This window comes from Phyllobates terribilis, unplaced genomic scaffold (assembly GCF_046119375.1).
Source record: "Phyllobates terribilis strain yellow unplaced genomic scaffold, ASM4611937v1 Scaffold_1__5_contigs__length_1240528914, whole genome shotgun sequence".
Classification (NCBI taxonomy): domain Eukaryota; kingdom Metazoa; phylum Chordata; class Amphibia; order Anura; family Dendrobatidae; genus Phyllobates; species Phyllobates terribilis.
This window is the reverse complement of record NW_027362761.1, coordinates 1231480940-1231769297: the sequence shown is the minus strand read 5'-3', so window position 1 is coordinate 1231769297 and position 288358 is coordinate 1231480940. Positions and strand designations below refer to the sequence as shown.

At 44.6% G+C, this 288358-nt stretch overlaps 2 protein-coding genes across 2 annotated transcripts in view; both read left to right on the top strand.

Moving 5' to 3' along the window:
* LOC141236912 (kazal-type serine protease inhibitor domain-containing protein 1-like) overlaps positions 1-114479 on the top strand; it is a 134165-nt gene extending 19686 nt beyond the window's left edge. Inside the window, exons 2-5 of the mRNA XM_073668301.1 lie at positions 18708-18868; positions 71836-71983; positions 113653-113726; positions 114417-114479. Coding sequence (XP_073524402.1) covers positions 18708-18868; positions 71836-71983; positions 113653-113726; positions 114417-114479 — 446 coding nt within the window. The remainder of the gene's footprint in view (positions 1-18707; positions 18869-71835; positions 71984-113652; positions 113727-114416) is intronic.
* A 1611-nt stretch (positions 114480-116090) lies between these two features.
* TLX2 (T cell leukemia homeobox 2) lies at positions 116091-265160 on the top strand. The gene is made up of 3 exons (XM_073657885.1): positions 116091-118068; positions 239236-239470; positions 263565-265160. Exons 1-3 carry the CDS (start codon positions 117678-117680, stop codon positions 263752-263754), a joined length of 816 nt encoding a protein of 271 aa, XP_073513986.1. The 5' UTR covers positions 116091-117677; the 3' UTR covers positions 263755-265160.
* The last annotated feature ends 23198 nt before the right edge of the window (positions 265161-288358 follow it).

Here is a 288358-nt window from a genome sequence, read left to right as displayed (position 1 = left end):
AGGTCAGTGTCCTGATGTCTGTCTATTAGGAGGAGGAGAGGTCAGCGTCCTGATGTCTGTGTATAAGGAGGAGGAGAGGTCGGCGTGCTGATGTCTGTGTATTAGGAGGAGGAGAGCTCAGCGTCCTGATGTCTGTGTATAAGGAGGAGGAGAGGTCAGTGTCCTGATGTCTTTGTATTTGGAGGAGGAGAGGTCAGTGTCCTGATGTCTGTGTATAAGGAGGAGGAGAGGTCGGCGTCCTGATGTCTGTGTATAAGGAGGAGGAGAGGTCGGCGTGCTGATATCTGTGTTTTAGGAGAAGGAGAGGTCAGCGTCCTGATCTCTGTGTCAGGAGGAGGAGAGGTCAGTGTCCTGATGTCTGTGTATTAGGAGGAGGAGAGGTCGGCGTCCTGATGTCTGAGTATTAGGAGGAGGAGAGGTCAGTGTGCTGATGTCTGTGTATTAGGAGGAGGAGAGGTCGGCGTTATGATGTCTGTGTATTAGGAGGAGGAGAGGTCGGAGTCCTGATGTCTGTGTATTAGGAGGAGGAGAAGTCAGTGTCCTGATGTCTGTGTATTAGGAGGAGGAGAGGTCGGCGTTCTGATGTCTGAGTATTAGGAGGAGGAGAGGTCGGAGTCCTGATGTCTGTGTATAAGGAGGAGGAGAGGTCGGTGTGCTGATGTCTGTGTATTAGGAGGAGGAGAGTTCAGCGTCCTGATGTCTGTGTATAAGGAGGAGGAGAGGTCAGTGTCCTGATGTCTTTGTATTAGGAGGAGGAGAGGTCAGTGTCCTGATGTCTGTGTATAAGGAGGAGGAGAGGTCGGCGTCCTGATGTCTGTGTATAAGGAGGAGGAGAGGTCGGCGTGCTGATGTCTGTGTATTAGGAGAAGGAGAGGTCAGCGTCCTGATCTCTGTGTCAGGAGGAGGAGAGGTCAGTGTCCTGATGTCTGTGTATTAGGAGGAGGAGAGGTCGGCGTCCTGATGTCTGAGTATTAGGAGGAGGAGAGGTCAGTGTGCTGATGTCTGTGTATTAGGAGGAGGAGAGGTCCGCGTTCTGATGTCTGTGTATTAGGAGGAGGAGAGGTCGGAGTCCTGATGTCTGTGTATTAGGAGGAGGAGAAGTCAGTGTCCTGATGTCTGTGTATTAGGAGGAGGAGAGGTCGGCGTTCTGATGTCTGAGTATTAGGAGGAGGAGAGGTCGGAGTCCTGATGTCTGTGTATTAGGAGGAGTAGAAGTCAGTGTTCTGATGTCTGTGTATTAGGAGGAGGAGAGGTCGGCGTCCTGATGTCTGTGTATTAGGAGGAGGAGCTGTCAGCGTCCTGATGTCTGTGTATTAGGAGGAGGAGCTGTCAGCGTCCTGATGTCTGTGTATTAGGAGGAGGAGATGTCAGCGTCCTGATGTCTGTGTATTAGGAGGAGGAGAGGTCGGCGTCCTGATGTCTGTGTATTAGGTGGAGGAGAGGTCGGCGTCCTGATGTCTGTGTATTAGGAGGAGGAGAGGTCGGTGTCCTGATGTCTGTGTATTAGGGGGAGGAGAGGTCGGCGTCCTGATGTCTGTGTATTAGGAGGAGGAGCGGTCAGCGTCCTGATGTCTGTGTATTAGGAGGAGGAGATGTCAGCGTCCTGATGTCTGTGTATTAGGAGGAAGAGAGGTCAGCGTCCTCATGTCTGTGTATTAGGAGGAAGAGAGGTCGGCGTCCTCATGTCTGTGTATTAGGAGGAGGAGAGGTCGGCGTCCTGATGTCTGTGTATTAGGAGGAGGAGAGGTCGGCGTCCTGATGTCTGTGTATTAGGAGGAGGAGAGGTCAGCGTCCTGATGTCTGTGTATTAGGAGGAGGAGATGTCAGCGTCCTCATGTCTGTGTATTAGGAGGAGGAGAGGTCGGCGTCCTCATGTCTGTGTATTAGGAGGAGGAGAGGTCGGCGTCCTGATGTCTGTGTATTAGGAGGAGGAGAGGTCGGCGTCCTGATGTCTGTGTATTAGGAGGAGGACAGGTCAGTGTCCTGATGTCTGTGTATTAGGAGGAGGAGCGGTCGTCTTTCTGATGTCTGTGTATTAGGAGGAGGAGAGGTCGGAGTCCTGATGTCTGTGTATTAGGAGGAGGAGATGTCAGTGTCCTGATGTCTGTGTATTAGGAGGAGGAGAGGTCGGTGTCCTGATATCTGTGTATTAGGGGGAGGAGAGGTCGGCGTCCTGATGTCTGTGTATTAGGAGGAGGAGAGGTCGGTGTCCTGATGTCTGTGTATTAGGAGGAGGAGAGGTCAGCGTCCTGATGTCTGTGTATTAGGTGGAGGAGAGGTCGGTGTCCTGATGTCTGTGTATTAGGAGGAGGAGAGGTCGGCGTCCTGATGTCTGTCTATTAGGAGGAGGAGAGGTCGGTGTCCTGATGTCTGTGTATTATGAGGAGGAGAGGTCGGCGTCCTGATGTCTGTGTATTAGGAGGAGGAGAGGTCGGCGTTCTGATGTCTGTGTATTAGGAGGAGGAGAGGTCGGCGTTCTGATGTCTGTGCATTAGGAGGAGGAGAGGTCGGAGTCCTGATGTCTGTGTATTAGGAGGAGGAGAAGTCAGTGTCCTGATGTCTGTGCATTAGGAGGAGGAGAGGTCGGAGTCCTGATGTCTGTGTATGAGAAGGAGGAGATGTCAGCGTCCTGATGTCTGTGTATTAGGAGGAGGAGAGGTTAGCGTCCTGATGTCTGTGTAATAGGAGGAGGAGAGGTCGGCCTCCTGATGTCTGTGTATTAGGAGGAGGAGAGGTCAGCGTCCTGATGTCTGTGTATTAGGAGGAGGAGAGGTCGGCCTCCTGATGTCTGTGTATTAGGTGGAGGAGAGGTCGGCGTCCTGATTTCTGTTTATTAGGAGGAGGAGAGGTCGGTGTCCTGATGTCTGTGTATAAGGAGGAGGAGAGGTCAGCGTCCTGATGTCTGTGTATTAGGAGGAGGAGATGTCAGCGTCCTGATGTCTGTGTATTAGGAGGAAGAGAGGTCGGCGTCCTCATGTCTGTGTATTAGGAGGAGGAGAGGTCGGCGTCCTGATGTCTGTGTATTAGGAGGAGGAGAGGTCGGCGTCCTCATGTCTGTGTATTAGGAGGAGGAGAGGTCGGCGTCCTCATGTCTGTGTATTAGGAGGAGGAGAGGTCGGCGTCCTGATGTCTGTGTATTAGGAGGAGGAGAGGTCGGCGTCCTGATGTCTGTGTATTAGGAGGAGGACAGGTCAGTGTCCTGATGTCTGTGTATTAGGAGGAGGAGCGGTCGTCTTTCTGATGTCTGTGTATTAGGAGGAGGAGAGGTCGGAGTCCTGATGTCTGTGTATTAGGAGGAGGAGATGTCAGTGTCCTGATGTCTGTGTATTAGGAAGAGGAGAGGTCGGCGTCCTGATGTCTGTGTATTAGGTGGAGGAGAGGTCGGCGTCCTGATGTCTGTGTATTAGGAGGAGGAGAGGTCGGTGTCCTGATGTCTGTGTATTAGGGGGAGGAGAGGTCGGTCTCCTGATGTCTGTGTATTAGGAGGAGGAGAGGTCGGCGTCCTGATGTCTGTGTATTAGGAGGAGGAGTGGTCTGCGTCCTTATGTCTGTGTATTAGGAGGAGAAGAGGTCGACGTCCTGATGTCTGTGTATTAGGAGGAGGAGAGGTCAGCATCCTGATGTCTGTGTATTAGGAGGAGGAGAGGTCGGTGTCCAGATGTCTGAGTATTAGGAGGAGGATAGGTCGGCATCCTGATGTCTGTGTATTAGGGGGAGGAGAGGTTGGTCTCCTGATGTCTGTGTATTAGGCGGAGGAGAGGTCGGCGTCCTGATGTCTGTGTATTAGGAGGAGGAGAGGTCGGTGTGCTGATGTCTGTGTATTAGAAGGAGGAGAAGTTGGTGTCCTGATGTTTGTGTATTAGGAGGAGGAGAGTTCGGCGTCCTGATGTCTGTGTATTAGAAGGAGGAGAGTTCGGTTTCATGATGTCTGAGTATTAGGAGGAGGAGAGGTAGGCGTCCTGATGTCTGTGTATTAGGAGAAGGAGAGGTCGGCATCCTGATGTCTGTGTATTAGGAGGAGGAGAGGTAGGCGTCCTGATGTCTGTGTATTAGGAGGAGGAGAGGTCAGCGTCCTGATGTCTGTGTATTAGGAGGAGGAGAGGTCGGCGTCCTGATGTCTGTGTATTAGGAGGAGGAGAGGTCGTCGTTCTGATGTCTGTGTATTAGGAGGAGGAGAGGTCAGCGTCCTGATGTCTGTGTATTAGGTGGAGGAGAGGTCGGCGTCCTGAAGTCTGTGTATTAGGAGGAGTAGAGGTCGGTGTCCTGATGTCTGTGTATTAGGAGGAGGAGAGGTCGGCGTCCTGATGTCTGTGTATTAGGAGGAGGAGAGGTCGGCGTTCTGATGTCTGTGTATTAGGAGGAGGAGAGGTCGGCGTTCTGATGTCTGTGCATTAGGAGGAGGAGAGGTCGGAGTCCTGATGTCTGTGTATTAGGAGGAGGAGAAGTCAGTGTCCTGATGTCTGTGTATTAGGAGGAGGAGAGGTCGTCGTTCTGATGTCTGTGTATTAGGAGGAGGAGAGGTCAGCGTCCTGATGTCTGTGTATTAGGAGGAGGAGAGGTCGGTGTCCTTATGTCTGTGTATTAGGAGGAGGAGAGGTCAGCGTCCTAATGTCTGTGTATTAGGAGGAGGAGAGGTCGGAGTCCTGAAGTCTGTGTATTAGGAGGAGGAGAAGTCAGTGTCCTGATGTCTGTGTATTAGGTGGAGGAGAGGTCGGCGTCCTGATGTCTGTGTATTAGGAGGAGGAGAGGTCGGAGTTCTGATGTCTGTGTATTAGGAGGAGGAGAAGTCAGTGTCCTGATGTCTGTGTATTAGGAGGAGGAGAGGTCGTCGTTCTGATGTCTGTGTATTAGGAGGAGGAGAGGTCGGAGTCCTGATGTCTGTGTATTAGCAGGAGGAGAAGTTAGTGTCCTGTTGTCTGTGTATTAGGTGGAGGAGAGGTCGGCGTCCTGATATCTGTGTATTAGGAGGAGGAGCGGTCAGCGTCCTGATGTCTGTGTATGAGAAGGAGGAGATGTCAGCGTCCTGATGTCTGTGTATTAGGAGGAGGAGAGGTTAGCGTCCTGATGTCTGTGTAATAGGAGGAGGAGAGGTCGGCCTCCTGATGTCTGTGTATTAGGAGGAGGAGAGGTCAGCGTCCTGATGTCTGTGTATTAGGAGGAGGAGAGGTCGGCCTCCTGATGTCTGTGTATTAGGTGGAGGAGAGGTCGGCGTCCTGATTTCTGTTTATTAGGAGGAGGAGAGGTCGGTGTCCTGATGTCTGTGTATAAGGAGGAGGAGAGGTCAGCGTCCTGATGTCTGTGTATTAGGAGGAGGAGAGGTCAGCGTCCTGATGTCTGTGTATTAGGCGGAGGAGAGGTCGGCCTCCTGATGTCTGTGCATTAGGAGGAGGAGAGGTCGGTGTCCTGATGTCTGTGTATTAGGACGAGGAGAGGTTGGTGTCCTGATGTCTGTGTATAAGGAGGAGGAGAGGTCGGTGTCCTGATGCCTGTCTATTAGGAGGAGGAGAAGTCAGTGTCCTGATGTTTGTGTATTAGGAGGAGGAGAGGTCTGCGTGCTGATGTCTGTGTATTAGGAGGAGGAGAGGTCAGCGACCTGATGTCTGTGTATTAGGAGGAGGAGAGGTCAGCGTCCTGATGTCTGTGTATTAGGAGGAGGAGAGGTCAGCATCCTGATGTCTGTGTATTAGGAGGAGGAGAGTTCGGCGTCCTGATGTCTGTGTATTAGAAGGAGGAGAGGTCGGTGTCATGATGTCTGAGTATTAGGAGGAGGAGAGGTAGGCGTCCTGATGTCTGTGTATTAGGAGAAGGAGAGGTCGGCATCCTGATGTCTGTGTATTAGGAGGAGGAGAGGTAGGCGTCCTGATGTCTGTGTATTAGGAGGAGGAGAGGTCAGCGTCCTGATGTCTGTGTATTAGGAGGAGGAGAGGTCGGCGTCCTGATGTCTGTGTATTAGGGGGAGGAGAGGTCGGCATGCTGATGTCTGTGTATTAGGAGGAGGAGAGGTCGGTGTCCTGATGTCTGTGTATTAGGGGGAGGAGAGGTCGGCGTCCTGATGTCTGTGTATTAGGAGGAGGAGAGGTCGGTGTCCTGATGTCTGTGTATTAGGAGGAGGAGAGGTCAGCGTCCTGATGTCTGTGTATTAGGTGGAGGAGAGGTCGGTGTCCTGATGTCTGTGTATTAGGAGGAGGAGAGGTCGGCGTCCTGATGTCTGTGTATTAGGAGGAGGAGAGGTCGGCGTTCTGATGTCTGTGTATTAGGAGGAGGAGAGGTCGGCGTTCTGATGTCTGTGCATTAGGAGGAGGAGAGGTCGGAGTCCTGATGTCTGTGTATTAGGAGGAGGAGAAGTCAGTGTCCTGATGTCTGTGCATTAGGAGGAGGAGAGGTCGGAGTCCTGATGTCTGTGTATGAGAAGGAGGAGATGTCAGCGTCCTGATGTCTGTGTATTAGGAGGAGGAGAGGTTAGCGTCCTGATGTCTGTGTAATAGGAGGAGGAGAGGTCGGCCTCCTGATGTCTGTGTATTAGGAGGAGGAGAGGTCAGCGTCCTGATGTCTGTGTATTAGGAGGAGGAGAGGTCGGCCTCCTGATGTCTGTGTATTAGGTGGAGGAGAGGTCGGCGTCCTGATTTCTGTTTATTAGGAGGAGGAGAGGTCGGTGTCCTGATGTCTGTGTATAAGGAGGAGGAGAGGTCAGCGTCCTGATTTCTGTGTATTAGGAGGAGGAGAGGTCAGCGTCCTGATGTCTGTGTATTAGGCGGAGGAGAGGTCGGCCTCCTGATGTCTGTGCTTTTGGAGGAGGAGAGGTCAGCGTCCTGATGTCTGTGTATAAGGAGGAGGAGAGGTCGGTGTCCTGATGTCTGTGTATTAGGAGGAGTAGAGGTCGGTGTCCTGATGTCTGTGTATAAGGAGGAGGAGAGGTCGGTGTCCTGATGTCTGTCTATTAGGAGGAGGAGAGGTCGGTGTCCTGATGTCTGTGTATTAGAAGGAGGAGAGGTCGGTGTCATGATGTCTGAGTATTAGGAGGAGGAGAGGTAGGCGTCCTGATGTCTGTGTATTAGGAGAAGGAGAGGTCGGCATCCTGATGTCTGTGTATTAGGAGGAGGAGAGTTCGGCGTCCTGATGTCTGTGTATTAGAAGGAGGAGAGGTCGGTGTCATGATGTCTGAGTATTAGGAGGAGGAGAGGTAGCCGTCCTGATGTCTGTGTATTAGGAGAAGGAGAGGTCGGCATCCTGATGTCTGTGTATTAGGAGGAGGAGAGGTAGGCGTCCTGATGTCTGTGTATTAGGAGGAGGAGAGGTCAGCGTCCTGATGTCTGTGTATTAGGAGGAGGAGAGGTCGGCGTCCTGATGTCTGTGTATTAGGGGGAGGAGAGGTCGGCATGCTGATGTATGTGTATTAGGAGGAGGAGAGGTCAGCGTCCTGATGTCTGTGTATTAGGTGGAGGAGAGGTCGGCGTCCTGATGTCTGTGTATTAGGAGGAGTAGAGGTCGGTGTCCTGATGTCTGTGTATTAGGAGGAGGAGAGGTCGGCGTCCTGATGTCTGTCTATTAGGAGGAGGAGAGGTCGGTGTCCTGATGTCTGTGTATTATGAGGAGGAGAGGTCGGCGTCCTGATGTCTGTGTATTAGGAGGAGGAGAGGTCGGCGTTCTGATGTCTGTGTATTAGGAGGAGGAGAGGTCGGCGTTCTGATGTCTGTGCATTAGGAGGAGGAGAGGTCGGAGTCCTGATGTCTGTGTATTAGGAGGAGGAGAAGTCAGTGTCCTGATGTCAGTGTATTAGGAGGAGGAGAGGTCGTCGTTCTGATGTCTGTGTATTAGGAGGAGGAGAGGTCAGCGTCCTGATGTCTGTGTATTAGGAGGAGGAGAGGTCGGTGTCCTTATGTCTGTGTATTAGGAGGAGGAGAGGTCAGCGTCCTAATGTCTGTGTATTAGGAGGAGGAAAGGTCGGAGTCCTGAAGTCTGTGTATTAGGAGGAGGAGAAGTCAGTGTCCTGATGTCTGTGTATTAGGTGGAGGAGAGGTCGGCGTCCTGATGTCTGTGTATTAGGAGGAGGAGAGGTCGGGGTTCTGATGTCTGTGTATTAGGAGGAGGAGAAGTCAGTGTCCTGATGTCTGTGTATTAGGAGGAGGAGAGGTCGTCGTTCTGATGTCTGTGTATTAGGAGGAGGAGAGGTCGGAGTCCTGATGTCTGTGTATTAGGAGGAGGAGAAGTTAGTGTCCTGTTGTCTGTGTATTAGGTGGAGGAGAGGTCGGCGTCCTGATGTCTGTGTATTAGGAGGAGGAGCGGTCAGCGTCCTGATGTCTGTGTATGAGAAGGAGGAGATGTCAGCGTCCTGATGTCTGTGTATTAGGAGGAGGAGAGGTTAGCGTCCTGATGTCTGTGTAATAGGAGGAGGAGAGGTCGGCCTCCTGATGTCTGTGTATTAGGAGGAGGAGAGGTCAGCGTCCTGATGTCTGTGTATTAGGAGGAGGAGAGGTCGGCCTCCTGATGTCTGTGTATTAGGTGGAGGAGAGGTCGGCGTCCTGATTTCTGTTTATTAGGAGGAGGAGAGGTCGGTGTCCTGATGTCTGTGTATAAGGAGGAGGAGAGGTCAGCGTCCTGATTTCTGTGTATTAGGAGGAGGAGAGGTCAGCGTCCTGATGTCTGTGTATTAGGCGGAGGAGAGGTCGGCCTCCTGATGTCTGTGCTTTAGGAGGAGGAGAGGCCAGCGTCCTGATGTCTGTGTATAAGGAGGAGGAGAGGTCGGTGTCCTGATGTCTGTGTATTAGGAGGAGGAGAGGTCGGTGTCCTGATGTCTGTGTATAAGGAGGAGGAGAGGTCGGTGTCCTGATGTCTGTCTATTAGGAGGAGGAGAGGTCGGTGTCCTGATGTCTGTGTATTAGGAGGAGGAGAGGTCGGTGTCCTGATGTCTGTCTATTAGGAGGAGGAGAAGTCAGTGTCCTGATGTTTGTGTATTAGGAGGAGGAGAGGTTGGGGCCTGATGTCTGTGTATTAGGAGGAGGAGAGGTCGGTGTCCGGATGTCTGTGTATTAGGAGGAGGAGAGGTCGCTGTCCTGATGTCTGTGTATTAGGAGGAGGAGGAGAGGTCAGCGTCCTGATGTCTGTGTATTAGGAGGAGGAGAGGTCGGTGTCCTGATGTCTGTGTATTAGGAGGAGGAGAGGTCGGTGTCCTGATGTCTGTCTATTAGGAGGAGGAGAGGTCGGCGTCCTGATGTCTGTGTATTAGGAGGAGATGTCAGCGTCCTGATGTCTGTGTATTAGGAGGAGGAGAGGTCGGTGTCCTGATGTCTGTGTATTAGGAGGAGGAGAGGTCGGCTTCCTGATATCTGAGTAATAGGAGGAGGAGAGGTCGGCGTCCTGATGTCTGAGTATTAGGAAGAGGAGAGGTCGGCGTCCTGATTTCTGTTTATTAGGAGGAGGAGAGGTCGGTGAACTGATGTCTGTGTATAAGGAGGAGGAGAGGTCAGCGTCCTGATGTCTGTGTATTAGGAGGAGGAGAGGTCGACCTCCTGATGTCTGTGTATTAGGTGGAGGAGAGGTCGGCGTCCTGATTTCTGTTTATTAGGAGGAAGAGAGGTCGGCGTCCTGATGTCTGTCTATAAGGAGGAGGAGAGGTCAGCGTCCTGATGTCTGTGTATTAGGAGGAGGAGAGGTCAGCGTCCTGATGTCTGTGTATTAGGAGGAGGAGCGGTCGGCCTCCTGATGTCTGTGTATTAGGAGGAGGAGGTCGGTGTCCTGATGTCTGTGTATAAGGAGGAGGAGAGGTCGGTGTCCTGATGTCTGTGTATTAGGAGGAGGATAGGTCAGCGTCCTGATGTCTGTGTATTAGGAAGAGGAGAGGTCAGCGTCCTGATGTCTGTGTATTAGGAGGAGGAGAGGTCGGCGTGCTGATGTCTGTGTATTAGGAGGAGGAGAGGTCGGCGTCCTGATGTCTGTGTATTAGGAGGAGGAGAGGTCGGTGTCCTGATGTCTTTGTATTAGGAGGAGGAGAGGTCAGTGTCCTGATGTCTGTGTATAAGGAGGAGGAGAGGTCGGCGTCCTGATGTCTGTGTATAAGGAGGAGGAGAGGTCGGCGTGCTGATATCTGTGTATTAGGAGAAGGAGAGGTCAGCGTCCTGATCTCTGTGTCAGGAGGAGGAGAGGTCAGTGTCCTGATGTCTGTGTATTAGGAGGAGGAGAGGTCGGCGTCCTGATGTCTGAGTATTAGGAGGAGGAGAGGTCAGTGTGCTGATGTCTGTGTATTAGGAGGAGGAGAGGTCGGAGTTCTGATGTCTGTGTATTAGGAGGAGGAGAGGTCGGAGTCCTGATGTCTGTGTATTAGGAGGAGGAGAAGTCAGTGTACTGATGTCTGTGTATTAGGAGGAGGAGAGGTCGGCGTTCTGATGTCTGAGTATTAGGAGGAGGAGAGGTCGGAGTCCTGATGTCTGTGTATAAGGAGGAGGAGAGGTCGGCGTGCTGATGTCTGTGTATTAGGAGGAGGAGAGTTCAGCGTCCTGATGTCTGTGTATAAGGAGGAGGAGAGGTCAGTGTCCTGATGTCTTTGTATTAGGAGGAGGAGAGGTCAGTGTCCTGATGTCTGTGTATAAGGAGGAGGAGAGGTCGGCGTCCTGATGTCTGTGTATAAGGAGGAGGAGAGGTCGGCGTGCTGATGTCTGTGTATTAGGAGAAGGAGAGGTCAGCGTCCTGATCTCTGTGTCAGGAGGAGGAGAGGTCAGTGTCCTGATGTCTGTGTATTAGGAGGAGGAGAGGTCGGCGTCCTGATGTCTGAGTATTAGGAGGAGGAGAGGTCAGTGTGCTGATGTCTGAGTATTAGGAGGAGGAGAGGTCGGAGTCCTGATGTCTGTGTATTAGGAGGAGGAGAAGTCAGTGTCCTGATGTCTGTGTATTAGGAGGAGGAGAGGTCGGCGTTCTGATGTCTGAGTATTAGGAGGAGGAGAGGTCGGAGTCCTGATGTCTGTGTATTAGGAGGAGTAGAAGTCAGTGTTCTGATGTCTGTGTATTAGGAGGAGGAGAGGTCGGAGTCCTGATGTCTGTGTATTAGGAGGAGGAGATGTCAGTGTCCTGATGTCTGTGTATTAGGTGGAGGAGAGGTCGGCGTCCTGATGTCTGTGTATTAGGAGGAGGAGCTGTCAGCGTCCTGATGTCTGTGTATTAGGAGGAGGAGATGTCAGCGTCCTGATGTCTGTGTATTAGGAGGAGGAGAGGTCGGCGTCCTGATGTCTGTGTATTAGGTGGAGGAGAGGTCGGCGTCCTGATGTCTGTGTATTAGGAGGAGGAGAGGTCGGTGTCCTGATGTCTGTGTATTAGGGGGAGGAGAGGTCGGCGTCCTGATGTCTGTGTATTAGGAGGAGGAGCGGTCAGCGTCCTGATGTCTGTGTATTAGGAGGAGGAGATGTCAGCGTCCTGATGTCTGTGTATTAGGAGGAGGAGAGGTCGGTGTCCTGATGTCTGTGAATTAGGAGGAGGAGAGGTCGGCGTCCTGATGTCTGTGTATAAGGAGGAGACGTCGGCATCCTGATGTCTGTGTATAAGGAGGAGGAGAGGTCAGCGTCCTGATGTCTTTCTATTAGAAGGAGGAGAGGTCAGCGTCCTGATGTCTGTGTATAAGGAGGAGAGGTCGACATCCTGATGTCTGTGTATAAGGAGGAGGAGAGGTCAGCGTCCTGATGTCTGTGTATTAGGAGGAACAGAGGTCAGTGTCCTGATGTCTGTCTATTAGGAGGAGGAGAGGTCAGCGTCCTGATGTCTGTGTATAAGCAGGAGGAGAGGTCGGCGTGCTGATGTCTGTGTATTAGGAGGAGGAGAGTTCAGCGTACTGATGTCTGTGTATAAGGAGGAGGAGAGGTCAGTGTCCTGATGTCTTTGTATTAGGAGGAGGAGAGGTCAGTGTCCTGATGTCTGTGTATAAGGAGGAGGAGAGGTCGGCGTCCTGATGTCTGTGTATAAGGAGGAGGAGAGGTCGGCGTGCTGATATCTGTGTATTAGGAGAAGGAGAGGTCAGCGTCCTGATCTCTGTGTCAGGAGGAGGAGAGGTCAGTGTCCTTATGTCTGTGTATTAGGAGGAGGAGAGGTCGGCGTCCTGATGTCTGAGTATTAGGAGGAGGAGAGGTCAGTGTGCTGATGTCTGTGTATTTGGAGGAGGAGAGGTCGGCGTTATGATGTCTGTGTATTAGGAGGAGGAGAGGTCGGAGTCCTGATGTCTGTGTATTAGGAGGAGGAGAAGTCAGTGTCCTGATGTCTGTGTATTAGGAGGAGGAGAGGTCGGCGTTCTGATGTCTGAGTATTAGGAGGAGGAGAGGTCGGAGTCCTGATGTCTGTGTATGAGGAGGAGGAGAGGTCGGCGTGCTGATGTCTGTGTATTAGGAGGAGGAGAGTTCAGCGTCCTGATGTCTGTGTATAAGGAGGAGGAGAGGTCAGTGTCCTGATGTCTTTGTATTAGGAGGAGGAGAGGTCAGTGTCCTGATGTCTGTGTATAAGGAGGAGGAGAGGTCGGCGTCCTGATGTCTGTGTATTAGGAGGAGGAGAGGTCGGCGTGCTGATGTCTGTGTATTAGGAGAAGGAGAGGTCAGCGTCCTGATCTCTGTGTCAGGAGGAGGAGAGGTCAGTGTCCTGATGTCTGTGTATTAGGAGGAGGAGAAGTTAGCGTCCTGATGTCTGTGTATTAGGTGGAGGAGAGGTCGGCGTCCTGATGTCTGTGTATTAGGAGGAGGAGAGGTCGGAGTTCTGATGTCTGTGTATTAGGAGGAGGAGAAGTCAGTGTCCTGATGTCTGTGTATTAGGAGGAGGAGAGGTCGTCGTTCTGATGTCTGTGTATTAGGAGGAGGAGAGGTCGGAGTCCTGATGTCTGTGTATTAGGAGGAGGAGAAGTTAGTGTCCTGTTGTCTGTGTATTAGGTGGAGGAGAGGTCGGCGTCCTGATGTCTGTGTATTAGGAGGAGGAGCGGTCAGCGTCCTGATGTCTGTGTATGAGAAGGAGGAGATGTCAGCGTCCTGATGTCTGTGTATTAGGAGGAGGAGAGGTTAGCGTCCTGATGTCTGTGTAATAGGAGGAGGAGAGGTCGGCCTCCTGATGTCTGTGTATTAGGAGGAGGAGAGGTCAGCGTCCTGATGTCTGTGTATTAGGAGGAGGAGAGGTCGGCCTCCTGATGTCTGTGTATTAGGTGGAGGAGAGGTCGGCGTCCTGATTTCTGTTTATTAGGAGGAGGAGAGGTCGGTGTCCTGATGTCTGTGTATAAGGAGGAGGAGAGGTCAGCGTCCTGATGTCTGTGTATTAGGAGGAGGAGAGGTCAGCGTCCTGATGTCTGTGTATTAGGCGGAGGAGAGGTCGGCCTCCTCATGTCTGTGCATTAGGAGGAAGAGAGGTCAGCGTCCTGATGTCTGTGTATAAGGAGGAGGAGAGGTCGGTGTCCTGATGTCTGTGTATTAGGAGGAGGAGAGGTTGGTGTCCTGATGTCTGTGTATAAGGAGGAGGAGAGGTCGGTGTCCTGATGTCTGTCTATTAGGAGGAGGAGAGGTCTGCGTGCTGATGTCTGTGTATTATGAGGAGGAGAGGTCGGCTTCCTGATGTCTGTGTATATGGAGGAGGAGAAGTCGGGGTCCTGATGTCTGTGTATATGGAGGAGGAGAGGTCAGCGTCCTGATGTCTGTGTATTAGGAGGAGGAGAGGTCGGCGTCCTGATGTATGTGTATTAGGAGGAGGAGAGATCAGTATCCTGATGTCTGTGTATAAGGAGGAGGGGAGGTCGGCGTCCTGATGTCTGTGTATTAGGAGGAGGAGAGGTCAGCGTTCTGATGTCTGTGTATTAGGAGGAGGAGAGGTCGGCGTCCTGATGTCTGTGTATTAGGTGGAGGAGAGGTCGGCGTCCTGATGTCTGTGTATTAGGAGGAGGAGAGGTCGGTGTCCAGATGTCTGAGTATTAGGAGGAGGAGAGGTCGGCATCCTGATGTCTGTGTATTAGGGGGAGGAGAGGTCGGTCACCTGATGTCTGTGTATTAGGAGGAGGAGAGGTCGGTGTCCTGATGTTTGTGTATTAGGAGGAGGAGAGGTCGGTGTCCTGATGTTTGTGTATTAGGAGGAGGAGAGGTCGGCGTCCTGATGTCTGTGTATTAGGAGGAGGAGAGGTCGGCGTCCTGATGTCTGTGTATTAGGAGGAGGAGATGTCAGCGTCCTGATGTCTGTGTATTAGGAGGAGGATAGGTCGGCGTCCTGATGTTTGTGTATTAGGAGGAGGAGAGGTCGGCGTCCTGATGTCTGTGTATTAGGAGGAGGAGAGGTCGGCGTCCTGATGTCTGTGTATTAGGAGGAGGAGAGGTCTGCGTCCTGATGTCTATGTATTAGGAGGAGGAGAGGTCGGTGTCCTGATGTCTGTGTATTAGGAGGAGGAGAGGTCGGTGTCCTGATGTCTGAGTATTAGGAGGAGGAGAGGTCGGCATCCTGATGTCTGTGTATTAGGGGGAGGAGAGGTCGGTGTCCTGATGTCTGTGTATTAGGAGGAGGAGAGGTCGGTGTCCTGATGTCTGTGTATTAGGAGGAGGAGAGGTCGGCGTCCTGATGTCTGTGTATTAGGAGGAGGAGAGTTCGGCGTCCTGATGTCTGTGTATATGGAGTAGGAGAGGTCGGCGTCCTGATGTCTGTGTATTAGGAGGAGGAGAGGTCGGCGTCCTGATGTCTGTGTATTAGGAGGAGGAGAGGTCGGCGTCATGATGTCTGTGTATTAGGAGGAGGAGAGGTCGGCGTCCTGATGTCTGTGTATTAGGAGGAGGAGAGGTCTGTGTCCTGATGTCTGAGTATTAGGAGGAGGAGAGGTCGGCGTCCTGATGTCTGTGTATTAGGAGGAGGAGAGGTCGGTGTCCTGATGTCTGTGTATTAGGAGGAGGAGAGGTCGGCGTCCTGATGTCTGTGTATTAGGAGGAGGAGAGGTCGGCGTCCTGATGTCTGTGTATTAGGAGGAGGAGAGGTCGGTGTCCTGATGTCTGTGTATTAGGAGGAGGAGAGGTCAGCGTCCTGATGTCTGTGTATTAGGAGGAGGAGAGGTCAGTGTCCTGATGTCTGAGTATTAGGAGGAGGAGAGCTCGGTGTCCTGATGTCTGTGTATTAGGAGGAGGAGAGGTCAGTGTCCTGATGTCTGTGTATAAGGAGGAGGAGAGGTCGGCATCCTGATGTCTGTGTATTAGGGGGAGGAGCGGTCGGTCTCCTGATGTCTGTGTATTAGGAGGAGGAGAGGTCGGTGTCTTGATGTTTGTGTATTAGGAGGAGGAGAGGTCGGCGTCCTGATGTCTGTGTATTAGAAGGAGGAGAGGTCAGTGTCATGATGTCTGTGTATTAGGAGGAGGAGAGGTCGGCGTCCTGATGTCTATGTATTAGGTGGAGGAGAGGTCGGCGTCCTGATGTCTGTGTATAAGGAGGAGAGGTCAACGTCCTGATGTCTGTGTATTAGGAGGAGGAGATGTCAGCGTCCTGATGTCTGTGTATTAGGAGGAGGATAGGTCGGCGTTCTGATGTTTGTGTATTAGGAGGAGGAGATGGCGGTGTCCTGATGTCTGTGTATTAGGAGGAGGAGAGGTCGGCGTCCTGATGTCTGTGTATTAGGAGGAGGAGAGGTCTGCGTCCTGATGTCTGTGTATTAGGAGGAGGAGAGGTCGGTGTCCTGATGTCTGTGTATTAGGAGGAGGAGAGGTCGGTGTCCTGATGTCTGAGTATTAGGAGGAGGAGAGGTCGGCATCCTGATGTCTGTGTATTAGGGGGAGGAGAGGTCGGTGTCCTGATGTCTGTGTATTAGGAGGAGGAGAGGTCGGTGTTCTGATGTCTGTGTATTAGGAGGAGGAGAGGTCGGCGTCCTGATGTCTGTGTATTAGGAGGAGGAGAGTTCGGCGTCCTGATGTCTGTGTATATGGAGTAGGAGAGGTCGGCGTCCTGATGTCTGTGTATTAGGAGGAGGAGAGGTCGGCGTCCTGATGTCTGTGTATTAGGAGGAGGAGAGGTCGGCGTCATGATGTCTGTGTATTAGGAGGAGGAGAGGTCGGCGTCCTGATGTCTGTGTATTAGGAGGAGGAGAGGTCTGTGTCCTGATGTCTGAGTATTAGGAGGAGGAGAGGTCGGCGTCCTGATGTCTGTGTATTAGGAGGAGGAGAGGTCGGTGTCCTGATGTCTGTGTATTAGGAGGAGGAGAGGTCGGCGTCCTGATGTCTGTGTATTAGGAGGAGGAGAGGTCGGCGTCCTGATGTCTGTGTATTAGGAGGAGGAGAGGTCGGTGTCCTGATGTCTGTGTATTAGGAGGAGGAGAGCTCAGCGTCCTGATGTCTGTGTATTGGGAGGAGGAGAGGTCAGTGTCCTGATGTCTGAGTATTAGGAGGAGGAGAGCTCGGTCTCCTGATGTCTGTGTATTAGGAGGAGGAGAGGCCGGCGTAGTGATGTCTGTGTATTAGGAGGAGGAGAGGTCGGTGTCCTGATGTCTGTGTATTAGGAGGAGGAGAGGTCGGTGTCCTGATGTCTGTGTATTAGGAGGAGGAGAGGTCGGTGTCCTGATGTCTGTGTATTAGGAGGAGGAGAGGTCAGCATCCTGATGTCTGTGTATAAGGAGGAGGAGAGGTCAGCGTCCTGATGTCTGTGTATTAGGAGGAGGAGAGGCCGGCGTAGTGATGTCTGTGTATTAGGAGGAGGAGAGGTCGGTGTCCTGATGTCTGTGTATTAGGAGGAGGAGAGGTCAGCGTCCTGATGTCTGTGTATTAGGAGGAGGAGAGGTCGGTGTCCTGATGTCTGTGTATTAGGAGGAGGAGAGGTCAGCGTCCTGATGTCTGTGTATTAGGAGGAGGAGAGGTCAGTGTCCTGATGTCTGTGTATTAGGAGGAGGAGACGTCAGCGTCCTGATGTCTGTGTATTAGGAGGAGGAGAGGTCAGCGTCCTGATGTCTGTGTATTAGGAGGAGGAGAGGTCAGCGTCCTGATGTCTGTGCATTAGGTGGAGGAGAGGTCAGCGTCCTGATGTCTGTGTATTAGGAGGAGGTGAGGTCAGCGTTCTGATGTCTGTGTATTAGGAGGAGGAGAGGTCGGTGTCCTGATGTATGTGTATTAGGAGGAGGAGAGGTCGGCGTCCTGATGTCTGTGTATTAGGAGGAGGAGAGGTCGGTGTCCTGATGTCTGTGTATTAGGAGGAGGAGCGGTCAGCGTCCTGATGTCTGTGTATTAGGAGGAGGTGAGGTCAGCGTTCTGATGTCTGTGTATTAGGAGGAGGAGAGGTCGGTGTCCTGATGTCTGTGTATTAGGAGGAGGAGAGGTCGGTGTCCTGATGTCTGTGTATTAGGAGGAGGAGAGGTCAGCGTCCACATTCCTATGTCTTTTCCATATGCCTCTGTTTGTTCTGGATTCCTGTTTCACGTGCTCTTTCCACCTTCTCCTGACTTCTCTTTCCCATACAGACAGCTTTTTCCCCCTGGAGACCACTGTCTCCTCTAGACTTTTCTGTCCTCGTGTAGACTTCTCTCCCTCTGCAGATTCCTCTGTTTAAATTTCTTTGTCTTCTCAAGATACCCGAGTCTTCTACTTTCCCCCAATCCTCCTCTGGACTCCTCTGTCACTCTCCAGACCCTTCTGTACCCCGTCAAACTGTTATCTTCTCTTCTAGATTTCTCTGCCCCTCTCCGACTCATGTGGCCTCTTCCATATCTCTCTATCCTCCTTCAAACGTCTGTCTCAGCCAGACATCTCCTTTCCTTCCAAACTCCTCTGTCCTCGTTCATACCGCTGTCTGTTCCTAACCAAAGGCACCGCAACTTCTCCAGTCTCCGCTGTTCTCATCCAGACACCTCTGTCCCTATCCAAAGCCATTCCGCCTCTTGCAAATTCCTCTGTCCTCGTCCAGACCCCTCTGTCCATATCCAATGCCATCTTTCCTCTTCCAGACTCTTGTGAATCCCTCCAGATTCCTCTGTCCAAATCCAAAGCCATTTCCCCTCTTACAGATTTCTCTGTCGCCCTCCAGACTCCTGTATCCTCTTCCAAACCTCGCTGTTCCTATCTAAAGCCATCTCGCTTCTTCCAGACTCCTCTGTTCCCCTCCAGTCCCCTGTCCTCGTCCAGACCCCTCTGTCCATATCCAAAGCCATCTTGTCACTTCCAGACTCTTGTTCTCCTCCAAATGCCTCTGTCCTTCTCTGCTCCCATCCAAATGCCTCTTGTGTCCCCCCCCCCCTGCCCTGTTCTTATCCAGACGTCTCTGTCCCCATCCAAAGCTATCTTGCCTCTTCCAGACTCCTCACCAGGATCCTCTTCTTTTAACTAAACTTCTCTGTTTCACCATTAAATGTGTTGACCTAACTTTTCCCAAATGGCAGAGATTCGGGAAAGGTAGGTTGGGAATGTAATTGATTTTATCATGCATGGTCTTTTTCAGTGGTCTTTTCCTCTAATGGTCTTTGGATTGTGAGGGAGAGTAACATGAACAACCGGCTCGGTGCCATATCGAAAGGGTGAAAGGAGCTGTAGCATGGTGGAGAGTGGAAGACGCCTCAATGGTCCGCCGTTCTGTTACCTCCTTTCCACTTTCTTGGTTTCTCCTTCGATATAGATGACCTCCAGCTTATCCTTCTTTATCACAAGCTCTCAATCCTACCTCCACGACTTCTCCTGTGCTGCACCTCGCCACCGAGCCTCGACACTGATTGTGGCCTGTCTGTATAATGGAGGAGACCTTTATGATGGACCTTGTCTCCACAGCTCCGGTTCTGCTCACGTCTCATCAGGATACAGTGGCTGTGATTGGTCAGAGCCTCATTTTGGGCTGTGAAGTTTCTGCTCAACCAATAGCCGAGATGGAATGGAGAAAAGAGGGGGTGGAAAGAGCGCTGCCGGGGGAGCACGGCCACATCATCATACAGGTAGGTACCCCATAACGTCTGCATCTCTGCTGTATGTAGACCCTCTCGCCATGTAAAGTATGTGCACCTGTCCTAACCCCCCATATATAAAGTGTATACCTCACTGTATATACTGTATACACCCCCACCCCATAGACCCATCAGTATAAAAAGTATGTACACCCGTCCTATCCACCATATACAATGCGGAAAATAAGTATTTGACACACTGCTGATTTTGCAGTTTTCCCACCTACAGATAATGGGGAGGTCGGTCATTTTTATCGTCACTTCACCTGTGAGAGACAGAATCTAACAATAATCCAGAAATCCCATTGTAGGATTGTTGCATAATTAATTTGCATTTTATTGCATGAAATAAGTATTTGATCACCGACCAACCAGTGAGAATTCTGCCTCTCACAGACCTGTTAGTTTTTCTTTAAGAAGTCCTCCTACTCTGCACTCATTACCTGTATTAATTTCACCTGTTTGAACTCGTTACCTGTATAAAAGACACCTGTCCACACACTCAATCACACTCCAACCTCTCCATCATGGCCAAGACCAAAGAGCTGTCTAAGGACACCAGGGACAAAATTGTAGACCTGCACAAGTCTAGGATGGGCTACAGGATAATAGACAAGCAGCTTGGTGAGAAGGCAACAACTGTGGGCACTATTACTAGAAAATGGAAGAAACACAAGATGACCGTCAATCTTCCTTGGTCTGGGGCTTCATGCAAGATCTCACCTCGTGGGGTAAGGATGATTCTGAGAAATGTCAGGAATCCACCCAGAACTACACGGGAGGACCTGGTCAATGACCTGAAGAGAGCTGGGACCATAGTCTGAAACATTACTGTTAGTAACACACTACGCCATTATGGATTAAAATCCTGCAGGGCAGGCAATGTCTACCTGCTCACGCCAGCACATGCCCATGCCCATTTGATGTTCACCAATGATCATTAGGATGATCCAGAGGAGGCATGGGAGAAGGTCATGTGGACAGATGAGACAAAACTAGAACTTTTTGGTATCAACATCGACTCGCCGTGTTTGAAGGAAGAAGAAGGATGAGTACTACCCCAAGAACACAGTCCCAACCGTGAAGCATGGTGGGGGAAACATCGTACTTTGGGGATGCTTTTCTGCAAAGGGGACAGGATGACTGCACCGTATTGAAGGGAGGATGGATGGGGTCATGTATTGTGAGATTTTGGCCAACAACCTCCTTCTCTCAGTAAGAGCATTGAAGATTGGTCGTGGCTGAGTCTTCCAGCATGACAATGATCCGAAACACACAGCCAGGGCAGCTAAACAGTGGCTCTGTAAGAAGCATTTCAAGGTCCTGGAGTGTCCTAGCCAGTCTCCAGACCTGAACCCAGTAGAAAATCTTTGGAGGAAGCTGAAACACAATGTTGCCCATTGACAGCCCCGAAACCTGAAAGATCTGGAGAAGATCTGTATGGAGGAGGGGGCCAAAATCCCTGCTGCAGTGTGTGCAAACCTGGTCAAGAACTACAGGAAACGTCTGACCTCTGTAATTGTAACAAAGGTTTCTGCACCAAATATTAAGTTCTGTTTTTCTATTGTATCAAATACTTATTTCATGCAATAAAATGCAGATTAATTATGTAACAATCATACAATGGGATTTTCTGATTTTCTTTTTAGATTCTGTCTCTCACAGGTGAAGTGACCGACGATAAAAATTACAGACCTCTCCATTCTTTGTAGGTGGGAAAACTGCAAAATCAGCAGAGGGTCCAATACTTATTTTCCCCACTGTATAAGGTGTATATCTCACTGTACATACTGTATACAGCCCCGCCCCATAGACCCTCGGCAAATGAGGTTTAATGTAGATAAATGTGGAGTAATGCACCGAGGACGGAGGAATCCTATTGCTGCATGTACATTAGATGGGAGAATACTCGGGACTACAGAGCAGGAGAAGGACGGGGGATTCTGGTTACAAGTAACTGAGCAGCAGCTCAATGTCAGGCAGCAGCCGCAAAAGCAAATAAGATTTTAGGATGTATAAAAAGAGAAATAAAATCCTGTGATCCCAACATATTGTTAGCCCTTTATAAATATGGGAAAAAGGATATTCAGAAGTTAGAGTCAGTTCAAAGGTGGCAACTAGATCATTACACGGGGCGGAGGCCTCTCCTACATTACACGGGACGGAGGCCTCTCATACATTATACGGGACGGAGGCCTCTCCTACATTACACCGGATGGAGGCCTCTCCTACATTACACGGGATGGAGACCTCTCCTACATTACACGGGACGGAGGCCTCTCCTATATTACACGGGATGGATGCCTCTCCTATATTACACGGGATGGAGGCCTCTCCTATATTACACGGGATGGATGCCTCTCCTATATTACACGGGATGGAGGCCTCTCCTATATTACACGGGATGGAGGCCTCTCCTATATTACACGGGATGGATGCCTCTCCTATATTACACGGGATGGAGTCCTCTCCTACATTACACGGGATGGAGTCCTCTCCTATATTACATGGGATGGATGCCTCTCCTACATTACACGGGACGGAGGCCTCTCCTATATTACATGGGATGGAGGCCTCTCCTATATTACACGGGATTGGGCCTCTCCTATATTACATGGGATGGAGGTCACTCCTACATTACACGGGATGGAGGCCTCTCCTATACTACACAGGATGGAGGCCTCTCCTACATTACACGGGATGGAGGCCTCTCCTACATTACACGGGATGGAGGCCTCTCCTATATTACACGGGATGGAGTCCTCTCCTATATTACACGGGATGGAGTCCTCTCCTACATTACACGGGATGGAGTCCTCTCCTATATTACATGGGATGGATGCCTCTCCTACATTACACGGGACGGAGGCCTCTCCTATATTACATGGGATGGAGGTCACTCCTACATTACACGGGATGGAGGCCTCTCCTACATTACACGGGATGGAGGCCTCTCCTATATTACACGAGATGGATGCCTCTCCTACATTACACGGGACGGAGGCCTCTCCTATATTACACGGGATTGGGCCTCTCCTATATTACACGGGATGGAGGCCTCTCCTACATTACACGGGATGGATGCCTCTCCTACATTACACGGTATGGAGTCCTCTCCTATATTACACGGGACGGAGACCTCTCCTACATTACACGGGATGGAGGCCTCTCCTACATTACACGGGATGGAGGCCTCTCCTATATTACACCGGATTGGGCCTCTCCTATATTACACGGGATGGAGTCCTCTCCTACATTACACGGGATGGAGTCCTCTCCTATATTACATGGGATGGATGCCTCTCCTACATTACACGGGACGGAGGCCTCTCCTATATTACATGGGATGGAGGCCTCTCCTATATTACACGGGATTGGGCCTCTCCTATATTACATGGGATGGAGGTCACTCCTACATTACACGGGATGGAGGCCTCTCCTATACTACACAGGATGGAGGCCTCTTCTACATTACACGGGATGGAGGCCTCTCCTACATTACACGGGATGGAGGCCTCTCCTATATTACACGGGATGGAGTCCTCTCCTATATTACACGGGATGGAGGCCTCTCCTATATTACACGGGATGGATGCCTCTCCTATATTACACGGGATGGAGTCCTCTCCTACATTACACGGGATGGAGTCCTCTCCTATATTACATGGGATGGATGCCTCTCCTACATTACACGGGACGGAGGCCTCTCCTATATTACATGGGATGGAGGCCACTCCTACATTACACGGGATGGAGGCCTCTCCTACATTACACGGGATGGAGGCCTCTCCTACATTACACGAGATGGATGCCTCTCCTACATTACACGGGACGGAGGCCTCTCCTATATTACACGGGATTGGGCCTCTCCTATATTACACGGGATGGAGGCCTCTCCAACATTACACGGGATGGATGCCTCTCCTACATTACACGGTATGGAGTCCTCTCCTATATTACACGGGACGGAGACCTCTCCTACATTACACGGGATGGAGGCCTCTCCTACATTACACGGGATGGAGGCCTCTCCTATATTACACCGGATTGGGCCTCTCCTATATTACACGGGATGGATGCCTCTCCTACATTACACGGTATGGAGTCCTCTCCTATATTACATGGGATGGAGGCCTCTCCTACATTACACGGGATGGAGGCCTCTCCTATATTACACGGAATGGAGGCCTCTTCTACATTACATGGGATGGATGCCTCTCCTACATTACACGGGATGGATGCCTCTCCTACATTACACGGTATGGAGTCCTCTCCTATATTACATGGGACGGAGACCTCTCCTACATTACACGGGATGGAGGCCTCTCCTATATTACACGGGATGGAGGCCTCTCCTACATTACACGGGATGGAGGCCTCTCCTATATTACACGGGATGGAGGCCTCTCCTACATTACACGGGATGGAGGCCTCTCCTATATATTACACAGGATGGAGGCCTCTCCTATATATTACACGGGATGGAGGCCTCTCCTATATTACACGGGATGGATGCCTCTCCTATATTACACGGGATGGATGCCTCTCCTACATTACACGGGACGGAGGCCTCTCCTATATTACATGGGATGGAGGCCTCTCCTTTATTACACGGGATGGAGACCTCTCCTATATTACACAGGATGGAGGCCTCTCCTACATTACACGGGATGGAGGCCTCTCCTACATTACACAGGATGGAGGACTCTCCTACATTACACGGGATGGAGCCCTCTCCTATATTACACGGTATGGAGGCCTCTCCTATATTACACGGGATGGAGGCCTCTCCTACATTACATGGGATGGAGGCCTCTTCTACATTACACGGGATGGAGGCCTCTCCTATATTACACGGTATGGAGGCCTCTCCTATATTACACGGGATGGAGGCCTCTCCTATATTACACAGGATGGAGGCCTCTTCTACATTACACGGGGCGGAGGCCTCTCCTACATTACATGGGACGGAGGCCTCTCCTACATTACACGGGATGGAGGCCTCTTCTACATTACACGGGATGGAGGCCTCTCCTACATTACACAGGATGGAGGCCTCTCCTACATTACACGGGACGGAGGCCTCTCCTATATTACACGGGATTGGGCCTCTCCTATATTACACGGGATGGATGCCTCTCCTACATTACACGGTATGGGGTCCTCTCCTATATTACACGGGACGGAGACCTCTCCTACATTACACGGGATGGAGGCCTCTCCTACATTACACGGGATGGAGGCCTCTACTATATTACACCGGATTGGGCCTCTCCTATATTACACGGGATGGATGCCTCTCCTACATTACACGGTATGGAGTCCTCTCCTATATTACATGGGATGGAGGCCTCTCCTATATTACACGGGATGGAGTCCTCTCCTACATTACACAGGATGGAGGACTCTCCTACATTACACAGGATGGAGGACTCTCCTACATTACACAGGATGGAGGACTCTCCTACATTACACGGTAATGGATGTCACGGCACAGGATTTATTCCTTCCACACTAAGGACCAGGGGGCTCATTACAGGGGAAAGAAATGCGATTCCGGCACCTAAACAGGAAAGGATTCTCTACAGTCAGAGCAGAGACTGCGGAATACCGACCACAAGAGGTAGAGATGGCCGACACTATAACAGCTTTATACAGGAGCCGACACTATAACAGCTTTATACAGGGGCCGACACTATAACAGCTTTATACAGGAGCCGACACTATAACAGCTTTATACAGGGGCCGACACTATAACAGCTTTATACAGGAGCCGACACTATAACAGCTTTATACAGGGGCGACACTATAACAGCTTTATACAGGAGCCGACACTATAACAGCTTTATACAGGAGCCGACACTATAACAGCTTTATACAGGGGCCGACACTATAACAGCTTTATACAGGGGCCGACACTATAACAGCTTTATACAGGAGCCGACACTATAACAGCTTTATACAGGAGCCGACACTATAACAGCTTTATACAGGAGCCGACACTATAACAGCTTTATACAGGAGCCGACACTATAACAGCTTTATACAGGGGCCGACACTATAACAGCTTTATACAGGAGCCGACACTATAACAGCTTTATACAGGAGCCGACACTATAACAGCTTTATACAGGAGCCGACACTATAACAGCTTTATACAGGGCCGACACTATAACAGCTTTATACAGGGGCGACACTATAACAGCTTTATACAGGGCTGACACTATAACGGCTTTATACAGGGGCCGACACTATAACAGCTTTATACAGGAGCCGACACTATAACAGCTTTATACAGGGCCGACACTATAACGGCTTTATACAGGAGCCGACACTATAACAGCTTTATACAGGGGCCGACACTATAACAGCTTTATACAGGGCCGACACTATAACAGCTTTATACAGGGGCGACACTATAACAGCTTTATACAGGGCTGACACTATAACGGCTTTATACAGGGGCCGACACTATAACAGCTTTATACAGGGGCCGACACTATAACAGCTTTATACAGGGCCGACACTATAACAGCTTTATACAGGGGCGACACTATAACAGCTTTATACAGGGCTGACACTATAACGGCTTTATACAGGGGCCGACACTATAACAGCTTTATACAGGGGCCGACACTATAACAGCTTTATACAGGGGCCGACACTATAACGGCTTTATACAGGAGCCGACACTATAACAGCTTTATACAGGGGCCCACACTATAACGGCTTTATACAGGGGCCCACACTATAACGGCTTTATACAGGGGCCGACACTATAACAGCTTTATACAGGAGCCGACACTATAACGGCTTTATACAGGAGCCGACACTATAACAGCTTTATACAGGGGCCCACACTATAACGGCTTTATACAGGAGCCGACACTATAACAGCTTTATACAGGGGCCGACACTATAACAGCTTTATACAGGAGCCGACACTATAACAGCTTTATACAGGAGCCGACACTATAACGGCTTTATACAGGGGCCGACACTATAACGGCTTTATACAGGAGCCGACACTATAACGGCTTTATACAGGGGCCGACACTATAACGGCTTTATACAGGAGCCGACGCTATAACAGCTTTATACAGGGGCCGACGCTATAACAGCTTTATACAGGGGCCGACACTATAACAGCTTTATACAGGAGCCGACACTATAACAGCTTTATACAGGGGCCGACACTATAACAGCTTTATACAGGAGCCGACACTATAACAGCTTTATACAGGAGCCGACACTATAACGGCTTTATACAGGGGCCGACACTATAACGGCTTTATACAGGGGCCGACACTATAACAGCTTTATACAGGAGCCGACACTATAACAGCTTTATACAGGGGCCGACACTATAACAGCTTTATACAGGGGCCGACACTATAACAGCTTTATACAGGGGCCGACACTATAACAGCTTTATACAGGAGCCGACACTATAACGGCTTTATACAGGGGCCGACACTATAACAGCTTTATACAGGGGCCGACACTATAACAGCTTTATACAGGAGCCGACACTATAACAGCTTTATACAGGGGCCGACACTATAACAGCTTTATACAGGAGCCGACACTATAACAGCTTTATACAGGAGCCGACACTATAACGGCTTTATACAGGGGCCGACACTATAACAGCTTTATACAGGAGCCGACACTATAACAGCTTTATACAGGAGCCGACACTATAACAGCTTTATACAGGAGCCGACACTATAACGGCTTTATACAGGGGCCGACACTATAACAGCTTTATACAGGGGCCGACACTATAACAGCTTTATACAGGAGCCGACACTATAACAGCTTTATACAGGAGCCGACACTATAACGGCTTTATACAGGGGCCGACACTATAACAGCTTTATACAGGAGCCGACACTATAACGGCTTTATACAGGGGCCGACACTATAACAGCTTTATACAGGAGCCGACACTATAACAGCTTTATACAGGGGCCGACACTATAACAGCTTTATACAGGAGCCGACACTATAACGGCTTTATACAGGGGCCGACACTATAACAGCTGTATACAGGGGCCGACACTATAACGGCTTTATACAGGGGCCGACACTATAACAGCTTTATACAGGGGCCGACACTATAACAGCTTTATACAGGAGCCGACACTATAACGGCTTTATACAGGGGCCGACACTATAACAGCTGTATACAGGGGCCGACACTATAACGGCTTTATACAGGGGCCGACACTATAACAGCTTTATACAGGAGCCGACACTATAACAGCTTTATACAGGAGCCGACACTATAACGGCTTTATACAGGGGCCGACACTATAACAGCTGTATACAGGGGCCGACACTATAACGGCTTTATACAGGGGCCGACACTATAACAGCTTTATACAGGGGCCGACACTATAACAGCTTTATACAGGAGCCGACACTATAACGGCTTTATACAGGGGCCGACACTATAACAGCTTTATACAGGAGCCGACACTATAACAGCTTTATACAGGGGCCGACACTATAACAGCTTTATACAGGAGCCGACACTATAACAGCTTTATACAGGAGCCGACACTATAACGGCTTTATACAGGGGCCGACACTATAACAGCTTTATACAGGGGCCGACACTATAACAGCTTTATACAGGGGCCGACACTATAACAGCTTTATACAGGGGCCGACACTATAACGGCTTTATACAGGGGCCGACACTATAACAGCTTTATACAGGGGCCGACACTATAACAGCTTTATACAGGAGCCGACACTATAACAGCTTTATACAGGAGCCGACACTATAACAGCTTTATACAGGAGCCGACACTATAACAGCTTTATACAGGGGCCGACACTATAATAGCTTTATACAGGGGCCGACACTATAACAGCTTTATACAGGAGCCGACACTATAACAGCTTTATACAGGAGCCGACACTATAACAGCTTTATACAGGAGCCGACACTATAACAGCTTTATACAGGAGCCGACACTATAACAGCTTTATACAGGAGCCGACACTATAACAGCTTTATACAGGGGCCGACACTATAACGGCTTTATACAGGAGCCGACGCTATAACAGCTTTATACAGGAGCCGACACTATAACAGCTTTATACAGGAGCCGACACTATAACAGCTTTATACAGGAGCCGACACTATAACAGCTTTATACAGGAGCCGACGCTATAACAGCTTTATACAGGAGCCGACGCTATAACAGCTTTATACAGGGGCCGACGCTATAACAGCTTTATACAGGAGCCGACACTATAACAGCTTTATACAGGGGCCGACACTATAACAGCTTTATACAGGAGCCGACACTATAACAGCTTTATACAGGAGCCGACGCTATAACAGCTTTATACAGGAGCCGACACTATAACAGCTTTATACAGGGGCCCACACTATAACGGCTTTATACAGGAGCCGACACTATAACAGCTTTATACAGGGGCCGACACTATAACAGCTTTATACAGGAGCCGACACTATAACAGCTTTATACAGGAGCCGACACTATAACAGCTTTATACAGGAGCCGACACTATAACAGCTTTATACAGGAGCCGACACTATAACAGCTTTATACAGGAGCCGACACTATAACAGCTTTATACAGGAGCCGACGCTATAACAGCTTTATACAGGGGCCGACGCTATAACAGCTTTATACAGGAGCCGACAGTATAACAGCTTTATACAGGAGCCGACGCTATAACAGCTTTATACAGGGGCCGACACTATAACAGCTTTATACAGGAGCCGACACTATAACAGCTTTATACAGGAGCCGACACTATAACAGCTTTATACAGGGGCCGACACTATAACAGCTTTATACAGGGGCCGACACTATAACAGCTTTATACAGGAGCCGACACTATAACAGCTTTATACAGGAGCCGACACTATAACAGCTTTATACAGGAGCCGACACTATAACAGCTTTATACAGGAGCCGACGCTATAACAGCTTTATACAGGAGCCGACGCTATAACAGCTTTATACAGGGGCCGACGCTATAACAGCTTTATACAGGAGCCGACACTATAACAGCTTTATACAGGGGCCGACACTATAACAGCTTTATACAGGAGCCGACACTATAACAGCTTTATACAGGAGCCGACGCTATAACAGCTTTATACAGGAGCCGACACTATAACAGCTTTATACAGGGGCCCACACTATAACGGCTTTATACAGGAGCCGACACTATAACAGCTTTATACAGGGGCCGACACTATAACAGCTTTATACAGGAGCCGACACTATAACAGCTTTATACAGGAGCCGACACTATAACAGCTTTATACAGGAGCCGACACTATAACAGCTTTATACAGGAGCCGACACTATAACAGCTTTATACAGGGGCCGACGCTATAACAGCTTTATACAGGAGCCGACAGTATAACAGCTTTATACAGGAGCCGACGCTATAACAGCTTTATACAGGGGCCGACACTATAACAGCTTTATACAGGAGCCGACACTATAACAGCTTTATACAGGGGCCGACACTATAACAGCACTATACAGGGGCCGACACTATAACAGCTTTATACAGGAGCCGACACTATAACAGCTTTATACAGGGGCCGACACTATAACAGCTTTATACAGGAGCCGACACTATAACAGCTTTATACAGGAGCCGACACTATAACAGCTTTATACAGGAGCCGACGCTATAACAGCTTTATACAGGGGCCGACACTATAACAGCTTTATACAGGGGCCGACACTATAACAGCTTTATACAGGAGCCGACACTATAACAGCTTTATACAGGGGCCGACACTATAACAGCACTATACAGGGGCCGACACTATAACAGCTTTATACAGGGGCCGACACTATAACAGCATTATACAGGGGCCGACACTATAACAGCTTTATACAGGGGCCGACACTATAACAGCTTTATACTGGAGCCGACACTATAACGGCTTTATACAGGGGCCGACACTATAACAGCTTTATACAGGGGCCGACACTATAACAGCTTTATACAGGGGCCGACACTATAACAGCATTATACAGGGGCTGACACTATAACAGCTTTATACTGGAGCCGACACTATAACGGCTTTATACAGGGGCCGACTCTATAACAGCTTTATACAGGGGCCGACACTATAACAGCTTTATACAGGAGCCGACACTATAACGGCTTTATACAGGGCCGACACTATAACAGCTTTATACAGGAGCCGACAATATAACAGCTTTATACAGGGGCCGACACTATAACAGCTTTATACAGGAGCCGACACTATAACAGCTTTATACAGGGCCGACACTATAACAGCTTTATACAGGAGCCGACACTATAACAGCTTTATACAGGAGCCGACACTATAACAGCTTTATACAGGAGCCGACACTATAACAGCTTTATACGGGGGCCGACACTATAACAGCTTTATACAGGGGCCGACACTATAACAGCTTTATACAGGGGCCGACACTATAACAGCTTTATACAGGAGCCGACACTATAACAGCTTTATACGGGGGCCGACACTATAACAGCTTTATACAGGAGCCGACACTATAACAGCTTTATACAGGGGCCGACACTATAACAGCTTTATACAGGGGCCGACACTATAACAGCTTTATACAGGAGCCGACACTATAACAGCTTTATACGGGGGCCGACACTATAACAGCTTTATACAGGGGCGACACTATAACAGCTTTATACGGGGGCCGACACTATAACAGCTTTATACAGGGGCCGACACTATAACAGCTTTATACAGGAGCCGACACTATAACGGCTTTATACAGGAGCCGACACTATAACAGCTTTATACAGGGGCCGACACTATAACAGCTTTATACAGGGGCCGACACTATAACAGCTTTATACAGGAGCCGACACTATAACGGCTTTATACAAGGGCCGACACTATAACAGCTTTATACAGGAGCCGACACTATAACAGCTTTATACAGGGGCCGACACTATAACAGCTTTATACAAGGGCCGACACTATAACGGCTTTATACAGGAGGCCGACACTATAACGGCTTTATACAGGAGGCCGACACTATAACAGCTTTATACAGGAGGCCGACACTATAACAGCTTTATACAGGGGCCGACACTATAACAGCTTTATACAGGGGCCGACACTATAACAGCTTTATACAGGAGCCGACACTATAACGGCTTTATACGGGGGCCGACACTATAACAGTTTTATACAGGGGCCGACACTATAACAGCTTTATACAGGAGCCGACACTATAACAGCTTTATACAGGGGCCGACACTATAACAGCTTTATACAGGAGCCGACACTATAACAGCTTTATACGGGGGCCGACACTATAACAGTTTTATACAGGGGCCGACACTATAACAGCTTTATACAGGGCCGACACTATAACAGCTTTATACGGGGGCCGACACTATAACAGCTTTATATAGGGGCCGACACTATAACAGCTTTATACAGGGCCGACACTATAACAGCTTTATACAGGAGCCGACACTATAACAGCTTTATACAGGGCCGACACTATAACAGCTTTATACAGGAGCCGACACTATAACAGCTTTATACAGGGCCGACACTATAACAGCTTTATACGGGGGCCGACACTATAACAGCTTTATATAGGGGCCGACACTATAACAGCTTTATACAGGGGCCGACACTATAACAGCTTTATACAGGAGCCGACACTATAACAGCTTTATACAGGGGCCGACACTATAACAGCTTTATACAGGGGCCGACACTATAACAGCTTTATACAGGAGCCGACACTATAACAGCTTTATACAGGGGCCGACACTATAACAGCTTTATACAGGAGCCGACACTATAACAGCATTATACAGGGGCCGACACTATAACAGCTTTATACAGGGGCCGACACTATAACAGCTTTATACAGGGCCGACACTATAACAGCATTATACAGGGGCCGACACTATAACAGCTTTATACAGGAGCCGACACTATAACAGCATTATACAGGGGCCGACACTATAACAGCTTTATACAGGAGCCGACACTATAACAGCTTTATACAGGGGCCGACACTATAACAGCTTTATACAGGAGCCGACACTATAACAGCATTATACAGGGGCCGACACTATAACAGCTTTATACAGCAGCCGACACTATAACAGCTTTATACAGGGGCCGACACTATAACAGCTTTATACAGGGGCCGACACTATAACAGCTTTATACAGCAGCCGACACTATAACAGCTTTATACAGGGGCCGACACTATAACAGCTTTATACAGGGGCCGACACTATAACAGCATTATACAGGGGCCGACACTATAACAGCTTTATACAGGGCCGACACTATAACAGCTTTATACAGGAGCCGACACTATAACAGCTTTATACAGGAGCCGACACTATAACAGCTTTATACAGGAGCCGACACTATAACAGCTTTATACGGGGGCCGACACTATAACAGCTTTATACAGGGGACGACACTATAACAGCTTTATACGGGGGCCGACACTATAACAGCTTTATACAGGGGACGACACTATAACAGCTTTATACAGGGGCCGACACTATAACGGCTTTATACAGGAGCCGACACTATAACAGCTTTATACAGGAGCCGACACTATAACAGCTTTATACAGGAGCCGACACTATAACAGCTTTATACGGGGGCCGACACTATAACAGCTTTATACAGGAGCCGACACTATAACAGCTTTATACGGGGGCCGACACTATAACAGCTTTATACAGGGGACGACACTATAACAGCTTTATACAGGGGCCGACACTATAACAGCTTTATACGGGGGCCGACACTATAACAGCTTTATACAGGGGACGACACTATAACGGCTTTATACAGGGGCCGACACTATAACGGCTTTATACAGGAGCCGACACTATAACAGCTTTATACAGGGGCCGACACTATAACAGCTTTATACGGGGGCCGACACTATAACGGCTTTATACAGGAGCCGACACTATAACAGCTTTATACAGGGGCCGACACTATAACAGCTTTATACAGGGGCCGACACTATAACGGCTTTATACAGGGGCCGACACTATAACAGCTTTATACAGGGGCCGACACTATAACAGATTTATACAGGAGCCGACACTATAACGGCTTTATACAGGAGCCGACACTATAACCGCTTTATACAGGGGCCGACACTATAACAGCTTTATACGGGGGCCGACACTATAACAGCTTTATACAGGGCCAACACTATAACAGCTTTATACAGGGGCCGACACTATAACGGCTTTATACAGGGCCGACACTATAACAGCTTTATACAGGGGCCGACACTATAACAGCTTTATACGGGGGCTGACACTATAACAGCTTTATACGGGGGCCGACACTATAACAGCTTTATACAGGGGCCGACACTATAACGGCTTTATACAGGAGCCGACACTATAACAGCTTTATACAGGAGCCTACACTATAACAGCTTTATACAGGGGCCGACACTATAACAGCTTTATACGGGGGCCGACACTATAACAGCTTTATACAGGAGCCGACACTATAACAGCATTATACAGGAGCCGACACTATAACAGCTTTATACAGGAGCCGACACTATAACAGCATTATACAGGAGCCGACACTATAACAGCTTTATACAGGGGCTGACACTATAACAGCTTTATACAGGAGCCGACACTATAATAGCTTTATACAGGGGCCGACACTATAACAGCTTTATACAGGAGCCGACACTATAACAGCTTTATACAGGAGCCTACACTATAACAGCTTTATACAGGGGCCGACACTATAACAGCTTTATACAGGGGCCGACACTATAACGGCTTTATACAGGGGCCGACACTATAACAGCTTTATACAGGGGCCGACACTATAACAGCTTTATACGGGGGCCGACACTATAACAGCTTTATACAGGGGCCGACACTATAACAGCTTTATACAGGAGCCGACACTATAACAGCTTTATACAGGAGCCGACACTATAACAGCTTTATACAGGGGCCGACACTATAACAGCTTTATACGGGGGACGACACTATAACAGCTTTATACAGGGGCCGACACTATAACAGCTTTATACAGGGGCCGACACTATAACAGCTTTATACAGGAGCGACACTATAACAGCTTTATACAGGGGCCGACACTATAACAGCTTTATACAGGAGCCGACACTATAACAGCTTTATACAGGGGCCGACACTATAACAGCTTTATACAGGAGCCGACACTATAACAGCTTTATACAGGGGCCGACACTATAACAGCTTTATACAGGGGCCGACACTATAACAGCTTTATACAGGAGCCGACACTATAACAGCTTTATACAGGAGCCGACACTATAACAGCTTTATACAGGAGCCGACACTATAACAGCTTTATACAGGAGCCGACACTATAACAGCTTTATACAGGGGCCGACACTATAACAGCTTTATACAGGGGCCGACACTATAACGGCTTTATACAGGGGCCGACACTATAACAGCTTTATACAGGGGCCGACACTATAACAGCTTTATACGGGGGCCGACACTATAACGGCTTTATACAGGAGCCGACACTATAACAGCTTTATACAGGAGCCGACACTATAACAGCTTTATACAGGAGCCGACACTATAACAGCTTTATACAGGGGCCGACACTATAACAGCTTTATACAGGAGCGACACTATAACAGCTTTATACAGGGGCCAACACTATAACAGCTTTATACAAGGGCCGACACTATAACAGCTTTATACAGGGGCCGACACTATAACAGCTTTATACAGGGGCCGACACTATAACAGCTTTATACAGGAGCGACACTATAACAGCTTTATACAGGGGCCGACACTATAACAGCTTTATACGGGGGCCGACACTATAACAGCTTTATACAGGAGCGACACTATAACAGCTTTATACTGGGGCCAACACTATAACAGCTTTATACAAGGGCCGACACTATAACAGCTTTATACAGGAGCGACACTATAACAGCTTTATACAGGAGCCGACACTATAACAGCTTTATACTGGGGCTGACACTATAACAGCTTTATACAGGAGCCGACACTATAACAGCTTTATACAGGGGCCGACACTATAACAGCTTTATACAGGAGCCGACACTATAACAGCTTTATACGGGGGCCGACACTATAACAGCTTTATACGGGGGCCGACACTATAACAGCTTTATACAGGGGCCGACACTATAACAGCTTTATACAGGGGCCGACACTATAACGGCTTTATACAGGGCCGACACTATAACAGCTTTATACAGGAGCCGACACTATAACAGCTTTATACAGGGGCCGACACTATAACAGCTTTATACAGGGGCCGACACTATAACAGCTTTATACAGGAGGCGACACTATAACAGCTTTATACAGAGGCCGACACTATAACAGCTTTATACAGGGGCCGACACTATAACAGCTTTATACAGGGCCGACACTATAACAGCTTTATACAGGGGCCGACACTATAACAGCTTTATACAGGGGCCGACACTATAACAGCTTTATACGGGGGCCGACACTATAACAGCTTTATACAGGGGACGACACTATAACAGCTTTATACAGGTGCCGACACTATAACAGCTTTATACAGGAGCCGACACTATAACAGCTTTATACAGGGGCCAACACTATAACAGCTTTATACAGGGGCCGACACTATAACAGCTTTATACAGGGCCGACACTATAACAGCTTTATACAGGGGCCGACACTATAACAGCTTTATACAGGGCCGACACTATAACAGCTTTATACAGGGGCCGACACTATAACAGCTTTATACAGGGGCCGACACTATAACAGCTTTATACAGGGCCGACACTATAACAGCTTTATACAGGGGCCGACACTATAACAGCTTTATAAAGGGGCCGACACTATAACTGCTTTATACATGGCCGACACTATAACAGCTTTATACAGGGCCGACACAATAACAGCTTTATACTGGGGCCGACACTATAACAGCTTTATACAGGGGCCGACACTATAACAGCCTTATACAGGGCCGACACTATAACAGCTTTATACAGGAGCCGACACTATAACAGCTTTATACAGGGGCCGACACTATAACAGCTTTATACAGGGGCCGACACTATAACAGCTTTATACAGGGGCCGACACTATAACAGCTTTATACAGGGGCCGACACTATAACAGCTTTATACTGGGGCCGACACTATAACAGCTTTATACAGGGGCCGACACTATAACAGCTTTATACAGGGGCCGACACTATAACAGCTTTATACAGGGGCCGACACTATAACGGCTTTATACAGGAGCCGACACTATAACAGCTTTATACAGGGCCGACACTATAACAGCTTTATACAGGGGCCGACACTATAACAGCTTTATACAGGGGCCGACACTATAACAGCTTTATACAGGAGCCGACACTATAACAGCTTTATACAGGGGCCGACACTATAACAGCTTTATACAGGAGCCGACACTATAACAGCTTTATACAGGGGCCGACACTATAACAGCTGTATACAGGAGCCGACACTATAACAGCTCTATAGAGGGGCCGACACTATAACAGCTTTATACAGGAGCCGACACTATAACAGCTTTATACAGGGGCCTACTCTATAACGGCTTTATACAGGGGCCGACACTATAACGGCTTTATACAGGGGCCGACACTATAACAGCTTTATACAGGGGCCTACTCTATAACGGCTTTATACAGGGGCCGACACTATAACAGCTTTATACAGGAGCCGACACTATAACAGCTTTATATAAGGGCCGACACTATAACAGCTTTATACAGGAGCCGACACTATAACAGCTTTATACAGGGGCCGACACTATAACAGCTTTATACAGGAGCCGACACTATAACAGCTTTATACAGGGGCGACACTATAACAGCTTTATACAGGGGCCGACACTATAACAGCTTTATACAGGGGCCGACACTATAACAGCTTTATACAGGGGCGACACTATAACAGCTTTATACAGGAGCCGACACTATAACAGCTTTATACAGGGGCCGACACTATAACAGCTTTATACAGGGGCCGACACTATAACAGCTTTATACAGGGGCCGACACTATAACAGCTTTATACAGGGGCCGACACTATAACAGCTTTATACTGGGGCCGACACTATAACAGCTTTATACAGGGGCCGACACTATAACAGCTTTATACAGGGGCCGACACTATAACAGCTTTATACAGGGGCCGACACTATAACGGCTTTATACAGGAGCCGACACTATAACAGCTTTATACAGGGCCGACACTATAACAGCTTTATACAGGAGCCGACACTATAACAGCTTTATACAGGGGCCGACACTATAACGGCTTTATACAGGAGCCGACACTATAACAGCTTTATACAGGGCCGACACTATAACAGCTTTATACAGGGGCCGACACTATAACAGCTTTATACAGGGGCCGACACTATAACAGCTTTATACAGGAGCCGACACTATAACAGCTTTATACAGGGGCCGACACTATAACAGCTTTATACAGGAGCCGACACTATAACAGCTTTATACAGGGGCCGACACTATAACAGCTGTATACAGGAGCCGACACTATAACAGCTCTATAGAGGGGCCGACACTATAACAGCTTTATACAGGAGCCGACACTATAACAGCTTTATACAGGGGCCTACACTATAACGGCTTTATACAGGGGCCGACACTATAACGGCTTTATACAGGGGCCGACACTATAACAGCTTTATACAGGGGCCTACTCTATAACGGCTTTATACAGGGGCCGACACTATAACAGCTTTATACAGGAGCCGACACTATAACAGCTTTATATAAGGGCCGACACTATAACAGCTTTATACAGGAGCCGACACTATAACAGCTTTATACAGGGGCCGACACTATAACAGCTTTATACAGGAGCCGACACTATAACAGCTTTATACAGGGGCGACACTATAACAGCTTTATACAGGGGCCGACACTATAACAGCTTTATACAGGGGCCGACACTATAACAGCTTTATACAGGGGCGACACTATAACAGCTTTATACAGGGGCCGACACTATAACAGCTTTATACAGGAGCCGACACTATAACAGCTTTATACAGGGGCCGACACTATAACAGCTTTATACAGGGGCGACACTATAACAGCTTTATACAGGGGCCGACACTATAACAGCTTTATACAGGAGCCGACACTATAACAGCTTTATACAGGGGCGACACTATAACAGCTTTATACAGGGGCCGACACTATAACAGCTTTATACAGGGGCGACACTATAACAGCTTTATACAGGGGCCGACACTATAACAGCTTTATACAGGGGCGACACTATAACAGCTTTATACAGGGGCCGACACTATAACAGCTTTTTACAGGAGCCGACACTATAACAGCTTTATACAGGGGCCGACACTATAACAGCTGTATACAGGGGCCGACACTATAACAGCTTTATACAGGAGCGACACTATAACAGCTTTATACAGGGGCCAACACTATAACAGCTTTATACAGGAGCGACACTATAACAGCTTTATACAGGAGCGACACTATAACAGCTTTATACAGGAGCCGACACTATAACAGCTTTATACAGGAGCGACACTATAACAGCTTTATACGGGGGCCGACACTATAACAGCTTTATACAGGAGCCGACACTATAACAGCTTTATACAGGAGCGACACTATAACAGCTTTATACAGGAGCCGACACTATAACAGCTTTATACAGGGGCCGACACTATAACGGCTTTATACAGGGGCCGACACTATAACAGCTTTATACAGGAGCCGACACTATAACAGCTTTATACAGGAGCGACACTATAACAGCTTTATACAGGAGCCGACACTATAACAGCTTTATACAGGGGCCGACACTATAACGGCTTTATACAGGGGCCGACACTATAACAGCTTTATACAGGAGCCGACACTATAACAGCTTTATACAGGGGCCGACACTATAACGGCTTTATACAGGGGCCGACACTATAACAGCTTTATACAGGGGCCGACACTATAACGGCTTTATACAGGAGCCGACACTATAACAGCTTTATACAGGGGCCGACACTATAACAGCTTTATACAGGGGCCGACACTATAACGGCTTTATACAGGGGCCGACACTATAACAGCTTTATACAGGGGCCGACACTATAACAGCTTTATACAGGGGCCGACACTATAACAGCTTTATACAGGGGCCGACACTATAACAGCTTTATACAGGGCCGACACTATAACAGCTTTATACAGGGGCCGACACTATAACAGCTTTATACAGGGGCCGACACTATAACAGCTTTATACAGGGCCGACACTATAACAGCTTTATACAGGAGCCGACACTATAACAGCTTTATACAGGGGCCGACACTATAACAGCTTTATACAGGGCCGACACAATAACAGCTTTATACTGGGGCCGACACTATAACAGCTTTATACAGGGGCCGACACTATAACAGCCTTATACAGGGCCGACACTATAACAGCTTTATACAGGAGCCGACACTATAACAGCTTTATACAGGGGCCGACACTATAACAGCTTTATACAGGGGCCGACACTATAACAGCTTTATACAGGAGCCGACACTATAACGGCTTTATACAGGGGCCGACACTATAACAGCTTTATACAGGGGCCGACACTATAACAGCTTTATACAGGGGCCGACACTATAACAGCTTTATACAGGGGCCGACACTATAACAGCTTTATACAGGGCCGACACTATAACAGCTTTATACAGGGCCGACACTATAACAGCTTTATACAGGGGCCGACACTATAACAGCTTTATACAGGGGCCGACACTATAACAGCTTTATACAGGGGCCGACACTATAACAGCTTTATACAGGAGCCGACACTATAACAGCTTTATACAGGGGCCGACACTATAACAGCTTTATACAGGGGCCGACACTATAACAGCTTTATACAGGGGCCGACACTATAACAGCTTTATACAGGAGCCGACACTATAACAGCTTTATACAGGAGCCGACACTATAACGGCTTTATACAGGGGCCGACACTATAACGGCTTTATACAGGGGCCGACACTATAACGGCTTTATACAGGGGCCGACACTATAACAGCTTTATACAGGGGCCTACTCTATAACGGCTTTATACAGGGGCCGACACTATAACAGCTTTATACAGGAGCCGACACTATAACAGCTTTATACAGGGGCCGACACTATAACAGCTTTATACAGGAGACGACACTATAACAGCTTTATATAAGGGCCGACACTATAACAGCTTTATACAGGAGCCGACACTATAACAGCTTTATACAGGGGCCGACACTATAACAGCTTTATACAGGAGCCGACACTATAACAGCTTTATACAGGGGCGACACTATAACAGCTTTATACAGGGGCCGACACTATAACAGCTTTATACAGGAGCCGACACTATAACAGCTTTATACAGGGGCGACACTATAACAGCTTTATACAGGAGCCGACACTATAACAGCTTTATACAGGGGCCGACACTATAACAGCTGTATACAGGGGCCGACACTATAACAACTTTATACAGGAGCCGACACTATAACAGCTCTATAGAGGGGCCGACACTATAACAGCTTTATACAGGAGCCGACACTATAACGGCTTTATACAGGGGCCGACACTATAACAGCTTTATACAGGGGCCTACTCTATAACGGCTTTATACAGGGGCCGACACTATAACAGCTTTATACAGGAGCCGACACTATAACAGCTTTATACAGGAGCCGACACTATAACAGCTCTATACAGGAGCCGACACTATAACAGCTTTATACAGGAGCCGACACTATAACAGCTTTATACAGGGGCCTACTCTATAACGGCTTTATACAGGGGCCGACACTATAACAGCTTTATACAGGGGCCGACACTATAACAGCTTTATACAGGAGCCGACACTATAACAGCTTTATACAGGAGCCGACACTATAACAGCTTTATACAGGGGCCGACACTATAACAGCTTTATACAGGAGCCGACACTATAACAGCTTTATACAGGGGCCGACACTATAACAGCTTTATACAGGAGCCGACACTATAACGGCTTTATACAGGAGCCGACACTATAACAGCTTTATACAGGGGCCGACACTATAACAGCTTTATATAAGGGCCGACACTATAACAGCTTTATACAGGAGCCGACACTATAACAGCTTTATACAGGGGCCGACACTATAACAGCTTTATACAGGAGCCGACACTATAACAGCTTTATACAGGAGCCGACACTATAACAGCTTTATACAGGAGACGACACTATAACAACTTTATATAAGGGCCGACACTATAACAGCTTTATACAGGGGCCGACACTATAACAGCTTTATATAAGGGCCGACACTATAACAGCTTTATACAGGAGCCGACACTATAACAGCTTTATACAGGGGCCGACACTATAACAGCTTTATACAGGGGCCGACACTATAACAGCTTTATATAAGGGCCGACACTATAACAGCTTTATACAGGAGCCGACACTATAACAGCTTTATACAGGAGCCGACACTATAACAGCTTTATACAGGAGCCGACACTATAACAGCTTTATACAGGGGCGACACTATAACAGCTTTATACAGGGGCCGACACTATAACAGCTTTATACAGGAGCCGACACTATAACAACTTTATATAAGGGCCGACACTATAACAGCTTTATACAGGGGCCGACACTATAACAGCTTTATACAGGGGCCGACACTATAACAGCTTTATATAAGGGCCGACACTATAACAGCTTTATACAGGAGCCGACACTATAACAACTTTATACAGGGGCCGACACTATAACAGCTTTATACAGGGGCCGACACTATAACAGCTTTATATAAGGGCCGACACTATAACAGCTTTATACAGGAGCCGACACTATAACAGCTTTATACAGGGGCCGACATTATAACAGCTTTATAAAGGAGCCGACACTATAACAGCTTTATATAAGGGCCGACACTATAACAGCTTTATACAGGGGCCGACACTATAACAGCTTTATACAGGAGCCGACACTATAACAACTTTATATAAGGGCCGACACTATAACAGCTTTATACAGGGGCCGACACTATAACAGCTTTATACAGGAGCCGACACTATAACAGCTTTATACAGGGACCGACACTATAATAGCTTTATACAGGGGCCGACACTATAACAGCTTATAAAGGAGCCGACACTATAACAGCTTTATACAGGGGCCGACACTATAACGGCTTTATACAGGGGCCGACACTATAATAGCTTTATACAGGGGCCGACACTATAACGGCTTTATACAGGGGCCGACACTATAACAGCTTTATACAGGGGCCGACACTATAACAGCTTTATACAGGGGCCGACACTATAACAGCTTTATACAGGGGCCGACACTATAACAGCTTTATACAGGAGCCGACACTATAACAGCTTTATACAGGGGCCGACACTATAACAGCTTTATACAGGGGCCGACACTATAACAGCTTTATATAAGGGCCGACACTATAACAGCTTTATACAGGAGCCGACACTATAACAACTTTATATAAGGGCCGACACTATAACAGCTTTATACAGGGGCCGACACTATAACAGCTTTATATAAGGGCCGACACTATAACAGCTTTATACAGGAGCCGACACTATAACAGCTTTATACAGGGGCCGACACTATAACAGCTTTATACAGGGGCCGACACTATAACAGCTTTATATAAGGGCCGACACTATAACAGCTTTATACAGGAGCCGACACTATAACAACTTTATATAAGGGCCGACACTATAACAGCTTTATACAGGGGCCGACACTATAACAGCTTTATACAGGAGCCGACACTATAATAGCTTTATACAGGGGCCGACATTATAACAGCTTTATACAGGAGCCGACACTATAATAGCTTTATACAGGGGCCGACACTATAACAGCTTTATAAAGGAGCCGACACTATAACGGCTTTATACAGGGGCCGACACTATAACGGCTTTATACAGGGGCCGACACTATAATAGCTTTATACAGGGGCCGACACTATAACGGCTTTATACAGGGGCCGACACTATAACAGCTTTATACAGGGGCCGACACTATAACAGCTTTATACAGGGGCCGACACTATAACGGCTTTATACAGGGGCCGACACTATAATAGCTTTATACAGGGGCCGACACTATAACGGCTTTATACAGGGGCCGACACTATAACAGCTTTATACAGGGGCCGACACTATAACAGCTTTATACAGGGGCCGACACTATAACAGCTTTATACAGGAGCCGACACTATAACAGCTTTATACAGGGGCCGACACTATAACAGCTTTATACAGGGGCCGACATTATAACAGCTTTATACAGGAGCCGACACTATAACAGCTTTATACAGGGGCCGACACTATAACAGCTTTATACAGGGGCCGACACTATAACAGCTTTATACAGGGGCCGACACTATAATAGCTTTATACAGGGGCCGACACTATAACAGCTTTATACAGGGGCCGACACTATAACAGCTTTATAAAGGAGCCGACACTATAACGGCTTTATACAGGGGCCGACACTATAACGGCTTTATACAGGGGCCGACACTATAATAGCTTTATACAGGGGCCGACACTATAACGGCTTTATAAAGGAGCCGACACTATAACAGCTTTATACAGGGGCCGACACTATAACAGCTTTATACAGGGGCCGACACTATAACAGCTTTATACAGGGGCCGACACTATAACAGCTTTATAAAGGAGCCGACACTATAACAGCTTTATACAGGGGCCGACACTATAACAGCTTTATACAGGGGCCGACACTATAACAGCTTTATACAGGGGCCGACAGTATAACAGCTTTATACAGGGGCCGACACTATAACAGCTTTATACAGGAGCCGACACTATAACGGCTTTATACAGGGGCCGACACTATAATAGCTTTATACAGGAGCCGACACTATAACAGCTTTATACAGGGGCCGACAGTATAACAGCTTTATACAGGGGCCGACACTATAACAGCTTTATACAAGGGTCGACACTATAACAGCTGTATACAGGGGCCGACACGATAACAGCTTTATACAGGGGCCGACACTATAACAGCTTTATACAGGGGCCGACACTATAACAGCTTTATACAGGGGCCGACACTATAACAGCTTTATACAGGGGAGGACACTATAACAGCTTTATACAGGAGCCGACACTATAACAGCTTTATACAGGGGCCGACACTATAACGGCTTTATACTGGAGCCGACACTATAACAGCTTTATACAGGGGCTGACACTATAACGGCTTTATACAGGGCCGACACTATAACGGCTTTATACAGGGGCCGACACTATAACAGCTTTATACAGGAGCCGACACTATAACAGCTTTATACTGGGGCTGACACTATAACAGCTTTATACAGGGGCGACACTATAACAGCTTTATACTGGGGCTGACACTATAACAGCTTTATACAGGAGCCGACACTATAACAGCTTTATACAGGGGCCGACACTATAACAGCTTTATACAGCGGCCGACACTATAACAGCTTTATACAGGAGCCGACACTATAACAGCTTTATACTGGGGCTGACACTATAACAGCTTTATACAGGGGCCGACACTATAACAGCTTTATACAGGGGCCGACACTATAAAAGCTTTATAGAGGAGCCGACACTATAACGGCTTTATACAGGGGCAGACACTATAACAGCTTTATACAGGGGCCGACACTATAAAAGCTTTATACAGGAGCCGACACTATAACGGTTTATACAGGGGCCGACACTATAACAGCTTTATACAGGGACCGACACTATAACAGCTTTATACAGGGGCCGACACTATAACAGCTTTATACAGGGGCCGACACTATAACAGCTTTATACAGGAGCCGACACTTTAACAGCTTTATACAGGGGCCCACACTATAACAGCTTTATACAGGGGCCGACACTATAACAGCTTTATACAGGGGCCGACACTATAACAGCTTTATACAGGAGCCGACACTATAACAGCTTTATACAGGGGCCGACACTATAACGGCTTTATACAGGGGCCGACACTATAACAGCTTTATACAGGGGCCGACACTATAACAGCTTTATACAGGAGCCGACACTATAACAGCTTTATACAGGGGCCGACGCTATAACAGCTTTATACAGGGGCCGACACTATAACGGCTTTATACAGGGGCCGACACTATAACAGCTTTATACAGGGGCCGACACTATAACAGCTTTATACAGGAGCCGACACTATAACAGCTTTATACAGGGGCCGACACTATAACAGCTTTATACAGGAGCCGACACTATAACAGCTTTATACAGGGGCCGACACTATAACAGCTTTATACAGGGGCCGACACTATAACAGCTTTATACTGGAGCCGACACTATAACAGCTTTATACAGGGGCCGACACTATAACAGCTTTATACAGGAGCCGACACTATAACAGCTTTATACAGGAGCCGACACTATAACAGCTTTATACAGGGGCCGACACTATAACAGCTTTATACAGGGGCCGACACTATAACAGCTTTATACTGGAGCCGACACTATAACAGCTTTATACAGGGGCCGACACTATAACGGCTTTATACAGGGCCGACACTATAACAGCTTTATACAGGAGCCGACACTATAACAGCTTTATACAGGGGCCGACACTATAACAGCTTTATACAGGAGCCGACACTATAACAGCTTTATACAGGAGCCGACACTATAACAGCTTTATACAGGGGCCGACACTATAACAGCTTTATACAGGGGCCGACACTATAACAGCTTTATACAGGAGCCGACACTATAACAGCTTTATACAGGGGCCGACACTATAACAGCTTTATACAGGGGCCGACACTATAACAGCTTTATACAGGAGCCGACACTATAACAGCTTTATACAGGGGCCGACACTATAACAGCTTTATACTGGAGCCGACACTATAACAGCTTTATACAGGGCCGACACTATAACAGCTTTATACAGGGGCCGACACTATAACAGCTTTATACAGGAGCCGACACTATAACAGCTTTATACAGGGGCCGACACTATAACAGCTTTATACAGGGGCCGACACTATAACAGCTTTATACAGGAGCCGACACTATAACAGCTTTATACAGGAGCCGACACTATAACAGCTTTATACAGGGGCCGACACTATAACAGCTTTATACAGGGGCCGACACTATAACAGCTTTATACAGGAGCCGACACTATAACAGCTTTATAGAGGAGCCGACACTATAACAGCTTTATACAGGGGCCGACACTATAACAGCTTTATACAGGGGCCGACACTATAACAGCTTTATACAGGAGCCGACACTATAACAGCTTTATACAGGGGCCGACACTATAACAGCTTTATACAGGAGCCGACACTATAACAGCTTTATACAGGAGCCGACGCTATAACAGCTTTATACAGGGGCAGACACTATAACAGCTTTATACAGGAGCCGACACTATAACAGCTTTATACAGGGACCGACACTTTAACAGCTTTATACAGGGGCCCACACTATAACAGCTTTATACAGGGGCAGACACTATAACAGCTTTATACAGGAGCCGACGCTATAACAGCTTTATACAGGGGCAGACACTATAACAGCTTTATACAGGAGCCGACACTATAACAGCTTTATACAGGGACCGACACTTTAACAGCTTTATACAGGGGCCCACACTATAACAGCTTTATACAGGGACCGACACTATAACAGCTTTATACAGGAGCCGACGCTATAACAGCTTTATACAGGGGCAGACACTATAACAGCTTTATACAGGAGCCGACACTATAACAGCTTTATACAGGAGCCGACACTATAACAGCTTTATACAGGGGCCGACACTATAACAGCTTTATACAGGGGCCGACACTATAACAGCTTTATACAGGAGCCGACACTATAACAGCTTTATACAGGGGCCGACACTATAACAGCTTTATACAGGAGCCGACACTATAACAGCTTTATACAGGAGCCGACACTATAACAGCTTTATACAGGGGCCGACACTATAACAGCTTTATACAGGGGCCGACACTATAACAGCTTTATACAGGGGCCGACACTATAACAGCTTTATACAGGAGCCGACACTATAACAGCTTTATACAGGAGCCGACACTATAACAGCTTTATACAGGGGCCCACACTATAACAGCTTTATACAGGGGCCGACACTATAACAGCTTTATACAGGGGCCGACACTATAACAGCTTTATACAGGAGCCGACACTATAACAGCTTTATACAGGGGCCGACACTATAACAGCTTTATACAGGGGCCGACACTATAACAGCTTTATACAGGAGCCGACACTATAACAGCTTTATACAGGAGCCGACACTATAACAGCTTTATACAGGGGCCGACACTATAACAGCTTTATACAGGGGCCGACACTATAACAGCTTTATACAGGAGCCGACACTATAACAGCTTTATACAGGAGCCGACACTATAACAGCTTTATACAGGGACCGACACTATAACAGCTTTATACAGGGACCGACACTATAACAGCTTTATACAGGGACCGACACTATAACAGCTTTATACAGGGGCCGACACTATAACAGCTTTATACAGGGACCGACACTATAACAGCTTTATACAGGGACCGACACTATAACAGCTTTATACAGGGGCCGACACTATAACAGCTTTATACAGGGGCCGACACTATAACAGCTTTATACAGGGGCCGACACTATAACAGCTTTATACTGGAGCCGACACTATAACAGCTTTATACTGGGGCCGACACTATAACAGCTTTATACTGGGGCCGACACTATAACAGCTTTATACTGGGGCCGACACTATAACAGCTTTATACTGGGGCCGACACTATAACAGCTTTATACTGGGGCCGACACTATAACAGCTTTATACAGGAGCCGACACTATAACAGCTTTATACAGGGGCCGACACTATAACAGCTTTATACAGGGGCCGACACTATAACAGCTTTATACTGGAGCCGACACTATAACAGCTTTATACAGGGGCCGACACTATAACAGCTTTATACAGGGACCGACACTATAACAGCTTTATACAGGAGCCGACACTATAACAGCTTTATACAGGGGCCGACACTATAACAGCTGTATACAGGGGCCGACACTATAACAGCTTTATACAGGAGCCGACACTATAACGGCTTTATACGGGGGCCGACACTATAACAGCTTTATACAGGGGCCGGCACTATAACAGCTTTATACAGGGGCCGACACTATAACAGCTTCATACGGGGGCCGACACTATAACAGCTTTATACAGAGGCCGACACTATAACAGCTTTATACAGGAGCCGACACTATAACAGCTTTATACAGGAGCCGACACTATAACAGCTTTATACAGGAGCCGACACTATAACGGCTTTATACAGGGGCGACACTATAACAGCTTTATACAGGAGCCGACACTATAACAGCTTTATACAGGGCCGACACTATAACAGCTTTATACAGGAGCCGACACTATAACAGCTTTATACAGGGGCCGACACTATAACAGCTTTATACAGGAGCCGACACTATAACAGCTTTATACAGGGGCCGACACTATAACAGCTTTATACAGGGGCCGACACTATAACAGCTTTATACAGGGGCCGACGCTATAACAGCTTTATACAGGGGCCGACACTATAACAGCTTTATACAGGGGCCGACGCTATAACAGCTTTATACAGGGGCCGACGCTATAACAGCTTTATACAGGAGCCGACGCTATAACAGCTTTATACAGGGGCCGACATTATAACAGCTTTATACAGGGGCCGACAGTATAACAGCTTTATACTGGAGCCGACACTATAACAGCTTTATACTGGGGCCGACACTATAACAGCTTTATACTGGGGCCGACACTATAACAGCTTTATACTGGGGCCGACACTATAACAGCTTTATACTGGGGCCGACACTATAACAGCTTTATACTGGGGCCGACACTATAACAGCTTTATACTGGGGCCGACACTATAACGGCTTTATACAGGGGCCGACACTATAACAGCTTTATAGAGGGGCCGACACTATAACAGCTTCAAACAGGGGCCGACACTATAACAGCTTTATACAGGGGCCAACACTATAACAGCTTTATACAGGGGCCGACACTATAACAGCTTTATACAGGGGCCGACACTATAACAGCTTTATACAGGGGCCGACACTATAACAGCTTTATACAGGAGCCGACACTATAACAGCTTTATACAGGAGCCGACGCTATAACAGCTTTATACAGGGGCCGACGCTATAACAGCTTTATACAGGGGCCGACGCTATAACAGCTTTATACAGGGGCCGACACTATAACAGCTTTATACTGGAGCCGACACTATAACAGCTTTATACTGGGGCCGACACTATAACAGCTTTATACTGGGGCCGACACTATAACAGCTTTATACTGGGGCCGACACTATAACAGCTTTATACAGGGGCCGACACTATAACAGCTTTATACAGGAGCCGACACTATAACAGCTTTATACAGGAGCCGACGCTATAACAGCTTTATACAGGGGCCGACACTATAACAGCTTTATACAGAAGCCGACACTATAACAGCTTTATACAGGAGCCGACACTATAACAGCTTTATACAGGAGCCGACGCTATAACAGCTTTATACAGGGGCCGACTCTATAACAGCTTTATACAGGGGCCGACGCTATAACAGCTTTATACAGGGGCCGACACTATAACAGCTTTATACTGGAGCCGACACTATAACAGCTTTATACTGGGGCCGACACTATAACAGCTTTATACTGGGGCCGACACTATAACAGCTTTATACTGGGGCCGACACTATAACAGCTTTATACAGGGGCCGACACTATAACAGCTTTATACAGGGGCCGACACTATAACAGCTTTATACTGGAGCCGACACTATAACAGCTTTATACTGGGGCCGACACTATAACAGCTTTATACTGGGGCCGACACTATAACGGCTTTATACAGGGGCCGACACTATAACAGCTTTATAGAGGGGCCGACACTATAACAGCTTCAAACAGGGGCCGACACTATAACAGCTTTATACAGGGGCCAACACTATAACAGCTTTATACAGGGGCCGACACTATAACAGCTTTATACAGGGGCCGACACTATAACAGCTTTATACAGGGGGCGACACTATAACAGCTTTATACAGGGGCCGACACTATAACAGCTTTATACTGGGGCCGACACTATAACAGCTTTATACTGGGGCCGACACTATAACAGCTTTATACTGGGGCCGACACTATAACAGCTTTATACTGGGGCCGACACTATAACAGCTTTATACTGGGGCCGACACTATAACAGCTTTATTCAGGAGCCGACACTATAACAGCTTTATACAGGGGCTGACACTATAACAGGTTTATACAGGAGCCGACACTATAACAGCTTTATACAGGAGCCGACACTATAACGGCTTTATACAGGGGCTGACACTATAACAGCTTTATACAGGGGCCGACACTATAACAGCTTCAAACAGGGGCCGACACTATAACAGCTTTATACAGGGGCAGACACTATAACAGCTTTATACAGGAGCCGACACTATAACAGCTTTATACAGGGGCAGACACTATAACGGCTTTATACAGGGGCCGACACTATAACAGCTTTATACAGGGGCCGACACTATAACAGCTTTATACAGGAGCCGACACTATAACAGCTTTATACAGGGGCCGACACTATAACGGCTTTATACAGGGGCCGACACTATAACAGCTTTATACTGGAGCCGACACTATAACAGCTTTATACAGGGGCCGACACTATAACAGCTTTATACAGGAGCCGACACTATAACAGCTTTATACAGGGGCCGACACTATAACGGCTTTATACAGGGGCCGACACTATAACAGCTTTATACTGGAGCCGACACTATAACAGCTTTATACAGGAGCCGACACTATAACAGCTTTATACAGGGGCCGACACTATAACAGCTTTATACAGGGCCGACACTATAACGGCTTTATACAGGAGCCGACACTATAACAGCTTTATACAGGGGCCGACACTATAACAGCTTTATACAGGGGCCGACACTATAACAGCTTTATACAGGAGCCGACACTATAACAGCTTTATACAGGAGCCGACACTATAACGGCTTTATACAGGGGCCGACACTATAACAGCTTTATACAGGGGCCGACACTATAACAGCTTTATACAGGAGCCGACACTATAACAGCTTTATACAGGAGCCGACACTATAACGGCTTTATACAGGGGCCGACACTATAACAGCTTTATACAGGAGCCGACACTATAACAGCTTTATACAGGAGCCGACACTATAACAGCTTTATACAGGGGCCGACACTATAACAGCTTTATACAGGAGCCGACACTATAACAGCTTTATACAGGGGCCGACACTATAACAGCTTTATACAGGGGCCGACACTATAACAGCTTTATACAGGAGCCGACACTATAACAGCTTTATACAAGGGCCGACACTATAACAGCTTTATACAGGGGCCGACACTATAACAGCTTTATACAGGGGCGACACTATAACAGCTTTATACAGGGGCCGACACTATAACGGCTTTATACAGGAGCCGACACTATAACAGCTTTATACAGGGGCCGACACTATAACGGCTTTATACAGGAGCCGACGCTATAACAGCTTTATACAGGGGCCGGCACTATAACAGCTTTATACAGGAGCCGACACTATAACAGCTTTATACAGGAGCCGACACTATAACAGCTTTATACAGGGGCCGACACTATAACAGCTTTATACAGGAGCCGACACTATAACAGCTTTATACAGGGGCCGACACTATAACAGCTTTATACAGGAGCCGACACTATAACAGCTTTATACAGGAGCCGACACTATAACAGCTTTATACAGGGGCCGACACTATAACAGCTTTATACAGGAGCCGACACTATAACAGCTTTATACAGGAGCCGACACTATAACGGCTTTATACGGGGGCCGACACTATAACAGCTTTATACAGGAGCCGACACTATAACGGCTTTATACGGGGGCCGACACTATAACAGCTTTATACAGGAGCCGACACTATAACGGCTTTATACAGGAGCCGACACTATAACAGCTTTATACAGGAGCCGACACTATAACAGCTTTATACAGGAGCCGACACTATAACAGCTTTATACAGGAGCCGACACTATAACAGCTTTATACAGGAGCCGACACTATAACAGCTTTATACAGGGGCCGACACTATAACAGCTTTATACAGGAGCCGACACTATAACAGCTTTATACAGGAGCCGACACTATAACAGCTTTATACAGGGGCCGACACTATAACGGCTTTATACAGGAGCCGACACTATAACAGCTTTATACAGGAGCCGACACTATAACAGCACTATACAGGGGCCGACACTATAACAGCTTTATACAGGGGCCGACACTATAACAGCTTTATACAGGAGCCGACACTATAACGGCTTTATACAGGAGCCGACACTATAACGGCTTTATACAGGAGCCGACACTATAACAGCTTTATACAGGAGCCGACACTATAACAGCTTTATACAGGAGCCGACACTATAACAGCTTTATACAGGAGCCGACACTATAACAGCTTTATACAGGAGCCGACACTATAACAGCTTTATACAGGGGCCGACACTATAACAGCTTTATACAGGAGCCGACACTATAACAGCTTTATACAGGAGCCGACACTATAACAGCTTTATACAGGGGCCGACACTATAACGGCTTTATACAGGAGCCGACACTATAACAGCTTTATACAGGAGCCGACACTATAACAGCACTATACAGGGGCCGACACTATAACAGCTTTATACAGGGGCCGACACTATAACAGCTTTATACAGGAGCCGACACTATAACGGCTTTATACAGGAGCCGACACTATAACAGCTTTATACAGGGGCCGACACTATAACAGCTTTATACAGGAGCCGACACTATAACAGCTTTATACAGGGGCCGACACTATAACAGCTTTATACAGGGGCCGACACTATAACAGCTTTATACAGGAGCCGACACTATAACAGCTTTATACAGGGGCCGACACTATAACAGCTTTATACAGGGGCCGACACTATAACAGCTTTATACAGGAGCCGACACTATAACAGCTTTATACAGGGGCCGACACTATAACAGCTTTATACAGGGACCGACACTATAACAGCTTTATACAGGAGCCGACACTATAACAGCTTTATACAGGAGCCGACACTATAACAGCTTTATACAGGGGCCGACACTATAACAGCTTTATACAGGGGCCGACACTATAACAGCTTTATACAGGGGCCGACACTATAACAGCTTTATACAGGGGCCGACACTATAACAGCTTTATACAGGAGCCGACACTATAACAGCTTTATACAGGGGCCGACACTATAACAGCATTATACAGGGGCCGACACTATAACAGCTTTATACAGGGGCCGACACTATAACGGCTTTATACAGGGGCCGACACTATAACGGCTTTATACAGGGGCCGACACTATAACGGCTTTATACAGGGGCCGACACTATAACGGCTTTATACAGGGGCCGACACTATAACGGCTTTATACAGGGGCCGACACTATAACAGCTTTATACAGGGGCCTACACTATAACGGCTTTATACAGGAGCCGACACTATAACAGCTTTATATAAGGGCCGACACTATAACAGCTTTATACAGGAGCCGACACTATAACAGCTTTATACAGGGGCCGACACTATAACAGCTTTATACAGGGGCCGACACTATAACAGCTTTATACAGGGGCCGACACTATAACAGCTTTATATAAGGGCCGACACTATAACAGCTTTATACAGGAGCCGACACTATAACAGCTTTATACAGGGGCCGACACTATAACAGCTTTATACAGGGGCCGACACTATAACAGCTTTATACAGGAGCCGACACTATAACAGCTTTATACAGGAGCCGACACTATAACAGCTTTATACAGGAGCCGACACTATAACAGCTTTATACAGGGGCCGACACTATAACAGCTTTATACAGGGGCCGACACTATAATAGCTTTATACAGGGGCCGACACTATAACAGCTTTATACAGGGGCCGACACTATAACAGCTTTATAAAGGAGCCGACACTATAACAGCTTTATACAGGGGCCGACACTATAACGGCTTTATACAGGGGCCGACACTATAACAGCTTTATACTGGGGCTGACACTATAACAGCTTTATACAGGAGTCGACACTATAACAGCTTTATACAGGGGCCGACACTATAACAGCTTTATACAGGGGCCGACACTATAACGGCTTTATACAGGGGCCGACACTATAACAGCTTTATACTGGGGCAGACACTATAACAGCTTTATACAGGGGCGACACTATAACAGCTTTATACAGGGGCCGACACTATAACAGCTTTATACAGGGCCGACACTATAACAGCTTTATACAGGAGCCAACACTATAACAGCTTTATACAGGGGCCGACACTATAACGGCTTTATACAGGGGCCGACACTATAACGGCTTTATACAGGGGCCGACACTATAACAGCTTTATACAGGGGCCGACACTATAACGGCTTTATACAGGGGCCGACACTATAACGGCTTTATACAGGGGCCGACACTATAACGGCTTTATACAGGGGCCGACACTATAACGGCTTTATACAGGGGCCGACACTATAACGGCTTTATACAGGGGCCGACACTATAACGGCTTTATACAGGGGCGACACTATAACAGCTTTATACAGGGGCCGACACTATAACAGCTTTATACAGGAGCCGACACTATAACAGCTTTATACAGGGGCCGACACTATAACAGCTTTATACAGGGGCCGACACTATAACAGCTTTATACAGGGGCCGACACTATAACAGCTTTATACAGGGGCCGACACTATAACGGCTTTATACAGGGGCCGACACTATAACAGCTTTATACTGGGGCTGACACTATAACAGCTTTATACAGGAGTCGACACTATAACAGCTTTATACAGGGGCCGACACTATAACAGCTTTATACAGGGGCCGACACTATAACAGCTTTATACAGGGGCTGACACTATAACAGCTTTATACTGGGGCTGACACTATAACAGCTTTATACAGGAGCCGACACTATAACAGCTTTATACAGGGGCCGACACTATAACAGCTTTATACAGGGGCGACACTATAACAGCTTTATACAGGGGCTGACACTATAACAGCTTTATACTGGGGCTGACACTATAACAGCTTTATACAGGAGCCGACACTATAACAGCTTTATACAGGAGCCGACACTATAACAGCTTTATACAGGGGCCGACACTATAACAGCTTTATACAGGAGCCGACACTATAACAGCTTTATACAGGGGCCGACACTATAACGGCTTTATACAGGGGCCGACACTATAACAGCTTTATACAGGGGCCGACACTATAACAGCTTTATACAGGGGCCGACACTATAACGGCTTTATACAGGGGCCGACACTATAACGGCTTTATACAGGGGCCGACACTATAACGGCTTTATACAGGGGCCGACACTATAACGGCTTTATACAGGGGCCGACACTATAACAGCTTTATACAGGGGCCTACACTATAACGGCTTTATACAGGAGCCGACACTATAACAGCTTTATACAGGGGTCGACACTATAACAGCTTTATATAAGGGCCGACACTATAACAGCTTTATACAGGAGCCGACACTATAACAGCTTTATATAAGGGCCGACACTATAACAGCTTTATACAGGAGCCGACACTATAACGGCTTTATACAGGAGCCGACACTATAACAGCTTTATACAGGGGCCGACACTATAACAGCTTTATACAGGAGCCGACACTATAACAGCTTTATATAAGGGCCGACACTATAACGGCTTTATACAGGAGCCGACACTATAACGGCTTTATACAGGGGCCGACACTATAACAGCTTTATACAGGGGCCGACACTATAACAGCTTTATACAGGGGCCGACACTATAACAGCTTTATACAGGGGCCGACACTATAATAGCTTTATACAGGGGCCGACACTATAATAGCTTTATACAGGGGCCGACACTATAACAGCTTTATACAGGGGCCGACACTATAACAGCTTTATAAAGGAGCCGACACTATAACAGCTTTATACAGGGGCCGACACTATAACGGCTTTATACAGGGGCCGACACTATAATAGCTTTATACAGGGGCCGACACTATAACAGCTTTATACAGGGGCCGACACTATAACAGCTTTATACAGGGGCCGACACTATAACGGCTTTATACAGGGGCCGACACTATAATAGCTTTATACAGGGGCCGACACTATAACGGCTTTATACAGGGGCAGACACTATAACAGCTTTATACAGGAGCCGACACTATAACAGCTTTATACAGGGGCCGACACTATAACAGCTTTATACAGGGGCCGACACTATAACAGCTTTATACAGGGGCCGACACTATAACAGCTTTATACAGGGGCCGACACTATAACGGCTTTATACAGGGGCCGACACTATAACAGCTTTATACAGGGGCCGACACTATAACAGCTTTATAAAGGGGCCGACACTATAACGGCTTTATACAGGGGCCGACACTATAATAGCGTTATACAGGGCCGACACTATAACAGCTTTATACAGGGGCCGACACTATAACAGCTTTATACAGGGGCCGACACTATAACAGCTTTATACAGGGGCCGACACTATAACGGCTTTATACAAGGGCCGACACTATAACGGCTTTATACAGGGGCCGACACTATAACAGCTTTATACAGGGGCCGACACTATAACGGCTTTATACAGGGGCCGACACTATAACAGCTTTATACAGGGCCGACACTATAACAGCTTTATACAGGGGCCGACAGTATAACAGCTTTATACAGGGGCCGACACTATAACAGCTTTATACAAGGGTCGACACTATAACAGCTGTATACAGGGGCCGACACTATAACAGCTTTATACAGGGGCCGACACTATAACAGCTTTATACAGGGGCCGACACTATAACAGCTTTATACAGGGGCCGACACTATAACAGCTTTATACAGGGCCGACACTATAACGGCTTTATACAGGGGCAGACACTATAACGGCTTTATACAGGGGCCGACACTATAACAGCTTCATACAGGGGCCGACACTATAACAGCTTTATACAGGAGCCGACACTATAACAGCTTTATACAGGGGCCGACACTATAACGGCTTTATACTGGAGCCGACACTATAACAGCTTTATACAAGGGCCGACACTATAACAGCTTTATACAGGGGCCGACACTATAACAGCTTTATACAGGAGCCGACACTATAACAGCTTTATACAGGGGCCGACACTATAACAGCTTTATACTGGAGCCGACACTATAACGGCTTTATACAGGGGCCGACACTATAACAGCTTTATACAGGGGCCGACACTATAACAGCTTTATACAGGAGCCGACACTATAACAGCTTTATACAGGAGCCGACACTATAACAGCTTTATACAGGGGCCGACACTATAACAGCTTTATACAGGGGCCGACACTATAACAGCTTTATACAGGAGCCGACACTATAACAGCTTTATACAGGAGCCGACACTATAACAGCTTTATACAGGGGCCGACACTATAACAGCTTTATACAGGGGCCGACACTATAACAGCTTTATACAGGAGCCGACACTATAACAGCTTTATACAGGGGCCGACACTATAACAGCTTTATACAGGAGCCGACACTATAACAGCTTTATACAGGAGCCGACACTATAACAGCTTTATACTGGGGCTGACACTATAACAGCTTTATACAAGGGCCGACACTATAACAGCTTTATACAGGGGCCGACACTATAACAGCTTTATACAGGAGCCGACACTATAACAGCTTTATACAGGAGCCGACACTATAACAGCTTTATACTGGGGCTGACACTATAACAGCTTTATACAAGGGCCGACACTATAACAGCTTTATACAGGAGTCGACACTATAACGGCTTTATACTGGAGCCGACACTATAACAGCTTTATACAGGGGCCGACACTATAACAGCTTTATACAGGGGCCGACACTATAACAGCTTTATACAGGGGCCGACACTATAACAGTTTTATACAGGAGCCGACACTATAACAGCTTTATACAGGGCCGACACTATAACAGCTTTATACAGGGGCCGACACTATAACAGCTTTATACAGGGGCCGACACTATAACAGCTTTATACAGGAGCCGACACTATAACAGCTTTATACTGGGGCCGACACTATAACAGCTTTATACAGGGGCCGACACTATAACAGCTTTATACAGGGGCCGACACTATAACAGCTTTATACAGGGGCCGACACTATAACAGCTTTATACAGGAGCCGACACTATAATAGCTTTATACAGGAGCCGACACTATAACAGCTTTATACAGGGGCCGACACTATAACAGTTTTATACAGGAGCCGACACTATAACAGCTTTATACAGGAGCCGACACTATAACAGCTTTATACAGGAGCCGACACTATAACAGCTTTATACAGGAGCCGACACTATAACAGCTTTATACAGGGGCAGACACTATAACAGCTTTATACAGGAGCCGACACTATAACAGCTTTATACAGGAGCCGACACTATAACAGCTTTATACAGGGGCCGACACTATAACAGCTTTATACAGGAGCCGACACTATAACAGCTTTATACAGGAGCCGACACTATAACAGCTTTATACTGGGGCTGACACTATAACAGCTTTATACAGGAGCCGACACTATAACAGCTTTATACAGGAGCCGACACTATAACAGCTTTATACAGGGGCCGACACTATAACGGCTTTATACTGGAGCCGACACTATAACAGCTTTATACAGGGGCCGACACTATAACAGCTTTATACAGGGGCCGACACTATAACAGCTTTATACAGGAGCCGACACTATAACAGCTTTATACTGGGGCTGACACTATAACAGCTTTATACAGGAGCCGACACTATAACAGCTTTATACAGGAGCCGACACTATAACAGCTTTATACAGGAGTCGACACTATAACGGCTTTATACTGGAGCCGACACTATAACAGCTTTATACAGGGGCCGACACTATAACAGCTTTATACAGGGGCCGACACTATAACAGCTTTATACAGGAGCCGACACTATAACAGCTTTATACAGGGGCCGACACTATAACAGCTTTATACAGGGGCCGACACTATAACAGCTTTATACAGGGGCCGACACTATAACAGCTTTATACAGGAGCCGACACTATAATAGCTTTATACAGGGGCCGACACTATAACAGCTTTATACAGGGGCCGACACTATAACAGCTTTATACAGGGGCCGACACTATAACAGCTTTATACAGGGGCCGACACTATAACAGCTTTATAAAGGAGCCGACACTATAACGGCTTTATACAGGGGCCGACACTATAACGGCTTTATACAGGAGCCGACACTATAACAGCTTTATACAGGGGCCGACACTATAAGAGCTTTATACAGGGGCCGACACTATAACAGCTTTATACAGGGGCCGACACTATAACAGCTTTATACAAGGGCCGACGCTATAACAGCTTTATACAGGGGCCGACACTATAACAGCATTATACAGGGGCCGACACTCTAACAGCTTTATACAGAGGCCGACACTATAACAGCTTTATACAGAGGCCGACACTATAACAGCATTATACAGGGGCCGACACTCTAACAGCTTTATACAGGGGCCGACACTATAACAGCTTTATACAGGGGCCGACACTATAACAGCATTATACAGGGGCCGACACTATAACGGCTTTATACAGGGGCCGACACTATAACGGCTTTATACAGGGGCCGACACTATAACAGCTTTATACAGGGGCCGACACTATAACAGCTTTATACAGGGGCCGACACTATAACGGCTTTATACAGGGGCCGACACTATAACGGCTTTATACAGGGGCCGACACTATAACAGCTTTATACAGGGGTCGACACTATAACAGCTTTATACAGGAGCCGACACTATAACAGCTTTATATAAGGGCCGACACTATAACAGCTTTATACAGGGGCCGACACTATAACAGCTTTATACAGGGGTCGACACTATAACAGCTTTATACAGGAGCCGACACTATAACAGCTTTATACAGGAGCCGACACTATAACAGCTTTATACAGGGGTCGACACTATAACAGCTTTATACAGGAGCCGACATTATAACAGCTTTATACAGGGGCCGACACTATAACAGCTTTATACAGGAGCCGACACTATAACAGCTTTATACAGGGGTCGACACTATAACAGCTTTATACAGGAGCCGACACTATAACAGCTTTATATAAGGGCCGACACTATAACAGCTTTATACAGGAGCCGACACTATAACAGCTTTATACAGGGGCCGACACTATAACAGCTTTATACAGGAGCCGACAGTATAACAGCTTTATACAGGGGCCGACACTATAACGGCTTTATACAGGGGCCGACACTATAACAGCTTTATACAGGAGCCGACACTATAACAGCTTTATACAGGGGCCGACACTATAACAGCTTTATACAGGGGCCGACACTATAACAGCTTTATACAGGAGCCGACAGTATAACAGCTTTATACAGGGGCCGACACTATAACGGCTTTATACAGGGGCCGACACTATAACGGCTTTATACAGGGGCCGACACTATAACAGCTTTATACAGGGGCCGACACTATAACGGCTTTATATAGGGGCCGACACTATAACGGCTTTATACAGGGGCCGACACTATAACAGCTTTATACAGGGGTCGACACTATAACAGCTTTATACAGGAGCCGACACTATAACAGCTTTATATAAGGGCCGACACTATAACAGCTTTATACAGGGGCCGACACTATAACAGCTTTATACAGGGGTCGACACTATAACAGCTTTATACAGGAGCCGACACTATAACAGCTTTATACAGGAGCCGACACTATAACAGCTTTATACAGGAGCCGACATTATAACAGCTTTATACAGGGGCCGACACTATAACAGCTTTATACAGGAGCCGACACTATAACAGCTTTATACAGGGGTCGACACTATAACAGCTTTATACAGGAGCCGACACTATAACAGCTTTATATAAGGGCCGACACTATAACAGCTTTATACAGGAGCCGACACTATAACAGCTTTATACAGGGGCCGACACTATAACAGCTTTATACAGGAGCCGACACTATAACAGCTTTATACAGGGGCCGACACTATAACAGCTTTATACAGGGGCCGACACTATAACAGCTTTATACAGGGGCCGACACTATAATAGCTTTATACAGGGGCCGAAACTATAACAGCTTTATACAGGGGCCGACACTATAACAGCTTTATAAAGGAGCCGACACTATAACAGCTTTATACAGGGGCCGACACTATAACGGCTTTATACAGGGGCCGACACTATAACAGCTTTATACAGGAGTCGACACTATAACAGCTTTATACTGGGGCTGACACTATAACAGCTTTATACAGGAGCCGACACTATAACAGCTTTATACAGGGGCCGACACTATAACAGCTTTATACAGGAGCCGACACAATAACAGCTTTATACAGGGGCCGACACTATAACAGCTTTATACAGGAGCCGACACTATAACAGCTTTATACAGGGGCCGACACTATAACGGCTTTATACAGGGGCCGACACTATAACAGCTTTATACAGGGGCCGACACTATAACAGCTTTATACAGGGGCCGACACTATAACAGCTTTATACAGGGGCCGACACTATAACAGCTTTATACAGGGGCCGACACTATAACAGCTTTATACTGGGGCCGACACTATAACAGCTTTATACTGGGGCCGACACTATAACAGCTTTATACTGGGGCCGACACTATAACAGCTTTATACAGGGGCAGACACTATAACGGCTTTATACAGGGGCCGACACTATAACAGCTTTATACAGGGGCCGACACTATAACAGCTTTATACAGGAGCCGACACTATAACAGCTTTATACAGGGGCCGACACTATAACAGCTTTATACAGGGGCAGACACTATAACGGCTTTATACAGGGGCCGACACTATAACAGCTTTATACAGGAGCCGACACTATAACAGCTTTATACAGGGGCAGACACTATAACAGCTTTATACAGGGGCCGACACTATAACAGCTTTATACAGGAGCCGACACTATAACAGCTTTATACAGGGGCCGACACTATAACAGCTTTATACAGGAGCCGACAGTATAACAGCTTTATACAGGGGCCGACACTATAACGGCTTTATACAGGGGCCGACACTATAACGGCTTTATACAGGGGCCGACACTATAACAGCTTTATACAGGGGCCGACACTATAACAGCTTTATACAGGGGCCGACACTATAACGGCTTTATACAGGGGCCGACACTATAACGGCTTTATACAGGGGCCGACACTATAACAGCTTTATACAGGGGTCGACACTATAACAGCTTTATACAGGAGCCGACACTATAACAGCTTTATATAAGGGCCGACACTATAACAGCTTTATACAGGGGCCGACACTATAACAGCTTTATACAGGGGTCGACACTATAACAGCTTTATACAGGAGCCGACACTATAACAGCTTTATACAGGAGCCGACACTATAACAGCTTTATACAGGGGTCGACACTATAACAGCTTTATACAGGAGCCGACATTATAACAGCTTTATACAGGAGCCGACACTATAACAGCTTTATACAGGAGCCGACACTATAACAGCTTTATACAGGGGTCGACACTATAACAGCTTTATACAGGGGCCGACACTATAACAGCTTTATACAGGAGCCGACACTATAACAGCTTTATACAGGGGTCGACACTATAACAGCTTTATACAGGAGCCGACACTATAACAGCTTTATATAAGGGCCGACACTATAACAGCTTTATACAGGAGCCGACACTATAACAGCTTTATACAGGGGCCGACACTATAACAGCTTTATACAGGAGCCGACACTATAACAGCTTTATACAGGGGCCGACACTATAACAGCTTTATACAGGGGCCGACACTATAACAGCTTTATACAGGGGCCGACACTATAATAGCTTTATACAGGGGCCGAAACTATAACAGCTTTATACAGGGGCCGACACTATAACAGCTTTATAAAGGAGCCGACACTATAACAGCTTTATACAGGGGCCGACACTATAACGGCTTTATACAGGGGCCGACACTATAACAGCTTTATACAGGAGTCGACACTATAACAGCTTTATACTGGGGCTGACACTATAACAGCTTTATACAGGAGCCGACACTATAACAGCTTTATACAGGGGCCGACACTATAACAGCTTTATACAGGGCCGACACTATAACAGCTTTATACAGGAGCCGACACAATAACAGCTTTATACAGGGGCCGACACTATAACAGCTTTATACAGGAGCCGACACTATAACAGCTTTATACAGGGGCCGACACTATAACGGCTTTATACAGGGGCCGACACTATAACAGCTTTATACAGGGGCCGACACTATAACAGCTTTATACAGGGGCCGACACTATAACGGCTTTATACAGGGGCCGACACCATAACGGCTTTATACAGGGGCCGACACTATAACGGCTTTAAACAGGGGCCGACACTATAACAGCTTTATACAGGGGCCTACACTATAACGGCTTTATACAGGAGCCGACACTATAACAGCTTTATACAGGGGTCGACACTATAACAGCTTTATACAGGAGCCGACACTATAACAGCTTTATATAAGGGCCGACACTATAACAGCTTTATACAGGAGCCGACACTATAACAGCTTTATACAGGGGCCGACACTATAACAGCTTTATACAGGGGTCGACACTATAACAGCTTTATATAAGGGCCGACACTATAACAGCTTTATACAGGAGCCGACACTATAACGGCTTTATACAGGAGCCGACACTATAACAGCTTTATACAGGGGTCGACACTATAACAGCTTTATACAGGGGTCGACACTATAACAGCTTTATATAAGGGCCGACACTATAACAGCTTTATACAGGAGCCGACACTATAACAGCTTTATATAAGGGCCGACACTATAACAGCTTTATACAGGAGCCGACACTATAACAGCTTTATACAGGAGCCGACACTATAACGACTTTATACAGGGGCCGACACTATAACAGCTTTATACAGGGGCCGACACTATAACAGCTTTATACAGGGGCCGACACTATAACAGCTTTATACAGGGGCCGACACTATAATAGCTTTATACAGGGGCCGACACTATAACAGCTTTATACAGGGGCCGACACTATAACAGCTTTATACAGGGGCCGACACTATAATAGCTTTATACAGGGGCCGATACTATAACAGCTTTATACAGGGGCCGACACTATAACAGCTTTATAAAGGAGCCGACACTATAACAGCTTTATACAGGGGCCGACACTATAACGGCTTTATACAGGGGCCGACACTATAACGGCTTTATACAGGGGCCGACACTATAACAGCTTTATACAGGGGCCGACACTATAACGCCTTTATACAGGAGCCGACACTATAACAGCTTTATACAGGGGCCGACACTATAACGGCTTCATACAGGGGCCGACACTATAACAGCTTTATACAGGAGCCGACACTATAACAGCTTTATACAGGGGCCGACACTATAATAGCTTTATACAGGGGCCGACACTATAACAGCTTTATACAGGAGCCGACACTATAACAGCTTTATACAGGGGCCGACACTATAACAGCTTTATACAGGGGCCGACACTATAACGGCTTTATACAGGAGCCGACACTATAACAGCTTTATACAGGGGCCGACACTATAACGGCTTTATACAGGGGCCGACACTATAACAGCTTTATACAGGGGCCGACACTATAATAGCTTTATACAGGGGCCGACACTATAACAGCTTTATACAGGGGCCGACACTATAACAGCTTTATACAGGGGCCGACACTATAACGGCTTTATACAGGAGCCGACACTATAACAGCTTTATACAGGGGCCGACACTATAACAGCTTTATACAGGGGCCGACACTATAACGGCTTTATACAGGAGCCGACACTATAACAGCTTTATACAGGGGCCGACACTATAACAGCTTTATACAGGAGCCGACACTATAACGGCTTTATACAGGAGCCGACACTATAACAGCTTTATACAGGGGCCGACACTATAACGGCTTTATACAGGAGCCGACACTATAACAGCTTTATACAGGGGCCGACACTATATCAGCTTTATACAGGAGCCGACACTATAACGGCTTTATACAGGGGCCGACACTATAACGGCTTTATACAGGGGCCGACACTATAACGGCTTTATACAGGAGCCGACACTATAACGGCTTTATACAGGGGCCGACACTATAACGGCTTTATACAGGGGCCGACACTATAACAGCTTTATACAGGGGCCGACACTATAACAGCTTTATACAGGGGCCGACACTATAACAGCTTTATACAGGGGCCGACACTATAACAGCTTTATACAGGGGCCGACACTATAACAGCTTTATACAGGGGCCGACACTATAACAGCTTTATACAGGGGCCGACACTATAACAGCTTTATACAGGGGCCGACACTATAACAGCTTTATACTGGGGCCGACACTATAACAGCTTTATACTGGGGCCGACACTATAACAGCTTTATACTGGGGCCGACACTATAACAGCTTTATACAGGGGCAGACACTATAACGGCTTTATACAGGGGCCGACACTATAACAGCTTTATACAGGGGCCGACACTATAACAGCTTTATACAGGAGCCGACACTATAACAGCTTTATACAGGGGCCGACACTATAACAGCTTTATACAGGGGCAGACACTATAACGGCTTTATACAGGGGCCGACACTATAACAGCTTTATACTGGGGCCGACACTATAACAGCTTTATACAGGAGCCGACACTATAACAGCTTTATACAGGGGCCGACACTATAACAGCTTTATACAGGGGCAGACACTATAACGGCTTTATACAGTAGCCGACACTATAACAGCTTTATACAGAAGCCGACACTATAACAGCTTTATACAGGGGCCGACACTATAACAGCTTTATACAGGGGCCGACACTATAACAGCTTTATACAGGGGCCGACACTATAACAGCTTTATACAGGAGCCGACACTATAACAGCTTTATACAGAAGCCGACACTATAACAGCTTTATACAGGGGCCGACACTATAACAGCTTTATACAGGGGCCGACACTATAACAGCTTTATACAGGGGCCGACACTATAACAGCTTTATACAGGGGCCGACACTATAACAGCTTTATACAGGGGCCGACACTATAACAGCTTTATACAGGGGCCGACACTATAACAGCTTTATACAGGGGCCGACACTATAACAGCTTTATACAGTGGCCGACACTATAACAGCTTTATACAGGGGCCGACACTATAACAGCTTTATACAGGAGCCGACACTATAACAGCTTTATACAGAAGCCGACACTATAACAGCTTTATACAGGGGCCGACACTATAACAGCTTTATACAGGAGCCGACACTATAACAGCTTTATACTGGGGCTGACACTATAACAGCTTTATACAGGGACGACACTATAACAGCTTTATACAGGGGCCGACACTATAACAGCTTTATACAGGGGCCGACACTTTAACAGCATTATACAGGGGCTGACACTATAACAGCTTTATACAGGGGCCGACACTATAACAGCTTTATACAGGAGCCGACACTATAACAGCTTTATACAGGGGCCGACACTATAACAGCTTTATACAGGGGCGACACTATAACAGCTTTATACAGGGGCCTACACTATAACAGCTTTATACAGGAGCCGACACTATAACAGCTTTATACAGGAGCCGACACTATAACAGCTTTATACAGGGGACGACACTATAACAGCTTTATACAGCGGCCGACACTATAACAGCTTTATACAGGGGCCGACACTATAACAGCTTTATACAGGGGCCGACACTATAACAGCTTTATACTGGGGCTGACACTATAACAGCTTTATACAGGAGTCGACACTATAACAGCTTTATACAGGGGCCGACACTATAACAGCTTTATACAGGGGCCGACACTATAACAGCATTATACAGGGGCTGACACTATAACAGCTTTATACAGGGGCCGACACTATAACAGCTTTATACAGGGGCCGACACTATAACAGCTTTATACAGTGTCTGACACTATAACAGCTTTATACAGTGTCTGACACTATAACAGCTTTATACAGGGGCCGACACTATAACAGCTTTATACTGGGGCTGACACTATAACAGCTTTATACAGGAGCCGACACTATAACAGCTTTATACAGGGGCCGACACTATAACAGCTTTATACAGGGGCGACACTATAACAGCTTTATACAGGGGCCGACACTATAACAGCTTTATACAGGGCCGACACTATAACAGCTTTATACAGTAGCCGACACTATAACAGCTTTATACAGGGGCCGACACTATAACAGCTTTATACAGGAGCCGACACTATAACAGCTTTATACAGGGGCCGACACTATAACAGCTTTATACAGGGGTTGACACTATAACAGCTTTATACAGGAGCCGACACTATAACAGCTTTATACAGGGGTCGACACTATAACAGCTTTATACAGGGCCGACACTATAACAGCTTTATACAGGGGCCGACACTATAACAGCTTTATACAGAGGCCGACACTATAACAGCTTTATACAGGGGCTGACACTATAACGGCTTTATACAGGGGCTGACACTATAACAGCTTTATACAGGGGCCGACACTATAACAGCTTTATACAGGGGCCGACACTATAACAGCTTTATACAGGAGCCGACACTATAACAGCTTTATACAGGAGCCGACACTATAACAGCTTTATACAGGGGCCGACACTATAACAGCTTTATACAGGGGCCGACACTATAACAGCTTTATACAGGGGCCGACACTATAACAGCTTTATACAGGGGCCGACACTATAACAGCTTTATACAGGGGCCGACACTATAACAGCTTTATACAGGAGACGACACTATAACAGCTTTATACAGGAGCCGACACTATAACAGCTTTATACAGGGGCCGACACTATAACGGCTTTATACAGGGGCCGACACTATAACAGCTTTATACAAGGGCCGACGCTATAACAGCTTTATACAGGGGCCGACACTATAACAGCATTATACAGGGGCCGACACTCTAACAGCTTTATACAGAGGCCGACACTATAACAGCTTTATACAGGGGCCGACACTATAACAGCTTTATACAGGAGCCGACACTATAACAGCTTTATACAGGGGCCGACACTATAACAGCTTTATACAGGGGCCGACACTATTACAGCTTTATACAGAGGCCGACACTATAACAGCTTTATACAGGAGCCGACACTATAACGGCTTTATACAGGGGCCGACACTATAACAGCTTTATACAGGGGCCGACACTATAACGGCTTTATACAGGAGCCGACACTATAACAGCTTTATACAGGAGCCGACACTATAACAGCTTTATACAGGGGCCGAGACTATAACAGCTTTATACAGGAGCCGACACTATAACAGCTTTATACAGGAGCCGACACTATAACAGCTTTATACAGGGGCCGAGACTATAACAGCTTTATACAGGAGCCGACACTATAACAGCTTTATACAGGAGCCGACACTATAACAGCTTTATACAGGGGCCGACACTATAACAGCTTTATACAGGAGCCGACACTATAACGGCTTTATACAGGGGCCGACACTATAACAGCTTTATACAGGAGCCGACACTATAACAGCTTTATACAGGAGCCGACACTATAACGGCTTTATACAGGGGCCGACACTATAACAGCTTTATACAGGAGCCGACACTATAACAGCTTTATACAGGAGCCGACACTATAACAGCTTTATACAGGAGACGACACTATAACAGCTTTATACAGGGGCCGACACTATAACAGCTTTATACAGGGGCCGACACTATAACAGCTTTATACAGGGGCCGACACTATAACAGCTTTATACAGGAGCCGACACTATAACAGCTTTATACAAGGGCCGACGCTATAACAGCTTTATACAGAGGCCGACACTATAACAGCTTTATACAGAGGCCGACACTATAACAGCTTTATACAGGAGCCGACACTATAACAGCTTTATACAGGGGCCGACACTATAACAGCTTTATACAGGGGCCGACACTATAACAGCTTTATACAGGGGCCGACACTATAACAGCTTTATACAGGGGCCGACACTATAACAGCTTTATACAGGGGCCGACACTATAACAGCTTTATACAGGGGCCGACACTACAACAGCTTCATACAGGGGCCGACACTATAACAGCTTTATACAGGGGCCGACACTATAACAGCTTTATACAGGAGCCGACACTATAACAGCTTTATACAGGAGCCGACACTATAACAGCTTTATACAGGGGCCGACACTATAACAGCTTTATACAGGAGCCGACACTATAACAGCTTTATACAGGAGACGACACTATAACAGCTTTATACAGGGGCCGACACTATAACAGCTTTATACAGGGGCCGACACTATAACAGCTTTATACAGGGGCCGACACTATAACAGCTTTATACAAGGGCCGACGCTATAACAGCTTTATACAGGGGCCGACACTATAACAGCTTTATACAGAGGCCGACACTATAACAGCTTTATACAGAGGCCGACACTATAACAACATTATACAGGGGCCGACACTCTAACAGCTTTATACAGGGGCCGACACTATAACAGCTTTATACAGGGGCCGACACTCTAACAGCTTTATACAGGGGCCGACACTATAACAGCTTTATACAGGGGCCGACACTCTAACAGCTTTATAAAGGGGCCGACGCTATAACAGCTTTATACAGGGGCCGACACTATAACAGCATTATACAGGGGCCGACACTATAACAGCTTTATACAGAGGCCGACACTATAACAGCTTTATACAGAGGCCGACACTATAACAGCTTTATACAGGGGCCGACACTATAACAGCTTTATACAGGAGCCGACACTATAACAGCTTTATACAGAGGCCGACACTATAACAGCTTTATACAGGGGCCGACACTATAACAGCTTTATACAGGAGCCGACACTATAACAGCTTTATACAGAGGCCGACACTATAACGGCTTTATACAGGAGCCGACACTATAACAGCTTTATACAGGAGCCGACACTATAACAGCTTTATAAAAGGGCCGACGCTATAACAGCTTTATACAGGGGCCGACACTATAACAGCATTATACAGAGGCCGACACTATAACAGCTTTATACAGAGGCCGACACTATAACAGCTTTATACAGGGCCGACACTATAACAGCTTTATAAAAGGGCCGACGCTATAACAGCTTTATACAGGGGCCGACACTATAACAGCTTTATACAGGGGCCGACACAATAACAGCTTTATACAAGGGCCGACACTATAACAGCTTTATACAAGGGCCGACACTATAACAGCTTTATACAGGGGCCGACACAATAACAGCTTTATACAGGGGCCGACACTATAACAGCATTATACAGGGGCCGACACTCTAACAGCTTTATACAGAGGCCGACACTATAACAGCTTTATACAGGGGCCGACACTATAACAGCATTATACAGGGGCCGACACTCTAACAGCTTTATACAGAGGCCGACACTATAACAGCTTTATACAGGGCCGACACTATAACAGCTTTATACAGGGGCCGACACTATAACAGCTTTATGCAGAGGCCGACACTATAACAGCTTTATACAGGGCCGACACTATAACAGCTTTATAAAAGGGCCGACGCTATAACAGCTTTATACAGGGGCCGACACTATAACAGCATTATACAGGGGCCGACACTCTAACAGCTTTATACAGAGGCCGACACTATAACAGCTTTATACAGAGGCCGACACTATAACAGCTTTATACTGGGGTGGAGGATTCCTCGATACACATTACATTGTGGTTACATTAGATACAATATTACACCTATAGTTGTACATGTAGCACAGTAATAGTAATTACATAACTAGTATTATAATTCGGATGATTCGGGGGTCTAGGACTTTTCGCCGTGATGTAAATTGGCTGAATGTGTCCGGGGGTCTTTCCTTCTTCTGGATCAATACACTTAGGCAGAGGGATTTTACTAGTATCATTATTAGAATCACAAGAGTAATACAGAAGATAAAACTAATTAAAAAATCATTTGTATTTGTAATAGTGCAGCAATAATAACAATGGTAATAATACAGTAAGTTAGTGTAGTGTTAGAATAGGGGGAACAATTGGGGGAGGAAGGTTGAACCGGATGCAGCGAGGTCTTTGTTCAACCTGTTACTATGTTACCCCTCAGTATAGAGAGTATGTGCACCCGTCCTGACCATTGTATATAAGGTGTATACATCAGTGTATGTAATGTCTAATGCTATTTCCACCCTATGACATACGGCTCCATATGACCTCACCCCTCATGCTCCATGTCTCTTTTCTATGACCTCACCCCTGATGCTCCATGTCTCTTTTCTATGACCTCGCCCCTCATGCTCCATGTCTCTTTTCTATGACCTCACCCCTGATGCTCCATGTCTCTTTTCTATGACCTCGCCCCTCATGCTCCATGTCTCTTTTCGGACACAGTCTCGTGGAGGGCCTCTGCGCCATCAGGTAACTGGCTGGCTGCAAATTCATCAGGTGAAACAAAGGGACGCTGGCGTGTACACCTGCCGGGCGTGGAACGTGTATGGAGAAGTGTCCAGCTCAGCGCAACTGACCGTCATTTCACAAGGTAAGATATTTACACACCTCCATCGTCCACAGTGGAGCATTGTCCTCCCTAATTGGTGGACGGGGGGCTCTGTAGTACAGCTGCCCACGCTGAATTACCACATCTACCAGCACGGTGTCTGTGTCCCTCATAACAACCGTATGAATTGTGAATCAGGGCTGTCACAGATGACACCAGGGAGATCTCGCAGATTCCACCGCTGCCATATGTTTGGCAACTCCGCTGCCTCCAATCGTCAGGACAATTACGCAATTGACTGACGAGTGATGGACAAGGCCGCGGCTGCTTCCACTACTAGGCCAGATATTGGGGAACTAATAGTGAGCGTATGGTATATACACCTCCAACTCCAGTGCATGGAATATATATATATACCTGAGTATGGTCACTGCCAGCGCCACAATAAGAGAAAGAACCTTTAGCTGCCACCACCAATAGTTTATACAGGCGATTGGACCCCCGTTACAGGTAGTGTATGGCTTCAGGGGTGCGGTTTACAGAGCAAATGGAACAGAGATATTACATTTTATATAAAATCCAGAGGGATAGGCGGTGTTTATAAAAATATACGTGATGATATAAGATGGGAACAAACAATACAACATATACAATAATATATAATAAAAAGGAATAGCGAACGAGAATTACTAAACCTGATGTGGCAGGAATGGCCTTTATGGAGGGCAGCGCTCCAATTAGGAACATGGATCCTGTCACAGCAAACTATGTCTTCCAGAATGACCAAGACTGACACCCAAACTCTGCTCTTTATGAGATCAAGGTTACACCCACACACCTCCCCTTGGTGAGCTCATGTGGGGGTTGGATGTGGGATGTTCTGGGTCTGTTAAGAGATTATGAGATCCACAATTTACAAAATATCTTCGCCCCTAGGCACAGGGCCGACAACAGCACCCGGGCAAGTGCCAGGGCCCTGAGCAGGCGGGGGGGGGCGCACACTATGTCGGGATCCGTGAGCGGAGGAAAGCGGTGCCGGTGCCAGCGCCCTCCTCCCCCCTGCTTGCTCAGGGCCCCGGCAGCCTCCGCAGATCCGCTGTCTTCCTGCTGTGCGCTCCCTGTGACGTCTTTCCACCGCGCCCTCCTCTGAGCCATCACAAGCAGCGCAGAGCGGTAAGATGCCGGCGACGCTGGAGTCCGGCCCTGAGCAGCGGCAGCAGGTGAGGAGGACTGAGATGAGTATTTCATTTTTTTTTTATGTATGGAGGCATGGGGCATTATATGGGGGGTGTGAGGGGGGTGACATCCTGCATGAGGCATTATATGAGGGGGGTGACATCCTGCATGGGGCATTATATGAGGGGGGTGACATCCTGCATGGGGCATTATATGAGGGGGGTGACATCCTGCATGGGGCATTATATGGGAGGTGACATCCTGCATGGGGCATTGTGGGGGGTGAAATCCTGCATGGGCATTATATGAGGGGGGGACATCCTGCATGGGGCATTATATGGGGGTGACATACTGCATGGGGCATTATATGGGGGGTGACATCCTGCATGGGGCATTATATGGGGGTGAAATCCTGCATAGGGCATTATATGGGGGGGAGACATCCTGCATGGGGCATTATATGGGGGGTGACATTCTGCATGGGGCAATATAAGGGGGGGAACAGCCTGCATGGGGCATTATAAGGGGGGAACAGCCTGCATAGGGAATTATGAGGGGGGAACAGCCTGCATGGAGCATTGTATGGGGGCCAGTATCCTGTATGGAGCGTTATATGGGGGCCAGTATCCCGTATGGAGCGTTATATAGGGGCCAGTATTCCGTATGGAGCATTATGTGGGGGCCAGTATTCTGTATGGAGCGTTATATGGGGGCCAGTATCCCGTATGGAGCGTTATATAGGGGCCAGTATTCCGTATGGAGCGTTATGTGGGGGCCAGTATCCTGTATGGAGCGTTATATGGGGGCCAGGATCCTGTATTGAGCATTTTATGGGGGCCAGTATACTGTGTGGAGCGATTCACTGGTTTCGGAGCTATTATAGAATTTACAATAGATATCGCTCATGTAATGTAAGAAGTGAAATCTTTGCATTGTACTATATATATATATATATATATTTCTCTGCGGTATCTGTGCATCATGAATCGTGTATGTGTTAAAGGGGCCACTGAGACTCTTTCGCCCGGGGCCCAGAAAAACCTGGAGCCGAGGAGTCCCAGGCGGGAGATATTGTCGTCATGTTTCCTGTCACGATTTTACCTTTCTATAGAGATGAAACATGGCATGGATAGCATCATCCATCAAGCCAATATTAAGTTGGAGGGGTAAGAATGGCCTTACGGTGATGTGAGTGAATGCGTTATGTTCATCCCTTTGCTATGACACTGAAAATATATGTCCCAGAAATATGGGATAAATGCAAACCCCAATATTCATAACTGACCACTGTATCTGGTAAAAGCCAGTTCTGACCTAGAGCACATGATCAGTGCTTGGAGATACAGTGTGCTGGAATGACAGCACCATTTTAACCCTAGCCTACCTGGCAGTGCTACATACCCTCCCTCTCTACCCATTGCTGAGGGCTGAGCACAATCTGTCATCTCACCGTGCCTACAGGGGGCCACTTTAATAAAAAGAGATTTTTAGAGGGGGCGTGGCCAGTTCTGTATTGCCTTCTCTGAGACTATCTCCAGGTGGGCATCATGAATTCTACAAGGCCATGAATTGACTCGAGAGGGAGGTCATGTTTGAGGACACGAGTGTGACCTAGTAACACTGCCTCCATTGTTGGGTACCAATTTCCGTCCGTGTTGTCTTTGGAAAGTTGAAAAATTTCCTGCTACTTCGGCATCCGGAACGTTGGCTTCTAACTAGGCTAACAAGTAAGGGGTTTCTATCCTTCTAGGTTTTTAATAGGTTGCCATAATATATGGGAAAGGCTTCCTTATCCCTGGTCGGTGTACTTTATAGCTATCCTCTCCCACCACCTTACTGGGTCCCTGCCACTAGGAAAATAACTTGTTGTCTCCAGTGGGCACTAACACATATACCCGATCTCCAGGCTTAAATTGTCTCACTCGAGCCGAACTATTATACCCCCTGGATTTTTCTCTTGGGCCTTGAGAAGGTACTCTTTTCACTTTGCTGGACAGTCCCATAGTTGTCCCGAGACTCCTCCTGGTCAGGGACATTGGCTTCAGGGGATGCTTCCCCATACTCCTTTCTAGCCAGTACAGTGAGTGTACTGGCTAGATTCCTGGCGACATACGAGACTACTGGGTGCTACAGCTTTAGCCCATAAGTCCCAGAGCAAAGGGAAATCTTGACTGATAACAATAGCATGCAACAAGTCCTTGACCATGCCCACTTGGTGTGACACAGAACCATAGTCTGTGCGTATGTCGACCTGAGCCATGGGATAGTTCTTAGCGTCTCCATGAATACACCTTACCCCACCCCTTTCTTAGGGACTAGCACTTGCGGAAGTGTAGACCTTACCAGGATCTCCAAACTCCCTGAGTCCAGGAGTCCAGTCACTTGGGCACCGTTCAGTCACCTGGCATTCCTGAGGCCCCTTGCCAGGATGAAAAACAGCACTGCAGGCATTGTATGCAAAGTAGGAGTAGTACCGGCCTACATTGCAGTCCATTAGCTCTGAAGTCAAGGCACAATTGGCTGATATATGACCCGAGACTCGACACCTCCAACAGACAATGGAACGAGATGTAGAGTTTGAACCCGACTCTGACTCCTCCTGGGTCTTTGTGCGCCCCTTTATTTTGGCCTCCCAGGCTCCCTTGATTGCTCAAGGAGTTCTAAATGACCAAGTATCTTTCCACTAGGCTCACAGGGACGTCTCCATACTGGGGATCTCCTTAGGCAACTCAGCTTTGCACGGTTTTCAGTAGTGAGTGGATAAATCGGTCCACTACCACTTTTTCTACATCCTTGCCAGACAGCACATCTTGGGCTGCAACCATTTTTTGCACCATGTGTAACAGGTCAAACATCTGGGACCGGGGAGGTTTGTCACTTTGGTAGCGCCAGAATCATAGAATGGTAGAGTTGGAAGGGACCTCCTGGGTCCTCGTGTCCACCCCCTGCTCAAAGCAGGAGTCACTAGATCATCTCAGACAGATGTCTGTCCAGCCTCTGTTTGAAGACGTCCATTGAAGGGGAACTCACCACCTCTCGTGGCCGCCTGTTCCACTCATTAATCACCCTAACTGTCAAAAAGTTTTTTCTAATATCTAATCTGTGTCTCCTCCCATTTAGTTTCATCCCATTGCTTCTAGTCTTTCCTTGTGCAAATGAGAATAAAGATGATCCTTCTACAATGTGACAGCCCTTGAAATATTTGTAGACAGCTATTAAGTCTCCTCTCAGTCTTCTTTTTTGCAGCTAAACATTCCCAAATCCTGCAACCGTTCCTCGTAGGACATGGTTTGCAGACCGGTCACCATTCTGGTCGCAAACCAGAGGTGCACCCCTTGTGCCTGGACTGCCAGGGTAATGCTCAAATGCGTCATAATGTCCGCCTTTATATTGTCATGCTCCTTGGCATCCTGCAGGGCAAGTTCCCCAGTAAAGTATGGAGCTAGGAGCCCATTGCTCTGGGGGCAGTTTTTCCCCATCCGCCACCCTCTCAAATACAGTCAGGAAAGCCTCAATGTCTTCCTCCAGAGTCATCTTCTGTAAAGTCTTTTGTACTGTTCACTTCACCCAGTTACCTTCACATCTCCCTTTCCCGGACAGTTTTTGCCAGGAGAACCATCTGCTGCTGAAGCTGCTGGTTCAGGAGTTTGTTAGTCTCTTGTTGGGTCTGCTGCTGCTTCTGCTGCCCATGAACTAATTGCTTAACAAGTTCCTCCATGCTTTCAGACTGTGTTTGCAATGCTGCAATCGCCTAGGCTTTCTGGGACTTCATACCCGCATTCTCCACCAATTGTAAGGATTCACTCTCTCTGGAAGACATTAGGTAGCATTTACATAGACACTGGATTCTTTTGTCAAATCAATGTGTCGTTTATTTGAACAGGTTGAACAGCACCAAAACAAATCCCTAGCCTTCTCCAGGCACTAACTAAACAACAGAGACTCTGGTTACTCATACATGGCTGAGCTGGTCCCAATCCGGTCAAACAAAACAGCCATCATCCATAGCAAACACTGATACTTGCAGTTTGGTGCACACAGCCTGTGCAGTCTCTTCTCAGAGAGGGATTCTGGCTTGTCTCTCTATTTAGCTCCACCACTACTCTGGTCAGCTTCCTCCCAGCTGACTAAGGTGATCATCTAGCCTAGTTATATGTAGAGCAAGCCAGGTGCACTAATCAGAGCCTGCAGAGCCACAACTTAACCCTAGCTTACCTGGCAGTGCTAATAATATACACACACACTTATTATATACACAGTGGGAGAAATAATTATTTAAAGCATCTCCAATTTTCCAAGTAATTCTATTTCTAAAAGGTGCTGATGTCAGTAACAACCCCATCCAATCCACACAGGCAAAGAAATCACCATAGATGTCCATAAATTATGTGTAATAATGAGGTACAATAAAAAATTATATTGTAGTACCGTGATGTGTAATAATGAGAAATGACACAAGGTAAAGTATTGACCACGTTACTGAAATGTTTTTAATACTTCGTACAAAAGCGTTTGTTGGTGATGAAGCTTCGAGACGCCTTCTGCATGGAGAAACCAGTTGCAGGCATTGCTCAGGTGGGATTTTGGCCCATTCTTCCACACAAACGCTCTTCACATCCTGAAACTTCCATGGTCTCCTATGAACTTTGAGCTTTAGTTCCTTCCATACATTTACTCTTGGATTCAGGTCTGGTGATCGGCTGATCTGTCACCAGTTGAGAGTTTCCTTGGCCGTGTGTTTGTGATCATTGTCTTATTGAAATGTTCACCCTTGTTTCATCTCCATCATCATGGTAGTTGGCAGCAGATTTTTATCAAAAATGTCTCGGTACTAGTGATGAGAGAGCACTAAAATGCTCGGGTGCTCGATGCTTGGGTCGAGCAAATTGGGATGCTCGTCTACTCGACTTGAGCAACGAGCCCAATGTAAGTCTTTGGGAAAGTCAAGCATTTTTCAGGCGGCTTCCCCTGGCGGTCTGCAGAGGCCTAAAAATTGCCCAAATCCATGGGAACAGTGCTCAAATGACATGGGGACAGGATGGGGAAGACCCCTGGAAGAATTTCTGACTCCCAGGTCACTGTTGTCAACAATGTTGTCAGAGTATTACGCCACTTTTACGGACTCACAATAAAACATACAAAAACAAAATGGATTTTCCTGGGAAATATGTTAAGGAAGTTCCTTTCCAGGGTAATGACTTGTATATAAGGCAAAATAAATAACCAAAACCAAAAATACCCCTCCACACCTTGGGCTATGTTCACACGTAGCGTTTTTGATGCGTTTTTGCACTTTTGTATTGCTTTCAACCAAGACAAATGCATTGCTTTCAACCAAGACAAATGCATTCACCGGGAAATGTCATTTTAACATTTTACAACCTTATCTGGCCATGTGGTGCGTGACATCATCAGACACATCCTGTATAATTTATGATGGAGGGACTCTGAAAGTCACAAAGCCTATTTTTATAGGGCCATCAGGCGGCCTTTACTATTCTTAAAGGGCCAGCAGTCGGCCCTCCCTATTCTTAGAGAGCCATCAGACGGCTATGCTTTGTTGTTCCCATTACTAAAGAGTGGGTCTCCTATACTGTTATTGCGTATGCAGTGAATGGCAGATCTGCCCAAAATTTGGACGCACCCCAATACCCATTTGAAAATTTTGACGCACCCCAATACCCCTTTGAAGAGACTTAGAGGAGGGCCTCCTGAAAACAATGTTCCCATTATTAGGAAGTGGGTCTCCCATACTGTTTGCCTATGCAATGAATGCAAGGGCTGCCAAAAATTTGGACCTACGCCAATGCCCCTTGGAAGAGACGTAGAGGAGGGCCTCCTGAAAAAAAATGTTCCCATTATTAGGAAGTGGGTCTCACATTGTGTTTGCCTATGCAGTGAATGCAAGGGTTGCCAAAAAATTAGAGGCACTCCAATGCTCCTTGGAAGAGACATGGAGGTCAAAGGGCCTCCTGAAAACAATGTTCCCATTATTAGGAAGTGGGTCTCCCACTGTGTTTGCCTATGCAGTGAATGCAAGGGCTGCCTAAAATTGGGAGGCACTCCAATGCCCCTTGGAAAAGACGTGGAGGTCAGAGGGCCTCCTGAAAACAAAGTTCCCATTATTAGGAAGTGGGTCTCCCATAGTGTTGGCCTATGCAGTGAATGCAAGGGCTGTCAAAAATTTTGAGGCACTCCAATGCCCCTTGGAAGAGACATAGAGGGCCTCATGAAAAATTTTTCCCAGTATTAGGAAGTGGGTCTCCAATAGTGTTGGCCTATGCAGTGAATGCAAGGGCTGCCAAAAATTGGGAGGCACTCCAATGCACCTTGGAAAAGACGTGGAGGAGGGCCTCATAAAAAAATGTTCCCATTAGAAAGGAGTGGGTCTCCTATACTTGTAATGTCCATGCACTAAGTGTATGGGCTGACATACATGTACCCCTGGGGGGTATACATGAACATACGGTATAAAAAATTTTTTTTACGGGCATCATAAACACCCATCAAAAAAATTATGTGGGTGTTGCTGTTATGTTCTGCTACCAAAGCTAAGGAAAGAGAGGAGATCTGTCCCTACTATAGGACTCAGCTGAATCCCTACGATGTAACAGGGAACCTGATCCTGCGATCAGACCTGCTAAAGTCCTAATCTAGTCTGTACGGAGACCTATAGATGTGGGGAGGGAATCCCTACAAGTACTAAGGACTGGGAGGAATATGGGACACCTCCTAACAGAAATAGTAGCAGACAGACGAACAAACAAAATAGATAGAACATAGAGGTCCGTAGACCAAGCAAACTAACAGAGATAGATACAGAGCACAGGCTAGCTAGAAAGTAGATATACAATGAAGTCCAGCAAAGCCAGAAGGGCGGAGCAGGACTAAATAGGCCAACAAGGTCATGTGACCAGCAAAGGAAAAAAAAACCTAACAGCAAGGTTCTAACAGTACCCCCCCTTCTAAGAGGATCCTCCGGATCCCCTAGGACCAGGCTTATCAGGAAATCTCCTGTGAAACGCTCTGATAAGTCTGGACGCGGAAACATCATCTGACCTCACCCAAGAGTTATCCTCGGGTCCGAAACCTTTCCAGGCCACAAGATACTGCAAACTACCTCTATACCGTCTAGAGTCAAGGATGCGAGAAATTTCATGTTCCCCGTCCTCCACCACCGGAGGAACAGAGGCAGAGGCGTCACCATCCGACACAACAGCTTTTTTTAACAGAGAGACATGAAAGACCGGATTAATTCTCCAGGAGGTAGGAACCTCCAACCTAACAGCAGATTGGTTGACAACCTGAAGCACCTTAAAGGGCCCTACAAACTTGGGACCCAATTTCTTAGAAGGAATCCTCAACCGCAGATTCCTAGAGGACAACCAAACCATGTCACCAACAGCGAACAAAACCTCCTGTCGTTTCCTATCAAAGTAGTCTTTAGATTTTCTGTTGGCCTCCTGAAGATTACCACGAACATCCGTCCAAACTCTTTCCAAATCACCGGAAAAATTCTCCTCCTCAGGCACGGCAGATCCCAACTTGGAGAACGACCCAAACGACGGATGTCTCCCCGAACAACAAAAAAAAGGCGAACAACCAGCAGAAGAAGATGTATGATTGTTCAGAGCAAATTCGGCAAGTGGCAGAAACTCAGACCACCCCTCTTGATTGTCTGCCACAAAACAACGCAAGAACTGCTCAACATCCTGGTTTTTCCTTTCTGTCTGGCCATTAGATTCAGGATGATATCCGGACGAAAACGACAAATGAATTCCCAACCTGTCACAAAAGGCACGCCAAAAACGAGCCACGAACTGAGGACCCCTATCAGAAACAATGTCAGTAGGAACGCCATGAAGTCTGACAATTTCTTTGACAAAGGTCTTAGCGAGAGTTTTAGCGCAGGGCAGTTTGACGAAGGGAACCAAGTGACACATCTTGCTAAAACGGTCCACGACCACCCAGATGACAGTAAAACCCTCAGAGGGGGGAAGGTCAGTTATAAAGTCCATAGCCAAATGTGTCCAAGGAGCACTGGGAACCTCCAAAGGACAAAGCAACCCCGCAGCAGGAGTATGTGAGGACTTAGATCTAGCACATATAGTACATTGGCGCACCCACTTAATGACTTCCTTCTGCCATCCAGGCCACCAAAAACTGCGACGCACCAGTCTCTTGGTCTCAGAGATTCCGGGATGACCTGCCAACCGAGATTCGTGACACTCAACAAACAAATCTCTCCTAAAGGTCCCAGGCACAAACAACCTCCCATGAGGAGTGTTAGATGGGGCATTCTCCTGAGCTTTAAGAATCTCATCTTCCAAAACGGAGTCTAAAGCAGCTATCACAACACCTTCTTGTAAAATGTTCTCCTCTTTCTCAGCACCGACTATGGGAGAAAAACTGCGAGACAAGGCATCCGCCTTAACATTCTTAGTACCAGGGATGTAAGTAACGGAGAAATTAAACCGCGAGAAAAACAGTGCCCACCTAGCCTGACGGGCATTCAGGCGCTTGGCAGCATCAAGATATATCAGATTTTTATGATCCGTAAGAACCTGAACGGGAAATTCCGCACCTTCCAAGAAGTGGCGCCAGTGTTCAAATGCGAGTTTAATAGCCAATAATTCCCGATTACCAATATCGTAATTCAGTTCAGTCTCCGAAAATTTTTTTGAAAAAAAGGCACAGGGATGTAATCCATCCCCGTTATCCTGAGACAATACTGCGCCAACCCCCACAGAGGAAGCATCAACCTCAACCAAAAACGGCCTAGTAACATCAGGCTGCATAAGGATGGGAGCAGAGGTGAACCTCTCCTTGAGATACACAAAAGCTTCAATGGCCTCAGAAGACCACTGAACCGCATCAGCACCTTTCCTGGTGAGATCAGTCAGAGGTTTGACAATACTAGAAAATTTTTTATGAACTTTCTATAGTAATTGGCGAAACCCAAAAACCTCTGTATCGATTTCAAACCAATAGGCCTAGGCCATTCCTGCACAGCCTGAACCTTAACCGGATCCATCTCAAAACCTTTGCTGGAGATAATGTAGCCCAAAAAACTAATTCTCTGTACAGCGAACTCACATTTCTCCAGCTTAGCAAAAAGCGAATTGTCCATTAATAACTGTAATACCTCACGCACGCTCCGCCAATGAGACTCAGATCCGGCGAATAAATCAAAATGTCATCCAAATACACAACCACATTTTTACCGATCAAAGGTCTAAGGATGTCATTAATCAGATTCTGAAAAAATGCAGGAGCATTAGTAAGACCAAAAGGCATAACCAGATTCTCAAAATGACCCACAGGAGTGTTAAAAGCAGTCTTCCATTCATCACCCTCCTTCATGCGCAACAGATTGTATGCCCCCCGGAGATCAATTTTAGAGAACCACTTGGCCCCCAATAACTGGTTAAACAGATCAGGAATCAATGGCAGTGGGTAAGGATTGCGTACCGTAATTTTGTTAATCTCACGAAAATCCAGACAAGGACGTAAACCACCGTCCTTTTTTTTTACAAAAAAAAATCCAACCGCCACAGGAGACTTAGAGGGCCTAATGTGACCGGCGGCCAAGCTTGTCTGTATGTATTCCTCCAAAGCCTTCCTCTCAGGAATAGTAAGGTTAAATAAACGACTTTTAGGAAGAGTCGCTCCAGGGACAAATTCAATAGAACAATCATAGTCTCTATGGGGAGGCAAAACCTGCGATTCCTTCTCAGAAAAAACTCTCCAAAAATCCTGAATAGGAACAGGCAATTCTCCCCTATCCACAGCTGCAATACGCCCGTTACAACACTTGTCACAACATTTATGGCTCCAGGATTTAATTTCACTGGTAGACCAATCCAGTACAGGATTGTGAAATTTTAACCAGGGCAAACCCAATATTACTGGAGAAGGCAAGTTATTCAACACTACCAAATCCAATTTCTCATGGTGAACACCATTAATAGTGAGAGGAAATTCACTGACCTTGAGAGTAATATTCTTCAAAGGGGAGCCATCCACAGAAACCACAGCAATGGGGGATGATAAAGGTTCAGGTTTTAAATTGAGTCTTTCCAAGAATCCCCCATCAATTACATTCAGAGTAGACCCGCAATCAACAAACACCCGAAATTCCATTAATTTTTCCTGAGCAATCGTGGAAGCAGCTAAAAATATACCCTTGGAATTTAAACAGGCAATACGGGCGTGACTGACCATTTTTTTTTCTTTCTTCATACGAAGCTCACAGCCTTTAATCAAATGACCAGATTTTCCGCAATAGAAACACAAGCCTTCCGAAAAACGACGGTCTTTTTCTTGAGAGCGAGGTGCCACCGATCCAATCTCCATCGGTTCACCACTGTTAGTACACACATTCTCATAACCAGAAACTGACATAGCAGAGGATTTGCTCTCATTAACCCTAGCACGCAGTCTTCTATCCACCCGTATAGCTAATTGCATAGCCTGTTGCAAATCCTCAGGTGTAGGATAAGCAATTAGCAGGTCTTTAACCCTTTCACTGAGCCCAGCAAGAAATAGACTTTTCAGAGCAGAATCGTTCCACCCTGTTTGAGTGGACCAACGACGAAAATGTGTACAATATTTTTCCACATTACCCGATCCTTGTTTTAAACGTCTCAACTCAGTCTCAGCTGATGCGACACGGTCAGGATCATCATATAATAGTCCCAAAGCAGAAAAAAAACTATCCACTGATCTGAAGCATGAATCACTAGGTTGCAAAGAAAAGGCCCACTCCTGAGGCTCTTTGCGCAAAAGTGACATTATGAACCCTACGCGCTGGGATTCATCCCCAGAGGACTTAGGTCTCAAACGAAAATACAATAAGCAAGCATTTTTAAATGAAAAAAATTCTCGGTGTTCACCAAAAAATAAATCCGGCAAACATACCTTAGGCTCCAAGAAATGTGCTCCAGGACAGTTACTCACGTGCTGACGGAGCTCGGCCACCTCCAGAGAGAGTCCCTGCAGGCGATGAGCCAAATCCTGAACCGACACCATGATGGAACAGAAAAATCTTTCCTTAGAGAATTTGCTGGCTGGACTTACTGTTATGTTCTGCTACCAAAGCTAAGGAAAGAGAGGAGATCTGTCCCTACTATAGGACTCAGCTGAATCCCTACGATGTAACAGGGAACCTGATCCTGCGATCAGACCTGCTAAAGTCCTAATCTAGTCTGTACGGAGACCTATAGATGTGGGGAGGGAATCCCTACAAGTACTAAGGACTGGGAGGAATATGGGACACCTCCTAACAGAAATAGTAGCAGACAGACGAACAAACAAAATAGATAGAACATAGAGGTCCGTAGACCAAGCAAACTAACAGAGATAGATACAGAGCACAGGCTAGCTAGAAAGTAGATATACAATGAAGTCCAGCAAAGCCAGAAGGGCGGAGCAGGACTAAATAGGCCAACAAGGTCATGTGACCAGCAAAGGAAAAAAAACCTAACAGCAAGGTTCTAACAGTTGCATCACGGACCACGGTCACCCTGGTAATATGGTGGTGGAGGATGAGGAGAAGGAGGAGGACAAGAGCAAATAGCCAAAATCAGGAAGCGTATACCCATGTGTGGGTGTGAAAAGGTGAATGGGAATACACCTCCCAAAGAAAGACACTGGATTTGAGTTTATGTTACGCTGCTATCATTCGGTGGTGTTGAGAAGTCTGGCCCAATCAAGCCCTTGTTCATTTTTATAAGAGTTAGCCTGTCAGCATTTTCAGTTGACAGGCGGTTGCGCTTATCAATTATAATTCCACCGGCGGCACTAAAAACCCGCTCTGATAAAATGCTGGTGGCAGGGCAGCCCAGAACCTCCAAGGCATAGAGAGCCAGTTCATCCAGCTTGGATATCCAATAATTATAAGGCACAGAGGAATCACGGAGGACGTTGGTACGGTCGGCAAGGTACTCCCTCAGCATCTTCCCAAACTTTGCACTCTTTGGGAGAGTACCCCGCGCCTCAGGGCTTGTGCGATGGAAGGGGCTGAGAAAACTCTCCTAGAACTTTGACAGTGTTCCCCTACCTCTGCTGGATTGGAGTTGTGTCTCTCTCGCCTGTACTCCTTGGTTGTCCAATGAACTGTGACCTCTGCCACCAGAGTTTTCAGATGGGAATTTTTTTAATAGTTCCGCAACAAGGGCCTTCTGGTATTGCCCCATTTTTGTAGACTTGTCCGCCTCAGGAATAAGAGATAGAAAGTTCTCCTTGTAGCGTGGGTCTAGAAGTGTCACCAACCAGTAATGACTGTCACCCAAAATTTTGAGAACGCGAGAGTAACGGGAAAGGCAGCATAACATAAACTCAGCCATGCGTGCCAGACTGCTAACAGGCAAGACTTCCGTGCCCTCACCAAGAGGACAACTGACCAGGCTCTCCTCCTCATTCTCCTCCTCCTCCTCTCTGTCCTCTGGCCATCCACGCTGAACAGATGGTATTACAGTTGTGCAGGTAGTACCCTCTATAGCGAATGAAACTAGCTCCTGTTCTTCCTCCTCCTCCTCTTCCTCATTGTCACCCAATCCACGTTGGGATGAGATGAGGCTGGGCTGTGTGTAATCACCCTGTATGGTTCCTTGCTCCATCTCATCGTGCTCCGCCTGCAATGCATCCTCTTTGATTGTGAGCCGAGAGCGTTTCAGAAGACAGAGAAGCGGGATGGTGACGCTAATTATATCATCATCACCGTTCACCATCTTGGTGGAGTCCTCAAAGTTTTGGAGGATGGTACAGATGTCTGACATCCATGTCCACTCCTGAGGTCTTATGTGTGGAGTCTGAACTGAATACCGATGGCCTTGTTGATGCTGGTACTCAACAACTGCCCTCTTCTGCTCACAAATCCTTCCCAACATCTGCAGTGTAGAGTTCCAAAGTGTGGGGACATCACACACCAGTCTGTGAGCTGGAAGCTGCAAACGCTGCTGAAGCACGGCAAGGGTGGCGGAAGCTGTAGCTGACTTTCTAAAATGGGCACACAGGTGGCGTACTTTGACAAGCAGATCCGGCATCTTCAGAAAGCTTATGAGAAACTGCTGAACCACGAGGTTAAGCACATGGACCAGGCATGGTACGTGTGTGAGCTCGCCTCGCCTCAGAGCCGCCACCAGGTTCCGGCCATTGTCACACTTGACCATGCCTGGCTGTAGGTTCAGCGGTGTCAGCCACAGATCTGCCTGATCTTTCAGAGCTGTCCACAACGCTTCAGCCTTGTGTGGATGGTCACCTAAGCATATTAGCTTCAGCACAGTCTGTTGCCGCTTGGCCAAGGCAGTGCTGCAGTGCTTCCAGCTTGTGACTGAAGTGGTCATTTTGGAGATGAAGGCTGAAGAGGAGGAGGAGGAGATGCAGGAGCTGTAGATGGTGGGGGTAACCCTGATTGACCTAGGGCCCGCAATCCTCGGCGTTGGAAGGATGTGTTCCGTCCCAAGGTCCGACGGGGTCCCAACTTCCACTATGTTAACCCAGTTTGCCGTCAGCGAAATGTACCGTCCCTGCCCACAAGCACTTGTCCACATGTCCGTGGTTAAGTGGACTTTCCCTGTAACTGCATTATTGAGGGGACGGCTAATGTTGTGGGACACGTGCTTGTGTAATGCGGGGACGGCATACCAGGAGAAATAATGGTGGCTGGGGACCGAGTACCGAGGGACGGTCGCTGCCATCAGATTGCGGAAAGCTTCCATCTTCACGAGCCTAAAAGGAACATTTTGACCGCAAGCAGTCGCAAAATGTGGGAATTTAGTAGTGTGGCCTGTGGGGCGTTGACTGCGTATTTGCCCTTGCGTTCCAAGGACTGGGGTATGGACAACTGAATGCTGCTCTGGGACAAGGACGTGCTTGCTGATGGTGCTAGTTGAGAGTGTGCAACGACAGGTGCAGGGCAGGAGGCATCTTCGCATGCACTATGGACAGGGGATTGGCTTGCACACACAACAGCGGAAGAAGCAGTGGTGTCACCCGCAGACACTGTTCCTGGACCCTGTGGTTCGGCCCACAAACTCAGGTACTTTGCTGCCATGTGCCTGATCATGCTGGTGGTGGCCAGGCTGGTAATTTTGCTACCCCTGCTGATGCTGGCCTGGCAGATGGTGCAAATGGTCTTTTTGGGGTTATCGGCAGAGTCTTTAAAAAACAACCAGACTCGGGAACACCTAATAGTTATACTGGCAACGTCCGCCGTGTTGGTGTTACGGGGAACGGTTGCCTGCCTTCTGTCTGCAGCCACCACACTGCTTCTTCCTGCCTGTTGGGGTGCTCTACCTCCCTCCCCCTGTGTGCTGCTGTCCTCCCTCTGCATGTCCTCCTGCCAGGTTGGGTCAGTTACTATATCATCCACCACCTCGTCTTCCACTTCGGCACCTTGGTCCTCCTCCTGACTTTCTGGCAATTGTGTCTCATCATCGTTCACCTCTTGTGACACTTTCCCACCGTCCCTTTCATATGACCGTGGCTGCTCAAATATTTGGGCATCGCTACATGCGATCTCCTCTTGCCCCACTTCAAGTGGACCAGGCGAGAGGCCCGAATGTATAAATGGGAAAGTGAACAGCTCTTCGGAGTGTCCAAGTGTGGGATCAGTTGTCTCTGGGTACTCAGCATGGTGGGAGGAAGGAGGATCAGGGTGAGGAATATGCGGTCCAGACTCACGGCTACTGAGACTTGACCGTGTGGAAGACAGGGTTGTGGTGGTGGTGGCTAAGTGACTGGAAGCATTATCTGCTATCCAACCAATAACCTTTTCACACTGCTCTGTGTTCAACAGTGGTGTTCTGCGGTCCCCTATTAATTGGGACAGGAAGGTCGAGCGAGAAGATGTGGGTGTTTGTTCTGGCACAATTTCAGCTTGCCCACGGTCTCGGCCTCTGCATGCACCATCATCGCCATCACGTCCAGTTCCCCAGCCCTTGCCACGTGCCTTGCCCATTTTAAATGGAGGACAATAACTTCCATGCTCACTACAAATTACTGAATTTGGAGCGAACTTATATGTGATCCGTGTGACAGACAAACCACAGTTTTAAATAGCTGGCCTGTAGGTAACTATTTTAAACAGCAAACTGGTTTGAATAAGTTAGCTGACACACTGAAACAAAATTTCAATGGAGGCCAGAAATGGCAATATTTTCAGCGAAATTATATGTGATCCGTGTTACGGACAAACCACAGTTCCCCTGAAATGAGTAGTAGCAGTAAAAAGGGAAAGAGCAAATAGTTTTTGGATTTGTGACATGGTTTATTGTGCAATATCTTTGGAGAAGATAGAGTGAGATTTTTCAGGAAATTAATCAGAGAATGGGAGCTATACATGGGAGAGGGCAGGAGAGAGGGGCAGATGTGGATGAGAGGTGGTGGAGGGGGGATGGGGCGGTGAATGTGGATGAAAAATGCACACAGGAATATGGATGCAGGAATATAGTACATAGTTAGAAGAGAGTACAAAGTGTGGGTTACCTGACTCCTGCCCTGAAGGACTGCCATTGAAATGACTGTCAGAGACACTTGTCGAGTAGGACACTTTGCTGAAGAGGACACGTGCATGCAGCCCACACCACGTGCACCCCTTATGAGATGTCTAGATTTATAGGAAGGACTATAGCATCAGGTGAGAGGGATTGTGGATAACAGCTGGTCATCACACAATGGGGTGGAGAGCTGATCAAAGACATAGGCCTAACACACTGTGCCTGACACAGTATAACACCTTCCATCAGATAAAGTCTACAATGATGGAAGGACAGACATCGATCAGTAAATATTGAATAAAATGCAACAGATAACAGAGCACAAATACAGCAAGCAGAGACATTCTACCTGTGTGAAGATAGAAGAGATGGATGGATGTTAGTCAGCTGCCATTGAAATGACTGTCAGAGACACTTGTCGGGCAGGACACTTTGCTGAAGAGGACACGTGCATGCACTCCACACCGCGTGAACCTCATTATATATATATATATATATATATATATATATACATATACACACACACGTACAGGGAGTCTCCCTGGATGGTTGCTGGTCAAGGGTGGAACCGGATGTGTATATACTATACGTTCACTGTGAAAGCGCCCAATAACTGGCCCAGTAGCAATAGTAGTCATTGTCTCGTCCATCAAGCGTCAGTCAATTGTGTGACTGTCCTGACAAATTGGTGGGATATCTTCCTGACAGTGTTTATTCTCGGTTACCACGTCCGCAGTAGCAGGGAGTCTACACTCGGTTGTCACCTCCACAATGTAGCACAGTGTTTATACCACGTCCACAATGTAGCGCAGTGTTTATACTCAGTTATAACTTCCATAATGTAGCATGGGGTCTACACTCAGTTTCCATGTGTACATTGTAGTATGATTGTCCATGTGTACGTAGTACAGACTCTTAAAAGCATCCATTAATATATGATTTGATCATTTCTATGACATTCTGGTGATGATGTTTGTTTTGTTCCCTCAGATTCTCCTTTGGCCTTGGAAGTCAACCATCACCTGGTTGGGGTGTTCGATGTGTCGGATGATGAAGATGACTTGTCCAGAGAGGGGCCTTCAGGGTCACATGAATAAAGATGGCCAGTGGACATTGTTTGTTCAGGCAGAGAACCTGTGTCCATCATGTTGATGGGGAGAAGCAGCTGAGATGGGTCAAGAAGATGCCACCAATAATGACAAATATGGAGCAGTTACATGGTTGGGTGAACAGCCGGACAGAAGGGGCAGGTGGCACCTTCCTTGGTTCATGTAGGAGCCAATGACCCACTGGTCTCCACAGCGTTAATGCATGATATACTTGGAGGATGCCATCTAAGGTCATTTTATTGCTCCTTAGGCTGCAGAGTGTCCTATACCAGTATTATTACTGGGGGGGGGGCACATATATGTGGCTAGAGATGCCCCAATTTATTCATCCTAAATTAACACTGTCCAAAAATTGTATGGAACCAAAAAGGGTGTGGCTAACTAGTCACGTTTCGCCATATGACCCGGCTCGGCTGTGAACTGACGTCTTCCAGACAATGCTACAGATACTTGGCAGATGCTGACTACTACCCCTTTTCCCTTGGTTGGCAAAGGGCTTCTTATGAGAGGGGGTGGGAAGGGATCTGTATATATATATAAGATATTTACTGTGTATCACCCTAAATGAATAGTGTAAATACAAACAGAACAATATTTGGTCATGTGATGTGTGTGGGTGTGGCTTCAGCAGTCTATAGATGGAGCATCAGCGTTAGGGTGGTATTCTTACAGACATGGTAAGAAGAGAATGTCTTCTTGTTTCCTCCAAATCGCCTGCAACAGCAAATATTCTGCAAACCACGTCAGCACGTGGGTGCTCCCTAAACCCAGGCCCAAGGGACGCCTCCATGTCATAAAGTCTGAGGCTCTGGGACTAGAGAGACCACCAGATCTATAAGTAGTGGGCAACATGGTAACCATCTCCAGCAAGTTCTCTGTAGCACAAGGGTATTGCATACAATTTCAGGAAGTCAAGACACATCTTAGAGCCAAAACGTTGTACTCCATGATGTACCAGGCCGATGGCGAGTAACCGCCGCAGACAAATCCTACTTCTGTGACCAAATGCCACACCCTGGCCTGATCTCCAATCCTCATTCCAGATACCTCCATCCCCCAAAATCCTTCCCATCCCTGATCTCTCCACCTCCAACATTCTACCCTTCCCTGATCCCTCCATCCCCCGACATTATACCCATCACTGATCCATCCACCCTCCACATCATCACTCCAGGTATGAGGATCCACAATGCCCTCATTGTGCTTTCTCCTGAGAAATTCAGAAGGCTCAGTGTATGGATTTTCCCAGGAAATTCAGATAGCAGAGAAGTTGTTCTCTGCAAATGTAATGTCCCTTATTATGGTCACTTTGCAGTCCTGGGAGTATGATAAACAAACTACAGAAGTGTTTGCTCCTTCCTGATTTCTTATTCTTTTGTACACTACCACCACCATATTTTACTGTTGGTATGATTTTCATTTTCTGAAATGCTGTGTTACTTCTACGCCAGAAGTAATGGGACATACACCTTCCAAAAAGTTAAACTTTTGTCTGATCAGTTCACAGAGTATTCTCCCAAAAGTCTTGGGGATGATCAAGGATGTTTTCTGGCAAAACTGTGATGAGTCTTTATGTTCCTTTTGCTCAGCGGTGGTTTTTGTCTTGGAACTCTGCCATGCTGCCATTTTTGCTCAGTCTCTTTCTTATGGTGGAGTCATGAACACTGACTAACTGCGGCAAGTGAGGCCTGCAGTTCCTTGGACGTTGTTGTGGGGTCTTTTGTGACCTCTTGGATTAGTTGTCTCTGCGCTCTTGTGGTAATTTTGGTTGGCCGGCTACTCCTGGGAAGGTTCCCCACTGTTCCATGGTTTCGCCATTTGTGGATAACGGCTCTCACTGTGGTTCGCTGGAGTCCCGAAGCTTTAGAAATGGCTTTATAACCTTTTCCAGACTGATAGATCTCAATTACTTTATTTCTCATTTGTTCCTGAATTTCTTTGGATCGCAGCATGATGTCTAGCTTTTGAGGATCTTTTGTTCTACTTCACTGTGTCAGGCAGGTCCTATATAAGTGATTTGATTGAGAACAGATGTGGCAGTAATCAGGCCTGTGTGTGGCTATGGAAAGTGAACCCAGATTCCAAAAGATGTGATAAACCACAGATAATTTATATTTTAAGGTGATGAAGGGGAGCAAACACTGTTTCACACAGGGCCCTGAATGTTTGGATTTCATTTTTCCCTTAATAATAAAGACTTTCATTTATAAACTGCATTTTGTGGTTACTTGTGTTATCTGTCTAATATTTACATTTGTTTTGTGATCTGAAACATTTAAGTGACAAACATGCAAAAGAATAAGAAATCAAGAAGGAGCAAACACTTTTTCACACCACTGTATACTCGCTAAACTCTCCGCACCCCATCGGCTCCTCACCGCATCCTCTTCTTGCCACCGCTTCTGCTGAATTCCCCAGCTTTCATGAGACCCGGGACAGTCGTGGGCTTGTGATGGCGATTAGTGATTAACGAAAGTGCTCATTACTGGAGTTTGCGTCCCCATGTTTTGCGGTTGTTAGACAGCCACAAAACAAGCTGGGATTGCCCGTGTTTTGTAGCTGTCTAACAGCCGCGAAACCTGTGGCCATGAAGGACGCGAACATCTCACTCCAGCACTTGACATACTCTGTGCATCTCCGAGCACCCTCTTCAAACTCAAGTAAAGAGCACTTCCGCTCATCACTAATGCCGATCATAAGAGGTGACAAGGACTGGACGGGTGACAGTGAGGAGTGCAGGGGCGAGAGAGATGACTAGAAGTATTATTTTGTGTATTTGCCTTATTTTTCGGACTATAAGACACACCAGACCATAAGACGCACCCCAAATTTTGGGGTGGAATATAGAAAAAAAATATTTTTATAAGATGGGGGTCCATCTTACAGTCTTAATAGTGGTGGAGCGAGGGTCACAGGGTCCTTCAGGAATCCGGTGCTCCAGCAGCGGGGAGTTGCGGTGGAGCAGGATTGCAAGGCCCTCAGTTCCCTCCCTCAGGAACCAGGCAGCTGCAGCAGAAGAGATGGCTGGGGCCCGGTGCCTGGCTGGGGGCCGGGGCCTGGCTGGTGGTCTGGCTGGAGGCTGGGTTCCTGGCTGAGGCCCGGTGCATGACTGGGGCCTGTAGCCTGACTTGGGGCCGGGCCCTGGGCCTCGCTGAGGGCAAGGTCTACCATAGTGTTTGTCTAAGCAGTGAAGAAACGGCTGCCAAAAATTTGGAGGAACTCCAATGCCCCTTGCAAGAGACATAGAGGTCGGAGGGCCTCCTGAAATTTTTTTTCCCATTATGAGGAAGTGGGTCTCCCATACTGTTTGCCTATGCAGTGAAGCAACAGCTGCCAAAAATTTGGAGGAACTCGAATGCCCCTTGCAAGAGACGTAAAGGTCGGAGCATGTATTGCCAAGTTTTTAGCAATAAGGTTTGGATACGCCTTTAAAGAAGGCAACCACTTGTAATATAATGCAATTTTATTTATAATAGTTAATTTGAAAGATAAAATACAGAATCAAATGAATAGTATGATATTATGATATTGCGTACACTTTTGTAGATTCTAAGTACAAAGGTTAAATATTTATAAAGGTTACATACTTACTATTAGTTAGAAGAAGAAAATGATTTCCCTAGTAGCATGTACATCATCTGTCCGGAAACTTCAGCTGGAGAAGCGCTCAGCGATGGGCAGAGAATTCATCCTAGGTCCTACACTGTTCAGAGCGTCCTCTTCACAGGTCCACAATGCTTCTGCCATAACTGAATTCTTCAACAGCTTTTATATTTTAGAAAAAGGCTTACCCAACCTAATATTACGTAAGCATGAAAGTACATAGGTTGTTGTCCAACATTCCAATTCGGTGACAGTGGCCAGCTATCACAGATAAGCAATGCCGGACAAGACCTGTTCACGGACCATTCTACTGTCATAATGTTTACATATGATAAAAGTACCATATTTTTCGGACCATCAGATGCACTTTTTTCCCCAAAATTTGGAAGGAAAATGGGGGGTGCGTCTTATGGTCTGAACGTTACTTTACCGGTGGTGGTGTGTCGTGGATCGCAGCGTCCTCCGGCGGCGGCAGAGGTGAGATGCAGCTGGAGCCTGTACCTGTGCTGGAGTGGCTGGTGTCGGGTGGTGAACCAGAGGAGCTGGGGCCTGTGCCGGGCTGTGAGTGGCATCCGGCGGTGAGGCAGAGGAGCCGGGGCCTCTGCCGGCTTTGAGCGGTGTCCGGCGGTGCGGCAGAGCAGCGTGTGCGGCTTCCGGCGGCCGCAGCCATTTTCCTGAGGCCATAATCCACGGGAAAATGGCTGCCTGAGCCGGTGCATGCGCCGACCGGGAGCTCCGGCGGCCATTTTCCTGTAGATCACGGCCACCGGAAGCCGCACACGCTGCTCTGCCACATCGCCGGACGCCGCTCACAGGCCCCGGCTCCGGCTCCTCTGCTTCACTGCCGGACGCCGCTCACAGGTCCAGGCCTCAGGCAGGTGCACAGGCCCCAGGCAGAGGCAGGTGCGCAGGCCCCAGGCAGTTGCGCAGGCCCCAGGCCCCAGGAGGTCCCCGGGCCTCATGCAGGTGCACAGGTCCCAGGCAGGCCCCAGGCCCCAGCAAGTCCCCAGGCCCCAGCAAGTCAACATGCCCCAGCAAGTCCCCAGGCCCCAGCAAGTCCACAGGCCCCAGACGATCCACAGGCCCCAGCCAGACACCGGCATCTCACCTCTTCTGCTGCCGCCGGGTTCCTGAGGCAGGGAACGGAGGAACCTGCGATCCTGCTCCACCATCACCGCAATTCACAGCTGCTGGAGCACCGGTTTCATGTATCCAGGGTCTGCAGCATTCCTCCACTTCCGCCGGCCCGGTTTCCTGAAGGACCCTGCCTCCTGCTCCACCCCCCCAGGTAAGATACCTAATCAGGCTATAAGACTGACCCGGTGCGTCTTATAGTCTAAAAAGTATGGTAAATCCTACACCGGGTTATAAATCAGAACAAGGTTTTCTTCCCAGACAGTATATTGTGTTAAGAAACTATGTATCAGTGATATACATTCACAGATAAAGTACACCTTAACACAGAATATATAATCAGAATATTAATTAAAGGTTGGATACATCATAATGGGTTTCAGATAGCCACTTATATTTTTGGTACTACAATAAGCTTCTCCATCTTAAGCCATATGCCTGTAGTCTTATTTACATATTGTGCAATCGTCTGTCTCTGGTTCTACCTCGCATCTCTCATGGGAAACACAGCGTATACAAAGATTAATTCCCTTCAGTAATAAAGATTAAACCTCAGACTGTTAGCAAACTCAACCTAAAGCCATGTTTTTTAGTATGTCTGGACTAATGACCCCTAGTCTACTGAGGTAGGATACCTACAAATGCTGACATGTCTAATTCCTATTTCATTTCAATATGGATTTGAAAAATAAAATAGTCATTTTTCATGTTCATACTACAATTTGCAATGGTATACCGTAATATAATATTATGGTTTCCATGGTTTTAATGGTACTGTTAGCATTGTCCGTTTTACACGGACAAGCCATCATATACCCTGAGTATGTATCCACGGCCGTGCATACATACACACACCCTCCATCTTGTGGAAGGGGGCCGATGTAATCTACCTACCAAATTTGTCTAGGTAGTTTACCTCAGGCTATTCGACCCCTAACAACATGGGGGGCTGGTCTTTGTTGTGAATGTTGGCATACTGGACATTTCATAATTGCTTCCTTGATTACATCTAACCTGATGGGCCCCTCTGGTCTGTGCCCATAGAGTCAGTCCGAGCAACTCCTCAGTGGTGTCAGTCCGAGCAGCTCCTCAGTGGTGTCAGTCCGAGCAACTCCTCAGTGGTGTCAGTCCGAGCAGCTCCTCAGTGGTGTCAGTCCGAGCAGCTCCTCAGTGGTGTCAGTCCGAGCAACTCCTCAGTGGTGTAAGCCCGAGCAGCTCCTCAGTGGTGTCAGTCCGAGCAACTCCTCAGTGGTGTAAGCCCGAGCAGCTCCTCAGTGGTGTCAGTCCGAGCAGCTCCTCAGTGGTGTCAGTCTGAGCAGCTACTCAGTGGTGTCAGTCCGAGCAGCTCCTCAGTGGTGTCAGTCCGAGCAGCTCCTCAGTGGTGTCAGTCCGAGCAGCTCCTCAGTGGTGTCAGTCCGAGCAGCTCCTCAGTGGTGTCAGTCTGAGCAGCTCCTCAGTGGTGTCAGTCCGAGCAGCTCCTCAGTGGTGTCAGTCCGAGCAGCTCCTCAGCGGTGTCAGTCCGAGCAGCTCCTCAGCGGTGTCAGTCCGAGCAGCTCCTCAGCGGTGTCAGTCCGAGCAGCTCCTCAGTGGTGTCAGTCCGAGCAGCTCCTCAGTGGTGTCAGTCCGAGCAGCTCCTCAGTGGTGTCAGTCCGAGCAGCTCCTCAGTGGTGTCAGTCCGAGCAGCTCCTCAGCGGTGTCAGTCCGAGCAGCTCCTCAGCGGTGTCAGTCCGAGCAGCTCCTCAGCGGTGTCAGTCCGAGCAGCTCCTCAGCGGTGTCAGTCCGAGCAGCTCCTCAGCGGTGTCAGTCCGAGCAGCTCCTCAGCGGTGTCAGTCCGAGCAGCTCCTCAGTGGTGTCAGTCCGAGCAGCTCCTCAGTGGTGTCAGTCCGAGCAGCTCCTCAGTGGTGTCAGTCCGAGCAGCTCCTCAGTGGTGTCAGTCCGAGCAGCTCCTCAGTGGTGTCAGTCCGAGCAGCTCCTCAGTGGTGTCAGTCCGAGCAGCTCCTCAGTGGTGTCAGTCCGAGCAGCTCCTCAGTGGTGTCAGTCCGAGCAGCTCCTCAGTGGTGTCAGTCTTTTTACTGGATTCAGTGACTGATATTTTGGGAAGCTCATCTGCTACTGAGTTGAAGAATCTTTCCAGGGTATCTGAAGCAGAAATAGCATCAACATGAAACACAGTCACTTTAATTATTTGTACAATTGCCCAGGTATCTTGGCATAACTCTTTTCCCCATACTTCTTTGCTATGTATACTTGTAGTCTGATAGCCCACTGCGTTCCACACACAGTTGTTACCTTGGTACCTAGCTGACCCTTCTGTAAACCACGCTTGTTTCCTCTGCTCAGGAATCAATTGTTCAAAGGATATCTCCTGCTCTTGAAGTCGCACAGGGACTTTGCTTACCTTCTCATGCAATGTAGAGATTCCACTAACTCCTAATTTTGCTCTGTCCTGAATTGCCTCAATTTGCTTTCCTCCTAATTCTGTAGTTATAACCTTGCACTCACTGAATTGTTTTGGAGTTCCATTAATCAAACTGGCCTCCGCCCCTGTATCTACCAACATTTGTGGGGCGTGGTAGACACTTTTATCTGTCTCCCTCCACCGATCCTCCATTTAATATGAAGACATCTTATTAGGAGAAAATGATGCCCTTTTCTGTTGGGATTTGAATTCCTGTATCACGGATTTAACATCAGCATAAAGATCCTCAAACCCCGATGCTGTGGGCTTTACCCGCAACGAGGAGGGAGTGGGCCCTCTCTCTCCCCGTGTCCTGCCCGGACCCTGAGGGGGCATTGCTGGTGATGAGGAGGGAGTAGGCCCTCTCTCTCCCCATGTCCTGCCCGGCCCCTGCTGTGGGCTTTGCTGGTGATGAGGAGGGAGTGGGCCCTCTCTCTCCCCATGTCCTGCCCGGCCCCTGCTGTGGGCTTTGCTGGTGATGAGGAGGGAGTGGGCCCTCTCTCTCCCCGTGTCCTGCCCGGCCCCTGCTGTGGGCTTTGCTGGTGATGAGGAGGGAGTGGCCCTCTCTCTCCCCGTGTCCTGCCCGGACCCTGCTGTGGGCTTTGCTGGTGATGAGGAGGGAGTGGGCCCTCTCTCTCCCCGTGTCCTGCCCGGACCCTGCTGTGGGCTTTGCTGGTGATGACGAGGGAGTGGGCCCTCTTTCTCCCCATGTCCTGCCCGGACCCTGCTGTGGGCTTTGCTGGTGATGAGGAGGGAGTGGGCCCTCTCTCTCCCCATGTCTTGCCCGGCCCCTGCTGTGGGCTTTGCTGGTGATGAGGAGGGAGTGGGCCCTCTTTCTCCCCATGTCCTGCCCGGACCCTGCTGTGGGCTTTGCTGGTGATGAGGAGGGAGTGGGTCCTCTCTCTCCCCGTGTCCTGCCCGGACCCTGCTGTGGGCTTTGCTGGTGATGAGGAGGGAGTGGGCCCTCTCTCTCCCCGTGTCCTGCCCGGCCCCTGCTGTGGGCTTTGCTGGTGATGAGGAGGGAGTGGGCCCTCTCTCTCCCCGTGTCCTGCCTGGCCCCTGCTGTGGGCTTTGCTGGTGATGAGGAGGGAGTGGGCCCTCTCTCTCCCCGTGTCCTGCCCGGACCCTGCTGTAGGCTTTGCTGGTGATGAGGAGGGAGTGGCCCTCTCTCTCCCCGTGTCCTGCCCGGACCCTGCTGTGGGCTTTGCTGGTGATGAGGAGGGAGTGGGCCCTCTCTCTCCCCGTGTCCTGCCCGGACCCTGAGGGGGCATTGCTGGTGATGAGGAGGGAGTAGGCCCTCTCTCTCCCCATGTCCTGCCCGGCCCCTGCTGTGGGCTTTGCTGGTGATGAGGAGGGAGTGGGCCCTCTCTCTCCCCATGTCCTGCCCGGCCCCTGCTGTGGGCTTTGCTGGTGATGAGGAGGGAGTGGGCCCTCTCTCTCCCCGTGTCCTGCCCGGCCCCTGCTGTGGGCTTTGCTGGTGATGAGGAGGGAGTGGCCCTCTCTCTCCCCGTGTCCTGCCCGGACCCTGCTGTGGGCTTTGCTGGTGATGAGGAGGGAGTGGGCCCTCTCTCTCCCCGTGTCCTGCCCGGACCCTGCTGTGGGCTTTGCTGGTGATGAGGAGGGAGTGGGCCCTCTTTCTCCCCATGTCCTGCCCGGACCCTGCTGTGGGCTTTGCTGGTGATGAGGAGGGAGTGGGCCCTCTCTCTCCCCGTGTCCTGCCCGGCCCCTGCTGTGGGCTTTGCTGGTGATGAGGAGGGAGTGGGCCCTCTCTCTCCCCATGTCCTGCCCGGCCCCTGCTGTGGGCTTTGCTGGTGATGAGGAGGGAGTGGGCCCTCTTTCTCCCCATGTCCTGCCCGGACCCTGCTGTGGGCTTTGCTGGTGATGAGGAGGGAGTGGGTCCTCTCTCTCCCCGTGTCCTGCCCGGACCCTGCTGTGGGCTTTGCTGGTGATGAGGAGGGAGTGGGCCCTCTCTCTCCCCGTGTCCTGCCCGGCCCCTGCTGTGGGCTTTGCTGGTGATGAGGAGGGAGTGGGCCCTCTCTCTCCCCGTGTCCTGCCCGGCCCCTGCTGTGGGCTTTGCTGGTGATGAGGAGGGAGTGGGCCCTCTCTCTCCCCGTGTCCTGCCTGGCCCCTGCTGTGGGCTTTGCTGGTGATGAGGAGGGAGTGGGCCCTCTCTCTCCCCGTGTCCTGCCCGGACCCTGCTGTAGGCTTTGCTGGTGATGAGGAGGGAGTGGCCCTCTCTCTCCCCGTGTCCTGCCCGGACCCTGCTGTGGGCTTTGCTGGTGATGAGGAGGGAGTGGGCCCTCTCTCTCCCCGTGTCCTGCCCGGACCCTGCTGTGGGCTTTGCTGGTGATGAGGAGGGAGTGGGCCCTCTTTCTCCCCATGTCCTGCCCGGACCCTGCTGTGGGCTTTGCTGGTGATGAGGAGGGAGTGGGCCCTCTCTCTCCCCGTGTCCTGCCCGGCCCCTGCTGTGGGCTTTGCTGGTGATGAGGAGGGAGTGGGCCCTCTCTCTCCCCGTGTCCTGCCCGGCCCCTGCTGTGGGCTTTGCTGGTGATGAGGAGGGAGTGGGCCCTCTCTCTCCCCGTGTCCTGCCCGGCCCCTTCTGTGGGCTTTGCTGGTGATGAGGAGGGAGTGGGCCCTCTTTCTCCCCATGTCCTGCCCGGACCCTGCTGTGGGCTTTGATGGTGATGAGGAGGGAGTGGGCCCTCTCTCTCCCCGTGTCCTGCCCGGACCCTGCTGTGGGCTTTGCTGGTGATGAGGAGGGAGTGGGCCCTCTCTCTCCCCGTGTCCTGCCCGGCCCCTGCTGTGGGCTTTGCTGGTGATGAGGAGGGAGTGGGCCCTCTCTCTCCCCGTGTCCTGCCCGGCCCCTGCTGTGGGCTTTGCTGGTGATGAGGAGGGAGTGGGCCCTCTCTCTCCCCATGTCCTGCCCGGCCCCTGCTGTGGGCTTTGCTGGTGATGAGGAGGGAGTGGGCCCTCTTTCTCCCCATGTCCTGCCCGAACCCTGCTGTGGGCTTTGCTGGTGATGAGGAGGGAGTGGGCCCTCTCTCTCCCCGTGTCCTGCCCGGCCCCTGCTGTGGGATTTGCTGGTGATGAGGAGGGAGTGGGCCCTCTCTCTCCCCGTGTCCTGCCCGGACCCTGCTGTGGGCTTTGCTGGTGATGAGGAGGGAGTCGGCCCTCTCTCTCCCCGTGTCCTGCCCGGCCCCTGCTGTGGGCTTTGCTGGTGATGAGGAGGGAGTGGGCCCTCTCTCTCCCCATGTCCTGCCTGGCCCCTGCTGTGGGCTTTGCTGGTGATGAGGAGGGAGTGGGCCCTCTTTCTCCCCATGTCCTGCCCGGCCCCTGCTGTGGGCTTTGCTGGTGATGAGGAGGGAGTGGGCCCTCTCTCTCCCCGTGTCCTGCCCGGACCCTGCTGTGGGCTTTGCTGGTGATGAGGAGGGAGTGGGCCAATGTAGCACCCTGAGGATTCGGCTGCTACAGGGGTATTGCACCTCAACCCAGAGGTGTGATATTCCACTCCCGGGTAAGGAAGGAGTGTGGAACTGAGCTCAGATAGACTGCATGCACTACATACATCCCATTCCAGAGGAGCAGGCCGACGGTACTCCCACTTAGAAATGTGCAGGTACGACCGAGTCTGTTCCTGGCTGGAGTGGGAGGGGGGTGGTACATCCCATGTAGTGTAGGGGCAGATAGGGGGAGCAGTCTGGGTAGTGATAGGAGCTCATTGGGTGCTGGTCACCTGAGCTCACACATAGAGGGATATATAAGGAGGGCACCAACTTAGATCAGGGTCAGACGCTGAGAACAAGTCAGTTGGAGAGAGAGAAGGAAACAGCAGCCCTGGAGAGAGAGAGAGGAGAAAGAAAGAGAAAGACCCAGAGGGGGAAGACTGAAGGGACCCAAGAACCCAAATTAGAGCACCGGGTGAGGAGTCAGCAAGAGGGTACCGGAACCCAAGCTGGTGGGGGTAAAGACATTCCCCAGCCAGAGACCGGAGACCGTGGGCAGTGTCTGTCACGGTCACCCACTACATTCACCCTGAAGGCAAACCACATGAAGGGTCAGGGAACCCAGGGCCAAGGGTGTCCCAAAAGAAGGCCCGAGGGAGCTGGACCTAGGTGAATCACTGGTGGGGACGGCTGAAGAAAGGACAGAGGGAGAGCTCAGGGCCACGCTCTGGACTTGTTTGGGGGTTGGCTGGATCCAGGACCTGGTGGACGCAGCACGGCTCGGGTGGTCACTAGCAGCTGGAGTGACCGGAACATCAGCAGTAAGTAAACTCCCTTAACTGCACAACCCGAGTCTGTCTTCATTGCCGGCTGCACCACACCACCACAACCCCCATCCTCTGCGCCTGTCCCCTCTGAGGCTATACCCCTCCCGTTGGGGGTTATCCCACCAAGCTGCACATCCACCATCAGCCTCAGCGGACCCTGCTGCAGCGGCGGCCACAGTGACCGCATCACAACGGGTGGCGTAGTCGACACAAAAGAACTTTAATAACATCTGTAGGACTGCCACATAACACTTAGCTTGACGCCCTGGGCACGGGACCGGGTCACAGCCGCTCGGAGACTACAACCCCCCCCCATCTGATCCGGTGCCGGGTATTCCCCTCAAAAAGGAATATGTCCCAGGGGGCGCGTCAACTTTGGCGTAGTCGGCAGGATTACGTGCCCGCAACACCCGGGTACTGCGTGCCTGAAGAAAAGTGCAAGTTTACCTCAGAAAGAAGTCTCCCGCCGGTTCCGGAGGGTCCACGCCATCGGACTCCATCACCAGTCGTTTCCCGCCGATTGTCCGCCATTTCCAGCTTGTTCCCGCCATCTGCCGAGTTTCCCGCCACTGGGAAGCGATTCCCGCCAAAACCGCAGATTTCCCGCCTTGGAAGAGCAGCGGACGCCATTATGGGCGTGCCAAAGGAGGGCAAGAGGCCACCTCCCATCGTGGGCCAGGACAGAAAATGGCGCCAAAAGTGGAAACCGCCCCCACCAACAGAGGCTGTGATGCTGGAGGTGTCTGTCAGCGTGAAAGAACTACCCCTGGAGCTGACAGTCACCGAGTTGCCCCGGGACCGCCCTCGAAGTGGGAGGAGACGAAAGAGAAGAGAAAAGATGGGTGTCGCTTGGAGCAGTCTAGAACGAGCGCACCCGGAGGCAAGGTGTCCAGAGCGAGAGCACCCGGAGTCGAGGAGAGGAAGAATAGACCCGGGAATGGAGCGGCAGCAGCGCAGCACCGGCCCGCTGGCCAGGAGCCTGCAAAAGGAAGAAAGAGGAGAGCAGAGCAGCACCGACCCGATGGTCAGGAGCCTGCTAGAGTCCACAACCCCGCTAGGTCTAGCGGAGATTCTAGCGCAGCTCCCCCGAGACCGGGAGTGTGCACAGACTGCCCTGGAGGGCCTCGCACGGAGGATGGCCCGGGTACAGCGGGAGATACTGGCGGAGTGGAGCCGGGAGATGGCTCAGCACGCAGAGACCAGTCAGCGGAGCACGCTACCCTGGAAGAGGAAGCAGACCGCCTCTGAGGATGGCGCAGGAGGACCCAAGGCCGGAGACGGCGCCGAGGAGGGAGCCGAACGCATGGAGGCAGGTAAAGGGGACGCCTATACCCCAAGCCGTGACACCGCTTACCTGCCCCAGCTCCCCGTCGCAGAGCCCGAAAGTCCCCCTGCTGTGCCCGTAGCCGCCAGGTCACCGCCATGGACTAGGCCCCGACCGGAAGCCGCCGCAGCGACCCCTGTGACGTCACGCGCCCCGACCCGGAGCGTGACAAAGCAGGAAGTACCACCAGCCTGGTCGCAAGGCCTAGTACCTCCGGGCGCCGCACCACCAACAGCGCCCCCTACCTCCGCGGAGCCTCCGGCCTGGCCGCAAGGCCAGGTAGCCCAGGGCGCCGCCGTCCTAACGGTGCCCTTCACCTTCCAGGTGCCCCAGGCCTGGCCGCAAGGCCTGGGCAACCCGGGCGCCACCACCGCGCCCGCGCCCGCAATACCTAGGGTGCCACACCTGGGGGAGGACCTCTTCGGCCAGCTCACATGGCCGGACGGGCGGCCCTTCATCTGGCCCGAAGGGTACCCTGAGCTGGAGCGGCAGCAAAGACTAGGGCCCTTGTGTGAGCCCCTAATCCCGACTCCGAAGCCCGTGGCTCGGGTCTCGCCTCCTCTAGCAGAAGCCCAATTCGTGTGGGACCCCACGGGAGAAGATTTGATGGGGTTCACCGGAGAAACTCGGGCAGCCGCAGCTGAACGTACAGAGTGTTGCCGTCAACAGCTGGCAGAGTTTAAGAGAGAACGGGAGGAGAGGCGGGTCAGAGAACAACAGGCCCAAATCCAGAGCGCGGAGCAGAAGAGCCGGACTAGGAGGAACCCCCGTGCAGCGCATTGTCCCCGCACCATCGGGACAGTGATAAAGTTCAGCCCGCAGCATGGGTGGGGCTTTATTCGGGACCGTAACAACCGCGGTGACGTTTTTGTGACTCGCAGAGACGTCGAGTCCCACCTGCCGGAAGGTCACAAAGGCCGTGACCTCTACGTCGGAGACGAGGTCACTTTCACCCGGCACAAGTGTGCCAAAGGACCTTACGCCCTCCACGTACACCGCCTGACGGAGGAGGAGTTGCGGTGCGAGGAGGAGGAGCAAGAGGACCCGGACGGGTCTGAAGTAACAACCAGCTATAAGCAAAGAGCAGGAGGAAGACGCCGTTGAGTGCGGCAGAGCAGGTGTTGTAAATAGTTACCCAATCAGGGTATAAAGGAACTGGAACTGTTGTTGCTGCTAAAATAGTCCCCGTTGGGACCAGTGAACTGTTTTACCCGTTAACCCCTTCATCCTACAGGCTGAGGACTGTGAGCAGCCATTCCCTTCCCTCTACCTGGCCGAGGACTGAGAGCGGCCAACTTTCAACTTTCCCTGTATATAGTTGCGCGTCCTAAAGCGCCCCCTACCGGTTTTATAGGAAAACCAGTTTTTCTGAGAGACTGTCGTACTTTTCCCGGACACACGTTGCACAGTGTCCGGAGGAGGAACCTGAAACCAGAGACCAGAGAAGTCTACGAGAATGTTTTATATGAAAAGTTTTATATGATGTTTTATATGTTTATGTTTATAAAAATATGTATGTTTTTGGTGTTTTATGTCTTGCAGCCCGAGGACGTGCTGTGATTTACCAGGGGGGAATGTAGCACCCTGAGGATTCGGCTGCTACAGCGGTATTGCACCTCAACCCAGAGGTGTGATATTCCACTCCCGGGTAAGGAAGGAGTGTGGAACTGAGCTCAGATAGACTGCATGCACTACATACATCCCATTCCAGAGGAGCAGGCCGACGGTACTCCCACTTAGAAATGTGCAGGTACGACCGAGTCTGTTCCTGGCTGGAGTGGGAGGGGGGTGGTACATCCCATGTAGTGTAGGGGCAGATAGGGGGAGCAGTCTGGGTAGTGATAGGAGCTCATTGGGTGCTGGTCACCTGAGCTCACACATAGAGGGATATATAAGGAGGGCACCAACTTAGATCAGGGTCAGACGCTGAGAACAAGTCAGTTGGAGAGAGAGAAGGAAACAGCAGCCCTGGAGAGAGAGAGAGGAGAAAGAAAGAGAAAGACCCAGAGGGGGAAGACTGAAGGGACTCAAGAACCCAAATTAGAGCACCGGGTGAGGAGTCAGCAAGAGGGTACCGGAACCCAAGCTGGTGGGGGTAAAGACATTCCCCAGCCAGAGACCGGAGACCGTGGGCAGTGTCTGTCACGGTCACCCACTACATTCACCCTGAAGGCAAACCACATGAAGGGTCAGGGAACCCAGGGCCAAGGGTGTCCCAAAAGAAGGCCCGAGGGAGCTGGACCTAGGTGAATCACTGGTGGGGACGGCTGAAGAAAGGACAGAGGGAGAGCTCAGGGCCACGCTCTGGACTTGTTTGGGGGTTGGCTGGATCCAGGACCTGGTGGACGCAGCACGGCTCGGGTGGTCACTAGCAGCTGGAGTGACCGGAACATCAGCAGTAAGTAAACTCCCTTAACTGCACAACCCGAGTCTGTCTTCATTGCCGGCTGCACCACACCACCACAACCCCCATCCTCTGCGCCTGTCCCCTCTGAGGCTATACCCCTCCCGTTGGGGGTTATCCCACCAAGCTGCACATCCACCATCAGCCTCAGCGGACCCTGCTGCAGCGGCGGCCACAGTGACCGCATCACAACGGGTGGCGTAGTCGACACAAAAGAACTTTAATAACATCTGTAGGACTGCCACATAACACTTAGCTTGACGCCCTGGGCACGGGACCGGGTCACAGCCGCTCGGAGACTACAACCCCCCCCCATCTGATCCGGTGCCGGGTATTCCCCTCAAAAAGGAATATGTCCCAGGGGGCGCGTCACCCTCTCTCTCCCCGTGTCCTGCCCGGCCCCTGCTGTGGGGATTCAGAATCTTTTACTGTAACCTTTCTATTATGTGAAACCCTTTACTGTTTATGAACCTTCCCTCGCCTCCTTTTGTATTTGTACTGCGCTACACATACAGCAGCCCTTTCTACAGCATGCTGATACCTATCACATTTATCCATTAGCAGCCTATTCAGACATTGCACCACTGTCAAAGCTCTCTGCATTTCACACCTTTGCTGTTCTAACGCTTGCATTCTTTGCAGCAATTGAAGCCGTTCCTCATGCTGCCTCCTATAAGCATCTAACAAAATCCATCCTCTCCTGCTCACAGCACACAATTCCTGTTTTTTTTCCACTCTCACTTTTTGCAGACATGTCACCACATCAGCACGTTCACCTTCTTTTAAACATTTATCCCATGATTCACTTAATCCAACACATTGCAACCACTCTTTGGCCAAAATATGGTAAGGAGCCTGCTCCCACCCTGGAATTTCTACAGAAACACAACTAGTGTTGAGCGAGCACTAAAATGCTCTTTTGCTCGAAGCTCGGGCCGAGCTCACTGTGATACTCGGGTGCTCGACCCGAGCTACGAGCCCAATGTTAGTCTATGGGAGACCCGAGCATTTTTGCGGCAGCACCCCCGACAGTCTGTAGAAAGCGTAAAAGTGGCCAAAATGATAGTGACACTGCTCAAATGACACGGGGACAGCATGGGGATCGCCCCAGGAAGCATTTCTGACCCCCAGGTCACTGCTGTCAACAACGTGGTCAGAGGTATTAAGCCACTTTTACGGGCTCATAATAAAACGTTCAAAAACGAAAGTGAAACGGTTTTCCTGTGAAATATGTTAAGGAACATCCTTTCCAGGGTAAAGACTTGTGTATAAGGTAAAATAAATAACCCCCCAAAAAATACTCCTCCACACCTTGGGCTATGTTCACAAGTAGCATTTTTTATGCGTTTTTGCACTTTTGTATTGCTTTCAACCGTGACAAATGCATTCACCGGGAAATGTCATTTTACAACCTTATCTGGCCATGTGCTGTGTGACACATGCATACAGTGCTGAAAAGACATGGGAACAGCATGGGGAAGACCCCCTGGAAGCATCTCTGACTCCCAGGTCACTGCCTAAAAGTGTGCCCATCAGAAGTGATCCTTGCCACATCAGAAGATGCAGACTTGCAACTATCCCCGTGCAAGTCCTTGTCCCAGGGCAGTGTTCAATTGTACCTCCCCCATTCCTTGCAATGCAAACGCAAATATGCAGCCTGCCACCCACCCACCCCCAGGCTGCAATACCATACTGCTAGCTTGCACTTGAAATGGGGCCTTTTAGTTTGGAGGAGGCCGAAGCTGGCCACTACCTCATGGCTGCTTCGGCAGCGAAGTCTCCATACTCAGTCCCCAGCTGCCACTATTTGTCCCGGTAACCTTCCCCACACTTTTCTTAGCATGGCCTGCTTTAGGGCAGCATTGGACGAGCCCAACAGACAACCAGACTCCTCCGGTGGGCCCTGGCTTCTCCATCAGGGGAGTTGAGAGTGCCAAGGTGAGGAGCATGATGATGATAGAAGTTAGCATCTGCTTTGTTTTCTTGGAATGCAAGCGTAAGTGTGCAACCTGCCACCCACCCCCAGGCTGCAATACCATACTGCTAGTTTGCTTGCACTTGAAATGAGGCCTTTTAGGCTTGTGGAGGCAGACACCGGCCACCATGTCATGGCTGCGTCGGCGGCCTGGTATCCATACTCAGTCCCCAGCCGCCCGGCGGCCGGGTGTCCACACTCGGTCCCCAGCCGCCCCTATTTGTCCCGGTGCACCTTATACACAAGCGCGCATACCAAAACATTACCTGTGCCCTCCCCATTGCATTTAGTGGGAAGGACAGCCTATTCCGCTGTAGTGTGTGCACGCCAACCCCCATGGCACATGCGAAGATGCCTCCCACCCTGCACCTGTCGCTGCAGACTTGCAACTATCCCCGTGCAAGTCCTTGTCCCAGGGCAGTGTTCAATTGTACCTCCCCCATTCCTTGCAATGCAAGCGCAAGTATGCAGTCTGCCACCCACCCACCCCCAGGCTGCAATATCATACTGCTTGCTTGCACTTGATATTGTGCCTTTTAGGCATGTGGAGGTGGAATCTGGCCACCACGTCATGGCTGCGTCGGCGGCCTGGTATCCATACTCAGTCCTCAGCCGCCCGGCGGCCGAGTGTCCACGCTTGGTCCCCAGACACCAGGGGGCGGCCGGGTGTCCATAAACGGTCCACAGCCGCCCCTATTTGTCCCGGTGCGCCTTATATAGAAGCGCTCATACCAAGACATTACCTGTGCCCTCCCCAGTGCATTTAGTGGGAAGGACAGCCTAACCACAAACACGTGGACAAGTGAATGGGGCCAGGGATGGTCCATCTCACTGACGCTTTCACACTGGGTTAATATTGTGGAAGCCGGGACACAGTTGGACACTGGGATGCAACACGTCCTCCAGACATAGAGGATTGTGGGTCCTGGGTCAATCAGGCTTCAACACAAAGTTCAGAAGGTAGACAGCAGCAGTGGTCGGCCTCCTACACAACGAGTAAATTATTCATGATCATGAGGCCATCCATCTCCTTAGCTTTCTGTTCCTTGGAATGCAAGCGCATGTATGTAGTAGCGGCTAGGCCTGAGGTGGTCAGCGTTTTGGCGCATATCCTACCTCCTCCGAGGATTGCTGGATGTTTTCCTGCTACTTTCCCAGTTCTATGACTCCCGTTAAAACAAAGCTTCAGGTGATGAATGATGGATGAGGTTGTGGCAAAGGAGAAAGAGCAGGAGGAACAGGGACCATTCACATCAATATCAGGCCAGTCAACCGCACATGTCTTGTAGGATATGTTTCTGTACCAAAAGGAGCGGTTCGGCTACACAGTCATAGGGCATACAGTGAGTGAAATGCCTACCAAAAATTTCGAGGCACTCCAATGCCCATTGGAAGTGACATGGAGGTCAGAGGGCCTTAACTAAACCATTTTTTACATTTATAGCAACTGGGTCTCCTGTACACTGTTGGCCTAAGCTGTGAATGGAAGAGTCGTGGAGGTTAGAGGTAATTAAAAACAACATTTCAATGCCCCTTGGAAGAGCTGTGGAGTTCAGAGTGGTTTAACAAGACGGTTTTAATGCCCCTTGGAAGAGACGTTGAGGTCACAGTAGCTTAACAAGACGGTTTTAATGCCCCTTACAAGAGCCATGCAGTACAGCATATTAAAAACATTATTCCCATTATTGGGGAGTGGGTCTCCCATAGTCTTTGCCTAGGCCTTCCAAGCAAAAGCTGCCAAAAATTAGGACGGAGGAACTTGCAATGCTGGCAACACGGACCATGGTCACCCTGGTGGTATAGTGGTGGTGGAGGCTGAGGATAAGGAGAAGAGCAAAATACAGCCGAAATGAGGAAGCGTATACCCATGTGTGGGTGTGAAGCAGTGCATGGGAATACACCTCCCAAAATAACACAGTGGATTTGACTTTAAGTTACTCTGCTGTCATTTGGTGGTGATGAGAAGTCTGGCCCAATCCAGCCCTTGTTCATTTTGATTAGGGTCAGCTTGTCAGCATTGTCAGTTGACAGGCGAGTGTGCTTATCAGTTATAATTCCCCCAGCGGCACTAAAAACACGCTCCGATAACACGCTAGCGGCAGGGCAGGCCAGGACCTCCAAGGCGTACAGAGCGAGTTCATTCCAAGTGTCCAGCTTGGATACCCAATAATTAAAAGGCACAGAGGAATCACGGAGGATGCTGGTATGGTCGGCAAGGTACTCCCTCACCATCTTTTGAAACTTTCCACTCTTTGTGAGAGTACCCCGCGCCTCAGGGCCTGTAAGCAGGGCGGGTCTCAGAAAACTGTCCCAGAACGTTGACAGTGTTCCCCTGCCTCTGCTGGATTGGAGTTGCGTCTCTCTCGTCTGTACACCTTGGTTGGGCAATGAACTGTGACCTCTGCCGCTAGCGTGTTCAGGTGGGAATTTTTTTAACAGTTCTGCAGCAAGGGCCTTCTGGTACTGCCCCATTTTTGTAGACCTCTCCACCTCAGGAATAAGAGAGTGAAAGTTCTCCTTGTAGCGGGGGTCTAAAAGTGTCACCAACCAGTAATGACTGTCACCCAACATTTTGACTATGCGAGGGTCATGGCTAGGGCAGCGTAACATAGAGTCAGCCATGCATGCCAGACTAGTAACGGGCAAGACTTCCGTGTCCTCACCAAGATGACGACTGACCATGCTCTCTTCCTCCTCCTCCTCCTCCTCCCCCCTGTCCTCAGGCCACCCACGCTGAACCGACGGTATGACAGTTGTACAGGTACTACCGTCTACAGCGCATGATACCAGCTCCTGTTCTTCCTCCTCCTCCTCCTCTCCCTCATTGTCCCCCAATGCACGTTGGGATGAGATGAAGCTGGGCTGTGTGTAATCAACTGCTACGGCTTCTTGATCCATCTCATCATACTCTGGCTGCAATGCCTCCTCTTTAATTCCCTGCAGAGAGCGTTGCAAAAGACAGACAAGTGGAATGCTGACGCTAATGATGGTGTCATCGCCACTCACCATCTTGGTGGACTCCTCAAAGTTTGTCAAGATGGTACATATGTCAGACATCCAGGTCCACTCCTGAGGTCTTATGTGTGGAGTCTGACCTGAATATCGACGGCCTTGTTGCAGCTGGTACTCCACAACTGCTCTCTTCTGCTCACAAATCCTTTGCAACATGTGGAGGGTAGAGTTCTAACGTGTGGGGACATCACACACCAGTCGGTGTGACAGAAGCTGCAAACGCTGCTGCAACACAGAAAGGGCGGCGGAAGCTGTAGCCGACTTGTGAAAATGAGCTGACAGGCGGCGTACTTTGATGAGCAGATCTGGCAACTCGGGGTACGATTTAAGAAACCGCTGAACCACGAGGTTAAGCACATGAGCCAGGCATGGTACGTGTGTGATCTCGCCTCGCCTCAGAGCCGCCACCAGGTTACGGCCATTGTCACACACGACCATGCCTGGATGTAGGTTCAGCGGTCTCAGCCACAGATCTGCCTGCTCTTTCACAGCTGTCCACAACTCACAAGCAGTGTGAGGTTTATCACCTAAGCTTATGAGTTTCAGCACAGCCTGTTGTCGCTTGGCTGAGGCAGTACTGCAGTGCTTCCAGCTTGTAACTGTTGTGGTGATATCTGAGATGGAGGCTGAACATGAGGAGGAGGAGGAGGAGGATGCGCAGGAGCTGTACACTGTGGGGGCAACTCTGACTGACATAGGGCCCGCAATCCTCGGTGTGGGGAGGATGTGTTCCGTCCCAAGGTACGACTGGGTCCCGGCTTCCACTATGTTTACCCAGTGTGCCGTCAGAGAGATGTACCGTCCCTGGCCACAAGCACTTGTCCACGTGTCCGTTGTCAGGTGGACTCTCCCAGTAACTGCATTGTTGAGGCACGGCAGATGTTTTGGGACACGTGCTTGTGTAGTGCGGGGATGGCACACCGGGCAAAATAATGTCGGCTGGGGACCGAGTACCGAGGGACGGCCACTGCCATAAGTTTGTGGAAGGATTCCGTCTCCACCAGCCTAAAAGGCAGCATTTCCAACGCAAGCAGTCTTGAAATGTGCGAATTTAGGACTGTGGCCTGTGGGGCGTTGGCTGCGAATTTCCGCTTTCGTTCAAAGGTCTGGGATATGGACAATTGAACGCTGCGGTGGGACGTGGACGTGGACGTTGATGCTGTTTCTTGAGAAACTGTCATAACAAGTGAAGACTGAGAGGAAGGGGGCATCTTTACATGCAGTATGGACAGGGGATTGCCATGCACACACAACAGGGGGTTCTATTGCACGCACAACAGCGGAAGAAGCAGTGGTGACACCTGCTGACACTGGTCGTGGACACTGGGGTTCGCACCACAAAGTCGGGTGCTTTGCTGCCATGTGCCTGATCATGCTGGTGGTGGTCAGGCTGGTAGTTTTGTCACCCCTGCTGATGCTGGCATGGCAGGTGGTACAAATGGCCTTTTTGGGGTTATCAGCAGAGTCTTTAAAAGAATTCCAGACTCTGGAAGACCTACCGCTTGTACTGGCAACATCCCTCATGTTGGTGTTACGGGGAACTGTTGCCTGCCTTCTGTCTGCGGCCACCACACTGCTTCTTCCTGTCTGTTGGGGTACTCTGCCTCCCTCCCCCTGTGTGCTGCTGGCCTCACTCTGCATGTCCTCCTGCCACGTTGGGTCAGTTACTAGATCATCCACCACCTCCTCCTCTTCCACTTGCGCACCACGATCCTCCTCCTCACTTCCTGGCAATTGTGTCTCGTCATCGTCCACCTCTTGTGACAAATTGCCAGCGTCGCCTTCCTGTGGCCGTGGCTGTTCAAATATTTGGGCATCGCTACATGGGATCTTCTCTTCCACCACTTCAAGCGTATCAGGCGAGGGGCCCAAATATGCAAATGAACCAGTGAACAGCTCTTCAGAGTGTCCAAGTGTGGGATCACTTGCTGTCTGACGACACTCGGCATGGTGGGAGGAAGGAGCATCAGGGTGAGGAGGAGTATGCGGTCGAGACTCACGGCTACTAAGAGTCGACCGCATGGAAGACAGACCGGAGGTGGTGGTGCCCAGGTAACTGGAAGTATTATTTGCTATCCAATTAATAACCTGTTCACACTGATCAGTTCGCAATACTGGTGTTGTTCTGTGCTTCCCTAGTAATTCGGTCAAGAAGTGGGAGCAAGAAGATGTGGCTGATTGTAACAATTTCTCGGCTGGGTTTTTTCTGTTTTTGCAGCTTAAGGATGGCTTGTTTCACCTGCATGGAGAGCTCCTTTCACCGCATGTTTACTTCACAGCAAAACCTTCCAAATGCAAGCACCACACCTCAAATCAACTCCAGGCCTTTTATCTGCTTAATTGAGAATGACATAATGAAGGGATTGCCCACACCTGTCCATGAAATAGCCTTGGAGTCAATTGTCCAATTACTTTTGGACCCTTTAAAAACAGGGTGTCACATGTTAAGGAGCTGAAACTCCTAAACCCTTCATCCAATTTTAATGTGGATCCCCTCAAATGAAAGCTGAAAGTCTGAACTTCAACTGCATCTGAATTGTTTTGTTTAAAATTCATTGTGGTAATGTCTAGAAGCAAAATTAGAAAAATGTTGTCTCTGTCCAAATATATATGGACCTAACTGTATATAACCCCAGTATGGTCACTGCTAACTCCATGATAACCCAAGACTACTTGCTGCCACCACCAGTCATTTTATACAGGCTGACTGGATGTCTGATTTCTGGTAGCATATGGCTTCGGGGCACGGTTTAAAGAACAAAAGGAACAGAACTATTACATTTTATATTTAATCTAGAACGATCAGCAGTGTATATAAAAAATATACAAAAGATTTTACAAAGGGGACAAAACAATACAGCATATACAATTACGTAAAACAAGATTAACAAAAGAACTTACTACGCAGATCACAGAGATGATTCAGCTTAGCGAAGGAGATCACTTCGATTAGAGACATTCAGTGAACCGTACTCATGCATACACCGATGTGTATCTCTCTGCAGGAACCCAGATCATAATTCGTCTTGACCTTCTATCAGCACCTAAGTTACACCAATGCATCTCCCCTTGATGACCTCACATGGGCTGTGGGATGCTCTCAGTCCTTTGGGATGTTATGAAATTCCCAACTTATGAGATATATTCATTCCTGAAGATAGAGATCGCCGCCATATTTTCTATCGGGATTTTATCTTTTCATAAATCGTAAACATGGCATGGCTGGTGTCAGTAATCTGGTCACTATTGATTTGGGGTTTATAGGCAGGTGCTACAGTTATGAGAAAACATGCATATTCTTCCCTGATTAGCCCTAAAGCTGAAAATGTATGTCCCATCGATATTATATGTATTCAAACCCCAATTTTCATAACTCTCCACCTTAGTGGCTACCAAAGATGTTTTGATGGAAGGAAGCTCATCCTGGAGGAACAATAGCTATCTCTAAAAGGTGTTAGATATTCGCTACCCTTCCTTTCAAAGCTAAAGAGGTCTTTCCTGTCTAATTACTTGTCCAACCTATAAATCTCAGTCTTTTACAATAGACATCCAATGTCAGTCACCTGGGTACTGCTTGGAGTCTGGGCTTCAAACGGAATTTTAATTAGATTTGTCACTTCCCTATGTCCACTGTGCAATTCTACATCAAGGAGGCTTAGAATGTCTGCTCTTTTTACTACTGCATTTCTGTGTGAGAGAAGGGGGTGTAGGAAAGGGTGTTCATCTTAATATTTTCTATGACACAGAGCATATTGCCAACATTAAGAAGAAGTTGAGCAGCACATCATGGACGGCCAAGCATCTTCTGGACAACATGAAGGTAATCTAAAATTATTCACTTTCTGTGGATTCTCAAAGGTTAATAAACCTAAGCGTGGAGGCGATTGGAGGAAATGAAGTGCAGCAGATCATACATTACTAGATCACCGCCGGAGCTGTCACTCAAGGTGTGGGAAAGACTAAGTGCAACACGAAGGGAAGAGGGGAAGGGAGCCCAGACACTAGGGAAAGGAGGAATGGAGACCTACTAGGCTGATCTCATATCACCCTGTCTCCACTATCACCCCTATATTGGTTCCTCACCAATCACTGCACAGGAACCTAAAGCCTGTATTTCTCTAGAGCTTGTCCCTGGATAGGGAAGGGGGGATGAGCACTAGTTAGTCCCCACTAACAACTAAAAAGGGAGATAAACACGGGGGAAAGTAACTTAGCTTGAGCTGACTTCAGAGAGATTACACCACATATCCTCTTAGCACCAGAGAGGAAGTAAACAGGCTGCAATTGCTCCAAGCCTTCACAAGGGAACACGTGAATATCACCGGCACCTCCCTGTAGCAAACAGAAAGTATTTAAACACCCAGGCCTGGGTGTCAATTAGCAGGAGGGAGGTAACCGCTGGGTCCTAGAGTAAGACAGATCTAAGAAGGTGTCTGTAATGCCAAACGAAGAGATCTTCTGCAACCAACTGCAGGGCGACTGTCTGTCACATCTGACACACCCGTGACAGGAGCCCAGCGGGATCATGGATAACCAGATCCCCACTGGAGTGCAGTGGAACATGGATAACTAGATCACCGCCGGAGTGCAGTAAATAATGGTTAACTAGATCATTGCTGGAGTGCAGTGGATAATGGTTAACTAGATCACCTCTGGAGCGCAGTGGATCACGAAATACTAGATCACCGCCGGAGAGCAGTGGATCATGGATTACTGGATCACTGCTGCATATGAACCTTCACAATGATCTTATGTATTTATTGAGGATGTGTCCTTACAGTCCAGCACTTCTTACATACGTTTGTATCATAACTTTCTCTGTTCTATATAGTTAACAAATTGTGTGATGTCACAGGGGGCATATATGAGGTTAAATATCTGACGGCAGATGGAAATAAGTTACTATTAAGACTGTTTAGTTGAAGAGCATAAAAATCACTACCTCTCCCAATACACTTCCCCAACTAATAAAAGTAATAATCACAACAATAATAGAACAGAAGCAACAATACCCTAATAAAAATATATAATAATAATAATAATAATAATAATAATAAAAAATCATGAACAGAATCACTACCGCTCCCAAAACATGTCCTCCCAACTATGACCAGCAATAATAATATAACAGAAACAACAATGCCCTAATAATAATGACTATAGTAGCAATAATAATCATAATAATAATAATAGTAGAAACAACAATGTCCCCAGCATAGTGGAGTGGTATTGTTAAATGACTAAATGAGTCCTGAACACAATCACATGATCCCCAAAAAGAGAAGCGTCCAATGGAAATCCAACAATAGGGATCAGGGAATAATTCAGAATGTGTAATAATAAGTATAGCTTATTAATGCTATACATGATATTATAATATACTGTGTATATAAATGTGTGGGATCAGGGACCACAGTGTGACAGCGGTGTACGATCAGTGGGGTCTCCTATAGAGGTGACGCATGGCTGCTCGTCACTAGGACACCGCTGGTATAAAAATGAAATACTGGCGCAAGACAGAGAAATATTGTAAAATAGGGTGGAATTAAGTATTCACTATGAAGTTTATATCCAAAAGAGAATGTATCAATATTTCGAATTGTAACATGTATGTAGAGAATGGGAAATAACCATAACGCGCGCTCAGACAGGCAGAATAAGCAGCAAAGAAGACATATTGGGATACAGAAGGTAATGTGTCACCCAAGATCAGTGAAATAGAGAAATATCCCTAACAAAACTGTACATGAAGAAACAGAATAATAACAATGATAATAAAACTAATAATATCAACAATCATAACAACCACAATGATAATAATAATGAGAACAGCAATCGTAAAAAGAACAATAATAATAATAACAATGATAATAATAATAACAATAATAACAATAATAATAATAATAATAACAATGATAACAGTAATGTCATTGATGACCGCGCAGTAGTAAGGGACTGATTTCCTGGCTCGTAGCCGTATCTATCGGGGCTTCATCTCCTGGGGGGTTTTGTGGTTGGGATGACCTCTTACAATCCTCGTTGTATGTGCGCTGTCTTTTACATGTTCCTCTGCTGTTTTGTGATTTTCTCCTGTCAGTGACCCTTGATGGATATTGCTCATTGCTCATTATGAGTCTGCTCCTCTCATCCTTTGTCTTGTCCAGTAGAAAAGGGGTTAAAGATCGACTCCCTCCCAGTGTGTGTATTGGGGGAGGCTGCTTTTTGGTCTTTGCCTCTGGTTTACATGATTTCCAGGACAGACACATGAAACTCACAGTGATTATTGTGTGAGATAGTCCCAACTATACAGAACTACTGTACTGGACAGAGGATCAAGACCTGACCCTCAAAGATGGACCTGACCCTGACGGAAGGACCTGATCCTGAGGGAAGAACATGACCCTGAAAGAAGACCCTGACCTGAGAGATGTACCTGACCCTGAGCGAAGGACATGATCCTGAGATAAGGACCTGACCCTGAGACACGGATCCAACCCTGAGGGAAGGACCTGACCCTGAGACAGGAAAACTATAATATAAAGAAACAGGACCTGAACCTAAAGGAAAGAACTATCCTTGAGGAAATACAACAATAATATATAAAAGCAGGACTTCACCCTGGTGGAAGACATCAATATAGGATTAGAACCTGAACTGGTGGAGGACAGTAATGGAATAGAAAAGTGAGAACTTACCCTGGTGAAGGAGCTGACCCTGGTGGAGGACAGTAATGCTATAGATGAGCAGGACCTGAAACTGGTGGAGGACAGCAATGTTATAAATAAGATATGTGTCCAGTCCTGGTTCACCTGTGGCCCAATATCAGTGAACAATATTAAGGACTATGTCAAGATTTGGGAAATAAAAATGTGAACAGGAGGATTCAGGCCAAAGGTTTACATGACCTTAGAATTCAGTGATTATGACGTACCGATCCCTGTCAGCCTCTCCCCAGGTTCTCCACTCAGCAACGACCCAACATGAAGCTCTTGTCCTTGAAAATTTTGGGTTACATGAACAAGCTGTGACCTAATCGTGGGATATTTGCTGGACCCTAAAGGAGAACCGGTTATTGAGATGGAAACGTATTCAGGAGCAGTAGGTTTTATTAAGCTGCACAAACTCTATACAATACCAAGGAATGATTATATTGAAACCCAACCAAGCCAAGTGGTCAACGCTGCGCTTTCTGCTAGGGATTCAGTCATTGTCATGTAGTACAGCTGGTTCCCTGCATTGCTTCATAGTACAACGAAAACCCAAGGATGCTTCAAAAATTCTCCCATGACATCAAGTAGAAGGTTCCTTCTGGACAATTAGGCCACTAAAATAGCCTTGCAAGTTTCAGACCTTCTCTAAAATACACACTATCCTGGAGGAAAGCTGCTCATGGTCGAGAGTAAGGCAGGATTATTGTGGAACCTGGAATAACAACTTATCTCCCCATACGCAAAACCCAAGCTAAATCTGCACTTCATCATTGACCTTCAGAGAGGAGATCCCTGGGCTGCACCCAATAAGATCTTCAGACTACATCATTACCAGTATTAATCCCACCAAAACGATCTTCTCCTTCACCAGAGTGGAGTAACTCCCTGCACCCCTGGACATCGTCATCTGCACTCCCACTATGTCCTGATCCCCCCTCAATGCACAACTAAGCTTTGTCCGCATCCAGTGGGCCCATGGTATAGATGTGGTGCCAGACCCCAGCTCCCCACTATTTCAACCAAACCGTTTAGAGGTGTGCAAAAAATAAGGCCCAAACTTCATGGATCCTCTGGCCATGGCACAAGACCCGACGAGTCATCATGAACCCATCAGTTTTGGGATTGACCAAATCCTAAATAGCCCAGAGCAGGGTGCAGGCTACCAGTATACAAGGACGGAGGAGCAGGAGCCTCATGGAGCTGGAGCCTACTGTGCCATGTTTGGTCCGGCCAGCTCTGCCTACAGCCTCAACATGAGGATGGACGTCAGCATGAATGTTAATGTCCGACCAGCAGGGGTGATAAGAGTGCCAGCTCACAGGCCACTGCCGCAAGTGACCCCTACAAATGGAGTACCAAACCTCCCCACAATGACAGCGATGACAGGATTCTCTGCAATCTCATTCCCATGGATGGAAACCAGCAAAAGACCCCCAAAGGAAAGGATGTCAGGTGAATGGGATACGGGGGAAAGAGGATGCAGGACATGAACATATATACTGCTAATAGATGAGTTTATCGGGGTATTCTCTCCTGGAGTCAGGGGATTATATTCTCTATATATGAATATATTGGGGTGTTCTCTCCTGGAGTCGGGGGATTATATTCTATATATATTAATATATTGGGGCATTATCTCCTGGAGTCATGGGATTATATTCTCTATATATGAATATATCGGGGTGTTATCGCCAAGTGTCGGGGAATTATATTCTCTATATATGAATATATCGGGGTGTTATCTCCTGGAGTCGGGGGATTATATTCTCTATATATGAATATATCAGGGTGCTCTCAACTGGAGTCGGGGGATTATATTCTCTATATATGAATATATCGGGGTGTTATCTCCTGGAGTCGGGGGATTATATTCTGTATATATGAATTTATGGGGGGGTTATCTCCTGGAGTTGGGGGATTATATTCTATATATATTAATATATTGAGGCATTATCTCCTGGAGTCAGGGGATTATATTCTCTATATATGAATATATTGGGGTGTTCTCTCCTGGAGTCGGGGGATTATATTCTATATATATTAATATATTGAGGCATTATCTCCTGGAGTCAGGGGATTATATTCTCTATATATGAATATATTGGGGTGTTCTCTCCTGGAGTCGGGGGATTATATTCTATATATATTAATATATTGAGGCATTATCTCCTGGAGTCAGGGGATTATATTCTCTATATAGGAATATATCGGGGTGTTCTCTCCTGGAGTCGGGGGATTATATTCTATATATATTAATATATTGAGGCATTATCTCCTGGAGTCAGGGGATTATATTCTCTATATAGGAATATATCGGGGTGTTATCTCCTGGAGTCGGGGATTATATTCTCTATATATAAATATATCGGGGTGTTCTCTCCTGGAGTCGGGGATTATATTCTCTAGATATAAATATATCGGGGTGTTCTCTCCTGGAATCGGTGGATTATATCATCAATATATGAATATATCGGGGTGTTATCGCCAAGTGTCGGGGAATTATATTCTCTATATATGAATATATCGGGGTGTTATCTCCTGGAGTCGGGGGATTATATTCTCTATATATGAATATATCAGGGTGTTCTCTCCTGGAGTCGGGGGATTATATTCTGTATATGAATATATCAGAGTATTATCTCCTGGAGTCGGGGGATTATATTCTCTGTACATGAATATATCGGGGTGTTCTCTCCTGGAGTCGGGAGATAATATTCTCTGTATATGAATATATTGGGGTATTATCTCCTGAGGTCGGGGGATTATATTCTGTATATATGAATTTATGGGGGGGTTATCTCCTGGAGTTGGGGGATTATATTCTCTATATGTGAATATATCGGGGTGTTCTCTCCTGGAGTCGGGAGATAATATTCTCTGTATATGAATATATTGGGGTGTTATCTCCTGGAGTCGGGGGGATTATATTCTCTATATATGAATATATCAGGGTGTTATCTCCTGGAGTCGGAGGATTATATTCTCTATATATGAATATATCGGGGTGTTCTCTCCTGGAGTCGGGAGATAATATTCTCTGTATATGAATATATTGGGGTATTATCTCCTGGAGCCGGGGGATTATATTCTGTATATATGAAAATATTGGGGTGTTCTCTCCTGGAGTTGGGGGATAATATTCTCTGTATATGAATATATTCGGTTGTTATCTCCTGGAGTCGGGGGATTATATACTCTATATATGAATTTATCGGGGTGTTATCTCCGGGAGCAATGGGATTATATTCTCTATATATGAATATATTGGGGTGTTATCTCCAGGAGTCGGGGGATTATATTCTCTATATATAAATATATTGGGGTGTTATCTTCTGGAGTCTGAGGATTATATTCTCTATATACAAATATATTGGGGTGTTATCTCCAGGAGTCGAGGGATTATATTCTCTACATATGAATATATCAGAGTATTATCTCCTGGAGTCGGGGGATTATATTCTCTATATATGAATATATTGGGGTGTTCTCTCCTGGAGTCGGGGGATTATATTCTCTAGATATGAATATATTGGGGTGTTCTCTCCAGGAGTCGGGGGATTATATTCTCAATATATGAATATATTGGGGTGTTATCTCCTGGAGTCGGGGGATAATATTCTCTGTATATGAATATATCGGGGTGTTATCTCCTGGAGTCGGGGGATTATATTCTCAATATATGAATATATTGGGGTGTTCTCTCCTGGAGTCGGGGGATTATATTCTGTATATGAATATATCAGAGTATTATCTCCTGGAGTCGGGGGATTATATTCTCAATATTTGAATATATTGGGGTGTTCTCTCCAGGAGTCGGGGGATTATATTCTCAATATATGAATATATTGGGGTGTTCTCTCCTGGAGTTGGGGGATTATATTCTGTATATGAATATATCAGAGTATTATCTCCTGGAGTCGGGGGATTATATTCTCAATATTTGAATATATTGGGGTGTTCTCTCCTGGAGTCGGGGGATTATATTTTCTATATATGAATATATCGGGGTGTTATCTCGTGGAGTCGGGGATTATATTCTGTATATATAAATATATCGCGGTGTTATCTCCTGGAGTCGGGGGATTATATTCTCTATATATGAATATATTGGGGTATTATCTCCTGAAGTCGGGGGATTATATTGTCTGTATATGAATATATTAGGGTGTTATCTCCTGAAGTCGAGGGATTATATTCGGAATATATGAATATATTGGGTTGTTATCTCCTGGAGTCGGGGGATTATATTCTCTATACATGAATATATCGGGGTGTTATCTCCTGGAGTCTGGGATTATATTCTGTATATATGAATATATCGGGGTCTTATCTCCTGGAGTCGGGGGATTATATTCTCTATACATGAATATATTGGGGTGTTATCTCCTGGAGTCGATGGATTATATTCTCTATATATGAATATATTGGGGTGTTCTCTCCAGGAGTCGGGGGATTATATTCTCTATATATAAATATATTGGGGTGTTATCTTCTGGAGTCTGAGGATTATATTCTCTATATACAAATATATTGGGGTGTTATCTCCAGGAGTCGAGGGATTATATTCTCTATATATGAATATATCGGGGTGTTATCTCCTGGAGTCGGGGGATTATATTCTCTATATATGAATATATTGGGTTTTATCTCCTGGAGTCGGGGGATTATATTCTCTAGATAATAATAATAATAATAATAATAGTTTATTTTTATAGCGCCAACATATTCCGCAGCACTTTACAAATTTTAGGGGGGACTTATACAGACAATACAGAATAAGCATATCTCATATCGAACGGAGTGAGGGCCCTGCTCGCGAGCTTACAGTCTATGAGGAAGTGGGGGAGACACAAAAGGTAAAAGTACATATATTGTATAATGCAGCCTTGATATACTGAATAGGATAAATAATAATACATGGACTGGTCGCCAGCCAGTATGTGTGCAGTCCTGACAGAGGCTTTTATGTGCATGGATGGTTTGAACCCGAAGTTGAAGAAGATTTTAATATGGGGGAAAGCTGGGATGGACAGAGTGTGTTTAGGTGATACGCCAGTCTAAAGAAATGTGTTTTTAGGGTTCGCTTGAAACTGTGGGTATTGGGAATTAATCGAACTGTCCTGGGTAGTGCATTCCAGAGAATTGGTGCAGCACGCGAGAAATCTTGGAGACGGGAGTGGGAAGTTCGGATTATGGAGGATTTTAGTTTCAAGTCATTTGCAGAACGGAGGGCACGTGTAGGGTGGTAGACTGAGACAAGGGAGGAGATGTAGGGGGGTACTGAAGCATGGAGCGCTTTGTAGGTAAGCGTGATAAGTTTAAAACGAACTCTATATTGGATGGGTAACCAATGCAATGACTGGCACAGGGAAGAGGCATCTGAGTAGCGGTTGGCGAGGAATATGATCCTGGCTGCTGCATTCAGGACGGATTGGAGAGGGGAGAGTTTAGTAAGAGGGAGACCGATTAGTAGAGCGTTGCAATAGTCAAGACGAGAATGAATAAGAGCGACAGTAAGAGTTTTTGCCGAGTCAAAGGTGAGAAAAGTCCTGATTCTTGAGATGTTTTTGAGGTGTAGATGACATGAACGAGCAAGTGATCTGATGTGAGGAGTGAAAGAAAGATCTGAATCAAAAATGACCCCAAGACAGCGGGCTTGTAGCTGGGGAGTAATGGTTGAGCCACAAACGGAGATGGCAATATCGGGCACAGGTAGATTAATGGAGGAAAGACGAGTAGTTCAGTTTTTGACAGATTCAGTTTTAGGTAGAGGGAGGACATAATGTTAGACACAGCAGAAAGACAATCACTGGTGTTTTGTAGTAATGCAGGGGTGATGTCCGGAGCAGAGGTGTATAATTGTGTGTCATTATCATAGAGATGGTACTGAAAACCGAATCTACTGATTGTTTGTCCAATAGGAGCGGTGTATAAGGAGAAAAGAAGGGGGCCTAGGACTGATCCTTGAGGAACCCCGACAGTAAGAGGAAGTAGGGAGGAGGAGGAGCCGGCAAAAGACACAGAGAAGGAGCGGTCAGAGAGATAAGAGGAGAACCAGGAGAGAACCGTGTCCTTGAGGCCAATAGTGCGGAGCATAGTGAGGAGGAGCTGGTGATCCACAGTGTCGAATGCTGCAGAGAGATCCAGGAGAATCAGCAGGGAGTAGTGACCATTAGATTTAGCTGTTAGTAGATCATTAGAGACTTTAGTGAGGGCAGTTTCAGTAGAATGTAAAGAGCGGAAACCAGATTGTAAAGGGTCAAGAAGAGAGTTGTCTGAGAGATAGCGGATTAGGCGGGAGTGGACCAGGCGTTCCAGGAGTTTAGAGATAAAGGGAAGATTGGAAACAGGTCTGTAGTTGGCCGTGCAGTTCTGGTCGAGGGATGGTTTTTTAAGTAATGGATGTATGCTGGCGTGTTTAAAAGAAGAGGGAAAGATACCAGATGAGAGGGAAAGGTTGAAAATTTTAGTTAGGTGAGAGGTGACAGCTGGAGCAAGGGACTGAAGGAGATGTGAGGGAATAGGGTCGCTGGTGCAGGTGGTAGGGCGAGAAGATGCAAGGAGCCTGATCACTTCATCTTCCGTGACTGGTTCGAAGTCAGAAAATGAGCAAGATACAATGTGGCGGGGGGGAGCATGCATAACATTTGGGGATTGGGAGAAAATTTCCTGTCGGATATGGTCAATTTTTTCTTTGAAATAGTTAGCCAGATCGTCAGCGCTGAGGTCGGTGGTCGGGGCCTGTGCTGTTTGATTGAGGAGAGAATGAAACGTGTCAAAGAGTCGTTTAGGATTATTGGAAAGTGAGATGATGAGGTTGTTAAAGCAGGTTTGTTTGGAGAGGTGAAGGGCAGAGTTATATGTTTTCAGCATAAATTTATAGTGGAGGAAATCTTCGGGCAGATTTGATTTTCTCCACCACCGTTCAGCGCACCTGGAGTACCTCTGGAGAAGACGTGTTTGAGGCGTGTGCCAGGGTTGTCGCCGTCTATGCCGAATTGTTCTTTGTGTAGGAGGTGCGGCTTCATCCAGGGCGCATAGCATTATTTTGTTATAATGCTTCAATGCAGAGTCGGGACATGAGAGGGATGAGATTGGGGCCAATGATGATTGCAACCTTTTTATAAATTTCTGGGTGTTAATGGCGCGTAAATTTCTATAAGTGTGGACGGTGGGAGTGTCTTGAGTAGAGTCACAGTTCTTGACAGAGAATGAAAGAAGATTATGGTCAGAGAGTGGAAGGGGAGAGTTAGTAAAGTCATGTACTGAGCAAAGCCGGGAGAAGATCAGGTCCAATGTGTTCCCGTCCTCATGTGTAGGAGAATTAGCAAGCTGTGAAAGGCCGAAGGAGGAGGTTAATGATAAAAGATGCGTGGCAGATGGGGAAAGAGGATCGCCAATTGGGATGTTAAAGTCTCCCATGATTATCGTGGGGATGTCGCAGGATAGAAAATTTGTAAGCCAGGCAGCAAAGTGATCCAGGAACTGACGGGAGGGACCTGGAGGGCGATAGACAACCGCCACTCGCAGGGAGAAGGGCCGGTAGAGTCTGACTGTGTGGGCCTCAAAGGACGGGAAGATAAGGGAGGGTACAGGGGGGATAACCTGAAAAGTACATTTTGTTGAAAGAAGCAGACCAACACCTCCACCTGATCTGTTGTCAGGTCGCGGGGTATGAGAGAAATGTAGGCCACCATAGGAGAGAGCTGCAGCGGCGGTGGTGTCCGACTGCTGGATCCAGGTTTCAGTGAGAGCCAGAAGGTTGAGGGAATTAGAGAGGAAAAAGTCATGGATGTAAGAGAGTTTATTACAAGCTGAGCGTGCATTCCAAAGGGCACAGTTGAATGAGACAGAAGATATGCAGGGAATATTAATGAGATTAGCAGGGTTTTTGAATGCAACAGGGAAAGAGTTAGTGTTATTATTACTGGAGGGTCCTGGGTTGGGAGAAATATCACCTGCGACTAATAGAAGGAAGATACAGAGAGTGAGCAGATGATTGAGTGATTTGTGAGAGCGTTTCCTGCGTTGTATGGTGGGAATGAATGGATCTGCGTGGTATAACATTGTGAAGAGAGCATGACAACTGTACATAGGAGAAGAGAGGAGTGAGGGATTAATATGGATGAAGTGTGCCGCATTTGTGGGAGAACGGTGAATGTGGATGATTGTAGCAACCAGAAAATAAATGGCACAGATACAAATGGTGAATACTGTTTGCCAAAAAGATGACCTGTAAGCAAGTTTGTTGGTTTGTCTTGCATGTCTTACCTGTCTCCTGCCCTGTCCAACTGCCATTTTCTAACTGCCAGGGCACTTTGCTAAATTATGGCACTTCGATAAAGTATGCATAAATGCTATATGCATAAATGCCCCCGCATAGATGCTGCCCCTTAACTAAGTCTCAATATATAGGGACGTATCTGCTTAGATCTGCACAGATTTAACTCATTAACAATCAATCACTAGCTTAAAAGACAACAGGAGACCATAAAGTGCAGGGAAAAAAAAAAACAAAAACAGACTAGTAAACTCGGCATGGATCATAAACTCTTAAAGTAAGTGTGATGACCTTTAAGTATCATGGAATAAAAAAGCTAGAGGAGTGAAAAAATATATACCAGAAATTGATAGGCTGCAGAGCATTGCATGGAGATATAATGCAGTTTTCAGGACAGATCACACAAGCAGTGAAAAATATATACCAGAAATTGATAGGCTGCAGAGCATTGCATGGAGATATAATGCAGTTTTCAGGACAGATCACACAAGCAGTGAAAAATATATACCTGTAAGAAGAGAAGAAAGATGAATATTAGCAATGCCATTTTCTAACTGCCAGGGCACTTTGCTAAATTATGGCACTTCGATAAAGTATGCATAAATGCTATATGCATAAATGCACCCGCATAAATGCTGCCCCTTAACTAAGTCTCAATATATAGGGACGTATCTGCTTAGATCTGCACAGATTTAACTCATTAACAATCAATCACTAGCTTAAAAGACAACAGGAGACCATAAAGTGCAGGGAAAAAAAAAAAACAAAAACAGACTAGTAAACTCGGCATGGATCATAAACTCTTAAAGTAAGTGTGATGACCTTTAAGTATCATGGAATAAAAAAGCTAGAGGAGTGAAAAAATATATACCAGAAATTGATAGGCTGCAGAGCATTGCATGGAGATATAATGCAGTTTTCAGGACAGATCACACAAGCAGTGAAAAATATATACCTGTAAGAAGAGAAGAAAGATGAATATTAGCAATGCCATTTTCTAACTGCCAGGGCACTTTGCTAAATTATGGCACTTCGATAAAGTATGCATAAATGCTATATGCATAAATTCCCCCGCATAAATGCCTCCCCTTAACTAAGTCTCAATATATAGGGACGTATCTGCTTAGATCTGCACAGATTTAACTCATTAACAATCAATCACTAGCTTAAAAGACAACAGGAGACCATAAAGTGCAGGGAAAAAAAAAAACAAAAACAGACTAGTAAACTCGGCATGGATCATAAACTCTTAAAGTAAGTGTGATGACCTTTAAGTATCATGGAATAAAAAAGCTAGAGGAGTGAAAAAATATATACCAGAAATTGATAGGCTGCAGAGCATTGCATGGAGATATAATGCAGTTTTCAGGACAGATCACACAAGCAGTGAAAAATATATACCTGTAAGAAGAGAAGAAAGATGAATATTAGCAATGCCATTTTCTAACTGCCAGGGCACTTTGCTAAATTATGGCACTTCGATAAAGTATGCATAAATGCTATATGCATAAATGCCCCCGCATAAATGCCTCCCCTTAACTAAGTCTCAATATATAGGGACGTATCTGCTTAGATCTGCACAGATTTAACTCATTAACAATCAATCACTAGCTTAAAAGACAACAGGAGACCATAAAGTGCAGGGAAAAAAAAAAACAAAAACAGACTAGTAAACTCGGCATGGATCATAAACTCTTAAAGTAAGTGTGATGACCTTTAAGTATCATGGAATAAAAAAGCTAGAGGAGTGAAAAAATATATACCAGAAATTGATAGGCTGCAGAGCATTGCATGGAGATATAATGCAGTTTTCAGGACAGATCACACAAGCAGTGAAAAATATATACCTGTAAGAAGAGAAGAAAGATGAATATTAGCAATGCCATTTTCTAACTGCCAGGGCACTTTGCTAAATTATGGCACTTCGATAAAGTATGCATAAATGCTATATGCATAAATGCCCCCGCATAAATGCCTCCCCTTAACTAAGTCTCAATATATAGGGACGTATCTGCTTAGATCTGCACAGATTTAACTCATTAACAATCAATCACTAGCTTAAAAGACAACAGGAGACCATAAAGTGCAGGGGAAAAAAAAAAAAAAAAAAGACTAGTAAACTCGGCATGGATCATAAACTCTTAAAGTAAGTGTGATGACCTTTAAGTATCATGGAATAAAAAAGCTAGAGGAGTGAAAAAATATATCCCAGAAATTGATAGGCTGCAGAGCATTGCATGGAGATATAATGCAGTTTTCAGGACAGATCACACAAGCAGTGAAAAATATATACCTGTAAGAAGAGAAGAAAGATGAATATTAGCAATGCCATTTTCTAACTGCCAGGGCACTTTGCTAAATTATGGCACTTCGATAAAGTATGCATAAATGCTATATGCATAAATGCCCCCGCATAAATGCCTCCCCTTAACTAAGTCTCAATATATAGGGACGTATCTGCTTAGATCTGCACAGATTTAACTCATTAACAATCACTAGCTTAAAAGACAACAGGAGACCATAAAGTGCAGGGAAAAAAAAAAAAAAAAAACAGACTAGTAAACTCGGCATGGATCATAAACTCTTAAAGTAAGTGTGATGACCTTTAAGTATCATGGAATAAAAAAAGCTAGAGGAGTGAAAAATATATACCAGAAATTGATAGGCTGCAGAGCATTGCATGGAGATATAATGCAGTTTTCAGGACAGATCACACAAGCAGTGAAAAATATATACCAGAAATTGATAGGCTGCAGAGCATTGCATGGAGATATAATGCAGTTTTCAGGACAGATCACACAAGCAGTGAAAAATATATACCAGAAATTGATAGGCTGCAGAGCATTGCATGGAGATATAATGCAGTTTTCAGGACAGATCACACAAGCAGTGAAAAATATATACCTGTAAGAAGAGAAGAAAGATGAATATTAGCAATGCCATTTTCTAACTGCCAGGGCACTTTGCTAAATTATGGCACTTCGATAAAGTATGCATAAATGCTATATGCATAAATGCCCCCGCATAAATGCTGCCCCTTAACTAAGTCTCAATATATAGGGACGTATCTGCTTAGATCTGCACAGATTTAACTCATTAACAATCAATCACTAGCTTAAAAGACAACAGGAGACCATAAAGTGCAGGGGAAAAAAAAAAAAAAAAAACAGACTAGTAAACTCGGCATGGATCATAAACTCTTAAAGTAAGTGTGATGACCTTTAAGTATCATGGAATAAAAAAGCTAGAGGAGTGAAAAATATATACCAGAAATTGATAGGCTGCAGAGCATTGCATGGAGATATAATGCAGTTTTCAGGACAGATCACACAAGCAGTGAAAAATATATACCAGAAATTGATAGGCTGCAGAGCATTGCATGGAGATATAATGCAGTTTTCAGGACAGATCACACAAGCAGTGAAAAATATATACCAGAAATTGATAGGCTGCAGAGCATTGCATGGAGATATAATGCAGTTTTCAGGACAGATCACACAAGCAGTGAAAAATATATACCTGTAAGAAGAGAAGAAAGATGAATATTAGCAATGCCATTTTCTAACTGCCAGGGCACTTTGCTAAATTATGGCACTTCGATAAAGTATGCATAAATGCTATATGCATAAATGCCCCCGCATAAATGCTGCCCCTTAACTAAGTCTCAATATATAGGGACGTATCTGCTTAGATCTGCACAGATTTAACTCATTAACAATCAATCACTAGCTTAAAAGACAACAGGAGACCATAAAGTGCAGGGAAAAAAAAAAACAAAAACAGACTAGTAAACTCGGCATGGATCATAAACTCTTAAAGTAAGTGTGATGACCTTTAAGTATCATGGAATAAAAAAGCTAGAGGAGTGAAAAAATATATACCAGAAATTGATAGGCTGCAGAGCATTGCATGGAGATATAATGCAGTTTTCAGGACAGATCACACAAGCAGTGAAAAATATATACCTGTAAGAAGAGAAGAAAGATGAATATTAGCAATGCCATTTTCTAACTGCCAGGGCACTTTGCTAAATTATGGCACTTCGATAAAGTATGCATAAATGCTATATGCATAAATGCCCCCGCATAAATGCCTCCCCTTAACTAAGTCTCAATATATAGGGACGTATCTGCTTAGATCTGCACAGATTTAACTCATTAACAATCAATCACTAGCTTAAAAGACAACAGGAGACCATAAAGTGCAGGGAAAAAAAAAAACAAAAACAGACTAGTAAACTCGGCATGGATCATAAACTCTTAAAGTAAGTGTGATGACCTTTAAGTATCATGGAATAAAAAAGCTAGAGGAGTGAAAAAATATATACCAGAAATTGATAGGCTGCAGAGCATTGCATGGAGATATAATGCAGTTTTCAGGACAGATCACACAAGCAGTGAAAAATATATACCTGTAAGAAGAGAAGAAAGATGAATATTAGCAATGCCATTTTCTAACTGCCAGGGCACTTTGCTAAATTATGGCACTTCGATAAAGTATGCATAAATGCTATATGCATAAATGCCCCCGCATAAATGCCTCCCCTTAACTAAGTCTCAATATATATGGACGTATCTGCTTAGATCTGCACAGATTTAACTCATTAACAATCACTAGCTTAAAAGACAACAGGAGACCATAAAGTGCAGGGAAAAAAAAAAAAAAAAAAAAACAGACTAGTAAACTCGGCATGGATCATAAACTCTTAAAGTAAGTGTGATGACCTTTAAGTATCATGGAATAAAAAAGCTAGAGGAGTGAAAAATATATACCAGAAATTGATAGGCTGCAGAGCATTGCATGGAGATATAATGCAGTTTTCAGGACAGATCACACAAGCAGTGAAAAATATATACCAGAAATTGATAGGCTGCAGAGCATTGCATGGAGATATAATGCAGTTTTCAGGACAGATCACACAAGCAGTGAAAAATATATACCAGAAATTGATAGGCTGCAGAGCATTGCATGGAGATATAATGCAGTTTTCAGGACAGATCACACAAGCAGTGAAAAATATATACCAGAAATTGATAGGCTGCAGAGCATTGCATGGAGATATAATGCAGTTTTCAGGACAGATCACACAAGCAGTGAAAAATATATACCTGTAAGAAGAGAAGAAAGATGAATATTAGCAATGCCATTTTCTAACTGCCAGGGCACTTTGCTAAATTATGGCACTTCGATAAAGTATGCATAAATGCCCCCGCATAAATGCCTCCCCTTAACTAAGTCTCAATATATAGGGACGTATCTGCTTAGATCTGCACAGATTTAACTCATTAACAATCAATCACTAGCTTAAAAGACAACAGGAGACCATAAAGTGCAGGGAAAAAAAAAAAAAAAAAAAACAGACTAGTAAACTCGGCATGGATCATAAACTCTTAAAGTAAGTGTGATGACCTTTAAGTATCATGGAATAAAAAAGCTAGAGGAGTGAAAAATATATACCAGAAATTGATAGGCTGCAGAGCATTGCATGGAGATATAATGCAGTTTTCAGGACAGATCACACAAGCAGTGAAAAATATATACCAGAAATTGATAGGCTGCAGAGCATTGCATGGAGATATAATGCAGTTTTCAGGACAGATCACACAAGCAGTGAAAAATATATACCAGAAATTGATAGGCTGCAGAGCATTGCATGGAGATATAATGCAGTTTTCAGGACAGATCATACAAGCAGTGAAAAATATATACCTGTAAGAAGAGAAGAAAGATGAATATTAGCAATGCCATTTTCTAACTGCCAGGGCACTTTGCTAAATTATGGCACTTCGATAAAGTATGCATAAATGCTATATGCATAAATGCCCCCGCATAAATGCCTCCCCTTAACTAAGTCTCAATATATAGGGACGTATCTGCTTAGATCTGCACAGATTTAACTCATTAACAATCAATCACTAGCTTAAAAGACAACAGGAGACCATAAAGTGCAGGGAAAAAAAAAAAAAAAAAACAGACTAGTAAACTCGGCATGGATCATAAACTCTTAAAGTAAGTGTGATGACCTTTAAGTATCATGGAATAAAAAAGCTAGAGGAGTGAAAAATATATACCAGAAATTGATAGGCTGCAGAGCATTGCATGGAGATATAATGCAGTTTTCAGGACAGATCACACAAGCAGTGAAAAATATATACTAGATATGAATATATTGGGGTGTTCTCTCCAGGAGTCGGGGGATTATATTCTCAATATATGAATATATTGGGGTGTTATCTCCTGGAGTCGGGGGATTATATTCTCAATATATGAATATATCGGGGTGTTATCTCCTGGAGTCGGGGGATTATATTCTCTATATATGAATATATCTGGGTGTTATCTCTTGGAGTTGGGGGATTATATTCTCTATATATGAATATATCGGGGTGTTATCTCCTGGAGTCGGGGGATTATATTCTCTATATATGAATATATCTGGGTGTTATCTCCTGGAGTCGGAGGTTTATATTCTCTATATATGAATATATCGGGGTGTTATCTCTTGGAGTTGGGGGATTATATTCTCTATATATGAATATATCGGGGTCTTATCTCCTGGAGTCGGGGGATTATATTCTCTATATATTAATATATCGGGGTGTTTTCTCCTGGAGTCGGGGGATTATATTCTCTATATATGAATATATCGGGGTGTTTTCTCCTGGAGTCGGGGGATTATATTCTCTATATATGAATATATCGGGGTGTTATCTCCTGGAGTCGGAGGTTTATATTCTCTATATATGAATATATCGGGGTGTTCTCTCCTGGAGTTGGGGGATTATATTCTGTATAAATTAATATATCAGGGTGTTATCTTCTGGAGCTGGGGGATTATATTCTGTATATATGAAAATATCGGGGTGTTCTCTCCTGGAGTTGGGGGATTATATTCTCTATATATGAATATATTGGGGTGTTCTCTCCTGGAGTTGGGGGATTATATTCTCTATATATGAATATATCGGGGTCTTATCTCCTGGAGTCGGGGGATTATATTCTCTAAACATGAATATATCTGGGTTTTATCTCTTGGAGTTGGGGGATTATATTCTCTATATATGAATATATCGGGGTGTTCTCTCCTGGAGTCAGGGTATTATATTCTCTATATATGAATATATCGGGGTGTTCTCTCCTGGAGTTGGGGGATTATATTCTGTATAAATTAATATATCAGGGTGTTATCTTCTGGAGCCGGGGGATTATATTCTGTATATATGAAAATATCGGGGTGTTATCTCCTGGAGTCGGGGGATCATATTCTCTATATATGAATATATCGGGGTGTTATCTCCTGGAGTTGAGGGATTATATTCTCTATATATTAATATATTGGAGTGTTATCTCCTGGAGTCGGGGATTATATTCTGTATATATGAATATATCGGGATGTTATCTCCTGGAGTCTGGGGATTATATTCTCTATATATGAATATATTGGGGTGTTATCTCCTGGAGTTGGGGGATAATATTCTCTGTATATGAATATATTGGGTTGTTATCTCCTGGAGTCGGGGGATTATATTATATATATATTAATAAATCGGGGTGTTATCTCCTGGAGTCGGGGGATTATATTCTGTATATATGAATATATTGGCGTGTTATCTCCTGGAGTAATGGGATTATATTCTCTATATATAAATATATTGGGGTGTTATCTCCTGGGTTCGAGGGATTATATTCTCTATATATGAATTTATCGTGGTGTTATCTCCTGGAGTAATGGGATTATATTCCCTATATATGAATATATCGGGGTGTTCTCTCCTGGAGTCTGGGGATTATATTCTCTATATATAAATATATTGGGGTGTTATCTCCTGGAGTCGGGGGATTATATTCTCTATATATGAATATATCAGAGTATTATCTCCTGGACTCGGGGGATTATATTCTCTATATATAAATATATCGGGGTGTTCTCTCCTGGAGTCAGGGGATTATATTGTGTATATATGATTATATCGGGGTGTTCCCTCCTGGAGTCGGGGGATTATATTCTGTATATATGAATATATCGGGGTGTTCTCCCCTGGAGTTAGGGGATTATATTCTCTATATATGAATATATTGGGTTGTTATCTCCTGGAGTCGGGGGATTATATTCTCTATACATGAATATATCGGGGTGTTATCTCCTGGAGTCTGGGATTATAGTTTGTATATATAAATATATCGGGGTGCTATCTCGTGGAGTCGGGGGGATTATATTCTCTATATATGATTATATCGGGGTGTTATCTCTTGGAGTCGGGGGATTATATTCTCTATATATGAATATATCGGGGTGTTATCTCCTGGAGTTGGGGGATTATATTCTTTATAAATTAATATATCAGGGTGTTATATTCTGGAGCCGGGGGATTATATTCTGTATATATGAAAATATTGGGGTGTTATCTCCTGGAGTTGGGGGATTATATTCTCTATATATTAATATATCGGGGTGTTATCTCCTGGAGTCGGGGATTGTATTCTGCATATATGAATATATTGGGGTGTTATCTCCTGGAGTCGGGGGATTATATTCTCTATATATTAATATATTGGTGTGTTATCTCCTGGAGTTGGGGGATTATATTCTGTATATATGAATACATTGGGGTGTTATCTCCTGGAGTCGGAGGATTATATTCTCTATATATGAATATATTGGGGTGTTATCTCCTGGAGTTGGGGGATAATATTCTCTGTATATAAATATATTGGGTTGTTATCTCCTGGAGTAATGGGATTATATTCCCTATATATGAATATATCGGGGTGTTCTCTCCTGGAGTCTGGGGATTATATTCTCTATATATAAATATATTGGGGTGTTATCTCCTGGACTCGGGGGATTATATTCTCTATATATAAATATATCGGGGTGTTATCTCCTGGAGTCGGGGGATTATATTCTCTATACATGAATATATCGGGGTGTTATCTCCTGGAGTCTGGGATTATAGTCTGTATATATAAATATATCGGGGTGTTATCTCTTGGAGTAGGGGGATTATATTCTCTATATATGATTATATCGGGGTGTTATCTCTTGGAGTAGGGGGATTATATTCTGTATATATGAATATATCGGGGTCTTATCTCCTGGAGTCGGGGGATTATATTCTCTATACATGAATTTATCGGGGTGTTATCGCCAAGAGTCGGGGGATTATATTCTCTATATATGAATATATTGGGTTGTTATCTCCTGGAGTCGATGGATTATATTCTCTATATATGAATATATCGGGGTCTTATCTCCTGGAGTCGGGGGATTATATTCTCTATATATGAATATATCAGAGTGTTATCTCCTGGAGTCGGAGGATTATATTCTCTATATATGAATATATTGGGGTGTTCTCTCCTGGAGTTGGGGGATTATATTCTGTATAAATGAATATATCAGGGTGTTATCTCCTGCAGTCGGGGGATCATATTCTCTATATTTGAATATATTGGGGTGTTCTCTCCTGGAGTTGGGGGATTATATTCTGTATAAATGAATATATCGGGGTGTTATCTCCTGGAGTTGGGGGATTATATTTTCTATATATGAATATATTGGGGTGTTATCTCCTGGAGTCGGGGGATTATATTCTCTATAGATGAATATATCGGTGTGTTCTCTCCGGGAGTCGGGGGATGATATTCTCTATATATGAATATATCGGGGTGTTATCTCCTGGAGTCGGTGGATTATATTCTGTATATATGAATTTATGGGGGGTTATCTCCTGGAGTTGGGGGATTATATTCTTTATAAATGAATATATCAGGGTGTTATCTCCTGGAGTCGGAGGATTATATTGTCTATATATGAATATATCGGGGTGTTGTGTCCTGGAGTCAGGGGATTATATTCTCTATATATGAATATATCGGGGTGTTATCTCCTGGAGCCGGGGGATTATATTCTCTATATATTAATATATTGGTGTGTTATCTCCTGGAGTTGGGGGATTATATTCTGTATATATGAATACATTGGGGTGTTATCTCCTGGAGTCGGAGGATTATATTCTCTATATATGAATATATTGGGGTGTTATCTCCTGGAGTTGGGGGATAATATTCTCTGTATATAAATATATTGGGTTGTTATCTCCTGGAGTAATGGGATTATATTCCCTATATATGAATATATCGGGGTGTTCTCTCCTGGAGTCTGGGGATTATATTCTCTATATATAAATATATTGGGGTGTTATCTCCTGGAGTCGGGGGATTATATTCTCTATATATGAATATATCAGAGTATTATCTCCTGGACTCGGGGGATTATATTCTCTATATATAAATATATCGGGGTGTTATCTCCTGGAGTCGGGGGATTATATTCTCTATACATGAATATATCGGGGTGTTATCTCTTGGAGTAGGGGGATTATATTCTCTATATATGAATATATTGGAGTGTTATCTCCTGGAGTCTGGGATTATAGTCTGTATATATAAATATATCGGGGTGTTATCTTTTGGAGTAGGGGGATTATATTCTCTATATATGATTATATCGGGGTGTTATCTCTTGGAGTAGGGGGATTATATTCTGTATATATGAATATATCGGGGTCTTATCTCCTGGAGTCGGGGGATTATATTCTCTATACATGAATATATCGGGGTGTTATCGCCAAGAGTCGGGGGATTATATTCTCTATATATGAATATATTGGGTTGTTATCTCCTGGAGTCGATGGATTATATTCTGTATATATGAATATATCGGGGTCTTATCTCCTGGAGTCGGGGGATTATATTCTCTATATATGAATATATCAGAGTGTTATCTCCTGGAGTCGGAGGATTATATTCTCTATATATGAATATATTGGGGTGTTCTCTCCTGGAGTTGGGGGATTATATTCTGTATAAATGAATATATCAGGGTGTTATCTCCTGCAGTCGGGGGATCATATTCTCTATATTTGAATATATTGGGGTGTTCTCTCCTGGAGTTGGGGGATTATATTCTGTATAAATGAATATATCGGGGTGTTATCTCCTGGAGTTGGGGGATTATATTTTCTATATATGAATATATTGGGGTGTTATCTCCTGGAGTCGGGGGATTATATTCTCTATAGATGAATATATCGGTGTGTTCTCTCCGGGAGTCGGGGGATGATATTCTGTATATATGAATTTATGGGGGGTTATCTCCTGGAGTTGGGGGATTATATTCTTTATAAATGAATATATCAGGGTGTTATCTCCTGGAGTCGGAGGATTATATTGTCTATATATGAATATATCGGGGTGTTATCTCCTGGAGCCGGGGGATTATATTCTCTGTATATGAATATATTCGGTTGTTATCTCCTGGAGTCGGGGGATTATATACTCTATATATGAATTTATCAGGGTGTTATCTCCGGGAGTAATGGGATTATATTCTCTATATATGAATATATCGGGGTGTTCTCTCCTGGAGTCGGGGGATTATATTCTCAATATATGAATATATCGGGGTGTTCTCTCCAGGAGTCGGGGGATTATATTCTCTATATATAAATATATTGGGGTGTTATCTTCTGGAGTCTGAGGATTATATTCTCTATATACAAATATATTGGCGTGTTATCTCCAGGAGTCGGGGGATTATATTCTCTACATATGAATATATCAGAGTATTATCTCCTGGAGTCGGGGGATTATATTCTGTAGATATGAATATATTGGGGTGTTCTCTCCTGGAGTCGGGGGATTATATTCTCTAGATATGAATATATTGGGGTGTTCTCTCCAGGAGTCGGGGGATTATATTCTCTGTATATGAATATATCGGGGTGTTCTCTCCTGGAGTCGGGGGATAATATTCTCTGTATATGAATATATTGGGGTATTATCTCCTGAAGTTGGGGGATTATATTGTCTTTATATGAATATATCGTGGTGTTCTCTCCTGGAGTCGGGGATTATATTCTGTATATATAAATATATCGGGGTCTTATCTCCTAGAGTCGGGGGATTATATTCTCTAAACATGAATATATATGGGTGTTATCTCTTGGAGTCGGGGGATTATATTCTCTATATATGAATATATCGGGATGTTCTCTCTGGGAGTCAGGGGATTATATTCTCTATATATGAATATATCGGGGTGTTCTCTCCTGGAGTCTGGGGATTATATTGTCTATATATGAATATATTGGGGTGTTCTCTCCTGGAGTCAGGGTATTATATTCTCTATATATGAATATATCGGGGTGTTCTCTCCTGGAGTTGGGGAATTATATTCTGTATAAATTAATATATCAGGGTGTTATCTTCTGGAGCCGGGGGATTATATTCTCGATATATGAATTTATCGTGGTGTTATCTCCTGGAGTCGAGGGATTATATTCTCTATATATGAATATATTGGGGTGTTATCTCCTGGAGTAATGGGATTATATTCTCTATATATAAATATATCGGGGTGTTATCTCCTGGAGTCGGGGGATTATATTCTCTATATATGAATTTATCGTGGTGTTATCTCCTGGAGTAATGGGATTATATTCCCTATATATGAATATATCGGGGTGTTCTCTCCTGGAGTCTGGGGATTATATTCTCTATATATAAATATATTGGGGTGTTATCTCCTGGAGTCGGGGGATTATATTCTCTATATATGAATATATCAGAGTATTATCTCCTGGACTCGGGGGATTATATTCTCTATATATAAATATATCGGGGTATTATCTCCTGGAGTCGGGGGATTATATTCTCTATACATGAATATATCGGGGTGTTATCTCCTGGAGTCTGGGATTATAGTCTGTATATATAAATATATCGGGGTGTTATCTCGTGGAGTCGGGGGGATTATATTCTGTATATATGATTATATCGGGGTGTTATCTCTTGGAGTAGGGGGATTATATTCTGTATATATGAATATATCGGGGTGTTATCTCCTGGAGTTGGGGGATTATATTCTTTATAAATTAATATATCAGGGTGTTATATTCTGGAGCCGGGGTATTATATTCTGTATATATGAAAATATTGGGGTGTTATCTCCTGGAGTTGGGGGATTATATTCTCTATATATTAATATATCGGGGTGTTATCTCCTGGAGTCGGGGATTGTATTCTGCATATATGAATATATTGGGGTGTTATCTCCTGGAGTCGGGGGATTATATTATCTATATATTAATAAATCGGGGTGTTATCTCCTGGAGTCGGGGGATTATATTCTCTATATATTAATATATTTGAGTGTTATCTCCTGGAGTTGGGGGATTATATTCTCTATATATTAATATATTTGAGTGTTATCTCCTGGAGTTGGGGGATTATATTCTGTATATATGAATATATTGGGGTGTTATCTCCTGGAGTCGGGGGATTATATTCTCTATATATTAATATATTGGTGTGTTATCTCCTGGAGTCGGAGGATTATATTCTCTATATATGAATATATCGGGGTGTTCTCTCCTGGAGTTGGGGGATTATATTCTCTATATATGAATATATTGGGGTGTTATCTCCTGGAGTCGGGGGATTATATTCTCTATGTATGAATTTATCGTGGTGTTATCTCCTGGAGTCGGGGGATTATATTCCCTATATATGAATATATCGGGGTGTTCTCTCCTGAAGTCTGGGGATTATATTCTCTATATATAAATATATTGGGGTGTTATCTCCTGGAGTCGGGGGATTATATTCTCTATATATGAATATATCAGAGTATTATCTCCTGGACTCGGGGGATTATATTCTCTATATATAAATATATCGGGGTGTTATCTCCTGGAGTCGGGGGATTATATTCTCTATACATGAATATATCGGGGTGTTATCTCCTGGAGTCTGGGATTATAGTCTTTATATATAAATATATTGGGGTGTTATCTCGTGGAGTCGGAGGATTATATTCTCTATATATGAATATATTGGGGTGTTCTCTCCTGGAGTTGGGGGATTATATTCTGTATAAATGAATATATCAGGGTGTTATCTCCTGGAGTCGGGGGATTATATTCTCTATATATGAATATATCAGAGTGTTATCTCCTGGAGTCGGAGGATTATATTCTCTATATATGAATATATTGGGGTGTTCTCTCCTGGAGTTGGGGGATTATATTCTCTATATATGAATATATTGGGGTGTTATCTCCTGGAGTCGGGGGATTATATTCTCTATAGATGAATACATCAGGGTGTTCTCTCCGGGAGTCGGGAGATGATATTCTTTATATATGAATATATCGGGGTATTATCTCCTGGAGTCGGTGGATTATATTCTTTATAAATGAATATATCAGGGTGTTATCTCCTGGAGTCGGAGGATTATATTGTCTATATATGAATATATCGGGGTGTTATCTCCTGGAGCCGGGGGATTATATTCTCTGTATATGAATATATTCGGTTGTTATCTCCTGGAGTCGTGGGATTATATACTCTATATATGAATTTATCGGGGTGTTATCTCCGGGAGTCGGGGGATTATATTCTCTATAGATGAATATATCGGGGTGTTATCTCCTGGAGTCGGTGGATTATATTCTGTATATATTAATTTATGGGGGGGTTATGTCCTGGAGTTGGGGGATTATATTCTTTATAAATGAATATATCAGGGTGTTATCTCCTGGAGTCGGAGGATTATATTGTCTATATATGAATATATCGGGGTGTTATCTCCTGGAGCCGGGGGATTATATTCTCTGTATATGAATATATTCGGTTGTTATCTCCTGGAGTCGGGGGATTATATACTCTATATATGAATTTATCGGGGTGTTATCTCCGGGAGTAATGGGATTATATTCTCTATATATGAATATATCGGGGTGTTCTCTCCAGGAGTCGGGGGATTATATCCTCTATATATAAATATATTGGGGTGTTATCTTCTGCAGTCTGAGGATTATATTCTCTATATACAAATATATTGGCGTGTTATCTCCAGGAGTCGGGGGATTATATTCTCTACATATGAATATATCAGAGTATTATCTCCTGGAGTCGGGGGATTATATTCTCAATATATGAATATATTGGGGTGTTCTCTCCAGGAGTCGGGGGATTATATTCTGTGTATATGAATATATCGGGGTGTTATCTCCTGGAGTCGGGGGATTATATTCTCAATATATGAATATATTGGGGTGTTCTCTCCAGGAGTCGGGGGATTATATTCTCTGTATATGAATATATCGGGGTGTTCTCTCCTGGTGTCGGGGGATTATATTCTCAATATATGAATATATTGGGGTGTTCTCTCCAGGAGTCGGGGGATTATATTCTCTGTATATGAATATATCGGGGTGTTCTCTCCTGGAGTCGGGGGATAATATTCTCTGTATATGAATATATTGGGGTATTATCTCCTGAAGTCGGGGGATTATATTGTCTGTATATGAATATATTGGGGTGTTATCTCCTGTAGTCGAGGGATTATATTCGGAATATATGAATATATTGGGGTGTTTTCTCCTGGAGTCGGGGGATTATATTTTCTATATATGAATATATCGGGGTGTTCTCTCCTGGAGTCGGGGATTATATTCTGTATATATAAATATATCGGGGTGTTATCTCCTGGAGTCAGGGGATTATATTCTCTATATATGAATATATCGGGATGTTCTCTCGTGGAGTCGGGGGATTATATTCTGTATATATGAATATATCGGGGTCTTATCTCCTGGAGTCGGGGGATTATATTCTCTAAACATGAATATATCTGGGTGTTATCTCTTGGAGTCGGGGGATTATATTCTCTATATATGAATATATTGGGGTGATCTCTCCTGGAGTTGGGGGATTATATTCTCTATATATGAATATATTGGGGTGTTCTCTCCTGGAGTCGGGGGATTATATTCTCTATATATGAATATATTGGGGTGTTCTCTCCTGGAGTCGGGGGATTATATTCTCTATATATGATTATATCGGGGTGTTATCTCTTGGAGTAGGGGGATTATATTCTGTATATATGAATATATCGGGGTCTTATCTCCTGGAGTCGGGGGATTATATTCTCTATACATGAATATATCGGGGTGTTATCGCCAAGAGTCGGCTGATTATATTCTCTATATATGAATATCTTGGGGTGTTATCTCCTGGAGTCGATGGATTATATTCTGTATAAATGAATATATCGGGGTGTTATCTCCTGGTGTCAGGGGATTATATTCTCTATATATGGATATATCGGGGTGTTCTCTCCTGGAGTCGGGGGATTATATTCTGTATATATGATTATATCGGGGTGTTATCTCCTGGTGTCAGGGGATTATATTCTCTATATATGGATATATCGGGGTGTTCTCTCCTGGAGTCGGGGGATTATATTCTGTATTTATGACAATATTGCTGTGTTATCTCCTGGAGTTGGGGGATTATATTCTGTATAAATTAATATATCAGGGTGTTATCTTCTGGAGCCGGGGGATTATATTCTGTATATATGAAAATATTGGAGTGTTGTCTCCTGGAGTTGGGGGATTATATTCTCTATATATGAATATATCAGGTTGTTCTCTCCTGGAGTCGGGGATTATATTCTGTATATATGAATATATCGGGGTGTTATCTCCTGGAGTCGCGGAATTATATTCTCTATATATGAATATATCCGGGTGTTATCTCCTGGAGTAATGGGATTATATTATCTATATATAAATATATCGGGGTGTTATCTCCTGGAGTAATGGGATTATATTCTGCATATATGAATATATCGGGGTGTTATCTCCTGGAGTGGGAGGATTATATTTCCTATATATGAATATATTGGGGTGTTATCTCCTGGAGTCGGGGATTATATTCTGTATATATGAATATATCGGGGTGTTATCTCCTGGAGTAATGGGATTATATTCTCTATATATGAATATATCGCGGTGTTATCTCCTGGAGTCGGGGATTATATTCTATATATATGAATATATCGGGGTGTTCTCTCCAGGAGTCGGGGTATTATATTCTCAATATATGAATATATCGGGGTGTTATCTCCAGGAGTCGTGGGATTATATTCTGTATATATGAATATATCGGGATGTTATATCCTGTAGTCAGGGTATTATATTCTGTATATATGAATATATCGGGGTGTTATATCCTGTAGTCAGGGTATTATATTCTCTATATATGAGTATATCGGGGTGTTCTCTCGAGGAGTCTGGGGATTATATTCTCAATATATGAATATATCGGGGTGTTATCTTCTGGAGTCGGGGGATTATATTCTGTATATATGAATATATCGGGTGTTATCTCCTGGAGTAATGGGATTATATTCTCTATATATGAATATATCGGGGTGTTATCTCCTGGAGTCAGGGGATTATATTCACTATATGATTATATCGGGGTGTTATCTCCTGGAGTCGGGGGATTATATCCTCTATATATGAATATATCGGTGTGTTATCCTTTGGAGTCGGGGGATTATATTCTCTATATAGTATTATATCGGGGTGTTATCTACTGGAGTCAGGGGATTATATTCTCTATATATCAATATATCGGGGTGTTATCTCCTGGAGTCGTGGGATTATATTCTCTATATATGAAGATATAGGGGTGTTATCTCCTCGAGTCGGGGGATTATATTCTCTATATATGAATATATCGGGGTGTTATCTCCTGAAGTCGGGGGATTATATTACCTATATATGAATATATCGGGGTGTTATCTCCTGGAGTCGGGGATTATATTCTCTATATATGAATATATCGGGGTGTTATCTCCTGGAGTCGGGGGATTATATTCTATATATATGAACATATTGGGGTGTTATCTCCTGGACTCATGGGATTATATTCTATATATACGAATAAATCGGGGTGTTATCTCCTGGAGTTGGGGATTATATTCTCTATATATGAATATCTTGGGGTGTTCTCTCCTGGAGTCGGGGGATTATATTCTCTATATATGAATTTATCGTGGTGTTATCTCCTGGAGTCGGGGGGATTATATTCTCTATATATGAATATATCAGGGTGTTATCTCCTGGAGTCGGGAGATAATATTCTCTGTATATGAATATATTGGGGTATTATCTCCTGGAGCCGGGGGATTATATTCTGTATATATGAAAATATCGGGGTGTTATCTCCTGGAGTAATGGGATTATATTCCCTATATATGAATATATCGGGGTGTTCTCTCCTGGAGTCTGGGGATTATATTCTCTATATATAAATATATTGGGGTGTTATCTCCTGGACTCGGGGGATTATATTCTCTATATATGAATATATCAGAGTATTATCTCCTGGACTCGGGGGATTATATTCTCTATATATAAATATATCGGGGTGTTATCTCCTGGAGTTGGGGGATTATATTCTCTATATATGAATATATCGGGGTGTTATCTCCTGGAGTCAGGGGATTATATTCTCTATATATGAATATATTGGGGTGTTATCTCCTGGAGTCTGGGATTATAGTCTGTATATATAAATATATTGGGGTCTTATCTCGTGGAGTCGGGGGGATTATATTCTCTTTATATGATTATATCGGGGTGTTATCTCTTGGAGTAGGGGGATTATATTCTGTATATATGAATATATCGGGGTGTTATCTCCTGGAGTTGAGGGATTATATTCTTTATAAATTAATATATCAGGGTGTTATATTCTGGAGCCGGGGGATTATATTCTGTATATATGAAAATATTGGGGTGTTATCTCCTGGAGTTGGGGGATTATATTCTCTATATATTAATATATCGGGGTGTTGTCTCCTGGAGTCGGGGATTGTATTCTGCATATATGAATATATTGGGGTGTTCTCTCCTGGAGTCGGGGGATTATATTCTGTATAAATTAATATATCAGGGTGTTATATTCTGGAGCCGGGGGATTATATTCGGTATATATGATAATATTGGGGTGTTATCTCCTGGAGTCGGGGGATTATATTATCTATATATTAATAAATCGGGGTGTTATCTCCTGGAGTCGGGGGATTATATTCTCTATATATGAATATATCGGGGTGTTATCTTCTGGAGTAGTGGGATTATATTCTCTATATATGAATTTATCGTGGTGTTATCTCATGGAGTAAAGGGATTATATTCTCTATATATGAATATATCGGGGTGTTATCTCCTGGAGTCGGAGGATTATATTCCCTATATATGAATATATCGGGGTGTTATCTCCTGGAGTCTGGGGATTATATTCTCTATATATGAATATATCAGAGTTTTATCTCCTGGAGTCGGGGGATTATATTCTCTATATATGAATATATCGGGGTGTTATCTCCTGGAGTCGGGGGATTATATTGTCTATATATGAATTTATTGGGGTGTTATCTCCTGAAGTCGGAGGATTATATTCTGTATATATGAATATATCGGGGTGTTATCTCCTGGAGTCTGGGATTATATTCTGTATATATAAATATATCGGGGTGTTATCTCCTGGAGTCAGGGGATTATATTCTCTATATATGAATATATCAGGATGTTCTCTCATGGAGTCAGGGGATTATATTCTCTATACATGAATATATCGGGGTGTTATCTCCTGGAGTCGGGGGATTATATTCTCTATATAGGAATACATAGGGGTGTTATCTCTTGGAGTCGGGGGATTATATTCTCTATACATGAATATATCGGGGTGTTCTCTCCTGGAGTCGGGGGATTATATTCTCTATACATGAATTTATTGGGGTGTTATCTCCTGGAGTAGGGGGATTATATTCTCTATATATGAATATATTGGGGTGTTCTCTCCTGGAGTCGGGGGATTATATTCTCTATATGTTAATATATCGGGGTGTTCTCTCCGGGAGTCGGAGGATTATATCCTCTATATATGAATATATCGGGGTGTTATCTCCTGGAGTCAGGGTATTATATTCTCTATATATAAATACATCGGGGTGTTATCTCCTGGAGTCGGGGGATTATATTCTCTATACAAGAATATATCGGGATGATTTCTGCTGGAGTCGGAGGATTATATTGTCTATATATGAATATATCGGGGTGTTCTCTCCTGGAGTCGGGGGATTATATTCTCTATATATAAATACATCGGGGTGTTATTTCCTGGAGTCGGGGGATTATATTCTGTATATATGAAAATATTGGGGTGCTCTCTCCTGGAGTTGGGGGATTATATTCTGTATAAATGAATATATCGGGATGATATCTCCTGGAGTCGAGGGATTATATTCTCTATATATGAATTTATTAGGGTGTTATCTCCTGGAGTCGGGGGATTATATTCTCTGTGTATGAATATATTGAGGTGTTATCCCCTGGAGTCGGGGGATTAAATTCTCTATATATGAATATATCGGGGTGTCGTCTCCTGGAGTCGGGGGACTATATTCTGTATATATGAATATATCGGGGTGTTATCTCCTGGAGTCATGGGATTATATTCTGTATATATGAATATATCGGGGTGTTCTCTCCAGGAGTCGGGGGATTATATTCTCTATATATGAAAATATTGGGGTGCTCTTTACTGGAGTCATGGGATTATATTCTCTACATATAAATATATTGGGGTGTTATCTCCTCGAGTTGGGGGATTATATTCTCTATATATGAATATATCGGGGTGTTATCTCCTGGAGTCGGGGGATTATATTCTCTTTATATGAATATATTGGCGTGTTATCTCCTGGAGTCAGGGGATTATATTCTCTATATATAAATATATCAGGGTGTTATCTCCTGGAGTCGGGGGATTATATTCTCTTTATATGAATACATTGGGGTGTTATCTCCAGGAGGCGGGGGATTATATTCTCTATCTATGAATATATTGTAGTGTTATCTTCTGGAGTCGGGGGAAAATATTCTCTGTATATGAATAAATTGAGGTGTTATTTCCTGGGGTCGGGGGATTATATTCTCTATATATAAATATATCGGGGTGTTATTTCCTGGAGTCGGGGGATTATATTCTCTATATATGAATATATCGGGATGTTATCTTCTGGAGTCGGGGGATTATATTCTCTATATATTATTATATCGGGGTGTTATCTCCAGGAGTCGGGGGATTATCTTCTTTATATATGAATATATCGGGGTGTTATCTCCTGGAGTCGGGGGATTATATTCTCTATCTATGAATATATTGTAGTGTTATCTTCTGGAGTCGGGGGATTATATTCTCTATATATGAATATATTGGGGTGTTATCTCCTGGAGTCAGGGGATTATATTCTCTGTATATGAATATATCGGGGTGTTATCTCCTGGAGTCGTAGGATTATATTCTCTATCTATGAATATATTGGGATGTTATCTCCAGGAGTCGGGGGATTATATTCTCTATATATGAATATATCGGGGTGTTATCTCCTGGAGTCGGGGGATTATATTTTCTTTATATGAATATATCGGGGTGTTCCCTCCTGGAGTCAGAGGATTATATTCTCTTTGTATGAATATATCGGGGTGTTATCTCCTGTAGTCGGGGATTATATTCTCTATATATGAATATATCAGGGTGTTATCTCCTGGAGTCGGGGGATTATATTCTCTATCTATGAATATATTGTAGTGTTATCTTCTGGAGTCGGGGGATTATATTCTCTATATATGAATATATCGGGGTGTTATCTCCTGGAGTTGGGGGATTATATTCTGTATATATGAATATATTGGGGTGTTATCTCCTGGAGTTGGGGGATTATATTCTGTATATATGAATATATCGGGGTGTTATCTCCTGGAGTCGGAGGATTATATTCTGTATATATGAATATATCGGGGTGTTCTTTCCAGGAGTCGGGGGATTATATTCTCTATATATGTATATTTTATGGTGTTATCTCCTGGAGTAATGGGATTATATTATCTATATATGAATATATCGGGGAGTTAACTCCTGGAGTAATGGGATTATATTCTCTATATATGAATATATCGGGGTGTTATCTCCTGGAGTAATGGGATTATATTCTCTATATATGAATATATCGGGGAGTTAACTCCTGGAGTAATGGGATTATATTCTCTATATATGAATATATTAGGGTGTTCTCTCCTGGAGTCGGGGATTATATTTTCTATATATGAATATATTAGGGTCTCCTTTCCTGGTGTCGGGGGATTATATTCTCTATATGTGAATATATCGGGGTGTTCTCTCCTGGAGTCGGGGAATATATTCTCTGTATATGAATATATCGGGGTGTTATCTCCTGGAGTCGGGGGATTAAATTCCCTATATATGAATATATTAGGGTGTTCTTTCCTGGAGTCGGGGGATTATATTCTCTATATATGAATATATTGGGGTGTTCTCTCCTGGAGTCGGGGAATATTTTCTCTATATATGAATATATCGGGGTATTATCTCCTGGAGTTGGGGGATTATATTCTGTATATATGAATATATTGGGGTCTTATCTCCTGGAGTTGGGGGATTATATTCTGTATATATGAATATATCGGGGTGTTATCTCCTGGAGTCTGGGATTTTATTCTGTATATATGAATATATTGGGGTGTTCTTTCCAGGAGTCGGGGGATTATATTCTCTATATATGTATATTTTATGGTGTTATCTCCTGGAGTAATGGGATTATATTCTCTATATATCAATATATTAGGGTGTTCTTTCCTGGAGTCGGGGATTATATTTTCTATATATGAATATATTAGGGTCTCCTTTCCTGGTGTCGGGGGATTATATTCTCTATATGTGAATATATCGGGGTGTTCTCTCATGGAGTCGGGGATTATATTTTCTATATATGAATATATTAGGGTGTTATCTCCTGGAGTCGAGGGATTATATTCTGTATATATGGATATATCGGGGTGTTCTCTCCTGGAGTCGGGGAATATATTCTCTGTATATGAATATATCGGGGTGTTATCTCCTGGAGTCGGGGGATTAAATTCTCTATATATGAATATATTAGGGTGTTCTTTCCTGGAGTCGGGGGATTATATTCTCTATATAAGAATATATCGGGGTGTTATCTCCTGGAGTCGGGGGATTAAATTCTCTATATATGAATATATTAGGGTGTTCTTTCCTGGAGTCGGGGGATTATATTCTCTATATATGGATATATCGGGGTGTTATCTCCTGGAGTCGGGGATTATATTCTCTATATATGAATATATCGGGGTGTTCTCTCCTGGAGTCGGGGAATATATTCTCTATATATGAATATATCGGGGCGTTATCTCCTGGAGTCGGGGATTATATTCTGTATATATGAATATATTGGGGCGTTATCTCCTGGAGTCGGGGATTATATTCTGTATATATGAATATATCGGGGTGTTATCTCCTGGAGTCTGGGGATTATATTCTGTATATATGAATATATCGGGGTGTTATCTCCAGGAGTCGTGGGATTATATTCTCTATCTATGAATATATTGTAGTGTTATATTCTGGAGTCGGGGGATTATATTCTCTATATATGAATATATTGCGGTGTTATCTCCTGGAGTCGGGGGATTATATTCTCTATATATGAATATATCAGGGTGTTATCTCCTGGAGTCGGGGAATATATTCTCTATATATGAATATATTGGGGTGCTATCTGCTGGAGTCGAGGGATTATATTCACTATATATAAATATATCGGGGTTTTATTTCCTGGAGTCGGGGGATTATATTCTCTATATATGAATATATTGGGGTGTTATCTCCTGGAGTCGGGGGATTATATTCTCTATATATGAATATATCGGGGTGTTATCTCTTGGAGTCAGGGGATTATATTCTCTATATATGAATATATCGGGGTGTTATCTCCTGGAGTCGGGGGATTATATTCTCTATATATGAATATATCGGGGTGTTATCTCTTAGAGTCGGGGGAATATATTCTCTATATATGAATATATTGGGGTGCTCTCTCCTGGAGTAATGGGATTATATTCTCTATATATGAATATATCGGGGTGTTATCTCCTGGAGTCGGAGGATTATATTCTCTATATATGAATTTATTGGGGTGTTATCTCCTGGAGTCAGGGGATTATATTCTCTATATATGAATATATTGGGGTGTTATCTCCTGGAGTCAGAGGATTATAATCTCTATTTATGAAAATATTGGGGTGTTATCTCCTGGAGTCTAGGGATTATATTCTCTATATATGAATATATCAGGGTGTTATTTCCTTGAGTCGTGGGATTATATTCTGTATATATGAATATATCGGGGTGTTATCTCCTGGAGTCTTGGGATTATATACTGTATATATGAATATATTGGGGTGTTATCTCCTGGAGTCTTGGAATTATATTCACTATATATGAATATATCGGGGTGTTATCTCCTGGAGTCGGGGATTATATTCTCTATAAATGAATATATCGGGGTGTTATCTCCTGGAGTCGAGGGATAATTTTCTCTGTATATGAATATATTGGGGTGTTATCTCCTGGAGTCGGGGGATTATATTCTGTATATATGAATATATCAGAGTGTTATCTCCTGGAGTCGGAGGATTATATTCTCTATATATGAATATATCGGGGTGTTATCTCCTGGAGTCGGGGATTATATTCTCTATATATGAATATATCGGGGTCTTATCTCCTGGAGTCGGGGGATTATATTCTCTATATATGAATATATCGGGGTGTTATCTTCTGGAGTCGGGGGATTATATTCTCTATATATGAATATATCGGGGTGTTATTTCCTGGAGTCGGGGGATTATATTCTCTATCTATGAATATATCGGTGTGTTATCTCCTGGAGTCGGGGGATTATATTCTCTATATATTAATATATTGGAGTGCTATCTCCTGGAGTCTGGGGATTATATTCTCAATATATGAATATATCGGGGTGTTATCTATTGGAGTCAGGGGATTTTATTCTCTATATATGAATATATTGGGGTGTTCTTTGTGGAGTCGGGGGATTATATTCTCTATATATGAATATATTGGGGTGTTATCTCCTGGACTCTTGGGATTATATTCTGTATATATGAATATATCGGGGTCTTATCTCCTGGAGTCGGGGATTATATTCTCTATATATGAATATATTGGGGTGTTATCTATTGGAGTCGGGGGATTATATTCTCTATATATGAATATATTGGGGTGTTATCTCCTGGAGTCGGGGTATTTTATTCTCTATATATGAATATATCGGGGTGTTATCTCCTGGAGTCGGAGGATTATATACTCTATATATGAATATATTGGGGTGTTCTCTCCTGAAGTCAGAGGATTATAATCTCTATTTATAAAAATATTGGTGTGTTATCTCCTGGAGTTGGGGGATTATATTCTGTATATATGAATATATCGGGGTGTGATCTCCTGGAGTCGGAGGATTATATACTCTATATATGAATATATTGGGGTGTTCTCTCCTGAAGTCAGAGGATTATAATCTCTATTTATGAAAATATTGGGGTGTTATCTCCTGGAGTCGGGGGATTATATTCTCTATATATGAATATATCGCTGTGTTATTTCCTGGAGTCGGAGGATTATATACTCTATATATGAATATATTGGGGTGTTATCTCCTGAAGTCGGACGATTTTATTTTTTATATATGAATATATTGGGGTGTTATCTCCTGGAGTCGGGGGATTATATTCTCTATATATGGATATATCGGGGTGTTGTATCCTGGAGTCGGGGGATTATATTCTCTATATATGAGTATATCGGGGTGTTATCTCCTGGAGTCGGGGGATTATATTCTCTGTATATGAATATATCAGGGTGTTATCTCCTGGAGTCGGGGGATTATATTCTCTATATATGAATATATTGGGGTGTTATCTCCTGGAGTCGTGAGATTATATTCTGTATGTAAGAATATATTGGGGTGTTATCTCCTGGAGTCGGGGATTATATTCTCTATAAATGAATATATCGGGGTGTTTTCTCCTGGAGTCTTGGGATTATATTCACTATATATGAATATATTGGGGTGTTATCTCCTGGAGTCGGAGGATTATATTCTCTATATATGAATATATCGGGGTGTTATCTCCAGGAGTCGGAGGATTATATTCTCTATATATGAATATATCGGGGTGTTATCTCCAGGAGTCGGAGGATTATATACTCTATATATGAATATATCGGGGTGTTATCTCCTGGAGTAATGGGATTATATTCTCTATATATGAATATATCGGGGTGTTATCTCCAGGAGTCGGAGGATTATATACTCTATATATGAATATATCGGGGTGTTATCTCCTGGAGTAATGGGATTATATTCTCTATATATGAATATATTGGGGTGTTATCTCCTGGAGTCAGGGAATATATTCTCTATATATGAATATATCGCGGTGTTATCTCCTGGAGTCGGGGGATTATATTGTCTATATATGAATATATCGGGATGTTATCTCCTGGAGTCGGGGGATTATTTTCTGTATATATAAATATATCGGGGTGTTATCTCCTGGAGTCGGGGGATTATATTCTCTATATATAAATATATCGGGGTGTTATCTCCTGGAGTCAGGGGATTCTATTCTGTATATATGAATATATTGGGGTGTTCTCTCCAGGAGTCGGGGATTATATTCTCTATATATGAATTTATTGTGGTGTTATCTCCTGGAGTCGGAGGATTATATTCTTTATATATGAATATATTGGGGTGTTATCTCCTGGAGTCAGGGGATTATATTCTCAATATATGAATATATCGGGGTGTTATCTCCTGGAGACGGAGGATTATATTCTTTATATATGAATATATCGGGGTGTTATCTCCTGGAGTCGGGGGATTATATTCTCTATATATGTATATATCGGGGTGTTATCTCTTGGAGTCGGAGGATTATATTCACTATATATGAATATATTGGGGTGTTATCTCCTTGAGTCGAGGGATTATATTCTCTATATATGAATATATTGGGGTGTTATCTCCTGGAGTCTGGGGATTATATTCTCAATATATGAATATATTGGGGTATTATCTACTGGAGTCGGGGGATTATATTCTGTATATATGAATATATTGAGGTGTTATCTCCTGGAGTCGGGGGATTATATTCTTTATATATTAATATATCAGGGTGTTATCTACTGGAGTCGGGGGATTATATTCTCTATATATGAATATATCGGGGTGTTATCTCCTGGAGTTGGGGGATTATATTCTCTATTTATGAATATATCGCTGTGTTATCTCCTGGAGTCGGGGGATTATATTCTCTATATATGAATATATTGGGGTGTTACCTCCTGGAGTCTGGGGATTATATTCTCAATATATGAATATATTGGGGTGTTATCTACTGGAGTCGGGGGATTATATTCTGTATATATGAATATATTGAGGTGTTATCTCCTGGAGTCGGGGGATTATATTCTTTATATATGAATATATCAGGGTGTTATCTACTGGAGTCGGGGGATTATATTCTCTATATATGAATATATCGGGGTGTTATCTCCTGGAGTTGGGGGATTATATTCTCTATTTATGAATATATCGCTGTGTTATCTCCTGGAGTCTGAGGATTATATTCTCTATATATGAATATATCGGGGTGTTATCTCCTGGAGTCGGGGGATTATATTCTCTATATATGAATATATTAGGGTGTTCTCTCCTGGAGTCGGGGGATTATATTCTCTATATATGAATATATTCTGGTGTTATCTCCTGGAGTATTGGGATTATATTCTCTATATATGAAGATATCGGGATGTTCTCTCCAGGAGTCGGGGGATTATATTCTCAATATATGAATATATTGGGGTGTTATCTCCTGGAGTAATGGGATTATATTCTTTATATATTAATATATCGGGGTGTTATCTCCTGGAGTCGGGGGTTTAGATTCTGTATATATGAATATATCGGGGTGTTATCTCCTGGAGTCGGGGGTTTAGATTCTGTATATATGAATATATCGGGGTGTTATCTCCTGGAGTCGGGGGTTTAGATTCTGTATATATGAATATATCGGGGTGTTATCTCCTGGAGTCGGGGACTATATTCTGTATATATGAATATATCGGGGTGTTCTCTCCAGGAGTTGGGGGATTATATTCTCAATATATGAATATATTGGGGTGTTATCTACTGGAGTCGGGGGATTATATTCTGTATATATGAATATATTGAGGTGTTATCTACTGGAGTCGGGGGATTATATTCTATATATATGAATATATCGGGGTGTTATCTCCTGGAGTTGGGGGATTATATTCTCAATATATGAATATATTGGGGTGTTATCTACTGGAGTCGGGGGATTATATTCTGTATATATGAATATATTGAGGTGTTATCTACTGGAGTCGGGGGATTATATTCTCTATTTATGAATATATCGGTGTGTTATCTCCTGGAGTCTGGGGATTATATTCTCTATATATGAATATATCGGGGTGTTATCTCCTGGAGTCGGGGGATTATATTCTCTATATATGAATATATTAGGGTGTTCTTTCCTGTAGTCGGGGGATTATATTCTGTATATATGAATATATCGGGGTGTTCTCTCCTGGAGTCGGGGGATTATATTCTCTACATATGAATATATTGGGGTGTTATCTCCTGGAGTATTGGGATTATATTCTCTATATATGAATATATCGGGATGTTCTCTCCAGGAGTCGGGGGATTATATTCTCAATATATGAATATATTGGGGTGTTATCTCCTGGAGTTGGGGGAAAATATTCTCTGTATATGAATATATTGGGGTGTTTCCTCCTGGAGTCAGGGGATTATATTCTCTATATATTAATAAATCGGGTGTTATCTCCTGGAGTAATGGGATTATATTCTCTATATATGAATATATTGTGGTGTTTTCTCCTGGAGTCGGGGGATTATATTCTGTATATATGAATATATCGGGGTGTTATCTCCTGGAGTCGGGGGATTATATTCTATATATATGAATATATCGGGGTGTTATCTCCTGGAGTCGGGGGATTATATTCTCTATATATAAATATATCGGGGTTTTATTTCCTGCAGTCGGGGGGATTATATCCTCTATATATGAATATATCGGGGTGTTATCTTCTGGAGTCGGGGGATTATATCCTCTATATAGTATTATATCGGGGTGTTATCTCCTGGAGTCGGGGGGATTATATCCTCTATATATGATTATATAGGGGTGTTATCTCCTGGGGTCGGGGGATTATATTCTCAATTTATTAATATATCGGGGTGTTCTCTCCAGGAATCGGGGGATTATATTCTCAATATATGAATATATTGGGGTGTTATCTCCTGGAGTTGGGGGATAATATTCCCTGTATATGAATATATTGGGGTGTTATTTCCTGGAGTCGGGGATTATATTCTCTATAAATGAATATATCGGGGTCTTATCTCCTGGAGTAATGGGATTATATTCTCTATATATGAATATATCGGGGTTTTATCTCCTGGAGTCATGGGATTATATTCTGCATATATGAATATATCGGGGTGTTCTCTCCAGGAATCGGGGGATTATATTCTCAATATATGAATATATTGGGGTGTTATCTCCTGTAGTTGGGGGATAATATTCTCTGTATATGATTTTATTGGGGTGTTATCTCCTGGAGTCGGGGGATAATATTCTCTATATATGAATATATTGGGGTGTTATCTCCTGGAGTCGGGGGATTATATTCTCTATATATTAAAAAATCGGGGTGTTATCTCCTGGAGTCGCGGAATTATATTCTCTATATATGAATATATCCGGGTGTTATCTCCTGGAGTAATGGGATTATATTATCTATATATAAATATATCGGGGTGTTATCTCCTGGAGTAATGGGATTATATTCTGCATATATGAATATATCGGGGTGTTATCTCCTGGAGTGGGAGGATTATATTTCCTATATATGAATATATTGGGGTGTTATCTCCTGGAGTCGGGGATTATATTCTGTATATATGAATATATCGGGGTGTTATCTCCTGGAGTAATGGGATTATATTCTCTATATATGAATATATCGCGGTGTTATCTCCTGGAGTCGGGGATTATATTCTATATATATGAATATATCGGGGTGTTCTCTCCAGGAGTCGGGGTATTATATTCTCAATATATGAATATATCGGGGTGTTATCTCCAGGAGTCGTGGGATTATATTCTCTATATATGAGTATATCGGGGTGTTCTCTCGAGGAGTCGGGGTATTATATTCTCAATATATGAATATATTGGGGTGTTATTTCCTGGAGTCTGGGGATTATATTCTCAATATATGAATATATCGGGGTGTTATCTTCTGGAGTCGGGGGATTATATTCTGTATATATGAATATATCGGGTGTTATCTCCTGGAGTAATGGGATTATATTCTCTATATATGAATATATCGGGGTGTTATCTCCTGGAGTCAGGGGATTATATTCACTATATGATTATATCGGGGTGTTATCTCCTGGAGTCGGGGGATTATATCCTCTATATATGAATATATCGGTGTGTTATCCTTTGGAGTCGGGGGATTATATTCTCTATATAGTATTATATCGGGGTGTTATCTACTGGAGTCAGGGGATTATATTCTCTATATATCAATATATCGGGGTGTTATCTCCTGGAGTCGTGGGATTATATTCTCTATATATGAAGATATAGGGGTGTTATCTCCTGGAGTCGGGGGATTATATTCTCTATATATGAATATATCGGGGTGTTATCTCCTGGAGTCGGGGATTATATTCTCTATATATGAATATATCGGGGTGTTATCTCCTGGAGTCGGGGGATTATATTCTATATATATGAACATATTGGGGTGTTATCTCCTGGAGTCATGGGATTATATTCTATATATACGAATAAATCGGGGTGTTATCTCCTGGAGTCAGGGGATTATATTCTCGATATATGAATATATCGGGGTGTTATCTCCTGGAGTCGGGGATTATATTCTCTATATATTAATATATTGGAGTGTTATCTCCTGGATTCGGAGATTATATTCTCTATATATGAATATATCGGGGTGTTATCTCCTGGAGTCGGGGGATTATATTCTCTATATATGAATATATCGGGGTGTTATCTCCTGGAGTTGGGGGATTAAATTCTCTATATGTGAATATATTGGGGTGTTATCTCCTGGAGTCGGGGGATTATATTCTCTATATGTGAATATATTGGGGTGTTATCTCCTGGAGTATGGGGATTATATTCTCTATATATGAATATATCTGGGTGTTATCTCCTGGAGTCGGTGGATTATTTTCTGTATATATGAATATATCGGGGTGTAACCTCCTGGAGTCGGGGGATTATATTCTCTATGTATGAATATATTGGGGTGTTCTCTCCTGGAGTCAGGGGATTATATTCTCTATATATGAATATATCGGGGTGTTATCTCTTGGAGTCGGGGGATTATATTCTCTATATACGAATAAATCGGGGTGTTATCTCCTGGAGTCGGAGGATTATGTTCTCTATTTATGAATATATCGGGGTGTTATCTCCTGGAGTCGGGGGATTATATTCTCTATATATGAATATATTGGGGTGTTATCTCTTGGAGTCGGGGGATTATATTCTCTATATATGAATATATTGGGGTGTTATCTCTTGGAGTCGGGGGATTATATTCTCTATATATGAATATATCGGGGTGTTATCTCCTGGAGTCAGGGGATTATATTCTCTATATATGAATATATTGGGGTGTTATCTCTTGGAGTCGGGGGATTATATTCTCTATATACGAATAAATCGGGGTGTTATCTCCTGGAGTCGGAGGATTATGTTCTCTATTTATGAATATATCGGGGTGTTATCTCCTGGAGTCGGGGGATTATATTCTCTATATATGAATATATCCGGGTGTTATCTCCTGGAGTCGGGGGATTATATTCTCTATATGTGAATATATTGGGGTGTTCTCTCGTGGAATCGGGGGATTATATTCTCTATATATGAATGTATCGGGGTGTTATCTCCTGGAGTTGGGGGATTATATTCTCTATATGTGAATATATTGGGGTGTTGTCTCCTGGAGTCGGGGGATTATATTCTCTATATGTGAATATATTGGGGTGTTATCTCCTGGAGTCGGGGGATTATTTTCTGTATATATGAAGATATCGGGGTGTAAACTCCTGGAGTCGGGGGATTATATTCTCTAAGTATGAATATATCAGGGTGTTATCTCCTGCAGTCAGGGGATTATATTCTATATATATGAATATATCGGGGTGTTATCTTCTAGAGTCATGGGATTATATTCTCTATATATGAATATATCTGGGTGTTCTCTCCTGAAGTCAGGGGATTATATTCTCTATATATGAATATATTGGCGTGTTATCTCCTGGAGTCGGGGGATTATATTCTCTATATATGAATATATCGGGGTGTTCTCTCCTGGAGTAATGGGATTATATTCCCTATATATGAATATATCGGGGTGTTATCTCTTGGAGTTGGGGGATTATATTCTGTATATATGAATATATTGGGGTGTTATCTCCTGGAGTCGGGGGATTATATTCTCTATATATGAATATATAGGGGTGTTATCTCCTGGAGTCGGGGGATTATATTCTCTATATATGAATATATCGGGGTGTTATTTCCTGGAGTAATGGGATTATATTCCCTATATATGAATATATCGGGGTGTTCTCTCCTGGAGTAATGGGATTATATTCCCTATATATGAATATATCGGGGTGTTCTCTCCTGCAGTCTGGGGATTGTATTCACTATATATGAATATGTTGGGGTGTTATTTCCTGAATCCGGGGGATTAGATTCTCTATAAATGAATATATTGGGGTGTTATCTCCTGGATTCGGGGGATTATATTCTCTATATATGAATATATCGGGGTGTTCTCTTCTGGATTCGGGGTTAATATTCTCTATGTATGAATATATCGGGGTGTTATCTCCTGGAGTCAGGGGATTATTTTCTCTATATATGAATATATCGGGGTGTTATCTCCTGGATTCGGGGGATTATATTCTCTATATATGAATATATCGGGGTGTTCTCTTCTGGATTCGGGGTTAATATTCTCTATGTATGAATATATCGGGGTGTTATCTCCTGGAGTCAGGGGATTATTTTCTCTATATATGAATATATCGGGGTGTTATCTTCTAGAGTCATGGGATTATTTTCTCTATATATGAATATATTGGGGTGTTATCTCCTGGAGTCGGGGGATTATATTCTCTATGTATGAATATATTGGGGTGTTATCTCCTGCAGTCGGGGGATTATATTCTCTATATGTGAATATATTGGGGTGTTCTCTCCTGGAGTCGGGGTATTATATTCTCTATATGTGAATATATTGGGGTGTTATCTCCAGGAGTCGGGGGATTATATTCTCTATATGTGAATATATTTTGGTGTTCTCTCCTGGAGTCGGGGGAATATATTCTCTATATATGAATATATCGGCGTGTTATCTCCTGGAGTCGGGGGATTATATTCTCTATATATGAATATATAGGGGTGTTCTCTCCTGGATTCGGGGATAATATTCACTATATATGAATATATCGGGGTGTTATCTCCTGGAGTCGGGGGATTATATTCTCTATATATGAATATATCGGGTTGTTATCTCCTGGAGTCGGGGGATTATATTCTCTATATATGAATATATCGGGGTGTTATCTCCTGGATCCGGGGGATTATATTCTCTATAAATGAATATATCGGGGTGTTATCTCCTGGAGTCGGGGGATTATATTCTCTATATATAAATATATCGGGGTGTTATCTCCAGGAGTAGGAGATTATATTCTCTATATATGAATATATCGGGGTTTTATCTCCTGGAGTCGGGGGATTATATTCTCTATGTATGAATATATTGGGGTGTTATCTCCTGGAGTCGGGGGATTATATTCTGTATATATGAATATATCGGGGTGTTATCTCCTGGAGATGGGGGATTATATTCTCTTTATTTGAATATTTTGGGGTGTTATCTCCTGGAGTCGGGGGATTATATTCTCTCTTTATGAAAATATTGGGGTGTTATCTCCTGGAGTCTTGGGATTATATTCACTATATATGAATAAAGTGGGGTGTTATCGATTGGAGTTGGGGGATTTTATTATCTATATATGAATATATTGGGGTGTTATCTCCTGGAGTCGAAGGATTATATTCTCTATTTATAAAAATATTGGGGTGTTATCTCCTGGAGTCGGGGGATTATATTCTCTATATATGAATATATCGGGGTGTTAATTCCTGGAGTCGGGGGATTATATTCTCTCTTTATGAAAATATTGGGGATGTTATCTCCTGGAGTCTGGGGATTATATTCTCTATAAATGAATATATCGGGGTGTTATTTCGTGGAGTCGGGGGATTATATTCTTTCTTTATGAAAATATTGGGGATGTTATCTCCTGGAGTCTGGGGATTATATTCTCTATATATGAATATATCGGGGTGTTATCTCCTGGAGTCGGGGGATTATATTCTGTATATATGAATATATCGGGGTGTTATCTCCTGGTGTCGAGGGATAATATTTTCCATATATGAATATATCGGTGTGTTATCTCCTGGAGTCGGGGGATTATATTCTCTATATATAAATATATCGGGGTGTTCTTTCCTGGATTCGGGGGATTATATTCTCTATATATGAGTATATCGGGGTGTTCTCTCCTGGAGTCGGGGGATTATATTCTCTATATATGAATATATTAGGGTGTTCTTTCCTGGAGTCGGAGGATTATATTCTCTATATATAAATATATCGGGGTGTACTCTCCTGGAGTCGGGGGATTATATTCTCTATACATGAATATATCGGGGTGTTATCTCCTGGATTCATGGGATTATATTCTCTATATACGAATAAATCGGGGTGTTATCTTCTGGTGTCATGGGATTATATTCTCAAAATATGAATATATCGGGGTGTTATCTCCTTGAGTCGGGGGATTATATTCTCTATATAGGAATACATAGGGGTGTTATCTCCTGGAGTCGGGGGATTATATTCTCTATATGTGAATATATTGGGGTGTTCTCTCCTGGAGTCGGCGTATTATATTCTCTATATGTGAATATATTGGGGTGTTATCTCCTGGAGTCGGGGGATTATATTCTCTATATGTGAATATATTGGGGTGTTCTCTCCTGGAGTCGGGGGATTATATTCTCTATATATGAATATATCGGCGTGTTATCTCCTGGAGTCGGGGGATTATATTCTCTATATATGAATATATTGGGGTGTTATCTCCTGGTGTCGGGGGATTATATTCTCTTTATTTGAATATTTTGGGGTGTTTTCTCCTGGAGTCGGGGGATTATATTCTCTATATATGAATATATCGGGGTGTTATCTCCTGGAGATGAGGGATTATATTCTCTTTATTTGAATATTTTGGGGTGTTCTCTCCTGGATTCGGGGATAATATTCACTATATATGAATATATCGGGGTGTTATCTCCTGGAGTCGGGGGATTATATTCTCTATATATGAATATATCGGGTTGTTATCTCCTGGAGTCGGGGGATTATATTCTCTATATATGAATATATCGGGGTGTTATCTCCTGGATCCGGGGGATTATATTCTCTATAAATGAATATATCGGGGTGTTATCTCCTGGAGTCGGGGGATTATATTCTCTATATATAAATATATCGGGGTGTTATCTCCTGGAGTCGGGGGATTATATTCTCTATATATGAATATATCGGGGTGTTATCTCCTGGATCCGGGGGATTATATTCTCTATATATGAATATATCGGGGTTTTATCTCCTGGAGTCGGGGGATTATATTCTCTATGTATGAATATATTGGGGTGTTCTCTTCTGGAGTCGGGGGATTATATTCTGTATATATGAATATATCGGGGTGTTATCTCCTGGAGATGAGGGATTATATTCTCTTTATTTGAATATTTTGGGGTGTTTTCTCCTGGAGTCGGGGGATTATATTCTCTCTTTATGAAAATATTGGGGATGTTATCTCCTGGAGTCTGGGGATTATATTCTGTATATATGAATATATCAGGGTGTTATCTCCTGGAGTCTGGGGATTATATTCACTATATATGAATATATTGGGGTGTTATCTCCTGGAGTCGGGGGATTTTATTCTCTATATATGAATATATTAGGGTGTTCTTTCCTGGAGTCGGAGGATTATATTCTCTATATATAAATATATCGGGGTGTTCTCTCCTGGAGTCGGGGGATTATATTCTCTAGATATAAATATATCGGGGTGTTATCTCCTGGAGTCGGGGGATTATATTCTCTATATATAAATATATAGGGGTGTTCTCTCCTGGAGTCGGGGGATTATATTCTCTAGATATAAATATATCGGGGTGTTATCTCCTGGAGTCAGGGGATTATATTCTCTATATAGGAATATATCGGGGTGTTATCTCCTGGAGTCATGGGATTATATTCTCTATATATAAATATATAGGGGTGTTATCTCCTGGAGTCGGAGGATTATATTCTCTATTTATGAATATATCGTGGTGTTCTCTCCTGGAGTCAGGGGATTATATTCTCTATATATGAATATATCGGGGTGTTATCTCCTGGAGTCGGGGGATTATATTCTCTATATATGAATATATCGTGGTTTTCTCTCCTGGAGTCAGGGGATTATATTCTCTATATATTAATATATTGGAGTGTTATCTCCTTGAGTCAGGGATTATATTCTGTATATATGAATATATCGGGGTGTTATCTTCCGGAGTCTGGGGATTAATTTCTCAATATATGAATATTTCGGGGTGTTATCTCTCCTGGAGTCGGGGGATTATATTCTCTTTATATTAATAAATCGGGGTGTTATCTCCTGGATTAATGGGATTATATTCTCTGTATATGAATATATTGGGGTGTTGTCTCCTGGAGTCGGGGGATTATATTCTCTATATATGAATATATCAGAGTATTATCTCCTGTAGTCAGGGGATTATATTCACTATATGATTATATCGGGGTGTTATCTCCTGGAGACGCAGGATTATATTCACTATATGATTATATCGGGGTGTTATCTCCCGGAGTCGAGGGATTATATTCTCTATATATAAATATATCGGGGTTTTATTTCAAGGAGTCGGGGGATTATATCTTCTATATAGTATTTTATCGGGGTATTATCTCCTGGTGTCGGAGGATTATATTCTCTATATATGAATATATCGGGGTGTTATCTCCTGGATTAATGGGATTATATTCTCTATATATGAATATATTGGGGTGTTCTCTCGTGGACTCTGAGGATTATATTCTCTATATATGAATATATTGGGGTGTTATCTCCTGGAGCCGGGGGATTATATTCTCTGTATATGAATATATCCGTGTGTTATCTCCTGGAGTCGGGGGATTATATTCTCTATATATGAATATATCGGTGTGTTATCTCCTGGAGTCGGGGGATTATATTCTGTATATATGAATATATTGGGGTGTTCTCTCGTGGACTCTGAGGATTATATTCTCTATATATGAATATATCCGTGTGTTATCTCCTGGAGTCGGGGGATTATATTCTGTATATATGAATATATTGGGGTGTTCTCTCGTGGACTCTGAGGATTATATTCTCTATATATGAATATATCCGTGTGTTATCTCCTGGAGTCGGAGGATTATATTCTCTATATATGAATATATCGGGGTGTTATCTCCTGGAGTCGGAGGATTGTATTCTCTATATATGAATATATTGGGGTGTTATCTCCTGGAGTCTGGGGATTATATTCACTTTATATGAATATATTGGGATGTTATCTTCTGGAGTCGGGGGATTATATTCTCTATATATGAATATATCGGGGTGTTATCTCCTGGAGTCGGAGGATTGTATTCTCTATATATGAATATATTGGGGTGTTATCTCCTGGAGTCTGGGGATTATATTCACTTTATATGAATATATTGGGATGTTATCTTCTGGAGTCGGGGGATTATATTCTCTATATATGAATTGTAGCGCCGGCGTCCCTGCCCTCTGCTAGGCAGGGACGCTGTTCCCCTCACCCCTCTGCTCCGTGCCCGGCGTCCTCCTCCCGCTTTGCTGGCAGCGCGCGCTCCTTCCCGGCCACTGTGCTTAGGGCGCGCGCGCGCGCTCTCCCTCCCTCTTAAAGGGGCCGCGCGCGCCGTCCTAAGGAGTCCCCGGCCAATGGCCGGAGGACTTCACCATATATAAGGCACCTCCTCCAAAATGGAGGTGCCCGAGCAATGTTGTTGCACTGTTCACTACTCTGCTTCAGCCCTCAGGTCCCGTTGCCAGTTACCTGCCAGATACCTGCCAGATTCCTGCCAGCTTGCTGTCTTTTCCTGCCTGATTATCTGCTACCTGCCTGCTAGTCTGAGGTCCGACGGTCTGCCTTACTACTCCTGTCAGTCTGTCTAAGGACCAGCCTGCCCGCTCACCTGGGAGCGCACTTCAGCCACCTGCCTGCTTGCCTGAGGTCCGACGGTCTGCCTTCCAACTCCTGTCAGTCTGTCTATGGACCAGCTTGCCTGCTCACCTGGGAGCACACATCTGCTACCTGCCTGCTAGCCTACCTGGAGGCTCCGCCGTCACGTGCTGTGACCACCTGCCTGTCCAGTGACTCCTGCCCGCTCACCTGGGAGCGCTCATCTGCTGCCTGTCTGCTAGCCTACCTGGAGGCTCTGCCGTCACGTGCTGTGACCACCCGCCTGTCCAGAGACTCCTGCCCGCTCACCTGGGAGCGCTCATCTGCCGCCTGTCTGTTCGTCTTCCTGGAGGCTCCGCCGTCACATGCTGTGACCACCCGTTCATCCAGAGACTCTCGCCTGCTCACCTGGGAGCTCACGTCTATCATCAGCCGCCACAGGTCGTACCAACCCTTTACCCAGAGACTGCCCCGGTCACTTGCCGTGACCATCTGCCCGTTCATCCAGAGACTGCCCCGGTCACTTGCCGTGACCATCTGCCCGTTCATCCAGAGACTGCCCCGGTCACTTGCCGTGACCATCTGCCCGTTCATCCAGAGACTGCCCCGGTCACTTGCCGTGACCTCCAGCCCGTTTACTCTGAGACTGTCCCGGTCACCTGCTGTGACTTCCTGCCCGTCTTCCCTGGTCGCCACCCGCTCCCTTACAAGGACCGCCCCCTTGTATAGTAGCTCAGAGGTTCCGCCTCCCAGACCCGTTACAGTTTGCTCGGGCCATGGAACCCGGTGGCACCCAAGCTCCCTCGCTTTCGGACCTACGTCATGAACTGTCCCGTCAGAGGTCCCAACAGGAGTCCATCCTGAGTCATCTGCGGAATGTCAACTCTTTCCTGGACACTCTGACTGCTCCACCAGCAACCACCGCTAGTGTCATGACTCGCAGCACGGCAGCGCCGCTGCCCACGAATACCATGGCATCCTGCCCCAGACCCCCGCTTTCTGCACCTCCTCGCTTCGGAGGCGACCCCGCTCAAGCTAGGGGCTTCATAAACCAGTGCACCCTGCACTTTGAACTATTGTCCCACCAGTTTAACTCCAACCGGGCCAAAATTGCCTTCATCATGTCCCATCTCACCGGGGAGGCCCTGGCCTGGCTAAATCCTCTATGGGAGAGAGGAGACCCCCTGGTGTCCGACTTGCCTGCCTTTCTCACGGCTTTCCGGAGACTCTTCGACGAACCCGGACGGAAGACCTCATCCGCATCATCTCTGCTACGCCTCCGTCAGGGAAATCTCACCGTGGGCCAATATGCCATACGGTTCCGTACCCTTGCCTCGGAGCTGGCCTGGGATAACGACGCTCTGGTATCCGTCTTCTGGGAGGGTCTGTCCGGCTGTATTAAAGATGAACTTGCCGGTCGGGACATTCCTACCACTCTCGATGACCTAATAACTCTTGCCTCCCGGATTGACCTACGGTTCCAGGAGCGTTCCAAAGAGGTCACCCGTGAGAGGAGGTTTCCACATCTAGCTCCTACTCTTCAGAAACCCGTCACTCCCTCCGTCTCTCCCCAGGTACACTCTCCTGAGCCTACGCAGGTCGACCAGACCAAGATGGTCAAAACCCGTCAGGACTTACGCCGTGCCGAGGGGAGCTGCTTCTACTGTGGCAGTAAGGAGCACCGGATCCGTACCTGTCCGGAGAGGTCGGGAAACGCCTGTGTCTAGGTTCGCTCAGAGAGGTCGACCTAGACAAGAATAAATCCTCTCCATCTCTGCTGTTGTCAGTCTCAATTATCTACGGGGAGAATCGTTATTTCGAACTAGCCCAACTTGACTCTGGAGCGGCCGGGAATCTTATTTCACAGTCCCTGGTAGAGAAATACCGCATCCCCACCAAACCTCTGGCTATACCATTATCTGTCGCTGCTGTGGATGGAGGCCTCTTACCACGTCCCATCCAACTCATCACCGAATCCGTAACTCTGCAGGTGGGAATGCTGCATTCTGAGAGCATCTCTTTTCATGTTCTGCCTGGACTCTCTCACGCCCTCTTACTAGGTCTACCTTGGCTCCAGAGACATGCACCCGTGCTTGACTGGCAGACCGGAGAAGTCCTTCGCTGGGGACAGGACTGTCATAAGACTTGTTTGGTTCCTGTTCATCCCGCCCGTCCTTCTCCTACCCCAGCTAATCTACCTGGACTTCCGATTCCTTATTGGTCTTTTGCTGATGTCTTTAATAAAAAGGAAGCAGAGACACTACCCCCTCATAGACCATACGACTGCCCTATCGACCTGTTACCTGGTACTACTCCTCCCCGTGGGCGTATTTATCCATTATCCGCTGCTGAGACCCGGTCGATGTCCGAATATATTGAGGAGAATCTGGCCAGGGGATTCATCCGGAAATCTACCTCCCCGGCGGGAGCAGGCTTCTTTTTCGTCAAAAAGAAGGACGGCTCTCTCCGTCCCTGTATAGACTATAGAGGCCTTAACCAGATCACGGTGAAGAATAAGTACCCCCTTCCGCTCATTCCGGAGTTATTTGATCGTCTGAGGGGGGCTAGAATCTTCACCAAACTGGACCTCCGTGGGGCGTACAACCTGGTTCGTATCCGTCAGGGGGATGAATGGAAGACGGCATTCAACACCCGGGACGGCCACTATGAATATCTGGTAATGCCCTTTGGTTTCTGTAACGCTCCTGCCGTCTTTCAAGAGTTGGTCAATGACATCTTCCGGGACCTTCTCTACTCCTGCGTAGTGGTGTACCTGGACGACATCTTTGTCTTCTCTCCGGATCTCCAGACTCACCGGAGGGACGTTCGTCAGGTCCTGCTCAGGCTCAGGCAGAATCACCTCTTCGCTAAATACGAGAAGTGCCTCTTTGAGCAGACCTCGCTTCCGTTTTTGGGCTACATTATTTCTCAGACCGGCCTACGAATGGATCCAGAGAAACTGTCTGCCATCGAGAAATGGCCTCGACCGGAGGGGTTGAAGGCCATTCAGCGATTCCTGGGCTTCGCTAACTACTACCGCCTCTTCATACCACACTTCTCTTCCCGGACTGCCCCAATTTCCGCGCTCACCCGTAAGGGTACTAATCCCAAAGAGTGGCCGCCCGAAGCAGAGGAGGCCTTTCTTTCCCTAAAACAGGCCTTCTCTTCCGCCCCGGTGCTGCATCGCCCGGACGGCAACAAGCAGTTCTTCCTGGAAGTTGACGCCTCCTCCTCTGGAGCCGGAGCGGTACTTACTCAAAAATCATCTTCCGGGAGAATGGTAACTTGTGGCTTCTTCTCCAAACTCTTCTCCTCTTCTGAGCGCAACTATTCCATAGGAGACCGAGAGTTATTGGCCATCAAGCTGGCGTTGGAGGAGTGGCGCTACCTACTCGAGGGGGCTCTTCACCCGGTAATAATTTACACTGACCACAAGAACTTGGCTTACCTCCAGCATGCCCAGAGACTTAACCCGCGCCAAGCCCGGTGGTCCTTGTTTTTTGCTCGCTTTGACTTTGTTCTTCATTTTCGCCCGGCTGACAAAAACGTCAAAGCAGACGCCTTGTCCCGATCCTTTCTGGTGTCCGATCTCGAGGAAGAACCTAAACATATCATCGATCCCGCCAGAGTAATGCAGGTGGCTCCCGTGAGTCTAAATCGTCTCCCTCCCGGTAAGACGTTTGTTTCAGTACCTGATCGGAAGAAGATCCTTCACTGGGGCCATTCGTCTAAACTAGCTGGCCACGCCGGTCAGAAAAAGACCCTCCAGCTTATTGCCCGGCACTACTGGTGGCCTACCCTGCACAAGGACGTAATAGACTTTGTTTCTGCCTGTGTGTCCTGCGCCCGCAACAAAGTCCCGAGACACCTGCCAGCCGGTCGCCTCCTTCCGCTTCCTGTGCCTGCTGCCCCCTGGCAGCATATTGCTATGGACTTCATAACTGATCTCCCCGTCTCCGCCGGTTGTACGGTCATTTGGGTGGTCGCGGATCGCTTTTCCAAGATGGCTCACTTTATTCCCCTGCCAGCCCTCCCGTCTGCACCCGAGCTGGCTAAAGACTTTATCCGCCACATCTTCCGTCTTCATGGCCTGCCCCTCCACATCGTGTCGGATCGTGGGGTACAGTTCACCTCACGTTTCTGGAGAGCCACTTGTAAACTGCTAGACGTCACCCTGGACTTCTCTTCCGCTTACCACCCACAGTCCAATGGTCAAGTGGAGCGGATCAATCAGAACCTGACCAGTTACCTCCGGCACTTCGTTAATGCCCATCATTCAGACTGGGTGGATCTCCTACCATGGGCCGAGTTCTCTTATAACAATCACGAGAGCGAATCCTCCTCCAAATCCCCGTTTTTTGTAGTCTTCGGTCAGCATCCTCGGATTCCTTTTCCTGTCTCCACCTCTGTGGACAACCCGGCTGCGGAATCTCTCGTTAGCAAATTTTCCTCCATTTGGGAGAGTACCCGATCCGCACTCCTTCAGTCGTCCGAACAGATGAAAAGACATGCTGACAAAAAACGCCTGGATCCTCCACAATTTCGTCCTGGAGATAAAGTCTGGCTCTCATCTAAATATGTCCGACTCAAGATACCTTCTTACAAGTTAGGGCCTCGGTTCATCGGTCCTCTGGAGGTCATCAGTCAGATCAACCCGGTGGCCTATAAATTGAAACTCCCGGCCAACTTATGGATCCCTAACTCCTTCCATGTATCTCTCCTCAAACCTGTGGTACTTAACTCTTTTTCCAAGTCTACAGGTACGCCTCCTGCTCCGGTTTCTGCTGAGGACGAGTTTGAGGTAGAGAACATTCTTGCCACCAAAAGGGTAAGAGGAAAGACCTTTTTTCTAGTAGATTGGAAGGGGTTTGGTCCTGAGGAGAGAACGTGGGAGCCCCGGGAGAACATCCATGCCCCTCTTATCCTAGCTAAATTTCTGTCTGGCCTAAAAAAGGGGGGGCCTAAAGGGGGGGTACTGTAGCGCCGGCATCCCTGCCCTCTGCTAGGCAGGGACGCTGTTCCCCTCACTCCTCTGCTCCGTGCCCGGCGTCCTCCTCCCGCTCTGCTGGCAGCGCGCGCTCCTTCCCGGCCACTGTGCTTAGGGGGCGCGCGCGCGCTCTCCCTCCCTCTTAAAGGGGCCGCGTGCGCCGTCCTAAGGAGTCCCCGGCCAATGGCCGGAGGACTTCACCGTATATAAGGCACCTCCTCCAAAATGGAGGTGCCCGAGCAATGTTGTTGCACTGTTCACTACTCTGCTTCAGCCCTCAGGTCCCGTTGCCAGTTACCTGCCAGATACCTGCCAGATTCCTGCCAGCTTGCTGTCTTTTCCTGCCTGATTATCTGCTACCTGCCTGCTAGTCTGAGGTCCGACGGTCTGCCTTACTACTCCTGTCAGTCTGTCTAAGGACCAGCCTGTCCGCTCACCTGGGAGCGCACTTCAGCTACCTGCCTGCTTGCCTGAGGTCCGACGGTCTGCCTTCCAACTCCTGTCAGTCTGTCTATGGACCAGCTTGCCCGCTCACCTGGGAGCGCTCATCTGCTACCTGCCTGCTAGCCTACCTGGAGGCTCCGCCGTCACGTGCTGTGACCACCTGCCTGTCCAGTGACTCCTGCCCGCTCACCTGGGAGCGCTCATCTGCTGCCTGTCTGCTAGCCTACCTGGAGGCTCTGCCGTCACGTGCTGTGACCACCCGCCTGTCCAGAGACTTCTGCCCGCTCACCTGGGAGCGCTCATCTGCCGCCTGTCTGTTGGTCTTCCTGGAGGCTCCGCCGTCACATGCTGTGACCACCCGTTCATCCAGAGACTCTCGCCTGCTCACCTGGGAGCTCACGTCTATCATCAGCCGCCACAGGTCGTACCAACCCTTTACCCAGAGACTGCCCCGGTCACTTGCCGTGACCATCTGCCCGTTCATCCAGAGACTGCCCCGATCACTTGCCGTGACCATCTGCCCGTTCATCCAGAGACTGCCCCGGTCACTTGCCGTGACCATCTGCCCGTTCATCCAGAGACTGCCCCGGTCACTTGCCGTGACCTCCAGCCCGTTTACTCTGAGACTGTCCCGGTCACCTGCTGTGACTTCCTGCCCGTCTTCCCTGGTCGCCACCCACTCCCTTACAAGGACCGCCCCCTTGTATAGTAGCTCAGAGGTTCCGCCTCCCAGACCCGTTACATGAATATATCGGGGTGTTATCTCCTGGAGTCGGGAGATAATATTCTCTATTTATGAATATATCGTGGTGTTCTCTCCTGGAGTCGGGGGATTATATTCTCTATATATAAATATATCGGGGTGTTGTTTCCTGGAGTCGGGGGATTATATTCTCTATATATGAATATATCGGGGTGTTATCTCCTGGAGTAATGGGATTATATTCTCTATATATGAATATATCGGGGTGTTCTCTCCTGGAGACTGGGGATTATATTCTCTATATATTAATATATTGGAGTGTTATCTCCTGGAGTCAGGGATTATATTCTGTATATATGAATATATCGGGGTGTTATCTCCTGGAGTCGGGGGATTATATTCTGCATATATGAATATATCGGGGTGTTATCTTCCGGAGTCTGGGGATTAATTTCTCAATATATGAATATATCGGGGTGTTATCTCTCCTGGAGTCGGGGGATTATATTCTCTTTATATTAATAAATCGGGGTGTTATCTCCTGGAGTCGGGGGATTATATTCTCTTTATATGAATATATCGGGGTGTTATCTCCTGGATTAATGGGATTATATTCTCTGTATATGAATATATTGGGGTGTTGTCTCCTGGAGTCGGGGGATTATATTCTCTATATATGAATATATCAGAGTATTATCTCCTGGAGTCTGGGGATTAATTTCTCAATATATGAATATATCGGGGTGTTTTCTCCCGGAGTCGAGGGATTATATTCTCTATATATAAATATATCGGGGTTTTATTTCAAGGAGTCGGGGGATTATATCTTCTATATACGAATATATCGGGGTGTTATACTTTGGAGTCGGGGATTATATTCTCTATATAGTATTTTATCGGGGTATTATCTCCTGGTGTCGGAGGATTATATTCTCTATATATGAATATATTGGGGTGTTATCTCCTGGAGCCGGGGGATTATATTCTCTGTATATGAATATATCAGTGTGTTATCTCCTGGAGTCGGAGGATTATATTCTCTATATATGAATATATTGGGGTGTTATCTCCTGGAGTCTGGGGATTATATTCACTTTATATGAATATATCGGGGTGTTATCTCCTGGAGTCTGAGGATTATATTCTCTATATATGAATATATTGGGGTGTTATCTCCTGGAGTCTGGGGATTATATTCTCTATATATGAATATATTGGGGTGTTATCTCCTGGAGTCTGGGGATTATATTCACTGTATATGAATATATTGGGGTGTTATCTCCTGGAGTCTGGGGATTATATTCACTGTATATGAATATATTGGGGTGTTATCTATTGGAGTCGGGGGATTTTATTCTCTGTATATGAATATATCGGGGTGTTATCTCCTGGAGTCTGAGGATTATATTCTCTATATATGAATATATTGGGGTGTTATCTCCTGGAGTCTGGGGATTATATTCACTGTATATGAATATATTGGGGTGTTATCTCCTGGAGTCTGGGGATTATATTCACTGTATATGAATATATTGGGGTGTTATCTATTGGAGTCGGGGGATTTTATTCTCTGTATATGAATATATCGGGGTGTTATCTCCTGGAGTCGGAGGATTATATTCTCTATTCATGAAAATATTGGGGTGTTATCTCCTGGAGTCGGGGGATTATATTCTCTCTATATAAATATATTGGAGTGTTATCTCCTGGAGTTGGGGGTTTATATTCTCTATATACAGTTATATGAAAAAGTTTGGGCACCCCTATTAATCTTAAGCTTAATGTTTTATAAAAATTGGTGTTTTTGCAGCAGCTATTTCAGTTTGATCTATGTAATAACTGTTGGATACAGTAATGTTTCTGCCTTGAAATGAGGTTTATTGTACTAACAGAAAATGTGCAATCTGCATTCAAACAAAATTTGACAGATGCATAAGTATGGGCACCTCACCAGAAAAGTGACATTAATATTTAGTAGATCCTCCTTTTGCCTCTAGTCGCTTCCTGTAGCTTTTAATGAGTTTCTGGATCCTGGATGAAGGTATTTTTGACCATTCCTCTTTACAAAACAATTCCAGTTCAGTTAAGTTTGATGGTCGCCGAGCATGGACAGCCCTCTTCACATGATCCCACAGATGTTCAATGATATTCAGGTCTGGGGACTGGGATGGCCATTCCAGAACATTGTAATTGTTCCTCTGCATGAATGCCTGAGTAGATTTGGAGCGGTGTTTTGGATCATTGTCTGGCTGAAAGATTCATCCCCTGCGTAACTTCAACTTTATCACTGATTCTTGAACATTATTGTCAAGAATCTGCTGATACTGAGTGGAATCCATGCGTCCCTCAACTTTAACAAGATTCCCGGTGCCGGCATTGGCCACACAGCCCCAAAGCATGATGGAACCTCCACCAAATTTTACTGTGGGTAGCAAGTGTTTTTCTTGGAATGCTGTGTTTTTTTGCCGCCATGCATAACGCCTTTTTGTATGACCAAACAACTCAATCTTGGTTTCATCAGTCCACAGGACCTTTTTCCAAAAAGAAATTGGCTTCTCCAAATGTGCTTTTGCATACCTCAGCCGACTCTGTTTGTGGCGTGCTTGCAGAAACGGCTTCTTTCGCATCACTCTCCCATACAGCTTCTCCTTGTGCAAAGTGCGTTGTATAGTTGACTGATGCACAGTGACACCATCTGCAGCAAGTTGATGCTGCAGCTCTCTGGAGGTGGTCTGAGGATTGTCCTTGACTGATCTCACCATTCTTCTTCTCTGCCTTTCTGATGTTTTTCTTGGCCTGCCACTTCTGGCCTTAACAAGAACTGTCCCTGTGTTCTTCCATTTCCTTACTATGTTCCTCACAGTGGAAACTGACAGGTTAAATCTCTGAGACAGCTTTTTGTATCCTTCCCCTGAACAACTATTTTGAATAATCTTTCTTTTCAGATCATTTGACAGTTGTTTTGAGGAGCCCATGATGCCACTCTTCAGAGGAGATTCAAACAGGAGAACAACTTGCAAGTGGCCACTTTAAGTAGCTTTTCTCATGATTGCATACACCTGGCTATGAAGTTCAAAGCTCAATGAGGTGACAAAACCCAAAAAAGTGCTTTAGTAAGTCAGTTAAAAGTAGGTAGGAGTATTTAAAACAAGAAAATGATAAGGGTGCCCATACTTATGCACCTGTCAAATTTTGTTTGAATGCAGATTGCACATTTTCTGTTAGTACAGTAAACCTCATTTCAAGGCAGAAACATTACTGTGTCCAACAGTTATTACATAGATCAAACTGAAATAGCTGTTGCAAAAACACCAATTTTTATAAAACATTAAGCTTAAGATTAATAGGGGTGCCCAAACTTTTTCATATAACTGTATGAATATATCGGGGTGTTCTCTCCTGGAGTCGGGGGATTATATTCTCTATATATGAATATATTGGGGTGTTCTCTCCTGGAGTCGGGGGATTATATTCTCTATATATGAATATATCGGGGTGTTATCTCCTGGAGTCGGGGGATTATATTTTCTATATATGAATATATTGTAGTGTTATCTCCTGGAGTCGGGGGATTATATTCTCTATATATGAATATATTGGGGTGTTATCTCCTGGAGTCGGGGGTTTATATTCTCTATATATGAATATATTGGGGTGTTATCTCCTGTTGTCGGGGGAATATATTCTCTGTATATGAATATATCGGGTTGTTCTCTCCTGGAGTCGGGAGATCATATTCTCTATTTATGAATATATCGGGGTGTTTTCTCCTGAATCCGGGGGTATATATTCTCTATATATTAATAAATCGGGGTGTTATCTCCTGGAGTCGGGGGAATATATTCTCTATATATGAATATATTGGGGTGTTATCTCCTGGAGTCGGGGGATTATATTCTGTATATATGAATATATTGGGGTGTTATCTCCTGGAGTCAGGGGATTATATTCTCTATATATGAATATATCAGGGTGTTATCTCCTGGAGTCGGGGGATTATATTCTCTATATATGAATATATTGGGGTGTTATCGCCAGGAGTCGGGGATTATATTCTCTATATATGAATATATCAGAGTGTTATCTCCTGGAGTTGGGGGATTATATTCACTATATGATTATATCGGGGTGTTATCTCCTGGAGTCGGTGGATTATATTCACTATATGATTATATCGGGGTGTTATCTCCAGAAGTCGGGGGATTATATTCTCTATATATGAATATATCAGGGTGTTATCTACTGGAGTCGGGGATTATATTCTTTATATATGAATATATCGGGGTGTTATCTCCTGGAGTCAGGGGATTATATTCACTATATGATTATATCGGGGTGTTATCTCCTGGAGTCAGGGGATTATATTCACTATATGATTATATCGGGGTGCTATCTCCTGGAGTCGGGGGATTATATTCACTATATGATTATATCGGGGTGTTATCTCCTGGAGTCAGGGATTATATTCTCTATATATAAATATATCGGGGTTTTATTTCATGTAGTCGGGGGATTATATCCTCTATATATGAATATATCGGTGTGATATCCTTTGGAGTCGGGGGATTATATTCTCTATATAGTATTATATCGGGGTGTTATCTACTGGAGTCAGGGGATTATATTCTCTATATATCAATATATCGGGGTGTTATCTCCTGGAGTCGTGGGATTATATTCTCTATATATGAAGATATAGGGGTGTTATCTCCTCGAGTCGGGGGATTATATTCTCTATATATGAATTTATCGGGGTGTTATGTCCTAGAGTCGGAGGATTATATAGTCTATATATGAATATATCGGGGTCTTATCTCCTGGAGTTGGGGGATTATATTCTCTATATGTGAATATATTGGGGTGTTATCTCATGGAGTATGGGGATTATATTCTCTATATGTGAATATATTGGGGTGTTATCTCCTGGAGTCGGGGGATTATATTCTCTATATGTGAATATATTGGGGTGTTATCTCATGGAGTATGGGGATTATATTCTCTATATATGAATATATCTGGGTGTTATCTCCTGGAGTCGGGGGATTATTTTCTGTATATATGAATATATCTGGGTGTTATCTCCTGGATTCATGGGATTATATTCTCTATATACGAATATATCGGGGTGTTATCTCCTGGAGTCGGGGGATTATATTCTCTATATATAAATATATTGGAGTGTTATCTCCTGGATTCGGAGATTATATTCTCTATATATGAATATATCGGGGTGTTATCTCCTGGAGTCGGGGGATTATATTCTCTATGTATGAATATATTGGGGTGTTCTCTCGTGGAATCGGGGGATTATATTCTCTATATATGAATGTATCCGGGTGTTATCTCCTGGAGTTGGGGGATTATATTCTCTATATGTGAATATATCGGGGTGTTATCTCCTGGAGTCGGGGGATTATTTTCTGTATATATGAATATATCGGGGTGTAAACTCCTGGAGTCGGGGGATTATATTCTCTATGTATGAATATATTGGGGTGTTCTCTCGTGGAATCGGGGGATTATATTCTCTATATATGAATGTATCCGGGTGTTATCTCCTGGAGTCGGGGGATTATATTCTCTATATATGAATATATCGGGGTGTAAACTCCTGGAGTCGGGGGATTATATTCTCTAAGTATGAATATATCGGGGTGTTATCTCCTGCAGTCAGGGGATTATATTCTATATATATGAATATATCGGGGTGTTATCTTCTAGAGTCATGGGATTATATTCTCTATATATGAATATATCGGGGTGTTCTCTCCTGAAGTCAGGGGATTATATTCTCTATATATGAATATATTGGCGTGTTATCTCCTGGAGTCGGGGGATTATATTCTCTATATATGAATATATCGGCGTGTTATCTCCTGGAGTCGGGGGATTATATTCTCTATATATGAATATATAGGGGTGTTCTCTCCTGGAGTAATGGGATTATATTCCCTATATATGAATATATCGGGGTGTTCTCTCCTGGAGTCTGGGGATTGTATTCACTATATATGAATATGTTGCGGTGTTATCTCCTGGAGTCGGGGGATTTTATTCTCTATATATGAATATATCGGGGTGTTATCTCCTGGAGTCGGGGGATTTTATTCTCTATATATGAATATATTGGGGTGTTATCTCCTGGAGTCGGGGGATTTTATTCTCTATATATGAATATATCGGGGTGTTATCTCCTGGTGTCGGGGGATTATATTCTCTATATATGAATATATCGGGGTGTTATTTCCTGGATCCGGGGGATTAGATTCTCTATAAATGAATATATTGGGGTGTTATCTCCTGGATTCGGGGGATTATATTCTCTATATGTGAATATATTGGGGTGTTATCTCCTTGAGTATGCGGATTATATTCTCTATATATGAACATATCGGGGTGTTATCTCCTGGAGTCAGGGGATTATATTCTATATATATGAACATATCGGGGTGTTATCTCCTGGATTCATGGGATTATATTCTCAAAATATGAATATATCGGGGTGTTTTCTCCTGGAGTCGGGGGATTATATTCTCTATGTGTGAATATATTGGGGTGTTCTCTCCTGGAGTCGGGGGATTATATTCTCTATATGTGAATATATTGGGGTGTTCTCTCCTGGAGTCGGGGGATTAAATTCTCTATATGTGAAAATATTGGGGTGTTATCTCCAGGAGTCGGGGGATTATATTCTCTATATGTGAATATATTGGGGTGTTCTCTCCTGGAGTCGGGGGATTATATTCTCTATATGTGAATATATTGGGGTGTTCTCTCCTGGAGTCGGGGGATTAAATTCTCTATATGTGAAAATATTGGGGTGTTATCTCCAGGAGTCGGGGGATTATATTCTCTATATGTGAATATATTGGGGTGTTCTCTCCTGGAGTCGGGGGATTATATTCTCTATATGTGAATATATTGGGGTGTTCTCTCCTGGAGTCGGGGGATTAAATTCTCTATATGTGAAAATATTGGGGTGTTATCTCCAGGAGTCGGGGGATTATATTCTCTATATATGAATATATTGGGGTGTTATCTCCTGGAGTCGGGGGATTATATTCTCTATATGTGAATATATTGGGGTGTTCTCTCCTGGAGTCGGGGGATTAAATTCTCTATATGTGAAAATATTGGGGTGTTATCTCCAGGAGTCGGGGGATTATATTCTCTATATGTGAATATATTGGGGTGTTCTCTCCTGGAGTCGGGGGATTATATTCTCTATATATGAATATATCGGCGTGTTATCTCCTGGAGTCGGGGGATTATATTCTCTATATATGAATATATCGGGGTGTTATTTCCTGGATCCGGGGGATTATATTCTCTATATATGAATATATCGGGGTGTTATCTCCTGGATCCGGGGGATTATATTCTCTATATATAAATATATTCCAGTGTTATCTCCTGGAGTTAGGGGATTATATTCTCTATATATGAATATATCGGGGTGATATCTCCTGGATCCGGGGGATTATATTCTCTATATATGAATATATCGGGGTGTTATCTCCTGGAGTCGGGGGATTATATTCTCTATATATGAATATATCGGGGTGATATCTCCTGGATCCGGGGGATTATATTCTCTATAAATGAATATATCGGGGTGTTATCTCCTGGAGTCGGGGGATTATATTCTCTATATATAAATATATCGGGGTGTTATCTCCAGGAGTCGGAGATTATATTCTCTATATATGAATATATCGGGGTTTTATCTCCTGGAGTCGAGGGATTATATTCTCTATATATGAATATATCGGGGTGTTCTCTTCTGGAGTCGGGGGATTATATTCTGTATATATGAATATATTGGGGTGTTATCTCCTGGAGATGGGGGATTATATTCTCTTTATTTGAATATTTTGGGGTGTTATCTCCTGGAGTCGGGGAATTATATTCTATATATATGAATATATCGGGGTGTTATCTCCTGGAGTCGGAGGATTATATAGTCTATATATGATTATATCGGGGTGTTCTCTCCTGGTGTCCGGGGATTATATTCTCTATACATGAATATATCGGGCTGTTATCTCCTGGAGTCGGGGGATTATATTCTTTATACATGAATATATCAGGGTGTTATCTCCTGGAGTAGGGGGATTATATTCTATATATATGAACATATCGGGGTGTTATCTCCTGGATTCATGGGATTATATTCTCTATATACGAATAAATCGGGGTGTTATCTTCTGGTGTCATGGGATTATATTCTCAAAATATGAATATATCGGGGTGTTATCTCCTGGAGTCGGGGGATTATATTCTCTATATAGGAATACATAGGGGTGTTTTCTCCTGGAGTCGGGGGATTATATTCTCTATGTATGAATATATTGGGGTGTTATCTCCTGGAGTCGGGGGATTATATTCTCTATATGTGAATATATTGGGGTGTTCTCTCCTGGAGTCGGGGGATTATATTCTCTATATGTGAACATATTGGGGTGTTATCTCCAGGAGTCGGGGGATTATATTCTCTATATGTGAATATATTGGGGTGTTCTCTCCTGGAGTCGGGGGATTATATTCTCTATATATGAATATATCGGCGTGTTATCTCCTGGAGCCGGGGGATTATATTCTCTATATATGAATATATAGGGGTGTTCTCTCCTGGATTCGGGGATAATATTCACTATATATGAATATATCGGGGTGTTATCTCCGGGATTCGGGGGATTATATTCTCTATATATGAATATATCGGGGTGTTATTTCCTGGATCCGGGGGATTATATTCTCTATATATGAATATATCGGGGTGTTATCTCCTGGATCCGGGGGATTATATTCTCTATATATGAATATATCGGGTTGTTATCTCCTGGAGTCGGGGGATTATATTCTCTATATATGAATATATCGGAGTGTTATCTCCTGGATCCGGGGGATTATATTCTCTATAAATGAATATATCGGGGTGTTATCTCCTGGAGTCGGGGGATTATATTCTCTATATATAAATATATCGGGGTGTTATCTCCAGGAGTCGGAGATTATATTCTCTATATATGGATATATCGGGGTTTTATCTCCTGGAGTCGAGGGATTATATTCTCTATGTATGAATATATTGGGGTGTTCTCTTCTGGAGTCGGGGGATTATATTCTGTATATATGAATATATCGGGGTGTTATCTCCTGGAATCGGGGATTATATTCTCTACATATGAATATATATGGGGGTGTTATCTCCTGGTGTCGGGGGATTATATTCTCTATATATGAATATATCGGGGTGTTATCTTCTGGAGTCGGGGGATTATATTCTCTATATATGAATATATTGGGGTGTTATCTCTTGGAGTCGGGGATTATATTCTCTATATATGAATATTTCTGGGTGTTCTCTCCTGGAGTCGGGGGATTTTATTCTCTATATATGAATATATATGGGGGTGTTATCTCCTGGAGTCGGGGGATTTTATTCTCTATATAGGAATATATCGGGGTGTTATCTCCTGGAGTCGGGGGATTTTATTCTCTATATAGGAATATATCGGGGTGTTATCTCCTGGAGTCGGGGGATTTTATTCTCTATATATGAATATATCGGGGTGTTATCTCCTGGAGTCGGGGGATTATATTCTCTATATATGAATATATCGGGGTGTTATTTCCTGGATCCGGGGGATTATATTCTCTATATATGAATATATCGCTGTGTTATCTCCTGGAGTCGGGGGATTATATTCTCTATATATGTATATATCGGGGTGTTATCTCTTGGAGTCGGGGGATTATATTCTCTATATATAAATATATCGGGGTGTTATCTCCTGGAGTCGGAGATTATATTCTCTATATATAAATATATCGGGATTTTATCTCCTCGAGTCGGGGGATTATATTCTCTATGTATGAATATATTGGGGTGTTCTCTCCTGGAGTCGGGGGATTATATTCTGTATATATGAATATATCGGGGTGTTATCTCCTGGAGATGGGGGATTATATTCTCTATATATGAATATATCAGTGTGCTCTCTCCTGGAGTCGGGGGATTATATTCTCTATATATGTATATATCGGGGTGTTATCTCTTGGAGTCGGGGGATTATATTCTCTATGTATGAATATATCGGGGTGTTCTCTCCTGGAGTCGGGGGATTATAATCTATATATATGAATATATTGGGGTGTTCTCTCCTGGAGTTGGGGGATTATATTCTCTAAATATGAATATATCGGGGTGTTATCTCCTGGAGTCGGAGATTATATTCTCTATATATGAATATATCGAGGTTTAATCTCCTGGAGTCGGGGGATTATATTCTCTATGTATGAATATTTTGGGGTGTTATCTCCTGGAGTCGGGGGATTATATTCTCTATATATGAATATATCGGGGTATTATCTCCTGGAGTCATGGGATTATATTCTCTATATATGAATATATCGGGGTGTTATCTCTTGGAGTCGGGGATTATATTCTCTATATATGAATATATCGGGGTGTTCTCTCCTGGAGTCGGGATTATATTCTCTATATATGAATATATCGGGGTGTTATTTACTGGATCCGGGGGATTATATTCTCTATAAATGAATATATCGGGGTGTTATCTCCTGGATCCGGGGGATTATATTCTCTATATATGAATATATCGGGGTGTTATCTCCTGGAGTCGGGGGATTCTATTCTCTAAATATGAATATATCGGGGTGTTATCTTCTGGAGTCATGGGATTATATTCTCTATATATGAATATATCGGGGTGTTATCTCCTGCAGTCGGGGAACATAATCTCTATATATGAATATCTCGGGGTGTTATCTCCTGGAGTCGGGGGATTATATTCTCTAAATATGAATATATCGGGGTGTTATCTTCTGGAGTCATGGGATTATATTCTCTATATATGAATATATCGGGGTGTTATCTCTTGGAGTCGGGGATTATATTCTCTATATATGAATATATCGGGGTGTTCTCTCCTGGAGTCGGGATTATATTCTCTATATATGAATATATCGGGGTGTTATTTACTGGATCCGGGGGATTATATTCTCTATAAATGAATATATCGGGGTGTTATCTCCTGGATCCGGGGGATTATATTCTCTATATATGAATATATCTGGGTGTTATCTCCTGGAGTCGGGGGATTCTATTCTCTAAATATGAATATATCGGGGTGTTATCTTCTGGAGTCATGGGATTATATTCTCTATATATGAATATATCGGGGTGTTATCTCCTGGATCCGGGGGATTATACTCTCTATAAATTAATATATCGGGGTGTTATCTCCTGGAGTCGGGGGATTATATTCTCTATATATGTATATATCGGGGTGTTATCTCCTGGAGTCGGGGGATTATATTCTCTATATATGAATATATCGGGGTGTTATTTCCTGGATCCGGGGGATTATATTCTCTATATATGAATATATCGCTGTGTTATCTCCTGGAGTCGGGGGATTATATTCTCTATATATGTATATATCGGGGTGTTATCTCTTGGAGTCGGGGGATTATATTCTCTATATATAAATATATCGGGGTGTTATCTCCTGGAGTCGGAGATTATATTCTCTATATATAAATATATCGGGATTTTATCTCCTCGAGTCGGGGGATTATATTCTCTATGTATGAATATATTGGGGTGTTCTCTCCTGGAGTCGGGGGATTATATTCTGTATATATGAATATATCGGGGTGTTATCTCCTGGAGATGGGGGATTATATTCTCTATATATGAATATATCAGTGTGCTCTCTCCTGGAGTCGGGGGATTATATTCTCTATATATGTATATATCGGGGTGTTATCTCTTGGAGTCGGGGGATTATATTCTCTATGTATGAATATATCGGGGTGTTCTCTCCTGGAGTCGGGGGATTATAATCTATATATATGAATATATTGGGGTGTTCTCTCCTGGAGTTGGGGGATTATATTCTCTAAATATGAATATATCGGGGTGTTATCTCCTGGAGTCGGAGATTATATTCTCTATATATGAATATATCGAGGTTTAATCTCCTGGAGTCGGGGGATTATATTCTCTATGTATGAATATTTTGGGGTGTTATCTCCTGGAGTCGGGGGATTATATTCTCTATATATGAATATATCGGGGTATTATCTCCTGGAGTCATGGGATTATATTCTCTATATATGAATATATCGGGGTGTTATCTCTTGGAGTCGGGGATTATATTCTCTATATATGAATATATCGGGGTGTTCTCTCCTGGAGTCGGGATTATATTCTCTATATATGAATATATCGGGGTGTTATTTACTGGATCCGGGGGATTATATTCTCTATAAATGAATATATCGGGGTGTTATCTCCTGGATCCGGGGGATTATATTCTCTATATATGAATATATCGGGGTGTTATCTCCTGGAGTCGGGGGATTCTATTCTCTAAATATGAATATATCGGGGTGTTATCTTCTGGAGTCATGGGATTATATTCTCTATATATGAATATATCGGGGTGTTATCTCCTGCAGTCGGGGAACATAATCTCTATATATGAATATCTCGGGGTGTTATCTCCTGGAGTCGGGGGATTATATTCTCTAAATATGAATATATCGGGGTGTTATCTTCTGGAGTCATGGGATTATATTCTCTATATATGAATATATCGGGGTGTTATCTCTTGGAGTCAGGGATTATATTCTCTATATATGAATATATCGGGGTGTTCTCTCCTGGAGTCGGGATTATATTCTCTATATATGAATATATCGGGGTGTTATTTACTGGATCCGGGGGATTATATTCTCTATAAATGAATATATCGGGGTGTTATCTCCTGGATCCGGGGGATTATATTCTCTATATATGAATATATCGGGGTGTTATCTCCTGGAGTCGGGGGATTCTATTCTCTAAATATGAATATATCGGGGTGTTATCTTCTGGAGTCATGGGATTATATTCTCTATATATGAATATATCGGGGTGTTATCTCCTGGATCCGGGGGATTATACTCTCTATAAATTAATATATCGGGGTGTTATCTCCTGGAGTCGGGGGATTATATTCTCTATATATGTATATATCGGGGTGTTATCTCCTGGAGTCGGGGGATTATATTCTCTATATATGAATATATCGGGGTGTTATCTCTTGGAGTCGGGGAGTATATTCTCTATATATGAATATATCGGGGTGTTATCTCCTGGAGTCGGAGATTATATTCTCTATATATGAATATATCGGGGTTTAATCTCCTGGAGTCGGGGGATTATATTCTGTATGTATGAATATATTGGGGTGTTCTCTCCTGGAGTCGGGGGATTATATTCTGTATATATGAATATATCGGGGTGTTATCTCCTGGAGTTGGGGGATTATGTTCTCTTTATTTGAATATTTTGGGGTGTTATCTCCTGGAGTCGGGGGATTATATTCTATATATATGAATATATCGGGGTGTTATCTCCTGGAGTCGGGGGATTATATTCTCTATATATGAATATATATGGGGGTGTTATCTCCTGGAGTCGGGGGATTATATTCTCTATATATGAATATATCGGGGTGTTATCTCTTGGAGTCAGGGGATTATATTCTCTATATATGTATATATCGGGGTGTTATCTCTTGGAGTCGGGGGATTATATTCTCTATATATGAATATATCGGGGTGTTATCTCTTGGAGTCGGGGGATTATATTCTCTATATATGAATATATCGGGGTGTTATCTCCTGGAGTCAGGGGATTATATTTTCTGTATTTGAATATATCGGGGTGTTATCTCCTGCAGCCGGGGAACATAATCTCTATATATGAATATATCGGGGTGTTATCTCCTGGAGTTGTGGGATTATATTCTCTATATATGAATATATCGGGGTGTTCTCTCCTGGAGTCGGGGGATTATAATCTATATATATGAATATATTGGGGTGTTCTCTCCTGGAGTTGGGGGATTATATTCTCTATATATGAATATATCGGGGTGTTTTCTCCTGCAGTCGGGGAACATAATCTCTATATATGAATATCTCGGGGTGTTATCTCCTGGAGTCGGGGGATTATATTCTCTAAATATGAATATATCGGGGTGTTATCTTCTGGAGTCATGGGATTATATTCTCTATATATGAATATCTCGGGGTGTTCTCTCCTGGAGTCGCGGTTTATATTCTCTATATATGAATATATGGGGGTGTTATTTCCTGGAGTCGGGGGATTATATTCTCTATATATGAATTTATCGGGGTGTTATCTCCTGGAGTCGGAGATTATATTCTCTATATATGAATATATCGGGGTGTTATCTCCTGGAGTTGGGGGATTATATTCTCTTTATTTGAATATTTTGGGGTGTTATCTCCTGGAGTCGTGGGATTATATTCTATATATATGAATATATCGGGGTGTTATCTCCTTGAGTCAGGGGATTAAATTCTCTGTATTTGAATATATCGGGGTGTTCTCTCCTGGAGTCAGGGGATTATATTGTCTATATATGAATATATCGGGGTGTTATTTCCTGGAGTCGGGGGATTATATTCTCTATATATGAATATATTGGGGTGTTCTCTCCTGGAGTCGGGGGATTATATTCTGTATATATGAATATATCGGGGTGTTATCTCCTGGAGTTGGGGGATTATATTCTCTTTATTTGAATATTTTGGGGTGTTATCTCCTGCAGTCGGGGGATTATATTCTATATATATGAATATATCGGGGTGTTATCTCCTGGAGTCAGGGGATTATATTCTCTGTATTTGAATATATTGGGGTGTACTCTTCTGGAGTCAGGGGATTATATTCTCTATATATGTATACATCGGGGTGTTATCTCTTGGAGTCGGGGGATTATATTCTCTATATATGAATATATTGGGGTTTTTATCTCTTGGAGTTATGGGATTATATTCTCTAAATATGAATATATCGGGGTGTTATCTTCTGGAGTCATGGGATTATATTCTCTATATATGAATATATCGGGGTGTTCTCTCCTGGAGTCAGAGGATTATATTCTCTATATATAAATATATCGGGGTGTTCTCTCCTGGAGTCAGGGGATTATGTTCTCTATATATGTGTATATCGGGGTGTTATCTCCTGGAGTCGGGGGATTATATTCTCTATATATGAATATATCGGGGTGTTATCTTCTGAAGTCGGGTGATTATATTCTCTATATTTGAATATATCGGGGTGTTGCCTTCTGGAGTCATGGGATTATTTTCTCTATATATGAATATATCGGGGTGTTATCTCCTGGAGTCAGGAGATTATATTCTCTATATATGTATATATCCGGGTGTTATCTCCTGGAGTCGGAGGATTATATTCTCTATATATGAATATATCGGGGTGTTATCTCCTGGAGTCGGGGGATTATATTCTATATATATGAATATATTGGGGTCTTCTTTCCTGGAGTCGGGGAATTATATTCTCTATATATGAATATATCGGGGTGTTATCTTCTGTTGTCGGGGGATTATATTCTCTATATATGAATATATTGGGGTGTTATCTCCTGGAGTCAGGAGATTATATTCTCTATATATGTATATATCCGGGTGTTGCCTTCTGGAGTCATGGGATTATATTCTCTATATATGAATATATCAGTGTGTTATCTCCTGGAGTTGTGGATTATTTTCTCTATATATGAATATATCGGGGTGTTATCTTCTGGAGTCATGGGACTGTATTCTCTATATATGAATATATCGGGGTGTTATCTCCTGGAGTCGGGGATTATATTCTCTACATATGAATATATTGGGGTGTTATCTCCTGGAGTCGGAGGATTATATTCTCTATATATGAATATATCGGGGTGTTATTTCCTGGATCCGGGGGATTATACTCTCTGTAAATGAATATATCGGGGTGTTATCTCCTGGAGTCGGGGGATTATATTCTCTATATATGAATATATCGAGGTTTAATCTCCTGGAGTCGGGGGATTATATTCTGTATGTATATATATATTGGGGTGTTCTCTCCTGGAGTCAGGGGATTATATTCTGTATATATGAATATATCGGGGTGTTATCTCCTGGAGTTGGGGGATTATATTCTCTTTATTTGAATATTTTGGGGTGTTATCTCCTGGAGTCGGGGGATTATATTCTATATATATGAATATATCAGGGTGTTATCTCCTGGAGTCAGGGGATTATATTCTCTGTATTTGAATATATTGGGGTGTTATCTCTTGGAGTCAGGGGATTATATTCTCTATATATGAATATATCTGGGTGTTATCTCTTGGAGTCGGGGGATTATATTCTCTATATATGAATATATCGGGGTGTTATCTCTTGGAGTCGGGGGATTATATTCTCTATATATGAATATATCGGGGTGGTATCTCCTGGAGTCAGGGGATTATATTTTCTGTATTTGAATATATCGGGGTGTTATCTCCTGGAGTTGTGGGATTATATTCTCTATATATGAATATATCGGGGTGTTCTCTCCTGGAGTCGGGGGATTATAATCTATATATATGAATATATTGGGGTGTTCTCTCCTGGAGTTGGGGGATTATATTCTCTATATATGAATATATCGGGGTGTTTTCTCCTGCAGTCGGGGAACATAATCTCTATATATGAATATCTCGGGGTGTTATCCCCTGGAGTCGGGGGATTATATTCTCTAAATATGAATATATCGGGGTGTTATCTTCTGGAGTCATGGGATTATATTCTCTATATATGAATATATCGGGGTGTTATCTCCTGGAGTCGCGGATTATATTCTCTATATATGAATATATCGGGGTGTTATTTCCTGGATCCGGGGGATTATATTCTCTATAAATGAATATATCGGGTTGTTATCTCCTGGAGTCGGGGGATTATATTCTCTATATATGAATATATCGGGGTGTTATCTCCTGAAGTCGGAGATTATATTCTCTATATATGAATATATCGAGGTTTAATCTACTGGAGTCCGGGGATTATATTCTCTATGTATGAATATATTGGGGTGTTATCTCCTGGAGTCAGGGGATTATATTCTGTGCATATGAATATATCGGGGTGTTATCTCCTGGAGTCAGAGGATTATATTCTTTATATATGAAAATATTGGGGTGTTATCTCTTCTGGAGTCGGAGATTATATTCTCTATATATGAATATATCGGGGTGTTATCTCCTGGAGTCGGGGGATTATATTCTGTATATATGAATATATCGGGGTGTTATCTCCAGGAGTCGGGGGATTATATTCTGTATATATGAATATATTGGGATGTTATCTCCTGGAGTCTGGGGATTATATTCTCTATATATGAATATATCGGGGTGTTATCTCCAGGAGTCGGGGGATTATATTCTGTATATATGAATATATTGGGGTGTTGTCTACTGGAGTCGGGGGATTATATTCTCCATATATGAATATATCGGGGTGTTATCTCCTGGAGTCCGGGGACTGTATACTCTATATATGAATATATCGGGGTGTTATCTTCTGTAGTCGGGGGATTATATTCTCTATATATGAATATATCGGGGTGTTATCTCCAGGAGTCGGGGGATTATATTCTCTATATATGAATATATCGGGGTGTTATCTGCTGGAGTCGGGGGATTATATTTTGTATATATGAATATATCGGGGTGTTATCTCCTGGAGTCGGGGGATTATATTCTGTATATATGAATATATCGGGGTGTTGTCTCCTGGAGTCGGGGGATTATATTCTCTATATATGAATATATCGGGGTGTTATCTCCAGGAGTCGGGGGATTATATTCTCTATATATGAATATATCGGGGTGTTATCTCCTGGAGTCGGGGGATTATATTCTCTATATATGAATATATCAGGGTGTTCTGTCCTGGAGTCGGGGGATTATATTCTCTATATATGAATATATCGGGGTGTTCTGTCCTGGAGTCGCGGGATTATATTCTGTATATATGAATATATCGGGGTGTTATCTCCTGGAGTCGGGGGATTATATTTTTTATATACAAATATATTGGGGTGTTGTCTCCTGGAGTCGGGGGATTATTTTATATATAAAAGAATATATTGGGGTGTTATCTCCTGGAGTCGGGGGATTATATTGTGTATATATGATTATATCGGGGTGTTATCTCCTGATGTTGGGGATTATATTCTCTATATATGAATATATCGGGGTGTTATCTCCTGGAGTCTGGGGATTATATTCTCTATATATGAATATATCGGGGTGTTATTTCCTGCAGTCGGCGGATTATTTTCTCTATATATGTATATATCGGGGTTTTATCTCCTGGAGTCGGAGGATTGTATAGTCTATATATGAATTTATTGGGGTGTTATCTCCTGGAGTCAGGGGATTATATTCTGTGCATATGAATATATCGGGGTGTTATCTCCTGGAGTCGTGGGATTATATTCTCTATATATAAATATATCGGGGTGTTATCTCCTGGAGTCGGGGGATTGTATAGTCTATATATGAATATATTGGGGTGTTATCTCCTGGAGTCAGGGGATTATAATCTGTGTATATGAATATATCGGGGTGTTATCTCCTGGAGTCGGGGGATTATATTCTCTACAAATGAATATATCGGGGTGTTATCTCCTGGAGTTGGAGGATTATATTCTCTATATATGAATATATCGGGGTGTTATCTCCTGGAGTCGGGGGATTATATTCTATATATATGAATATTTTGGGGTCTTCTTTCCTGGAGTCGGGGAATTCTATTCTCTATATATGAATATATCGGGTTGTTATCTTCTGTAGTCGGGGGATTATATTCTCTATATATGAATATATCGGGGTGTTATCTCCTGGAGTCTGGGATTATATTCTCTATATATTAATATATCGGGGTGTTATCTCCAGGAGTCGGGGGATTATATTCTCTATATATGAATATATTGGGGTGTTCTCTCCTGGAGTCGGGAGATTATATTCTCTATATATGAATATATTGGGGTGTTATCTCCTGGAGTCTGGGGATTATATTCTCTATATATGAATATATCGGGGTGTTCTGTCCTGCAGTCGCGGGATTATATTCTGTATATATGAATATATCGGGGTGTTATCTCCTGGAGTCTGGGGATTATATTCTCTATATATGAATATATCGGGGTGTTATTTCCTGCAGTCGGCGGATTATATTCTCTATATATAAATATATCGGGGTGTTATCTCCTGGAGTCGGGGGATTGTATAGTCTATATATGAATTTATTGGGGTGTTATCTCCTGGAGTCAGGGGATTATATTCTGTGTATATGAATATATCGGGGTGTTATCTCCTGGAGTCGTGGGATTATATTCTCTATATATAAATATATCGGGGTGTTATCTCCTGGAGTCGGGGATTAAATTCTCTATATATGAATATATTGGGGTGTTATCTCCTGGAGTAGTGGGATTATATTCTCTATATATAAATATATCGGGGTGTTATCTCCTGGAGTCAGGGGATTATATTCTCTATATATGAATATATCGGGGTGTTATCTCCTGGAGTCGGGGATTATATTCTCTATATATGAATATATCGGGGTGTTATCTCCTGGAGTCGGGGATTATATTCTCTATATATGAATATATTGGGGTGTTATCTCCTGGAGTCGGGGATTATATTCTCTATATATGAATATATTGGGGTGTTATCTCCTGGAGTCGTGGGATTATATTCTCTATATATGAATATATTGGGGTGTTATTTCCTGGAGTCGGGGCATTATATTCTCTATATATGAATATATCGGGGTGTTCTCTCCTGGAGTCTGGGGATTGTATTCACTATATATGAATATATCGGGGTGTTATCTCCTGGAGTCTGGGGATTATATTCTCTGTATATGAATATCTCGGGGTGTTATCTCCTGGAGTCGTGGGATTATATTCTCTATATATGAATATATTGGGGTGTTATTTCCTGGAGTCGGGGATTATATTCTCTATATATGAATATATTGGGGTGTTAATTCCTGGAGTCGGGGATTATATTCTCTATATATGAATATATTGGGGTGTTCTCTCCTGGAGTCTGGGGATTGTATTCACTATATATGAATATATCGGGGTGTTATCTCCTGGTGTCTGGGGATTATATTCTCTGTATATGAATATCTCGGGGTGTTATCTCCTGGAGTCGTGGGATTATATTCTCTATATATGAATATATTGGGGTGTTATTTCCTGGAGTCGGGGATTATATTCTCTATATATGAATATATCGGGGTGTTATCTCCTGGAGTCAGGGGATTGTATTCTCTACAAATGAATATATTGGGGTGTTATCTCCTGGAGTCGGGGGATTATATTCTCTATATATGAATATATTGGGGTGTTATCTCCTGGAGTCGGGGGATTATATTCTCTATATATAAATATATCGGGGTGTTATCTCCTGGAGTCAGGGGATTATATTCTGTGTATATGAATATATCGGGGTGTTATCTCCTGGAGTCGTGGGATTCTATTCTCTATATATTAATATATCGGGGTGTTCTCTCTGGGAGTCAGGGGATTATATTCTCTATATAAGAATATATCGGGGTGTTATCTCCTGGAGTCGAGAGATTATATTCTCTATATATGAATTTATCAGGGTGTTATCTCCTGGAGTCGGGGGATTATATTCTCTATATATGAATATATTGGGGTGTTCTGTCCTGCAGTCGCGGGATTATATTCTGTATATATGAATATATCGGGGTGTTTTCTCCTGGAGTCGGGGGATTATATTCTCTATATATGAATATATTGGGGTGTTATCTCCTGGAGTCGGGGGATTATATTCTCTATATATGAATATATCGGGGTGTTATATCCAGGAGTCTAGGGATTATATTCTGTATATATGAATATATCGGGGTGTTGTCTCCTGGAGTCGGGGGATTATATTCTCTATATATGAATATATCGGGGTGTTCTCTCTGGGAGTCAGGGGATTATATTCTCTATATATGAATATATCGGGGTGTTATCTCCTGGAGTCGGGGGATTATATTCTGTATATATCAATATATTGGGGTGTTATCTCCTGGAGTCGGAGATTATATTCTCTATATATGAATATATCGGGGTGTTATCTCCAGGAGTCGGGGGATTATATTCTGTATATATGAATATATTGGGGTGTTATCTCCTGGAGTCTGGGGATTATATTCTCCATATATGAATATATTGGGGTGTTGCCTACTGGAGTCGGGGGATTATATTCTCCATATATGAATATATTGGGGTGTTATCTCCTGGAGTCTGGGGATTATATTCTCCATATATGAATATATTGGGGTGTTGCCTACTGGAGTCGGGGGATTATATTCTCTATATATGAATATATTGTAGTGTTATCTCCTGGAGTCTGGGGATTATATTCTCCATATATGAATATATCGGGGTGTTATCTCCTGGAGTCGGGGGATTATATTCTCTATATATGAATATATTGGGATGTTATCTCCTGGAGTCTGGGGATTATATTCTCCATATATGAATATATTGGGGTGTTGCCTACTGGAGTCGGGGGATTATATTCTCCATATATGAATATATTGGGGTGTGATCTCCTGGAGTCGGGGGATTATATTCTCTATATATGAATATATCGGGGTGTTATCTCCAGGAGTCGGGGGATTATATTCTGTATATATGAATATATTGGGGTGTTATCTCCTGGAGTCGGGGGATTATATTCTGTATATATGAATATATCGGGGTGTTATCTCCTGGAGTCGGTGATTGTATACTCTATATATGAATATATCGGGGTGTTATCTCCTGGAGTCTGGGGATTATATTCTCCATATATGAATATATTGGGGTGTTGTCTACTGGAGTCGGGGGATTATATTATTTATATATAAATATATTGGGGTGTAGTCTCCTGAAGTTGGGGGATTATATTCTTTATATATGAAAATATTGGGGTGTTCTCTTCTGGAGTCGGGGGATTATATTCTCTATATATGAATATATCGGGGTGTTATCTCCTGGAGTCGGGGGATTGTATACTCTATATATGAATATATCGGGGTGTTATCTCCTGGAGTCTGGGGATTATATTCTCCATATATGAATATATTGGGGTGTTGTCTACTGGAGTCGGGGGATTATATTATTTATATATAAATACATTGGGGTGTAGTCTCCTGAAGTTGGGGGATTATATTCTTTATATATGAAAATATTGGGGTGTTCTCTCCTGCAGTCGGGGATTATATTCTATATATATGAATGTATTGGGGTGTTCTCTCCTGGAGTTGGGGGATTATATTCTCTATTTATGAATATATTGGGGTGTTATCTCCTGGAGTTGGGGGGTTATATTCTCTATATCTGAATATATTGGGGTGTTTTCTCCTGAAGTCGTGGGATTATATTATCTATATATTATTATATCGGGGTGTTAAATAATGGAGTCGGGGGATTATATTCTCTATATCTGAATATATTGGGGTGTTCTCACCAGAAGTCCGGGATTATATTCTCTATATATGGATATATCGGGGTGTTCTCTCCTGGAGTCGGGGGATTATATTCTCTAGATATGAATATATCGGGGTGTACTCTCCTGGAGTCGGGGGAATATATTCTCTATATCTGAATATATTGGGGTGTTCTCACCAGAAGTCCGGGATTATATTCTCTATATATGAATATATTGGGGTGTTCTCTCCTGGAGTCGGGGGATTATATTCTCTAGATATGAATATATCGGGGTGTTATCTCCTGGAGTCGGAGGATTATATTGTCTATATATGAATATATCGGGGTGTTCTCTCCTGGAGTCGGGGGATTATATTCTCTATGTATGAATATATCGGGTTGTTCTCTCCTGGAGTCGGGGGATTATATTCTCTATGTATGAATATATCGGGGTGTTATCTCCTGGAGCCAGGGGATTATATTCTGAATATATATGAATATATTGGGGTGTTATCTCCTGGAGTCGGGGGATTATATTCTCTATATATGAATATATCGGGGTGTTTTCTCCTGGAGTCGGTGATTGTATACTCTATATATGAATATATCGGGGTGTTATCTCCTGGAGTCTGGGGATTATATTCTCCATATATGAATATATTGGGATGTTGTCTACTGGAGTCGGGGGATTATATTATTTATATATAAATATATTGGGGTGTAGTCTCCTGAAGTTGGGGGATTATATTCTTTATATATGAAAATATTGGGGTGTTCTCTCCTGGAGTCGGGGATTATATTCTATATATATGAAAATATTCTGGTGTTCTCTTCTGGAGTCGGGGGATTATATTCTCTATATATGAATATATCGGGGTGTTATCTCCTGGAGTCGGGGGATTGTATACTCTATATATGAATATATCGGGGTGTTATCTCCTGGAGTCTGGGGATTATATTCTCCATACATGAATATATTGGGGTGTTGTCTACTGGAGTCGGGGGATTATATTATTTATATATCAATATATTGGGGTGTAGTCTCCTGAAGTTGGGGGATTATATTCTTTATATATGAAAATATTGGGGTGTTCTCTCCTGGAGTCGGGGATTATATTCTATATATATGAATGTATTGGGGTGTTCTCTCCTGGAGTCGGGGGGATTATATTCTCTATTTATGAATATATTGGGGTGTTATCTCCTGGAGTTGGGGGAATATATTCTCTATATCTGAATATATTGGGGTGTTTTCTCCTGGAGTCGTGGGATTATATTATCTATATATTATTATATCGGGGTGTTAAATAATGGAGTCGGGGGATTATATTCTCTATATCTGAATATATCGGGGTGTTCTCACCAGAACTCCGGGATTATATTCTCTATATATGGATATATCGGGGTGTTCTCTCCTGGAGTCGGGGGATTATATTCTGTATATATGAATATATCGGGGTGTTATCTCCTGGAGTCGGGGGATTATATTCTCTATATATGAATATATCGGGGTGTATTCTCCTAGAGTCGGGGGATTATATTCTCTATATATGAATATATCGGGGTGTTCTCTCCTGGAGTCGGGGGATTATATTCTCTATATATGGATATATCGGGGTGTTCTCTCCTGGAGTCGGGGGATTATATTCTGTATATATGAATATATCGGGGTGTTATCTCCTGGAGTCGGGGGATTATATTCTCTATATATGAATATATCGGGGTGTTATCTCCTAGAGTCGGGGGATTATATTGTCTATATATGAATATATTGGGGTGTTCTCTCCTGGAGTCGGGGGATTATATTCTCTAGATATGAATATATCGGGGTGTACTCTCCTGGAGTCGGGGGATTATATTCTCTATGTATGAATATATTGGGGTGTTATCTCCTGGAGTCGGGGGATTATATTCTCTATATATGAATATATCGGGGTGTTCTCTCCTGGAGTCGGGGGATTATATTCTCTATATATGAATATATCGGGGTGTTTTCTCCTGGAGTTAGGGGATTATATTCTCTATATATGAATATATCGGGGTGTTCTCTCCTAGAGTCGGGGGATTATATTCTCTATATATGAATATATCGGGGTGTTATCTTCTGGAGTCGGGGGATTATTTTCTTTATATATGAATATATTGGAGTGTTATCTCCTGGAGTTGGGGGATTATATTCTGTATGTATGAATATATTGGGGTGTTATCTCCTGGAGTCAGGAGATTATATTCTCTATATATGAATATATCGGGGTGTTATCTCCTGGAGTCGGGGGATTATATTCTCTATATATGAATATATCGGGGTGTTATCTCCTGGAGTTGGGGGATTATATTCTCTATATATGAATATATCGGGGTGTTATATCCTGAGTTGGGGATTATATTTTCTATATATGAACATATCGGGGTGTTCTCTCCTGGAGTCGGGGGATTGTATACTCTATATATGAATATATCGTGGTGTTATCTCCTGGAGTCGGGGGATTATATTCTCTATATATGAATATATTGGGGTGTTATCTCCTGGAGTCGTGGGATTATATTCTCTATATATGAATATATCGGGGTGTTAGCTTCTGGAGTTGGGGGATTATATTCTCTATATAAGAATATATCGGGGTGTTATCTCCTGGAGTCGGGAGATTATATTCTCTATATATGAATTTATCAGGGTGTTATCTCCTGGAGTCGGGGGATTATATTCTCTATATATGAATATATCGGGGTGTTATCTCCTGGAGTCGGGGGATTATATTCTCTATATATGAATATATCGGGGTGTTATATCCAGGAGTCGGGGGATTATATTCTGTATATATGAATATATCGGGGTGTTGTCTCCTGGAGTCAGGGGATTATATTCTCTATATATGAATATATTGGGGTGTTATCTCCTGGAGTCCGGGGATTATATTATTTATTTATGAATATATCGGGGTGTTGTCTCCTGGAGTTGGTGGATTATATTCTCTATATATGAATATATCGGGGTGTTATCTCCTGAAGTTGGGGATTCTATTCTCTATATATGAATATATCGGGGTGTTCTCTCCTGGAGTCGGGGGATTATATAGTCTATATATGATTATATCGGGGTGTTATCTCCTGGAGTCGGGGGATTATATTCTCTATATATGAATATATTGGGGTGTTATCTCCTGGAGTTGGGGGATAATATTCCCTGTATATCAATATATTGGGGTGTTATCTCCTGGAGTCGGAGATTATATTCTCTGTATATGAATATATCGGGGTGTTATCTCCTGGAGTCGGGGGATTATATTCTGTATATATGAATATATTGGGGTGTTATCTCCAGGAGTCGGGGGATTATATTCTGTATATATGAATATATCGGGGTGTTATCTCTTGGAGTCGGGGGATTATATTCTCTATATATTATTATATCGGGGTGTTATCTCCAGGAGTCGGGGGATTATATTCTGTATATATGAATATATTGGGGTGTTATCTCCTGGAGTCTGGGGATTATATTCTCCATATATGAATATATTGGGGTGTTGCCTACTGGAGTCGGGGGATTATATTCTCCATATATGAATATATTGGGGTGTTATCTCCTGGAGTCTGGGGATTATATTCTACATATATGAATATATCGGGGTGTTATCTCCTGGAGTCGGGGGACTGTATACTCTATATATGAATATATCGGGGTGTTATCTCCAGGAGTCGGGGGATTATATTCTGTATATATGAATATATCGGGGTGTTATCTCCTGGAGTCTGGGGATTATATTCTCCATATATGAATATATTGGGGTGTTGTCTACTGGAGTCGGGGGATTATAGTATTTATATATAAATATATTGGGGTGTAGTCTCCTGAAGTTGGGGGATTATATTCTTTATATATGAAAATATTGGGGTGTTCTCTCCTGGAGTCGGGGGATTATATTCTCTATTTATGAATATATTGGGGTGTTATCTCCTGGAGTTGGGGGAATATATTCTCTATATCTGAATCTATTGGGGTGTTTTCAGCTGGAGTCGTGGGATTATATTATCTATATATTATTATATCGGGGTGTTAAATAATGGAGTCGGGGGATTATATTCTCTATATCTGAATATATTGGGGTGTTATCTCCTGGAGTCGGGGGAATATATTCTCTATATCTGAATATATTGGGGTGTTCTCACCAGAAGTCCGGGATTATATTCTCTATATATGGATATATCGGGGTGTTCTCTCCTGGAGTCGGGGGATTATATTCTGTATATATGAATATATCGGGGTGTTATCTCCTGGAGTCGGGGGATTATATTCTCTATATATGAATATATCGGGGTGTTATCTCCTAGAGTCGGGGGATTATATTGTCTATATATGAATATATTGGGGTGTTCTCTCCTGGAGTCGGGGGATTATATTCTCTATGTATGAATATATCGGGTTGTTCTCTCCTGGAGTCGAGGGATTATATTCTCTATGTATGAATATATCGGGGTGTTATCTCCTGGAGCAAGGGGATTATATTCTGAATATATATGAATATATTGGGGTGTTATCTCCTGGAGTCGGGGGATTATATTCTCTATATATGAATATATCGGGGTGTTTTCTCCTGGAGTTGGGGGATTATATTCTGTAAATTTGAATATATTGGGGTGTTGTGTCCTGGAGTCGGGGATTATATTCTCTATATATGAATATATCGGGGTGTTCTCTCCTGGAGTCGGGGGATTATATTCTCTATATATGAATATATCGGGGTGTTATCTCCTGGAGTTAGGGGATTATATTCTCTATATATGAATATATCGGGGTGTTTTCTCCTGGAGTTAGGGGATTATATTCTCTATATATCAATATATCTGGGTGTTTTCTCCTGGAGTTGGGGGATTATATTCTGTATATATAAATATATTGGGGTGTTCTCTCCTGGAGTCGGGGGATTATATTCTCTATATATAAATATATCGCTGTGTTATCTCCTGGAGTCGGGGGATTATATTCTCTATATATGAATATATCGGGGTGTTATCTCCTGGAGTCTGGGGATTATATTCTCTATATATGAATATATCGGGGTGTTCTCTCGTGGAGTCGGGGGATTATGTTTTCTATATATGAATATATCGGGGTGTTCTCTCCTGGAGTCAGGAGATTATATTCTCTATATATGAATATATCGGGGTGTTATCTTCTGGAGTCGGGGGATTATTTTCTTTATATATGAATATATTGGAGTGTTATCTCCTGGAGTTGGGGGATTATATTCTGTATGTATGAATATATTGGGGTGTTATCTCCTGGAGTCAGGAGATTATATTCTCTATATATGAATATATTGGCGTGTTATCTCCTGGAGTCGGGGGATTATATTCTCTATATATGAATATATCGGGGTGTTATATCCTGAGTTGGGGATTATATTCTCTATATATGAACATATCGGGGTGTTCTCTCCTAGAGTCGGGGGATTATATTGTGTATATATGATTATATCGGGGTGTTATCTCCTGGAGTCGGGGGATTATATAGTCTATATATGAATATATCGGGGTGTTATCTCCTGGAGTCAGGGGATTATATTTTCTATATATGAATATATCGGGGTGTTCTCTCCTAGAGTCGGGGGGATTATATTGTCTATATATGAATATATTGGGGTGTTCTCTCCTGGAGTCGGGGGATTATATTCTGTATATATGAATATATCGGGGTGTTATCTCCTGGAGTCGGGGGATTATATTCTATATATATGAATATATCGGAGTGTTATCTTCTGGAGTCAGGGGATTATATTCTGAATATATGAATATATCGGGGTGTTATCTCCTGGAGTCGGGGATTATATTCTCTATATATGAAAATATCGGGGTGTTATCTCCTGGAGTCGGGGATTATATTCTCTATATATGAATATATCGGGGTGTTATCTCCTGGAGTCGGGGGATTATATTCTGTATATATGAATATATCAGAGTGTTATCTCCTGGAGTCGGAGGATTATATTCTCTATATATGAATATTTCGGGGTGTTATCTCCTGGAGTCGGGGGATTATATTCTCTGTATATGAATATATCTGGGTGTTCTCTCCTGGAATCCGAGTATTATATTCTGTATATATGAATATATCGGGGTGCTATCTCTTGGAGTCGGGGGATTATATTCTCTTTATATGAATGTATTGGGATGTTATCTCCTGGAGTCAGGGGATTATATTCCCTATATATGAATATATCGGGGTGTTATCCCCTGGAGTCAGGGGGATTATATTGTCTATATATGAATATATCGGGGTGTTATCTCCTGGAGTCAGGGGATTATATTCTCTATATATGAATATATCGGGGTGTTATCTCCTGGATTCGGGGGATTATATTTTCTATATATGAATTTATCAGGGTGTTATCTCCTGGAGATGGGGGATTATATTCTCTATATATGAATATATCAGGGTGTTATATCCTGAGTTGGGGATTATATTCTCTATATATGAATATATCGGGGTGTTCTCTCCTAGAGTCGGGGGATTATATTGTGTATATATGAATATATCGGGGTGTTATCTCCTGGAGTCGGGGCATTATATTCTATATATATGAATATATCGGGGTGTTATCCCCTGGAGTCAGGGGGATTATATTGTCTATATATGAATATATCGGGGTGTTATCTCCTGGAGTCAGGGGATTATATTCTCTATATATGAATATATCGGGGTGTTATCTCCTGGAGTCGGGGGATTATATTTTCTATATATGAATTTATCAGGGTGTTATCTCCTGGAGATGGGGGATTATATTCTATATATATATGAATATATCGGGGTGTTATCTTCTGGAGTCGGGGGATTATATTCTGCATATATGAATATATCGGGGTGTTATCTTCTGGAGTCAGGGGATTATATTGTGTATATATGATTATATCGGGGTGTTATCTCCTGGAGTCGGGGGATTATATTCTATATATATGAATATATCGGGGTGTTATCTCCTGGAGTCGGAGTATTATATTCTGTATATATGAATATATTGGGGTGTTATCTCTTGGAGTAGGGGGATTATATTCTCTATATATGAATATATCGGGGTGTTATCTCTTGGAGTCGGGGGATTATATTCTCTATATATGAATATATCGGGGTCTTATCTCCTGGAGTTGGGGGATTATATTCTCTATATATGAATATATCGGGGTGTTCTCTCCTAGAGTCGGGGGATTATATTGTGCATATGTGATTATATCGGGGTGTTATCTCCTGGAGTCGGGGGATTATATTCTCTATATATGAATATATCGGGGTGTTATCTCCTGGAGTCAGGGGATTATATTCTCTATATATGAATATATCGGGGTGTTATCTCCTGGAGTCGGGGGATTATATTGTGTATATATGATTATATCTGGGTGTTATCTCCTGGAATCGGGGGATTATTTTCTGTATATATGAATATATCGGGGTGTTATCTCCTGGAGTCGGGGGATTATATTCTCTATGTATGAATATATCGGGGTGTTATCTCCTGGAGTCGGGAGATAATATTCTCTATATATGAAAATTTCGGGGTGTTATCTCCTGGAGTCGGGGGATTATATTCTCTATATATGAATATATCGGGGTGTTATCTCCTGGAGTAAGGGGATAATATTCTCTATATATGAATATATCGGGGTGTTATCTCCTGGAGTCAGGGGATTATATTCTCTATATATGAATATATTGGGGTGTTATCTCCTGGAGTCGGGGGATTATATTCTCTATATATGAATATATTGGGGTGTTCTCTCCTGGAGTCGGGGGATTATATTCTCTATATATGAATATATCGGGGTGTTATCTCCTGGAGTAGGGGGATTATATTCTCTATATATGAATATATTGGGGTGTTCTCTCCTGGAGTCGGGGGATTATATTCTCTATATATGAATATATCGGGGTCTTATCTCCTGGAGTAGGGGGATAATATTCTCTATATATGAATATATCGGGGTATTATCTCCTGGAATCGGAGGATTATATTCTGTATATATGAATATATCGGGGTGTTATCTCTTGGAGTCAGGGGACTATATTCTCTATATATGAATATATCGGGGTGTTATTTCCTGGAGTCGGGGGATTATATTCTCTATATATAAATATATCGGGGTGTTATCTCTTGGAGTCGGGGGATTATATTCTCTATATATGAATATTTTGGGATGTTATCTCCTGGAGTCGGGGGATTATATTCTGTATATATGAATATATCGGGGTGTTATCTCCTGGAGTCAGGGGATTATATTCTCTATATATGAATATATTGGGGTGTTATCTTCTGGAGTCGGGGGATTATATTCTCTATATATGAATATATTGGGGTGTTATATCCTGGAGTCGGGGGATTATATTCTCTATATATGAATATATTGGGGTGTTATCTCCTGGAGTTGTGGATTATATTCTCTATATATGAATATATTGGGGTGTTATCTTCTGGAGTCGGGGGATTATATTCTCTATATATGAATATATCGGGGTGTTATCTCCTGGAGTCGGGGGATTATATTCTCTATATATGAATATATTGGGGTGTTATCTCCTGGAGTTGTGGATTATATTCTCTATATATGAATATATTGGGGTGTTATCTTCTGGAGTCGGGGGATTATATTCTCTATATATGAATATATCGGGGTGTTATCTCCTGGAGTCGGGGGATTATATTCTCTATATATGAATATATTGGGGTGTTATCTCCTGGAGTCGGGGGATTATATTCTCTATATATGAATATATTGGGGTGTTATCTTCTGGAGTTGGGGGATTTTATTCTCTATATATGAATATATCGGGGTGTTATCTCCTGGAGTCGGGGGATAATATTCTCTATATATGAATATATTGGGGTGTTATCTCCTGGAGTCGGGGGATTATATTCTCTATGTATGAATATATCGGGGTGTTATCTCCTGGAGTCGGGGGATTATATTCTCTATATATGAATATATCTGGGTGTTATCTCTTGGAGTCGGGGGATTATATTCTCTATATATGAATATATCGGGGTCTTATCTCCTGGAGTCAGGGGATTATATTCTCTATATATGAATATATCGGGGTCTTATCTCCTGGAGTCGGGGGATTATATTCTCTATATATGAATATATCTGGGTGTTATCTCTTGGAGTCGGGGGATTATATTCTCTATATATGAATATATCGGGGTCTTATCTCCTGGAGTCGGGGGATTATTTTCTTTATATATGAATATATCGGGGTGTGATCTCCTGGAGTCGGGGGATTATATTCTCTATATATGAATATATTGGGGTGTTCTCTCCTGGAGTCGGGGGATTATATTCTCTATATATGAATATATTGGGGTGTTATCTCCTGAAGTCGAGGGATTATATTCTCAATATATGAATATATTGGGGTGTTCTCTCCTGGAGTCGGGGAATTATATTCTCTATAAATGAATATATTGGGGTGTTACCTCCTGGAGTTGGGGGACTATATTCTCTATATATGAATATATCGGGGTGTTATCTCCTGGAGTCGGGGGATTATATTCTCTATATATGTATATATCGGGGTGTTATCTCCTGGAGTCATGGGATTATATTTTCTATATATGAATATATTGGGGTGTCATCTCCTGGAGTCGGGGGATTATATTATCTATATATGAATATATCGGGGTGTCATCTCCTGGAGTCAGGGGATTATATTCTCTATATATGAATATATCGTGGTGTTATATCCTGAGTTGGGGATTATATTCTCTATATATGAATATATCGGGGTGTTATCTCCTGGAGTCGGGGGATTATATTCTCTATATATGAATATATCGGGGTGTAATCTCCTGGAGTCAGGGGATTATATTTTCTATATATGAATATATCGGGGTGTTCTCTCCTAGAGTCGGGGGATTATATTGTCTATATATGAATATATTGGGTGTTATATCCTGAGTTGGGGATTATATTCTCTATATATGAATATATCGGGGTGTTATCTCCTAGAGTCGGGGGATTATATTCTCTATATATGGATATATCGGGGTGTGGTTTCCTGGAGTCGGGGGATTATATTCTGTATATATGTATATATCGGAGTGTTGTATCCTGGAGTCGGGGGATTATATTCTGTATATATGTATATATCGGGGTGTTATCTCCTGGAGTCGGGGGATTATATTCTCTATATATGGATATATCGGGGTGTTGTATCCTGGAGTCGGGGGATTATATTCTGTATATATGAATATATCGGGGTGTTATCTCCTGGAGTCAGGGGATTATATTCTCTATATATGAATATATTGGGGTGTTATCTCCTGAAGTTGGGGTATTATATTCTCTATATATGAATATATTAGGGTGTTATCTCCTGGAGTAGGGGGATAATATTCTCTATATATGAATATATTGGGGTGTTATCTCCTGGAGTCGGGGGATTTTATTCTCTATATATGAATATATTGGGGTGTTATCTCCTGGAGTCTGGGGATTATATTCTCTATATATGAATATATCGGGGTATTATCTCCTGGAATCGGAGGATTATATTCTGTATATATGAATATATCGGGGTGTTTTCTCCTGGAGTCGGGGATTATATTCTCTATATATGAATATATCGGGGTGTTCTCTCCTGGAGTAGGGGGATAATATTCTCTATATATGAATATATCGGGGTGTTTTCTCCTGGAGTCGGGGATTATATTCTCTATATATGAATATATCGGGGTGTTCTCTCCTGGAGTCGGGGGATTATATTCTCTATATATGAATATATCGGGGTGTTTTCTCCTGGAGTCGGGGATTATATTCTCTATATATGAATATATCGGGGTCTTATCTCCTGGAGTCGGGGGATTATATTCTCTATATATGAATATATCGGGGTCTTATCTCCTGGAGTCGGGGGATTATATTATGTATATATGAATATATTGGGGTGTTGTGTCCTGGAGTCGGGGATTATATTCTCTATATATGAATATATCGGGGTGTTCTCTCCTGGAGTCGGGGGATTATATTCTCTATATATGAATATATCGGGGTCTTATCTCCTGGAGTCGGAGGATTATATTCTCTGTATATGAATATATCGGGGTCTTATCTCCTGGAGTCGGAGGATTATTTTCTTTATATATGAATATATCGGGGTGTTATCTCCTGGAGTCGGGCGATTATATTCTCTTTATTTGAATATATCGGGGTGTTATCTTCTGGAGTCGGGGGATTATTTTCTGTATATATGATTATATCGGGGTGTTATCTCCTGGAGTCGGGGGATTATATTCTCTATGTATGAATATATCGGGGTGTTATCTCCTGGAGTCGGGAGATAATATTCTCTATATATGAAAATATCGGGGTGTTATCTCCTGGAGTCGGGGGATTATATTCTCTATATATGAATATATTGGGGTGTTATCTCCTGGAGTTGTGGATTATATTCTCTATATATGAATATATTGGGGTGTTATCTCCTGGAGTTGTGGATTATATTCTCTATATATGAATATATTGGGGTGTTATCTTCTGGAGTTGGGGGATTATATTCTCTATATATGAATATATCGGGGTGTTATCTCCTGGAGTCGGGGGATTATATTCTCTATATATGAATATATCGGGGTGTTATCTCCTGGAGTTGTGGATTATATTCTCTATATATGAATATATTGGGGTGTTATCTTCTGGAGTCGGGGGATTATATTCTCTATATATGAATATATCGGGGTGTTATCTCCTGGAGTCGGGGGATTATATTCTCTATATATGAATATATTGGGGTGTTATCTCCTGGAGTCGGGGGATTATATTCTCTATATATGAATATATTGGGGTGTTATCTTCTGGAGTTGGGGGATTTTATTCTCTATATATGAAAATATCGGGGTGTTATCTCCTGGAGTCGGGGGATAATATTCTCTATATATGAATATATTGGGGTGTTATCTCCTGGAGTCGGGGGATTATATTCTCTATGTATGAATATATCGGGGTGTTATCTCCTGGAGTCGGGGGATTATATTCTCTATATATGAATATATCGGGGTGTTATCTCCAGGAGTCGGGGGATTATATTCTCTATATATGAATATATTGGGGTGTTATCTCCTGGAGTTGGGGGATTATATTCTCTATATATGAATATATCGGGGTGTTATCTCCAGGAGTCGGGGGATAATATTCTCTATATATGAATATATCGGGGTGTTATCTCCAGGAGTCGGGGGATTATATTCTCTATATATGAATATATTGGGGTGTTATCTCCTGGAGTCAGGGGATTATATTCTCTATATATGAATATATTGGGGTGTTATCTCCTGGAGTCGGGGGATTATATTCTCTATATATGAATATATTGGCGTGTTATCTCCTGGAGTAGAGGGATAATATTCTCTATATATTAATATATCGGGGTGTTATCTCCTGGAATCGGAGGATTATATTCTGTATATATGAATATATCGGGGTGTTATCTTCTGGAGTCGGGGGAATATTTTCTGTATATATGAATATATCGGGGTGTTATCTCTTGGAGTCAGGGGACTATATTCTCTATATATGAATATTTTGGGATGTTATCTTCTGGAGTTGGGGGATTATATTCTCTATATATGAATATATTGGGGTGTTATCTCCTGGAGTCGGGGGATTATATTCTCTATATATGTATGTATCGGGGTGTTATCTCCTGGAGTCAGTGGATTATATTCTCTATATATGAATATATTGGGGTGTTATCTTCTGGAGTCGGGGGATTATATTCTCTATATATGAATATATCGGGGTGTTATCTCCTGGAGTCGGGGGATTATATTCTCTATATATGAATATATTGGGGTGTTATCTCCTGGAGTTGTGGATTATATTCTCTATATATGAATATATTGGGGTGTTATCTTCTGGAGTCGGGGGATTATATTCTCTATATATGAATATATCGGGGTGTTATCTCCTGGAGTCGGGGGATTATATTCTCTATATATGAATATATTGGGGTGTTATCTCCTGGAGTCGGGGGATTATATTCTCTATATATGAATATATTGGGGTGTTATCTTCTGGAGTTGGGGGATTTTATTCTCTATATATGAATATATCGGGGTGTTATCTCCTGGAGTCGGGGGATAATATTCTCTATATATGAATATATTGGGGTGTTATCTCCTGGAGTCGGGGGATTATATTCTCTATGTATGAATATATCGGGGTGTTATCTCCTGGAGTCGGGGGATTATATTCTCTAATATATGATTATATTGGGGTGTTCTCTCCTGGAGTCGGGGGATTATATTCTCTAATATATGATTATATCGGGGTGTTATCTCCTGGAGTCAGGGGATTATATTCTCTATATATGAATATATCGGGGTGTTTTCTCCTGGAGTTGGGGGATTATATTCTGTATATATGAATATATTGGGTTTTATCTCCTGGAGTCGGGGGATTATATTCTCTATATATGAATATATCGGGGTCTTATCTCCTGGAGTCAGGGGATTATATTCACTATATATGAATTTATCGGGGTTTTATCTCCTGGAGTTGGGGGATTATATTCTCTATATATGTATGTATCGGGGTGTTATCTCCTGGAGTCAGTGGATTATATTCTCTATATATGAATATATTGGGGTGTTATCTTCTGGAGTCGGGGGATTATATTCTCTATATATGAATATATCGGGGTGTTATCTCCTGGAGTCGGGGGATTATATTCTCTATATATGAATATATTGGGGTGTTATCTCCTGGAGTTGTGGATTATATTCTCTATATATGAATATATTGGGGTGTTATCTTCTGGAGTCGGGGGATTATATTCTCTATATATGAATATATCGGGGTGTTATCTCCTGGAGTCGGGGGATTATATTCTCTATATATGAATATATTGGGGTGTTATCTCCTGGAGTCGGGGGATTATATTCTCTATATATGAATATATTGGGGTGTTATCTTCTGGAGTTGGGGGATTTTATTCTCTATATATGAATATATCGGGGTGTTATCTCCTGGAGTCGGGGGATAATATTCTCTATATATGAATATATTGGGGTGTTATCTCCTGGAGTCGGGGGATTATATTCTCTATGTATGAATATATCGGGGTGTTATCTCCTGGAGTCGGGGGATTATATTCTCTAATATATGATTATATTGGGGTGTTCTCTCCTGGAGTCGGGGGATTATATTCTCTAATATATGATTATATCGGGGTGTTATCTCCTGGAGTCAGGGGATTATATTCTCTATATATGAATATATCGGGGTGTTTTCTCCTGGAGTTGGGGGATTATATTCTGTATATATGAATATATTGGGGTGTTCTCTCCTGGAGTCGGGGGATTATATTCTCTATATATGAATATATCGGGGTGTTTTCTCCTGGAGTTGGGGGATTATATTCTGTATATATGAATATATTGGGTTTTATCTCCTGGAGTCGGGGGATTATATTCTCTATATATGAATATATCGGGGTCTTATCTCCTGGAGTCAGGGGATTATATTCACTATATATGAATTTATCGGGGTTTTATCTCCTGGAGTTGGGGGATTATATTCTCTATATATGAATATATCGGGGTGTTTTCTCCTGGAGTTGGGGGATAATATTCTCTATATATGAATATATCGGGGTATTATCTCCTGGAGTCAGGGGATTATATTCTCTATATATGAATATATCGGGGTCTTATCTCCTGGAGTCGGGGGATTATATTCTCTATATATGAATATATCTGGGTGTTATCTCTTGGAGTCGGGGGATTATATTCTCTATATATGATTATATCGGGGTGTTATCTCCTCGAGTTGGGGGATTATATTCTCTATATTTGAATATATCGGGGTCTTATCTCCTGGAGTCGGGGGATTATTTTCTTTATATATGAATATATCGGGGTGTTATCTCCTGGAGTCGGGGGATTATATTCTCTATATATGTATGTATCGGGGTGTTATCTCCTGGAGTCGGGGGATTATATTCTGTATATATGAATATATCGGGGTGTTATCTCCTGGAGTCGGTGATTGTATACTCTATATATGAATATATCGGGGTGTTATCTCCTGGAGTCTGGGGATTATATTCTCCATATATGAATATATTGGGGTGTTGTCTACTGGAGTCGGGGGATTATATTATTTATATATAAATATATTGGGGTGTAGTCTCCTGAAGTTGGGGGATTATATTCTTTATATATGAAAATATTGGGGTGTTCTCTTCTGGAGTCGGGGGATTATATTCTCTATATATGAATATATCGGGGTGTTATCTCCTGGAGTCGGGGGATTGTATACTCTATATATGAATATATCGGGGTGTTATCTCCTGGAGTCTGGGGATTATATTCTCCATATATGAATATATTGGGGTGTTGTCTACTGGAGTCGGGGGATTATATTATTTATATATAAATATATTGGGGTGTAGTCTCCTGAAGTTGGGGGATTATATTCTTTATATATGAAAATATTGGGGTGTTCTCTCCTGCAGTCGGGGATTATATTCTATATATATGAATGTATTGGGGTGTTCTCTCCTGGAGTTGGGGGATTATATTCTCTATTTATGAATATATTGGGGTGTTATCTCCTGGAGTTGGGGGATTATATTCTCTATATCTGAATATATTGGGGTGTTTTCTCCTGAAGTCGTGGGATTATATTATCTATATATTATTATATCGGGGTGTTAAATAATGGAGTCGGGGGATTATATTCTCTATATCTGAATATATTGGGGTGTTCTCACCAGAAGTCCGGGATTATATTCTCTATATATGGATATATCGGGGTGTTCTCTCCTGGAGTCGGGGGATTATATTCTCTAGATATGAATATATCGGGGTGTACTCTCCTGGAGTCGGGGGAATATATTCTCTATATCTGAATATATTGGGGTGTTCTCACCAGAAGTCCGGGATTATATTCTCTATATATGGATATATCGGGGTGTTCTCTCCTGGAGTCGGGGGATTATATTCTGTATATATGAATATATCGGGGTGTTATCTCCTGGAGTCGGGGGATTATATTCTCTATATATGAATATATCGGGGTGTTATCTCCTAGAGTCGGGGGATTATATTGTCTATATATGAATATATTGGGGTGTTCTCTCCTGGAGTCGGGGGATTATATTCTCTAGATATGAATATATCGGGGTGTTATCTCCTGGAGTCGGAGGATTATATTGTCTATATATGAATATATCGGGGTGTTCTCTCCTGGAGTCGGGGGATTATATTCTCTATGTATGAATATATCGGGTTGTTCTCTCCTGGAGTCGGGGGATTATATTCTCTATGTATGAATATATCGGGGTGTTATCTCCTGGAGCCAGGGGATTATATTCTGAATATATATGAATATATTGGGGTGTTATCTCCTGGAGTCGGGGGATTATATTCTCTATATATGAATATATCGGGGTGTTTTCTCCTGGAGTCAGGGGATTATATTCTGTATATATGAATATATTGGGGTGTTATCTCCTGGAGTCTGGGGATTATATTCTCCATATATGAATATATTGGGATGTTGTCTACTGGAGTCGGGGGATTATATTATTTATATATAAATATATTGGGGTGTAGTCTCCTGAAGTTGGGGGATTATATTCTTTATATATGAAAATATTGGGGTGTTCTCTCCTGGAGTCGGGGATTATATTCTATATATATGAAAATATTCTGGTGTTCTCTTCTGGAGTCGGGGGATTATATTCTCTATATATGAATATATCGGGGTGTTATCTCCTGGAGTCGGGGGATTGTATACTCTATATATGAATATATCGGGGTGTTATCTCCTGGAGTCTGGGGATTATATTCTCCATACATGAATATATTGGGGTGTTGTCTACTGGAGTCGGGGGATTATATTATTTATATATCAATATATTGGGGTGTAGTCTCCTGAAGTTGGGGGATTATATTCTTTATATATGAAAATATTGGGGTGTTCTCTCCTGGAGTCGGGGATTATATTCTATATATATGAATGTATTGGGGTGTTCTCTCCTGGAGTCGGGGGGATTATATTCTCTATTTATGAATATATTGGGGTGTTATCTCCTGGAGTTGGGGGAATATATTCTCTATATCTGAATATATTGGGGTGTTTTCTCCTGGAGTCGTGGGATTATATTATCTATATATTATTATATCGGGGTGTTAAATAATGGAGTCGGGGGATTATATTCTCTATATCTGAATATATCGGGGTGTTCTCACCAGAACTCCGGGATTATATTCTCTATATATGGATATATCGGGGTGTTCTCTCCTGGAGTCGGGGGATTATATTCTGTATATATGAATATATCGGGGTGTTATCTCCTGGAGTCGGGGGATTATATTCTCTATATATGAATATATCGGGGTGTTATCTCCTAGAGTCGGGGGATTATATTGTCTATATATGAATATATTGGGGTGTTCTCTCCTGGAGTCGGGGGATTATATTCTCTAGATATGAATATATCGGGGTGTACTCTCCTGGAGTCGGGGGATTATATTCTCTATGTATGAATATATTGGGGTGTTATCTCCTGGAGTCGGGGGATTATATTCTCTATATATGAATATATCGGGGTGTTCTCTCCTGGAGTCGGGGGATTATATTCTCTATATATGAATATATCGGGGTGTTTTCTCCTGGAGTTAGGGGATTATATTCTCTATATATGAATATATCGGGGTGTTCTCTCCTAGAGTCGGGGGATGATATTCTCTATATATGAATATATCGGGGTGTTATCTTCTGGAGTCGGGGGATTATTTTCTTTATATATGAATATATTGGAGTGTTATCTCCTGGAGTTGGGGGATTATATTCTGTATGTATGAATATATTGGGGTGTTATCTCCTGGAGTCAGGAGATTATATTCTCTATATATGAATATATCGGGGTGTTATCTCCTGGAGTCGGGGGATTATATTATCTATATATGAATATATCGGGGTGTTATCTCCTGGAGTTGGGGGATTATATTCTCTATATATGAATATATCGGGGTGTTATATCCTGAGTTGGGGATTATATTTTCTATATATGAACATATCGGGGTGTTCTCTCCTGGAGTCGGGGGATTGTATACTCTATATATGAATATATCGTGGTGTTATCTCCTGGAGTCGGGGGATTATATTCTCTATATATGAATATATTGGGGTGTTATCTCCTGGAGTCGTGGGATTATATTCTCTATATATGAATATATCGGGGTGTTAGCTTCTGGAGTTGGGGGATTATATTCTCTATATAAGAATATATCGGGGTGTTATCTCCTGGAGTCGGGAGATTATATTCTCTATATATGAATTTATCAGGGTGTTATCTCCTGGAGTCGGGGGATTATATTCTCTATATATGAATATATCGGGGTGTTATCTCCTGGAGTCGGGGGATTATATTCTCTATATATGAATATATCGGGGTGTTATATCCAGGAGTCGGGGGATTATATTCTCTATATATGAATATATCGGGGTGTTATCTCCTAGAGTCGGGGGATTATATTGTCTATATATGAATATATTGGGGTGTTCTCTCCTGGAGTCGGGGGATTATATTCTCTATGTATGAATATATCGGGTTGTTCTCTCCTGGAGTCGAGGGATTATATTCTCTATGTATGAATATATCGGGGTGTTATCTCCTGGAGCAAGGGGATTATATTCTGAATATATATGAATATATTGGGGTGTTATCTCCTGGAGTCGGGGGATTATATTCTCTATATATGAATATATCGGGGTGTTTTCTCCTGGAGTTGGGGGATTATATTCTGTAAATTTGAATATATTGGGGTGTTGTGTCCTGGAGTCGGGGATTATATTCTCTATATATGAATATATCGGGGTGTTCTCTCCTGGAGTCGGGGGATTATATTCTCTATATATGAATATATCGGGGTGTTTTCTCCTGGAGTTAGGGGATTATATTCTCTATATATCAATATATCTGGGTGTTTTCTCCTGGAGTTGGGGGATTATATTCTGTATATATAAATATATTGGGGTGTTCTCTCCTGGAGTCGGGGGATTATATTCTCTATATATAAATATATCGCTGTGTTATCTCCTGGAGTCTGGGGATTATATTCTCTATATATGAATATATCGGGGTGTTCTCTCGTGGAGTCGGGGGATTATGTTTTCTATATATGAATATATCGGGGTGTTCTCTCCTGGAGTCAGGAGATTATATTCTCTATATATGAATATATCGGGGTGTTATCTTCTGGAGTCGGGGGATTATTTTCTTTATATATGAATATATTGGAGTGTTATCTCCTGGAGTTGGGGGATTATATTCTGTATGTATGAATATATTGGGGTGTTATCTCCTGGAGTCAGGAGATTATATTCTCTATATATGAATATATTGGCGTGTTATCTCCTGGAGTCGGGGGATTATATTCTCTATATATGAATATATCGGGGTGTTATATCCTGAGTTGGGGATTATATTCTCTATATATGAACATATCGGGGTGTTCTCTCCTAGAGTCGGGGGATTATATTGTGTATATATGATTATATCGGGGTGTTATCTCCTGGAGTCGGGGGATTATATAGTCTATATATGAATATATCGGGGTGTTCTCTCCTAGAGTCGGGGGATTATATTGTGTATATATGATTATATCGGGGTGTTATCTCCTAGAGTCGGGGGGATTATATTGTCTATATATGAATATATTGGGGTGTTCTCTCCTAGAGTCGGGGGGATTATATTGTCTATATATGAATATATTGGGGTGTTCTCTCCTGGAGTCGGGGGATTATATTCTGTATATATGAATATATCGGGGTGTTATCTCCTGGAGTCGGGGGATTATATTCTATATATATGAATATATCGGAGTGTTATCTTCTGGAGTCAGGGGATTATATTCTGAATATATGAATATATCGGGGTGTTATCTCCTGGAGTCGGGGATTATATTCTCTATATATGAAAATATCGGGGTGTTATCTCCTGGAGTCGGGGATTATATTCTCTATATATGAATATATCGGGGTGTTATCTCCTGGAGTCGGGGGATTATATTCTGTATATATGAATATATCAGAGTGTTATCTCCTGGAGTCGGAGGATTATATTCTCTATATATGAATATTTCGGGGTGTTATCTCCTGGAGTCGGGGGATTATATTCTCTGTATATGAATATATCTGGGTGTTCTCTCCTGGAATCCGAGTATTATATTCTGTATATATGAATATATCGGGGTGCTATCTCTTGGAGTCGGGGGATTATATTCTCTTTATATGAATGTATTGGGATGTTATCTCCTGGAGTCAGGGGATTATATTCCCTATATATGAATATATCGGGGTGTTATCCCCTGGAGTCAGGGGGATTATATTGTCTATATATGAATATATCGGGGTGTTATCTCCTGGAGTCAGGGGATTATATTCTCTATATATGAATATATCGGGGTGTTATCTCCTGGAGTCGGGGGATTATATTTTCTATATATGAATTTATCAGGGTGTTATCTCCTGGAGATGGGGGATTATATTCTCTATATATGAATATATCAGGGTGTTATATCCTGAGTTGGGGATTATATTCTCTATATATGAATATATCGGGGTGTTCTCTCCTAGAGTCGGGGGATTATATTGTGTATATATGAATATATCGGGGTGTTATCTCCTGGAGTCGGGGCATTATATTCTATATATATGAATATATCGGGGTGTTATCTCCTGGAGTCAGGGGATTATATTTTCTATATATGAATATATCGAGGTGTTCTCTCCTAGAGTCGGGGGGATTATATTCTCTATATATGAATATATTTGGGTGTTCTCTCCTGGAGTCGGGGGATTATATTCTGTATATATGAATATATCGGGGTGTTATCTCCTGGAGTCGGGGGATTATATTCTATATATATATGAATATATCGGGGTGTTATCTTCTGGAGTCGGGGGATTATATTCTGCATATATGAATATATCGGGGTGTTATCTTCTGGAGTCAGGGGATTATATTCTGTATATATGAATATATCGGGGTGTTATCTCCTGGAGTCGGGGGATTATATTCTGCATATATGAATATATCGGGGTGTTATCTTCTGGAGTCAGGGGATTATATTGTGTATATATGATTATATCGGGGTGTTATCTCCTGGAGTCGGGGGATTATATTCTATATATATGAATATATCGGGGTGTTATCTCCTGGAGTCGGAGTATTATATTCTGTATATATGAATATATCGGGGTGTTATCTCTTGGAGTAGGGGGATTATATTCTCTATATATGAATATATCGGGGTGTTATCTCTTGGAGTCGGGGGATTATATTCTCTATATATGAATATATCGGGGTCTTATCTCCTGGAGTTGGGGGATTATATTCTCTATATATGAATATATCGGGGTGTTCTCTCCTAGAGTCGGGGGATTATATTGTGCATATGTGATTATATCGGGGTGTTATCTCCTGGAGTCGGGGGATTATATTCTCTATATATGAATATATCGGGGTGTTATCTCCTGGAGTCAGGGGATTATATTCTCTATATATGAATATATCGGGGTGTTATCTCCTGGAGTCGGGGGATTATATTGTGTATATATGATTATATCTGGGTGTTATCTCCTGGAATCGGGGGATTATTTTCTGTATATATGAATATATCGTGGTGTTATCTCCTGGAGTCGGGGGATTATATTCTCTATGTATGAATATATCGGGGTGTTATCTCCTGGAGTCGGGAGATAATATTCTCTATATATGAAAATATCGGGGTGTTATCTCCTGGAGTCGGGGGATTATATTCTCTATATATGAATATATCGGGGTGTTATCTCCTGGAGTAAGGGGATAATATTCTCTATATATGAATATATCGGGGTGTTATCTCCTGGAGTCAGGGGATTATATTCTCTATATATGAATATATTGGGGTGTTATCTCCTGGAGTCGGGGGATTATATTCTCTATATATGAATATATTGGGGTGTTCTCTCCTGGAGTCGGGGGATTATATTCTCTATATATGAATATATCGGGGTGTTATCTCCTGGAGTAGGGGGATTATATTCTCTATATATGAATATATTGGGGTGTTCTCTCCTGGAGTCGGGGGATTATATTCTCTATATATGAATATATCGGGGTCTTATCTCCTGGAGTAGGGGGATAATATTCTCTATATATGAATATATCGGGGTATTATCTCCTGGAATCGGAGGATTATATTCTGTATATATGAATATATCGGGGTGTTATCTCTTGGAGTCAGGGGACTATATTCTCTATATATGAATATATCGGGGTGTTATTTCCTGGAGTCGGGGGATTATATTCTCTATATATAAATATATCGGGGTGTTATCTCTTGGAGTCGGGGGATTATATTCTCTATATATGAATATTTTGGGATGTTATCTCCTGGAGTCGGGGGATTATATTCTGTATATATGAATATATCGGGGTGTTATCTCCTGGAGTCAGGGGATTATATTCTCTATATATGAATATATTGGGGTGTTATCTTCTGGAGTCGGGGGATTATATTCTCTATATATGAATATATTGGGGTGTTATATCCTGGAGTCGGGGGATTATATTCTCTATATATGAATATATTGGGGTGTTATCTCCTGGAGTTGTGGATTATATTCTCTATATATGAATATATTGGGGTGTTATCTTCTGGAGTCGGGGGATTATATTCTCTATATATAAATATATCGGGGTGTTATCTCCTGGAGTCGGGGGATTATATTCTCTATATATGAATATATTGGGGTGTTATCTCCTGGAGTTGTGGATTATATTCTCTATATATGAATATATTGGGGTGTTATCTTCTGGAGTCGGGGGATTATATTCTCTATATATGAATATATTGGGGTGTTATCTCCTGGAGTCGGGGGATTATATTCTCTATATATGAATATATTGGGGTGTTATCTTCTGGAGTTGGGGGATTTTATTCTCTATATATGAATATATCGGGGTGTTATCTCCTGGAGTCGGGGGATAATATTCTCTATATATGAATATATTGGGGTGTTATCTCCTGGAGTCGGGGGATTATATTCTCTATGTATGAATATATCGGGGTGTTATCTCCTGGAGTCGGGGGATTATATTCTCTATATATGAATATATCTGGGTGTTATCTCTTGGAGTCGGGGGATTATATTCTCTATATATGAATATATCGGGGTCTTATCTCCTGGAGTCGGGGGATTATTTTCTTTATATATGAATATATCGGGGTGTGATCTCCTGGAGTCGGGGGATTATATTCTCTATATATGAATATATTGGGGTGTTCTCTACTGGAGTCGGGGGATTATATTCTCTATATATGAATATATTGGGGTGTTATCTCCTGAAGTCGGGGGATTATATTCTCTATATATGAATATATTGGGGTGTTCTCTCCTGGAGTCGGGGAATTATATTCTCTATAAATGAATATATTGGGGTGTTACCTCCTGGAGTTGGGGGACTATATTCTCTATAAATGAATATATTGGGGTGTTACCTCCTGGAGTTGGGGGACTATATTCTCTATATATGAATATATCGGGGTGTTATCTCCTGGAGTCGGGGGATTATATTCTCTATATATGTATATATCGGGGTGTTATCTCCTGGAGTCATGGGATTATATTTTCTATATATGAATATATTGGGGTGTCATCTCCTGGAGTCGGGGGATTATATTATCTATATATGAATATATCGGGGTGTCATCTCCTGGAGTCAGGGGATTATATTCTCTATATATGAATATATCGTGGTGTTATATCCTGAGTTGGGGATTATATTCTCTATATATGAATATATCGGGGTGTTATCTCCTGGAGTCGGGGGATTATATTCTCTATATATGAATATATCGGGGTGTAATCTCCTGGAGTCAGGGGATTATATTTTCTATATATGAATATATCGGGGTGTTCTCTCCTAGAGTCGGGGGATTATATTGTCTATATATGAATATATTGGGTGTTATATCCTGAGTTGGGGATTATATTCTCTATATATGAATATATCGGGGTGTTATCTCCTAGAGTCGGGGGATTATATTCTCTATATATGGATATATCGGGGTGTGGTTTCCTGGAGTCGGGGGATTATATTCTGTATATATGTATATATCGGAGTGTTGTATCCTGGAGTCGGGGGATTATATTCTGTATATATGTATATATCGGGGTGTTATCTCCTGGAGTCGGGGGATTATATTCTCTATATATGGATATATCGGGGTGTTGTATCCTGGAGTCGGGGGATTATATTCTGTATATATGAATATATCGGGGTGTTATCTCCTGGAGTCAGGGGATTATATTCTCTATATATGAATATATTGGGGTGTTATCTCCTGAAGTTGGGGTATTATATTCTCTATATATGAATATATTAGGGTGTTATCTCCTGGAGTAGGGGGATAATATTCTCTATATATGAATATATTGGGGTGTTATCTCCTGGAGTCTGGGGATTATATTCTCTATATATGAATATATCGGGGTATTATCTCCTGGAATCGGAGGATTATATTCTGTATATATGAATATATCGGGGTGTTATCTCCTGGAGTCGGGGATTATATTCTCTATATATGAATATATCGGGGTGTTATCTCCTCGAGTCGGGGGATTATATTCTGTATATATGAATATATCGGGGTGTTTTCTCCTGGAGTCGGGGATTATATTCTCTATATATGAATATATCGGGGTGTTCTCTCCTGGAGTAGGGGGATAATATTCTCTATATATGAATATATCGGGGTGTTTTCTCCTGGAGTCGGGGATTATATTCTCTATATATGAATATATCGGGGTGTTCTCTCCTGGAGTCGGGGGATTATATTCTCTATATATGAATATATCGGGGTGTTTTCTCCTGGAGTCGGGGATTATATTCTCTATATATGAATATATCGGGGTCTTATCTCCTGGAGTCGGGGGATTATATTCTCTATATATGAATATATCGGGGTCTTATCTCCTGGAGTCGGGGGATTATATTATGTATATATGAATATATTGGGGTGTTGTGTCCTGGAGTCGGGGATTATATTCTCTATATATGAATATATCGGGGTGTTCTCTCCTGGAGTCGGGGGATTATATTCTCTATATATGAATATATCGGGGTCTTATCTCCTGGAGTCGGAGGATTATATTCTCTGTATATGAATATATCGGGGTCTTATCTCCTGGAGTCGGAGGATTATTTTCTTTATATATGAATATATCGGGGTGTTATCTCCTGGAGTCGGGCGATTATATTCTCTTTATTTGAATATATCGGGGTGTTATCTTCTGGAGTCGGGGGATTATTTTCTGTATATATGATTATATCGGGGTGTTATCTCCTGGAGTCGGGGGATTATATTCTCTATGTATGAATATATCGGGGTGTTATCTCCTGGAGTCGGGGGATTATATTCTCTATATATGAATATATCGGGGTGTTCTCTCCTGGAGTCGGGGGATTATATTCTCTATATATGAATATATCGGGGTGTTTTCTCCTGGAGTCGGGGATTATATTCTCTATATATGAATATATCGGGGTCTTATCTCCTGGAGTCGGGGGATTATATTCTCTATATATGAATATATCGGGGTCTTATCTCCTGGAGTCGGGAGATAATATTCTCTATATATGAAAATATCGGGGTGTTATCTCCTGGAGTCGGGGGATTATATTCTCTATATATGAATATATTGGGGTGTTATCTCCTGGAGTTGTGGATTATATTCTCTATATATGAATATATTGGGGTGTTATCTTCTGGAGTTGGGGGATTATATTCTCTATATATGAATATATCGGGGTGTTATCTCCTGGAGTCGGGGGATTATATTCTCTATATATGAATATATTGGGGTGTTATCTCCTGGAGTTGTGGATTATATTCTCTATATATGAATATATTGGGGTGTTATCTTCTGGAGTCGGGGGATTATATTCTCTATATATGAATATATCGGGGTGTTATCTCCTGGAGTCGGGGGATTATATTCTCTATATATGAATATATTGGGGTGTTATCTCCTGGAGTCGGGGGATTATATTCTCTATATATGAATATATTGGGGTGTTATCTTCTGGAGTTGGGGGATTTTATTCTCTATATATGAAAATATCGGGGTGTTATCTCCTGGAGTCGGGGGATAATATTCTCTATATATGAATATATTGGGGTGTTATCTCCTGGAGTCGGGGGATTATATTCTCTATGTATGAATATATCGGGGTGTTATCTCCTGGAGTCGGGGGATTATATTCTCTATATATGAATATATCGGGGTGTTATCTCCAGGAGTCGGGGGATTATATTCTCTATATATGAATATATTGGGGTGTTATCTCCTGGAGTTGGGGGATTATATTCTCTATATATGAATATATCGGGGTGTTATCTCCAGGAGTCGGGGGATAATATTCTCTATATATGAATATATCGGGGTGTTATCTCCAGGAGTCGGGGGAATATTTTCTGTATATATGAATATATCGTGGTGTTATCTCCTGGAGTCGGGGGATTATATTCTCTATATATGAATATATCGGGGTGTTATCTCCAGGAGTCGGGGGATAATATTCTCTATATATGAATATATCGGGGTGTTATCTCCAGGAGTCGGGGGATTATATTCTCTATATATGAATATATTGGGGTGTTATCTCCTGGAGTCGGGGGATTATATTCTCTATATATGAATATATTGGGGTGTTATCTCCTGGAGTCGGGGGATTATATTCTCTATATATGAATATATTGGGGTGTTATCTCCTGGAGTAGAGGGATAATATTCTCTATATATTAATATATCGGGGTGTTATCTCCTGGAATCGGAGGATTATATTCTCTATATATGAATATATCGGGGTGTTATCTCCTGGAGTCGGGGGATTATATTCTCTATATATGAATATATTGGGGTGTTATCTCCTGGAGTTGTGGATTATATTCTCTATATATGAATATATTGGGGTGTTATCTTCTGGAGTCGGGGGATTATATTCTCTATATATGAATATATCGGGGTGTTATCTCCTGGAGTCGGGGGATTATATTCTCTATATATGAATATATTGGGGTGTTATCTCCTGGAGTCGGGGGATTATATTCTCTATATATGAATATATTGGGGTGTTATCTTCTGGAGTTGGGGGATAATATTCTCTATATATGAATATATTGGGGTGTTATCTCCTGGAGTCGGGGGATTATATTCTCTATATATGAATATATCGGGGTGTTATCTCCTGGAGTCGGGGGATAATATTCTCTATATATGAATATATTGGGGTGTTATCTCCTGGAGTCGGGGGATTATATTCTCTATGTATGAATATATCGGGGTGTTATCTCCTGGAGTCGGGGGATTATATTCTCTAATATATGATTATATTGGGGTGTTCTCTCCTGGAGTCGGGGGATTATATTCTCTAATATATGATTATATCGGGGTGTTATCTCCTGGAGTCAGGGGATTATATTCTCTATATATGAATATATCGGGGTGTTTTCTCCTGGAGTTGGGGGATTATATTCTGTATATATGAATATATTGGGGTGTTCTCTCCTGGAGTCGGGGGATTATATTCTCTATATATGAATATATCGGGGTGTTTTCTCCTGGAGTTGGGGGATTATATTCTGTATATATGAATATATTGGGTTTTATCTCCTGGAGTCGGGGGATTATATTCTCTATATATGAATATATCGGGGTCTTATCTCCTGGAGTCAGGGGATTATATTCACTATATATGAATTTATCGGGGTTTTATCTCCTGGAGTTGGGGGATTATATTCTCTATATATGAATATATCGGGGTGTTTTCTCCTGGAGTTGGGGGATAATATTCTCTATATATGAATATATCGGGGTATTATCTCCTGGAGTCAGGGGATTATATTCTCTATATATGAATATATCGGGGTCTTATCTCCTGGAGTCGGGGGATTATATTCTCTATATATGAATATATCTGGGTGTTATCTCTTGGAGTCGGGGGATTATATTCTCTATATATGATTATATCGGGGTGTTATCTCCTCGAGTTGGGGGATTATATTCTCTATATTTGAATATATCGGGGTCTTTTCTCCTGGAGTCGGGGGATTATTTTCTTTATATATGAATATATCGGGGTGTTATCTCCTGGAGTCGGGGGATTATATTCTCTATATATGAATATATTGGGGTGTTCTCTCCTGGAGTCGGGGGATTATATTCTCTATATATGAATATATTGGGGTGTTATCTCCTGAAGTCGGGGGATTATATTCTCTATATATGAATATATTGGGGTGTTCTCTCCTGGAGTCGGGGGATTATATTCTCTACATATGAATATATCGGGGTTTTATCTTCTGGAGTCAGGGGATTATATTCTCTATATATGAATATATTGGGATGTTATCTTCTGGAGTCGGGGGGATTATATTCTCTATATATGAATGTATCGGGGTGTTATCTTCTGGAGTCGGGGGGATTATATTCTCTATATATGAATATATCGGGGTGTTATCTCCTGGAGTCGGGGGATTATATTCTCTATATATGTATATATCGGGGTGTTATCTCCTGGAGTCATGGGATTATATTTTCTATATATGAATATATCGGGGTGTTATCTCCTGGAGTTGGGGGATTATATTCTCTAATATATGATTATATCGGGGTGTTATCTCCTGGAGTCAGGGGATTATTTTCTCTATATATGAATATATCGGGGTGTTATCTCCTGGAGTTGGGGGATTATATTCTCTAATATATGATTATATCGGGGTGTTATCTCCTGGAGTCAGGGGATTATATTCTCTATATATGAATATATCGGGGTGTTTTCTCCTGGAGTTGGGGGATTATATTCTGTATATATGAATATATTGGGGTGTTCTTTCCTGGAGTCGGGGGATTATATTCTCTATATAAGAATATATCGGGGTCTTATCTCCTGGAGTAGGGGGATAATATTCTCTATATATGAATATATCGGGGTATTATCTCCTGGAATCGGAGGATTATATTCTGTATATATGAATATATTGGGTTTTATCTCCTGGAGTCGGGGGATTATATTCTCTATATATGAATATATCGGGGTCTTATCTCCTGGAGTCAGGGGATTATATTCTCTATATGTGAATATATTGGGGTGTTATCTCCTGGAGTAGGGGGATAATATTCTCTATATATGAATATATCGGGGTATTATCTCCTGGAATCGGAGGATTATATTCTGTATATATGAATATATTGGGTTTTATCTCCTGGAGTCGTGGGATTATATTCTCTATATATGAATATATCGGGGTCTTATCTCCTGGAGTCAGGGGATTATATTCTCTATATATGAATATATCGGGGTCTTATCTCCTGGAGTCAGGGGATTATATTCTCTATATGTGAATATATTGGGGTGTTATCTCCTGGAGTAGGGGGATAATATTCTCTATATATGAATATATCGGGGTATTATCTCCTGGAATCGGAGGATTATATTCTGTATATATGAATATATTGGGTTTTATCTCCTGGAGTCGTGGGATTATATTCTCTATATATGAATATATCGGGGTCTTATCTCCTGGAGTCGGGGGATTATATTCTCTATATATGAATATATCGGGGTGTTATCTCCTGGAGTAGGGGGATAATATTCTCTATATATGAATATATCGGGGTATTATCTCCTGGAATCGGAGGATTATATTCTGTATATATGAATATATTGGGTTTTATCTCCTGGAGTCGTGGGATTATATTCTCTATATATGAATATATCGGGGTGTTTTCTCCTGGAGTCAGGGGATTGTATACTCTATATATGAATATATCGGGGTGTTATCTCCTGGAGTCAGGGGATTATATTCACTATATATGAATATATCGGGGTTTTATCTCCTGGAGTTGGGGGATTATATTCTCTATATATGATTATATCGGGGTGTTATCTCCTGGAGTCAGGGGATTATATTCTCTATATATGAATATATCGGGGTGTTTTCTCCTGGATTTTGGGGGATTATATTCTGTATATATGAATATATTGGGGTGTTCTCTCCTGGAGTCGGGGGATTATATTCTCTATATAAGAATATATCGGGGTCTTATCTCCTGGAGTAGGGGGATAATATTCTCTATATATGAATATATCGGGGTATTATCTCCTGGAATCGGAGGATTATATTCTGTATATATGAATATATTGGGTTTTATCTCCTGGAGTCGGGGGATTATATTCTCTATATATGAATATATCGGGGTCTTATCTCCTGGAGTCAGGGGATTATATGCACTATATATGAATTTATCGGGGTTTTATCTCCTGGAGTTGGGGGATTATATTCTCTATATATGAATATATCGGGGTGTTATCTCCTGGAGTCAGGGGATTATATTCTCTATATATGAATATATCTGGGTGTTATCTCTTGGAGTCGGGGGATTATATTCTCTATATATGATTATATCGGGGTGTTATCTCCTGGAGTTGGGGGATTATATTCTCTATACATGAATATATCGGGGTGTTATCGCCAAGAGTCGGGGTATTATATTCTCTATATATGAATATATTAGGGTGTTATCTCCTGGAGTAGGGGGATAATATTCTCTATATATGAATATATTGGGGTGTTCTCTCCTGGAGTCGGGGGATTATATTCTCTATATATGAATATATTGGGGTGTTATCTCCTGAAGTCGGGGGATTATATTCTCTATATATGAATATATTGGGGTGTTCTCTCCTGGAGTCGGGGAATTATATTCTCTATAAATGAATATATTGGGGTGTTACCTCCTGGAGTTGGGGGACTATATTCTCTATATATGAATATATTGGGATGTTATCTTCTGGAGTCGGGGGGATTATATTCTCTATATATGAATATATCGGGGTGTTATCTCCTGGAGTCGGGGGATTATATTCTCTATATATGTATATATCGGGGTGTTATCTCCTGGAGTCATGGGATTCTATTTTCTATATATGAATATATTGGGGTGTCATCTCCTGGAGTCGGGGGATTATATTATCTATATATGAATATATCGGGGTGTCATCTCCTGGAGTCAGGGGATTATATTCTCTATATATGAATATATCGGGGTGTCATCTCCTGGAGTCGGGGGATTATATTTTCTATATATGAATATATCGGGGTGTTCTCTCCTAGAGTCGGGGGATTATATTGTCTATATATGAATATATTGGGTGTTATATCCTGAGTTGGGGATTATATTCTCTATATATGAATATATCGGGGTGTTATCTCCTAGAGTCGGGGGATTATATTCTCTATATATGAATATATTGGGGTGTTCTCTCCTGGAGTCGGGGGATTATATTCTCTATATATGGATATATCGGGGTGTGGTTTCCTGGAGTCGGGGGATTATATTCTGTATATATGTATATATCGGAGTGTTGTATCCTGGAGTCGGGGGATTATATTCTGTATATATGTATATATCGGGGTGTTATCTCCTGGAGTCGGGGGATTATATTCTCTATATATGGATATATCGGGGTGTTGTATCCTGGAGTCGGGGGATTATATTCTGTATATATGAATATATCGGGGTGTTATCTCCTGGAGTCAGGGGATTATATTCTCTATATATGAATATATTGGGGTGTTATCTCCTGAAGTTGGGGTATTATATTCTCTATATATGAATATATTAGGGTGTTATCTCCTGGAGTAGGGGGATTATATTCTCTATATATGAATATATCGGGGTGTTATCTCCTCGAGTCGGGGGATTATATTCTGTATATATGAATATATCGGGGTGTTTTCTCCTGGAGTCGGGGATTATATTCTCTATATATGAATATATCGGGGTGTTCTCTCCTGGAGTAGGGGGATAATATTCTCTATATATGAATATATCGGGGTGTTTTCTCCTGGAGTCGGGGATTATATTCTCTATATATGAATATATCGGGGTGTTCTCTCCTGGAGTCGGGGGATTATATTCTCTATATATGAATATATCGGGGTGTTTTCTCCTGGAGTCGGGGATTATATTCTCTATATATGAATATATCGGGGTCTTATCTCCTGGAGTCGGGGGATTATATTCTCTATATATGAATATATCGGGGTCTTATCTCCTGGAGTCGGGGGATTATATTATGTATATATGAATATATTGGGGTGTTGTGTCCTGGAGTCGGGGATTATATTCTCTATATATGAATATATCGGGGTGTTCTCTCCTGGAGTCGGGGGATTATATTCTCTATATATGAATATATCGGGGTCTTATCTCCTGGAGTCGGAGGATTATATTCTCTGTATATGAATATATCGGGGTGTTTTCTCCTGGAGTCGGGGATTATATTCTCTATATATGAATATATCGGGGTGTTCTCTCCTGGAGTCGGGGGATTATATTCTGTATATATGAATATATCGGGGTGTTATCTCCTGGAGTCGGGGGATTATATTCTCTATATATGAATATATCGGGGTCTTATCTCCTGGAGTCGGGGATTATATTCTCTATATATGAATATATCGGGGTGTTCTCTCCTGGAGTCGGGGGATTATATTCTCTATATATGAATATATTGGGGTGTTATCTCCTGGAGTCGGAGGATTATTTTCTTTATATATGAATATATCGGGGTGTTATCTCCTGGAGTCGGGCGATTATATTCTCTTTATTTGAATATATCGGGGTGTTATCTTCTGGAGTCGGGGGATTATTTTCTGTATATATGATTATATCGGAGTGTTATCTCCTGGAGTCGGGGGATTATATTCTCTATATATGAATATATCGGGGTGTTATCTCCTGGAGTCAGGGGATTATATTCTGTATATATGTATATATCGGGGTGTTATCTCCTGGAGTCGGGGGATTATATTCTGTATAAATGAATATATCGGGGTGTTATCTCTTGGAGTCGGGGGATTATATTCTGTATATATGAATATATCGGGGTGTTATCTCCTGGAGTCAGGGGATTATATTCTGTATATATGTATATATCGGGGTGTTATCTCCTGGAGTCGGGGGATTATATTCTGTATAAATGAATATATCGGGGTGTTATCTCTTGGAGTCGGGGGATTATATTCTGTATATATGAATATATCGGGGTGTTATCTCCTGGAGTCAGGGGATTATATTCTGTATATATGTATATATCGGGGTGTTATCTCCTGGAGTCGGGGGATTATATTCTGTATAAATGAATATATTGGGGTGTTGTCTCTTGGAGTCGGGGGATTATGTTCTCTATATATGAATATATCGGGGTGTTATCTCCTCGAGTCGGGGGATTATATTCTGTATAAATGAATATATCGGGGTGTTATCTCTTGGAGTCGGGGGATTATATTCTGTATAAATGAATATATCGGGGTGTTATCTCCTGGAGTATGGGGATTATATTCTCTATATATGAATATATCGGGGTGTTATCTCCTGGAGTCGGGGGATTATATTCTGTATATATGAATATATCGGGGTGTTATCTCCTGGAGTCGGGGGATTATATTCTCTCTATATGAATATATTGGGGTGCTATCTCCTGAAGTTGGGGGATTATATTCTCTATATATGAATATATTGGGGTGTTTTCTCCTGGAGTAGGGGGATAATATTCTTTATATATGAATATATTGGGGTGTTATCTCCTGAAGCCATGGGATTATATTCTCTATATATGAATATATCGGGGTGTTTTCTCCTGGAGTCGGGGATTATATTCTCTATATATGAATATATCGGGGTGTTCTCTCCTCGAGTCGGGGGATTATATTCTCTATATATGAATATATCGGGTGTTATATCCTGTAGTCAGGGGATTATATTCTCTATATATGAATATATCGGGGTGTTATATCCTGAGTTGGGGATTATATTCTCTATATATGAATATATCGGGGTGTTCTCTCCTCGAGTCGGGGGATTATATTCTCTATATATGAATATATCGGGTGTTATATCCTGTAGTCAGGGGATTATATTCTCTATATATGAATATATCGGGGTGTTATATCCTGAGTTGGGGATTATATTCTCTATATATGAATATATCGGGGTGTTCTCTCCTGGAGTCGGGGGATTATATTCTCTATATATGGATATATCGGGGTGTTGTATCCTGGAGTCGGGGGATTATATTCACTATGTATGAATATATCGGGGTGTTATCTCCTGGAGTCAGGGGATTATATTCTCTATAAATGAATATATCGGGGTGTTATCTCCTGGAGTCGGGGGATTATATTCTCTATATATGGATATATTAGGGTGTTGTGTCCTGGAGTCGGGGATTATATTCTCTATATTTGAATATATCGGGGTGTTCTCTCCTCGAGTCGGGGGATTATATTCTCTATATATGAATATATCGGGTGTTATATCCTGTAGTCGCGGGATTATATTCTCTATATTTGAATATATCGGGGTGTTCTCTCCTGGAGTCGCGGGATTATATTCTCTATATATGAATATATCGGGGTGTTTTCTCCTGGAGTTGGGGGATTATATTCTGTATAAATGAATATATCGGGGTGTAATCTCCTGGAGTCGGGGGATTATGTTCTCTATATATGAATATATCGGGGTCTTATCTCCTGGATTCTGGGTATTATATTCTGTATATATGGTTATATCGTGGTGTTCTCTCCTGGTGTCAGGGGATTATATTCTCTATATATGAATATATCAGTATGTTTTCTCCTGGAGTCGGGGGATTATATTCTCTATATATTATTATATCGGGGTGTTATCTCCTGGAGTCGGGGGGATTATATTCTGTATATATGAATATATTGGGGTGTTATCTCCTGGAGTCGGGGGATTATATTCTCTATATATGAATATATCGGGGTGTTATCTCCTGGAGTCAGGGATTTATATTTTCTATATATGAATTTATCGGGGTGTTATCTCCTGGAGTTGGGGGATTATATTCTCTATATATGAATATATCGGGGTGTTATCTCCTGGAGTTGGGGGATTATATTCTCTATATATGAATATATTGGGGTGTTATCTCCTGGTGTCAGGGGATTATATTCTCTATATATTATTATATCGGGGTGTTATCTCCTGGAGTCGGGGGATTATATTCTCAATATATGAATATATCGGGGTGTTATCTTCTGGAGTCGGGGGGATTATATTCTGTATATATGAATATATTGGGGTGTCATCTCCTGGAGTCGGGGGATTATATTCTCTATATATGAATATATCGGGGTGTTATCTCCTGGAGTCAGGGGATTATATTTTCTATATATGAATTTATCGGGGTGTTATCTCCTGGAGTCGGGGGAATATTTTCTGTATATATGAATATATCGGGGTGTTATCTCTTGGAGTCGTGGGATTATATTCTCTATATATGTATATATCGGGGTGTTCTCTCCTGGATTCGGGGTATTATATTCTGTATATATGATTATATCGGGGTGTTATCTCCTGGAGTCGGGGGATTATATTCTCTATATATGAATATATTGGGATGTTATCTGCTGGAGTCGGGGGATTATATTCTGTATATATGAATATATCGGGGTGTTATCTCTTGGAGTCGTGGGATTATATTCTCTATATATGTATATATCGGGGTGTTCTCTCCTGGATTCGGGGTATTATATTCTGTATATATGATTATATCGGGGTGTTATCTCCTGGAGTCGGGGGATTATATTCTCTATATATGAATATATTGGGATGTTATCTCCTGGAGTCGTGGGATTATATTCTCTATATATGTATATATCGGGGTGTTATCTCTTGGAGTCAGGGGATTATATTCTCTATATATGAATATATCGGGGTGTTATCTCCTGGAGTCAGGGGATTATATTTTCTATATATGAATATATCGGGGTGTTCTCTCCTGGATTCGGGGTATTATATTCTGTATATATGATTATATCGGTGTGTTATCGCCTGGAGTCAGGGGATTATATTCTCTATATATGAATATATCGGGGTGTTTTCTCCTGGAGTCGGGGGATTATATTCTGTATATATGAATATATTGGGGTGTTATCTCCTGGAGTCGGGGGATTATATTCTCTATATATGAATATATCGGGGTGTTATCTCCTGGAGTCAGGGGATTATATTTTCTATATATGAATTTATCGGGGTTTTATCTCCTGGAGTTGGGGGATTATATTCTCTATATATGAATATATCGGGGTGTTATCTCCTGGAGTTGGGGGATTATATTCTCTATATATGAATATATCGGGGTGTTATCTCCTGGAGTCGGGGGATTATATTCTCTATATATGAATATATTGGGGTGTTATCTCCTGGTGTCATGGGATTATATTCTCTATATATGAATTTATCGGGGTGTTATCTCCTGGAGTTGGGGGATTATATTCTCTATATATGAATATATCGGGGTGTTATCTCCTGGAGTCGGGGGATTATATTCTCTATATATGAATATATTGGGGTGTTATCTCCTGGTGTCAGGGGATTATATTCTCTATATATTATTATATCGGGGTGTTATCTCTTGGAGTCGGGGGATTATATTCTCTATATTTGAATATATTGGGATGTTATCTCCTGGAGTCAGGGGATTATATTTTCTATATATGAATTTATCAGGGTGTTATCTCCTGGAGTTGGGGGATTATATTCTCTATAGATGATTATATCGGGGTGTTATCTCCTGGAGTCGGGGGATTATATTCTCTATATATGAATATATCGGGGTGTTATCTCCTGGAGTCGGGGGATTATTTTCTGTATATATGAATATATCGGGGTGTTATCTCCTGGAGTCGGGGGATTATATTCTCTATATATGAATATATTGGGGTGTTATCTCCTGGAGTCGGGGGATTATATTCTCTATATATGAATATATTGGGGTGTTATCTCCTGGAGTCGGGGGATTATATTCTCTATATATGAATATATTGGGGTGTTATCTCCTGGAGTCGGGGGATTATATTCTCTATATATGAATATATTGGGGTGTTATCTCCTGGAGTCGGGGGATTATATTCTCTATATATGAATATATTGGGGTGTTATCTCCTGGAGTTGGGGGATTATATTCTGTATGTATGAATATATCGGGTTGTTCTCTCCTGGAGTCGGGGGATTATATTCTCTATATATGAATATATCGGGGTGTTATCTCCTGGAGTCGGGGGATTATATTCTCTATATATGAATATATCGAGGTGTTATCTCCTGGAGTCGGGGGATTATTTTCTCTATATATGAATATATCGGGGTGTTATCTCCTGGAATCGGAGGATTATATTCTGTATATATGAATATATAGGGGTGTTATCTCCTGGAGTCGGGGGATTATATTCTCTATATATGAATATATCGGTGTGTTATCTCCTGGAGTCGGGGGATTATATTCTCTATATATGAATATATCAGGGTGTTATCTCCTGGAGTCAGGGGATTATATTCTGTATATATGAATATATCGGGTTGTTATCTCCTGGAATCGGAGGATTATATTCTGTATATATGAATATATCGGGGTATTATCTCCTGGAATCGGAGGATTATATTCTCTATAAATTAATATATAGGGGTGTTATCTCCTGGAGTCGGGGGATTATATTCTCTATATATGATTATATCGGTGTGTTATCTCCTGGAGTCAGGGGATTATATTCTCTATATATGAATATATCGGGGTTTTATTTCCTGGAGTCGGGGGATTATATTCTCTATATATGAATATATCGGGGTGTTATCTCCTGGAGTGGGGGATTATATTCTCTATATTTGAATATATCGGGGTGTTATCTTCTGGAGTCGGGGGATTATTTTCTGTATATATGAATATATCGGGGTGTTATCTCCTGGAGTCGGGGGATTATATTCTCTATATACAGTATGAATATATCGGGTGTTATATCCTGTAGTCAGGGGATTATATTCTCTATATATGAATATATCGGGGTTTTATTTCCTGGAGTCGGGGGATTATATTCTCTATATATGAATATATCGGGGTGTTATCTCCTGGAGTGGGGGATTATATTCTCTATATTTGAATATATCGGGTTGTTTTCTCCTGGAGTTGGGGGATTATATTCTGTATAAATTAATATATCGGGGTGTAATCTCCTGGAGTCGGGGGATTATGTTCTCTATATATGAATATATCGGGGTCTTATCTCCTGGATTCGGGGGATTATATTCTGTATATATGAATATATCGGGGTGTTATATCCTGAGTTGGGGATTATATTCTCTATATTTGAATATATCGGGGTGTTATCTCCTGGAGTTGGGGGATTATATTCTGTATATATAAATATATCGGGGTGTTATCTCCTGGAGTCGTAGGATTTTATTCTCTATATATGAATATGTCGGGGTGTTCTCTCATATATTCGGGGGATAATATTCTCTATATATGAATATATTGGGGTATTATCTCCTGGATTCGGGGGATTATATTATCTATATATGAATATATCAGGGTGTTCTCTCCTGGATTCGGGGATAATATTCTCTATATATGAATATATTGGGGTGTTATCTCCTGGAGTCAGGGGATTATATTCTATATATATGAATATATCAGGGTGTTCTCTCCTGGATACAGGGATAATATTCTCTATATATCAATATATCGGGGTGTTCTTTCCTTTATTCGGGGGATTATATTCTGTATATATGAATATTTTGGGGTGTTATCTCCTGGAGTCGGGGAATTATATTCTCTATATATGAATATATCGGGGTGTTCTCTCCTATATTCGGGGGATTATTTTCTCTCTATATGAATAGATCTAAGAAAAAGAGAGAGAAGTGGAGTGACTGCTGTGAGAACTTTAACAAGTATGGCGAAAGAGTGACATGGTGGATTAATGCAAGAAAAGGGGGTGCACTTAGTAATAGTTAGTTTTTAGTAATGAGCGAGCGTGCTTGTCATTACTTGTTACTTGCCGGAGGATCACTGTGCTCGAGATGCTCGTTACTTGCCGGAGGATCACTGTGCTCGAGATGCTCGTTACTTGCCGGAGGATCACTGTGCTCGAGATGCTCGTTACTTGCCGGAGGATCACTGTGCTCGAGATGCTCGTTACTTGCCGGGGGATCACTGTGCTCGAGATGCTCGTTACTTGCCGGAGGATCACTGTGCTCGAGATGCTCGTTACTTGCCGGAGGATCACTGTGCTCGAGATGTTCGTTACTTGCCGGAGGATCACTGTGCTCGAGATGCTCGTTACTTGCCGGAGGATCACTGTGCTCGACATGCTCGTTACTCCATGACTATTTTTTTAAAGCTCGGATGGAAGCTCGAGTCCCCGCCCGCATGTTTGATGCTTTTTAAACATCTAATAAATATGCAGAGATTGCAGCCATGTTGGTTGTGGCATTACTGTGATTGGCTGGCAGCATAGCGTCATCGGGTCTATTTGTGACCCAGGACCCCATGCTTGTCACAGTCTACCCCGGAAACAGGCACAGTAGGGAGAGCTGGTGCTGAACAAAGGTGAGAATTTTACCTGCGTAAAGGCAGGGATTCCACACCACTTTTATTTCCGTAATCTGCAACGTAATCTGCAACAACAGCCCTTATTAGGGCTCATTCAAATGAATTTTAATACTGATGTTAGCAGTAGTTAGGGAGAGATTGTTGCGGAGGCAACGTGTAGGACAGGATAGGGTTCATAGCTCGTCCCTTCTGCTGCTGGAACTCATATCTTATAGCCCTTTGAGGGCTACTAATAATCTTTTTGCTCTTATTCCTGCAAATTGTTGTGAAAAGACATAAGTCATTTATACTGCTCAAGTTGTGCATTAAAAGCATACTGCCAGACTTGGTTGGTTGCACTATATATAGTGCAAGCAGTGAAAAAGTCCACCTGAGATGTGCTAAATTTGCTGCGATACAAGTACTGAAGAGCTTTTCATATTTCCATGTATAGATTCGGGCCTCTCGTCCTGCCCGCTTCAAGTGGGACATGAGGAGATTGCATATAGTGATGGTCAAATATTTGAGCAGCCATGATCACAAGAAGACGACAGTGAGAAAGTGCAATTACTGTTGCAAGAGGTGGATGATGATGAGACACATGTAGCGTCGGCGTCCCTGCCCTCTGCTAGGCAGGGACGCTGTTCCCCTCACCTCTCCGCTCCGTGCCCGGCGTCTTCCTCCCGCTCTGCTGGCAGCGCGCGCTGCTTCCCGGCCACTGTGCTTAGGGCGCGCGCGCGCGCTCCCCCTCTCTTAAAGGGGCCGCGCGCGCCGTCCTAAGGAGTCCCCGGCCAATGGCCGGAGGACCTCTCCATATATAAGGCACCTCCTCCAAAATGGAGGTGCCCGAGCAATGTTGTTGCATAGTCTATCACTCTGCTTCAGCCCTCAGGTCCCGTTACCAGTTACCTGCCAGATTCCTGCTTGATACCTGCCTGATACTTGTCTATCTACTTGCATTCCTGCGGTCTGACAGTCTGCCTACCAGCCCTGCCAGTCTGTCTATGAATCTGATTGCCCGCTCACCTGGGAGCGCTCATCTGCTACTTGCCTGCTAGCCTGAGGTCCGACGGTCTGCCTTCCAACTCCTGTCAGTCTGTCTATGGACCAGCTTGCCTGCTCACCTGGGAGCACACATCTGCTACCTGCCTGCTAGCCTACCTGGAGGCTCTGCCGTCACGTGCTGTGACCACCTGCCTGCCCAGAGACTCTTACCCGCTCACCTGGGAGCGTCCGCCTGCTACCTGCCTGCTAGCCTACCTGGAGGCTCTGCTGTCACGTGCTGTGACCACCTGCCTGCCCAGAGACTCTTACCCGCTCACCTGGGAGCGTCCGCCTGCTACCTGCCTGCTAGCCTACCTGGAGGCTCTGCCGTCACGTGCTGTGACCACCTGCCTGTCCAGAGACTCTTACCCGCTCACCTGGGAGCGTCCGTCTGCTACCTGCCTGCTAGCCTACCTGGAGGCTCTGCCGTCACCTGCCGTGACCACCTGCCTGTTCAGAGACTCTTGCCTGCTCACCTGGGAGTGTCCTCCTGCTACCTGCCTGCTAGCCTACCTGGAGGCCCTGCCGTCACTTGCCGTGACCACCCGCCTGTCAAGAGACTGTTCCCGTCACTTGCCGTGACCTCCTGCCCCCCTACCCAGAGACTGTCCCCGTCACTTGCCGTGACCTCCTGCCCTTCTACCCAGAGACTGTCCCAGTCACTTGCCGTGACTACCTGCCCACCTACCCTGGGAGCCACCCGCTTCCTTACAAGGACTGCCCCTTTGTATCGTAGCTCAGAGGTTCCACCTCCCAGACCTGTTACAACACAATTGCCCGAAAGTCAGGAGGAGGACCAGGGTGCGGAAGTGAAAGACGAGGTGGTGGACAATGAAGTCGCTGACCCAACCTGGGAAAGTGACATGCACAGCAACAGGCAGGAAGCGGCAGTGGGGTAGCCAGAGACACAACGTGGGCAACTGTTCCCCAGAACACCAACATAAGGGTAGTTGCCAGTCCAAGTCTTTGGTCTTCCTTAGTCTGGCGCTTTTTTAAAGACCATCCAGTTAACTCAAAAAAGGTCATTTGCAACAACTGCCATGCCAGCATCAGCAGGGGCAGCAAAACTATCAGCCCGACTACCACCAGCATGATCAGGCACGTGACCGCAAAGCACCCAACTAGTTGGGCCGAACGCCAATGTCCAGTGTCTGTGGGTGACACCACTGCCTCTTCCCATGTTCTACATGCACGACAATCCCCTGTCCATGATGTAGGCGAATATGCCTCCCAGTCTGCAACTGTCGTTGTACACTTGCAACCACCGTCAGAAACCACATCCACGTCTTTGTCCCAGCGCAGCGTTCAGTTGTCCCTACCCTAGTCCTTGGAACACAAACGTAAATACGCAGCCATCAACCCACAGGCCACAATACTAAACGGCCACATTTCCAGACTGATTGGCAACATTTCCAGGGCATATAGGCTTGTGGAGATGGAAACTTTCCGCAACCTCATGGCAGCGGCCGTCCCTTGGTACTCGGTCCCCAGCCCCCACTATTTTACACAAGCACGTGTTCCATAACATCATCCTTTCCCTGACCAACACTGTTACTGGGAAGGTCCACTTAACCACGGACGCATGAACAAGTGCTTGTGGCTAGGGATGTTACATTGCCCTGAAGGCACACTGGATGAATATTGTGGAAGCCAGGACCCAGTTGGACCCTGGGACGGAACACGTGCTACCGACATCAAGGATTGCGGGCCCTGTTTCAATCAGGGTTGCCCCCACCGTCTACAGCAGTTCCTGCACCTCCTCCTCCTGCTCCTCAGCCTCCATCTCGGAAATGTCAACATCAGTTGGAAGCTGGAAGCACTGCCTCGGCCAAAGAGCAACAGGCTCTGCTGAATCTAATCTGCTTAGGTGACAAACTGCACACCGCCTTAGAATTGTGGAAAGGTCTAACAGACCAGACTGATCTGTGGCTCTCGCCCCTGAACCTACAGCCAGGCATGGTCGTGTGAGACAATGGCTGTAACCTGGTGGTGGCTCTGAAGTTTGGCAACCTCTCTGTCACGCAAGGTGTGGGAAAGACTTAGTGCAACACAAAGGGAAGAGGGAAAGGGAGCTCAGACTCTAGGTAAAGGGGGGAAGTGGAGACCTCCTAGGTTGATCTAGCATCACCCTGTCTCCCCTAACGTCCTTGTATTGGCTCTTCACCAATCGCCACAAGCGTACCTCGCCCTGTCTTTCCCTGGTGTATGGCTAGGGAAGGGAAGGGAGGAGATGAGCATTAGTTGATCTCCACTAAACACTATAGACAACAAGGTTACACAAACAGGGGGAAATTGCTTAGCTTTAGACGACTCCAGACAAATGCGCACATATCCTCAAGCTCCAGAGAGGACGAAGTACTTCTCTTGTTAAAGCCTTCATAAGTGATAATGATTATCGCCAGCACCTCCCTCTGAAACACAGCAGGCATTTATACACCCAGGTAGGGTTTTAATTAGCCAGAGAAAGGTAGTCGCTGGGTCCTAGAGACAGCCTCTAAGAACATGTCTGCAATGCCAAATGTAGAGATCTCCTGCAACCAACTGCAGGGCAACTGTCTGTCACTTCTGACCCACCCGTGACACTCACACACGTACCATGCCTGGCCCATGTGCTCAACTTAGTGGTTCAGCAGTTTCTCAAACCCTACCCAAATCTGACTGAGCTACTTGTGAAAATACGCCGCTTGTGTACCCATTTCCACAAATCAGCTACAGCTTCTGCTGCCCTGGCAGTGCCCTAGCAAGGTTTGAAGCTTCCAGCTCACCACGCATTGGAACTCAACATTACATATGTTGGCAAGCTCCAACATGCCCGTCAGTATTCCGGTCAGCCTCCGCACATAAGAGCTAATGTGTGGGCAAGGATGTCAGACATCTGTGCCATTCTCCAAAACTTTGAGGACTCGACCAAGATGTTGAGTGGCGATGACGCCATAATCAGCGTAACCATCTGCTCCTCCGTCTACTGAAACATTCGCGGCTCACAATTAAAGAGGAGGCATTACAGGCGGAGGAAGTTTAGATGTAGCAAGAAGTTATACATGGTGATGCTACACAGCCCAGCCTCATCTCATCTTCTCAATGTGGGTTGGGTGATAATGAAGAGGAGGAGGAGGAACTGGAGCTTGTTGCCTGTGCTACAGACAGTACTACCTACTACACCACTTTCATCCTGTCTGTTCAGCGTGGATGGCCTGAAGACGAGGAGAGAGAGGATGAGGAGGATGAGGAGGAGAAGATGGACATTTGTCCTCTTGGTGTGGACAGGGAAGTCTTGGCTGTTGGCAGTCTGGCACACATGGCTGAGTTTATGTTCCGCTGCCTTTCCTGTTACCCTCTCGTTGTACGCAATTTGGCCAAAACTAATTACTGGTTGGTCACTCTTCTAGACCCATGCTACAAGGAGAACTTTCCATCTCTCCTTCCAGCAGCAGAGAGGTCTACAAAAATGTTGCAGTACAAGAAGGCCCTAGTTGCAGATTTATTAAAAAAAATCCCATCTGACAACACTGGTGGCAGAGGTCATAGTTCCAACCAAGGAGTAAACATGAGGGAGACACACACCAGATGCACCAGAAGCAGGGGAACACTGTCAAAGGTCTGGGACAGTTTTCTCAGACCCTCCCACCACCCAGGCCCTGATGCACAGGGTACTCTGACAAGGAGGGAAACGTTTTGGGAGATGCTGAAGGAGTACCTTGCCGATTGTACCAACGTCCTCTGTGATTCCTCTGTCCCTTACAACTATTGGGTATCAAAGGTGGACATGTGGCATGAACTGGCTCTTTATGCCTTGAAGGTCCTGGCCTGCCCTGCCACTAGCGTTTTGTCAGAGCGGGTTTTTAGTGTCGCTGGGGGTATTATAACTGATAAGCGCATCTGCCTGTCAACTGAAAATGCTGACAGGCTGACTTTTATAAAAATGAACAAGGGCTGGATTGGCTGAGATTTCTCAACACCATCGAATGATAGCAGTGGAACATAAACTCAAATGTAATTTTTTGCTCTGGTCTATTCCCATGCACCCCTTCCCATCCAAACAGGGGTATACGCTTCAGAATTTCTTTTTTTTGTGTCGTCCTCCTTCTTCTCCTACTCCTCCTCCTCCATCACCATACAAAAAGGGTGATTATGCTACCCTTGCTATAAATTTTTTAACGGTGTTTATGATGCATCAATGCGGCAATGTGGCATGGAGGGATCAGCCTGTGGCATGGAGGGATCAGCCTGTGGCATGGAGGGATCAGCCTGTGTCATGGAGGGATCAGCCTGTGGCATGGAGGGATCAGCCTGTGGCATGGAGGCGATCAGCCGGCGGCCCTGCTGAGGTGTTATGGAAGCCCAGGTGGCTTTGATAGCAGCCTTCAGCTCATCTGCATTGTTGGGTCTGGGGTCTCATCTTCCTCTTGACAATACCCCATAGATTCTCTATAATAGATTCTCTATGGGGTTAAGGTCAGGCGAGTTTGCTGCCAATCAAGCACAGTGATACTGTTGTGTGTAAACCAGGTATTGGTACTTTTGGCCGTGTGGACAGGGGACAAGTCCTGCTGGAGAATGACATTTCCATCTCCAAAAAGCTTGTTGGCAGAGGGAAGCATGAAGTGCTGTAAAATGTCCTGGTAGACGGCTGCGCTGACTTTGGTCTTGATAAAACACAGTGGACCTACACCAGCAGATGACATGGCTCCCCAAACCATCACTGATTGTGGAGACTTCACACTAGACCCCCAGCAGCTTGGATTGTGGTCTCTCCAGTCTTCCTCCAGACTCTGGGACCTTGTGGAGTGTGTCATTGACTGCCTTCTGGACATCTGTCAAGTCAGCAGTCTTCTCCATGATTGTGGAGCCTACTGAAACAGACTAAGGGACCTTTTTAAATGCTTAGGAAGCCTTTGCAGGTGTTAGCTGCATTTAGAATAGGGATAGGTGCTAGGCATCATCTGCTGGAAATGAGTGTTCATTCTGGTCACAAGCATCTCTTCCACTGTCTATAACTTGATAGCTTTTTTCCAAAAAATCATTGACAGATTCATAATTTGTACGGTGATCTGTACTTAGAAATGCATGTAAGCAGGCTGGATTGCTTGCGTTCCTCCACAGTTTGGTGCTGCTACGTACAAAAAAAACTCTTTTCAGGGCAGATTCAAATCTATTTTATATTTTACAATATTATCTCTCTTATATGCAATTCATGTACGGTGAGCTATCTCATGAGAGAGTATTACAGGTAACTAGTTAGGGATTTTTGCTTTATAATCCTTGCTGCTGTTGCTGCAATGGAAATTTAAAAAAAAAAAAAAAACCCTATTTTCAATTCCCTATCAGGATTGCCCCCACCTCCTACAGCAGCTCCTGCACCTCCTACTCCTCCTCACTCTCCATCTCCAAAACGTCAACATCAGTTGGAAGCTGGAAGCTCTGCAGCACTGCCTCGGCCAAGCGGCTACAGGCTGTGTTGAAGTTAATCTGCTTAGGTGACAAACCGCACACCACATCAGAGTTGTGGAAAGGTCTAACAGATAAGAGTGACCTGTGGCTCTTGCCCCTGAACCTACAGCCAGGCATGGTCATGTGTGACAATGGCCATAACCTGTTGGTGGCTCTGAAGCTTGGCAACCTCGCACACGTACCATGCCTGGCCCATGTGCTCAACTTAGTGGGTCAGCGGTTTCTCAAAACCTACCATTATCTGCTTGAGCCGCTTGTGAAAGTACGCGGCGTGTGTGCCCATTTCCGCAACTAATCTACAGCTGCTGCCACCGCCCTGGCAGTGCTTTAGCAGCGTTTGCAACTTCCAGCTCACCGACTGGTGTGCGATGTCCCCACGTTCAACATAACATATGTTGCCTTGGCTTTATGAGCAGCAGAGGGAAGTAATTTAATACCAGCTCCAACATGCCTATCAGTATTCTGGTCAGCCTCCACACATAAGAGCTGATGAGTGGGCATGGATGTCTGACATCCGTGCAGTTCTCCAAAATTTAGATAACTCGACCAAGATGTTGAGCGGCGATGACACCATAATTAGCATCATCATCCCGCTTCCCTGTCTATTGAAACGCTCGCTGCTCACAATTAAAGAGGAGGCTTTAACCGAACCGAAAATTATATTCGAGCATGTGTGTTATACCAGAGGAAGACTCGAGCATTTGTGATACAGTCGGCGGTCAGAAGCGGACACTGCAGGATGTGTAATACACTGGGGGGGTAGAGTGGAGTATGTGTGATACAGTTGGTGGTCGGGAGTGGATGCTGCAGGATGTGTGATACACTGGGGGGCAGACTGGAGTATGTGTGATACACCGGGGGGTAGAGTGGAGTAAATGTGATACAGTCGGTCGTCAGGAGCAGACACTGAGCTGTGCATCAATCACTGAGGTGGAATAAAACATTTACTAAAAGCAGTGGCAACATGGAGGACACTATACATCTGTACTAAGCTATGGAGCTGTGCATCCAGCACTGTGATGAGATAATACACCAGACTGGACTGTACCCTCACTGTTGTCTAAGATGGACTATGCGGGTATTGCAGATGAGGGTTGGATTATTGTTTTATTTCTGTTTTGGTAGTCATTGTGAATTCTATCTTCCAGTGGAATACTATTCTGTAGTGAATTATGGTAGTGTCAGATCTTTCTGTCCTTCCATCTATAGCAGAATACTGAAGTCTCTACTTAGAACATTTGGCATCATTATTGATAGCAATGAAGTGGGTGAAAGAAGTTTCTGAATGAAGAGGATGGGAGAGTAGAAGAATGGATTAATGTTTTGTGTGCAGATAGTCAGAGGGGATTCATGTGGAGGGGGTGGATCAAATCCTTCATGGACGAGCAAACATGTACCATAATGATGGCCTGGTCTAGTGGATTAATGAGTAGATGAGCCCTTTCATCATTCATCTTCTCTAATTTCAGCTGCGCTCCCAGCCTTCTCATCCCGGAGGATTGGCCATCCATATCAGAACCGTACTCCCCCAAAAAGGAAAAAACCCAGAACTTCATTCAGCCGTCTCCAGATCTGTGAGCTGGAGAAGAGATTCCACCGACAGAAGTACCTGGCATCTGCCGAAAGAGCCACTCTGGCCAAATCCTTGCATATGAGCGACTCGCAAGTCAAAACATGGTTCCAAAACCGCAGGACAAAGTGGAGGTGAGAAGGTGATGGGGGGGATGTGAGGCGAAGCAGGGTCTTCTTCAGGAAGCCATCATTATTAAATCCTTCTCACCCTAGGACGCATTTATACATCTTGATGTGGTGGTACTTACTGCATCAAGCCGTGAAGTGACGTCACTGGGATGGCACAAGCCGTATATCTGAGCTCCTGCCACTGCTGCTGGAACCAGAGCTGGATCCGGTCCTAGCACTTTAACTCCTAAGATGCTTATGTCTCTAGGGATAGCAGCATGTGAGGAGTTTGACGACCATCGGCACTCCCGCAGTACAAATACTAATGGTGACTCGCCCAGGGGGATATGGGGGAAACTCGGTACTCGGGCCTTGACCTTCTGTGGGATGTCACGGCAGTCGGCTCCCGGGCCTGTACCCTGGGGTCACTCTTTAAAAGGGGGTTTGTTAACAGTTTTTGTCTCGTGACGCCACCTGTGGTTCCCGGTAATGAGTACTGGCGCTGCTGCTGACCTCCGGGGGTGATGGGATGGCAGCTGGGATGTTTCTGCTCCCCACAGGCGGGGCGGGCCCCTGGGACAGAGTTGATGGAAGGGATGCAGGTGAGAGGTGGCCCAGTCGGGTCAGGGGGAATGACGGACACGCACACAGGGGATTCGCTTCAGTACCTTTACTGGTGTAACGGCAGGTATGGTCCACGGTACCTATTAGGAGGGTGCACTTCTGGACTCTCCCCAGTGAGCGGGTAGTAGGCCTCCTGGTCCATTTCTTCCATTCTCTAAAGCTTCTGGTCAGCCTGGAACTAGGCCTAGCTTTTATGCTGTTTCACTCTCTCACCTGTCTGTTTGTAGTGGAACTTTTCTTTGGCTACCACTATTCCTGGACCCTGGGGCCTTCGTGGTTCCTAGTTCTGTAAAATGATGGTAGCTTCAGGTTGACAAGGGATCTGGAATCCTCCTGGTATGCCGGTTGTCCCTACTGGGTGTAGAGGACCCTGTAGGCGCAGACCCGGTGTCCGGCTTGTGTCGTGGGGTGAGCTTCAGATGCTCCTCTGCCCCCTTAACTCCTCTCTCCTCTCTCCTTGCCTCGGCCACACTCGGGGCCCTCAACACAGCAGCAGACGTGCTGCTCCTTCACTGATCTAAAGTGTCAGCACACTCTCTCTAACTAACTCCACCCTCCAGTATATATATCCCTAACAGGGCTCCCTCTGGTGGTATCAGGTGGAAGGGTGGAGGTGTCTGTTATGTAATGAGGGCCTCTGGTGGAGAAGTCCATCCATGCACCCTTTTGGGTTCTGTGGTACCTGTGGGTAGCAGGGTGCCGCAATGGCAACCATAGGCCCGGTCATCATGCAGGAGCTGGGGACTAATCATGGGCCCGATCATCCTGCTGGAGCCGGGGACTAAACATGGGCCCGATCATCCTCCTGGAACTGAGGATTAACCATGGGCCCAATCATCCTGCTGGAGCCGGTGAGTAACCATTGGCCCGATCATCCTGCTGGAGCTGGTGAGTAACCATGGGCCCGATCATCCTGCTGGAGCCGGGGACTAAACATGGATCCGATCATCCTGCTGGAGCCGGTGAGTAACCATGGGCCGATCATCCTGCTGGAGCCGGGGACTAAACATGGACCCGATCATCCTGCTGGAGCTGGGGAATAAACATGGACCCGATCATCCTGCTGGAGCCGGGGACTAATTATGGGCCCGATCATCCTGCTGGAGCCGGGGACTAATCATGGGCCCGATCATCCTCCTGGAACTGAGGATTAACCATGGGCCCAATCATCCTGCTGGAGCCGGTGAGTAACCATTGGCCCGATCATCCTGCTGGAGCTGGTGAGTAACCATGGGCCCGATCATCCTGCTGGAGCCGGGGACTAAACATGGACCCGATCATCCTGCTGGAGCCGGTGAGTAACCATGGGCCGATCATCCTGCTGGAGCCGGGGACTAAACATGGACCCGATCATCCTGCTGGAGCCGGGGAATAAACATGGACCCGATCATCCTGCTGGAGCCGGGGACTAATTATGGGCCCGATCATCCTGCTGGAGCCGGGGACTAATCATGGACCTGATCATCCTACTGGCACTAAGGACTAACCATAGAGTCATAGAATGGTAGAGTTGGAGGGGACCACCTGGGTCATCTGGTCCAACCTCCTGCTCAAAGCAGGATTCACTAAATCATCTCAGACAGATGTCTGTCCAGCCTCTGTTTGAAGACGTCCATTGAAGGGGAACTCACCACCTCTCGTGGCAGCCTGTTCCACTCATTGATCACCCTAACTGTCAAAAAGTGTCTTCAAATATCTAATCTGTGTCTCCTCCCATTCAGTTTCATCCCATTGCTTCTAGTCTTTCCTTGTGCAAATGAGAATAAAGATGATCCTTCTACAATGTGACAGCCCTTGAGATATTTGTAGACAGCTATTAAGTCTCCTCTCAGTCTTCTTTTTTGCAGCTAAACATTCCCAGATCCTGTACCCGTTCCTCATAGGACATGGTTTGCAGACCGGTCACCATTCTGGTCGCTCTTCTCTGAACTTGCTCCAGTTTGTCGATGTATTTTTTAAAATGTGGTGCCCAAAACTGTACACAGTATTCCAGATTAGGTCTGACCAAAGAGGAGTAAAGACCGATAATGACTTCACGTGATCTAGACTGTATGCTTCTGTTAATACATCCCAGAATTGTATTTGCCTTTTTTGCTGCTGCATCCTTCTGTTGACTCATGTTCAGTCTGTGATCTATTAGTATACCTAAGTCTTTTTCACATGTACTGTTGCTTAGCTCTATTCCTCCCATTCTGTATATGCTTTTTTCATTTTTATTGCCCAGATGTAGTACTTTGCATTTTTCCCTGTTAAAAACCATTCTGTTGGTTGCTGCCCACTGCTCCAGTTTGTTTAGGTCTTTTTGAATCTTCTCTCTCTCTTCTCTAGTATTAGCTATCCCTCCTAGCTTTGTGTCATCAGCAAATTTAATCAGTTTACCCTCAATTCCTTCATCTAAATCATTGATAAAGATGTTGAACAATACAGGTCCCAGGACAGAGCCCTGTGGTACCCCACTTGGACATTCATCCAACTGGATGTGAAGCCATTTACGACCACTCTTTGAGTCCGATCAGTAAGCCAGTTATGAATCCACCTAACAGTTGCCTTGTCCATTCCATACTTGGTCATTTTTTCAATACGGATGGTGTGAGATACTTTGTCAAATGCTTTGCTGAAGTCAAGATATACTATATCTACAGCATTTCCCTGATCCACCCAGTCAGTGATTCTGTCATAGAAGGAAATTAAGTTAGTCTGACATGACTTGTTAGTTACAAACCCATGCTGACTCTGGTTAATCACTTCATTCTTATCCATGTACTTACATACATGTTGTTTAATAATTTGTTCAAAGATCTTTCCTGGTATAGAAGTCAGACTCACCGGCCTATAGTTCCCTGGGTCCACCTTCTTCCCCTTTTTGAAGATAGGAACATTTGCTCTTCTCCAGTCTTCTGGGACTTCTCCTGTTCTCCAAGAATTTTCAAATATTATGGAGAGTGGTTCTAAAATTTCTTCTACGATCTCCTTCAGTACTCTGGGGTGTAATTCATCTGGACCTGGAGACTTGAACTCATTTATGTTAGCTAAATATTCCCTCACAATCTCTCTGTTTACAGATAACTTGGATTCTTCTGTTCCTTTAATAGGACAGTGAAGATCAGTTGATGTTACATTTTCTTTCTGAGAGAAAACAGATGCAAAATAGGAATTAAAAAGTTCGGCCTTCTCAACATCCTTTCTTACCATTTCTCCATTTTCATCCTGTAAAAATCCTATAGCATCTTTGACTTTTCTTTTACTTTTGACATACCCCCAAAATCCTTTTTTATTGCTTTTGACATCTCTTGCAAGCCATAATTCATTGTCAGCTTTAGCTAACCTGATACGTGCCCTACAGGTTCTGCAGACTGCATTATAATCTTCTTTAGATATGCCTCCCTCTTTCCATTTGATAAACATTTCTTTCTTTCTTTTTAGCATGTGTTTAAGTTCTGTGTTCATCCATCCTGGTTTCCTTAAATGCTTCCCATTCTTCCTACTTTTCGGGATTGTTAACGATTGTGCTTTGAGAATCTCATTTTTAAAAATTTCCCATCCTTCCTGGACATTTTTGTCCTTAAGGACATCCAGCAATTGGATCCCTCCTATTCTCTTTCTGAGTCGCTTAAAATCTGCCTTTCTGAAATCTAACCTTGAAGTTTGAGTCTTCACATGTCTTCCTCCTCTAGTTATCCAAAATTCTATAATAGCATGATCGCTGCCTCCTAGGGTCCCAGCCACTTTTACCTCCTCAACCATTTTCTCACTGTTTATAAGGATTAGATCCAAAGTAGCAGATCCCCTTGTTTTCTCCCCAACCTTTTGGAAGATAAAGTTGTCAGCAAGAGAGGATAAGAATTTGCTTGACCTGTTAGTTTTACTTGAGAGAGATTCCCAACAAATGTCTGGATAGTTGAAATCTCTCATGACCACTACGTCATATTTTTTGGAGAACTTGATCATTTGATACATAAAGAGTTCATCCATATCTTCAGCTTGCCCAGGTGGCCTGTAGTAAATGCCTACAATGGTGTCCTTTCCATTGTTCTCTCTTTGTATTCTTACCCAGACAGTTCCCACAGAACTCCCAGTCTCTGAAGCTTCAATCTCTGTGCAGATATTCGCTTTTCTAACATACAATGCAACACCTCCTCCTCGTTTATCAAGTCTGTTTCTTGCAAATAAGTTGTATCCTTTTAGCCTTTTATTCCAATCATGTGTATCGTCCCACCAAGTTTCAGTGATTCCAATGACATCATATTCCTTTTCCTGCATTAGTAGTTCCAATTCTCCTTGTTTGTTGCCCATGCTTTGTGCATTTGTATAAAAACATTTTAGTTTGTGATTGGTTTCTCTTCCTCCCATATTTTTATTATTTAGATTTTTTTGTCTTTGTTCTTCTTTTCCACTTCCAGTAGCAGAGATCTCAATAGTATTTGTCAGCTGTATGGCTTTTTCTGGCCTTTTGCTTCCCTTCCCACATTGTTCTAGTTTAAAGCTCTTCTGATGAGTGTAGCAAGGCGACTTCCAAATACATGTTTTCCAGTCTTCGTAAGGTGCACCCCATCTCTAGCAAGTAGTCCATCGTATAGGTAATTCATTCCGTGATCCAGAAATCCAAATCCTTGTTGACGGCACCATCGACGTAGCCAGTTGTTCACCTGTAGAATCTTATTCCACCTCATTGTTCCATGGTCATCCACTGGGAGGATGGATGAGAAGACCACCTGCGCTCCCAATTCTTTCACTTTCTTGCCTAAGTCTTCAAAGTCACTGCAGATGGTTTCCAGGTCCTTTCTTGCGGTGTCATTTGTCCCCACATGTATTAGCAGGAATGGGTAGTGATCTGTAGGTCTGAAGAGTCTTGATATCCTGTCAGACACATCTTTAATTTTTGCTCCTGGAAGACAGCACATTTCTCTTGAGGTTATGTCTGGTCTGCAGATAGCAGCCTCTGTTCCTCTTAACAGGGAATCCCCCATGACCACCACTCTCCGTTTTCTCTTCACAACATTCTTCTTTCTCCATCCAGGAGGATTCTGAGGGCTTACAAGGTTATTCATTGCTGGCAAAGTCTTATTTTGCTGTATTTCTTCATGGTTCTCCTGCGTGAGAGCGTGGTACTGGTTCCTGAGCAGTATGGGTGCTGACTGCCTCTCGATCCTCCTGCTTCTGTGGGTCACAGGCTTCCATTCCTCTGTTTCGTCAGGTGCAGTGAGAATTTCTTCTCTTTCTGAATCATGAAGAGATAATTCTGCTCTGTCTAAGAACTCTTCACCTTCCTTAATGATTTTCAAGGTAGTTAACCTCTCTTCTAGATTTCGCAACTTTTCCTCCAACAGGGACACAAGCTTGCATTTCTGGCATGTGAAGTTTGGCTTTTCCACTGGCAAGTCTGTGAACATGTAGCAGGATATGCAGCTCACCAAATGGCTCCTGGATTCTTCCATGTTCTTACTGTTAATGTTCTGAAAACAGTGAAAAACGCTCCAAAATTCAAGCGCCAGTAGGCGCGCGGTTTACCGATGTCCTCTTTTCAGCTCCAACGGCCAAAATCCAGTGTTCTTTGAGCTCGCGGAGACTCTTCACTTACCCCAAAATGCAGTGAGAATATGCAAATTATCTCCTCAGGACTCATCCCCTAATAATAGTGACTGATCCTCATAGTGATGACTGATCCTCATAGTGGTGACTGATCCTCATAGTGGTGACTGATCCTCATAGTGATGACTGATCCTCATAGTGATGACTGATCCTCATAGTGGTGACTGATCCTCATAGTGGTGACTGATCCTCATAGTGATGACTGATCCTCATAGTGGTGACTGATCCTCATAGTGATGACTGATCCTCATAGTGATGACTGATCCTCATAGTGATGACTGATCCTCATAGGGATGATTGATCCCTCATAGTGATGACTGATCCTCATAGTGATGACTGATCCTCATAGTGATGACTGATCCTCATAGTGGTGACTGATCCTCATAGTGGTGACTGATCCCTCATAGTGATGACTGATCCCTCATAGGGGTGACTGATCCCTCATAGTGATGACTGATCCCTCATAGTGATGACTGATCCTCATAGTGGTGACTGATCCCTCATAGTGGTGACTGATCCCTCATAGTGGTGACTGATCCTCATAGTGGTGACTGATCCTCATAGTGGTGACTGATCCTCATAGTGATTACTGATCCCTCATAGTGATGACTGATCCTCATAGTGATGACTGACCCTCATAGTGATGACTGACCCTCATAGTGATGACTGATCCCTCATAGTGATGACTGATCCTCATAGTGATGACTGACCTTCATAGTGGTGACTGATCCCTCATAGTGATGACTGATCCTCATAGTGATGACTGATCCCTCATAGTGATGACTGATCCCTCATAGTGATGATTGATCCTCATAGTGGTGACTGATCCTCATAGTGATGACTGACCCTCATAGTGATGACTGATCCTCATAGTGGTGACTGACCTTCATAGTGATGACTGATCCTCATAGTGGTGACTGATCCTCATAGTGATGACTGACCCTCATAGTGGTGACTGATCCCTCATAGTGGTGTGAGGGTCGTGATGACATTCCACTCGTCCTCCAGTCACTCCAAATTAAGGCTATGAGCATGGGTCAACCATTCAAAGAATGAGTCAGGCAACAAGCTGGTTCAAACTCAGAGCACGCTCAAAAGACTACTACAGACAACGTTCTCAGCAATGTTCTGTGTTTATTCCTACATACACAAAACTAAATACACTACATAATGGGGAGGGGAAAGGGGTTGTCCGGGGCGGGTAAGCCATGAAAGTCCAGTGTCTGGCCACTCCTGATTGGTCCACATCTCCTTATCTCAGTCTCTGGGCAGATATTGCAGCCGTCAGCTTATAATCTTGTTTCGTTTCTCTGAAATAAGTCTTGGCAACACTGGAACTGTCTTAGTTTAAGTTTCGATTTGAGTATTACGTAGCAAAGAAAGCTTATTGTTATAAGACACAAAATGGTGGTTAGTACATTAGCAAAAAAGCGTATAAAAGTTACAAAAGTATAAAAGTTACAAATATATATATTCTCTTTTACCCCGACATTCCCCCCTAAACACTAAGCTTTCCTTTGCTTCGGGGCCTTTGAGACTGTCCATGTGTGGGGAGAGGGGAGGTGGATTTCTTCACCCAATCATCTTAGAAGCTGCCCCCTTATGGGACGCCCCCAGACAATCGAGCCCTATCCTGGGTGACACATGGAGTTCTCCCAACTGTCCCTAAACTAAATCTCTCAATTGGACTTTGTCATGGGGGGGGGCTGGTCAGGCTTGTTCAAAGGAGTGTATTTCTCCATATCTTCTCTTGATTCAGAAAGGTCCCGGAGGTTGGGACAGCATTGGTTATAGCTTTCCTGTTATAAGGGGACTATGCAGCACAGGACCACCAGGCCCAATACTAGTAGACCTCCCATTACTAGACAAACTTGTTGGAGGAATCCCTTGAGCCCTCCCAACCAACCTGAGAAGAAGGAGGTATCTACCCCTGTGTGGTAGCTGTCCACCCTGGGACAGACAGTAAGCATATGGAAAGGATATAGAAGAAGGTAGTCATCTTTTATAGACTCGCTTTGTCTCTCTTGCAGTGGGAGGCGTGAATCCAGGTGCTCTTGCCCTCAAGCTTCAGAGCCGTCAGGGTGGTGAGAAGCACAATGTACGGTCCCTCGAACTGCGGCTGGAGGCAGTCTTTCCGGACAAACTTCTTCACATACACTAGATCGCCTGGGATGAAATCATGTACTGCATCACCTGTAGATTCTGGGAGAGAAGCAGATACTGGAGAGCGGGTGTTAGTCAATTCTCTAGACAAGGCAATCACAAATTTTACCACTCTATCATGTGTTTCAGACAACTCTTGGGGCCTAATCTCTCCTATCTTGGGTGGGGTCCCAAACAAAATTTTATAGGGAGTCAGCCCATGTTTGGCCTGAGGAGTGTGTGTGATATGATACAATACTATAGGGAGTAGGTCGGGCCAGGGGAGGGGATGATCTTAGGTCATTTTCAAGAGCTGGGTCTTGAGTGTGGAATTCATTCTCTCCACTTTGCCTGAACTGGCAGGATGGTATGGAGTGTGGAGGCCCAAATTTGTTCCCAACATGTTCCAGAGTTCTTCGTAGATATTTGCTGTGAAAGCTGGTCCTTGGTCCGATTCTATGACTTGGGGAACTCCAAATCTGCAGGCAATTTCGGTGATCAGTTTCTTGGCTGTGACTTTAGCAGTCATGTTGACAACCGGGTAGGCCTCGGGCCAGGCTGAGAACATATCCACGGCTACCAAAATGTACTCCTATTTTCCTGCTTTAGGCATTTGGATATGGTCGACTTGTATTCTCTGCCAAGGGTAGTCTGGTTTAGCCAGGTGTTGGAGAGGGACCCGTGCCGTACACGTTGGGTTGCAGGTAGCGCAGACAGAGCAGGATTTTGAGTATGCAGTCACAGTGGAAGAGATTCCGGGTGCAAAGTACAGTTTCTTGATACATGCCAAAGCTTGATTCTTTCCTCTGTGTGTAGGCCCGTGAGCCCATGCTGCCACAGCTGAGTACATGCGTCTAGGCAAGCAAGGCTTCCCATCCACTTGGTAAAGAGTCGAGTTGACCTTTGAATCTTTGCGACTTGCCAGCACGGCTCCTGCCGCTTTCCATTGCTTGACTTCTTCAGTGGGGGGTCTTCCTTTGTTCCTCACACAATTTTTCTTCAGGCATCCTGACCCCCCTGGATTCCACTCGTGTCTCCGCTGGACTTGTATGGTCTTCCGCCGGCTGTTCTTTGGCTCTTTGCTCTAGTGAGCGCCACAGCTACGGTTTGCAGGGTTTCCCCCATCCCTTCTTCCTTTTCCTGCCACTTTGATGACACATTCTCCACTGCTGCAGTCTTGGCTGCTTGGTCAGCCAGGTGGTTGCCCCTGGCTTCTCTGGAATCTAGTCTTCCATGAGCCTTGACCTTGATAACAGCAACCTGAATGGGTAGTTCCAGGGCCTTCATTAGGGCCTTAATTCATGAGACATGTTTCACTGGTGTACCTACAGCTGTGATGAATCCTCTAGACTTCCACAAGAGTCCAGAATCATTGCAAATTCCATGTCCATACCTGGAATCGGTATATACATATTCGCCTTTGTTCCTGCTGCCAGGTGGCAGGCCTCTGTGAGAGCCACAAGTTCAGCTTCTTGTGCAGACATGTATGGTGGTAGAGCTTCAGCCTTGAGGACTGTTAGGTCCGTTGTGACAGCATATCCCGTGTGGAACTTCCCTTGAGGGTCTGCGAGCGGATGTGCCACCATATTCTCTGGAGCAGAAGTCTCTTCCTGCAAAATTTTTATACAATCATGAGGTTCCACCAATGGACCTTCACCCTCTTCACCTTCCCCCCTAGAAGGTGGAAGCAAAGTGGCAGGATTGATAGTCAGATATCTGGTAAATGTTATATTGGAGGGCAACAATAGGGAACACTGCAGCCGCAGGTGTCTTTGGTTGGTTAGATGTTTCGGAGATGTTTGTTGCAGAACAGCTGAGAGATCATGGCCGGCCTGTATAACTAGATCATGTCCAAGGACGATATCAGCTGACTTGTCAAGGAGGATGTGAGCAGCGTGGACCGCCTTAAGGCACGTGGGGGCAGTTCGGGTGACAGGGTCCAGGCGGGCTGAGTAGTAGCCCAAAGGCCGATACTTATGATCATAGCGTTGTGCTAGAACTCCAGAGGCATGACCTTCCGATTCCGAGACAAAAAGGTGAAATGGTTGAGTATAGTCTGGTAAGCCCAAGGCCGGGGCCGAGACAACAGCCTGTTTAAGGCGGTCAAAACATAGTCTGTGTTGATGAGAAACACGTGGATCTTCAGCATGAAGCCAAACTGAGCCTTCATTCTTGAGACAGTCGTACAGAGGTTGCATGAGCTTTGAGGCATCAGGGATCCATTGCCTGCAGTAAGTGATGAGGCCAAGGAAAGTCTGCATAGCGGAATAGGTGGTTGGGAAGGTGATATCCATGATGGCTTGTTTTCTTTCTTCAGTCAGATGTCTAGCACCTTGTGATATACAATGTCCGAGGAAAATGACCTTGGGCAGACACCATTGGACTTCGCCTTTCGAGACTTTACAGTTAGCTGAGTGAAGAAACCAGAATAGGGATGCTGACATCTCTGGCAAATTTTCTTCAGTGCCGCAGAGTAAAAGATCATCCACATACTGTAGAAGGGTGACCTGAGGGTTCTCTTGAACCCATGGCTCCAGAATAGACTTCATAGAATGAGTGAATTGGTTAGGAGAGTTCTGGGCTCCTTGTGGAGTCCTGGTCCATGTAAGCTGTGCTCCTTGAAAGGTGAAGGCAAAAAGAAACCACGAATCTTCATGTAAGGGTATACTGAAGAAGGCGTTGGCCAGATCTAACACCGTAAACAAGGTGGCCGTTGGAGGCACCTGAGACAAGAGGGTGTTTGGGTTGGGTACCACTGGAGTTTCTAAAATGGTAGCTGCATTGACGGCTCTGAGATCCTGAACCAACCGGTATCTTGGAGGCTCTCCCGGAACGGTTTTCTTTTTTACAGGAAAGAGGGGTGTATTGCATGGAGATACACATCTGACAAGGACTCCTGATTCCAGGAGCGAAGCGATTTGGGTACCCAAGCTTTGTTCTTGTGCAGCCTTGAGGGGGTATTGTGGCAACCGTGGGTACCTGTGTCCAGGCTTGAGGTGTACTCGGACCGGGGGAACCTGCAGGAGGCCGACGTCCTCTGGCCCACTGGACCACAGAGAGTGAGGTTGTATGGTCATCATCATGAGAGGGAAGGCTTTAAGAACACAGCGGTCTTCAGTCCCTTGTTCGGAATGAGGGTCCCGCAAAAGAAGCTCCATACCATGGTTTCCGAAGGTAATTGTTGCCTTCATCCGCTCTAAGAGATCGGCTCCCAACAGGTTGACAGGGCAAGTTTCAGAGACCAAGAATCTTGTGAGTACTCCGGTGAACGGTCCTGCAGACACAGGGACTGTGAGTGGAGAGGAAGTATGTTGGCCTTCCACCCCAACACAGGTGAGGGTATCCGGTGATAGGGATACAGAAGGAGGGAGCTGTGCATGACAGATGTGGCCGCCCCAGTGTCCACCAGGAACTCCAGTGGTTGATGGTCCACCTGTAAAGTGACAGTCCCACAGGCGGCCGTGGGGTGCGTAGCCGGGAAAGTGGACACTGGTTGACCGGGCCGTCATTGGCGTGGATGAGATGGTTCACGGGAAGGTCCATGGTTGTATGGACCGTCACGGAACGACCGGTCATGGTACTGTCTGCGGGTTGGACAGTCTCTGAGGATGTGGTCAAGGCTACCACACTTCCAACACAACATTCGTCCTTCAGAATCACGAGATTGTCTTCTGTTTCTAGATGGTCCCTTGTCATCTCTTCTGTCTTGTTTTCTATATGTGGGAGGAGTATCATCACCTGTGCCTTTAACCATTACCCACTTGATTCCATGTTGGTTGCCAGGGGGTGGGTAGCTTTCTTGAGCTTGATATACCATGGCAGGAGCGGTTTTCTTCTTTGGCTTAGTATCCTTTTCCATTTTTAGCATTGATTTTTGGAAAGCTTTAACGATGTCCACCGCGTCGTTGAAAGAAGAAGAATGAATCTCGGGCCGTACTCTCAGGACTTCATCTCTGAGAGCGTCTTGTAGGCCATCTACTAGGGCCTGAACCAACAGGGCGGCCTGCGTCTTGACGTGAGGACTGTATCCGAGATCCTCAAAATGCATGCTGAGTCTTGCAGCATATCTTTCCACAGATTCATCAGGGTCTTGTTGAACATCTTATACAGACCCAGCTTGATCTGACAAGCGATCCTGAGCCCAGGCTTTTAACTGTTTCATGTATTCTAGGCCGGATTCATACGTACTAAGAGATCCTGCTTTTGTGGAATCCATGGCCTTCTGAAAGCTCTCCGTTTCGGCTAAGTGAGCCTGGCATTCTGCAGCCAGAGTAGAACCAGCAGTAAGGGAAATTTTGCGAGCCAATCCTCCAACATGGCTCATACAGGTGTTTGCAGGGTTGACTATGGCCCCCACCCGGTGTGTAAGGATGTCACCATAGCCTATTGACAGAGTGACAGGGCGTCCTGATGGGTCTACTAGATTCCGGGAGCGGCAGGGGTCCCAGACTTCTGAGGGGCTGGGGGGTGGGGTTCTTTCAGCAGTTGCTTGGAGCAAGGGCCGGAGTACGGGTAATGGATGTGGGGTGAAGGATGCCATAGGAGACGTATGGGGTAAAGGAGTGGGGGGGGGCTGGAGTATCTTGAGCCCATCCCTCATCTGGCTTCGTATCATCTTGAGTAACAGTATGTTGGCGGAGGGAGAGCAGTCTGGCCTGAAATTCTGGGGAGTTGAGGAGGATATCCCCAGGGTTGTGGGTGACTCCCATAGGAAACAGGGAAAGCGTCTCAGCATCGTGGACTGGAGCAGAGGGTGTCACATTAGTTTCAGATGGGTGCTCTGGGACTGCGGGCTTTTCCACCTGTGCTGGTGGCTGGTAATATGCACCGGACGGATCTAGTAGTGGATATAGGCCGGATTGGGGCTTTCTGGGCCTCCCACAACAAGTAAGAGGTGTAGCAAGATGGCCGTGGGAGGGAGGAGTTAGAGTGGAAGTGGGATTGTTCTTGGGGGCAGGGAAAGGTGTAGTAAGATGGCCGTTGGAGGGGGGAGTGGGGGTGGGATTGTCCTTGGGGGCAGGGAAAGGTGTAGTGACAGGCATCAACGGGGTTACGGCCAATTTAGGGTCACATAACAAATCACATTCTGCAGCTTTCATGTATCCGAACAAAGGCTCGGCATTCTCTGTTCCCCCCTGCACCATCTACTCTAAGATGTGCCTGAGCCTGGTGCAGAAGTCCTCACCCAGCTTTCCCAATTTCTGTGTAACACATTCTTTCTACACTGAAAACTAAAGCCTGCCTGTACTGGATAAGCTTATCATGTTATACAAATTCCTAACATTCTTCTTGCCTTCTTGCCTTCCCGAAACTCCACTAATTGGCTTAACTCCCACAGCAGCATTCCGCAACTTACGAGATCTTTCAAATTTGAATATACGCAACATTTTCTTATAGAATGCAATGATCTGTCGCGACTCAGATCACTGGTGCAGTCCACAGGTCGCCACTCCTCAGTGTAGAGCACACCTCAATACACTGATGAGATAGAGAGACACCTCAATCTAACTCCTTTCCTAGCCTTGAATGGCGACTTTACAGTGCGACTCACCACGGCACCCTGACTACAGGTCACCACCCGTCAGTGTAGAGACACCTCAATACACTGATGAGATAGAGAGACACCTCAATCTATCTCCTTTCCTACCACGGCACCACCCGACAGTGTAGAGACACCTCAATACACTGATGAGATAGAGAGACACCTCAATCTATCTCCTTTCCTACCACGGCACCACCCGACAGTGTAGAGACACCTCAATACACTGATGAGATAGAGAGACACCTCAATCTATCTCCTTTCCTACCACAGCACCACCCGACAGTGTAGAGACACCTCAATACACAGTTTCTTAACCTTGACTTTACAGCAGTCTCTGTGTTAGACGAAGAGCACTCCTCAATTCGTCACAGATTCTGACAGCACAACACCTCCTTATGAGGTTTCTCTGTATAAGACGAAGAGTACACCTCAATTCGTCAGATTCTTTCTCCCTTACACTACAATTCAGGAATGCTTTGAAACCTCGACTATCAGTTACGGGAGGCAGCTATCTAAGAAAAGTACAGTGACCGGGGGAGGAGGAGGTGGTGTGCACACGAGCACGCGCAGGCATGCGACGTCACTCGTTTTAACACTTGCTGGTTCAGGACGTGGTGCGGGACGCCTGAGGTCTCACCACTCGACCGATCACCCACCCAGATCCAACCTGACAACCCAACAGGAACCGCTGCGGCTGACACACAGGCAAGTGAGACATATAAAATACATCTCAACTTACCGTGTTCGATGGAGGTTGATCAGGCCTCAAATTCAGCCACCGCGGTCACCACCAGGGAAATCAGCGATATGGGTCCGGGAGGGCGGCGTACCGCTAGCCACGCCGCACGTTGAGCGCCATTTGTGAGGGTCGTGATGACATTCCACTCGTCCTCCAGTCACTCCAAATTAAGGCTATGAGCATGGGTCAACCATTCAAAGAATGAGTCAGACAACAAGCTGGTTCAAACTCAGAGCACGCTCAAAAGACTACTACAGACAACGTTCTCAGCAATGTTCTATGTTTATTCCTACATACACAAAACTAAATACACTACATAATGGGGAGGGGAAAGGGGTTGTCCGGGGCGGGGTAAGCCATGAAAGTCCAGTGTCTGGCCACTCCTGATTGGTCCACATCTCCTTATCTCAGTCTCTGGGCAGATATTGCAGCCCTCAGCTTATAATCTTGTTTCGTTTCTCTGAAATAAGTCTTGGCAACACTGGAACTGTCTTAGTTTAAGTTTCGATTTGAGTATTACGTAGCAAGGAAAGCTTATTGTTATAAGACACAAAATGGTGGTTAGTACATTAGCAAAAAAGCGTATAAAAGTTACAAAAGTATAAAAGTTACAAATATATATATTCTCTTTTACCCCGACAGTGGTGACTGATTCTCATAGTGGTGACTGATTCTCATAGTGGTGACTGATCCTCATAGTGGTGACTGATCCTCATAGTGATGACTGACCCTCATAGTGATGACTGGCCCTCATAGTGATGACTGATCCTCATAGTGGTGACTGATCCTCATAGTGATGACTGACCCTCATAGTGATGACTGACCCTCATAGTGGTGACTGATCCTCATAGTGATGACTGATCCTCATAGTGATGACTGATCCTCATAGTGGTGACTGATCCTCATAGTGGTGACTGATCCTCATAGTGATGACTGGCCCTCATAGTGGTGACTGATCCTCATAGTGGTGACTGATCCTCATAGTGATGACTGATTTGTAGCACCCTGAGGACTCGGTTGCTACAGGGGTATTGCACCTCGAACCAGAGGTGTGGTATTCCACTCCCGGGTAAGGATGGAGTGTGGAACGGAGCTCAGTTAGCTGCATACACTACACTCACCCCATTTCCGGGGGACAGATCAACGGTACTCCCACCAGATAGATGTGCAGGTACGACAGCCTCTGTCCCTGGCTGGAGTGGGGAGGGGGGTGGAATACCCAGTGGTGTAGGAGCAGATAGGGGTGGGTCTCTGAGCATAGGTAGGAGCCCATTGGGTGCTGGTCACCTGGGCTCGGGTGTCAGAAGGGAGTATATAAGGTGGGCACCATCTTAGATCAGGGTTTGTTCAGAGAGGAGCTCAGCCAGAGAGGGCTGACAGGGAGCTGTGGCTCAGTCTGGGCCCAGCTCCAGAGCCAGGCCTGGAGAGGAGGCCTGAAGCAGAGAGAGAGAGAAGTAAGAGGAAGAAGGAACAGAAACACCAGAAAAGGCCCAGAGACGCAAGAAAAGAGGGAACCCTAAGATCCCACGGAATAACGGGTGAAGGGTTGGCAGAACAGGGTGCCGGATCCCAAACTGGTGGAGGCCAATTATCCTTAGCCAGGAACCGGAGGTCGTGGACAAGTTTTGGCGCGACCCCTCGCCATATCTACCAGGAAGGCATACCATATAGGGTCAGGGAAACCGGAAAAGGTTTCACCACCAGAAGGCCCGAGGGAGCTGGACAAAGGTGGATCCCTGGTGGGGACGGCCAGTAGAAAGGAAGAGAGGGGAGCCTTGGACCACGCTCTGGAACTGCCTGGGAGTTGGCCGAGTCCCGCACCTGGTGGACGCAGCACGGCTCGGGTGGTCCTAACTGTGCACAAGGGACCTGATAAAGAACTGTGAGTAAAGCTGTGAAAACTGCAATTGCACGTCTCTGAGCTTCCTTGTCACACCACCACTACCACTGTCATCTTTTCCTGCTTCACCAGCTGCCCTGAGGCTATACCCCTCCCGTTGGGGGTTATACCATCCACGCTGCATAACAGTACCACCGGCCTCAGCGGTCTGCCCTGCAGCGGCGGCTTAATAGCCGCATTCAACAGGTGGCGTAGTCGGACACTAAATACCATCATACTAATAACGCCACTTAGTTTGACCACCCTGGGCACGGACCGGGTCACCGCCACGAGGACTACTACCCCTATCGGATCCGGCTCCGGGTATTCCCCGCGTGCGCAACGCTACACAACATGGCCCAGGGGGCGCATCAGATTCTCATAGTGATGACTGATCCCTCATAGTGATGACTGATCCCTCATAGTGATGACTGATCCTCATAGTGATGACTGATCCCTCATAGTGATGACTGATCCTCATAGTGATGACTGATCCCTCATAGTGATGACTGATCCTCATAGTGATGACTGATCCTCATAGTGATGACTGATCCCTCATAGTGATGACTGATCCCTCATAGTGATGACTGATCCCTCATAGTGATGACTGATCCTCATAGTGATGACTGATCCCTCATAGTGATGACTGATCCTCATAGTGATGACTGATCCCTCATAGTGATGACTGATCCTCATAGTGATGACTGATCCCTCATAGTGATGACTGATCCCTCATAGTGATGACTGATCCTCATAGTGATGACTGATCCCTCATAGTGATGACTGATCCTCATAGTGGTGACTGATCCCTCATAGTGATGACTGATCCCTCATAGTGATGACTGATCCCTCATAGTGATGACTGACCCTCATAGTGGTGACTGACCCTCATAGTGGTGACTGATCCCTCATAGTGATGACTGATTCCTCATAGTGATGACTGATCCTCATAGTGGTGACTGATCCTCATAGTGATGACTGGCCCTCATAGTGGTGACTGATCCTCATAGTGGTGACTGATCCTCATAGTGATGATTGATCCCTCATAGTGATGACTGATCCCTCATAGTGATGACTGATCCTCATAGTGGTGACTGATCCTCATAGTGATGACTGGCCCTCATAGTGATGACTGATCCTCATAGTGGTGACTGATCCTCATAGTGATGATTGATCCCTCATAGTGATGACTGATCCCTCATAGTGGTGACTGATTCTCATAGTGATGACTGATCCTCATAGAGGTGACTGATCCTTCATAGTGATGACTGACCCTCATAGTGATGACTGATCCTCATAGTGATGACTGATCCCTCATAGTGGTGACTGATCCTCATAGTGATGACTGATTCTCATAGTGGTGACTGATCCTTCATAGTGATGACTGACCCTCATAGTGATGACTGATCCTCATAGTGATGACTGATTCTCATAGTGATGACTGATCCCTCATAGTGATGACTGATCCCTCATAGTGATGACTGATCCTCATAGTGATGACTGACCCTCATAGTGGTGACTGATCCTCATAGTGGTGACTGATCCTCATAGTGGTGACTGACCCTCATAGTGATGACTGATCCCTCATAGTGGTGACTGATCCTCATAGTGGTGACTGATCCTCATAGTGGTGATTGATCCTCATAATGATGACTGATCCTCATAGTGGTGACTGATCCTCATAGTGGTGACTGATCCTCATAGTGGTGACTGATCCCTCATAGTGATGACTGATCCCTCATAGTGATGACTGACCCTCATAGTAGTAATTGATCCTTCATAGTGATGACTGATCCCTCATAGTGATGACTGATCCTCATAGTGGTGACTGATCCTCATAGTGATGACTGATCCTCATAGTGATGACTGATTCTCATAGTGGTGACTGATCCTCATAGTGGTGACTGATCCCTCATAGTGATGACTGATCCTCATAATGATGACTGATCCTCATAGTGGTGACTGATCCTCATAGTGGTGACTGATCCTCATAGTGGTGACTGATCCTCATAGTGGTGACTGATCCTCATAGTGGTGACTGATCCCTCATAGTGATGACTGATCCTCATAGTGATGACTGACCCTCATAGTAGTAATTGATCCTTCATAGTGGTGACTGATCCTCATAGTGATGACTGATCCTCATAGTGATGACTGATTCTCATAGTGATGACTGATCCCTCATAGTGATGACTGATCCTCATAGTGGTGACTGATCCTCATAGTGGTGACTGATCCCTCATAGTGATGACTGATCCTCATAGTGATGACTGATTCTCATAGTGATGACTGATCCCTCATAGTGATGACTGATCCTCATAGTGGTGACTGATCCTCATAGTGGTGACTGATCCTCATAGTGGTGACTGATCCTCATAGTGGTGACTGATCCCTCATAGTGATGACTGATCCTCATAGTGGTGACTGATCCTCATAGTGGTGACTGATCCTCATAGTGATGACTGATCCCTCATAGTGATGACTGATCCTCATAGTGATGACTGACCCTCATAGTAGTAATTGATCCTTCATAGTGGTGACTGATCCTCATAGTGATGACTGATCCTCATAGTGATGACTGATTCTCATAGTGATGACTGATCCCTCATAGTGGTGACTGATTCTCATAGTGATGACTGATCCTCATAGTGATGACTGATCCTCATAGTGATGACTGATCCTCATAGTGATGACTGATCCCTCATAGTGATGACTGATCCTCATAGTGGTGACTGATCCTCATAGTGATGACTGATCCTCATAGTGGTGACTGATCCTCATAGTGATGACTGACCCTCATAGTGGTGACTGATCCCTCATAGTGATGACTGATCCTCATAGTGATGACTGACCCTCATAGTAGTAATTGATCCTTCATAGTGGTGACTGATCCTCATAGTGATGACTGATTCTCATAGTGATGACTGATCCCTCATATTGATGACTGATCCTCATAGTGGTGACTGATCCTCATAGTGATGACTGATCCTCATAGTGGTGACCGATCCCTCATAGTGATGACTGATCCTCATAGTGATGACTGATCCTCATAGTGATGACTGATTCTCATAGTGGTGACTGATCCCTCATAGTGATGACTGATCCTCATAGTGATGACTGATCCCTCATAGTGATGACTGATCCTCATAGTGATGACTGATCCTCATAGTGATGACTGATTCTCATAGTGGTGACTGATCCTCATAGTGATGACTGATCCTCATAGTGGTGACTGATCCTCATAGTGATGACTGATCCTCATAGTGATGACTGATCCTCATAGTGGTGACTGATCCTCATAGTGGTGACTGATCCCTCATAGTGATGACTGATCCTCATAGTGATGACTGATCCTCATAGTGATGACTGATCCTCATAGTGGTGACTGATCCTCATAGTGATGACTGATCCTCATAGTGATGACTGACCCTCATAGTAGTAATTGATCCTTCATAGTGGTGACTGATCCTCATAGTGATGACTGATTCTCATAGTGATGACTGATCCCTCATAGTGATGACTGATCCTCATAGTGATGACTGATCCCTCATAGTGATGACTGATCCTCATAGTGGTGACTGATCCCTCATAGTGATGACTGATCCTCATAGTGGTGACTGATCCTCATAGTGATTACTGATCCTTCATAGTGGTGACTGATCCCTCATAGTGATGACTGATCCCTCATAGTGATGACTGATCCCTCATAGTGGTGACTGATCCTCATAGTGATGACTGATCCTCATAGTGATGACTGATCCCTCATAGTGATGACTGATCCTCATAGTGGTGACTGATCCTCATAGTGATTACTGATCCTTCATAGTGGTGACTGATCCCTCATAGTGATGACTGATCCCTCATAGTGGTGACTGATCCTCATAGTGATGACTGATCCTCATAGTGATGACTGATCCTCATAGTGGTGACTGATCCCTCATAGTGATGACTGATCCTCATAGTGATGACTGATCCTCATAGTGATTACTGATCCTTCATAGTGGTGACTGATCCTCATAGTGGTGACTGATCCTCATAGTGATTACTGATCCTTCATAGTGATGACTGATCCCTCATAGTGGTGACTGATCCTCATAGTGGTGACTGATCCCTCATAGTGATGACTGATCCCTCATAGTGATGACTGATCCCTCATAGTGGTGACTGATTCTCATAGTGATGACTGATCCTCATAGTGATGACTGATCCTCATAGTGATGACTGATCCTCATAGTGGTGACTGATTCTCATAGTGATGACTGATCCTCATAGTGATGACTGATCCTCATAGTGATGACTGATCCTCATAGTGGTGACTGATCCCTCATAGTGATGACTGATCCTCATAGTGGTGACTGATCCCTCATAGTGATGACTGATCCTCATAGTGGTGACTGATCCTCATAGTGATGACTGATCCTCATAGTGGTGACTGATCCTTCATAGTGATGACTGATCCTCATAGTGGTGACTGATCCTCATAGTGGTGACTGATCCTCATAGTGGTGACTGATCCTCATAGTGGTGACTGATCCTCATAGTGATTACTGATCCTTCATAGTGGTGACTGATCCCTCATAGTGATGACTGATCCCTCATAGTGATGACTGATCCCTCATAGTGGTGACTGATTCTCATAGTGATGACTGATCCTCATAGTGATGACTGATCCTCATAGTGATGACTGATCCTCATAGTGGTGACTGATCCTCATAGTGATGACTGATCCTCATAGTGATGACTGATCCTCATAGTGATGATTGATTCTCATAGTGATGACTGATCCTCATAGTGATGATTGATTCTCATAGTGATGACTGATCCTCATAGTGATGACTGATTCTCATAGTGATGACTGATCCTCATAGTGATGACTGATCCTCATAGTGATGACTGATCCTCATAGTGATGACTGATTCTCATAGTGGTGACTGATCCTCATAGTGATGACTGATCCTCATAGTGATGATTGATTCTCATAGTGATGACTGATCCTCATAGTGATGATTGATTCTCATAGTGATGACTGATCCTCATAGTGATGACTGATTCTCATAGTGATGACTGATCCTCATAGTGATGACTGATCCTCATAGTGATGACTGATCCTCATAGTGATGACTGATTCTCATAGTGATGACTGATCCTCATAGTGATGACTGATCCTCATAGTGATGACTGATCCTCATAGTGATGACTGATTCTCATAGTGATGACTGATCCTCATAGTGATGACTGACCCTCATAGTGGTGACTGATCCTCATAGTGATGACTGATTCTCATAGTGATGACTGATCCTCATAGTGATGACTGATCCCTCATAGTGATGACTGATCCTCATAGTGGTGACTGATCCCTCATAGTGGTGACTGATCCTCATAGTGATGACTGATCCTCATAGTGATGACTGATTCTCATAGTGATGACTGATCCTCATAGTGATGACTGATCCCTCATAGTGATGACTGATCCCTCATAGTGATGACTGACCCTCATAGTGGTGACTGATTCTCATAGTGATGACTGACCCTCATAGTGATGACTGATTCTCATAGTGATGACTGATCCTCATAGTGATGACTGATTCTCATAGTGATGACTGATCCCTCATAGTGATGACTGATCCTCATAGTGATGACTGATCCCTCATAGTGATGACTGGCCCTCATAGTGGTGACTGATCCTCATAGTGATGACTGATCCCTCATAGTGATGACTGATCCTCATAGTGATGACTGATCCCTCATAGTGATGACTGATTCTCATAGTGATGACTGATCCCTCATAGTGATGACTGATCCTCATAGTGGTGACTGATCCTCATAGTGATGACTGGCCCTCATAGTGGTGACTGATCCTCATAGTGATGACTGATCCCTCATAGTGATGACTGATCCTCATAGTGATGACTGATCCCTCATAGTGATGACTGATCCTCATAGTGATGACTGATCCTCATAGTGATGACTGATCCTCATAGTGATGACTGATCCTCATAGTGATGACTGACCCTCATAGTGATGACTGATTCTCATAGTGATGACTGATCCTCATAGTGATGACTGATTCTCATAGTGATGACTGATCCCTCATAGTGATGACTGATCCTCATAGTGGTGACTGATCCTCATAGTGATGACTGGCCCTCATAGTGATGACTGATCCTCATAGTGGTGACTGATCCTCATAGTGATGACTGATTCTCATAGTGATGACTGATCCTCATAGTGATGACTGATCCTCATAGTGGTGACTGATCCTCATAGTGATGACTGGCCCTCATAGTGATGACTGATCCTCATAGTGGTGACTGATCCTCATAGTGATGACTGATCCTCATAGTGATGACTGATCCTCATAGTGATGACTGATCCTCATAGTGATGACTGATCCCTCATAGTGGTGACTGATCCTCATAGTGATGACTGATTCTCATAGTGATGACTGATCCTCATAGTGATGACTGATTCTCATAGTGGTGACTGATCCTCATAGTGATGACTGATCCTTCATAGTGGTGACTGATCCCTCATAGTGATGACTGATCCTCATAGTGGTGACTGATTCTCATAGTGATGACTGACCCTCATAGTGATGACTGATTCTCATAGTGATGACTGATCCTCATAGTGATGACTGATTCTCATAGTGATGACTGATCCCTCATAGTGATGACTGATCCTCATAGTGGTGACTGATCCTCATAGTGATGACTGATTCTCATAGTGATGACTGATCCTCATAGTGATGACTGATCCTCATAGTGGTGACTGATCCTCATAGTGATGACTGGCCCTCATAGTGGTGACTGATCCTCATAGTGATGACTGATTCTCATAGTGATGACTGATCCTCATAGTGATGACTGATTCTCATAGTGGTGACTGATCCTCATAGTGATGACTGATCCTTCATAGTGGTGACTGATCCCTCATAGTGATGACTGATCCCTTATAGTGATGACTGATCCCTCATAGTGATGACTGATCCCTCATAGTGGTGACTGATCCTCATAGTGATGACTGATCCTCATAGTGGTGACTGATTCTCATAGTGATGACTGATCCTCATAGTGGTGACTGATCCCCATAGTGGTGACTGATCCTCATAGTGATGACTGATCCTCATAGTGATGACTGATCCTCATAGTGGTGACTGATTCTCATAGTGATGACTGATCCTCATAGTGGTGACTGATCCTCATAGTGGTGACTGATCCTCATAGTGGTGACTGATCCCCATAGTGGTGACTGATCCTCATAGTGATGACTGATCCTTCATAGTGGTGACTGATCCCTCATAGTGATGACTGATCCCTCATAGTGATGACTGATCCCTCATAGTGGTGACTGATCCTCATAGTGATGACTGATCCCTCATAGTGATGACTGATCCCTCATAGTGATGACTGATCCTCATAGTGATGACTGATTCTCATAGTGATGACTGTTCCTTCATAGTGGTGATTGATCTACATATTAATGATTGATCCTCGTTGGGGTGACTGTTCCTCGACATATATTCCCATTTCTTGTTTCTTATGTAGTAAATCAGGGCAGTTTTTCATTTTTTTCGACTTATTGAATGTATTTGTGTCCTCAGGCGTCAGACAGCTGAAGAAAGGGAATCTGAGCGCCAGCAGACTAATCGTATGATGATGCAGCTTCAGCAGGAAGCCTTCCAGAAAAGTCTCCAGCAGTCTCTTCCACGGGACCCTCTATGTACTCATAACTCCTCGCTCTGTGCATTGCAGAACCTACAGCCATGGGCAGACGAGACGGCCATCTTGTGACTTACTGTTGGAGCATCAAGGACATATGAGATACAAGATATGATGTTTTGATGTTCTCCATGAGGCCAGGATTACATATGGACATCTCAGACTCTGCTCAGTACAACTTCCGATTTTCATGGAAAATGTGGACATCATGGACTCTTAATTCAATTCTGAACCTAGAAGATAATGGTGGTGGTTGGTGAAGGCTCACAAGCAGAGCATGGGTGTGGAGCAGATGGCAGACCTTTATGCTGAAAAACCTTCTACCTTGTACAGGGGATCTTCATATTCTCAAACTAAGTTAAACTTATGGGATCTAAAATATTTTCTCTTTGATTATGGACATGATGTGGTGGTCATCTCTGTCTTCTTCCTTTCCTCCATTACTTTCATGTACTTTACGTCAACTGGCTATTTCATTTCCACCATTGTTTCCATTCCATATTTACTATCTTCACGGCATTTTTGACCTCCTCCAATCCCTCCATGTACATCATTGCCTTAATCTTATTTGTGTTCTCCAAATCCTCCTCCGTTATGTCCTCCACCTACACCCTCTACATCATCTCAATCTTGTTAATCTTCTTCAGCTCCACCATAGTCTACATTTACTATCTCTTCCCTCCCATTTGCCTTTTTAATCACCATCATATCCACCATGTTCTTTCTCCTCCAATTCCTCTCTCTCCTTCTCCCTTTCTTACATGTCTCTCCTCCTATGCCATCTTCTCCACATTCCTATTATCCACCATCTCCTTTATTTTGACCAAGTTCTCCATCGCTTTCTATTTTCTTTATCAAACCTAATGTCATCCACGTCCATGTTCCACCTCCTCCACTATGCTTGCCATGACCTCTCTTTCCTCGATTTGCTCACTCTCTGCCTTCCCCGCCACCTTCTTAATCTCCTCCGTCCTCTCCCCTCTCTCCACTTTCCTAATCTCTACCATCTGGCTCCTTCTCTTTATAGCCATGATTTTCCCTGTGATCGGTGGCCTGTGAGGTGCAAGTCTCTTCCATCTAGATCAGTGTTTCTCAACTCCTGTCCTCAAGACTCGCCAGCAGGTCATGTTTTCTGGATTTCCTTTGTATTGCCCAGGTGATAATTCCATCACTTGTGCAATGTGAATGGAAATCTTGAAAACGTGATCGGTTGGTGAGTCTTGAGGACAGGAGTTGAGAAACACTGATCTAGAACCTCACCAGACTGTCTTGCATTGAGTTACCTAGAACCTCCCCCTTCATTGATGACATCTCACCTCTTCCATGCAGTTGGATTGCCGTCCTATCTTATACGTATGGAATAAATAGGTTACTAACAAGCCAAGTGTTCTGGTTGCTCCCAGTTCTCGGCTAATTACTTTTTTCTGCAGATTTACATTTCATGAATCCAATAAACCAGTACTTTTATTTCTTCAAAATTGTTCTTCATTCTTGCCCTATTGTCCCCCATCAGATATATTCCCTCTAAACCCTTAAGAATGAGTAGGGCAGTAATGGACACTCCTCCATATGCAGAAAACCATCCTTAAAGGATGACATATTGTCATATGAAGAAATATAAAATATCAGCTCACCAGTCATCAATACCGGAACACAAAGTCGATGCATAGAAAAAATAAATGCCGGGCCAGAACTGTGGAAGCACAAGATGGAAGGAAAAAATCCATCTATAAAAACTAGAAATGTATTAATCAATATGAGAATAAAAAATACAAATGCAACATGAATGACAAAAATGGAAAAAAAAGAGGGGAAAAAACGAGCTTAGGCGTTTCGGACAAGCATGCCCATAGTCATAGGTATATGACACAAGTATGAGACAGAGTATATGTGTAGAGACGATAGTTGATTAGTCCAATCATGGAATGGACACGTGTTGTTTCTTGATTGCTTAAGAACAGAAGTACTAAAAAGACAAGAGACAAGATACTCCGATCAAATCCCCACCTGAACGAAAGAAGAAAGGAAAAGGGACAAATTCAATAAAAACACATAAGATCGGGAGGATAACGGAGCCCATGGGAATGCGTGCAATCAGTAAAAGTATCCGATGACCCTCAATAGATTTATACCAATCACCGCCTCTTCTAGGACGGTTAACTTGTTCAATACCAAGTATTATTAATGAAAACATATTTCTTCGGTGGATTTCCAAAAAATGCTTGGATAGCCCCGAGGATGAACGGTTACCTTGTGTGGGGGCAGAAGCAGATCCAGTAATGTGTTCAGAAATTCTCCTCGATGACCTGTGGGGTGCGATGAGCGGAAGTGAGCACACAGCAACCATGCTTTCTGCAGCAGCGCATCCAGGCCAGGATAGTGGCGGAGAAATCGCTGTTCCACCAGGTTGAGGACCTGAGCCATGCAAGGCACGTGTGCGAGCTTGCCTCGGCCTAGGGCCGCTAACAGGTTCGTACCATTATCACACACGGCCTTCCCTGGCTCCAGGCTCAGCGGAGACAGCCATTGCTCAAACTCAGCCAAGGAGATGTCCACAACTCTTCACCTGTATGACTGCGATCTCCAAGGCATATTAATTTGAAGACTGCCTGATTACGGTGAGCCCTGACTACGCTGTACGGAGGTGGTGTGTACTCGCTCCGCACCCTTGGAACGCGTGTCTCGTTATGGCAGAGATTGAGGCTGTGTGCCCACGTAGCATTTTTCAAGCGTATATGCTGCGGAATTTCCGCAGCGTAAACGCTTGAAAAACGCATGTATATCCGCACCCCATGGTCCCCAATGGGATTCCGCAAGTTCTATGCACATGCTGCGGATTTTTCCGCAGCGTTTATGCCGCGTTCAAAAATCCGCAGCATGTCATTTAATTTTGCGTTTCCGCAAGCGGAATTGCCTTAGTCCAATGCATAAAAAACGCAAGGCAATTCCGCATGTGGAAAACGCGTGATAAACGCGCGAAAAATGCGCGATAAACGCGTGCGGAATTCCGCATGCGTTTTTCCGGGAGAGGACTTGCATTTATGCAGCAGAAATTTTCTGCTTCATAAATGCAACGTGGGCACATAGCCTCAGTGCGCAGGTGGAGGCCCTAGAGGAGGTGGAGGATGCAGAAGCAGCGCAGGAAGCGTTCTATACAGAGGTTTGTTCTGCAAGCCTTGGGGATTACAAGATTTGTGGAGCAGCCCCTTCCCCGCCTGCCCCCACAGCCAGCAGAGTCACCCAGTGCCCAGTCAGCGAGATGTAGTGCCCTTGGCCATGCTTACTCGTCCACTTGTCTGTGGTGAAATGCACCCTGCCACATGTAGATTTAGACAAGGAGCTGGTGATGTTGTCTGCGACATGCTGTTGTAGCACAGGCACAGTTTTCTTAGAGAAGTAATGACGACTGGGCAACTGGTACTGGGGGACTGCAACGCCCATCAGTTTTCGGAAACCGTCTATATCTACCAGGTGGAAAGGCACCATTTCCGTGGCCAACAAATTGGAGATGGTGGAGTTACACCTCTTAGCTTTGTCATGCGCAGGATGAAACAATCTTTTACATGACCACAACTGCGGGAACGAGGGCTGGCTGCAGTGCTGAGAGAGGGCAGAGTACACTTGATAAGAGTCCTCATAAACAGTAGAACAGTAGCATTTAATAAGAAGCCGCACAGCCAGTGCAAGTTAAGTCTTATGAGCAACAGGCTCCAGTGACAAACAGTACAGTTTCCTTAGCAGCACAGCAGCTCACAGTGTTACCAGTAGTACAGGACAGCCCAGTTCTAATGCAAAGGCACATTAATGAACACCGCACTCTTTACAGCACAGTGGGATGGAGGAGGGGGTGAGGGTTTGCTGAGGGAGATGATCCCTGTGACACCATTTCTTCCAGTCCTTATCTTTCTGCCTGACAGCTGCTAGTTCAGGAACTCTACCTGACCTGTGCTTAGCTTCACTCTTGACTTGAATCCTTTTCACTTGCAGGGGCACTTCTGTGGTATACAGACAATAAGCCACTCTTCTTTTCGGCTCCAGCCAGACAGTAAACAACTTCCCCACAATCCCCCAAGGGCTCTGCTAAAACACTCCCTGTCCTTTGTGACTGTGTTAACCCCTCTAGTTGCTGGATGCTTCTGAAGCACAACACTTCCTGTCTACTTTGCTTGTGTTACTTCTAATAGTTGCTGAATGCTTTTAAAGCAACAGCACTACTTCTGCATGTCACACTCTGCAACAGCACTACTTCTGCATGTCACACTCTACAACAGCACTACTTCTGCATGTCACACTCTGCGACAGCACTTCTTCTGCATGTCACACTCTACAACAGCACTACTTCTGCATGTCACACTCTGCGACAGCACTACTTCTGCATGTCACACTCTGCGACAGCACTTCTTCTGCATGTCACACTCATCTTCTTCCTCCACCTCCTCAGATGAGCTTCTCAGCTGCATGCCTCTGGGTTCACACACAGTGGGATCTACAACCTCATCATCATCCTCTCTGTTCTCCAATTCCTTGCCCTGAGAGTTACCCTCCTCCTCTTCTTGCTCTGACAGCACAGCACAGTCTGTGTGCGCCTCAAGTATCTAAGTCTCATGAGCATCACCTCCCTCCTTGTTGGTTAACGTCTGGTGACGAAGGTCAGGATGCTGTTCGGACCCTACTCCATCCTGCCTCGGATCCAACATAAAAAATGTTTGGGCATCGATGCAGATGCTTTCCTCCCTTTGACTCTGTGACTGTTTGGAGTACACCTCTGATGCCCATGGTATAGAATGGGTGAACAGTTTTACAGACTCGCCCATCTGTGCTTCCCTACAGTCGGCAGTTGGTCAGTTGTGACGCTGGGGAAACATGGGTAATTGGGGTGCCACCTCTGTGGACTGTACTGCGTGTGATGCTGAGGTGGAGGAAGAAGAGGAGAGGCTACTGGAAGCAGAGCTTGCCATCCACTGGAGCACCTGCTCTTTCTGGGCCTTATCAACAAGGCGTATCGCTGTGCGGCTGCCAAAGAAAGGGAGTGGAGTAGCCCGTACAGTAACAGAAGTTGTCAGTTGTTTTCGGATAGGACGTGATGATGTTGGTTCACTAACACAGCCACAACCTCCTAGCTAACATCGCTCAGTATCCAGGAGCAGCCTCAGGAGCAGCCTCAGGAGCAGCCTCAGGAGCAGCGTCAGGAGCAGCGTCAGGAGCAGCGTCAGGAGCAGCCTCAGGAGCAGCCTCAGGAGCAGCGTCAGGAGCAGCATCAGGAGCAGCCTCAGGAGCAGCCTCAGGAGCAGCCTCAGGAGCAGCCTCAGGAGCAGCGTCAGGAGCAGCGTCAGGAGCAGCCTCAGGAACAGCCTCAGGAGCAGCGTCAGGAGCAGCGTCAGGAGCAGCGTCAGGAGCAACCTCAGGAACAGCCTCAGGAGCAGCCTCAGGAGCAGCGTCAGGAGCAGCATCAGGAGCAGCATCAGGAGCAGCCTCAGGACCAGCTTCAGGAGCAGCGTCAGGAGCAGCCTCAGGAGCAGCGTCAGGAGCAGCGTCAGGAGCAGCGTCAGGAGCAGCGTCAGGAGCAGCTTCAGGAGCAGCGTCAGGAGCAGCGTCAGGAGCAGCGTCAGGAGCAGCGTCAGGAGCAGCGTCAGGACCAGCGTCAGGAGCAGCGTCAGGAGCAGCGTCAGGAGCAGCGTCAGGAGCAGCGTCAGGAGCAGCTTCAGGAGCAGCATCAGGAGCAGCCTCAGGAGCAGCGTCAGGAGCAGCGTCAGGAGCAGCGTCAGGAGCAGCTTCAGGAGCAGCGTCAGGAGCAGCATCAGGAACAGCCTCAGGAGCAGCCTCAGGAGCAGCGTCAGGAGCAGCGTCAGGAGCAGCGTCAGGAGCAGCGTCAGGAGCAACCTCAGGAACAGCCTCAGGAGCAGCATCAGGAGCAGCATCAGGAGCAGCCTCAGGAGCAGCCTCAGGAGCAGCCTCAGGAGCAGCCTCAGGAGCAGTCTCAGGACCAGTCTCAGGACCAGTCTCAGGAGCAGCCTCAGGACCAGCCTCAGGAGCAGCCTCAGGACCAGCGTCAGGAGCAGCCTCAGGAGCAGCTTCTCCCACCTGCTATGGTAAAACCTCAACACTCAATGTGGTTACTTTGAAGCAGAATCATTTTTAATGCCGTCCAGGAGAACAACAAACGTTTCGGCCAGTGCGGCCTTCATCAGTGCAATCGAAATAGACAAAATATGAAATAGAGCCAAAAGAACAAAAAACAAAATAAAGCCTAAACATAGGATATAATCTAGTGTCTAATTCATAGAAAACACCTAAGAACAAGGCAAAAAAGGTGATACAGAAGGCATAATGGTAAGAAGAAAGGAACCTGCCCGACCGCTGGAGAGGGAAGGAAAGGAGGGGAGGAGATGCTGCATCTCACATGGAGCCGGACCCCAGTACATGTTATAATAGATTCATGCTCAAAGAGGAGATCCTAATCCAATAGTATACTGCCACCTAGTGGTGTATGTTATAATAGATTCATGCTCAAAGAGGAGATCCTAATCCAATAGTATACTGCCACCTAGTGGTGCATGTGATAATAGATTCATGCTCAAAGAGGAAATCCTAATCCAATAGTATACTGCCACCTAGTGGTGTATGTGATAATAGATTCATGCTCAAAGAGGAAATCCTAATCCAATGGTATACTGCCACCTAGTGGTGTATGTGATAATAGATTCATGCTCAAAGAGGAAATCCTAATCCAATAGTATACTGCCACCTAGTGGTGCATGTGATAATAGATTCATGCTCAAAGAGGAAATCCTAATCCAATAGTTTACTGCCACCTAGTGGTGTATGTTATAATAGATTCATGCTCAAAGAGGAAATCCTAATCCAATAGTATACTGCCACCTAGTGGTGTATGTCATAATAGATTCATGCTCAAAGAGGAAATCCTAATCCAATAGTATACTGCCAACTAGTGGTGCATGTTATTGTCAGGGTAAAAAAGAATATATATATTTTCTCTACTTTTATACTTTTATACGCTTTGTTTATGTACTAACCACCATTTTGTGTCTTATAACAATAAGCTTTCCTTGCTACGTATTACTCAAATCGAAACTTAAACTAAGACAGTTCCAGTGTTGCCAAGACTTATTTCAGAGAAACGAAACAAGATTATAAGCTGACGGCTGCAATATCTGCCCAGAGACTGAGATAAGGAGATGTGGACCAATCAGGAGTGGTCAGACACTGGACTTTCATGGCTTACCCCGCTCCGGACAACCCCTTTCCCCTCCAACTATGTAGTGTATTTAGGTTTGTGCATGTAAAAAATAAACACAGAACATTGCTGAGAACGTTGTCTGTAGTAGTCTTTTGAGCGTGCTCTGAGTTTGAACCAGCTTGTTGTCTGACTCATTCTTTGAATGGTTGACCCATGCTCATAGTTTGAATTTGGAGTGACTGGAGGACGAGTGATTTGTCGTCACGGCGCCCAATGTGGGGCGTGGCTAGCTGTACGCCGCCCTCCCGGACCCATATTGCTGACTTCCCTGGTGGTGACCACGGTGGCTGAATTTGAGGCCTGATCAACCTCCATCAAACACGGTAAGTTGAGATATATATAATATATATGTTTCACTTGCCTGTGTGTCAGCCGCAGCGGTTTCTGTGGGGCTGTCAGGTTGGATCTGGGTGGGTGACCGGTCGAGTGGTGAGACCTCAGGCGTCCCGCACCACGTCCTGAACCAGCAAGTGTTAAAACGAGTGACGTCGCATGCCTGCGCGTGCTCGTGTGAACACCATCTCCTCCTCCTCCGGTCACTGAACTCTCTTTAGATAGCTGCCTCCCGTAACTGATAGTCGAGGTTTCAAAGCATTCCTGAATTGTAGTGTAAGGGAGAAAGGATCTGTGACGAATTGAGGTGTACTCTTCGTCTTATACAGAGAAACCTCATAAGGAGGGGTTCTGCTGTCAGGATCTGTGACGAATTGAGGTGTACTCTTCGTCTTATACAGAGAAACCTCATAAAGAGGGGTTCTGCTGTCAGGATCTGTGACGAATTGAGGTGTACTCTTCGTCTTATACAGAGAAACCTCATAAGGAGGGGTTCTGCTGTCAGGATCTGTGACGAATTGAGGTGTACTCTTCGTCTTATACAGAGAAACCTCATAAGGAGGGGTTCTGCTGTTAGGATCTGTGACGAATTGAGGTGTACTCTTCGTCTTATACAGAGAAACCTCATAAGGAGGGGTTCTGCTGTAAGGATCTGTGACGAATTGAGGTGTACTCTTCGTCTTATACAGAGAAACCTCATAAGGTGAGTCGCACTGTAAAGTCGCCATTCAAGGTTAGGAAAAAGGGATAGATGAGGGGTCTCTCTGTCTTATTAGTGTATTGAGGAGTACTCTACACTGACGGGTGGCGACCTGTGGACTGCACCAGTTATCTGAGTCGCGACAGATCATTGCATTCTATAAGAAAATGTTGCGTATATTCAAATCTGAGAGACTTCACAAGTTGCCGGACGGTGCTGTGGGGGTTATCCAATTAGTAGAGTCGCGGGAAGGCAAGAAGGCTGTTAGGAACGTTAAGAATTTGTATAAATTGATAGGCTTATCTAGTACAGGCAGGCTTCAGCCTTCAGTTTGGAAAGAATGCGTCACACAGAGAAAGGGAAAGTTGAGTGATTTAGGACTTCTGCACCAGGCTCAAGCACATCTTAGAGTAGCGAGTGATTTGAAGTCTGAAGGCTGGAAAGAAGTAGATGGTGTGGGGGGGACAGAGAATGCCGAGCCTTTGTTCGGATACATGAAAGCTGCAGACTGTGATTTGTTATGTGCCCCCAAAATGGCCGTTGCACCTTTGATGCCTGTCACTACACCGAGCCCTCAGCCACCGCCCTATAATGGTGCCGACAACAAATCACCGGAGGGGTGGACGTGTCGGGGGTGTGGAGAGCAAAACCCACCCTGGGCGGAGTTCTGCTGTGTCTGTGGGGCGGGCCGCCCATGGAACGATGCCCAGCCTGCCTCCAAGAACATTCCCACTCCCACTCTAACTCCTCCCTCCCACGGCCATCTTACTACACCTTTTCCTGCCTCCAAGAACATTCCCACTCCCACTCTAACTCCTCCCTCCCACGGCCATCTTACTACACATTTTCCTGCCTCCAAGAACATTCCCACTCCCACTCTAACTCCTCCCTCCCACGGCCATCTTACTGCACCTTTTCCTGCCTCCAAGAACATTCCCACTCCCACTCTAACTCCTCCCTCCCACGGCCATCTTGCTACACCTCTTACTTGTTGTGGGAGGCCCGGAAAGCCCCAATCCGGCCTATATCCACTACTAGATCCGTCCGGTGCATATTACCAGCCACCAGCACAGGTGGGAAAGCCCGCAGTCCCAGAGCACCCATCTGAAACTAATGTGACACCCTCTGCTCCAGTCCACGATGCTGAGACGCTTCCCCTGTTTCCTATGGGAGTCACCCACAACCCTGGGGATATCCTCCTCAACTCCCCAGAATTTCAGGCCAGACTGCTCTCCCTCCGCCAACATACTGTTACTCAAGACGATACGGAGCCAGATGAGGGATGGGCTCAAGATACTCCAGCCCCCCCTCCTTTAGCCCATACGTCTCCTATGGCATCCTCCACCCCACATCCATTACCCGTACTCTGGCCCTTGCTCCAAGCAACTGCTGAAAGAACACCACCCCCCAGCCTCTCAGAAGTTTGGGACCCCTGCCGCTCCCGTAATCTAGTAGACCCATTGTGAGGGTCGTGATGACTAGTGTTGAGCCACCCCCGTAGTGTTCGAGTTCGGTTCGGTTCGTCGAACACCCGTGTGTTCGCCGAACTGTTCGTCGAACTGTTCGTCGAACACCTTCGAACACCGTTAAAACCAATGGCAGGCAAACAAAAACACATAGAAACACATAGAAAACACCTTCAAAGGTGTCCAAAAGCTGACAAACTGCTCAGAAGATACAACTAACACATGGAAAAGTGACAAGTACATATAGTCATGCGAAAAGAAAAGAGGTGGAGGAGTAAAAGGAGGGGGAGACACAGATATAGGCATGTCATGCCCTTCTAAAATCCAAAAAGTGAGAAGCCGAGACGGCCAGTCCGCTCCTGCCCGTGCCACCTCCGTGTCGCCGGGTTTGTGCCAGAGCCGCGGTGAACCCTGACGGCCAGTCCCCCTCTCCCAATACTGGTGCCTGTCCGCTGGTGGGTCGAGAGAGCCCCCCTGTGGTGGAGGCAGCTCTAAGCTTTTTAATTTAAATTGTCCCTCTAATTTGAATGAATACACTTTAAATCCATTTACAAGGATCTATTGGAGGGCAAGTCTCATGCCAGCAGCCGCGGTAATTCCAGCTCCAGTAGCGTCCACTAAAGCTGCTGCAGTTAAAAAGCTTTTATAAGGATCGAGCTCGGCTGTCCACCGCAAGGCATCCTAGTGCCAGTCCCAGCCCCTATGCCTTGGGGTGCCTCCTGATGCTCTTCACTAAGTATCCCGTGGTCCCGAAGCATTTCCTTTGAAAAAATTAAGTGTCTAAACTACAGGTGGTGCAGCTTGCTTAACAGCCGGGATAATCCGCTGACTAGCAGACACTGCTACTAGGCACAAAGTATTTCCTGGGCTAGATGCAGTTAAAAATTTGTAATTAGATACTCTCGTTGGATGCTGAGAAAGCATTCCATAGAGTCTCCTGGCACGCCATATATGATTCTCTTAAAAAGCTTGGGGTAGGGGTCTAGGGGACCCTTTTATAGCCAAAATCACGGCCCTGTATCGCAATACGTCACCTAGGCTGAAGATAAATGGAACTGTAGCACCCTGAGGGCTCGGTTGCTACAGACGTATTGCACCTCACCCAGAGGTGTGATATCTCACTCTCAGGTAAGGATGGAGTGTGGATCAGGACCCGACACCTGCATGCATTACACCACATTGCCGTGGGGCAGGGCGACCAATATGCCCCTGAGATGGGCACGACAGTCCCTGTCCCTGGCTGGAGTGGGGGGAGGGAACACTGAGGAAGGGGAACCCTGTAGTGCAGGAGCAGGGAGGAAGCAGTTCCTGGGTGCATTGAGAAGGGAGTATAAAAGGTGGGCACCATCTTAGTTCAGTGCAGAGAAGTCTGAGCAGAAGTGGCAGGGAGCAGGGGCTCTGCATGAGCTCTGCTCCGGAGGCGGGCCTAGTAACAGAGGCCCAGGCCTGGAAGAGGGAGAAGGAAGGAAGAGGAGCGGAGAAGGCTCCAGGAACGAGGAATGAAGGGATCCCAGGGGTGCGGACGGGCGAGTCGCCACCGCACGCCCGAATCCACCTGCGTGGAGGGGTCAGGCCAAAGAGGGAGACCGGTCCCCGAACTAGTGGAGGCAGGAAACGACCCTCAGCTAGAAACCGGAGGCTCTGACATTTTATGTGGCGCAGCCCCTCGCTACACCCGCTAGGAAGGCACCACATAGGGTCAGGGAAACTGGCGCCAAGTTTACCAAGAGGAGGCCCGAGGCAGCCGGACAGAAGTGTTGGTAAGAAAGGCCAGACAAAGGACACACAAAGGGGGTCCTGTGAAGCGCTCCAAAGTTATCTGGGAGTTGTCTGAGCCCCTCACCTGGTGAGCACAGTACGACGTGGGCAGCCGTTACCTGCAGACGTGGTCTGGATAATAAGAACTGTGAGTAAAGGCCCTGGACTGCATCACTGACTCCGTGTCATTACTGCTGCTGCCCTGCACCATCACCCCCATCCTCCGCATACACTGCCCTGAGGCTATACTCCTCCCGTGGGGAGTTATGCTACGCTCTGCTGCACCCACAACACCAGCCTCAGCGGTCTGCCCTGGAGCGGCGGTTCACTCTGACCGCAATCCACGGGTGGCGTAGTCGGACATTTAAACATGAAAACCACATAAATAGTTCCGCCACTGGTTTGACCGCCCTGAGCCACGGAACCGGGTCGCCGCCACGAAGACTACAACCACCAGCATCCACCAAAAAGGGTCCGGCTCCGGGTGTCCCAAGGCCCAGGGGGTGCGTCAGAACATTTTCATCACCTTTCACAATCACCAATGGGACAAGGCAGGGATGTCCTCTGTCCCCTCTCTTATACATCCTAGTGACGGAGCACCTGCTCTCATCAATTCGCCATAACCCCAATATTAGGTGGATTGAGGTGGGAGGCACCGAGTACAAGTGCTCTCTATTTGCTGATGATGTCCTAGTATATATCACTCAATCACATATATCCATCCATGCTGTTATGGCTGAAATAGATCACTTTGTTACATGGTCAAATTTTAAAATCAATGCAGCGAAGTCTGAGGCCCTCGATGTCTCCCTCCCCAAATCCATATAGGATTCCATCCAGTCCAACTTTCCCTTTGCCTGGCCCTCACAGGGTATCAAATACTTAGGAATTCCTATTCATAGAGACCTCTCCCATCTATGTTATCTTAATTTTGGGCCCTTTATTGAACAACTCCATACAGACCACGGTTGGCAAGTTAGAACTGTAAGATTCACTACGTGAACCACTGGTGTTTTGTGGAAAAGCACATGTACACCGCGTTCCAAATTATTATACAAAAAGTGTTTAGGAGTGATAAGGGAAGAATTTGTTTGTTTGTCAGTTAAACTCATTGATGGTGATGTGTGTCAGGGCTCTTTATATCACTGTAAGCAATTGCAGACACCTGTGCTAATTAGTTTGGCAGGTGTGTCCAATGAAAGGCAAGACTACTTAAGAAGGCTCTCTCACATTATTAAGCAGCCTACATTTTCTGCCAAAATGGGAAAGAAAAAGGATGTGTCGGCTGCTGAGAAGCAACAAATTGTGGAGTGTTTAGGTCAAGGCATGACTACAATCAACATTGTGCGATGATCAGGATGAAGTGTCTTGGCAATCAAGAAGTATGTAGCTGATTCACAGTACACACGTGTGCGTGCTGATAAGGGCAAATTGAGGACTCTTTCCTACAGGCAATTACGTCAGGTTGAAAGAGCAGCGGCAAAAAAGCCTTGTCATAGCAGCAGACAAGTTTTTGAAGCTGCTTGTGCCTCCAACGTCCCCCGAACAACAAGATGCAGGGTCCTTCAGAGGTTTGCAGCTGTGCATATGCCATCCTGTCGACCTCCTCTATCCACTTCACACAAGCAGAAACGGCTCCAGTGGGCCAAACATTACATGAAGACTGATTTCAAAACTGTTTTGTTCACGGATGAGTGCCGTGCAGCGCTCGATGGTCCAGATGGATGGAGTGGAGGATGGCTGGTTGATGGACACCCCACGCAAACACGGCTACAGCGCCAACAAGGAGGAGGTGGAGTAATGTTTTGGGCTGGAATCATGGGGAGAGAGATTGTCGGCCCCTTTAGGATCCCTGAAGGCGCTAAAGATGAACTCCATAATGTATGTGGATTTTCTCAAACAGCACTTCCTGCCATGGTTCAAGAAGAAGAACCGTGTATTTCACAGCAAGATCATTTTTCTGCATGATAATGCACCATCTCATGCTGCACATAAAACATCTGCATCTCTGGCTGATATGGGCATAAAAGGGGACAAACTTATGGTGTGACCCCCATGCTCCCCTGACCTCTACCCCATTCAGAACCTTTGGAGCATCATTAAAAGGAGTGTCTATGATGGCGGGAGGCAGTTCACATCTAAGCAACAGCTCTGGGAGGGTATTCTGTCCTCATGCAAAACAATTGAAGCAGAAACCATCCAAAACCTGACAAATTCAATGGACGAGAGAGTTCAGAAGCTCCTTTCGAACAAGGGGTCCTATGTGAAAATGTAACATCACCTAGAATAAAGTTTTGAGTTGAAAACTGTTTGATTTCAGTTTCTAACAACCTGCTAATGCTTATAATTTCAAAAATGACCATTTTTTTGGTCTTTATTAAAATGAAAAGGTTGATCGAAAAGTTTGGGGGATCTAAGAGTGTGGCAACCCAGTAGTCATGATTACTTCGAATTCTGACAATATGAGGGTCATGCTGCAGGTAGTGCAGCAAGAAGGCACTTATGTGCCTTGCGCATCTCGGAGCCCCAAAATTATTTTCCGGGCTAGATGCAGCTAAAAATTATTATTAATTTTAAATCTGGTGGAGTTTATTATAGATGGCCTAATAGAATCAGTCCTGCACACTGCTACAAAGCTCAAATTATTTTCCAGTCAAGATACAGATAAACATGATTAGTAATTTGAAAGCTTAAAACGGTTGGTAGGGTGATTTTAACCAATCATCAAGCTTTTACTCTCCCCAGGATGACACAGGGGTAGAAAAGTCGTTTCGGATCCATGATTTGTTCATCTTTATGAACGTGAGTCTGTCTACATTATCAGTGGAGAGCCGCGTGCGCTTATCTGTCAGCACACCACCAGCAGCGCTGAACACACGTTCAGACAGAACGCTGGCTGCGGGGCATGACAAGATCTCCAAGGCGTAAGTGGCTAGCTCCGGCCATTTATCCAGATTGGAAGCCCAAAAAGAGCAAGGGTCCAGTGACACAGTCGTGGCTTCAATGTTTACTTGGAGATACTCCTGTACCATCGTCTCTAGGCGTTGACTATGTGTCAGACTTCTTGTCTCCTGTGGCCTTGCAAAGGATGGGCTAAAAAAAGTGGTGAAATGATTCCGCAAAATTGATGTTACCAGCAGATACTGTGGTTCTGTTACGGTTTGAGTGCTGAACACTTGACGGTCCCACGGTTGGCAAGTTGGAACTGTGAGATTCACTACGTGCACCACTGGTGTTTTGTGGAAAAGCACATGTAAGATTCTGCAACAGTCTCTGCTGATACTCCTGCATGCGTGCATCCCTTTCTATGGCAGGAATAATTTCTGCAAATTTACTTTTGTACCGGGGATCTAACAGTGTGGCAACCCAGTAGTCAGGATTATTTCTAATTCTCACAATTCGAGGGTCATGTTGCAGGTAGTGCAGCAAGAAGGCACTCATGTGTGTTGCGCATCCAGGAGCACCAAGTCCCTGTTGTGTTGGTGGCGAGGTAGCAATCATGCTTCCTTCCTCTGTCCTCTCCCCCCAACCTCGCACAACAGAAATGTGATCAAGGTCTCCCTCATCTGATGAGTCTTCCATCAGTTCGTCCTCCACTTCTTCCTGGGCTCCTGCACCTTCCTCACTAGTTTGGCTGCTACCATGCGCCCTGGTAAAACCATCTCCCCCACCCTCACATGCCTGCCGCCTTGGTGCTGCCGACCGTCTGGACCTTGCAGATGTTAGCCCTTCCACATACAACTCCTCCTCCTCTACTTCCTCCACCTCCTCTTGTGCCACCACCTGACTCCGAATTCTGTTTAACATGTGCTCCAGCATGTAAATCACCGGAATAGTCATGCTGATAATGGCATCGTCAGCACTAAACATCTTCGTCGCCATTTCAAAACTGTGCAGAAGGGTGCATAGGTCCCTGATCTGAGACCACTCCTCCAGCGTGATTTGCCCCACCTCTGGATCTCGTTGGCCCAGGCTATACGTCAGAACGTTTTGCACCAGGGCTTGTCGGTGCTGCCACAGTCGCTGCAACATGTGCAGAGTTGAATTCCACCAGGTAGGCACATCGCATTTTAGCCGGTGAAGTGGCAGGCCCGACGACTTCTGTAAAGATGTAAGTCGCTGAGCTGCGGGATGCGAACGGCGGAAGTGAGCACACAGCGACCGTGCCCTCTGCAGAAGGCCATCTAGTCTGGGATAGTGGGCTAAAAATTGCTGGACAACCAGGTTCAACACGTGAGCCATACAAGGCACGTGTGTGACATTGCCCCGGCGAAGGGCCGCACCCAGGTTTGCAGCATTGTCGCACACGGCCTTCCCTGGTTTCAGGTCCAGTGGAGACAACCATTCATGAAATTGGTTCTCCAGAGCTGACCACAACTCCTCAGCTGTGTGACTCACATTTCCCAGACATTTCAATGTAAAAACCGCCTGATGACGTTGAGCCCTACTGCCAGCATAGTAAGGAGGTGTGCAGGATCCCTTCTGCGCAGTTAGAAAGCTTGTGGCATGACCAGACAGGCTTTGGGTGCAGGTGGAAGACCGAGAGGAGGTTGAGGAGGCAGAAGCAGTGGAGGAAAAATGACATAAAGAGGATTGACGCACAACTCGTGGGGACGGCAAGACTTGGACAGCAGCCCCTTGTCCTGCTGTCACCATAGTTACCCAGTGCCCAGTCAGCGACATGTAACGCCCCTGTCCATGCCTACTCGTCCAAGTGTCTGTGGTGAAATGCACCCTGTCACACACAGAGTTTCTCAAAGAAGCGGTGATGTTGTGTGCGACATGCTGGTGGAGCGCAGGCACACCTTTCTTTGAGAAGTAGTGCCGACTGGGCATCTGGTACTGGGGCACTGCGACGGACATAAGGTCTCGAAAATCCACTGTGTCCACCAGGCGGAAAGGCAGCATTTCTGTAGCCAAGAGCTTGCAGATGGTGAAATTCAACCTCTTAGCTTTCTCATGGCTAGGAGGAAATGGTCTTTTACTTGTCCACATCTGAGGGACCGAGGGCTGGCTATTGTGCTTAGACGGGGTTGATAAGGGTGTCCCCGGCAAACTGCCGGTCTGTGAGGAAAATGCAGGCGGACATGTTAGGTTGCCTTGATCCAAAGGTGGTGCTATCGATGTCGGACAGCGCTCAAGACCAGCTGGTGTTACCACCTCCAAAGAAAATGATGACCTGCCAATCACGCTGGCTGTTGCGGGTAAAGAGGTGGCAGGTCTGCGCCCCAAAACAGGTGTGACTGCTGTCCCCCCAGTCACAGAGGATGAAGAGGCCACAGATGCACAAGATGGGGCAGACGGTGGTTGGCCCGGCCGGCTAGACCGCATTGTAGCACACTGAGCTTCCCACTGCAACTTATGCTTCATGTCCATGTGCTGGTTCATGCATGAAGTACTCAAACTATGTATTTTTTGGCCTCTACTTAGCTTTTGCTGACAAATGTTACAGATAACACGAGTTGGGTCATCTTTATCGATCTGAAAAAATGCCCAGGCTATGCAAGGCTTAGCACCCATGCGACCTGAAGAGCCACCACGACTTGTGGTGAGAGGCAGAGTTGTGTTTGAGGATGCAGTTGTTGACGTGCTTCCAGTACTACGTCTCTGTCCAGGAAGGCGCAACCTGACCTCGTCGTCACTAGCATCTTCCTCCACCTCCTCTGCTGACCTTATCTCTTGGCTGGGTTAGATGCAGAAAAAAATTATATTCAATTTGCAACCTGCTGGAGGTCAGTATAGATGGACTAATAGACCAAGTCCCACACACCGCTAGAAGCCCAAATATTTTTTCAGAGCTAGATGCAGAAAAAAATTATATTCAATTTGCAACCTGCTGGAGGTCAGTATAGATGGACTAATAGACCAAGTCCAACACACTGCTAGAAGCCCAAATATTTTTTCAGAGCTAAATGAAGAAAAAAATTATATTCAGTTTGCAACCTGATGGAGGTCAGTATAGATGGACTAATAGAATGATGCTATGCCCAAAAGATTTTACTTCACTAGGTGCAGTAAAAAAATTGGTATTCTATACACAGGTGGTATATCTTGCAACACAGATAGGCTACTCCACTGACTAACACACTCTGCAATAGGCCAAAAAGGATTAGCTTTGCTAGATTCAGCCAAATGCTGTGAAAAAAACTTGCACAGCACTGGCACAGACCTGCCTGGCAAAAACTGATAGGAACTGATGTAACCTAGTCCTGAAAAGGACTGCAATTACAATTAGTCTTTACTCCCACAATCTATCTATTTAAGAGCACAGACCTGCCTGATAAAAGTCGTAGGAAATGCTGTAACCTAGTCCTTAAAAGGACTGCAATCACAACTATTCCCTACTCCCAAGCTATCTGTAGATTTGTGCGAAAATTGGCTTGAAATTAACAAGGTATAGCGCACACAGCAACAGCGGTGCCGTCTAACACGCAGCTGCAGCAGTGAGAAAATGGTGGCGACGGGGAAAATAGCTTGGTCTTATAGGGCAAGGACATGTGACATACACAGCCAATGACACATGCCCCTGCTGGTGTGAAAAAAAGCACTTCGCTCCGTGTGTGCGCTGCTGATAGGCTGACAGATTGCACCTCCCCACTGCAAATGCGGAAAGAGAAAAAAAAATGGAGATCTTCATTGTTCCTGCAGAGATCCATCCCCTGCCCCTCCCCCCACCCCGCTGTACACTCAAACTGCGGATTAACATTAATTTTCATCATTACTGAGAAAAAATCCAGTTATGATTTTGGTGCACGAACAGTTATCGAACATAACCTCGAACAGCCGAATTTTTCTCAAATTGTTCGTGTTCGCCGACCGGCTCGAACACCGCCCAAAACAGCTCGAATTTGAGATTGGCGAACAGTTCGAGTAGAACAACGCTCATCTCTAGTGATGACATTCCACTCGTCCTCCAGTCACTCCAAATTCAAACTATGAGCATGGGTCAACCATTCAAAGAATGAGTCAGGCAACAAGCTGGTTCAAACTCAGAGCACGCTCAGAAGACTACTACAGACAACGTTCTCAGCAATGTTCTGTGTTTATTTTTTACATGCACAAACCTAAATACACTACATAATGGGAGGGGAAAGGGGTTGTCCGGAGCGGGGTAAGCCATGAAAGTCCAGTGTCTGACCACTCCTGATTGGTCCACATCTCCTTATCTCAGTCTCTGGGCAGATATTGCAGCCGTCAGCTTATAATCTTGTTTCGTTTCTCTGAAATAAGTCTTGGCAACACTGGAACTGTCTTAGTTTAAGTTTCGATTTGAGTAATACGTAGCAAGGAAAGCTTATTGTTATAAGACACAAAATGGTGGTTAGTACATAAGCAAAGTGTATAAAAGTATAAAAGTAGAGAAAATATATATATTCTTTTTTTACCCTGACATTCCCCCCTAAACACTAAGCTTTCCCTTGCTTCGGGGCCTTTGAGACTGTCCATGTGTGGGGAGAGGGGAGGTGGATTTCTTCACCCAATCATCTTAGAAGCTGCCCCCTTATGGGACGCCCCCGAACAATTGAGCCCTACCCTAAATGACACATGGAGTTCTCCCAACTGATCCTAAACTAAATCTTTCAGTTGGACTCTGTCATGGGGGGTCTGGTCAGGCTTGTTCAAAGGAGTGTATTTCTCCATATCTTCCTTACTGGTATCATAATGTAACAGAGATGTGGTTTCTTGATTCAGAAAGGTCCCGGAGGTTGGGACAGCATTGGTTATAGCTTTCCTGTATAAGGGGACTATGCAGCATAGGACCACCAGGCCCAATACTAGTAGACCTCCTATCACTAGACAAGCTTGCTGGAGGAATCCCTTGAGCCCTCCCAACCAACCTGAGAAGAAGGAGGTATCTACCCCTGCGTTCGCCTTCACTTCCTCTGCCAGACTTGTTATCCTTCGAAGAGCTTCCATGGTTTTCCCATTCACTCCAGAGTTCTGGGGAATGTATGTGCAACATTCTTCCCCTATCATCCCACATACTCCACCTTTCTCAGCAAGAATCATATCTATTGCCAATCTATTTTGAAGAGTCATCCTTGTATTGGGCCCTAGTTCCTCAACTATGCCCTGGAAGGCATCTCTGCTGTAATTTATAAATCTCTGTTCAGTGTAATAGACATAGTTTATCCAATCTACATTCCTATTGATCTGTATAGCCGGGATGAGAGAAAGAAAACCCGCTACCACTTGATTCTGGGCCTTGTACTCGTCTGGGACCCCCCTCGGGACCCCGATAGAATCTATATAGACCTTAGGGTCCTCCGCATAACCGGAATGTAATTGCTCTAAACTTCTTTTCCGTTGGGACTCCTTGGGGATTGGGTCTGTGGGATCCCAGGGCAGAATTCTAAACTGCATGGCTAATTTTACTAGGGTACATTGTCCAGTCCAGGTGGTCGGAAGTCTGGACCTGAGTCGTCCGTCCCCACAGAGCCAATAAACATCATATATATACCTGGAGTGATTGCTTAACAGGTCAGTGTCTACAGTCTCGTTAGTCTGACAGAAGCCGTCTTCAAAGATTCCTAGAGAAGGACCGGTGGAATTATCAGGGGAATAACAAGTGTAGTTATCTTTGGTTATTATTATATCACCCGGGGTTCGAATTTTAGCCTTGGAGCTAACCAGGGGAATATATTCAGGACAGGAGCTACCTTTTAGTTTTTTCAGCAATCCCAATAAACAGAGGGTGCTATTATTGTCAGCAGGGAAAGCATGGGTGTACAGATGAGTATTAGCGGCTGCACAAGCTACGCAGCCTTCAGATATATTTTGGGCTCGGACATTATACCGTACCCATTCTAACCATAGATTCTTCCGAGGATTCACTTGAGTCTCCATGGAAAAAACATCCTCCCATTTGAGTCTTGGGATTGGGATTACTTCTGTCAGAATTCTTTGTAACGCCTCCCCCCCCATGGGCAGACGTGCAAGGGGGGAGCCTGCGTGGGTTTTGTTTTTATATCTTTCAACTCTATTATTCCTTGTTTGGGATTTATGAAGCCATTGTAACTGCTTAAAACATATTTTCCTAAATCTCCCGACTGGGGGTTTTCTAAATTCAAATATAAGGGGAAACACTTCTTATCCCATGAGCATTTTGGCGTGTGCAGTGGTCGCTCCTTGTTTATAAACCCCGTGCTTAAAGTCATTCGAGTCAACAGAGACCTCCCCTCTCTATCCTTACTGTTTATAGCTTCCTTTGGTTTGTATCCCCAGTCCGTGTCTCCCGTGTTCCACCCCACATCTGACCAATAGTAGCAGTATTCATTTCCCGGACGGGTTACACAGAGATAGGATGTTCCTCGGGCTTAGGCATCATACGAGTTCCAGGTCATTTCAGCACAATTTACTGTATTAAAAAAGTCAAATTGATAAGTCTGGGTCTTTGCTTCAGTATCCACCCAGAAGGTGGTGGCCGCCCAGCTCGGGACGGGCAGTAGGCACATGGAAAGGATATGGAAAAAAGTGACCATCTTCTATGGGCTCGTTCTATCTCGCTTGCAATGGGAAGCGTGGATCCAAGTGCCTTTTCCTTCGAGTTTCAGAGCCGTCGGGGTGGTGAGAAGCACAGTGTACGGTCCCTCGAACCGCGGCTGGAGGCAGTCTTTCCGGACAAACTTTTTCACATACACCAGATCGCCTGGGATGAAATCATGTACTGCATCACCTGTAGATTCTGGGAGAGAAGCAGATACTGGAGAGCGGGTGTTAGTCAATTCTCTAGACAAGGCAATCACAAATTTTACCACTCTATCATTTGTTTCGGACAATTCTTGGGGCCTAATCTCTCCTATCTTGGGCGGGGCCCCAAACAGAATTTCGTAGGGAGTTAGCCCATGCTTAGCTTGTGGGGTGTGTCTGATATGATACAGTACTATGGGGAGTAGGTCGGGCCAGGGGAGGGGATGATCTTGGGTCATTTTCAAGAGCTGGGTCTTGAGTGTGGAATTCATCCTTTCCACTTTGCCTGAACTGGCAGGATGGTATGGAGTGTGGAGGCCCAAATCTGTTCCCAACATGTTCCAGAGTTCTTCGTAGATATTTGCTGTGAAAGCTGGTCCTTGATCCGATTCTATGACTTGGGGAACTCCAAATCTGCAGGCAATTTCGGTGATCAGTTTCTTGGCTGTGACTTTAGCAGTCATGTTGACAACCGGGTAGGCCTCGGGCCAGGCTGAGAACATATCCACGGCTACCAAAACGTACTCGTATTTTCCTGCTTTAGGCATTTGGATATGGTCAACTTGTATTCTCTGCCAAGGGTAGTCTGGTTTAGCCAGGTGTTGAAGAGGGACCCGTGCCGTACACGTTGGGTTGCAGGTAGCGCAGACAGAGCAGGATTTTGAGTATGCAGTCACAGTGGAAGAGATTCCGGGTGCAAAGTACAGTTTCTTGATACATGCCAAGGCTTGATTCTTTCCTCTGTGTGTAGGCCCGTGAGCCCATGCTGCCACAGCTGAGTACATGCGTCTAGGCAAGCAAGGCTTCCCATCCACTTGGTAAAGAGTCGAGTTGACCTTTGAATTTTTGCGACCTGCCAGCACAGCTCCTGTCGCTTTCCATTGCTTGACTTCTTCAGTGGGGGGTCTTCCTTTGTTCCTCACACAATTTTTCTTCAGGCATCCTGACCCCCCTGGATTCCACTCGTGTCTCCGCTGGACTTGTATGATCTTCCGCCGGCTGTTCTTTGGCTCTTGCTCTGGTGAGCGCCACAGCTACGGTTTGCAGGGTTTCCCCCATCCCTTCTTCCTTTTCCTGCCACTTTGATGACACATTCTCCACTGCTGCAGTCTTGGCTGCTTGGTCAGCTAGGTGGTTGCCCCTGGCTTCTCTGGATTCTAGTCTTCCATGAGCCTTGACCTTGATAACAGCAACCTGAATGGGTAGTTCCAGGGCCTCCATTAGGGCCTTAATCCATGAGGCATGTTTCACTGGTGTACCTGCAGCTGTGATGAATCCTCTAGACTTCCACAAGAGTCCAAAATCATTGCAAATTCCATGTCCATACCTGGAATCGGTATATATATTCGCCGTTGTTCCTGCTGCCAGGTGGCAGGCCTCTGTGAGAGCCACAAGTTCAGCTTCTTGTGCAGACATGTATGGTGGTAGAGCTTCAGCCTTGAGGACTATTAGGTCTGTTGTGACAGCATATCCCGTGTGGAACTTCCCTTGAGGGTCTGCGAAACGGGATCCATCAGTCCATAGGTGCAAGGCAGGGTCTGCGAGCGGATGTGCCACCATATTCTCTGGAGCAGAAGTCTCTTCCTGCAAAATTTTTATACAATCATGAGGTTCCACCAATGGACCTTCACCCTCCTCACCTTCCCCCCTAGAAGGTGGAAGCAAAGTGGCAGGGTTGATAGTCAGACATCTGATAAATGTTATATTGGAGGGCAACAATAGGGAACACTGCAGCCGCAGGTGTCTTTGGTTGGTGAGATGTTTCGGAGATGTTTGTTGCAGAACAGCCGGGAGATCATGGCCAGCCTGTATAACTAGATCATGTCCAAGGACGATATCAGCTGACTTGTCAAGGAGAATGTGAGCAGCGTGGACCGCCTTAAGGCACATGGGGGCAGTTCGGGTAACAGGGTCCAGGCGGGCTGAGTAGTAGCCCAAAGGCCGTTACTTATGATCATAACGTTGTGCTAGAACTCCAGAGGCATGACCTTCCGATTCCGAGACAAAAAGGTGAAATGGCTGAGTATAGTCTGGTAAGCCCAAGGCCGGGGCAGAGACAACAGCCTGTTTAAGGCGGTCAAAACATAGTCTGTGTTGATGAGAAACACGTGGATCTTCGGCATGAAGCCAAACTGAGCCTTCATTCTTGAGACAGTCGTACAGAGGTTGCATGAGCTTTGAGGCATCAGGGATCTATTGCCTGCAGTAAGTGATGAGGCCAAGGAAAGTCTGCATAGCGGAATAGGTGGTTGGGAAAGTGATATCCATGATGGCTTGCTTTCTTTCTTCAGTCAGATGTCTAGCACCTTGTGATATACAATGTCCGAGGAAAATGACCTTGGGCAGACACCATTGGACTTTGCCTTTCGAGACTTTACAGTTAGCTGAGTGAAGAAACCAGAGAAGGGATGCTGACATCTCTGGCAAATTTTCTTCAGTGCCACAAAGTAAAAGATCATCCACATACTGTAGAAGGGTGACCTGAGGGTTCTCTTGAACCCATGGCTCCAGAATAGACTTCATAGAATGAGTGAATTGGTTAGGAGAGTTCTGGGCTCCTTGTGGAGTCCTGGTCCATGTAAACTGTGCTCCTTGAAAGGTGAAGGCAAAAAGAAACCATGAATCTTCATGTAAGGGTATACTGAAGAAGGCGTTGGCCAGATCTAACACCGTAAACAAGGTGGCCGTTGGAGGCACCTGAGACAAGAGGGTGTTTGGGTTGGGTACCACTGGAGTTTCTAAAATGGTAGCTGCATTGATGGCTCTGAGATCCTGAACCAACCGGTATCTTGGAGGCTCTCCTGGAACGGTTTTCTTTTTTACAGGAAAGAGGGGTGTATTGCATGGAGATACACATCTGACAAGGACTCCTGATGCCAGGAGGGAAGCGATTTGGGTACCCAAGCTTTGTTCTTGTGCAGCCTTGAGGGGGTATTGTGGCAACCGTGGGTACCTGTGTCCAGGCTTGAGGTGTACTCGGACCGGGGGAACCTGCAGGAGGCCGACGTCCTCTGGCCCACTGGACCACAGAGAGTGAGGGAACTGTGAGGTATCAAGAAGAGTGTGAGGTTGTATGGTCATCATCATGAGAGGGAAGGCTTTAAGAACACAGCGGTCTTCAGTCCCTTGTTCGGAATGAGGGTCCCGCAAAAGAAGCTCCATACCATGGTTTCCGAAGGTAATTGTTGCCTTCATCCGCTCTAAGAGATCGGCTCCCAACAGGTTGACAGGGCAAGTTTCAGAGACCAAGAATCTTGTGAGTACTCCGGTGAACGGTCCTGCAGACACAGGGACTGTGAGTGGAGAGGAAGTATGTTGGCCTTCCACCCCAACACAGGTGAGGGTATCCGGTGATAGGGATACAGAAGGGGGAGCTGTGCAGAGGAAATGACAGATGTGGCCGCCCCAGTGTCCACCAGGAACTCCAGTGGTTGATGGTCCACCTGTAAAGTGACAGTCCCACAGGCGGCC

Bases quoted from the DNA above. Each gene is read 5' to 3' on its own strand.
- TLX2 (XM_073657885.1), top strand. From the start codon at position 117,678: ATGGATCCTCTGGCCATGGCACAAGACCCGACGAGTCATCATGAACCC. The intron at 118,069-239,235 runs GTGAATGGGATA...CTCTAATTTCAG, and splicing joins CCCAAAGGAAAGGATGTCAG to CTGCGCTCCCAGCCTTCTCA. The intron at 239,471-263,564 runs GTGAGAAGGTGA...TTGTGTCCTCAG, and splicing joins AACCGCAGGACAAAGTGGAG to GCGTCAGACAGCTGAAGAAA.